Genomic DNA, 230,338 nt, shown 5'->3' with positions numbered 1-230,338 from the left:
AGGCTTCTACAGTACTTTGGAACTGCCATGTGCTAAAGCAATGTAAAATATTTGTATTATTAATAAGGCAGGTGGAGCTAGACAAAACCATCCAGGGCTCCCTAAGGCCCTTCTGCTATTGCTCCAACCCATCCCAACTCAAACTTCCCCCCCAGTAAATATAATTGAGCTCAGTATAGCTGGAGCTAAAACCCTGCTAGCATTAGGCAGGTTAACAGGTTTGGTTCAATAGGGTTGTATGCAAAAGAGGTAAAAAGTGTGGGAGCCCTTGAAGTTAAGCCACAGTGAAGTCATATTTTTTCTCAAAAGTGTGTGTATTTGCTCAGAGCCATGGTTAGCCAAACCCCACCTTGATGCTCATGCAGAATGCACACAGGCCTAGGTGACGAGTCCCTAATGTATGCTGAAGCTTAACGCCACAAGTAGTCCCATTGATTTCAATAGCAAGAGTAAGGTGCTATTCAGTATGAGTAGGAGCTTCACAGTTGGGCTCTTTTTTCTGTATGCAGGTAACAGGAACATATGCCCTCACCATGGAAAAAAAAATTCACTCGCAGGGAAGATATGCATGGGTAAGAAGTGTAAACTGGCATCAGGACCTTCAGTGGCATGTACTGCTGAAAAAAGGATTAAAGATAAAAATGCGATAAAGCACTTACCTGAGGCATATTCAGTTGTTACGTATGTCTGTCCTTGAGTTTAGCAACCTTTTAATTCATAGGAGCCAAAATAAATCCCACCCCCACCTCCCCTTAGGATTGGTAGCATGTTAGACAAGTATTTTTGTGAGTATTGTGGCCATTTTTGCTAATGTTTATATCAAAGTATATTTTTAGAGCCTGCTGATCTGATTTCAAGTTATTCTCCATGAGGCTCTTTGATAAGGGTCATAATCTTCACTTCAAGAGTGTTCATGGACTAATCATATTTGATTTAGTTCAGTCACACAGAAAATTAAATCAGAAATTTATCTACATTGAAAATGCAGCCTTCCTGCCTTTAAGTAGAATGTCTCCAATAATTGAACGGCAGTCTGTAGGGACCTAGCAGAACAAAAGGAGGAAAAATGTCACTTCCTAGTGGTAATACTTATGAGATCACTGTGCTGTCCCTGTTCAAGCCCCCAGGTACAATGTAGTTGTATGAATCCTTTGAAAGAAAAAAATAGGGATTGTTTTAAACTCAAAATTGAGTTTGGGAAAAAAATTAGAAAAGAGAAGCGGGACTTGCTCAGCTGGCTTAGCAGCAATCAGTTGCTGAACTGGAAAATCTGAACACTGATTAGTGTCCTGTTAAGGGAAGGAACACAGATTAAGGAGATGGGAAAGGATGACATTAGCCTACTTCATTTAGCTAGGCCACTTTTCCAAATTATGCACATTGTGTTAAACATGCAATACAGTGTAAATTTGAGATAGGACTAGTTTTTCATTCGCTGGGACGTGAGAGCCCCCTTTCCACAGCAGTTATTATGGTTAATGCATTCCTTTCACAGGTTTTGGTTTGGAAAAGATTTAGTGAATTACTTGATCTTTTCAATGTGCACTGCAAAGTGAAAGACTTTTTTTTTTTAGCCTAATAAGGCCAGGTTTTTCTGTTGACCGACCCTGCGAGTAGGTGTTATCCCACAGGGAATGCTGACTGATTCCAGCTGACTCAGGGAGCCAGCTGTGGTTCATTAACTTCACCCTGCCTATGAAGAGATGGGAATAGTTCTTTGACCAGATTAAGGCCTACCCTGCACCACGCTAGGAAAGATACCTGGCTCCAGCTATTCTGGTATAGCTATACCAGCAAAACTTCCTAGTGCAGAGGCACACAATGCTGGCAAAAAAGTGCTTTTGGCAGTACAGCTTACACCAATTGCTACACTAAATAAGCTGTACCAGCAAAAGCGTTTTATGCCAGCATAACTGTGTCAGCACTAATGGTTTTGCCAGTTTAAAAATGTCTCTACGTATCATCCCCATTAAGAGACAGTATTCTAGCAAGAACAGTTTCAGGTGCAGACCTGGCCTAAGAGAGAGATGAGTGTGCAGGGAAATCCTGCAGGCAGCCAAGCGGAAGGAGAGAGCTTGGACCCAGGTTTACATTTTCATTGTTGTTAGTTGAGTCAGCCCTAAAACCAGTTCCCAGGAACAGCTTAAAGTTTGGACTAAAGACAGGAGGCCAGATCCTCAGCTGCTATATATGTATATATCAGTGCAACTTCATTGACGTCAGTAGAGCTATGCTGATTTATACCAGCTGAGGATCTGGCCAGTGTGCTTACCTTTTCCTTTTCTGCTGTATTGCAATGCATAAAGACTGCCTCAGAGCAGCCCCAGAGTCTTTTGGGCCCTTATCCCACTGAAGAGTTTCAGCATCCCACACTTCCTTAACACATGTAATTTAGGCCAATGGTTCTCAAAGCCGATCTGCCGCTTGTTCAGGGAAAGCCCCTGGCGGGCTGGGCCAGTTTGTTTACCTGCCGCATCTGCAGGTTCGGCCAATCGCGGCTCTCACTGGCCGCGGTTCACTGCTCCAGGCCAATGGGGGCTGCGGGAAGGGCAGCCAGCACGTCCCTCGGCCCCTGCCGCTTCCCGCAGCCCCCATTGGCCTGGAGCGGCGAACCACGGCCAGTGGGAGCCATGATCGGCTGAACCTGTGGACACGGCAGGTAAACAAACCGGTCCGGCCCACCAGGGGCTTTCCCTGCACAAGTGGCAGACCGGCTTTGAGAACCACTGATTTAGGCTACTTTAGAAATGAAACCCCCTCAGCCCATCACCTTTTCCATGACAGTTGAACATTCTTCAAACCTTTTTACTTCCCAACCTTTCGGTGTCTCTGCCTTTGATTGGTTTCCTTCAACTCTTTGTTTGGCCCTGTATGTGACTGCATTTGACATCATTCCAAAGCTCAGGGCTTAGTCCTTCAGCCCAGACTTTTACTTAGCATCAGCATAGTTGAAGGAGCCCTGCTGACACTTCTGACTGCTGTCGCTTTGACTTCTTCCATAAGCGTTTGACTTTTGACCACACGTTTTCCTATGCAAGGATATTTTGTATGTTGAACACTATTGACTGCATGTGCTTTAAACTGCTCTATCTTCCTTATGGCAACCACCAAGGATCCTGAAACCTAAGAACATTGCTGAATGTAGGACGTAGGGAGAGGTATGTGATTTGAGAGTCAAAGGGTAAGTATTGCTGCTTTAAATTCTGGCCTTGTGCATTGGCAGATGGGTATGGTTTGTTCAGCTGTGTATATAAGCATGGATTTCAGCAAAGTCTATTTAACATGTGAGGGAACACTACAGGACCTGGTATTTCCTTGGAGACAGTATTGGTGGTATTAGTGGGACTAGAAGGATCATCCAGTTGTTATGACCGTAGCCTAGAGCTTGGAAGGGTTGGGTTCAACTCCCTGCTCTGTCACACGTCCTGTGTGACATGGATAAGTTCTGTCTGTGCCCCAGGTTACCATCAACAAAATGAGGATAATAGCACACTCCCACGCACAGGGAGGTTGTGAGGTGGCTCAGATCTGATGGTGGCAGGGGCCATATCAGATTCTTAGATCAAGTGTAAATATTTAAATTATGATAACATCCAAAGGCCTCAACTGGGTAAAAGCACTTCTATGGATCAGAAAGGGCAGCTGTTCCACAATCCACCGCTGTCTCTGTTGAGCTGCACCCTGAAAATGTGCTCACATACAAGTATTTAAGCGTGAGTATTTAAATGAAACATTAGAGGGATACATTTGTTTGAAGTCAGTGTGACAAGTGATGATGAGGGAAGGAAAATCAGGGTTGCCTGGTGTAGAAGAGGAAGGACTGTTTTGCATAAGATTGGAAACCATGACTCACTCCTGCTTGGGGGAAGTTTCCCTTTCTTGTTTACAATTTGAGTTCAACTTGCTACTTCATTTTTATTTAAAATCTAAATCTTCACAGCCAGTAGATTGGGTGAAGTTTCAGTAAGTCTCTCATTTGCTTCCCTGTACTGTATTGTTTGTTGTTTAAAGAAAAGGAGTACTTGTGGCACCTTAGAGACTAACCAATTGATTTGAGCACAAACTTCACGACACCTTTGAGTTCATTGCTTTTTCCTGATTGTTTTCGGTAGAACTAAGATGCAGTGAGCAGATCATTTCAGTTTCATTGATGTTATAGCTCATGCTGAAAACAAAATTTGGTGTAAGAAACTGAAAATAAATGAGGAACAATTGTAACAGATACTGTCATAACCATACAGCTAAGGGTAGCCTAGAATTCCTCCTTACCTGTAAAGGGTTAAGAAGCTCAAATAACCTGGTTGGCACCTGACCAAAAGGACCAATGGGGAAAGAAGATACTTTCAAATCTTGGGGGGAGGCTTTGTTTTGTGTGTTCTCTTGGGAAGCAGAGAGCATCAGGTCAGAAAACTAAAAGTCTCTCATATTACAAAAATTGTAAGTAAAAGCCAGGCCAGTTAGATTATCTTTTGTTCTGCTTGTGAATTTTTCCTTTGCTGGAGGGAGGTTTATTCCTGTTTTTTGTAACTTTGAAACTAAGCCTAGAGGAAGTTCTGCTGTGTTTTTGAATCTTTTGTTACTCTGTAATTTTCCATCCTGATTTTACAGAGGTGATTTTTACCTTTTTTTAAAATAAAATCCTTCTTTTAAGAACCTGACTGATTTCTCTATTGTCCTAAGACCCAGGGGTTTGGGTCTGTGATCACTTTGTAACCAATTGGTTAGGATATTATTCTCAAGCCTCCCCAGGAAAGGGGGTGCAAGGGCTTGGGGGGATATTCTGTGGGAATAGGAACTCCAAGTGGTCCTTTCCCTGATTCTTTGTTAAATCACTTGCAGCGTACCCTCCAAGGGCAAAGAATTTGTGCCTTGGGGAAGTTTTAACCTAAGCTGGTAGAAATAAGCTTAGGGGGTCTTTCATGCGGGTCCCCACATCTGTACCTTAGAGTTCAGAGTGGGGAGAGAACCCTGACAGATACTATAACAAATGACTTACAATTTTTATAGCAAATAACAATGTAGGGTAATTAAACATAAAATGGTCTGTACTGAGAGAGCCACTTTCAGTACCATTCCTATCCTGTTTTACCATTGCAGGAGCAATGTGAAAAAGCAATTGACTCGTTAGCTAGCAGGGGGATGCATAAGCTGAAAAATTTAGTAGAAATATAGCCCGTATCTACTTTGTTTGCAGGCTAAAGGCAGAGACACAATTAACGGATGTGGCATAGGTCACCAGCATCACTACAGGAGGGATGGTCCAGCGTTAATAACAAGATGAAGTCTCAGCCGTACAATCCATGCTGCTACTCAGTGGAACTGCATAAGAAGAAAATATTACGAAGGAGAGCTTGCAAGTTACTTGGCTGACTTTGTGTGTCTTGAAGGTATTACATATTAGGGTTATATTACATGCCTGTCTATGTGAATGACATTTACATTTGAAAACACTGCATTCAATTACAACAAACATGAAATATTAAGTTAGTGGGAAGGTTTTGTTCAAAGTTTGCAGGGATCTGTTTTAAATCTATAATTTGCTCTTTTGAAATAACTAGGCCACCCAGGAGCCCAAAGTTTATTATCAGAAATCCCTGTGCCAGGCTTGAAAGAGGTTGAAAATGAATCCTTTTGAAAGCCAGGCCTTTCATCAAAATCCATTCAGCTGGTGCGTGTACAACAGTTGTCTGACACTGAAGCCAAAAGCACGAAGCTGCGCTGCAGTGGTTTTCAAGACACTATTGTGATCAGCCGAGCTGTGCATTGCCGCTTGAAAGGTGTCATGAAGAAGAAGACAATAAAGAAGGTGTGGTGCAGCATTAAAATAGTTTAGAGCTTTTCCTTATTCTCAAGTGAGAACCTGAAGCACTTAAGAAAGCATAAAAATCTGAGTGCCTGGGAGGTAGGGAATGAAAACAGAGAGGTTTAGAAACCACTCAACTGACTTGACTTCAGTATAAACATTGTGAAGCTTAAAAATCAAACCCGTAGAAACCTTGTGTAACCTTTCTCGTAGTCACATGGCTGAGCACAGACAAGCTTGGAAGTGATCAGTTCAACCACACAATGAAAGCAGTTTTGCAACGTTTGTGAAGCAGACGTCTTGTAGCATAGATTTTCTAGGGCTCTCACAGGCCCCCTTCCAAAGCCCATTGATGGCAACGGGAATCTGCCCACTGCCTTTAGTGAATTTTGGATTGAGCTCTAAGGTTCTTTGTAAACAGTCACATGGCTGCTGCTTTTCCACATCAAACACCACATCAATAGCACAACTGCCATCAACCTGAAATTCTAACTCAGAAGCAAAGAGTATTTTTTTTGAGGCTGTGCAAATATTAGCAACCTAAAGTTAAACCATTAAAACTCCACATAACCCTTACAAGAACTGGGTTCCGTGTTCTTTGATACGCACAGAACCTTAGGAGACAAGGTCTGCTACTATCCTAGTATCCATGACCCTGTTTACACTGACCTGTGAGAAGGCTACCTAATTAAAATAAGGTATGTTAACTAACCCTGCCAGCAACCACTGATGACTATATTTGATTATGCTACCAACCTAATGCACACACTTACGACAGGTGTGTATATCATGATGGCTGCACCTTCCGATGCATATACCTGTTGCTACAAGAAATGAATGTACATACGTTCAGTTGTAACAACCACAGGTGTATGTGAATGATTGTACCTTCCGATATACACACCTCTGGCTAGTTGATCTTAATACCTGTACACTCATGAATATCTGAAATACTGCACATGCAAAATGGTTCATACACACTAGTTTAATTTCAGTTTAGTATGGCAGCTCATTTTTGTTTGTTTGTTTGTTTAAAGGTACACACCACCCACCAAGAATGTGCTGATTCTTTTCTGCGCTGTTTGACTTTGTGCTCTCCACCCCACTGCTAGTTTCCCAGCATGGGCGGAAAGGGTCGAGAGGGACAGCAAGTGTGAGCTGGCTTGTACCAAAAGGAAATTCAGAGGAAAGAAGGCTTTGTAGTGGATGAGGAAATGGGGGTTGGGATTCATTCAAGTCCTGATCTGGGCCAGACTCTTGGCATCAGACACCCTCCAACCCCCCAGCACAGAGCTCCTGGCAACTCCTCCTTAATCCTTAGGAAACAAGGAATTCCCCTAAGGATAAAAAAAATGGAGATAAGCGCAGAGAGAATGGCAGAATATTCAACTCTTTATAGACTATGAGCCAAATTCTGATTTGAGTTACAGCCCATGCAATCCCCGTGACTCCAGTAGGCTTGTACAGACGATGAAATAGGGCAGAATTTGATCCTAAGAATTCAAGTTGACATTCACACTACCCAACAAAGCTATGATTTCAGATTAAATGCAATAGCAAATATCTGTTAACAATTCTTATCACAGAACAAAGGTTATACAGAATTTATTAAAATCACAGAGTAGGGAGAAACTGAAAGTGTTTAGACTTCTGTTATATATTTTTTTTAAACTTGACAGTGATGGCCCCTCAAAGCCATGGTACACTAATGATGAAGATAATCCTAAATCATTCACCCTCCAAGCTGGAGAGATTTTAATTAATTGCCGCTGTAATTTTTGAAAGCTTTAAGTTCTATCCATTTCTCCCATATTTCTTTTTTTTTTGCAGTTACTACTGTGAGATAAGCAGAGCATTCTGGGGAAGAAAATAAATATGCCTCAGGTCAGCTGAGGTCCGTAAGGAGTTCCCCTTACCCTGTGTTTTTTCCCCACTCTCTCAAAATCAGGACTAACTTTATTCAGAATTGATAAACGAAGAGGAAGCAATTCTTGCTCTGAATGGGAGGCAAAGTGGTGCTGAGGGAAAGACAGGAAAGCAGAGGGTACCAAAAGCAAAAGTGATTACTGCAGTATGGAAAAACTGTTGGATTAATTCTTAAATGTTATGGGTTATGTTTCCAACCAATCCAGCATAACACACTGAGGTACCAAAACACTTATCAGAAGAGACAATGCCCTACAAAAGACTCAAAATTAGTAACGAGTAGCATTTTTGTGTTGAAGAAAACTTATAAGACCCCACTAAAATGTAGCAACTAGGAATTTTTAAATGCATAATTTAAGTATAGTATATAATTATACATGGCTTTTATTACTTACCCTCTCTTGAAAAATCTCTCTCATGATTCTTGGAATATATATATAAAAAAATCGCTACAGTTTTTTAAGGAAGTGCCAAATTTCCTATTTTTGCTATATACTTCCTCTAAGTCCAAAACATTTTAACTGCTGTATAGTATGTACTTGTTTCAGTACAACATGAGAACAAGTCAAGTCCTTGAAAGAGACAGGTAGGTGTTTTATGGTAAAAACACAGGAACCCTCCCCCCACACTAATTTTGTTTAACTTTATTGAGGAAAGGGTTTTTTTTATTATGTTTTAGCCCATTTATTATATCCTGCAGCATCCTGATGGGGACAGGAAGCAGGAGCTTTAGGAATACAAGTCTTTATTTCTACTCTTGGAGATCCCAGAGAGAGACATATTGCTATTTACAGCTTCCGAAAATATTTCACGGAGGTGGGAACGTTGCACACTCAGAGACTTTGTGCCTAATTCTCTTCTCACTTACACTTAAGTTAGAAATAGTTTTGCTGAGTTACATCATTATAAACTAGTATGAGATGAGACTCGGACCCTTTGTTTTCACCCAGTTTCTGACTGAATGAATGGCAATTATCTGTCAGTCAATAGAGTGGCAAGTTAAACTGATCCTGAAATACTGTGTGTAAAACAAAGCAGATAAAACTCCTGCATTTTGATTCTTCTTGAGTCCCTCATGCCCTTGTAAGGATCCTGAAGATCTGCTCATTTCTTCCCATTTCAACCAACCTTCATAGCTAGCATCATCTCCACAATTTTCTGGGCAAGTAGAACTTGGCAGGGGTCCCTTCAGAGTTTGTCAGCCCCATTCAGTAAGTAGAGCCATTGCTCACTAGAGCCCATCTCCTTAGGGGCTGAATTCATCATCTTTGCCATGCTTCCAGTTCTTGCTGGCTCAAAGAATAAGAGACTGGAAATAATTAAATCGAGGTCTCCCAAATGGCAGTGCATTCCATTAGGTCACTGAGCAAACCCACAATTAAACTCAACTATTTGAGAGGAAGAGTGGTTAGAGAAAGCAGCTAAACCAAAAAATTAACCTAATTTATTTCAATGCACCGGTTGGATTACATTTATTTTTAGCAAGGCTGACTGCGGTGTAGCCTTCCATTGTGCCAACTGTCAATTTCCCCTGTTATTTTTGTGAGTTTTGCACCCAGCAACAGTGAAAGATCAGACACACTAACACAACAAAAGAGAAAAGCTGCTTGTAAAATCATAAAAATTAGCAAGGGGATGCAAGGGCAAGTATATTGCCTGAAATCGCTTAACTCATTTTTAAAACATCATTAGATTGCAAGTTGACAGTAACCCTTTAGCCCCACCCCCAAATCATTCACACTTTTATTCCATAAGCTCAATGACGGTTTGCTTTTTCTTAAAAATAAATAAATAAATAATTATAGTATATTGTAAACAACAGAATCAAAGGCATCATTTCAAGTGCTCCCTGAGCTCCTAGCATACAATGGTAATTAAAACATCTCTGTTAGGGTTCCACTGAAGTGACAACTCTCAACGAGACATGGAACTATAGCAGAGCTTCTTCGACTTCTTTGATAAGTTTGCCAAGTGTAATGAGGAGTGTTCTTGGCAAAAAGGACCCTAGCACTGCTAATGAAAAACTGCCATCATAAGCAGACAAAGTAGTTGTACAATCTTCTCGAGTTTAAATGCAGAAATGTGTAGAGTGCAGATACCATTTTATTGTACCGTTATTCATATTTTGTCTGTGATGTCGCCTCTTCCTCCCTTATACTTTCACAGTATCATAGAAATGAGTAAAATGGCTATAAGCCAACAATGACTTCAGTTATTTATAGGCCTGAAAACTAACAGCACAAACTATTCAAAAGAACGTTGATCTAAGATGAAAGTCCTATTTGTAAGAATGGAGTCATTGCGCTATTTTCAGGCATCCATTAAGACTGATCCAAAACATTTGTGAAACATCTTGCCAGGGACACTGATCTCAATGCAGTTATGACAACAGAACTAAAGAAAGTTCCTTTTATACCATGAAGCACAGACAATCCCTTTGAGGAATTATTTTAGCGTAGAGCCGTACAAAGGCATTGCCTTTGGGCTATAACGTTCTTCTGGATACATGGTACACTGTGCTTAAAACTTTATAGAACTCTCAAATTACAAAATACTTTAAAATCATCAACTGTAATGGGACTGCAATTCATGTGTTTTTTTTCCTGACTCAAAAAAAGAAACAAATAATTTCAATTCCCCCCCAGTACATTGTGTAGACCTAAAATATTGTTAGAAAAAAGGCAAAAATAGATCTATGTGCAGCGATGGTGAATTATTCATTTGTGAATTCAATTATCTGAAGTTTTAGAAAACGTACTTCAGATTAAAACTATCTCATGCAATAATTGACGCTATGGAACATGAATGTTCCCAAACCATTGTGGCTTGTGATCCTGTTGGCACTAAGGAATCAAATATGGCTACACCTTTTGAACTTCTAGCTTTCCTGCACTACACCCTTGCAAGTAACACCAAGTATGGATTTTATGTTTCTAGTATGAAGACTTTTTATGATCTATGTGAACAGGTTATCACAAGTCGCAGCTGTTCATCTGAAGAAATGAGATATTAGCAACTTTTATAACCTACTGTATTCTTTGAATGTATTAAAATAATTCCAAATTAGTTTTTCTTAAACAATTAGGACAATACATTTTTCATTCCGACTTGAAGACCACAGGGTCTACATAGTGTGTTCTTGAGACAAACAACTTCCATTAATGTTCAATTGAACTTTATATGCGAGACTGAAGAACTATTTTTAAAAATACAACTACTGATTGATGGTCAAAGTAGAAAGACCATTAACAATCTATTAAGTAGCACAAGTACTGTGTTGTGTTCCAGCTATGTGAGCTCAATCAACATTTTGATGTAGCCTGATAATTATATATTATCATTGGGTAAAACTCTTAAGCCCCTTCCTTTTCAGCTTAAACTGATTTTTATTGAAAAATGCCTGGATTTTACAAAAAGTATTATTCAATTTTTTCCAATTTTCACCCTACTTTTGTATAATTCAAATATGAAAAATAACTTGTTTCATTAGGAAAATACAATAAATTGTATAAGCTATATGTATTATGATAATACATTAGTCTGTGTGTATATGCAAAGCTGCCTGTTGAAATAAGGCTATGTATCAGTCTAGACCAGTGGTTCCCAAACTTGTTCCGCCACTTGTGCTGGGAAAGCCCCTGGCGGGCCGGGCCGGTTTGTTTACCTGCCATGTCCGCAGGTTCGGCCGATCGCGGCTCCCAGTGGCCGCGGTTCGCTGCTCCAGGCCCATGGGAGCTGCTGGAAGCGGTGCGGGTCGAGGGACGTACTGGCCGCCCCTTCCAGTGGCTCCCATGGGCCTGGAGCAGCGAACCGCGGCCACTGGGAGCCGCGATCGGCCGAACCTGCGGACATGGCAGGTAAACAAACCGGCCCGGCCCGCCAGGGGCTTTCCCTGTACAAGCGGCGAAACAAGTTTGAGAACCACTCATCTAGAAGATACACACGATACATAAACAGGCAAGCACGCAAGCTCTGAAGTGCGTGCGCATCTGAATGTAGTGATTTATCTCACATCCACCACGTACACATTTCAAGCTGTTAGCAGATGCTATTTAAAGATTTGACAAACTAAAATACGAAGAAACCAAAAAACTGTATCTGAATACGTTTCAGAACACAAGGAAGTATTCTAAAAAGGGTTAAAAAAACAAAAACAGGAGAAAAGGATGAAGTTGAAGGTATGCGCTGCAAATGCTGTGGCCCAATTATTAAATGTAAGTATTTATAGGCTAATAGTTCTACGTCTACAGCAGTAAACTGTTTATTCAAATGAAAAGTTTTATTTCGGGATTAGAGATCTTGTTTTCTTACATTCAGAGGTGGCATTGTGTTCTGAGTTCTGTTTTAGTTCTTCAGCAAACCACGGCGAATTTCATTAATTAAAGCATTAATCTACTGAATGCTTTTTTCCTATCTTTCCAGCCACCAAAATAAACCCAGATATTTACCCAGAAAAACTATTAATAGTTTTTTGGACTGATTTTCACCTGTTTTTGTTGTTGTGGTAATAAACACTGATAAATTCCCAGGAAAAATTAAATAAAATAAAAAACAAAAATCAAGGGTCCTATATATAATGGAATATTTAAACGATAATGTAGAAATATGTGGAAAATCCCTTCTCTTTGTGTCATATTGCAACTATTCAATCAGGTGCACTGCTGTATTGCTCTACCAGCAGATGTCAGGGTGATTGAAGTCCCCCATGAGAACCAGGGCCTGTGATCTGGAAACTTCTGTTAGACGAGGCTTTCTTTGGACGACTACCTAATCCTCCTGGTCTATAGCAGACAGCCACCACATCATCACCCTTGTTGCTTTTGCCTCTAAACTTAACCCAAAGACTCTCAACAGGCTTTTCTCCAGTTTCACACTGCAGCTCCTAGCAATCATACTGCACTTTTACATACAGTGCAATTCCTTCACCTTTTCTCCTCCGCCTGTTCTTCCTGAACAGTTTATACCCATCCATGACAGTGCTCCAGTCATGTGAGTTATCCGACCAAGTCTCTGTTATTCCAATCACATCACAGTTCCTTGACTGTGCCAGAACTTCCAATTCTTCCTGTTTGTTTCCCAGGCTCCTTGTGTTCATGTACAGGCATCTGAGATATCTAGTCGATTGCCCTACTTTCTCAGTATGAATCAGGAGGTCTCCCCTGTTGCACCCTCCTCGTGTTTCTTCCTGGTATCCCACTTACCTCAGGGCTTAGGTCACCATTCCCCAGCGAACCTCGTTTAAAGCCCTCCTCACTAGGTTAGCAAGCCTGTCTGCGAAGATACTCTTCCTTCTCTTCGTTAGGTGGGTCCCATCTCTTCCTAGCAATCCTTCTTCCTGGAACAACATCCCATGGTTGAAGAATCCAAAGCCCTCTCTCCGACACCACCTGTATAACCACGCATTTACCGCCACAATTCGATGGTCCCTACCTGGGTCTTTTCCTTCCACAGGGAGGATGGACGAGAACATGACTTGCACCTCAAACTCCTTTATCCTTCTTCCCAGAGCCACGTAGTCTGCAGTGACCCGCTCAAGGTCATTCTTAGCAGTATCATTGTTGCCCACATGGAGAAGTAGTAAGGGGTAGTGGTCCCAGGGCTTGATCAGCCTCGGCAGACACTCCGTCACATCCTGAATTCTAGCTCCAGGCAAGCAGCAAACTTCTCAAATTTCCCGGTCGGGACAGCAGATGGATGACTCCGTCCCCCTTAGGAGAAAGTCCCTGACCACCACCGCTTGTCTCCTCCTCTTGGGAGTGGTGGTCATGGAAACCCCTTCCTTCGGACAATGCATCCCATGCCTTCCAGTCGATGGGGTCTCCTTCTGATCCTTTCCCTCAGATAACTCTTCCAAACCATTCTCTGCCGTAGTACACATGCAGAGAGTCTGAAAACGGTTTCTTACCTCTATCTGCATTGGGGTTATCTGGGTTCTCTTCTTTCTTCTTCTGGAGGTCACATGCTGCCAATATTCTTCCCCATTCTGCACTGCCCTCTCGGATTCTTCAGCATGCTGTGCCTGCAGTACCAAACGCTGACTTCTATCCAGAAAATCTTCCTTTCCTCTGATGCAACGCAGCGTTGATACTTGGGTCTCTAGTCCTTTAACCTTCTCTTCCAGTATGGAGACAGCTTGCACTTCGTACAGATGAAGTTGCATCTATCCTCTGGGAGAAAGACAAACATGGCATAGCCTGTGCAGATCACAACAGCTGATCGCTCCCTATGCATAATGTCTTCCTTCTAAGAGCCTCTTCAGATGTTGTATTTACCACTCACAGAAGCCTGAAAGGCAAAACAACTCTGTGGAAAGTCCTCGCAGGCAAACTCCCTCTATTTGCCTGTCTTCTGTTTGCCATTCCATGTCCATGTACCTAAACCAGTGACACGCACATCATATCATCTGGGGGAGAAGGGAATGCAGAATATGACAGTGGTACCATATGTTGACTGTGGCCCAATATGTCAAACCTGGGAACATAAGACACCTAAATAAAACTGGCCTGATTTTCAAAAGTTGCTGATCAACCTTGGCTCCCCTATAAGTCAATAACTGTATACACACCAGGCTTAAATCAAAGTGGTAACAGATTAAAGGTTTCAGAGTAACAGCCGTGTTAGTCTGTATCCGCAAAAAGAAAAGGAGTACTTGTGGCACCTTAGAGACTAACCAATTTATTTGAGCATAAGCTTTCGTGAGCTACATCTGATGAAGTGAACTGTAGCTTACGAAAGCTTATGCTCAAATAAATTGGTTAGCTTAAAGGTGTGATTTTATAACAATTAATTAAAACTAATACAACTGTGTCTTGACATTCCTGTCTTTTTAAACCTGGTTTGTAGCAGTTTAGCATGCCTTGGTGAATGTACAGATGCAAGCTAACCTGATATAAGGGCCCATGCACAAGAAGTTGCACCAGTTTAGCTAACCCCATTTAAATTAATTTGGTGCAACTTTTGTGTGAAGACTCTCCCTTAGGAGGTGCACAAGAGTGAGGGCTTCCCTTCCGGGGACCTTGATGTCTTCAAAATGACATGCACTGCCCTGCTTTCCTACGGATATCTTGACATGCATGAGGGGAAACCTACTCCTTGAGACCTTAGGTGGTGCATACTGAAACAGGGCTCCACCCAAGCAAATTCAGCAGCCATTTGACAAGTTAGTAGTCTTTTCTGGCTTTGTAATCTGTAATTTATAAACTAGAAGATGCATGCCTCCACAACCTCACAGATTTTGGGATAATTCCTGGAGGGATGCAGCCCCCAACTACTGCAAGCCTTAGGAGACCAGTTAGCCTCCAACAAGCTAAAATGGATGATCAGACACATGAGCATGTGCAATCTTATCAGTCTCCCAGTGCCCCTATTTAGGCTTCGAATGGGCCTAATAAAGCTCCCAAGCATGTTGAGTGATGAAGAGGAATTTAATTTCCTCAAGTCTGAAATAGCATGAATAACAAAGATCAGCACATGCTGCAAAGCTCATCCTTTTCCCCAGGCATTTGAAATCAATGGAAAATGATAAGGGTGGGGACTTGATAGAGGGTAAGCTTTTGTGTTGGTTTGCTGGTATTGGATTATATTTAATTGTACTGCTGCACTGTAGTTACACCTGGATAATAATTTTGTTGTATTTCTTAAAATATGTCAAGGGCACCTAGAGTGTATGGACGGGACCATTTTTAGTATGCACAAGTCTAAATAAATATTAAAACTTCTGGTGTGTGTGGGGGAAGGATAGGATCTGATGGGGTTGTAAGGATCATGAAGATAGGGGAACCTCCTAAAGTTTGCAAGAATAGTGGAGGGATAGCTCAGTGGTTTGAGCATTGGCCTGCTAAACTCACGGTTGTGAGTTCAATCCTTGAGGGGGCCATTTTGGGATCTGGGGCAAAAATTGTAGATTGGTCCTGCTTTGAGCAGGGGGTTGAACTAGATGATCACCTGAGGTCCCTTCCAACCCTGATATTCTATGACTTCTATGAATGTCCCCCATTCTGCTGCCCCCCATGTCCCTTTTTATATTCCCTTTGCTCTGCTGGAATCCTCAATGCCTCCAAGCTCTTGCCAGCTGCTCTCCTCCCCTAACACACCTCATACAGAACCACTAAGAGCCAGGGGAAATGAGCATTTTAGGAAGCTGTGCAGGAGAAGAGAACTAAGGCTAGCAGGGAACTGGAGAGAGAGAGAGAGAGAGAGAGAGAGAGAGAGAGAGAGAGAGAGAGAGAGACATCATAGAAGGGAGTCATACTTTACCTATTTCCCATTGAGTAGATTAACCTAGTTAATCTGATTTTGTGTCTCATTTTGTTCTAAAGCTAGAAAGTTATGCAATTTTGATTTTGCTAAAGAGTGCCTGCCAGTAACACAGACTCCATCACTCAAGAATTAAATGTTCTAGTTTCGTCAGTATATTATTTTGTTTTACAAAAAAAGAACAAGGAATTGAGAATCTACAATTTTTGTTACTATTGTAAAGACGTACTCTATTCTTTTTGCTGGCATATTTAAATACATACTTAACATTCCTCAATAAAAATTGGTTACTGTGGAGACTACTTTCCTTTAAAGTGGGTTAATTTACAAACAGGTTGTCTTAACTTCAGTTTTGGTGAAAAATATTCTTCTCCCATTGGTAAGCTCCCCTAAATGACTTGAGTTATCTACTGAAAGTTAAGAAGGGCTAGACTTCCTTTTACATTTTAGTTAAACAAATGAAAGAACAGCTCTCCAGCCATCATTTGACACCTACATTTGTCAGCCAATGATCCACAGCAATTTGCCTACTGAAAAAGTTATTACATTTTCAAATTTGATTGTAATCAAATAGTCTTTGGTACTGTGCACTGGATTTCAGCTAACAGAATCTTCCTTTTCTTCTACCACTTGGCAACAAGTGAACTCTCGTGAACATTCCTATTTGAAGGTGCCATAATTCAGAAGCCCCATGTCCAGTTCACTTTAAATCTGATAAAAAAAAACAAAAAAACCCCAACCACCCTGTATCTTGAACCCAGACTTACTGCTATAAACTTTGAGAGCAATATAAGTATTTGTGGGGATTTCAGAGAGGGGCCAAAATCAAGCTTATAATGGAAACTCAATTATAACTGGCCACTTTTATAATAAATGTTAAATTAAAAAGTATCTGTTTGAAAGAAAAATGTGATGTTGATACAACCGCTGTAACTGTTTCCAAAGCCTAACTTGTTTTACAATCTTAAAAATTTCACCTTCACATAGACACAGCTATTGCATTGTCTCAATCCTATTCAGAAATGATGCTAATCATTTACAACTGGATTTCCTTTAGTCTACACATGAAAATGATGATATATGAAAACAAGATACTATTAACTGCGCTCAGTTCCTTGCTTTCAGTTTTAAAAGAAAAAAGTGGAAAATAAGGAAAATGTGGAGTGAAACTGAAGCATACCAAAAAAGTTTCATTTTATCGGTGTTCAAACAAAACTACTTTGTTTAAATAATTGCTAACAAAAATCCATTCATTTAAAAACTGACAGTTTAAAATTAACCTGGGGGTTAAGATACAAACAAATAGCTAACACCACTGAATTTGCATTGATTCAAGATGGTACACATGAAAACTGATTTTCAAAATAAAGGAGAACTTTAAGGCTACCAGCACAACCATTTAATTATTTTTATTAGCTATGAATGCTGTTTGCAAAATAATTTAAGATTTCATTATTCCAGTTACAAACATTTGTAAAAACAGAATTATGAAAATTTACAATGTTTAATCTACATAGTCATACTACAGAAGAATCCTGCTATAGACAGTTAATAGAAATGTGACATTTTCATTGAAAAACTCAAGCTTAAAATGAACCTCTACTAAGAAACTGGAAATTTCAACATTTGCCACAAATGCTAACTGAGGTTTACTAATGTGCTTGTCATTTCCAAAACAAGGGTGGGTCAATTATTTATTTATTTCTAAAGAGGCAAAGTCTGTTTGGAGAGCTTCATCTTGGTCCCCACTTAATATCTTTTACACCATGAAACTGTCTTTTCAAAGCATGACTGTCTGCCCATTCTGAATTTAAATAGGAGTCGTCATCATTTTCTTCTAATTTCTGCAAATAAAATTGTTTCAAATAAAATTAACAAAGAAGCTTTTATGAAATAACTGAAAAGAGATTTAGTTATATTTGCTTCACTCTATTTGTTGTGTCATGTAACACAGTAGAATCACTTGTTACCTTGAGTTCCTCCTGCTTCCTGTGATAATACAGCATCATCTGTTTTTGCTCTTCATTACTTATCACAGGTTCACGTGATGGGGCACCCTGTCCTTTCTGAAAGTAAATTGATAAAAATTATTCATGATGGTACGTTCAGTACAAAAAAATAAGTACACAAGAATCTTAAGGTGCTAAACAAATATTTCCTCAAACAGTAAGTCGTCAAGTTTCCTGGCTTTCTATAAGACAGAAGAATCAACGTTAAGGTTTAATTTAACTGAGAAATATTCCTCCACTTTTGGGCCTAATCAGTTATATTAAAGTCAAGGGAGTTGTGAGCTTGATGATGTGGCCTCTGTCTATTTTATTTATGAACTTAAAAATATTGAAATTTCTACTATAAAAGTAATTAAAATGTTTCACAAAGCTTTAGCCTGTACTCACTGACGTCAATGGCAAAGTTGTCATTGGCTTTAATAGTGCAATTCTTAAGGTTACAAAACAAACCCAATAATAAAACATTTTTTAAAATGTCTTGTTTAAATTCTATTCTTCCACAATTCTAAGATTCTCAAAGATGTCTCACTATTGTCCTCATACGCATAACAATCTTAGTATCTAAATTTGTGAAGCACATGATGTGCTTTTCCCCCCCAATTATGTTGAATTTTAAATTCAAAGACTAGTTTTATCCATGTTCAACCAGTTTGTCTATGTACACTGTATTCATGACACAAACAGTTTAATCTATGAGAAGCAATTAAAATTTACATTTTAACAGAAGTATACTTAGATTTCATCTTTAATCTTGGATACTAAGGATGGTACAAATGCTAATATAACATGTAAGTATGAAATTAAATAGTATTGATATCTCTGCACATCCCAGAAACAGGCCTACATAACAAATGATAAAATAGGCTATTTCAATGACAGCAGATGACTGCTCAGCACTTTCAAAAGACAGGTTGCTTACTAAAGTGCCTAAATATGGCTTTGTGCACCTAAATTTAGGTACTTATTTTTGAAAATCTTGGCCCAGGATGTTAATGTGTAGAATACTTAAGGTATAATATCCACAAATATGACCAGAAATCTGGGTTTGTTCCTCATTGAAATGAAACCAAGTTGACAAAATTTCTTGGTGAATCAAAAATTTCATTTAGGAAACACCAAAACATGGCGTTTCCAAAACCAAATATACGAAACTGACATTCTACTCAGTTTCACTGTGCTGCTGTTCCTAGTGGTTTGTGGTTCTGGGCTGGCAGCTCCACTATGCAGACTGTTCCAGGGCCAGGAATGTGACTGCAATATGCACACTGAACAGATCACAGTCTTCAAAAGGGAGATCCCTTATCTTCATCTGGACTTCTTTTGGTAGTCCTGAAGACTGGAGCCATGAAGCCCTGCACATGGCAATGGAAGTGGCTACTGAGAGTTCTGCCAGATCATAAGCAGTTAATGCAACCTATACTGATGTTCAAGCTACGAACTGTCCTTCAGACAATAAATTTCAGTTCCTCCCTATGTTCTTGAGGGAGTTTCTCTATAAATCGTGTTACCTTTTCCAAATTAAGGTAACCAGATTTTGACAGAAGCTCCTGGTAATTTGAGATGCACATCTACAGACTTGATAATGAATAAATCATTTTGCCAAATAAATTTAGCTTTTTGGGATCTTTGTTTTCCATCATTATCTTTGTGGGTCTCTGCTGATGTCACTCCCAGTGATCCAGGATCTGGGTATGTGTAAAAATCATTTAGATCTCTTGGAGAGGACTTGAGCTACCCTATCTGGTGATCTTGAGTTCCCCCACTACTGCAGCTGAAGAGCTGATTCGTACTGTAGTAGTACTACTAAACAATGAAGCAAAAGATGTTTTATTGGCTGAGAAGAGCAATGGTGACTCATGTTGTGTAGTCACTGCAAGATCACTTGGTACTGAGAAGAACTTTGGTACCAAGAAAGCAGCAAACAGTATTGTGGAACCTTATAGACTAACAGAAGTATTGGAGCATAAGCTTTTGTGGGTGAATACCCACTTCGTCAGATGCATGTCGTGGAAATTTCCAGAGGCAGGTATAAATATGCGAGCAAGAATCGGGCTAGGGATAAAGAGGTTAGTTCAATCAGGGAGGGGGAGGCCCTCTTCTAGCAGCTGAGGTGTGAACACCAAGGGAGGAGAAACTGCTTTTGTAGTTGGCTAGCCATTCACAGTCTTTGTTTAACCCTGAGTGGTGGGGGAACTGTTAGTCTGAGCTCAGGATTAAACAAAGACTGTGAATGGCTAGCCAACTACAAAAGCAGTTTCTCCTCCCTTGGTGTTCACACCTCAGCTGCTGGAAGAGGGCCTCATCCTCCCTGATTGAACTAACCTCGTTATCCCTAGCCCGATTCTTGCTCGCATATTTATAGCTGCCTCTGGAAATTTCCACGACATGCATCCAACTAAGTGGGTATTCACCCACGAAAGCTTATGCTTCAATACGTCTGTTAGTCTATAAGGTTCCACAGGACTCTGACTCTTTTACAGATCCAGACTAACATGGCTACCCCTCTGATACTTAGTACTAAGAAAGCTGGTACCAGGAGCATATGCACTACAGGGGTCAGCTCCTCAGTCATGGTGCCAGGACCACATGTGCCAATACTCATGCAGTTTGGTACTGAGAAGTTGGTACCAAGTGAACTGTGGACAGCTGTATCAGAGGTTACCATGTGCACTTGGTTACCAGGTTTTGCTAAGACATCTAAGGACTCAACCTGGGCTGTAAAGTGCCTTTAGGGTGAGTGACCTCAAAAAATCTTTGCCTCACTTTACTAGGCCCTGGGAAAAGGGACCTAGGCCTGTGGTCACTGTGGGAACAATGTTCCTGCCTATGCCTTTCACATGACTGGGTGGAGGAGGAGGAGGAGTTAGCTGACAGTCTTGGTCATTGAAGGGTTTGATCTCTTTGAAGCGAGGTTGGAGTAGAGCCACAGCTCAGAGGATCGTTATCTGAGGAAGAATGTTCAAGCCCTTTTTTCTCTGTTTCTGAGAAAGCTCTCACTGAGTATTCTGGAAGAGTTTAAGACAGGCCTCTCTCACCTTGTGTGTCCTCTTGGTGAAGAAGCAACACACTGAGCATCTATTAGGGATGATGTGCCCCTCACCAAGACAAAAAAGGCAGCCTGAGTGGCTGTCATTGAGCAGAAAAGCCTCATCAAAGGAGAGGCAAATTTTGAACCCTCTGGGCTTTGTTTCAGCCATAATCCTAGCTACATCCTGGTACTAGGGAAGTCCCTAGCACAAATAAAGTTTCACTTAAAAAAAAAAGAAAAGAAAAAGAAAAAAAAGAGGTATAAAAAGAGGAAAAATTAAGCTTACCACATTACCTACCTTCACACACACACACACACCCACCCACACAGAGACTAGGAAAGTCACACAATAGACAAGGAAGCAGACACTCCAGGGGTTCTGTCTAGCAGCCACAGTCAGTAAGAAGGAATGGAGGGATGGTTGGGCACACTCCATCCTTTATGACTTCAGGTGTGAGGGGATGCGGTGAGGGCATCCAAGGTGCAGATGCAACCCCAACGGACACTTGTGGCCAAAAGAATCTGATCTTGCACATAGGATGCACATGTATCAGAAAGAGAATCCATGAGGACAATCACTTGAAGAACAAATGTTCTGTCTCAACTTCCATCAAATGGCATTTTTATTTAATTTTTAGTCTAATGCAAACCTTAATATCTGCAATTTTTGGTTGTTCTTTCAAAAGTATATTCTGGGGGTATGGGCAGGATTTCACTGCTGACTAAAGGAATTAATAAAAACAGAAGACTTATAGTATTTGAAGCCTTTAAGTCAGTCTTGGTTTTATAACCTTGAGAGACCCAAGCTGAAATTAACCAGATCCATTTTCTAAATCAATTAGAAATTCTCTGCTGTAAAAAAAGTCAGCACTGAATCATAAGTAGAGATTGACAGTAATACTCACTTTCTGTAGCTTGACAATGATTTTAGTTTTTTCATTTTTGCCCACGAAGTCTGAAAGTTTGTTTGTTCTTTTTAACTCCTTTGCTGCCCACCACAATTGTGCTTCAGACTCTTCAATAACCTCAAGTCCAGCCTGTGACAATTATAATTTGCAAGAAAAAATACAACACTAGTAATTTTTGCATAAACAGAGACTCTTGCAGCAACCTTCCATAGTCAGTTTATGGGAGTAACAACATCAAGGGAGTAACAACTCCCTCTGGGAGTAACAACAACAAGCTCAGTTAACATTTAAAATTCCCTTAATTTTACCCTCTATCCTTATTAAAAAAGGGTTACCGCTATATCTTTCTTCCTCTGATCTTAATCTGTATTGTCTTGGTCCCTCCAATACAGTATTATTCTCCTCAATTCTGACTCCCGTTTTATCACTCAAAATGTTTAATTCTCACAGGTGGTGTTATAAAGATACCAGCTATTTCAAGTGGACAACCAAATAAAACTACATGAACTCACATTAGTATGGGGCACTTTAACTGAATATATGTTTGTTCATCTTATTTTTAAATTAATTTATTGACACTTCATGTATTTTTAAAAACCATTAGAGACAAAAATATTTAGAAACCAACAAGAAATCAGAATGTGTACAAGAAATCAAATAATTACAGTCATATAAAAATGAAGAATTTCTCCTTCCTTTCCTAGGAGAGCATAAATTGAACCAAATCACTGTATGTAACCCAAATATGTTACTACATACATGAGTTCCGGACAAGTCTTCTTTATCTTCAAACTCCATGCTAATTGGATCATGTGGCGGCAATCCCATCGGATAAACAATCATTACAGCTCCTCGGAGCTGGTCCAGTGCATCTTTCACCATCTCCATATTAACACATACATTAGCTTGAACTTGTTTCTGAGATACAGACAGGAGCCATTGTTAAAATTTAAACAAAGTAATTAAGTTAGGAGGAAAGCATCTGTTTTGCAATCAGTTCACAATGTTAAACAGTGTGATATTTAAATGAAGCCAACTGGCTAAACAGATATTTATGTCAGAGCAAATCACTCTCAGTTCTCTTTTATCCTGATTCATAAAACAGCTGCATATAGCAGTAAACTTTTGTCTTGTTATTCTATTTGCTTTTATTGGCAAAGGAATGAAATCTCAAATATCCATTGAATGCCTGCTACACAACTTAATAAAATTTCTGCTGTAGGTGTTTATTGAACACAGGCACTCAAATAAGCGTACCGATGACTGCAGAAACTGGAGGGGGAAATTTCTTATTTTGACTATTTGTGATTCATGGACAAAAGTTAAAAAGTAGTAAAAATCAAATGAGGGTTAGAGAAGGGGTCGTATAGACCTGAGACTTCAGATAAAAGAGCACCTGCAAATGAAAGACAAGAATGAGCAAATCACAAATGGGATCTGCTCTTAAGGTAATGCTTAGCACTCTGAGCAGCTCATATGGAGATCTGTAGCAGCACAGACACTTAATTGCTGTATGACCTTAATAGAGAGACAAGGTAGATGAGATAATATCTTTTATTGGACCAACTTCTGTTGGTGCCCTGAAGAAGAGCTCTGTGTAAGCTCGTCTCTCTCACCAACAGAAGTCAGTTAAGTAAAAGATATTACCTCACCCACCTTGTCTTTCTAATATCCTGGGACTGTCACAGCTCCAACACTGCAAACATATGATTGGAATAATCACTGCACAGATTAGAAGAAACAAGAAGCAGCTGAAACAAACTTTTATATTTCACTAATGAATTTTGCCTCGCCAAAGTTTTCAATACAGGGAGTTATAAAAAGGAGACTAAAAGAATGATGCCTCCTTGTGGCCGTTACTAGCCTCATTAGCTGGCAAGTACAATATATTGCTCCCCACCCAATCTGTAAGATCAAACTTGGCAAGAAAAGTACTGTATGTGTTCATTTTCATCATTATGGACTGATAATTTGAAAACAAATTTACCTCCAAACCCAAGTAAATTGACCATATTTTAAGGCTCTTAGCTATAAATAATGTATATACAAATAAAAAACATGTTTTCACCTTTCATTCAAAAGCAACCCAAGGCACTTCACAAAAATACAATATATGACTAATTTCAATCCACTACTTACATGCAGCATCCTCCATGGTGAAACACAGCAATGCTATGTAATAGTTATGATCAGGAAATTAAAATACAGTCTCTAGCAGCAAATTTCATGCAGGCATTCCTCTAGAGCAGAGACCAAATCTGCAGGATTCAATTTAGCAAGGGACACAAAATTGCATCTCAGCACTATACTAATAATCTATCTCATACTTAGAAATGATATTGCCAAGAGGCCTCATATATATGAGCTGCTGAGATGTCCAGCACGACCAGAATGGCCAAACATTGTAAACTAAAATGAGGAGATCATAATTCATGGCTCTCGTAAGCAGGGTCACTACAAGGGGATTGCTGAACCCAAACTGGAACACATGTAAGATGTCAGTAGTGCTTAAACCTTGTAGAGAATGGTCACTGTTTTTCAAATCACATCATGGAAAATGGGAAGGTAGGAGACTGGACAACAATTGGCAAAAACCTACTATCAAGTGGCAAATCCTTGAGGACAAGATCTGCATGTTTGAAAATGGTCAACATCCTTACTAAGTGGAACACTGATAATCCCTGGCAGCGATATTATAGCTACATCAACTGCTTTAACCAACCAAAATGAATCAGAGTCAAGTGATGCAGACGTGGAACCCAAAACACTAGAGACATCAAAATAAGAAACTGAACTGAACATGATAGGAATTCAGGGACCCCTGACTCTCTTAGTCATAGACTCCGAGACCAATTCTGAGTTCTAGTTTAATACTACAAATAAAAGAGTTACATCAACAAGCTGAAGGAACAAACAGGGAGAGGGATGGGTGAAGAGTCAATCATGATTAATCAAACTGCTCACTAACAAATATTTCAGCTGGAAGGTACCTGGCAATGTCCATGGACAAGGATAAATTATATTTCTGCCTAAGTTAGTGCAACAGTGTGCCTTCATAATGTCTTCTGTGCAATGACTATCAGGTTACAGATGGCTCTCCAGCCATCTTCTCTCCAATCTGTGCCAAAAATCCTATAGGTTCCTGAGAAATCATTATGGCATCTGGGAACACGACGCAAAGAGTATACAGTAAGCAAGTTGCAAGCATGCTCCAGCACAGTGGACACCAACCAGTCGATCCAAGAGGCTCTTCCGGTTGATCCTAAAGGCTCTTCAGGTCGATTGCGGTCTCCGGTGGCACAGCGTGGCTGTCACTAAGGTGTGTGTGCCAGGGGTCTCCCTCCGCACGCTGCCCCTGCCTGCAAGCACCGTCCCCGCAGCTCCCATTGGCCAGGACAACTATGGGGGCGGTGCTTGCCGAGAGGGACAGCACGCAGAGCCATGTGCCCTCCAGGGGTCCGTTGGCCCCTTCTGGGAGTGGCAGCCACGCTCTGCCACCTCCGACGGCTCCCGGTTGGCAAGTGCTGCCCGGCAAGAGGCCACACCCCAACCCTGAGCTCCCTCCTGGAGCCAGCACCCTATATCCCCTCTTGCACCCCATAACCCGTCCTGCACCCCATGCCCCCTTCCCCAGCCCTGACCCCCCTTCCAGATCCAGCACCCCCCTCCTGAACTCCAACACTCTGTCTAAGCCCGGAGTTCCCTCCTGTACCCAAACTCCCTCCTAGAGCTTGCAGCACTCACGCCCTCCTGCACCCTAACCCCCTGCCCCAGGCTCAGCCCAGAGCCCCCTCCCACACTGCAAACCCCTCAGCCCCAGCCCAGAGCCTGCACCCCCTCCCAAACCCCAATCCCTTACCCCAGCCCAGTGGAAGTGAGTGAGGGTGGGAAAGAGTGAGCGACGGGGGGGGAGGGGGTCGCCACTATAATGCCACTATAGATGTAGAATAGCCCCCAACCTAAAAAAATAGCATGTTCATTTTAAATCTAATGGGACTAAAAAACAGTAATATAAATCCCCATTGTTTGCAACATTTCTCTGTCAACTTATGTACTTTAGAAGAATTTCAAAGAGCCATGATTTACAAGGAAAAGTATATGAATAAAAAGTCATTACTGCATTTGTGCTTCTATGTCATAAACAAGTAGTGTGTCAACATAAAATATATAGCTATTCTTAAAGTGGAATTGAATAATTTAGGTTTCAATCCTGCAAAGACATATGCACATGCCTAATTCCATTGAATTCAGTGTAACTACATGTGGTTAAATTAAAGCACGTGGATAAGCTTCGGAAGGATCGGGGCTTAAATCATCTAGGCTATGAAAAAGTGATAACAGGACTGGAAGGAACCCCTGGGTCATCGAGTCTAGACCACCTCATTTCAATTACTTTAAAATACCTATTGCTCATTAATATAGTGTGCTGTAGTTTTACATATAATTGAGTAAATATTAATCTACAAATTTCTGAATGTAGTTAATTTTTCCACTAGAAAACCTGACAAGCATTCACTCAAAGAATGTATCAATAACAAATAAAAAATGAAGAGCATGTGAGTGGAATGAAATGTGGTTTAATTATTTAATGCAAAATTTGTGATGCCAGCATTCACTCAGAGTTTAATATCTGATTCTGCAACTCACTGAAAAAATCTTGCCACAAGTCATTAAGAAAATGATGAATTGGAGTTTCACAGTTTTTATCAGACTATTCAAATTATTTTACATTGTTACTTGAAATTACTGTCCTTTGCACTCAAATGAAAAATTAATCTGTTATTTTTGAAAAACAGAAGAGCTATGTAGCATCCATAACACTGTTGAAAGATTCAGCGTCACTTTAAAATCTTACCTTAGATATTTGTGCTTTAGCTTCCTCTACTGTCTTTTTTAAAACTTCTTTCATTTTTTCATTTGGAGCTTAAAAACAATAGATGCATCTTTAATACAATACATTAATATTTCTTGCTATAAAAATCTGCCTACATATGCCATATATAATCTACCGTAAGCAAGTTAATTTAAACACTACTAAATCACAAACCCAGAAGGCATGCTACTTAGTTTCACTATTTATAAGTCTACAAATTCATAATCAAGTTTCTTGATTGTACTCTAAACAAGAAACAAAAACACTATTTTACAATCGAGGGTAAGATTTATGACATGCACCCAGAAGGTCACTTTGATTGGGCTTTGCCTTTTAAATGCTATTGTTATACTGAAACATATAAAGCTTGACTCTCCTGTATTAGCTCTGGCTCATATTGTATATATTATTTTCTTCATTCTATACTGTGAAAAAATTCTGAGCTACGCTTTTATGGGAACTAGAGCTTCGAATTTCTTGACCTTTAATGTAAAATGTGGTTACATGAACGTAACTTTAAAAAAATAGAAAAAGAAGAAAATAAAATTAAAAACAAAAGGGTCATTGCTCCTTCCTTTTGCTAAAGGTCATTTATGGTGTGGGGCACAGAAACTGAGAACAAGGAAACTGTCTCTTCTGTGATCTCAATGATTACACTGTTGGCACCGTGGCAGTGAGAACAAGGAGGAAGCTGCCTGATTTCAATGAAGAGAGATGAGGGAAAAGGAGAGAAAAGAAACAGAGGGGGAAACCTACGTTAAATAAGGCCTAAGACCATCTAATGAATGAAGAGAAAAAGAAATCTTAAGTATCTACCCATTCACTAAATGAGGCTGGGGTCCTGTGGAAAAAATAGTATGTGGTCATCTTATTAATAACTATATCTAGGGGCTGAATAATGGTTGCACAGGCAACCTTAATTCTGAAATTTCCTAATTTCTGAGTACTTGACTTTGCAACAAGAAAAGGATACTTGTGGCACCTTAGAGACTATATATTGGTTAGTCTCTAAGGTGCCACAAGTACTCCTTTTCTTTTTGCGAATACAGACTAACACGGCTGTTACTCTGAAACCTGACTTTGCAACCTTATTGTTCAACACATTTTTTTTTGATGTAATCTAAAATACATGTTGAGGAAAAGCAGTATAGTGTTATTCACTCTTGAATAATTAATATCAACGTTAAATCAAGTCTAAATCCAAGACCTGATGTGGTCTCATTTCTCAAGTCTCATTTCTTGTGAGACTGCAGCCAAGCAAGCAGTTTCTATGAGTTTAATTGCTGCCCAATACTACTAGAACTGCCTTTAAAAAAATCTCCTTTTATAAATAACTTTATAATTATGTACTTTACAGGAAATGGACTGGCTGACAGATATTGCAATTGGGATAATTTTAACTATACACTAACATCTACTTGATTTCTCGTTTAAGAGCTTTGAGATTAAATTAGAGGTTTGTTGTTATGAAATTCAACAGCATTTAGTCAAAATATCAAATAATTTTAAATTCCTCATACAGCTATGTCTTAGTTATGCTCATACAAAGATATGCATGTTTAAGATGCATTTACCATGTCCATTTCTTCGTCCAATTTCATCCTTTTTAAAGACACTTCCACCACTTGGTACACATTTATCTGCCCATTCATCCTTTAATTTCAAATCTTCAATCTGTTCATCTGTCAGTCCTTGCATATTAGGAGGCAAGAAGACACCATGTTCTGCCAGCTCCTCCATTTCTTAAAAAACAAGGTCAGAGTTTAGAAGCAGAAAACAATGTTAAGTCAAAGGCACTTATTTGAACAGGCTAAGTTTCAGCTTTTAAAGAGCTGCAAAGAGGAACTTTTGTAAGCAGGTGTACACTAGTGCCACCTGCTGTTTTACTGCCACCACCTTTTTCTAGCGATAATTCCTAAATCTCCTTTGTTTAATTTCATATTTTTTTGACTAAACGAACAAATTTGAAAAACAGCACAATTATACTTTATTAGGATATACAGTTTCATAATAATTTTTTTTTTCTGATGTGGGAAGAGAACCTAAAACACCAAAGTATTGAAATTTGGCTTTGCCAACTTTTAGACTTCATGCTTCTGGAAAATGTAGTTACATTAGGATATCCTGATTTTTATACTGAAATGTTGTCTCTACATTAAGGCAGGCCTGAGAGGTTTTAACAACTGTTTTAATGACTGTAAAGTAACATGAGGCATCAAAATAGTATATGTTAAAATAAAGAAATGGGTTTTAACCCTACTTTGAAATACGCAAAAAGCAACACAGAACCCATGAGTGACAACAGAATTATGCCAGCTAAGAGAAATGCATACAAATGGGTACAAGTGCTGATCCAGAAGCTAGATGTGAGGACAGCACATGGCTGCTGTTTCCTACTCATTCAGGAGCACTGGTGGCAAAGATAAATGGAGGCTGCTTGTTCCTCTGGCCTGGCTAAAGTATCATCATCATCGACTACCATGAGGGTCCCTTTCCATGGTTAATTTTTGAGATGCCTGAAAAATAGAAATCCCTTTCTATGAAAAACATTTAAAACAAAACAAAACATTGCCCTGAATCAGGATGAAACATCAAAAATGCAAAAAAATTTCCAGGATGGGTTTTTTGACAAAAATTTCATTTCAGGGGAGCCAGGGAGTTCAGCCCTCCCTACAAGCTCTGGGGTCAAAGAAGCTGCCTCTCCAGCTCCCAAAGCTATGGGGGGAAACAGAGCCCCTCATTTTGATTTTCAGCAAAACCAACATTTTCCTGCCAAAAATGTCAGTTTTACAAAAGCATATTTTTTTGTTCAAAAATTTTAATTGGAATGATTTTCAATCAGCTCTACTCTGTTCCCAGTTCTGCCACTGGCTTCCAGTATGACCCTGGCCAACTTAGTTACTCTCTCTGTGCCTCAGTTCCCCAACTGTGACATGAGCATAGCAGTACTTGCCTACTACACATGAATAGCTCTGAGGCTTTCAGATGTGGTTATGGGGCTACATAAGTACAAGAGATAGAATTCCCTGGTCGCTTGTGTGGTGTATGGATTTGGCTAGTACCTGAGCAAATACGCTGCACTTTGAGCCTGCGATTGTAGATCCTGGTGACTTGCTGTGTTAAGTCTTCCACGGAGATGCCGCATGTTGTTTCCAGCAGGAATTGGCTCTCGTCGCCACGCTTCACATGGAGCTGAACCATTTCTGCAGAGACCGAAAGGAGATGGGAGTTGTTGGCTCCAATTTCCTGTCAGATCAAAGAGAGAGAGAGAGAAATCTCAGGGCAAAAGCATTGAGAACCAGGCAATGGTGTGCTACCAACATTTTCATAAGGGACAAGTAACTTCCCTGTTAGCTGCAGACAGGAGTGGGAAGGAGGACGAGAGACAGGGAAATCTATGCGTTTATGATTAAACAAAAATGTTCCTGTCACAACTAAGAAGTGCTCTATGTGCGGGGACGGGACGTAGAGGCGAGAGGGCTCTATGGGGGCCTGTGGGGTGTAGAGGGGATGAGGGGTCTGTATGTGGGGCGCACGGGGGCTGCTGTGTGAGGGCAGTGGAGGGGGCACAGGGGTGCGTGGGGGGAGGGAGCTGTGCTGCGGCGGGAGGGGGCGGTGTGCGCACTTTGCGGTGCACGGCGGGACTGGGCTTCCCCCCGGCCTGGCTCCTCCCCAGTCTCTCACCCGCCCCGGGGCCCGGGATTCGCTCCGCAGTGGCACGAGCCGGCCGCGTGTCCGATCCGCCGCTCCCCGGAAGGGCCAGAGCCCCCTCGCGCGCCGCCTCTCAGCCACAGCAACCGCCGCGTCCCTGGAAACCAACCGCCAGGGAGGAGGCGGGGGCGAGGCGGTGCTTTGACCCCGCCGGGCCGCAGCTCAGGAGCCTCCGCGAACGGTGGGGCCGGGCCGACGCCGCACCTCAGCGCATGCGCCAGGGGAGCGCGCCCGACCCGGGACCTCCACCGACTGGAGGCGGGGCCGGGGCGCGAGGCCGAGCAGAGCCGGTTCTTAAAGGGCCAGCCCCGGCGGCATCAGTCGGCAGCAGCCCCGGGGCTGCAGCAGGAACCAGCCCCGCCCGCCGGGGCGCAGAGGCGGCTCGGCCTAGGACAGGGGCGGCCCGTGCCAGGCCCGGGGTGGCTCCGGCCCAGATAAACGCCAGGCCCCGGGCCCAGCGACCTCCCGCTGCAGCAGCCACGGGCCGGGCCGAGCAGCTCCCCCAGCCCAGGCGCCTGTGTCCTCTGCCCCGCGCCCAGCTGCCCCTCGCTCCCGCGGGCTGTCCCTTATCCCAGACCCCGGCCACCCCCCCAGACTCCGCCGCCGCGCCCCGGGGACGCTGCCCGAAAGATTCCCCCGGAGCTCTGGCGGGCCCCCAGACCTAGCGGCCCCCCGCCGCTCTTGCAGCGTTGAGCTGCCCAGCGCCTGCCCGCCGCAGCCCCTGGGGAAGGGGCTCTCAGCCTTCCCAGACGCCTGTGCCCCTTTCAGAGTCCGACCCGCCTTGAGCACCCCCAAGTTTCACCTCACTTAAAAACTACTTTTTGCTTACAAAATCAGACATAAACGTGCGAAAGTGTCAGAGCCCGCTGTTACGGGCAAGTTGCTTATAGTTTATAATTGTATGGCAAAAATGAAAAAGGATCAATTGGAATATAAATATTGTACTTCCATTTCAGTGTGATCCTTGAGCCTGTTTTTCAGGTGTGAGCCTTGTCGTTAGGGGAGGCAGTGAAGCAAGAGCAACCATTAAGTTTTTCTCCCCCTTGAGTCTATTCCTGTAGCCCCCCCCCGTTCGCAAACTGGTGGTCAGGAGGTTATTACATGGGGAAGGGGGGTCATGAGCAGTCAGCCTCAGCCCCCAAACCTAAATTCACCTCCAGCATTTATAATAGTGTTAAATATAAAAAAGCGTTTTAATTTAGAAAGGGAGTCTCACTCAGAGGCTTGCTGTGTGAAAGGGGCCACCAGTACAAACATTTGAGAACCACTGCGTGTAGCCTGTTGTAAAACTAGGCAAATACTAAATCAGTTGGTGTACCCCCAGCAGACCTCTGCGAACCTCCAGGAGTACACATACCCCTGGTTCAGCACCACTGCCCTGTAGAGATCTACCTAAGAGGTGGCCATAGTCATGATGATTGTCAGTGCAGTTAGGGGGCACTGTGATCATGGCTACTGCTCAAGCCACAGCTTGGGCAGGTGTTACAGAGGCAGTAGAGATGGAAGCACTGCCCTACTACTAAATACCAACCACAAGCAGCACAGGAAATCCATATGGAGCTGCTCTGTTCACAATTGGTATTTACTGTGTATGTAGATTATATATGTTCTTGCACACTTTGAGGGGGATGAGGCCCCAAGCACCCTAGCCACAAACTGCCCCAACAGGACAGGGGTCCCAGCGGCCCAGGCTAGGACACACACATTGTCTAGAAGTTGCCTCTGTTGCTAACCTTGGCTGTGTTACCAACTCTCAGGATTTTATCAGGGGTTTTGTGGTAGCTGGTGTTTAGCTTAAAGGCCCAGGGTGCTGGGACCACAGCAAGGGTTGAAGCAGCAGTGGAAACGACAGAGCCTTTAGCTGCACATCCTGTCCTGGGAATTGACAGCTCTTTGGCTGCTGCTAGTTTAATAGCAGCGCTACCAATAGTGGAATGAGTGGTGTAGGCCAGGCCAGACATTTTTATTTCTCTGTGCCGCATGTGATGATGTGGTGAAGAAACACTGGAGTCCCGGCTACAGTAGCACTTTTACTAGTAAAGGTGCCACTGCAGCAGGCCAGCAATAAGACAAGTGTGAATATAAAGCCTTCTGCAATATTTTTTCTTGATTTTTAATAAAAGATGTCAATACTTTTTAAAATGGCAGAAGGAAGCCCAGACAGCATGGTACTGGGAACAGTCAAGAGGGTAATTTCAGGGGTTTCTCTTTTTCCAGGCATGTATTGTACGGCGAGAGTTACCCTGCCTACAGTGGGCAGGGGTGGGGAGTTACCTCAGAACATATACAGAAAGGAATATAACCGTAAAGAAATAGCACATCTCCTAGTGCCCTCAACACACCAGTGGTGGCTGCAGCCATCCAAAGTGATTGCACAGCGGCCAGTCTCAGTCTGGCTATGAAAGGGATCAATGCCCATTAACTGTGAATAGACAAGATCCTGGTGGGAAAAATATCTACACTCCAAACTAAAATAGCTGCACCTCTAAGATAATTTACAAAAGCTGAGAGGGGGTGCCTATCTGATCCAAGATCATTGCAAATTTGGGCACTTACTTTATACTTCCAGATCTGTTAATATACATAATGTAAAGCAATTCACCACGTTACTGTGAAAATTAATTATCCATGGGTAAAAAGTCTTGTGACTAAGATTATCAGAAAATGACCATATGTTTTAAAAGGACACTACTAATTCAGAAAAGTAGATTTTAAAGTTATCAATTCAAGGTGAATTGGAAATGTAAGAGAATGGAAGAATGATTTGATGGTGAAGGGGCCGTTTAGTGAGGGCAGTGGCTGTTCCTCCTTCAGAAGTAGACGCAATAGCAGCAATGGAAGCTGCTTGTCCTCTGGCCCAGCTAAAAAGCAGCAGCAGGAGGGATCCCTGTGTGGGTCTCTATTTGCGGTCGACATTACCCTTTAATTTAGAAGAGGAAGGGCAATCCTGTGGTTAGGGTTTTAACCTCGGACTTTGGAGACTGGTCTTCATGTACAACGCTACTGCACGACAGCTGTGCCACAATAGTGCTTTAGTGAAGATGCTATTATGCCAACGGGAGAGCTTCTCCCACTGGGGTAGTTAATCCACCTTCCTAAGAGATGGTAGTTATGCTGATAGAAGCTCCTTTGTCAACATACTGCTGTCCACCCAGAGGGTTAGGTCGAGATAAGTATGCCACCGAGGGGTGTGGAATTTTCACCCCTGGCCTGAGATCCAACTGTCTGCTTTGCCTGTGACCTTGGTTGAGTCACTTATTCTCTGTGCCTCTGTTCTCCCATTGTGAAATGGAGATAACAGTACTTTCCTACCTCACAGGGGTACTGAGAGAATAAATGCATTATAGATCATGAGGCACTCACATACCATGGTAATAGGGGCCATGTAAGTACCAAAAATAAAAGAGAATAAAGATAAATTTCTTAAAGACAGGTATATTTACTTCAGTAATACATTACTGCATTTCACAGGATAGGTATGGAATGTTGTATGCCACCGAGTTTTAATACTGCAGTTTTATAAAGTATACCATCATAAATGTTGTGTGCCACAAGCAATAAAATTGTTACACATTAACAGAGCAATTTACTATGGGGAACACAATTCATGAAAATACGTTTAGCATTTCTAATTTTACTTCAGTATTTTAGTACTTTTGGTAGTAATTATTTCCAGTAATACACATTAGAGTGGTTAGCTATTTGTATTATATACTTTAGCATCTTTTTGTGCAGTATTTTGTCAAACTCCTTAATCCCATGTAAGTGTTGAGGTGCTGCATATTAAGTACATTTTAGACAGCAGTTTGTAAGCACTGTAATTAAATATTCATCAAGGAACATATTTATCACAAAGCTGCAATTTGCACAAGCAAAGTTTCCAAAACAAAATTGTTTTGCTAATGTAAGACTGTACACCAAACCCACCAATCACATAGATATTAATAGCCACAGTTTAAACTAGTTAATTCACATATTGAAGCACAAAGTTTATCACAGGTACTGTGTTTAAAATTTACAGGAACTTTTTAATGACCTGAACAGAAAAAAAGCACAATATAAAACTCACTACTGTAACTTCTATCCAACAGCATCTCCTAATTATACTGTTAAAGGAAGAGTGGATTATTTCTGAATGGAATATTTTGATAGTATTGGAGAATTTAGAAGTAGTATTGTCATATTCTTTTGCAGCTATAAATGTAATGCTAGTAACTATGATTCACTTACAAATGTTGCAAAAATAGCATAAATTGTTTGCTAAGCCAATAAGTGCAGGTGTGTATGGTGGCTCACCCCCAGTACATCTCATAACAAAATTTTGATGCATTCCATTTTTGATGAATGTACACAACTTTTTATATGAAAGTCATGTTATAAAAGATACGGTGAATGGTAAGGAACATTACCATTTCTTTAGCATACATAAAGATTTCTTTAGCAACACTTGTTATTTTAAATTCCTTCAAGATACCAAAATACCACATTTTATGCAAATATCGTGAACTTCAGAAAACTATAGAAACAGGACCAGTTGCATGTTTACAGTATCCTATGTGAAAAGATGTAGCCTCCACTGACTTCAAAGCAGCACAAATATGGTGTTTACAACCTCTGGGGGAGGGAAGAATGCTGATTTATCACAAACAGAAGGCTGATAGAACAGTACCGTTCAGCTCAGAGGGCTGCTGCTCTCCTGCTTTCTCTGCTGAAGGCAAGGTTTTGAAACTATAGCAGTTAGTAGAGAGGGATGAAACTGGGCAAAATGGTGCCCAAAACACACTCCTGAAGTCACTGCATAATTGCTTATTTCCTCACCCACATCTTTACAGCGGGAGCCTGGTTTTAAACATCAAAGCAAAAGATGAAAAATGGGATTTATTTTTTAAAGGGTGAAGAGAAAGACTTCTGTAATATTAGTAGTTTCCAATTTCTGGGGAAAAAAAGCCTTTAAGAGAATGATGAATAAATGAATAAAACTGAATATTAAATAGCTATTCTAAGTTTACATCAACAAATGGAGGAAATTAGTAGACAAAAAACTCAATAAATTTAATATTTACTATATTAGTATATGAGGTCTTATTTGTATTTTGAAAGTAACTATTTTAGTTTGTGCCTCAAATTTAAATATAATTAAGTCTTACTAATCTACATAACCTCTGTTATAAATTACTTTCTAAATAGTACCTGTCCACATTCAATATTTTGATTAAACTTTGCTGCTCTTTGGTAAATATTTATAAATATCAGTTACCAAACAGTAAAAAGGGACTGGAGGGGTCTAACAGCTGGAAGTCTCTTGAGCATTTTAAAATTCCTCTGAGAAGAACAGAAATGAAAGTGCTTCATAAACAAAAACTAAATTTCCAAGAGTGTTGTACATTCTATGAGGATTAACGACTAATCCTTTCAATATTACTACATCTAAATTTATCTAATTGTGGACAATTCATTTGTGCACTACCATATATACATATTCAAAATTTGTACACAAACAGTGGTTGCTATGAATAGAGTTAAGGTTCAGTGCATTTGACAATAAATTATTGCACATAGAATAACCTCAATGCCCAATTATTCTTTTGGATACACCTAGCAACAAACTTAAAATCTCTTTTATTTTAGAATGTCTATCTTTCTGTAAAATCTTGTGTTGGTGACACTTTAGGTGCTAACAAGGCAAAAGGATCTGTAGGGGATATAGTCTGGGTTATTCTTGATGGTACAGGAGGTGCAGGTGGTCTTCTTGCTGGCAGCATATAGAAGGAATCAGCAGAATTCCAGTCATTTTCAAAGGTAAAGTCTGAGCCAGGAAATATATCTGGTTCAGTGCCCACTAAATCTGGAAAACCAGTAGGTTTCCTGGAACGGACTCTCTTGAATTCTGTAACACATTCAGAGGACGTCTTCAGTTTTACACTGGAATCCTCCTCTTCCTCAAATGTTACCCATCCTTTCGGTTTTGTATTTTTCACGATAGAAGATTTACTTTGCAAATAAAAATTATCTTCAAAAGCACTGATAGAGAACATAGGCTTGCCTTTACTAGGATTTGGACGATTTAAAGAGGGGAAAGGGTTACAAGCAGCAGGTCCTTCTATTAAAAGCTGTGAAGTTACTTCAGGTTCTTGCATTTCAGTTCTAAACGGGTTTCCAGCATTAACTGTTCTTTCAGTGAAAGGATTTGTGCTGTTCAGTCTGGTAACCAATGAATTTGGAGAACTGCGTACATGTTCCTGGGATTTGCTATAGGCTGGATTAGGAGGCATAGCTGGCATGCAGTTTACAGTATCCAAACTGTTAACATTGCTTTGTGTTGCAGAAGGCAACCAAGTCAACTCCTTTTGGTTTAAAGTTGGAACAGGTGATATTCGAACAGATGTCTGAACCTTTGATGCAGCAAGCAGATTAAATGACAGATCTTCAAAAGGGTCATTGTTTAACTGTGTTTCAAGTTTAATGCCATAGACTCCATTTGCTTTAATCTGTAAAGAAAACAAGGTGTTCAGTAGTAGCATTTCAGTTTGCTTTTAAGATCCTTACCATCTCCCATTTCTCATTGTTCCATTGTGGCAAGAATACAAGCTTTGGGACTTAAACAGAAGCCTCAATGCAGTTTAGTTATAATGTATACAGTGTACACGTAGTAATAATGATTATTTGTTTTCTAGGCAACATTCTTTTAAAAATCCCATTTGCTAAGTGCACAAAGACAAATACCTCCTTAGTTCTTGTAAATAATATAAAAATGTTACTCTTATTTGCTGATGCAACTTGAATACATTTCATGCAACTATCTGAATCAAAGCACTACTGTACACCACATTTAATAAATTATAAAAATTACACTTTACCATTTGAAGAACTGGGGCAAATACGGTATATTCTAAACAAGTGATAACACAGCACAGAAAACGTTTTAAGTGCTATGGGGTCATTGTTTATTCACAATTTATAAAAAGGGTGATGTTATTAATATTTAAGTATCACAATGAATGGAAAATTAGTGTTATTAGTACATATTTTACTTTAAAAAAAGCCTAAATTAAGGCACTCATTTCTCTGCACATGAAGTGATGATCACCAGCCTTTAAAAAAAAAAAGAAAAAGAAAATGTATTTTAAATAGCAAGTTATCATTGTTTAGAATATGACCAAATGAGAATAATAATAATTTTCTCCATGCAACTTCCTCATCTTTTAAAAACTTATGAAAAAACATTCCTTCTTTTATAATTTCCTTGTGTGACCAAGTGTGTACAGTATAACCGTCACATTCTCTCTAACACTATCTAAAAAAGCTCAAATATGAGATTTGTTACATTAATCCTATTATTATGGATAGTTTTATGCTCCATAATTAACTAAAGTGAAGGAATTATGTTCAAGGTTCTTGATTCTCAAATTCATAAGCAACTCAAACTTTTAATATAGCTATGTCAGCCTTAATTTGGAATTAACAACATGAAAATTATTTTGTTAGTGAAAGTTTTGTTGAATGACGACACTAATTGCAATCATCAACTAAAATTTAGCTTACAAAAAAATCTACATTCGTTTATCTCACAATCTCAGTGTTATTTATTTACTATAAGTACTTTCAGGCTGTTCTGACTCCTGAGAATTGTTTTATAAAGCAACACACTCAGTAGCCAGCAATGAACAATTATTGGATCATGTGCTTTATAAGTCTAAGGCCTACTCTATTATTAAAAGTTTTGCCAGTATAGCTACACCAGCAGCTTCTGCCAGTATAGCTTATTCCATTTAGGCAAGCAAAAGAAGCTATACCAGCAAAAGCACTTTTAGACTAGAGCTTTTGCCAGCATAGAAATTTTCCAGATAAATCACACCTCAGCTGACACTGCTCTGCCTGCAAATGTTTCTAGTGTAGATCTGGCCTAATACAGATATAAATTTGTAATTAAATATAATGCATCTTGAACTACACTACATAAATTGCAGGAGTAATTTGGGGGAAAAAATCGCATTAGACTACATACATTTACTAATTTTCATGGGGAATGTAGAAAAAATGGTAAAGCTAACTATAAGATAAATGTAAGTCAACTACAGTTCAACAGAATCTGCTTGAGTCCCATGTTGATCAGGCAAATAATTTAATTTTATGATGTCCAAGATCAACTACAACACAATTATTCTTTAATTTTAACTAGAAATATTGAAGTAATGTTGGTCAGAGGTCTTCAAAACAAATTCCTGTCTTTCACTGATTCACATATAAGAACTGAATTTTTTATATGAGTATATTTTACTTCCCAGGATAGCAGCTATTCTATTGTTTAGACTTTGAAAAGGTAAAATCTGTTTCTCATTAAAAAAAACTTTCTGAAAGCTTCATCAAGATTAAATTTGAGGTAATAGTTCATGTTACTTCAAAGCTCTATTTTGCTCTACAAAATAAACAAGCTGTGTAAGGCTTTAATTGGTTCATAAAAGATGATGAAGTCAATTTTTCACTATAGTGCTAGCAAATAAAGCTAAGAGACTCCTTCTGTCAATATTCATCTATTAAGAAAGGAAAAAGCAAACTTTATGGCATGACAGTTGTTTTAGTACGTGGACAAGTGGTTTTTAATGTGGATGAGACTGCAGATGTATGAAGCAAAAAAAAGACTCATACATCTTTTCTGCTAGAAGAGATGGAGATCACATACAAGATTGGTAAGTAATCAGGTACCTGTTACCCTGATGGTTGCTCCTGCTTGTGAAAGAAAAAAAAAAGACATCAAAGGAAAAAATTAGAGGAAAAATCCAAGGTACCTCACCAACCTTAATAATTCTTATTATCCAAAATGTTTTAAATACTATATTACGTGTGAAGAAAAATGTCTGATGTTATGTATACAACAGATACGAGATGAGAATATCAGTGGACTTAATACCCTGTATATTGAATTTTAAAATTTTGTTGAAGTAGAATTTCAGCTGGAGCATAAGATTTTATAAATTTGATCATGAAGACTCAACAACATACTACCTGGTTAATTTAAGTCAGCTATTACTTTGACGTTATCACATCCTATGGAGCAGTCTATGATAATTTTAAAATACTTTTTCCAAGCACTTAGTCCATGTAGTTCATTTAGCAAGAGAGGGCCTATAACAGTTAAATCTCACATTCTATCAGAAAATGTCATTTTACATTTAAAATGATCATTTTCACCTTAGTTTTAAAGGTACTTTTTTATATTGCAACATTTTGATTACCCCTCTAGTTATAGAACCCATGCAATTAATATTTTTACAGTAGTTAATTTTATAAAGACAGACAACAAGAGTTTTAAGGTTTTCAAATGCACAAAAATTCAGTAATCTTTAATCAGAGAGTGGGATCTGGACCCATAAACTTCCAAAAGACGAACGTCAACTTAATATTTTCAATCCAAAACTCCTTTCAGAAGACTGTATGTTGACAAATAATACTAAATAAATGAAGTAGTCATGGTTTCCACTCTATAATTAAATTCTACAAAGAGAAGAAAAATGAAAGATGAGAACAATACTTTAAGATCAAAATAGACATCTGAAATTTCCGTTGTGATTAATACAGATAATTTTAGAATAACATTTGGTAAGGACATTCACTGCACATATTTCACAAAAAATTTCAAGTTTTAAACTACATCAGAAAGGTTAAAAATAAGGCTTTTGAAAATGACACTTCAGAATCAATATTTAATCAGAACATTTAATACATTCTGTAGTACTTCTTGTGGCAGCTAAGGTGCCTCTATCAGCAGACTCATATCTACTTCTGAATACAGAACTGCAGAAGCTCTGATGTTCTGAGACATTTGTTTAATCATTTAAGTATATTTGTAGAGTCCATTCATACTGTGAAATGGAGATAAACTGTCATAACTACTATGTAAAAAAAAAAACCCTCCAAAAAGTGTGATAATCAAGTTTTGGTTATTTTTAAAACTATTTTTTTGTTGTAAGTTTCCATCAGAGAAGAAAAAAATTAGCAGCCAAAGGTGCTCAATGCAGGGAGTGATTCAGAGGCAGGGAGAAGTGCAGGAGAAGGAAGAGGAAAGGTGATATTTATAGGCTTTCAACTAGAATTTAAAATCTTTAACCCATCAAAGACCCATTCAGCCCTAATCCTAAGCATGCTTAAGCACTGTGCTGAATAGGGATCAATTTAAGCACATACTTAAGTGCTTTGGTGCAACTGCTTTTAAGGTTGACACATTCTTTGATGTGAAAAAATATCTAGAATGTTGACATAAACACAAAGCATTAATTTCCTGTTCCATAGAAAATTTCTTCTAAAAGAATGTTTCAATGCCTATTTGTTGATGTTCAGTCAAAGTAAGCAGTCCAACAACTGAGAATTACTGTACATTTAAGAGACCAAATTCACTGCTGGTGTAAATGGGCACAAGTACACTGATGCTTTTTAAGGTAGTGGAGAATTTGGTTCAGTATCTGATTACTTGGAAGCGAAGTCCCTAATTGCCAACATTGATCTTTAGTATTTTATAGCTTAGGGAAGAATTTCAGCCTTCTGTGCATACACAGTGTACTGCAAATGTGCTTTTAATTTTTTTTAAAATAAATGTTTAAAAAGAGAGGGTTACTCACCTTGTGCAGTAACTGAGGTTCTTCTTGATGGTTGTCCCTGTGGGTGCTCCACTTTAGGTGTCTTGGTGCCCTGCGCTTCTTGTTGGAGACTTTTGGTAGCAGTGCCCAGGTTGGCCGTGCTCACGCTGCTCCGAGCAGCTACCCCAGGCGCGCAGCCAACAGCCACCCAGTTCCTTCTCTACCCACAGAGGATCGAGTTGAAACTCCAAACCAGAGGGGAGGAGGGTGGGTAGTAGAGCACCCACAGGGACAATCATCTCGAAGAACCTCAATTACTGCACAAGGTGAGTAACCTTTTCTTCTTCGAAGTGTGTTCCACTTTAGGTGACTGAAGATCAGTGCCCCTTGGTGGAGAGGAGGGGCTTCGGAGCCTATGTATGTACAGTGGAGAGCACCGATAGACTGAAGTGAGCATCTGTAGCTGACTGCTGTTCCAGGGCATAATGTTTGGTGAAAGTATGGGGCAATGCTCAGGTAGCTGCTTTACAAATATCAGTGATGGATACATGTTTGAGAAAGGCTATGGATGTGGACATAGCTCTAGTGGAATGTGTGCGAAGTCCAGAAGGAGCTTTCAAATTGTAATTTTGGTAACATCACTTGATACAATTAAAGATCCATTTAGAAAGTCTCTGTTTGGAAATGGTTTGGCCTCTTGATCGTTCTGTTGTGGATACGAATAGCCTGGATGATTTTCTGAATGTTTTTGTTCTCTCTACATAGAACACAAGCACTCTGTGGACGTCTAGCATGTAAAGGAATGCCTCCCTGTTGCTGGCGTGTGGCTTGGGGAAGAATACAGCTAAGTAAATGGGTTTGTTGAGATGGAAGAGAGAGGCAACCTTGGGTATGAATTTAGTGTGTGAGCATAGGATTACTTGGTCCTTGAGGAATGTGGTATAAGGTGGCTGAGCCATTAGGGCACCCAACTCTCCCACCCTTCATACTGATGTGATAGCTACTAAAAAGGCGACCTTCATGGATAAGTGTAGGAACGAGCAGGTCACTAGCGGTTCAAAGGGCTTGCCCATGGGGGCACGGAGAACCAGGCTGAGGTCCCACATAGGTGGTCGGGTCCCTTAATGTAGGATAAGTGTTCTCAATAAAAGGGCTTAGTGAGTGGATGGGTGAAAATGGGGAGTCCATCTACCTTGTTGTGAAAGGTGGTGATGGCTGATAAGTGCACTCTGAGTGAGCTAGTCGAGAGGCCTGATTTGAGTGTCAATATGTACTCAAGGATAGTGGGTAACGGGGCAGATTGTGGAATGATTTGCTTGTCTCAGCACCAAATGGAGCATCTTTTCCACTTGTGTGCATATGTTTCTCATGTGGAGTGATATCGGTTGTTAAGTAGAATGTCTTGGACCTCCTTGGAGCAGTTTGTTTTGAGTTCTGTCATCCATTGATTAGCCATGCCTTGAGACGAAGTGTTGGAATGTTAGGGTGATGCAGGCATCCTGCATCCTGTGTCAGTAGGTGAGGCAGGAGGGGAAGGATTCATGATCTGACAGACATCTGGGTCAGGTAAGAGAACTATGTTTGTCCAGGCCATGTTGGTGTAATCAAGATGACCCTGGATTTGTCTGGTCTGATCTTGTGTAGGATACGACTCAACACGGAGATCGGGGGTAAGGCGTACAGGAGTGGGGCTTCCCATTTGAGGAGGAAGGTGTCTCAGAGAGAGTTATGTCCCAGTCCTGCTTGGAGGCAGTATTGTGGGAATTTGGCATTGTGGGTCGTGGAGAAGAGGTCTATTGAGGGGAATCCCCATTGTCGGAATATAGTTTGCAGAATTTGTGGGTCCAGTTCCCACTTGTGCATCTGTGAGAAGTTCCTGCTGTGGTCATCTGCTGTGGCATTCTGGTTTCCAGGTAGGTAGGATGCTGTGATGTCTACGTTGTTGAAAATGCACCATTGCCAGAGGTGGACTGCTTCTGTGCAGAAAAGATAAGAGAGGGCCCCTCCTTGGCGATTTATATAAAACAGTCACCAAGTTGTCCATGAGAATCTGGACAGTTTTGTTGTGGATCGGGGGAGAAAGTGATGATAGGCATTTCGAACTGGTCAGAGCTCCAGTATATTTATGTGGAGATGTGACTCCTGTAGGGACCACCGGCCTGGATGGTGTTGTGGGCCAAGTGTGACCCCATCCTACCAGAGAGGCATCCGTGGTGATAGTGACTGATGGGGTTTACTTTTGGAAGGGAACGCCTGAGCGGACATTTGTTTGTTTTGTCCACCATGCGAGCAAGTCTTTCACTCTCCTGGACATTGTAAGCCATCTGTTGATCAAATGTCTGTGAGGAATGTATACAGTGCATTGCCAGGTTTGTAGACTTCTCATATGCAGGCTGGCATGTTTCACGACAAACGTCGTAGCCGACATGTGTCCTAGAAGTTGTAGGCATGTTCTGGCGGACGTTTGTGGACTGTGTCTTACTATTGTGATTAGGTTTGTTAAGGCAAGAAACCATTGTTGGGGTAGCCATGCTGATGCCGTGACACAGTTGAGGTATACCCCTATAAAGTCCAGTTGTTGGGTTGGGGTCAGGGTGGATTTCTGTAGGTTGATTTGTCACCCTAAGTTTGTAAATAGGGTTAGAGTGGCGTGAACTGCCTCGTCATAAGTCGGTGCTTTTAACAGGCAGTCGTCTACATCGGGGAATATGGTCACAACCTGCGTGTGAAGATGTGCTGCTGCCACAGCCAGTACTTTGGAAAAAACCCTTGGGAGCCGTAGATAGGCCAAAGGGAAGTACTTTGTATTGATAGTGTAGGTTGCCAAGAGTGAATCGTAAGAGTCTCCTGTGCGTGGGGTGGATATTGACGTGAAAATAAGCATCCTGCAGGCCGAGGGCTGAGAGCCAATCTCCTTTCTCTAATGCTGGAACTATGGTTGCTAGGGTTACCATCTTGAAGTGCTGTGTTCTCACAAACTTGTTTAGTTTGTGTCGGTGCAGAATGGGCCTCCATTCACCTGTTTTCTTCGGAGTGAGAAAGTAATGCAAGTAGAACCCCCGAGCCCTGTGGAACCAGTACCGGTTCAGCACAGCACCTAATTGCAGGAGATGGTGTATTTCCTGCTGTAAGAGGTGCTTGTGAGATCGGTCCCTGAAGAGGAACGGGGGTGGGTAGATGGAACGGAAAGAAAGGGGATGGAATAGCTCAGTGGTTTGAGCATTGGCCTGCTAAACCCAGGGTTGTGAGTTCAATCCTTGAGGGGGCCATTTAGGGATCTGGGGCAAAAATTGGGGATTGGTCCTGCTTTGAGCAGGGGGCTGGACTAGATGACCTCCTGAGTTCCCTTCCAACCCTAACCTTCTATGATTCTATGAATAGCCCTTCTGTATAATCTCCAGAACCCACTTGTCTGTAATGATGATTCTCCAGACTGGGTAAAAGAATGTAAGGCAGTCCCCAAATGGGCTGGGGATTAGAGGTGACTCTGGGATTGGAGAATATGGGGCTATCGTGTCCTTGACCAACACTTCAAAACAATTGCCTAGAAGTGGATGGCTGAGACGTAGACGACTGGTCCCGCGTCTGACGGTGTCTCGTTGGGCGCTGCTTGCAGAATTGATCATAATGTTGTTGAGGCTGAGTGTATGGGTCAGGACGGAATCGCTGGTTGTAGAATCTGCTGATTCTCTTTTTGTTCACAGTGATATAGATACCAAGCATCTGTAATGTTGTACGAGGGTCCTTCAGGGTGTGTAAGGAGATGTCCGTGCTCTGCAAACAATTTTTGCCCCTCAAAAGTAAGTCTTCTACTGTCGCCTGGACCACCTTGGGGAAGCCACAGAGATGGAGCCATGAAGCCCTCCACATGACAACAGATGTGGTGATGGAGCGAACCGCCATGTCAGCAGAATCTAGAGAAGGCTGCAAGGCAGTTCTGGCGATGAGGAAGCCTTTTGCTATATCGGCTTTATATAGTTATTTTTTGTCAGATGGGATGTGCTCAATAAAAGATGACATCTAAGAAAAAATGTGTGTGTACTTAACCAGTAATGCAGAGTAGTTTGCTATGCGAAACTGGAGGGTCACTGATGAATTGCCTTTCTTGCCGAAGAAGTCTAGGCATTTCCAATCTTTATCATAGGGTTGGTTTTGGTTTGATATTGCTTCCCCCCTTGATTAACTGCCTCTACCACCAATGAGTTTGAAGTAGGGTGGGTAAACAAGAACTCAGCTCCTTTAGCCGGCATGTAGTACTTCTTGTCAGATCGCTTACACGAAGGTGGGGCTGTGGCTGGAGTCTGTCCTACAGTTTTTGCTGGGTCCATGATGGCAGCATTAATGGGTAGTGCTAACTTGGCTGACTGAGAAGCTTGCAATATATCTGTCAGCTTGTGTTGAGTCTCTGGTAACTCAGCCAGTGGGATGTCTAATGAATCTGCTACTTTTTTAAATAAATCCTGAGAGTATTTAAAGTCATCTCCCAACGTGGGTGTGTGTGTGGCATTATTGTGTCGGCCGGAGACGAAGTGAGGATTTGAGTAGGTGGGAGGGGAACATCCTCTGGCCTGTCTGCAGATTCCTCAACTTCCTCCTCCAGCAGTTCTGGGGAAGCTGGAGCAGATGGCAGACACGATTGCTGTGTCCTGGATCTGGATGGACTGGATGGCTGGGTTTTTTGGGTTCTGTATAATGCCCAGGGGTTCCAGTATGCTCACTGCGGCAGGAAGGCCATGGGAGGGGGCACCCATTGTGGGGGTTGCCTATCCACGCCCTGTGGCTGAGCAGGTCCAGGTTTAGGAGAGGAGTGGTGAGATGTGTCCACTCCTGTCTCCACTTCCTCCTCTTCATCACTGGAGAGAGGAGGGGCCAAGCCAGCAGGTATAATGATGACACTTAGCGCCGATCTGGCCGGGGTGCCATCGGTGCCAAAGAGTAGAGTTCCCGGGGTGAAAGCAGTAAGGAGGTCTGCAGGGCTGACAAACTGCTGCAGTACCAGGATACTCAGTGCCGACAGCGCAGGCAAGCTCAGGCTAGGAACCAGTGTTGTCGGTGCCGCAGACCTGTCATATTGTATTGGTGCAGCAGGTGGCGCCTTAGCGCTGCTCTGTGGCTGAGGTTTCTGTTCCCTTCACACTGAGCTATAAGGCTTAGTTTTGCCGCTGCAAGAGTGAGACCGCACAGGGTCTTTCACTCCTCGGAGCGGACGATGCCATTGCCTCATGGCCTGGCGCTCTGGGTGCCATTGGTACCGTGGCAGTTTTTGCAGTCATGGATTGCCTTTTAATTTTTTTTTTTTTTTTTTAAAAGGGGAATTCTGGTGTGGTGAGGAGTGAGAGGCATTTTTGTGGCTTTGCTAGGACCAGGGTCCTTAGCAGCCATTTTTGAAAAGGACCCCATATCTGAGGCAGCTGCAGGTGACGACTGGAGAGGTGGTGTCCTGGACTCAGGGTCAGAGGCAGGTCAGAGGGATCCCTCCATCATTAAAAGTTTGAATTGGAAGTCCCTGGCCTTTCTTGTCCGTGCTGTGAGTTTCTTGCAGTGGGGACTCTTTACCTATCTGGCTTTAAGATTAAACTTAATAAGTTTATGGAGGAGATAGTATGATGGGATAGCATGATTTTGGCAATTAATTGATCTTTAACTATTCATGATAAATAGGCCCAATGGCCTGTGATGGGATGTTAGATGGGGTGGGACCTGAGTTACTACAGAGAATTCTTTCCTGGGTATCTGGCTGGTGAATCCTGCCTATATGCTCAGGGTTCAGCTGATCGCCATATTTGGGGTTGGAAGGAATTTTCCTCCAGGGCAGATTGGAAGAGGCCCTGGGGGTTTTTCACCTTCCTCTGTAGCATGGGGCATGGGTCACTTGCTGGAGGATTCTCTGCTCCTCGAAGTCTTTAAACCACAATTTGAGGACTTCAATAGCTCAGACATAGGTGAGAGGTTTTTCGCAGGAGTGGGTGGGTGAGATTCTGTGGCCTGCGTTGTGCAGGTCAGACTAGATGATCATAAAGGTGCCTTCTGACCTTAATATCTGTGAATCTATGAATCTATGAGTAAAGTCTCTCTCTCCCAGGCAACGGACACACTGCAAGTGGCCATCTGTCACTGGTATTGAGAGTCTGCATGTCAGACAGCACTTGAAACCTGGCGAGCCAGGCATGTCCGAGGCTAGCTGAATACAGAATGGGAATAGTCCCAGTCTAATTCCTCTTCAGGAACTATCAGCCTGAGGCGGGGAGAAAAACAGAGAGGTTTTCTTTTTTTTTAAATGGGAAACGAAAGAAAAATGAAGGGAGATTAACAACGAGGGAAATTAAACTGAGAAAAGGGCAGAGAATAAAAGCAATATGAAAGTAGATAAGGGTGCGGCCAACCAGGGCACTGCTACCAAAAGTCTCCAACTAGAAGTGCAGGGTGCCACAATATCTAAAGTGGAGCACCCATAGGGACAGTCCTCGAAGAATTATTGCTTTTCTTAAACAAAGGGTTTGTTTTTAAATTATACTTTAGCTAGTACACAGAACAGAGCATTCAATGTTACTGAATTAAAATGTCAAATTATTTTGGAGTATTGTATATTTTAATGAACACCATGAATTAAACAGAATAAATGTACTTTAGTTAAAATTAGGACTCAGCTTTCCCACCTTGAAATGAATTAGCTCCAGTATGAAGCTCCAAGTATTTCTGTGCAAGATTTAGAGAGATCTCTTAAGAAAAAGTATCTATTAAGTTGCCCAGTCTGTAAGGTACACATTTGTGTTATTGTGAAATGTATTCAATTTTGGAAAACATTTTTTCATATAAAGGTACAAGATTACAATTCTATTGTTACATGACAAGATGTAAGAACACGTAATTTATATTTTAGGTAACTATCAAAATGAAAAATTCTCAAGAAATTAAAAAAATAATATTCAGGGTTTACATTTTCAGTATACAAGGACAATATAGAATCACCTAAGTGTTATCTTACTGCTGTGCTGTTATCCTGCTGTGCTTAGGTATCAGAAGTTTAATCATTAATGGTACTTTTTTTTTGTTCTGGGGCTTTTCTGTGATCTGTGATGTTAAGTCAAGGTAGGCTGTGTTAAGGCACAACACTAAAATATTCAGTTGTACACTTACTTGCTGTTGTGAAGTAACCGATTCTGAAGGCAAGCTGTGGGATGACCTACTCCGAGGAGGTGGTTGCGGTGGTGCTTCCAGATTCTGTGGAGAAGTTGTCTGAGATGTATGCATCATCATAGGCATAAGAGGCTCCTGCATTTTTTGAACAGATGGTGGCTGAATGGTGGGTTGAAGAGGAACTACGGCCTGAGGTTTAAGTGGTTCAGGAAGCAAAGGTGACACTACAAATACATTTACAATGCATTTTATTAGAAATATATTCTGGATGTTTTCTCCATAAAAATGATTAATAAAATAGATATCTAGATAACTAAGGTAAAACATAAAATGTATTTTGAAAGTCACTGTTGTACAGATGTACACTCTGAACAATACATATTTAAGACAGTTTTATCAGTCAGTTTAGGATGGAGGTTGAAGGTGGTCCCATTGAAAGTCAATTGGTCGTGTGCTCCTAATCACTTAGGTGCTTTTGAATATCCCAAGATAACACTAGTGGTGCAGCTATTAGGAGCACCAGGCTACCACAACACACAATGTGTTACATATTCCTCTTGGCACATTAAAAGTTACTTGTGAAATACATCTAAGGTAGGAGGTAGTACTATTTCCAGGGCAAAATGAGGCAGCACACTTCTTAAGTATTTTCCCTCTAAAAGCACATTACACTTGAGGCACCATGATCTACACTGGCTGCTAGTTTATTTCTAAGTGCAGTTTAAGGCATTAGCTGCTGACTTAGATTATTCCATGCATTATGAGTAAGGCTAAGTTTTAGTCATGGATATTTTTAGTAAAAGTCATGGACAGTGAACAAAAATTCACAGCCCCTGTGACCTGTCCATGACATTTACTAAAAAATACCCATGATTAAAAATTGGGGTGGGGGTGGTGGACAACGGCCTTCCTGGGGGCCCCACGGGAGCTGGGGGAGGGTGGCGCGCAACCTGGGACTCCTGCACCCCAGAAGTGGTGACATTTCCCTTGCTCAGCTCCGTCCTAGACGAAGGCATGGCCAGGAAGCTCTGCACACTGCTTCCACCTGCAGGCACCACCCCCGCAGCTCCCATTGGCCCTGGTTCCCGGCCAACAGGAGCTGTGAAGCCAGTGCTCTGGGCGGAGGCAGTGCATGGAGTTGCCTGGCCATCTAGGATGGAGCTGAGTGAGGGGATGTCACTGCTTCCAGAGAGCCCCCCAGGTAAGTGCTGCCCAGAGCCCTCCTCACCTTGTCCCATGCCCCTTCCCCCCCAACTCTGCTTCTGGGGAAGGGGGACACCGGGGCCCAAGACTGCTCCAGCGGCGGCCGGTGTGACTTGCGCAGGGGCTGCCTGAGTTGCCTTTGAGCCAGGCGCACTGGCTGCTGCAGAAATCATGGAGGTCATGGAAAGTCACATAATCCGTGACCTTCGTGACAAACTCACAGCCTTAATTATGAGGAATGGCCATACATTATTACATGAAAGAATCGTCTTGTTTCACAGAAAACTAATGGCTTTTTCAGTTGGAAGCAAATCAAAGGTAAGGGTGGGACAGGTTTGGATAGGGTAAATAAGGCAGCCAACCTAGATTTGCCATTAAACAGTAGATTACATTTCCTTTTCTTCTAAAGTATAGCATTACCTCTTGGCGGTTCAGCTGGCTTGGTTTGGGTTTCAAGTGTTGGCCTCCCCACAGACGGACGGACATGGCTTTGTGGTGCACTAATAACTCCAGCTCGGGGTGGAACAGTCTGAAATAATAATTGGTAAAAATAAAATACTTTAGCTATACTTCTGGAACTAACGTGATCTCCTGCTGAATGACTGATGATTTTTTTTGTATTGCAGCCATGCCAAGGGCCCCCAGTCATAGACCAGAAGCTCTACTGTTCTCAGAACTGTACAAACACGTAACAAAAAGACAGTCTTTTACCCAGAGAAGTGGGAGTCACATAGGTGGCTTAAAACCTTTGTTCTTCTGTCTCAAGAAATATATGTTCATGTCATTCTGAAAGTAGTAATAGTTTTGTCAGAATTGGTAAATTGCTAATAAAAATTTGGTGGAGTTGAAAACCACTCAGAGGTCATTTCTAAACAGAAGCAAAGGAGTACTGCAGGATGGGAAATGAAGAATCACCATTTTCCGGAATCAGAGATACTCTGGGATAGAAAAGACCTAACAAGCAATCATTGTAAACCATTTATACAGCACTATAAAAGTTTACCAAGCCCTTTACAAACCCCAGTAATAATGCATTCCATGCCCCGAAGACCTGTGATGTGCAGTGCAGAAAATGTTATGCTTGACCTGGGATTTATTCTTTAGAACCCATTTTTGCAAATCTTACATGTAGGTACAGTGTCTCCAGGAAGGATGGGGACATTCTGCCTAACCAAAGAGTGCCAGTAAATATGTAGGCTATTGGATATCCTTTTTTGATGAACTTGTAGAGCAGAGCATTAAAGGAGAAATATGAAACTATTCCAAAGAGGAATTTAATTTGAAAGAACACACATGCCTATAAACTGCATGTGGTGTGAGTCATGCTACCAAGAATGGATACCAGAAGAAAACGAATGATCACATAAAGCAAATGTTTTCTGTCCCCAGTTTATCCATTGTTGCCAATCCTCCTGTGAGATTTAACAACAGTGAGAATGACCCAGGGACGTTTTTGGAAAAACTTATACACATAATTCCTCATACAAACTGTGTCTTTAAAAAAAGAAGAAGAAGATATCACCCTTGATCTAGCCTAATACATTTACTAGATTTAGAAGACAATGTTTAATGGCCCTGGTCCAGTATACCTGGGTTAAGTCCATCTGACTTTTAAATGCTTTAAGCCACCAAGCATCAAAAAATAAAAAACACGTATAGTTTTCTTCCTTTTGACTGCCAAGTGGCAAAAAAACAAAACAACAACAAAAACCCAAAACCCACACCCAAAAAACCCAAGGTAGTTTTTAGAAACAAGTTTTGTTAGAATAAAACTCATCCCAAGAAACATGCCCACTTCTTTTCCTTTGGATGTTTAGGAACTGGATATTTAGGATGATATTCCAAGATCTATAAAAGAAGTTGTTTTCCTTAGGAAACCTATATAGGCTCCTCTGAATCGGAACAGAATAGAAATAAAGGCTGAAGCCGTCCTTAAAACCACACAGTATTCGTGAAATAAGCAATAATAGGACATTGTGGCTGTCTCTAATTCTGTAAGTCTTATAGCAGAAATAACTGCTGCCAGAAAGGCCGTGTAAATCAAGGAAAATAAGGAAATTGAGCTCTGAGATTTGAATGATTAATGGGTTAGGGCTCTAAGAACCAACTAGTTTTGGACTGAAGTTCAGATGGTGGTCTTTAAGAAATCCATCACATACAGATAGGAAGTGATGAGATTTGGTTTGTTTTACTGAATTATGCCAGCAATTGCCAAGATGTGGACCTTCCAGGAATTGGCCTTTAGCCCCAAATTTAATTCTTTTTGAAAAAGTGGTACAAAATGTTAATTTTGATCTGATTTATTCCATTTCCTGGAATAGGAACTATTGGTGGAATCTTTGCTGGGTGCCAGCCAGTTTTAACAACTTCTTTGGAGTATCCCTTTTTGGTTAGTAATGGCAACAGTCTCATGTCAGCGCCAGAAAAGGGACAGGAAAAGATTTCTCCCATGGCTCAAATTGTTTCTGTTTCCTCAGAAATGGAAACAGCCAGTTTAACACTTCTGATGGAACAATGAAGGCCAGATTGTTGAAAAATTACCTCAAGATCCTTGCACTAGTCAGGTCTGGGGCAGCAGGAAGGTTGTTTCAGTAGTAGTTGTCCAGGAAAAACAACAACTGAAGATTTAAAATAACCTCTGCTTTCTCTTGGCAGGGTCTTTGCTTTCTCACTAGCTAATGTGGTATGAAGGGCATCCACAATGAGGTATCTACATTTCTGGTTTTGTGGAGGATAGATGACTCAGATTCAACTTTATGATTAGCAAGGACTTTGCCTCAATGGTTTCTCCCCAACACATCTTCCTTCTGGTCAGTAGCTAGGCCAGATTTTCCTAGATGCGATAGCTGATGGATGCCTTCATCAAGTAGTTGCTGAACTGACTAGAGGGGATGCCATTTTAGATTCGGTTTTGGTGAGTAGCGAGGACCTCATAGAAGAAATGCTTGTAGGGGACAATCTTGGTTCAAGTGATCATGAGCTAATTCAGTTCAAACTGAAGGGAAGGATTAACAAAAATAAATCTGCAACTAGGGTTTTTGATTTTAAAAGGGCTGACTTTCAAAAATTAAGGAAATTAGTTAGGAAAGTGGATTGGACTGAAGAACTTATGGATCTAAAGGTAGAGGAGGCCTGGGATTACTTTAAATCAAAACTGCAGAAGCTATCGGAAGCCTGCATCCCGAGAAAGGGGAAAAAATTCATAGGCAGGAGTTGTAGACCAAGCTGGATGACCAAACATCTCAGAGAGGTGATTAAGAAAAAGCAGAAAGCATACAGGGAGTGGAAGATGGGAGGGATCAGCAAAGAAAGCTACCTTATTGAGGTCAGAACATGTAGGGATAAAGTGAGACAGGCTAAAAATCAAGTAGAGTTGGACCTTGCAAAGGGAATTAAAACCAATAGTAAAAGGTTCTATAGCTATATAAATAAGAAGAAAACAAAGAAAGAAGAACTGGGACCGCTAAACACTGAGGATGGAGTGGAGGTTAAGGATAATCTAGGCATGGCCCAATATCCTAAACAAATACTTTGCCTCAGTCTTTAATAAGGCTAATGAGGATCTTCGGGATAATGGTAGCATGACAAATGGGAATGAGGATATGGAGGTAGATATTACCATATCTGAGGTAGAAGCGAAACTCAAACAGCTTAATGGGACTAAATTAGGGGGCCCAGATAATCTTCATCCAAGAATATTAAAGGAATTGGCACCCGAAATTGCAAGCCCATTAGCAAGAATTTTTAATGAATCTGTAAACTCAGGAGTTGTACCGTATGATTGGAGAATTGCTAACATAGTTCCTATTTTTAAGAAAGGGAAAAAACGTGATCCAGGTAACTACAGGCCTGTTAGTTTGACATCTGTAGTATGCAAAGTCTTGGAAAAAATTTTGAAGGAGAAAGTAGTTAAGGACATTGAAGTCAATGGTAAATGGGACAAAATACAACATGGTTTAACAAAAGGTAGATCGTGCCAAACCAACCTGATCTCTTCCTTTGAGAAAGTAACAGATTTTTTAGACAAAGGAAACGCAGTGGATCTAATTTACCTAGATTTCAGTAAGGCGTTTGATACCATACCACATGAGGAATTATTAGTTAAATTGGAAAAGATGGGGATCAATATGAAAACTGAAAGGTGGATAAGGAATTGGTTAAAGGGGAAACTACAACAGGTCCTACTGAAAGGTGAACTGTCAGGCTGGAGGGAGGTTACCAGTGGAGTTCCTCAAGGATCAGTTTTGGGACCAATCTTATTTAATCTTTTTATTACTGACCTCGGCACAAAAAGTGGGAGTGTGCTAATAAAGTTTGCGGATGATACAAAGCTGGGAGGCATTGTCAATTTAGAGAAGGACCGGGATATCATACAGGAAGATCTGGATTACCGTGTAATCTGGAGTAATAGTAATAGGATGAAATTTAATAGTGAGAAGTGTAAGGTTATGCATTTACGGATTAATAACAAGAATTTTAGTTATAAGCTGGGGACGCATCAATTAGAAGTAATGGAGGAGGAGAAGGACCTTGGAGTATTGGTTGATCACAGGATGACTATGAGCCGCCAATGTGATATGGCCGTGAAAAAAGCTAATGCGGTCTTGGGATGCATCAGGAGAGGTATTTCCAGTAGAGATAAGGAGGTGAGACCTCACCTGGAGTACTGTATGCAGTTCTGGTCTCCCACGTTTAAGAAGGATGAATTCAAACTGGAACAGTTACAGAGAAGGGCTACTAGGACGATCCGAGGAATGGAAAACCTGTCTTATGACAGGAGACTCAAGGAGCTTGGCTTGTTTAGCCTAACTAAAAGAAGGTTGAGGGGAGATATGATTGCTCTCTATAAATAGATCAGAGGGATAAATACCGGAGAGGGAGAGGAATTATTTAAGCTCAGTACCAATGTGGACACAAGAACAAATGGATATAAACTGGTCATTGGGAAGTTTAGACTTGAAATTAGACGAAGGTTTCTAACCATCAGAGGAGTGTAGTTTTAGAATGGCCTTCCAAGGGAAGCAGTGGGGGCAAAAGATCTATCTGGCTTTAAGATTAAACTTGTTAAGTTTATGGAGGAGATGGTATGATGGGATAACATGATTTTGGTAATTAATTGATCTTTAAATATTCATGGTAATTAGGCCTAATGGCCTGTGATGGGATGTTAGATGAGTTACCCAGGAAAGAATTTTCTGTAGTATCTGGCTGGTGAATCTTACCCATATGCTCAGGGTTCAGCTGATCGCCATATTTGGTGTCAGGATGGAATTTTCCTCCAGGGCAGATTGGAAGAGGTCCTGGAGGTTTTTCGCTTTCCTCTGTAGCATGGGGCACAGGTCACTTGCTGGAGGATTCTCTGCTCCTCGAAGTCTTTAAACCACGATTTGAGGACTTCAATAGCTCAGACATAGGTGAGGTTTTTCAGGAGTTGGTGGGTGAGATTCTGTGGCCTGCGTTGTGCAGGAGGTCAGACTAGAGGATCATAATGGTCCCTTCTGACCTTAGTATCTATGAATCTATGTGGATTGAAGAGATCTCAGAACTGATTATCTCCTGCCTAGGACATGGGGATCTAACCTAAGTGCTGACTTGGTGGTAGGCTATTGAGTTCTTGTGCTGTATTGATAATGGAAGAAAACTTTGGAGTTATTTGCAGCAAAGGCAAAAATTCCCTTCAGTACCTCTTAAGAGGAGATCTATGCAGGCTAAGGTCATGTCTACACAGTAGGGTAATGTGCACTAGAGGGGTGTGATTTCTAAAGTGCATTAACATATTAAACCTTAATTGTTCCATGTAAACTCTGCAGGTATGCACTAATAGTTCTCTAGCGCTCTTTAACATAGTGCTGTTTCAAAGAATACTACCTAAAAATTCCCTAGTGCGCACCAGTAGTCTATGTGGACCAATTAATGCATAACATGTGAGAGTGCTTTAGAAGTCACACTCCCACAGCGTGCATTGTCCTACCATGCAGACATGCCCTAAGCAATTTCTCAGGACTGTTAGCCTTGGCCTCTGTCTTGTCAGTCATTTTGGGGGCCTATCCAAGGAGGAGCACTGCTGAGGTACCTTAGAGAAGGGAGACAACATTCTCTAATAGACAGCGAAAGCCCAAGGAATCAATTTAGACATGTAAGTACATTTTCAATTTTGCTGCCTTTCGTTTTGTTTAGATAAAGTGCTGTAAGTATCCAAGAATCTAAGGAGACAGAGCTTAACTCCAAAGCCAAAAAGTGATTGGTCTGGATCTGCCTCCCTCCTCATCAGTTCACTAGGAAATAGAATGTATTGGCAGACACCGATACAGAAAAAAACATCTTAACCCCCGTTTATCTCCAAGCATTTTGTAAACGGCTCTTTTGGTGGAATTCCCTACAACTTCCTATAGAAGACCAAAATATAGCCTAAGTGATTTTTATTTTCAAAAATATTTCTTTATATCTAGCCTAAATTCCCTTTAACAAGTTCATTCCATAACTTCTTTCTTTCACAAACTGATGGACACTTAATGCCTCAAACGCACACAAAAATATTCTATCTAGAATATGCTACTGCAGTTTATTTTCCTCTGAAACTGCTATTGTTGTGATTGCAGTGAGGAACAAACAGAAGGAGCAGAGATCTCCTAAGCAACAGAGCTCCCATTTTTCATGCAAATGTCCTAATAAATACAAGCCTTCCGCAACCCAGTAAATACTATATAGGTTCTTCCTAGGATATTTTGCAAAGTATTGTGAGACGCATCAGCAAAGCTTTAAACAATTATTTCCAATATTTGTAGACAGCTATCACCTCTTAGCAGTCTTTTTAACAAAATGTATATGTTGTGGCAAGGCATCTCCTTTGCCTTGTTGGGCTCAGCATCTTCCCCCTTTGTCAGGGTGGGGTGGTTGTGGTGGAAGGACCTGGAGTAAATCAGTTTCACGAAGGAGAGGTTTTATTCTTCACTTGGGTATTCCCCCCCCCAATATTTACAAGGTAGGCTTCAGAGTAGGCCATGGGAGTAGTACTCTTCAGCCAAACCAAAGAAAAATTCACACTAGAACAAGGGAATACCTTTTCCTGTCCCCTCTCTGGGATGTTGCCTTGTGATGCTAGTGCCAGTTCTTCCCCAAACAGACAGTTAGCTAGCTTGCTTGCTGGGAGGAGAGACGCTTTCCACCCAGGAGAAGCCTTTTCTCCCTGCTGCAGATCGTGTCTCATCTCTTCACGTCTTTCTCACCAGAAGAAGGGATTTTAAAGGTCACAGGCAGCCCTTAACTGGACTCAGGCATCCCTAGTTGACCTGAGGTAGCCTCTTTTCAGCTCATGGAGAAAAGAGCTTTTACCATTCTAGTACGGATTCCACCACTCTTACCGCTGTGCAGTCTGACTTTGCCACAATATCTAAAGCCTTTTAATTTTTCCCCATAGGCAACTCTTGGAAAAAGTATTTGCCAGCTCACTGCTGGTGAATGGGACAGAGCAGTCAAGTCCCTCTCACAGTTAGGTGGCTTCTGGGGCAGGTGTGAAGAAATGAAGAATTTGCAAGTATTCATTTTCCCTTCTAGGAGCCAGAGATGCGGGTTGCTTCAAATTTATCTGAAACCTACCACCAGCTATGGGCTGAGCTTCACCCTTGAATGTCAGTTGTTGCTCCAACAACAATTTTTCACATCAGCCTTTGGTTAGCAAGTTTAGTCCTTTGACTACTAGCTCTCAAGCTTTCCTGCTCATAGGTCATTCCATCCAATTTTGATCATATTTATTGCGCTTTGTTGACCCTCTATTTTTTTTTTATTTCTTACTTGTAGAGAAGTAACTGAACTACTGAAAACTGTATGCAGTATTTCCATTTGGTCACACTAACACTGCACAAAGAGGAACAAAAGGCTACTGTTCATTCAACCAAGGCCTTCACAGTAATACAAAGATCCCAGGCAAAGTGTTAAGATTGATTAAAATCAAGGTACAACCACCATTATACATCAATTAATTGTAGACTTCAGAATGCACATAAGCCCTGATAAATCCTATCCTTCCAAATCATCTCATTTTAAACAAGAGTATAAAACATACAAAATAACTATAAAGTGTCTGATTCTGCTTCACACATTGTGTCGTTATTTAAAAGTGGCCATAAAATGCAATCACTCTTATTTGATAAAGTTTTACATATACTTTGCATGTGTAAATTACTATATAAAGGTCCAAAGCAATACACAGTCAGCTCAAAATCTTTATTGGTGTATTTACAGTCTGAACACAGTAGGAATATGATTTAAGATTTTGTCTCCTCACACAACTTGTAAGATATCGACTCAATTTTACACATCTCTCGTCCATACCACCATTCATAAGAAAACCTCTCAACTAATACAGTGTAAAAACTTCAAAAGGAAAATTCTTTAAAGTTTGAATGCCTACCGGTCTGGCTGCACTATATCCAACAGTTCCTGTGCTTGTGAATCCAGCTGAAGGTGGAGGCTGACTACGAACTGTAACAAAGCCATTAGAGACCATTGATTTAGGACATATTTCTAAGTTGGCATTTTCTGTAATATAATTAATGCAAAACAAACAGTTATCTGTATTACCTAAATTATCTTTTCTTTGTGTTCCAGGGCTTTTTTGAACTTTGAAGCATGAAGAAAAATCAGTCACAAAAGAGATTTTCATTGACAGATCAGGTGCAAACTGATATTATGCAATAACGGTATGTTATAACAGAAATGGGAACAATAGGATTGTATTAGTGATGAAAAAACCTGTGTGTGTGAGATCTCTTTTTGCAGATATTGCCTATGTTATTGATATTAGGGTTAAGACTGCCTCTGTTAGAGGGAAGTTGCTGTACTGTATAACATATTATGCAGCAACTCTGGCAGCTATGTCTTCAAAAAGGATGAGTTTCAGGAACAGTATCTGATTCAAAAACATGGTCTCAAAGTCTGTCTGTAGCTGTACATTGTTCAGTGAGTTAAAGAACTTATGTACAGATTCCTGGATCTAACCTCCTCCTCTTATTGGACACAACATTTTGACAATGAGGTCAACATTTGAATGATGATTCTGATTATCAGCCTTGAATGCTGCACTTAAACTATGAAGTGCAAAATATGTTAAAAAAAAATTTACTTCCAGTTGACACCCACCCACCCCTACCTCTGAATTCCGGAAGGGAGAGAGGCTCACTAGTGACAGATCTACTGCCTATTAATCATGAAGATCCCAGTTAGAATGTCAGCTGTGGTAACTTGAAGGATTCCCAATAATGGGTGTGTCTAATCTCAAAACAGACAGCTCTTAATTGGTTAAATTTGCTCTAATTGGCAGATAAATTCTGCTCTCAAAGGCTATGTCTACACTAGCACTTAAGCTGTACCAACAGATGCTGCTCAGGGGTTTGGGGAAAAATAACCCTCTGAACTTCGTAAGTTACACTGACAGAAGCGCCAGTGTGGACAGCACTACGTTGCTGGGAGACATGCTACCGCCACTGTTGGGGGTGGTTTAATTATGTGGACAGGAAGCTCTCTCCCATCAGCACAGAGCGGCTACACAGGAGATCTTACAGCAGCACAGCTGCAGCGGTACAGCTATGGCGCTGTAAGCTTTCTTGTGTTGACACGGCCTTCAGGTATGTCGACGTTAGAGCTGGAAGGTACAACTTCCAGTTTGAGTAGACATGCCCATGCTAACTCATGCAAGCTAAAGATTGAGCGTAGCCATGACGGCACAAGCAGGGGAGGGGCTAGCTGTCCCGAGTAGGGTCCCATTCGAGACAACGGGCATGTACTCAGGGTAGTTAGCCCCTCCCACTGTGGCAATACTTATTTTCAGTGTGTTAAAATATTTTAGTGGAAATTACTACCTTGAAAGTTCATATGACATTCAGTTCTTTGTTTAAAAGAAAAAAAACCAAACTTGCTAGAGCCCTGCTTTAGTCAGATAAAATATTCTTTATTCCTAAGTCTTCTGCCTAGAACAGATACATATAAGCACCTATTTAAAAGATTTCACCTTAATCCACCCCCACACACATACACACACCCTTCTGAATTATTTTAAACAATTCTGAGATTACATCTTGAAAGTTTTCAGTACCATGGTTTAATTTTTTCACTTAATCTTTCATAAGTGAATTTTGACTCACAACATAAAAGTTGCAAGCAACCAACAAATGCAAGTAATTAAATAGAAGACAGTCTGGAAAAATATACTATAGAAGGATAAAAGTTTAGGAGTTACACAACAAATTGATGGACTTAAACAGCAAGAATGTCTTTAAGCAGTGAGGACACTAATGTCATTCATATATTAATTTAAAGATTCATTTCTACCACACAAAAATCATTATGTTACCTTCCATTTCTCTCCTTGCTACCCCAGGACTGGGAGGAGCTCCAAGACCTTTTCAGAGAAAGAAGAGAAGCTGTATATTGCATAAGGATAAGCAGCAGACTGAAAAAAGGCAGAAACGTACAGGACATAACATACAAAAGAGCTTTCATATTTAAGGAACTTTTAAATGGCCTAACCATACTGCACTCTTACCACTTGCAGCAGCACAAGAAAGTCACACTAACTGGTAATAACTCAACAATTCAGTTAATATATAGAAATATTACATGGCTTCAGTTTAACATTTTTGTTAAAAGAGAATTTAAATTTCTGCTATATTCACGGCCTAAAAATTTTGTTAAGGCACTATTAAAGTTGACTGGCAGCGCCTTGCACTCTTCCAAAATATCTTAATTATATTATGCTGCTATAGTTATGTGGGAGTAATTATACCGTAATAAAGTCACTTTTACTCTGGAATAAAGTGTCCACACAGGGGGTTAGTTCTGCCAGTCAATTTCTCTATGTAGATGACTAAAGTACATGTGATATTTTACCAGGTATAGGGTGTTCTTCAAAACTGTATTATTTCATTCATTTGTATGCACACCAACTGCCCTTCGCTGTATTAGGGGCAGCTATATTTTGTAGTAGATTCCCACAGTTCACACTAAAATATGAGGAGAGGTGTGGCTGTGCCCAAAGGCATGAGGAACTCTTGTTTCTCTTCTGAGTTATTTGGATTGTGAAAATAGTAGTCTGGTGGCACACAACACTGCACTACAAGACAGACCCAAGTGCAGGTGATGTTCCAGAGGTAATCCTTAGGATATGGATCAAGGGATGGTTACATCTGGGACCTGTAGAGTGATTTGTGCAGAGTAAATATTATATTATTACCACCTAGCTCTTATATAGTCCCTTTCATTAGTAGATGTCAGTGGTCAAGTGGAGGACAGGCAGAGCCAGCTAGTCTTCACTAAGACTGCGTTAAATTCAACTTTTGCCTTAGTGAAGACACACACTGATGGTTTCTCCTCTGTACCCATATGCTGTATTCCCAGAGTGTTCCATAGCATCTGAAAGGACAGATGCTACAAAAGTCTGCGAGGAGCAGGTTGGAGACTCACTCAAAGTGGGCATTGTTAACGTTGTGGGTGGGACTGGTGTGTAACTTAATCCTGTATTTCCTGGTTTTCAGAGGTTTAAGTATAGGTGCACTCAGTATTCTGGAAGGGGAAAGGGCACTGCTACCAACCATAATTCTGTGTTAAGGAAGTGAATTTCCCTTAGTTTTTTGAGAAAGGTGTGGTAGAGAGGAGGGCATGATTGGGGAGCAAAAGAAGGCTTTCTGGGAACACCTGAGTGCCATGCAGCTACCAATTCTGTTCTTCCCCTATCCCCTCCTCGCCTTCAGCAAGGGAGCGAGGAAGGCAGTAACTGATGGGCTGTGAACACATCTACCATTTGGAGGCAGAAAGGAGAAGTGGAGGAAAGCCCCAGACTCCATACTCAACTTCAGGGGCTAGTGCAGGAGGAAGGGACTCTGCACTCTGCAGAGGCGTGAACTGACTTGTTCATTTACTTGTGTTCTCCTCCCCCTTCTCCCAATGTTTACCTCCACTCCTAGTGTGGAATACAAGTTTTCAAAACAATCTCACTGTGCATGTGAGTTTTAGAGCAATCTGAATTAAAATCAGCTCCCTGTGGGAGGTTGAATTTGAGAAATCTTTGGACTAAATAACTCCAAATGTACAGCAAGTACACCCCTGACTCTGTGGTGGCATACCAATAGACACATGGATTTTAAAACACTGAAAATTAAAAGATCATAATATGGGGAACCATATATTGGGAACCCCTGGATCAGACGACTCCAACTCCACCACTAATGCTACCCTTGATGTTAATAATTAAGGTTACACCAGGATTTCTATTTTAACAGTGGTGAAAAAGCTCTTAAAAAAATCGGTCTTTTGGGTTAAAGTATCACTTTTCACTTTTATTGTAGTTTGTGCACCTCTTTATTTTTTTTTATAGCAGTGTGGAGGAAAATACCATTTGACATTTGTTTTGACTGTCTTAAAGAGAGCCTTATGACTGAAATTCTTCTAGTCTCTCACATTTCCTTCACAGCCCTGTTTCCAAGGAACACCACCACTTTAATTATTACTGATAGAATGTTGAAATTTGTGGGTTTATTTTTCACAACAAACAAATTACCGTTTTGATTAAGGACAGTATCCTGGTGCCACATTAGTCAATGTCCACTTTCCACTAGTCCTTAAGAAGAGGGTTTTTGGGGTTTCTTTAAGCTTGTTTAAGTTTGTTTCCTAACATTTTAAAAACATATTTTGTCTAGTGTCAAAATTACTCTCCCCATCTTTCTCTCTTCCAGTTACCAGACTGGCTGCCCCCAAAATTCCTTCATTATATATTTGCCCCCAGTGTGAGCCTATTAGCATAGCAGCAGTCCCAACACTCTGGAAATAGCATTGAGAGCGCTAGTATCCTAGCACAGCAACAGCGGATACAGCCAAATTATGGAAGTGCCAGTCCCTAGTCTATAGTTAAGGCTGAGTTAAGTTCTCTCTTAAAAGTGTAGCCACTTGGTTATATATGAAGAATTCAGTATATCCTCTCCAAATTACAGCACTTACTCTTGAGTACTGAATGAATTTTCTGAGACTTAAAGTAAATCTGTTAATTAGTTTGAGTGAAAATTTAAAAAAAGTGTTCCTTTCAGAAATTCAGCACCCTATGTCAAAGTTTTTTGGTTATTTTTTAATGGTCTTTTTTGCCATTTTTCTTCATTACTGAAAATTTCTTCAGTAAAGGATGCAGAATTTTGTTTTTTGTTTTAAACAGAATTCCACAAAGAATTACCTATTTTCAAAATGATTGCCATATCCTAATGCATCCAGACAACCTTAACTCTGCTCCATAGACACATCAGAAGGGGAAAAAGTTAAAAAATGGAATGGGTCTTTGAAATCTATTTAACCTAATCTAGGAGTACAAACATTATGCACTGATCTTAACTGTCTGGTTATTTCATGACATCATCACAGGGTGGAGTAAAGGTTGTGTGGGTATATAAAACTGTGCTTCTCCATACCTTAATGTGTTTGTATTTCTTTTAAGATAAACCTTAACTCTGAATTTCCTGGTTTTATAATATTTGTTTTTGGGATAATGGCAACGTCCCTGTAATGTATTCACTGTACATTACTGGTACATACCCTCAAACTTAACTCCATCTTAACAATAGTTTTTAAACTGACAAAGACAACTTTTAGCCCTTTATACTGTTAAACAGAAATATTCTCTGTACAGAACTTGGTATTGCTAATGGAAAAAAATATTATACAATGGTGACAAGTCACAATCATTAACTTTCTTCATATTCTGTAAGATATTACTTGATGTGTTTCTAAATCATAAATATGTAAGGCACTACAAAATATGCTAACTGAACCCTGAACTCCAAAGATTTGAAAGCTAATTTTATTTATTAAATTATTATTATAAGGTACTCAATGACAATCATAGCTTGAACCTCCAGGCAAAAGCATTATTCATTTGCAAATATCTAAAAGCTGAAGACCAAAAAAAACCCTTGAGTTCTAGCCTACTCCTAATAAAGATGCGAGACATAATTACACTGTGGGAAAGCTTAGAGTCCCAATAGGAGTCTTCAAAGCATACAGGGGCACAAGGAGGAGTGCCACAGACCCTGAAGAGGTAAAGTGCCTGAGATAAAAGGTTAAAAAAACAACATTATTATGGGCAAAACTATCACATAAGGTGTCTATGTTTAAAATTATGTTAAGGATTCAACTTACATGCATACCAGTACCTCAATTTATAATTAGAGAGGACATGAAAGCGATCCTTAACTCGTGTCAGTGTATGTGTTGCATGGATCTATGAACGATATTTATTGTATACCATGTGCTGCAATATTTTTTACAGTATGTAGTACCACCTACACCATGCATTATAAATATAGATCAGATCCAAACAACTCACACTCTAAATAAGATGAAAGAAACAACATGAGACACAGGACAACAGTTCAAGGAGAGGTGTCACAGGATTGGACCATGATGGAAGAAAGGAGGAATTGCTTGAAGAACGGGCTTTATGAAGGATTGGAAGGAAGATACAGAGGATGTCTATTCCAAGTGTATGGAGCAGCAAGGCAGAAGGCATGAAGCTGTGCGTGGGAAGTAGAGAAGGGATGAGTAAGGTAGAAAGAATGGGATGAATGTATGGCCAGGATGAGAAATGAAAGACGGCATGACAATTTTATTTACTAGTTACATATGAATAAAATAATAATTTGCAATGCTCATTGAGTGACACTAGTTTTTTCACAGTTTAAGCTGGAGCTAGGATAGACAGGATTCTGTCATTGTACAGAAAAATACTTGGCAATGACATATGATACAAGCGAACCATATAATAATATGCAGAAAGTGCAACACGTATTAGCTGCTTTCTAAAATTGTAATTATTTTAAACTAAAACCAGAATGGTTCATCTTAAACTACAGATTACCAAATGAGAGCAAAACTGGATTTTGACAGCTTGATTGATGCACCAAACACTCTTTCTTATACCTATCTAAACTTGAGAAATTGAGTGAAAGGATTTATGTTCTACAATGTTCTACCTTAAAATATACATTTAGAGATAAATGTGAATAATAGATCTGTAAACACACACACACACACAAAAGTTGTGTGTGCATGTATAAATTATAGCCATGTGATGAATTGCACAGCCAATGCAATTTTAATATGCCTTTAGCCACCTCCCACCTGTTCAATAATCCATTCCCCCATTATTTATTCTAACATTCCAAATCCAGGAAAAGTTTCAAACAGCTGCCATTTAAAAAAAATAAAATCAAAAAAATCAAAATTGCCACAGAAATGTTTCCTCATCCTCCCCCCTCAAATGTATTTAAGTGCTACGTATATCTATGGCTCAATACAATAAAAATACGAGTTGTTAACTTATGTACTGTGTACAACATTTATCCTGTTTTGTAAGACTCACCAAAAGTCTGTAGTTTTACTTTTCTGGAACATGTGCTTTCTTGCAAGCAGATACATGTTAACTTTAACTCTCACTCAAGAATCTCTTGTGGAAGTAACAAGGGAAATTTGAAAATGAGTATGACACACAGTATGTTCACACATATATGAATATCCAGAATTATCTTCCAATTCAGCTATTTTATATCTGAAGTTCTGAAATCAAATTTATTTAGGAATACTTATGTATACATAGCCATCTTCATAAGAACATAAGAATGGTCATAATATGTCAGACCAATAGTCCATCTAGCCCAGTATCCTGTCTTCCAACAGTGGCCAGTATCAGATGCTTCAGAGGGAATGAACAGAACAATTATCAGGTGATCCATCCCTGTCATCCAATCCCAACTTCCGGTAGTCAGAGGGTAGCGACACGCAGAGCACAGGGTTGCGTCCCTGACCATCCTGCCTATTAGCCCTGATGGATCTATTCCCCCGTGAACGCGTCTAATTCTTTTCTGAAACCAGTTATATTTTTGGCCCTCACAACATCCCCTGGCAATGAGTTCCAAAGGGTTGAATGTGCCTTGTGTGAAGAAGTATTTTCTTTTGTTTGTTTCAAACCTGCTGCCAATTCATTTCATTGGGTGACCCCTGGTTCCTGTGTTATGTGAAGGGGTAAATAACACTTCCTTATTCGCTTCCTCCACACCATGATTTTATAGACCTCTTATCATATCCCCCCTTTGTCGTCTCTTTTCTAAGTTGAACTGTTCCAGTCTTTTTAATCTCTCCTCATATGGAAGCTCATATGGATGCGCTTCTCTGTACCTTTTCCAACTCTAATATATCTTTTTTTTCAGATGGGGTGACCAAAATTACACACAGTATTCAAAGTTGTGGGTGTACCATAGATTTATGTAGTGGAATTTTGATGTTTGCAGTCTTATCTCCTTCCTAATGATTCCCAACATTCTGTTCGCTTTTTTGACTGCTGCTGCACATTGAGCGGATGTTTTCAGAGTACTATCCAAAACGACTCCAAGATCTCTTTCTTTAGTGGTAACAGCTAATTTAGACCTCATCATTTTATATGTATAGTTGGGATTATGTTTTTCAATGTGCATTACTTTGTATTTATCTATACTGAATTCCATCTACCATTTTGTTGGCCCAGTCACCCTGGTTATAGTGAGCTTCCTTTGTAATTTTTCACAGTCTGCTTTGGACCTAACTATCTTGAGTAATTTTGTACCATCTGGAAACTTTGCTACCTCACCGTTTACCTGTTTTTCAGGATCATTTATAAATATATTGAACAGCACTTGTCCCAATACAGAGTCTTGGGGGACCCCGCTATTTACCTCTCTGCACTGTGAAAGTTGACTATTTATTCCTACCCTTTGTTTCCTATCTTTTAACCAGTTACAGATCCATGAGAGGACCTTCCTTTTTATCCCAGGATTGCTTACTTTGCTTAAGAGCCTTAGATGAGGGACCTTGTCAAAGGCTTTCCGAAAGTTCAAGTATACTAAATCCACTGGATCGTCCTTATCCACACGCTTTTTGACACCCTCAAAGAATTTTAATAGATTGGTGAGGCACGATTTCCATTTACAAAAGCCATGTTGACTTTTCCCCAACATATCGTGTTCATTTAGGTGTCTGATATTTCTGTTCTTTACCAAAGTTTCCACCAATTTACTTGGTACTGAAGTTAGGCTTACTGACATGTAACTGCCAGGATTACCTCTGGAGCCTTTTTTAAAAATTGGCATTACATAAGCTATCCTCCAGTCATCTGGTACAGGGGCTGATTTAAACAACAGGTTACATACCACAGTTAGTAGCTTTGCAATTTCATATTTTAGTTCCTTCAGAGCTCTTGGGTGAATACCATCTGGTCCTGGTGACTTATTACTGTTTAATTTATCCATTTGTACCAAAACCTCGTCTATTGACGTCTCAATCTGGGACAGTTCCCTTTTTGTTACCAAAAAAGAATGGCTCAGGTGTGGGAATCTCCCTCACATCCTCTGCAGTGAAGACCAATGCAAAGAATTAATTTAGCTTCTCTGCAACGGCTTTGCTACCTTAAGTGCTCCTTTAGCACCTTGATCATCCAGTGGCCTCACCGATCGCTTGGCAGGCCTGCATCTGATCTACTTAAAAATATTTTGCTGTTAGTTTGTGTGTCTTTTGCTAGTTGCTCTTCAAATTCTTTTTTAGCCTGCCTAATTATATTTTTACACTTGACTTTCAAGAGTTTATACTCCTTTCTATTTTCCTCAGTAAGATGTGACTTCCAAATTTTAAAAGATTTCTCTCACTCTCTCTGCCTCTTTCAGTCAGTTATTTAGCTATGGTGCCTTTTTTTGGCCCTCGTACTTTCCCCTCCCCCCCCCTTTCTCATTTGGGGTATACATTTAGTTTGAGCCTCTATAATGTTTTGGTTTTTTTTTTTAGTTTTCATGCAATTTGCATGCATTTCACTCTTGTAACTGTTTCTTTTAATTTCCATTTAACTTTGTTTTTTACAGTAAATTTTTTCAAATAATATAAAAGTAAATAATTTTCTCTACTGGTTTTTCTACCTTAAACCACAAAAAGAAGGTATTGTGGATGAACTAGTCTTAATCTGTGAAATGTTACTACCTGCCTGCATGACTATCAGTTGACCACAATCCTCCTTTTTACAACGTTCCTCATGGAGAAAAAAAAAGCTAGTCTGAAGTTAAGACAGCTTTTATTTTTTTAAAAGTGTGTTTTGCATATTGACTAAGTTTAAATTATGAAGATCAGGACCAGTTTTAACTGACAGGACTATGGCATGTCAATAACTGTTGAAAAATATTGTCATGCTCCTTATTTACTCATCAAGTAGTAGTAGCTGCTGTCCAGAACTTACTGCCCACTAAGATTAAACTGTAATTCTAGAGAGAAGATAGAGTTTATGGGCTCTCAGAAAAAAAGATATATTGCTTTTTAAAGGAATTCTTTTTTGAAGTAACTGAATATATGCCACAACACATCATCAACTTCTGCCTTTGGGAAGCATCAGATTAAATATTCTCAGGATAAATATACTGTTATATTAATAGCCATAGAAGTTGTGCTATTTATTAGTCATGTTTGAAAACCAAATTAAATTATTACCTCCAAATTCTTTTCTAGCAGGTGCAGGACTCCTACCCCCTTATAGTATAAGAAATGTACGCAGCATTAAAGAAAAAGCATCAGTATAAAAAAAGGGGAGAAAAAAGAATAAGAAAGTTACAAGCATCAAGAGTCACTTTGGTTAGTTGTTACATGGCTCATATATGGTCTCTCAACATCCAGTTTCTCTTAATGCTCTACTGCTTACACTTCCAATTTATCTAAATATACTTTTCCCTAAAGTGATTAGCTTTACCATATTAAACATACATATGCAATCTGTACTTACTCAAAAGTTAACAGGAATATCATTAACATCTGAATTAAATTAGTAAAATCAAAAGATTAAGAACTAGTTCTTAAGAAACATTAAAATGCCGTAGATAATGAAAATGTTAAATACAAACATCCATAGGAAGACGATATTCCTAACTCAAAAAAATTAGCACAATTGTGTATTAAAAAGTAATCATAAAAAGTAGCTGTGATATGTAAAATCTAGTCAAAAAATTCAATTTTTAAAATTAGTTAAATGGATCGAATACATTTTGTAAAGAAAAAGTCAGTAAGTCACCTGGCCAAAATAAATAAATAAATAAATAAAATCAAACAGACTTAAATAAAACTGTACATCAAAAGATCGTCCATTGTGTGGTATACATCACTACATTACCTGATGGTGGGGGTGGTCTCTGTGGTGGAGCAGGCCGTGTAGGTGGAGCCACTGGGCGAGGGGGAGGAAGACGTTTAGGCTCTAAGCTCTGAGTAGACTCTTTCTGTTGTGTAATTGGTTGAAAATCAACTGGAGAACCTGATCAAGAAAATCAGCATATATTTAATGACCTTGTTAAAAAAAAATATCAAGTGAAGTGCTAAAGATTTTCTATTGAAAAGTTTTTTGTAAAGGTTTCTGTCAATACCACCAACTGTGGATATACACACTGTGGTCGTGTTGCATTGTCATGTGGCATTGAAGTTTCCAGGGAGCAAGAATAAGAGGAATGGACTTTGATGAGAGTGTGAATTAATTCACATGTTGATTAGGAATGATATCTGCCAAAAAGTTTGATCATTAAGTATTTTCTGGGTACCTTAAAGATTCTTATAAACCACATTTCATCAAATACATTTCCATTCTATTTCAACCCAGGCTTTATTTATTTGCTTATTTCCTTTAAGAAAGGGAAATTTGGAGGGTGTTCTGTCAGATAAGCATGATCACTGTAAAACTACCTCCCATTACAGTGACACAAAGAAACAGTTTAAAAATGGTGTGGCAATGTTTTTTAAAGTGCCAAAATATCATTACAGTTCCCTATTCCCATTCTTATCACTAAGACAAAGCTGTTTAAACTGAAAATCATATACACAAAGCTCTTTCTCCTACAAGCTGAAGTTAGTCATGCAACAATCTTGCCTTATACTGGTATAAATCCACTTTTCACTAAATTGAGGTGTACCTAATCCAGGGGTTCTCAACATATTTTTTGGCAGCCTCAGAGTGCTGCCACCAACTCTTGCTGGTGGCTGCTCTGAGAATTTTTCCTAAAGTAACTTAATTAACTTTAGGAAAAAAAATAAATATGCACATATACATGTCCCAAATCATCGTAATTTATTTATATAGGGTTTTTTTTTTTGCAGATTCAGTAATAAAAATAATGTATAGTTGTCTCTATGCTTTACTGGACCTAAACAGAATAGAAACAAAAATAAGGTGCTCTGCATGTTTTGATTATTATTATTATTATTTTAATTTTAAGATTGCTAGTTAGTAAGTCCGCTACTGTGAAAAGTGGTATTTGTATATTTGTTAATATCACTTTTCACAGCAGACTTAGTCAGCTCTGGCATGCTGGGGGACAAATTAAGTCCCAGATGATGAGGTGGGGGGGGGCAGAGGAGACAGCGGGGGTTGAGGTGATGGCAGGGGGTGAGTCCAGGGATGGAACCTAAAACCCTGCGGCTGGGGGACCGAGCCTACAGCCCACCACCCCAGGGCAGATGCCTGAACCCTGAGCCCCACTGCACTCAGGAAGGTGGGGAACTCACACTGGTTGCCTGCTCCTACAGTGTCTGTGGCTCTGGAAGAGGGTAGGGACCAACCCCTGCAGGCAGCCCTGGGGGAGGAGCTGCTGCTTTGCTGTCCCTCAGTGACAGCTAGGAGGCTGTGGCTGCATTTGAGAAACACTTATCTTATCAGTGTGGTTAAAATAAATGAGGAATATATTGATACACCATGTCACAGGGTTATTCACTGGAGGTATAAAACAGATTACTTCACTTATTCTAGTTACCTACAATTTGACCTTGAATAATATGTAACCCTGATAAAACACCTATTAACTAGTTTAATATTTACTGTATTCTTCAAGGTCAAATTGTAGGTAACTAGAATGAGATGTAGTTGTCTGACTTATGTAATATAATACATACATTTTGAGGATATAGGTGGTCCAGGAGTTCTTGTAGGTGCTCGACTTGGTCTCACTGGAAGGGTGGGTAGTGGTCCATCTGACAATGTGGGTGACTGGCAGGGACTGGAACGAGGTGAAGAGCCTGGTGAGGTTCGAAGACTAGAACTTGTACCTGGCTGTAGATGTTGAGGAAAAATTTCTTCCACTTCAGTACTATAGTCATCAATATCACCTACAAAAACAGAAAAAAGTTTATAAAGTAAAAGGGATCTACAAATGTTTGTCCCATCCACACTGTCTCCAGGCATGGAAGTTATTTATTGTGATGTCTACTTTTCACAATGAAATCATAAAAATCCTACGTTTCAAGAGCAGCTGGAAATACTCAAACTCTGCGCATATTGAAAATGCCAAGTACAAAAGGAAAATCACACTATCTAAAATCTTGATTGTATACAAAGCCTATCCTTTCAGATGGCCACCAGAGAAGACCAGGTTCTGCTCATAAAACGCAAATAATTAAATTTCTATTGAAGAAATCTTTAAGTATGTACTTAAAGGACCTAGAAGCTAATTGTGAAACATCTATCTAACTGGGGAATAAGTAATTCTATAACCCAAAGGTTACTAAAAATAGGAGCCCTTGTCCCAAAACAAATGAATAATTCCCACTCAGAAAAATATATCAAATCAGCTGGGAATGAGAAAAGCTTGCTGAATTCTGGGAAATATTTTCACCAGATATATTAGTCATACGCCAAAGATAAGGGGAAAAAACTATGTAGCTATGATTTTTTTGTTCTGAAGGTATTGCTAGATAACATAGGTCCCTTCACTCCTTCCATCATTTATGACAGACTTTAGAGTGCCTTCATGTCCCTGTGGGATATTGCAACAGGTGTCTGAGGTCTTAAACTTTTTTTTTTTCTTTTTGAAGTGTATGAATCTTTTCAACAGTATGTTCTGCATAGAACTTTACAGTAATTAGGACACTTAAATAGTGTAAAACACAGCTGTCTACTTACACAACAGTGCTTCATGCAGAGAATTCATACCAGTACTCAGAGATCTGCACTTGTTCTTCATTAATTTCAAGGTGGAATTTAAGATGGTATTTTTAATCTATAAAGCTGTAAATAGTTTGGGCACAGTACCATGTGTGATACTGCAGCAACTGCAATCTGCCAAGGTGCTTAAATCAACAGTTAAGTAGTTTTAAACGAGGAAACACCAGACAGAGCATTCTCAGTTAGAAGTCCTTGACCCCATTACCTCCTTGGCTTGTCAAGACCTGGATTTTTTTTTAATCTTTATAACTTGCTTTAAGGATCATCTATCCTTTAAGATGTTTCATAGAAGGGTGAGTGAGGGATTCTGAGGTAGTTGTGGGGCATTATTATTTACGGTGTTTTTCCTGTTAAAGGGACCATGTGATGTTAAATGAAGTGTAATTTGGTATGACTCGGAAAGTAAAATCTTCTGTATTGAGGACTGGTAAATCTTTGACCTGAGCATTTTCTTTCTGCTATCAGAATTGTGGAAGGTGCTGCTACAGACGGACTATTCCCCTCCTATTTCCAGAGGCAGTTCTGTGCTGCCACACACCCTTCCCCGTGAAGTCACCACAGATTTCGTGGCGTGTGCCTTGATTCCATCTGGAACAAGAGCACTGGATCCATCCGGCTAGGGATAGTTTGGGTACTCTGAGTCCTTAGCACTTTGGATGAAAACAGATGAACAAGGAGCCCAATATTCTTGTCAATTCTGTGTACCTGAAAGACATCTTTAGTGCTCTTCAAACAGCCAAAGTGTGCCACAGATCTTCTGTGGGGATCTTTGGCTTTGGAAGTAATGATGGGATGATGATCTCCCATGAGGCAGGTTGTATTAATGTAGATGGAATAAATGGTCCCAAAGGTGTCAATGGTGTTTACATAATCTAATCGCGGTCCACCATTAAACAGTTTTAAACAAAATTCATCCTTTTAACATTTTATCAAAGCTATAGGAAAGGAGGAAAACCAGTTAAAACATTTAACTGAACTGGAACCAGTATGTGATTTTGCATGTGTTCCAGTGAATGGTTGCATACTTTCAAAAGACATTTACGTGCCAGATATGCTAAAGATTCATATGTCCCTTCATGCTTCAACCACCATTCGAGGACATGCATCCATGCTGATGACGGGTTCTGCTTGATAACTATCCAAAGCAGAGCGGACCGACGCATGTTCATTTTCATCATCTGAGTCAGATGCCACCAGCAGAAGGTTGTTTTTCTTGTTTGGTGGTTCAGGTTCTGTAGTTTCTGCATCTGAGTGTTGCTTTTTCAAGACTTCTGAAAGCATGCTCCACACCTCATCCCTCTCAGATTTTGGTCAGCACTTCAGATTCTTAAACCTTGGGTTGAGTGCTGTAGCTCTTTTAACTAACGCATTATTTTAAGCATCATCAGCATGGAAGAATGTCCTCTGGTACGGTGGCTGAAGCATGAAGGGATATATGAATGTTTAGCATATCTGACACATAAATACTTTGCAACTCCAACTACAAAAGTGCCATGTGAACGCCTGTTCTCACTTTCAAGTGACAATGTAAATAAGCAGGCAGCAGTATCTCCCGTAAATGTAAACAAACTTGTTTGTCTTAGCAATTGGCTGAACAAGAAGTAGGACTGAGTGGCCTCATAGACCCTAAAGTTTTACATTGTTTTGTTTTTGAGTGCAGTTATGTAACAAAAAAAAAATCTAGATTTCTAAGTTATACTTTCACGATAAAGAGATCGCACTACAGTACTTGTATGAGGTGAATTGGAAAATACTATTTCTTTTATCATTTTTACAGTGCAAATATTTGTAATAAAAATAATATAAAGTGAACACTGTACACTTTGTATTCTGTGTTGTAATAGAAATTAATATATTTGAAAATATAGAAAAAAATCCAAAAATATTTAATAAATGTCAGTTGGTATTCTACTGTTTAAGAATGCAATTTTAATAGTGATTAATTTTTAATTGCAATTAATTTGAGTTAATCACATCAGTTAACTGCGATTAATCGATAACCCTAACTAAAACCATTTGAAAACCTCAGCTTTTATTCCCAGTGCCTCCTATGCCTCTGAACAATACCCAGGAAATCTAGAAAAAAAATGGTGGCAAATTTATCAAAGCCACCAGCACAGATACAGCGCAAACTGAAACCAAAACTAATGTTGCTCTGCAAACTCTGCATATGTTGCTGGAGAGTCTCTGATTTTTAAATTTATCATCCTTGGATTGTTTGGCATAAAGTTAAAATAAATTGTTTAAGAGATATATAGATTTAATTAAGTAATATATCTAGGATGTAAAGAAGTTAATTTGATTCAACAGACCTTCCATATCATAGTCTGCAGAAACCTCAGCATCTTCACAAAGCAAAGTGGAGCTGGTTGATGAAGGCAATCCAACCATCTTCTCTAGATTCATCTCCTCTTCCAAACTTCTGATCCAGTCTGAGTTTTTCAAGTTAATGTTTATGATCCTTCCTAAAACCTGAATTTCCACATGATTAAAAAAAGACACATGCAAAGTACAAAAATTAAAAACTAAGCACTAAAAATCAGGGATCTAAATTAAAAAAAAAACCCACAGAAAGTACAATCTGCTATACAGAATATTATGAACAAGGTTCTATGTTTTTCAGGATTTTTGTGACAAAACAATGATTTTTGGGAGCTTTTTATGAAAAGGCATGATCTTTTTCATTCTAATCTTCCTTCTACACAGCAAGTGTGTTCCAAGAGTTTTGACCCATTTGTTTCTTTTTTGACATCTTCACTTGCTTTTTAACTATTAATTACAACTACATAATACTTTTCTAATGAAAAATAAATGTAAAACTATTGTGTGCATTTAAAAAAAATTAAAATGACTTTTGCATTCTTTACTCTGACAAAAGCATTATTTTCCCTTTTTTGTCATGACAGTCAGCCTTACTTATGAGCTAAGCAAATCATGACAATTCTGTAATATGTACTGACACAATGTTAGGATTCAATCCTGCAGTCCGACCCATTAATTGAACTCCTACTCCCTGTGTGGAGACTCAGTGACTTCAAAAGGTCTAAGAGTCTACCTGCAAAGATCACATTACAAGATCAAAATCTTATTAGGGATCTAGCCAATTACAAACCTGCATAGATGTTACTATGTACCACAAGTGAAATCCTCGTCCCAATGAAATCAATGGCAAAATTCCCAACAACTTCAATAGGGTCAGGATTGCCCCACGGGAGCAGGGGTGCTGGAACAATTTGCATAGTGGGAGTGCTGAGAGCCATTGAACCAAACTGTAAACCCTGTATATAATGGAAACCACTTCAAGCCAAGGGGTACTGTAGCACCCCCTGAACACCTAGTTCCAACACCTATGCACAGGAGTGCTAAATTTTGGATTAATAATATACTCTACCATAAAAATGAGAACCTAGTCCACACTGTAGTCTCACGACACTTGTTTGTTTTTTAGGCAAATAATCACAAAGAAAAGTATCATAAACCAGTTAAAAAAAAGCTCATTCTTTTTTGCATTCTTATAACTATAAAAAAGTGAGCTCATTTGCAGAGAAAAAATAATAGAAGTGAAGATACCATAGATTTTAAGGCCAGAGGGATCTAAATGATCATCTAGTCTGACCTCCTCTGTCACAAGCCAAAGAATCTCATCCATTTGGCCTGGGATCTACTTAGATATAGGCGCTTTTACAACTGGTATAGCAGCTGAAAACCACATCGTACTTAAAGAATTACATTTAAGCACACTACAGATAATTTCAGTAATTTGTACTTTACCTCAGTACCATTCAGGTTCAGAGCACTCAAAGCAGAGCTTCCTTCCAAAAATGTTACCCACATTTTGTCTTCTACAAACCTTCAAAGTACATTGACAAATGTTGAAATGACAAAATATGATTGAACAACTTTGTTATCTATCATCTATTGACTATCTTATAAACCTTTCTAAATGAAGCAATAAAAAAAATCAAGGTAAAAATAAATTAAAATTTTCCATTTTAAAAATGAGCCTACTGATTTAGTTCATAGTTTCCATAATCTGTCATTACTATAAACCAGAAGACAAAACACAGTAAAAATGAAAATCATACAGTACAATTATTATTTCCCTCTTAGGAAACATAGTGGCACATTATTAGATATCTGCTTAAAGTACTCAAAGTTAAATCATATTGTGGCATATTTAAATCGTATTATCTGTCTGTATGAGTACAATATATTAGATGCAATTTTCTTTGCTTTATTTTTATTTTAGAGAGAGAGTTTGATTTTACTATCAACTCATTATCAAAGCCTTTTCCTTACATATGTCTTGGGCTTTATGGCATGTGAGAACAAATAAGAACCTATAAGAAGGAAGGGAGGGCTTGAACCTGCAAGTTGTTGACTTCCCTCCACTCCTCCTACTGGAAGGGCTCTCAACACTTTGCAGGATCTGACTACAGCTCTGGTCCTACAAGCTACTCCCTGTGATTTCAATGGAGACTAGGGTGACCAGGTGTGCGGTTTTCAACTGGAACATGCAGTTGAAAAGGGATCCCGGCAGCTCTGGTCAGAAGTGCTGACCGGGCCGCTGACTGTCCAGTTGATGGCGCTGCACAGAGGGGCTAGCACGTTCCCTGCTAGCCTCTACGTCGTGTGGCTCCTGGGAAGCAGCCGCCACGTCCCCCCTCCAGCAGCTGTTCACACACTGCCCCTGCCCCAAGCGCTGCCCCCACATCTCCCATTGGCCAATGGGAGCTGCAGGGGTGCACCTGTGGACAGTGCAGCGTCCAGACCCACCTGGCCATGTCTCTGCGTAGGAGCCGGAGCAGGGACATGGAGGCTGGGACTTCCCAGGAGCCATGCGGCGCAGAGGCTGCTTCTGGGAGCTGCTTGAGGTAAACATCGCCCGCAGCCTGCACCCCAACCTGGGCCCAGCCCTGATTCCTCCGCCTGCCCTCTGAACCCCTCGATCCCAGCCCGGAGCACCCTCCTGTACCCCAACCCTCTCATTCCTAGCCTTACCCCAGAGCCCGCACCCCCAGCTGGAACCCTCACCCCCTTCCACCCTCCAAACCCCTTGATCCCAGCCCAGAGCACCCTCCTGCATCCCAAACCCCCCATCCCTGACCTCACCCCTCTCGCATACCAATCCACTGCCTCAGCCTGGAATCCCTCCCTCACTCTGAACTCCTCATTTCTGGCCCTACCCCGGAGCCTGCACCCCAGCCCCCTGAGCCAGCCCAGTGAAAATGGGTGAGTGAATGAGGGTGGGGAGAGTGAGCAACAGAGGGATGGAGTGAATGGGAGGCATGACAGGGCCTTGGAGAAGGGGCCGGGCAGGAGCGGGGTGAGGGTATTCGGTTTTGTGCAAGTAGAAATTTGGCAAATCTAATGGGGACACCATCCTGGCCCTAGGACTCAGCTCACTCCTTTGAATCCTTTTAGCATCCTTCTCCCCCCTCACCCTATAAGGGGGACAGAGGTTCCAAAGGGGGATGCTGGCATTTGAAAGCCACAAGGTCTCCCCCCCTATCCCATGGGCACAAGGCCCATCAGCAAAATCCCAGAAGTAAAAAAATGTTGGAATGATCCCTTTTAGCCTTTAATTACAATGGATCCAACTGAAAGTTGTGATGAACTGAGATCCCTACCACATATTATTACTAAAACTACTTAACTGTGCTTCCATGATGCTGCGAGGAAGGTGAATAAACTCACAAGGCCTCTGCCGATTTGGCCCCAAGAGAAGAAAAAATTCCCTCCTGAACCCCAAAATGGGAAGACCCACAGCACTTGCAGAACACAGTTCCAAAACTACAGTTACGGGGAGTGGGGATGGGGCTGCTAAAACAGCAAGAAGAGGCCCCACATGGCCTAGGCTAGGGTTTAAATTAATGAAAGGGGAAAGAGGGGTCACCCCTGCATTTTCCTGCAACCCCTTCCCCCCAACATGTGTTCTCTTCTCTCCCTCCCCCCTTCTATTGGGGCTTTCCCAATCACCACCATTCCCATCAAGTTTTCCCCCTATTGAGGTGGGTGGGTGGTAGGTAGGGCTGCTGATTCTGATAAGATCAAGCTTGGGGAAAAAAAAAAAACCCTTGTATTTTTGGTAATGCATTAGGTTACTATTGGTCAACCCTGATAACTAAGCCAGAAAATGTGTGTAGGGCCTGGAGGGAGTACTATATTTAATATTAATTGGGGAATCTCCTCACCACATTTCAATATACTTTCTTCAGTATTTCCATGTACCATTATTGTACGAGTAAGATTTATCCCCACCCTTTCGTAAGAACTTAGCAGAAGAAACAATCATGGCCCCATTGAGTTCAAGGACAAAACTCCCACTGACTCATTGGGGCCAAGATTTCACCCCAGACTTTCACTATATAAAGCTCTGATCCAGGTTCATCTGTGCAAGCAGAATCTTACACCTGGCTGCAGGGTGGATGGATTTAAATCAAAGCAATTTAAATCACCACTTTTAATCATGATTTCAATCAGCAAGCGGGAGACTGATTTAAATAATTGATTTTAATCATGCTTTGCATTGGTACTTTACATCTTTCTTTAGAAATTAACTATTCTCATTGGTTGGCAATTAAAACAAGTTGTTTTGCAACTAAATATTGCCTTTACACTAAGTTTGGTATACATATATCAATTTAAGCAGCTGTATAGCTTAACAATTCATTCATAGTCTTAATTTTTACTTCCTTATATTTTTAGAAAATGGTGAATGATGGATTTCTTTAACAGATTAATATTTTTTTTACTTGATTTGTTATAAGCTGTTTGGATGTAAATTAGAATTTTATTAAAAATTCATAAAAATGTCATTTTAAAACTAACTAGTTAAATAAAATTATCTTAAATGTGGAAGAAAAAAGAAGTTTTGCATTTTTGTATTCAAAACTTAACTGATTTATTAAACAAAGGAATCTGTAGGTAGTGAATTGAACAGATTGCTTCTAGTCACGTTCAAGATTTTAATACTAGTAGATCTCAATCTCTAGTAGATTGGAAAAAGAAGAAAAAAAAAGGTTACTTACCTTCTCGTAACTGTTGCTCTTCGAGATGTGGTGTTCACGTCCATTCCACATTAGGTGTGCATGCGTCGTGTACATGAGCGTCAGAAACTTTTTCCCTTAGCGGCTCCTGTCGGGGCCCCCTGAGTGGCGTCACTATGCCATGCATATATACCCCTGCCACCCGACCCCCTCCGGTTCCTTCTTGCTGGCGACTCCGACAGAGGGATAGGAGGGCGGTGGTGGAATGGACGTGAACAAAACATCTCAAAGAACAACAGTTATGAGAAGGTAAGTAACTGTTTTTTCTTCGAGTGCTTGTTCATGTCCACTCCACATTAGGTGAATCACAAGCTTACCTCTGGAGGAGGGTAGGAGTCACAGAACAACTGATTGGAGGACCGCTCTGCCAACTGCCTCATCCTCTCTGGCCTGCTGGTTGACCTTGTAGTGGGTCGTGAAGGTGTGCTCCGAGGACCAGGTGGCTGCTCTGCAGATCTCTTGGATCAGGACTTGTGTCAGGAAAGCCGTGGAAGTCGCTTGCGCCTTGGTCGAGTGGGCCATAACCGCCGGGGCCGGAACACATGCAAGCTCATAGCACGCCTGAATGCAGCTTGTAATCCAAGAAGAGATCTGCTGCGCCGACACCGGGAGGCCTTTCATCCTCTCGGCTATGGCCACGAACAGCTGCGTGGATTTACAAAAGGGCTTGGTGTGCTCCAAATCGACGCCAGCACTCAACGGACAGCCAGGGTGTGTAGGCTGCGGTGACTTGGGTCCATATGGGATTTTGGGAAAAAACACGAGCTGACAAATGTCCTGGCCCAAATGAAATTGCGAGACCACCTTAGGAAGGAACTTGGGGTGCGGTCAGAGCTGCACCTTATCCTTGTGAAATACTGTCTACGGTGGCTCAGAGGTGAGAGCCCTCAGCTCAGACACCCTTCTGGCTGAAGGTAATGGCCACCAGAAATGCCATCTTCCAGGAAAGGTGGAGGAGGGAGCACATAGCGAGGGGCTCGAATGGGGGTCCCATGAGCTTAGAGAGGACCAAGTTATGGTTCCAAGGAGGGACGGGGGGGGGAGGGGGGTGAGTACGGAAACATCCTCTCCAATCCTTTAAGGAACCGTCCCACCACTGGGTGGGAAAACACCGAGCCCCCCGAAAACCCCAAATGGAAGGCGGAGATGGCCGCCAGGTACACTCTGAGTGAGGATGGGGCTAGCCCTTGCTGCTTGAGGTGCAGGAGGTACTCCAGAATGGCCTGCACTGGGGCCTAACACGGCTGCACCTGTCGGGGCTCACACCCACACGAGAACCTCTTCTACTTGGCCACATAGGTAGCCCTGGTAGATGGCTTCCTACTGCCAAGCAGAATCTGCTGCACAGGAATGGAGCACTGGCTCTCCAAGGCATTTAGCCACAGAGCTTCCACACCATCAGGTGTATTGATTGCAGGTCGGGGTGGAGAAGCCGCCCGCTGTCCTGCGTGATGAGGTCCCGGATTAGGGGGCAGGACTACCGGGGCCTCCAATGACAGCTCTAGGAGCATTGTGTACCAGTGCTGGCGGGGCCACGCCAGGGCGATGAGGACCACCGCCCCCCTGTCCCTGTGTACCTTGAGCAGGACCTTGTGTACCAAGGGGAGCGGGGGGAAAAGCATACATCAAGCCTCCTCCTCAAGGGATCACAAATGCATCTGCGACTGAGTCCGGGCTGTGGCCCTGGAACGAGCAGAACCGTGGGCACTGGGCATTGGCCCTGGGGGAAAACAGGTCTACCCAGGGAAACCCCCGTCTGTGGAAGAGCAAAAGCATGATGTCCGGTCAGAGCGTCCACTCATGCATGCAATACGACCTGCTGAGGTAGTCTGCCAGCTCGTTTTGCACCCCCGGGAGATACGATGCCTCGAGGTGAATGGCGTGGGCTATACAAAAGTCCCAAAGGAGGAGAGCCTCGTGACAGAGCGACGAGGAAAGGGACCCACCCTGCTTGTTTATATAAAACATGGCAGAAGTGTTGTCTGTCAGAACGGTCATGCTGTGACCAGTCAGAGTGGCGTGAAAGGTCTGGCAGGCTAGACGAACCGCCCTGAGCTCCTTCACATTGATATGGAGTGACCGCTCTGCTCCGGACCACAAGCCCTGAGTCCTGAGTCCCCCAGATGAGCCCCCCCCATCCGTGGTCTGACACGTCTGTCACCAGCGTCAGGTCTGGTTGTGGGGTGGCAAAGGGGATGCCTTCGCAAACCACAGGCTGGGACTGCCACCACAGCAAGGAGTCCAGCACATCCCTTTGGGCTGTCAGTACCAAGTCCAGGGGGTCCCTGCCTGGGCGGTACACCCGAGCGAACCACGCCTGCAGAGTCCTGAGTCTCAGTCTGGCATGCCTGACCACGTGCGTGCATGCTGTCATGTGGCCCAGCAGCCGCAGGCAGCACCTGGCCATTGTTGTTGGAAACTAGCCCAGGGAGGCCACCGTTTACTGGATGGCCCGGAATCGGGATACTGGAAGGCTTGCCTTGGCCTGCACCGCGTCCAGGACCGCTCCTATGAATTCTACTCTCTGCGTGGGCACGAGAGTGGACTTGGGGACATTGTTCTGCGAGCTGGGGCTCCTGGTCAATCTCAGGGCCACCTCCACTCAGTGGCCCCGCACTTCCGCTTTGGATCGACCTGGCAGGAGCTGGTCGTCAAGGTACGGGTAAACCCGGACCCTCTGCCTCCGTAAGAAGGCCGCCATCACCGCCATGCATTTCGTGAATACCTGTGGGTCCGCGGCTAGACCGAACGGGAGAACCACAAACTGGTAATGTTCTTGGCCAATGGTAAAGTGCAGGAACCGCCGATGTGCTGGGTGGATGGCGATATGAAAGTATGTGTCCTTCATGTTGAGGGCAGCGTACCAGCCTCCCGGATCCAGGGAAGGGATAATGGTGCCCAGAAAGACCATGCGGAACCCTGCCTTGACCAGGAACTTGTTGAGCCCGCACAGGTCTAAAATGGGACGAAGGCCCCCTTTGGCCTTGGGGATGAGGAAGTACCGGGAGTAGAAACCTTTCCCCCCTAGGCCGTGCAGCACCGTCACTACCGCCCCCACCTCTAGCAGTGAGCCAACCTCCTTCTCTAGGAGATGCTTGTGAGAGGGGTCCCTGAGGAAGGACGGGGAAGGAGGGTGGGAAGAGAATTGTAGCGAGTACCCATTCCGTACCATGCGTAAGACCCAACGGTCTGACGTAATGCTGGACCACGCATGGGAGAAACGGGCCAGGAGATTCAGGAAACAAGGGGACAGATCCGGTGACTGGTCTGGTATGCTGTCCTCAAGTGCACCTTCAAAATCCTGGCTTAGTGCCCGGCTGGGATTTGTGCTGACCTGGCGCATTATTGTTATTATTGCGCCATCCTGTTATCCCTGCCTCGCCTACAGTAAGGCTCATGCCTATGACGAGGCTGGTACTGGTGCTGAGGGGGAGACTGCAGCTTAAAGGGCTTCCTCTGCACCACCAGGGTGTGCATAGCCAGTGACTTAAGTGTAGCCCTCGAGTCCTTGAGGCTATGCAGCCTCGTGTCTGTCTGGTCCGAAAAGAGCCTGGACCCTTCAAAGGGGAGGTCCTGAAGTGTATTCTGGATCTCAGGCGGCAGGCCTGACTCCTGCAGCCAAGCCGAGCACCTCATGACCACCCCCAACACAATTTTTCTGGCCGCCACGTCTGCTGAATCCAGGGAGGCCTGGAGAGAGGTCTTAGCTGCTGCCTTGCCCTTGTCCACCAGGACCGTAAACTCCCGTTGGGAACCTTGTGGGAGGTTGTCCTTAAACTTCCCCACTGCTGCCCAGGAGTTAAAATTATGCCTGTTGAGGATGGCCTGCTGGTTAACAATCCTCAACTGAAGGCCCCCTGAGGAGTACACCTTTCTGTCAAAAAAGTCCAAGTGTTTTGCCTCCTTGGCCTTAGGTGTCGGGACCTGTTGTCCATGGCGCTCCCTTTCGTTCACTGCCGAGACCACCAGGGAGCACAGACTTGGGTGGCAGAACAAGAATTCGTAGCCCTTTGATGGGGCAAAGTACTTGCGCTCCACACCTTTGGCCGTTGGAGAACTGGAGGCCAAGGTCTGCCATATAGTCTTATAATTCGATTGGATGGTCTTAATGAGCAGGAGCGCCATTCTACATGGACCTTCGGGGCTCAAAATGTCCACAATGGGGTCCTCCTGCTCAACCGTCTCCTCAGCCTGCAACCCCAAGTTCTGGGCGACCCTACACAGTAGCTCCTGGTGGGCTCTGTGGTCTATGGGTGGAGGACCAGACACGCCTCATCTGGGAATGACAAGGAGATTAGCAGCTGCTCAATCCCCTCTGGCTGGTCCTCCTGCTCCCCTTCTTCCATGGGAGGGGCCTCCGGCTTGAGCCGGGGCGGGAGACCTTGGGGCGGCACCAGACTCAGTGCTGGTCTCTCCGGTTAATCCTAAGGGGATGCTGGAGGCCTGGATACTGTAGCTTCCGATGCCATTGGGCATTGGTGCGGGGACCAGGACCACTGCACCGAGTAGCTCGCCCTGGACAGGGCCCACTGGCGCTGTTGATAGGTCCAAGGAGTCCAGAAGGGCCAATGACCTGGTGGCCCCCATTGGGCTTGCCACCCCGTCTAAGGGTCCTTGCTGTCTGGAGCACGGTGCGAGTAACTGTAATGGCCAGAGTCGACGTCGGACTGCAGCGACGCCGACAGTGAAGGCCACGGCGGTGCCGATGATCTCTGCCAGCGGGAGGTCGACGAGTGGCTCCTAACGGAACGGGAGCGAGACCGGTACCGATATACCGGGGACAGGGAACGGCACCGGTGTTTTCAGGACCAGGATCGGCATTGGCATCTGAGGGAGACCTCCAGCGAGGGCTGTCTCGACTCCTCCCAGTGCCAGTCTCTAATCGGTGCCGCAGAGCGTCGTCCCTCTTCCGTTACTTCCTCGAGCCAACCCACTCCCGGTACCGCGACTTCCTTCTGAGTCGCAGGTAACTGGGAGTCTGCAGACGTGGAGCTCAACCGGGACCAACTCCGGGAGCGATGCCTGGGCAGTGTCCTCAAACAGCACACCATTGCCGGCTTACCCGTCGATGGCACCCATGGCATGGGTGCCGGAGGATTCTCCCTGTACGGGAGGGGGCTCGTCGCCAACAGCTGAATGAGGTCCTTTGCCGCCTCAAAGGTGCCAGGCGTGGAGGGCTGATTCATTAAGTCCTCGAGCCCATTGTCTGCACTGAGCTCACTTAGGCCTGGGCTTGGTGGGACATATGGTGCTGAAGCCACCGGTGCCAGCGCCGGGACAGCGGCCTTCCCACTCTTATCTGTGCTCGGGGCCTTCGAAGGCGCCGGCCTCCTATGCGGGGAACGTTCGCACCTTCCTTTTGGCTGCGCCATGGGCCGCGTTGGGGAGGATGAGCCATGCTGGGGCCTAGTCTGGCGCTCTGGGGCTGACAGCTTTCGGTGTTTATCCGGTGCCGGGTCTCCCAACAGCTCCAGGGCACTATGCACCGAGGAAGCCAGAGCAGACGTCAGGTGCTCCGGGCCCGGTGGCTACAATGCAGCTTCCATCAACAATTGCTTCAAACGAAAGTCTTTCTTTCTTTCTTTGTTCTTGGCTTGAACGCCTTGCAAATCTTACACCGCTCAGTTTGATGTTCTTCAACCAGGCAACATAGACACGAGCCGTGGGGGTCACTAACTGGCATAGGCTTGCAGCACATGGCACAAGCCTTAAACCTATGGGCCTGTGGCATGCTCTGTGGCCCGAGGCGGGTGCTGAAAGCCTCCAAGCACCTAATCACTTAAGTGTCCACAACAAAGGTATGCTAAGTCACTGATAACAGCTATCTATGAGAAAGGCTAAGGGACTGCTCTCATACAAAAGAGAGAGGTTGTTCCAACGCCGCCACGGACGGTAAGAAGGAACTGGAGGGTGGTCGAGCAGCAGGGGTATATATGCATGGCGCAGGGGCCCCACCGGGAGCCACTAAGCGAAAAAGTTTCCGACGCTCGTGCACGTCACGCGTGCACACCTAATGTGGAATGGACATGAACAAGCACTCGAAGAAGAACAAGGTTTCCTGCTTTTTATAACTCCTAATTATCTCAACTTTCAGTGAACTAGACATTGAACTGTACTAGCTGAATAAACTGAAATGAAGACAATTATCTCTTTGTACCTGCAGAAGAGGCTACTGGTGTCAAAAATAGACTTAGCTCTTGGTTCCAGGTGCTTATCCAATGACTTCCACCAGTTCAGTAGCTTGACTTGCTTTAAAACTTGGGCAACAAACACATTCTGCTTAATAATATTTTTTAATTAATTTAAATTATTTTAATAGATTACAGTAAATTTAGGTCTTAACATAGGTTTTCATACTTTCAGATTTAAAGGTTTATTTTTAAAAAGAAAAGTGTATTTAAATAAAATATCTTTTAAAATTAAAACAATCATGTATTTTTATCCACTCTGTGGTAGGCTGAAGAGTTTATGGAGTTACAGGTCATATGCTAGGTGCTGCCCTAGAGCCACTTAAAATTTCTGGTATGTGAAAGTATGGGTGACAGGGTGGTGCGCAACCCTTCCCAGCATTGAGATTAATAAAGTTGCGGCCTGCAGCTTAAAATCCATCCATGTCTGTCCTCATTCACTGATGTATCCAGATCAATATATACATGGTAAGGCTACAAAAGGAAATGATCATAAGATTAGGTTATGTGAGCCCCATGATTTCCCTTTTCAGCTGTCTCCATTGATAAAGTATCACTACTAAGCTGGACAGCTTCTTTGGCAACTGATAAATTAGTTGCCACCAAAGATGCATCCAGGTTGCCAACAGATAACTAAGCAGGGCACATGACAAATCCACCCTCCACCAGCCAGTGGGTAGTGGATGGGAGCGAAAAGAAGGAAGCAAAACAGAAGACAAGAGAAAAGTCAGATATAGGGACTCCTCTAGATCTTTTAAGTCTCACTTCCCTGCCAACAACCATGATTTTGGTTTCCTTCTTCAGGTTTGTCAAGATGCCACTTGAAGTCAAACTGACCTGTTTGAGTACTCATTATTTAACAAGATTAAAGTACAAACTGACTTTTTTCTACTCTGTATCTTCTATTTCCCCTTATATTCAGTTTTGTAAGAATTGCTGTTTTTATCATCTGCCACCTATCCCAGAGAGACTACAGATGGACTTAGTTGCTTATCAGTTTTCACCACATTTGTCCCCAGTGTTAAATTAGTGACTTTTGCTAGATCCTATTTTAAAATAGTATCTTTTCAACCCTTTGAACATTGAAGATGAATGGAACTGTTCTTAGCATAATGAAATAATATAACAACATGTCTCTCTTCCTTCTTCCATGCTACTCAGCACAAGGTCTTTTCTCCTCTCAGGTCCTTCTATGCCCACCAACGTCCCCATCTATTTCCCCTTGGTTGCTGGGAAGTTTTCCTGCACAGAGCCTATCTAAGCGCATATTTAGATTATATTTCTCTCCCAAGCCATGATATGGCCCACCCTCCACTGGCCAACTGGATACCAAATAAGTTTCCGTGGGAAATGCATCTAGGAATTAGTTTCCAAAGGTTAATATTTTGAAATTAAGTTTAAGGGAGGGGTAGAAATAGAACCCACCACCAATTTTTGGCTTTACTTTTTTTCCCCCATCTCTTTTGGATGGAGGATGGAATAAGGCCCTTTAAAATAAACCAACCCACTAATATTGATTGCTCTCATCATTGGCCACAATTTAAACAGACTGAATTTAGACATTTTCTCAATTCTAACAATGAAGTAAATAAAAACACAAATGCATCCTAAGAACATCAGTTCAGAAAGTTTATAGGAAAGTTGATAAATAATAATAAAGAGTATTGTTTAAATGGTAAATAGAACTGTTCTAACCTTATAAGTATAACTTCACCATAGGTTGCAAACTTTTGAAGAAGTTCATCAATCAAAATATCATCAAAATAGTTTTCTTCTGGTGAAGAGCTTTTGATGGAGACCATTACAGTACCATCAGGTGGTCCCTGCACAGCAATCACCTCCTTATAAATTTTCTGTCTCTCTTCTGCCTCAACTTCAAATATATCTATGTCAATCAGTGCAACAACAGGCCTTAAAGAAATATACATACATATATATGAAAAGTTAGAAAACATCAGAGTGACTGAGGAATACAATAATAAAGCAAAAGCATTACATTTTAAATGGTTAAGAGTAATACAGAAAGTAAAGTTTAAACCTATGATCAGACGTTTTCAGCTCTGCTTTTCCATAGTGCAACAAAGTACCAGGATTCCATGTGTAAAGGATATTACTTTCATCCTGAAAACTAGCATTCAGAAGATCCAGGTCTTCAGCTATAATAAGCATAAAAGAAAAAAAAAAAAAGAAAAAGAGTGACTGTATGGACAGGCTAAAAAAAAATAAAAATCTAGATATTAAACCAAACTGAAAACAGGATGGGGGAAATTGGAGGCTCTTTTACTTTACACAAATGCCAGTAACTGATATTGAACTCTGGCTACTGCCATGCAATGTTACAACATTGCACACAAAAACAAAGGCAAAGGCAGGCATATAAAGAAGAACGAGGGCTATATATACTTTCTTGTTCAAATGATCTAACAAAATGAACAATTACTTTTTTCTGGTGTGAATTCAGTAGTAATCCTGAAACATTTTAGGAATTATGAATACTGCTGGAAAGTTACTATAAGTAATTTAAATTGATATTGAATTAAAATTAAGTAAACTCGCAAACCTGATCGGTCAAATGGCCATTTTCTTCTTCTCCAAAGAATACGATCTGTCCATGCTGGCGTGCGACATTTTTCACTGGTGTCATAGTCATCAGAAAACAAGTCATATTTGTATGTAGGTGCAAAAGTTATCTTTCCCTCTAAAAATCCCCTAAAGATCTGCATAAACAAAGACATTCTGAGTCATACTAAAAGACAAAGATGGGAAACCATTGTGGAAAACTTAAGGAAATTAATCAAAACTCTGTCTTCTTTCAATGGTAGGAAAAGACTGAGCCCAAGCACGTCTCTCAGAAGAATGTGAATCCATCTTCCTATTCTAACTTTTGAATGCATCCTGCATCAGCAATAGTCTAAGAACTTGTCTATATGGCACAGCAAAGCATACCAGACTGGTGTGATTCATAAAGCCACTAATGTGCTGTGCTTTAACTGCCCATGTAGACTCTGTTGGCACCATCTAAAAAGGTATGTAGTTTGCATTAATGTAGTCCTGTATGAAACAGAACTACCTCAGCATGAACTAGGTACATTTTAGAGTGCGCCAGCAGGGTCTATATGGGACAATTAGAACACAACATGCTAAGCATTCTACAAATCACATCCTTGTGGTGCACTTTGCTGGCTCTGTGTGAACAAATACTAGGACTAGATACTGATCTACATAGAGCGGTCTATCCCATTATAGCAACATCTATATTTCTAAGCAGAAATGTTTACACGAGAGGTGCTTGCCTGAACAGAAGATGCATCCCATCAATGTCTCCCAACAAGTTACTAAAACCAAAAATGTCTTAATGTCTTAAGGGAAGAGACATGGAAGAGCAGAAGTACAATAAGTGCAAAAAGATAATACTGTTGTATTCTTGATCAACGCACAAAAATACAAGAAAAGGAAAATTCTGAGATTTCTTTGAAATCTGTCAAGAATGCCTATAGAATTTAGGAGCATAGGTCCTATTAAGCATCACTAAATCTCTTAGGCACTTTTGAAATTCTCCCCAATAACAAATAAGACCAATTAATCTACTTCCCTAAAAGGCAGAGAAGCTCTCTCACTGGTAAAATGTATGCTACATAAGCAAGAACTGAGTCAACTGCTACTTTGAACTTGGTTTTGCGTTTGGCAGTCTCAATAACGTTAGAGGAACCCTGAGATATGAATTTAACTTTGATCCCCTAGCCAAAGGCTAACCTCATAAATACAGTATTTGTCGGTTTTTCTTGTTTTGAAGGGACACAATCAACTTGAAATCTAGTTAATTTAAAAAAAACAAAATGAAATCCAATTTAAGTAGTTTCTGCTACTTTGTCAGGGAAATTCAGAGGTGGGCAATTTTTGTTTTTATAATATTCCTTTATTAAAGAATAAAAAACACTTTATAAAATGTTTCTCTCTCCACTCTTGCTGTGCAAAAGACCTACACAAATAAGAGAAAGCTAACTCCAATAAAGTAGACACTACCTAGAAATAAAGTGTTGCCAAGCGCACAAAATAAACTAAAAAAAAAAAACAGAAAAAATATGTGTGTTTAATGTTTCAACTATAGTATGTGTTGATACTTTAACAATTGGGATAAAACACTTTCACACAGGAGTATGATTTTTACATTGCCAGTGTCCCTTTAACTATGACCTGCTAAAAAAAAGTTGATGTCAGAAGCCTTGCTACAATAAACCCCCTAAAATCTTTGTGTTCCTTAAAAAAGCCATAATTTGATTTGCAGCTGCTATCAGTTGTCTATTTGCTTTTGTCATGAAGTAGGAGACAGCAAATACATTCATTCTATTTACATAATTTGAATGCGACCAGTGGTGTTACCAAAAAAGACTTTACTATGCTCTCTTAAAAATCCTGTGCTGTGACAACTGCCTTTGATAACCATTACTGTTTTCTCTTTAATATGCTCCAAACACTATTAGCAGGATGACAATGCAGTTTCTCTTTTATAAGGGACATCAAAAATCTCATTCTTAAAGCTAGTCTTTGTAGTTGCACTACTAACAATTTCTTCAGAGCAACTGATACAAGCAACCGACTGACTGTTTTTCCACTCCACCCTATTCCAGACTGGTGACTTGACAAAAGTGACAAGTTAACAATGCAATACATAAACAATCTTGCACAAGCACCCCCATGAAGTAGCTTTAATAAGAGTTACAGTATGAAAAATAAAGGACTCTTAAATGTACCATTTTCTAAAGAGTTACCTGTCCAGCATTTTTCTGGTTGACAAGTTGATCTCCTGCAATAAGGGAATCCCAATTCTGCTGGCGAATTAACTCCTTCACTTCCTCATTAGGAAGATCTATACGATAATTAAAATCGCCGCACCAAAATATATAGTCATGGGAAAAGAGGAGCCTTCCCTGAAAAACAATATACATGTTGAAATTAAAAACAACCTTGTGACAGAAATCTATATATTGTGACAGGGTCAGGCCAGATGGCTATAGGAGAGTAATAGAAGGCAGACATATTAGCCCCAGGCTAAATAGGTCCCTTTTCCCTGGGTAAGTAACAGGGAAGGTTCCAGAACAATCAGGGACCTTCTGGAGACAATTAAGACAGGCTGATTAGAACACCTGCAGCCAATCAAGAAGCTGCAAGAATCAATTAAGGCAGGCTAATCAGGGCACCTGGGTTTTAAAAAGGAGCTCACTTCAGTTTGTGGTGTGCATGTGTGAGGAGCTGGGAGCAAGAAGCACTAGGAGCTGAGAGTGAGAATGTGGACTGTTGGAGGACTGAGGAGTACAAGCATCATCAGACACCAGGAGGAAGGTCCTATGGTGAGGATAAAGAAGGTGTTGGGAGGAGGCCATGGGGAAGTAGCCCAGGGAGTTGTAGCTGTTGCACAGCTGTTCCAGGAGGCACTCTAGACAGCTGTATTCCACAGGGCCCTGGGCTGGAACCCGGAGTAGAGGGCGGGCCCGGGTTCCCCTCAAGCCTCCCAACTCCTGGTCAGACACAGGAGGAGTTGTCCTGGACTGTGGGTTCATGAAAATGGCCAAACTGAGGGCTGCTGTGAAGCTCCAAGGCAAGCAAATCCACCAATAAGCGCAAGACCCACCAAGGTAGACGAGGAACTTTGTCACAATATAGATGCGTGAGTTATACTTTATGATCTTTTTCAATCTTAAAAATCAATGCAATTTCTATCTGCATGGGTGTTTTCTGGTGGGGTGGGTGAAATACACATATTTGTGGATACTGATCATCTGGATGGAACCATATGATAACCAGAGAGTCTCATGTGCAGAACATTAATGAGAGAAAAAAAATATTTCATGAGATGACAGTCTGACATTTATGCAAGAGTTATCTGAACTGAATTTTAATAGATTTTATCATTCTGCTCTGGTTTCAAAAGGTGCTGTAATGAGAAACCTGACCTCTGCCTCACAAAAAGGTTTTTAAGAAGAACAAAGAGCCACTTCCCTGGGACCATTTGGCATACTAAGATGATACGCTGAGAGAAAGGCAGCTTTGCTGTTCAGGTTAGATTGTAGACTTTCCAGCTATGAAAGATCTTTAGGTGTCAAACAATATTTTGTAACAAAGCCAAGGGCATAATTAACTAGGTGAGTCTTTTGTACCTCTCTTTTTGGAGTTTGATTTTTCCCACTCTCTTTATATCATTTCCCAATCTAGTCTGCTTTCAATTTAAGACAACCTGATTTACGTCTTGGAAATTGTCAGTGGAGACAATACATGTTTGAGCATCTTGTAGAGAAACTGAAATATGGCCATCTCATACGGCTGAAATATGAGAAAGCCGAAGGGGAAGGAACCCTCTCTTCAAACAATCCCACAGAAAACTACCGAAGGCTAATTTGGGCATGATACTAATACTAAGGTAGTAGGCACAGTTATAAATCTAAACTATAATTAGTGATCACAGCTTGGATTTTTTTTTTTTACAGCTTAGAATTCAAGAAAACATTTTTCAATTTGTTCAAATTTGCAAATATTTACTTTGTGTTTAAAATTTCTATAGGATGCAAGGCAGAGTACACCATATTGAAGTTTTAGGAGTAATGCTCTTGATTGTTAACAGATTATCTTTGTTAGACTCATTTTAAAAATTGAAGTATCACATACTCAGCAGCTGCCCTAATGGCTTTAAGGATTTAATTTTTCTTTTATTATGGAATCTGAACAGCATTGTTGCTTACCATTGGGAAACTGAGTTTTCGGGCTATTTCTATGTAGTCTTCGTTTCTCTCTTTGACTTGTGATTGCCCTGCAGCAAAGTGACTGCAGACAAAGCAAAGACTGGACGTGTGAAACAACATTCGAATTGCTACTGCGCCTTTATTACCAGTAGCTCCTCCCATACCAGTCTTTACAGTATCAACAGCAACATCCCTAAAAAATAATTTAAATATTTATTATTAAACCTTAAATCAATGACAAAATTTAGCAGCAATAAGTGACATTCAAACAGAGTTCTAACGGTCACCAAATGAAACTGGAGAAGTACAAAATAATGACAGGGTGTTGGATGTTTACATAGTTTCATCATCAGTAATATGAACATCACATTGCAACACAGTGTTTTAACGACATCAACTGTTTTTGAGCAGATAAGGCATGGACATATGGATGCTTTCCAAGTCTTGCAGGCAAGGTACAAGATTTCCATATCTAAGATTACAGAATTTAAGCAACTGTCTTTAACAGGAAACGTAACAGCTTTTCTTAAGTGCTGGTGTCAAGCCATATGAACACTTTGCAAACCACTTGTGTTGAGTTTTATTTTGCAGCATAAAGCAGTCTGGTGAGCATACCAATTTTAGTACAGCTGTCTGTTCACTCACCTGATAAAAGGAGCATGCTGGGGTCTGATGAACACAAAGAGACAGACGCCCACCAATTGCTCAGAAGCCAGCAGCACATATTTGTAATCTCTTGAGATGGTCTTCTGCAGTTCAGCAGCCCACAGCTTCTGATTGGTTGTGCTACCAGTGAGATAAAAAAGGCAGTTTAAAAAAAAAAAGGACACCTACATATCTACAGTGTGTTGCATTTAAATAATATTTCATACAATATCCTTGAAAAAACAAAAACACAATAATGAAGTAGACAAAAGTGAGATTGCCAATGGTCTTCAAGGGCAGGACAAGACATTTAACTTTATGTGGGAAATGAGGGGAAATAATGAAGGGGTCTGAAGACAGATTAAACATGGTTAGAGTGGTGAACAAAGTGGATGACATTTGCAGCTCCATTTTGTACAGAATGAGCGGGAGGCAAAGTGCAAGTCCAGTAGGCCAAAGGAGATTGCAGTTGTCAGCAGGAGAAACAAGCCGGGCCCGAACAAGGGCTTTCATAGTAGGAATGGAGTGGAATCAATAGATTTTACAGAGGAAAAAGATAAGCAAGATATCGTGCCTGCCTCCACAGTGGGGGCCAATCTTATTAATTTGGGGAAAGGATAACAGCAGTCCGCATCACAATATGAAAATACAACATTCACATGTTCATTCAGTTTTCTCCAGTCTAAAGTATTAGAAAATGTTCCCCCACCCTTTTCTTTTTTTATGATAAGGAAGAGAAAATTATCCAAATAAAATCCCTTTCCCCAGGCAATACTGAGGGATCTCTTTTATTACTCCGAATTTGAGGAGAGAAGCAACATCTTCATCTCTTTAAAAGGGATCCCTGAAAAAGGAAGGGAGAAAGGAGGTTAGGAGGTAGCTTGATGTGGAACTGAATCATGTAGTCTCTTCACTGGTCTCGCAGCAGGAAGAGAGTCTGAAACATGAAACTGTTTGGGAGGAGCTTTCTGACAGCCTTTTTAATGAGATGGAAACTGTATAAGTGGAAGCTGCTTTTGGCTATTTTCAGGAAGTTGATCTTTCACTAAAACAGCTAGGAGAAGCCCAAGTATTGGGCAGTTGAGTTAGTCTCACTAAAGTTCCTCTTTAGCAGGAAGACCACTGAGATGTTAGAATCACAACTTTTGAAGGGCAGGTCTGTTCTGAACTTCTTGGGAGAGGCCAGAGGCTCTAGGGTCACAGTGTAACAGTGATTGCTACTGATCAGTCTTGTATCAAATACATCTCACATTGCCTAAAAAGAATTGGACCTGCATAATGATGTCGCTGTCTTTTTATTTGTCAGCAACCAAATGGGTCAAGAAAGGATCAAACAAATCCCAGGCACAGGAATTTTACTGGGCAATCACTGCTTAACAATTTGCAACAGTGAGTACAGAGCACCATGTCCAGTTCTGAACTCAGCTACACCAGTGTAAATGTGCTGTCACTCCATTTACTTCAGTTGAACTGCTTTCCCCCTCAAGGCAATGACTGGAAAGCTTTTTCTTTATGCAACCAAAAGCCTCGGCTCTCATTCCAGCTGTAACACAAAACCAGTGCTGCAGTAGCCAGCTGAACAGAAATAGAGATTATAATACTTCTGGAAGAGATCACGTGGAACCCTCTTTTAAAGCCATATCCCTTGAGGAGAGACCAATCACTCTTGCATGGCATCTTACATCAGATATCCTAGTCACACACAACCAAGCTAGGGGTAAAGATGGGCAGGAAATGCGAATGCGCAGAGGCAGCTGTCAAAGAGCAGGAGTTACTGGTAAATAACTTTTTTTTTTTTTTTAAACTTCTAGGCTGTGCGCTCTCTGATGAACAGTGAGCAAGGAGTTCTTAGCGAATATGGACTATAGCACCACTATCCCAAAATGGGCACTGGAGCGTGATGTCTAGTCTGTGGAATAATACATGTTGAAGGTATAGACTAAACTCCAAGTTGCTGCCCTACCAACCTCCAATGTTGGAAGATGCCTAGAAAAGCCCTGGAGGCAGCAGTGGCCATATGCAGAGGACCCTTAATCCTCCAGGCACTGGCACTCCATTTATATTGTAAAAGCATTTTTGTGCTTCCTAATTCACTAAAACAGTTTCTGGATTGAGGTAAATTCTCCCGGGCATCTTTCCTCATCTGCTGAAAGTAACCTGTTTGACTTTCCAAAGGATTTTGTGTTCTCAAGATAAAAGCTGCGAATGGAGTCTAAGGAAGAACACAGGATGGGAAGAACTTTGAGAAAGGTGAAGTGTAGACACCACTTAATTTTTGTAGACTACTTCATACAGTAAACTGGCCATCAGAGCTCTTAGCTCACTAACGCTCCTTGCTGAGGTAATGGCAATAAATGAAAGCTGTCTTCAAGGAAAGTTGTTCTTGGGAGGCTCCATCGCCTTGATAGAACTAGATTCTAGTCCCAGGAAGTGGAAGATTCCTTTCTAGGAGGAAAGGCAACTAACAAGTTCCTTTAAGAATCTGACAGCTGTAAGGTGAGAAACTCAAATCTTCTTTTTAACGTGCTGGTGGTATATATATATAGTTGTTTGATGGACTTTCAAGGAACAGGCAGAGTCCTTCAGACTTTAGGTGAAGCAGATAATCTAGAATCACAGGTGGGAACAGGAAGACAATCCTCAGAGAATACCATCCCTGGACTCCCACCAGTTCAACTGCAGCAACACTTGAATCAAGACAGTCCTTTGCAGCCTGTCTCTATTTGGGGCATGGAGTTGAGTTACCCAATGCTGCGGAAGTCTCACATGCAGACAGGTGATAGAAATGGTGTGTGTCAATGCCACAAGCTCCAGGAGTCTCTGAAAGAAGCAAGTGGTCTGCTTTGGAAACCTTTTTAGAATGACATGGGCCTGCTGGATGCAGAGGAATCTGTTTCCAGAAGGAATGTTCTGGCTTGTGATAAGGCCAGCATTGCACCAAGAAACATCCTCGGAGAGTGAGTCAAAGAGGAATTTCTTCCAGTTCACCGGAAGACCTAGAGAAGAGAACAGGCGATTGTCGATGGTGGTGATGGCTGCTATCAATCAATCCCAGTTCTGACTTTACTTATCAACCTATCACGCAATAGAGTACGACTTGCCCAGGCATCCAAGGCAGTGAACATGTGCATCTGATTCTGGGATTGAAGGTGGACACAATGTGCACTTCTTAAAACTCTTTTTAGAGTCCATGCTGATGACCGTGGTCCCAGTGCTGGGGAGAACTCTGAAAGAACTTGGGAAAAAATATAACTCCCTACTAACCTACACTAGGAAAACTATATACAAGGAATAAAACAGCTAAATGCAAACTAGGAATAGCCCCGGACATGACCAACAGTTCCTTCTGCTCTCTGCAGTGGTGAAGAAGCAGCGAGGCTGGAGGAATGTGTTTCCCTATGTAAAACAGGGCATCTGACATACATCCTTGCCTAGTGTCCTCAGACCCCCTCCGACAACGCTTCGAAAGAGGGCTCCACACGCTCACATTAGAAGCTGCTGTCCCAGAAGTGGGATGTACAAAGACTCTGAAAGAAGAAGAATTTTTCTGGGATAAAACTGGCTCAACAGCATTATAGGAAGAAACAAAGTCTTAGGGCTGGTGAGGGTACAATTCTAGATATGTACTTGTATTGACTATTTGGATCTGTGAGAGCATATTGCATTTGGCCCCAGTGGTCACTGCTTTCCAGTTTTTTCTGGGGAAAGGTACATGTCTTTTGGAAGATTGTCACTGTACCAGTTGCCTCTTCCAAAAGTTATTTAAAGGAATCACAAGTGTTTTAAAATGCTATAATTTTCCTAAAACATAATGGAATATTTACTAAAACTTGAAACTTTATACTTGTACCAGATGAACAATATTTGTATATAATGATACCACTTACCTTGCATTCACAATGTTTCCTGCATTTAATTCAACCATTTCTTCAAATCCAATGGCAAATATGTCAATAGGTTTACTTCTTCGATCTGTATTTAAGTATAAAAAGATGCTATTTGTTCTTTACAATTACCTTTATAACAAACAAAGACCTTATATACCAATTTTTATTTCTAAATGATCCAAGGTTTTAATCAAATCAAGAGAATACATATCCTACCTTGGAATTCATGGATACCAGCTAACTTTGGTGCATCTAGAAGCCAGTCAGTGAGTGTCTGATTTTTAAAAGCAATGCTTCGAAATTGCTTCCCACCATTGACATTCCATGTTCCAACACATACTCGAATTTTTTTTGGCTTTGAATACTTATAAAAATTTTCACACATACCCTTTAGTGCTTTTACAGATGCTGTAAAAAAAGTTTAAAATGCATTAGCCGGCATAAGAAGACTTTAACAAATTCAACAGAACAAGATCCTAGAAGACACATTTCTCTTCATAAAGAAAACTCAACTAATCCATGCACATGCATACAGAAAATTAACAGCTTTGAAAGCAAATTGCAGTGTATTGAAAAAGAATGATGCACTTCACAATGGAAAATAAGAACGTTACTTGGGTGGGCTGGATGCTGATAAAGCAAAACTGGAGTAATTTGTAATGTTTTAGAGTTAAATTCTTAATTTTGCTAAGAAAGAAAATATAAGATATTTCTAAAACTGTTTAGAAAATTATCACTTTGCACTGTCTCTAATCTGTGAATGATTTCTCTCAGTGGAAATCACCATTTTCAATGATTCATCCCAAAATGAAGTCCTCTCTGGTTATGTTGATTAATAAATGAAATTCAGTTCCCGCTTAAATGCACACAAAAGACGACTTTCAGGTTTGTTAATTTGTAACACTTAAAACTACCTTGATTAAATGTGGAGAGTTTAAATAAATACATCTATACAAATAGTTTACCTTCCCTATCATTTTAATAGATTTATTTATTTTGGTTAGGCACTTATAAATTAATCATACTAATTTACAATAATAGAAATTTACAAATCTGATTTTGTGTGTGTGTGTATAATGGGAGATGAATTCCCAAAATCCAACTCCATATCAGACGAGGAAAGATTCACCAATGGGTAGGGCACTAGCCTAGGACTTAGAGAAACAGATCTTCACGCTGTCTGGACTCTGAGTGGTAAAGATTCCTAAACATAATCAAGAGACCCCCCATGGTGCTTAGCATGGGTCAGCCCTAAAGGACATATGGAGCTGCTTATTACAGAATCTCATATTATCTTTTAAAATCTAAGACTAACTTATTTGTGTGTGTGTTTCCTGTTTTAACCTTGTAAATAACTTCTTTTCTTAGTTAATAAACCTTTACTTAATTTATAACAGGATTGGCTATAGACATTGTCTTTGGGGAGAGATCCGAGTACAAACAACCTGGAGTAAGCAACCAGTCCTTTGGGACTGGGAGTAACTAGAACACTACTGTGACTTTTGGTGTAAAGTGACCATCTATCACATAGTCCAGCTTCCCTGGGTGGCAAGATATACTCAAATGCCCACCGGGACTGTCTGACTGCATGGTTTAGGAGTTCACACTTGTTATTGGATTGGGGAAATCTAATTATAGAACATAAGAGCCAGTTTGGGGTGTCTGCTCTACTTTTTGACAGTCTCCCTGAGGTTGGCACTCATGGTCGTTAGCCACTCCTGACAGCGAGATGCTCTGATGCCATGGTATTGGAGGACTAAGTTTCTTAGATACATCAGTAATGTGACATCTTCCTGTTAGATTAATTGTATATATATGAAGACACTCTTTTAGAGTGAACAATACCTCTCCCTAATTAGATTAAAGACCCAGATACTTTTATATTAACATAGCAGTTTTCCTTTAACCAAAGTGAGAAAAAAAACGCAACAGGTTAACAGTAAGTCTTATGTGCATTATGCTTTACCAATTAAGTTATTTTACATATTTGTAACACCACTATCCTGGTGCATGCGTGCTGTCGAAATTACAAAAAGCAAACAGCCTGATTGTATTTTTCCTTTAGCCTTGTACTCCATTGAGAAACAGTGGGCAACCGATCACAATCCATTTATTCAGAGATCGGACTGAGTCAACTCATGGCAGTTTGGTGAGCTAGTTCTTATTTTTTAAGCTTCCATCTTTGTTCCAGAATCTCAGCTTTCAAATGGGGAGAGAAAAAACCCTCAGTAAATTTCTAGCCCTTATGGTTTGGAAGAAAATCTTCAAAATGTCAACTGAGTGTAAACCAATATAGTTTATCTGAGTTTAACTATTTCACTGCTGCTCAAAACATTAAGAAAGGAGAGGGATGATTACCATTATGCAAGATATGCCCAAAGTACTTAACTGACATCTCCTCTGAGTACCACAAATGGGTGGTAGTTGGGAGAATACCTCTGATTTCCTTCCCCCACCCTGGGCTGTGGGGTCCAACAAACCAGAGGGAGGAATAGAGCCTAAGGTATCTGAGCCCACCTAGGGGGAGCCAAACAGAGACTAGTGGAAAATCCACACCCCATGAAGGGAAAGCCAAGTCAAGGAGCCCAACAGATGCCAGAGAAGTATCCAAATCCCACTGAAGGGAAGCCAAGCAAAGTATCTGAGCCTTTCTGAAGGGAAACCAAGCCCAAGAAGCCTAGTAGAGCCAATGAGAGCATCCAAACCTCGAAGAGGGTGAGACGGACCAAAGGAACCCATCAACATATGCACGGTCATATTCTGAACATCTGCACAATCTACTGCAAGTGGTAACAAGTAGCCATATTTGTGGTACTTGCTACCACTAGCCATATTTTGGAAAAGTACCACAATTCTCTCATCTATTCAACTCAAATTTGCATCCTTATTTACAGTGGCTATTTTAGATTTAAAAAGCAGTGCTCTGATACCACATAGCTTTTTAAAAGTGTCACAAAATTAAATATTTGATCACTTAGCCCTTGATTTTGCAAGGAGCCCGTTTTGGTATATCTTTTTACAGGACTGGGGTTTAATTTTTCAGGGGATTGCTAGCAGCATACTTAATACAGAAATCAAATCAACAATGTTTTAAACCAGAAAGATTTCTAAACCACATGACTATTGTTCTAAATTAAAATATATGAAAAGGAAAACAAATAAAAAATGTGAGATTGTGCCTCTCATTCCCAAAACATTTAATGAACCCATTTTCTTTCATAGCTCCCTATCAACATTTATATCTCCTCCATCTTTTCTTCTTTTAATAAAAATGTCTTTTATTCCCTCACTCCACAAACCTTTCAAATTATATCTCAGGAAAAAAAGGTAATTTAACTGCAGTGTACATTCTGGAGACATTTCAGACTATTTTTACAAAAAATATTTAAGATACTTCAAATATCTTGCTACACAGTAAAATTTCTGTGTATGTTTATTCTCAATATGCATGTTTATAACATCCCTGGGCCCATGCCACTTCCAGCAGCCCCCATTGGCCTGGAGCAACGAACCATGGCCAGTGGAAGCTGCAATCATCCAAACCTGCGGACACGGGAGGTAAACAAACCGGCCCGGCCTGCCAGGGGCTTTCCCTGCACAAGCAGCAGAACAAGTTTGGGACCACTGCTTTAGGCAAAGCGTTCAATAGGATGCCTTGCAGAATCTGTAGAGAGGTCAGTGTGAACAACAAATGGTTTTGGTTTGCCGGCAATTACGAAAAATAAAAAAAATTAGTTTGGCTCAAACTAAACTTTCACTCGGACAAAACTGAAAAACCATTTTAAAACTTTGACTTAAAATTAAAGGATTTTTTGAAACTAATAAGTAATTTTGAATCAAAAAATGGAAACCTTTCATTTACAAAAAGTAAAACATTTTTACTTGTTGGACTTTTTTTTTAGGTCCCCCTCCTCCCCTCCAACCAGACAATTTGACAAAACCAACTTGAGCCTTCAGAATGTTTTGATATCACCCAATCTACATTTTTTGCAGAAAAAGTTTGATAAAACTTTTTGCCCAGCTCTACCTATCATAGAATATCAGGGTTGGAAGGGACCTCAGGAGGTCATCTAATCCAACCCCCTGCTCAAAGCAGGACCAATCCCCAATTAAATCATCCCAGCCAGGGCTTTGTCAAGCCTGACCTTAAAAACTTCTAAGGAAGGAGATTCTACCACCTCCCTAGGTAACGCATTCCAGTGCTTCACCACCCTCATAGTGAAAAAGTTTTTCCTAATATCCAACCTAAACCTCCCCCACTGCAACTTGAGACCATTACTCCTTGTTCTGTCATCAGCTACCACTGAAAACAGTCTAGATCCATCCTCTTTGGAACCCCCTTTCAGGTAGTTGAAAGCAGCTATCAAATCCCCCCTCACTCTTCTCTTCTGCAGGCTAAACAATCCCAGTTCCCTCAGCCTCTCCTCATAACTCATGTGTTCCATACCCCCAATCATTTTTGTTGCCCTTCGCTGGACTCTCTCCAATTTATCCACATCCTTCTTGTAGTGTGGGGCCCTAAACTGGACACAGTACTCCAGATGAGGCCTCACCAATGTCGAATAGAGGGGAATGATCACATCCCACGATCTGCTCGCTATGCCCCTACTTATACATCCCAAAATGCCATTGGCCTTCTTGGCAACAAGGGCACACTGCTGACTAATATCCAGCTTCTCGTCCACTGTCACCCCTAGGTCCTTTTCCGCAGAACTGCTGCCTAGCCATTCGGTCCCTAGTCTGTAGCGGTGCATTGGATTCTTCCATCCTAAGTGCAGGACCCTGCACTTATCCTTATTGAACCTCATCAGATTTCTTTTGGCCCAATCCTCCAATTTGTCTAGGTCCCTCTGTATCCTATCCCTGCCCTCCAGCGTATCTACCACTCCTCCTAGTTTAGTACCATCCGCAAATTTGCTGAGAGTGCAATCCACACCATCCTCCAGATCATTTATGAAGATATTGAACAAAACCGGCCCCAGGACCGACCCCTGGGGCACTCCACTTGACACCGGCTGCCAATTAGACATGGAGCCATTGATCACTACCCGTTGAGCCCGACAATCTAGCCAACTTTCTACCCACCTTATAGTGCATTCATCCAGCCCATACTTCTTTAACTTGCTGACAAGAATACTGTGGGAGACCGTGTCAAAAGCTTTGCTAAAGTCAAGAAACAATACATCCACTGCTTTCCCTTCATCCACAGAACCAGTAATGTCATCATAGAAGGCGATTAGATTAGTCAGGCATGACCTTCCCTTGGTGAATCCTTCTAGTTACTCTTGACATCTCTTGCTAGCTGCAGCTCCAGGTGCGATTTGGCCCTCCTGATTTCATTCCTACATGCCCAAGCAATATTTTTATACTCTTCCCTGGTCATATGACCAACCTTCCACTTCTTGTAAGCTTCTTTTTTATGTTTAAGATCCGCTAGGATTTCACCGTTAAGCCAAGCTGGTCGCCTGCCATATTTACTATTCTTTCGACTCATCAGGATGGTTTGTCCCTGTAACCTCAACAGGGATTCCTTGAAATACAGCCAGCTTTCCTGGACTCCTTTCCCCTTCATGTTAGTCCCCCAGGGGATCCTACCCATCCGTTCCCTGAGGGAGTCGAAGTCTGCTTTCCTGAAGTCCAGGGTCCATATCCTGCTGCTTACCTTTCTTCCCTGTGTCAGGATCCTGAACTCAACCAACTCATGGTCACTGCCTCCCAGATTCCCATCCACTTTTGCTTCCCCCACTAATTCTTCCCGGTTTGTGAGCAGCAGGTCAAGAAAAGCTCCCCCCCAGTTGGCTCCTCTAGCACTTGCACCAGGAAATTGTCCCCTATGCTTTCCAAAAACTTCCTGGATTGTCTATGCACCGCTGTATTGCTCTCCCAGCAGATATCAGGAAAATTAAAGTCACCCATGAGAACCAGGGCGTGCAATCTAGCAGCTTCCGCAAGTTGCTGGAAGAAAGCCTCATCCACCTGGTCGGGTGGTCTATAGCAGACTCCCACCACTACATCACTCTTGTTGCTCACACTTCTAAACTTAATCTAGAGACACTCAGGTTTATGCCCCAAAGGTGGTCAAAAGGTCTCTGCTGAACAATACTATGGACTTTCTCACTGGTTAAGTCTACAATCTCTCCTCACCCAGGGACTAAGGGCATGTGGAGCTGGATGCTCCACTGAAGCCACTGACTTCAACCGGTGTTGGATCAAGCTCTGTAAGATTAAGGCCCAGAAATGGTTGTACAAACTTTTTAGATGTCCAACAAAAGTTTAACATCTCTACAGGTGAGTAATTTGTTTTAAAGAAGGGTTTCTGGAAGAGGGAGATGGTGCATTGCACAAGAGGCAGATAGCAAGTGCTCTAAATTGTCCCATAATATATAAAACAGATTAAGAACAGCACAACTTTATTATATTTATATTGCTTGCACAACAGTAGAAAGTGGCTTTCAGATAAAAATGAGTATACTAGCAAATCATTCAAACAATTACAATCTAAGGATTTTTTAAAAGTTAAAGATAAAATCCAACCTTTTTATTCCCTGCACCTACCCAATCAAATATACTACTGTGTAGTCCCTCTTCCTTCTCCTCAGAATGTTGCAAAAGTGTCTTACTTTCATAATCCACAAGGACATTTTAATAACATTATGATCTGTTAATTTACAGGCAAACCATCACACCCATGAGTCAAGGTATTTTGGAGATTTAAATTATAAGAGGTCAGCTTGATTATGTAGTTCTCTCTCAAGCCAAGTCAGTGGGAGTTTTGACAATAACACGGCTGCACCACCAGGTCTTTATTCTGTACTTTACATATAGTAGCATTTTACATTACTATCCATTAATTCTTGCATTTCCTAAATGCTGAGTGCCTGATTTTGCAATCTTAACATTCTTTTAATGGGGATTTTTAATATGTAATTTCTGAGTTCTTAAAAAGAGGGGAAAAAAAGGCATGTGTAACTGCAATGACCCCTGCCACACATTATCAATGCAAATGAGCTACAGGAGTAGCCAGATTAGCTTTGGAACAGCAGTAGGCTGTTGTCTGTGTATCAAGCACTGGAGAATACTGACGGCTACTAAACATTAAGGGTATGTCTACACTGCAATAAAATACCCACAGCTGGCCAGTGTCAGGTGACTTGGGCTCACGGGGTTCGGGCTGCAGGGCTATAAAATTGCAGAGTGGACAATTGGGCTTGGGCTGGAGCCCAGGGTCTGGAACCCTACCATCTTATAGTGTCCCAGAGCCCAGGGTCCAGCCCAAGCATGAATGTTTACACTGCAATTTTATAGCCCAAGCCTCAAGAGCCAGAATCAGCTGACATGGGCCAGCCATGGGTGTTTTACTGAAGTATAGACATCACCTGTTTACATATTCAGGAATAGCCCCATTTCAGAGGCTGCATATTCAAGTGAATTCACAATATTTCTTCTATGCAGAAACAGTACTGTGGTAGATATATGTAAGCACTTTACAGGATAATCCTACCAAGTCGGCAACATGTCTTGCACAACTTACTAATATGATGACTGCATTTAGGTAGTTAATGAACAAGATGACTGTATGTACACTTCCACCTCCAGGGTCAGGTTCTTGAGGCCGGGCAGAGTTACAAGACTCACTGAAGCCTTCAGTTCCCATACCATATCTTCTGCCTCTCTCTTATATTCTGCAGATGACTCAATGTGTAAAACTATGCAAGTCACTTAGGGCTTGTCCACACGGAGACTCAGTGTACAGCCAGCTAGGGTATGAAGTTACAGCACACTAGCCTGCTTCACATCACTGGCCATGTGAACCCTGGTCACGTGCACTAGGGAACTTTTAGTGCACGACAGCAAGGTCCACATGGCAACAGGATCCACAGCAGGCTAGCGCGCTCTAAGTTTATCTCCCAGCTTGCTGTATGCTAAGTCTCTGTATGGATATGTTGAAGGTCTCTTGTGCCTCAGATTTCCCATCAGTAAAGCAAGAATAATACTGTAGGGAGTTGTGAGGCTTAATGTTAATTAACGTTTGTAAAATGTTTTGTGTTTTATCCTTCAGACAGAAGAAATCATATATCTAATTACAATGTATTATTGTTAAATAGTAGGGTTCTAAGCTTTAAGTGTAATGTATAACTGAAAGTTGTGCCTGAACAATACATCACATATCTCACAGTGGAGAGAGTGGGTAACCAATTAGATCTTTACCTATGACATATTCTGAACTTAGTTAATTGTGTGCAAGAACACAAAACCAGTAAGAGATATTCTTTAAAAGCAAAAAGAAAAGGAGTACTTGTGGCACCTTAGAGACTAACCAATTTATTTGAGCATAAGCTTTCGTGAGCTACAGCTCACTTCATCGGATGCATACTGTGGAAATTGCAGAAGACATTATATACACAGAGACCATGAAACAATACCTCCTCCCACCCCACTCTCCTGCTGGTAATAGCTTATCTAAAGTGATCACTCTCCTTACAATGAGGTATGATAATCAAGTTGGGCCATTTCCAGCACAAATCCAGGTTTTCTCACCCTCCGCCCCCCCCCCGCCCCAAACTCACTCTCCTGCTGGTAATAGCCCATCCAAAGTGACCACTCTCTTTACAATGTGTATGATAATCAAGGTGGGCCATTTCCAGCACAGCTTGATTATCATACTCATTGTAAGGAGAGTGATCACTTTAGTTAAGCTATTACCAGCAGGAGAGTGGGGTGGGAGGAGGTATTGTTTCATGGTCTCTGTGTATATAATGTCTTCTGCAATTTCCACAGTATGCATCCGATGAAGTGAGCTGTAGCTCACGAAAGCTTATGCTCAAATAAATTGCTTAGTCTCTAAGGTGCCACAAGTACTCCTTTTCTTTTTGCGAATACAGACTAACACGGCTGTTACTCTGAAACCTTTAAAAGCAAGTTAGCCGACGTTAACAGTACTTAAAACTGTGACTGTTCTAAATATATTGCTACTGTATATTACTCCTTATCCTAGCTGAAATATTGGTTTTGACTAAAAACAAAAGTTTCCTTTGCAACTTGAAAGAAGCAGTCTCTGAAAAATAGCCATTAAATTTGTCATCACACTCCCACACAAACTAAATGTGTTTTATTGCCACTTTCCCCATATTACACAACCATCCCCAACTTTGTGGTAGGTACATAAGTGCAGAGTCCAGAAAATCTGAAGGCAAAGCAGATTTGGTTTCTTGCCTAAGATTACACAAACAGAGAACGAGCGAATTCTTAATCAGGAACCCAAGAAGAAGCTAGGGAAGAACAATAATTGCTCAGATGTTTCTGGCTTAAATTTACTATACTATACCTGATTGCAATGACTGCTCTGAAACTATGGATGCAGCAAGAAGAAAACAAGAAGAAATTAGTAAACAATTATGCTTTAAAAACTGTAGTGCTATGAGAATATATTCTGAAATATAACTTTTGTAACAATTTTTTAGCTTTATCAGTTCGAACATATCTATGTGTGCTAAAAAATCCCAACACTTGCATCTAGATGTTTAAAAAGCTCCACAATGGTCATTAACTAATGTTCCTATTCTGGTGAACCCTTTAATTTAAAATGATTCGCATGATGGCCAGGTAACCCTATTGTTAATAGGCCACATGATCACGTGAAAAAAAAAAATCCACATTTTCTGAACAGACTCTCTTGTTCCTTGGGCTTACAGCATCTGTGTGCACTGAACAGACAGCTTGCATTCAGCAGCAGGATTGAGAAGAAACAAGCAGAGTCAATCCAGAACAACATTCAGTCAGTTTCAGGGTGACACTGAATTGCTCTAGAAGACTCATCTAACACTCCTCAGCTGCACACAAAATTGTAATGATACGGAGTCTTGCTGTGTATCAAACAGGGCAAAAAAAGAGGGCGCTAAGGGGTGAAGATTTTCAGGGCTTCAAGCAGCAAATAAACCATCCAGAGTTTATAACTTTATTTTTCCCCTAATCAATGCACTACTTTAACTGTTCAGTGAAATGCCTTAGAAAACTGACATTGCAATAAACACTAGTATTCTGAAATAAAACTTGACTGTAAAAAGAGGTGTTTTCCAAACAATTTAACAAAATTTATTGGGAATACATTTTCATACTGGGAATTCCCTTCACTATGAATATGACATGATAGATGAAGACATCCAGCTCTCAACTGGAAAAAAAAAGGTAGGAAGTTTTAATAAACCAGGAATTCTGGTTTCTCAAATTAGATATGTAATTACTTGGGTTTTTAATTGCTATAAAACAAAGTTTGAGAAAAATAATGACATCTATAAGCTGTCTATTAAAAGTACAGTACTTGTCTGACAAACCTAGTTATTTTCTAAAAAATGTAGTTTACAAATACTTATCCCTTGTACCATCCCACCTCTACAACTAACCACACCATATCAGTAGCACAGAAACCATCACTGCAAGTCAGCCTGGCAATATTAGGAAAACGTAAGAATCTATACTTTTAAATAAACAGATTATTTGACATTTATACTTTTAAATAATGCTTAGAAACAGAATCTGCGTAATTTTATTAGCATCAAGAGTTATCAGATAGAGTAAAATCCTGAAATGCACATACCACGTAAACTGCTGGTGGTTAAGAGAGCCCGTGCTTTATCTGCTAAATCACTATTTAGGGTATTCCCCAATAACAAAACATCAATGGCCTCCTGCTTGGAGCTATCAAAAAAGTTATTTTGAATTGTTCTGGTCACAGAACGAGCACCATCCTTCAGCTTTCCAGCCTGTTAGGGAGGAAGATTATAAAATATTTTACACTGGAAATAACTCCTAAAACACTGGCAATATTCATTCACATATTTTGAAATTTCAATTTCTAATTTTTACCATTAGTGAGTTGATTTACTTTAAATGCTAAAATAACTCCAACTTCCGGCTTTACCGTAATATGTCTGCATTATGTAATTTTTTCCTTCCGCAAAAGTCACACAACAATTCTGAGATGTCAAGGCACATTTAAAAACCAAATTATTCCAGTAAAAGAGGGGAGAAGAATATTAGTTTTACCTAAGTTCTTGGTCTTCAAAATAAATTCACACAGTGCAATGTTTAGACCATGCGATGGAATTTTGGGCTTTTCCCCAAATAATGGGAGATGAACAAGCACATGAAACCAAAACATTCTTATAAATACTGTATTTTATATATATATATATATATATATATATATATATATATATATATATATATATATATATATATATATATATATATATATATATATATATATATATAGGGATGTATGCATTCACAATTAATGTTATGAAATATCTGTGTTTAACTACGGGGCTGTTTAACTGCAGCAGACACATTTGGCACAGGCTGGAGCCTGAACATCTACAACACAATTAAACAGCCCAAGCCCGAGTCAGCTGACATGAGAGGATGATATAGTCATATCAGGCATGCCTGCCATTTCATTCAGTGGTGTACGCACAGTCAGTACTGCATGTAGACTATACTCCTTTATGGATGTTGCATGGGATTATATTCTCTACAGAATTGTAAATTTGTGGCTTGAATTATTTGCAGAGGACACAGCATACTATACTTAAAAACAAAGTTTTAAGAAAGCTCAAAATCATCCCACTATTTAGGTCTGTGGAGCTTAATATAGAATAGCAAAAGAAGCTATTCTGTTGTCAAGGTTAAAAGGAAGTGAACTGGCATCATGGTTTTAAAAACTTATGGATAAAGTGTTCTTGTGGTAAACTTTTTTTTTTTTTTAATAATAAGAGGCTGTTTCCTCTCTATCAGACAACGTACAGAATGTATGACATGATCTAAAAAAACACTCACCATTCACATTTCAGGCAATTAATTCAAAGGAACCCAGAGAAAGCAAAAGAAAGAGTAGTTAAGGTGTTAGATTTAAATGAATATAATAGTCCTTAAAGTGAGATTCTTCTATCTATCTATTGTATATTTATACATTTCAATTTAAAGGTAGAATCTTTTCATATCTTAAAATGTGGTGGGGTTTTTTTGTGGTTTTTTTTTTTTTTTTTATTAAACTTTTAAGCACTCTTGGACCTTGGAGAATCAAAATTACATACAAATGACAACTATACAGATTACAAACAAGCTTTGAGAAGTCAGGATAGAAACCTACCAGCAATATTTTTATGTATATTAACAACACACCACTGAAGCAGATGATAGTTCACACGGGATCGAGAAGTGTTACCAAAAATAATGTCATATATTGCAGTGCTTTGTGAGTATTACTGTTTCTTTTAGAACAGATGGACCTTTACCAGGCAGAATGAGCTGTACCTGACCAAAGAGTACTTTTGAACTAGCAAAGAAGGTAACTTGTACAAGGAATATTTATAACTTGCAAACAGGAAAAAGATATAGCGTGCCTATACAGAAACCAGCAAAGTGAATGAAATGCTAAATAATCAGAAGCATGACAGAGAAGCATTAATTTAATTGAACAAACAAACATATAAGTCGTAAGGAGAAAAAAGTCAGGAAACAGGGAGAAACCCTTAAGTTTCCAGGGTCTGGGTCACACTGCTAGCACAGAAAATAGAATTAAAAATACTGGGCCAAATTCTACCCTCAGAGGAACATAAACAATTCCCAAATCAATGGGACTTGCATGTATCAATCTAAAAGGCAGAATCTGATCTATCAGTTAACTAATTTTTATGCAGCCTATTGCTATTGATAGCTACATGTACACAGGATTTCTGACATTATGGAGGATTAACTGAAGTATGGTGGAAAAACAAAATAGTTAAATAAGGTCTAAATATTAATGACACAATGAAGATAGAAATGCAGATCTGAGAGACTGCAAAGAAGAGTATTCTTGTACATGAAGAATTGCATGAGAGAGAAAAAGGACACATTGGAGGAATTAAGAGAGGGGTATAACTGTTATGGTTCAAAATTTGCTATATATCACCTGATAAGAAAAAGAAAGAAAAAACATTTGTGAAAAGAAAAAAAATAGCATTTGGTGATTTGAACAACTTGTGTATTAACTGGGACAAAATAGGCTGAAGAAATAAAATGAACCATACACGGGAAACAGCACAAAATTGCACATTACGAGACAAAGAAAACTAGAAAAGGAACTGTTTGGTTGTTTTTTTTCCTCCCAGTAACCGGAAAACTAGAAAAGGTACAGCTGAAGGAACACAAACCATGATCTAGTCAAATTAACATGGTGAACAGAAGAGATAAGAAAAGACCAACCAGAGTAAACACAAGAATTATTACTTTATTTCACAATATGTTCAACTGAAAGTTGATATGTTGGATGAAATTAATGCAGTTGAAGGAAAGGGCCCAGAGAGGAAACAAACTATGCAAAGAAACTAGTGTGGATTGAACATATATCTTCTGATGCTGCAATGTGAATTGACCTGGGTGTCTTCTCTAAGCCTCTCCACTCTCTAAAGAGAGTACTAACCAGGAATAGGGGGAAAATTCATACTGAGAAAGATGTTACTGAAACATTATTTGTTTGTTAAGTAGGACTTATTTTTTATTTTAATGCAATTTTATCTTTTTTTGATTACACCATTACTTTTTACAAAAGTACATTTAAAAAAGGAAAACCCTCACAATAATGGCATTTATGGTAAAAGGAAACACTCACTTGAAATACTGCTAAAATGTTTATTATTAAAAAGTGCTTTTACCTTAGCCTTTCCTTCAAGAGCTCCAGTTCCTGCATATATTTTACTGACGGAATCACCATTCACAGACCACATGGACCGGAAAACTTCCTGGAAGCGAGTAACCAACTGAGGCTTCTCAGCTAACCCTAAAACCTCCAGTTGTTTTGTTAGCATCTGCAACAGTTCAAGAGAAGGCTCATGAAGTGAATACATTAAAATATATATTGTCAAATTCTCCCTTTAAAAAAAAAAAAAGCATTTACTTTAACTCTGCATTCAGGAGAAAATGACACTATATCATGTTAGAGTCCTTCACAGCAGTATAACATACTAAAAAAAGTCAAACCAGAAAAAGCTAGTTAGATATAGGTGGTCTTTCAATGTTTTAATCTAAAAATGTCATGGTAATATCATAACCTTATCTTTTATTTCCAGGTGTTTAATTCTGCATTAGTATCGAAATGGAGTTTACTCTACATTCTTCCTATCAGAGCCACAGCTAAGTCTCAAAGTATCACTGACCTTTCCTAACAGAATGCAATGGATGTAGAGCTCTGTGATACTAAAATGAGTAAGACAGCAATGTCTTTTGTGGTTCACTTTATCTTCCCTCAAATTTCTACTAAGAGTCAAGAAGCAAACTTTAAGAATAGTGATTTGTAGTCACTGTAGGCAGAATGTTAATTTATCAAGTAAGCTTTATAAGTTATAGTTGCACTAGTTTAAAACCGTGTCAGACAGGTATGTCCCACAGGCAGATCTAGCTCCTAGGATCTTTCTGTCTAGACAGCCTTCTCAAAGGCGTCTACCTGCCAGGTATAGCTGAAAAGGTCTGGGAAGGATTTGGAGATAAAGTGGGAGGAGATCTGCCTGACTGGGCCCTAGCAGCAATTTTTATAGACGCCACAGCCACCTCCACAATGCCACACATAAAAGTTCAGAGGAACAGATATTTCTTTTGCTGTCCAACCCCTGATGTAATCACTGAACCCTACTGCAACAGACTCAGCTGGATATCTACTTCCTCTTGTACCCAGCTGCTGTTACCCAATACCAGGTTTGGGGAAGCAGCTTCTTTTATGTTCTCTCTCCTCACTCGCTGCCTATACCAAAAAGGAGAAGGGGGGACATTTTCCAAATTGTGTGGGAGAAAGAACTCATGGAGATAGGAAAAAGGGGTGGGGGAAGGAAAGGAGGTTGAGAAAAGAGAGTAGAGAAAAATTCCCAAAGAAGCAGGGAGAGCAGCAAATGGGGTAGGACAAATCCCCAGAAGAAGGGAAAGAATTATGCCAACTCTTGCAATTTTATCGTGAGTCTCATGACATCTGGTATTTTTATAAAAGTCCCAGTTTCTGGAGTCATGCAATCACATGGGAATTTCTTTCATTAAAAAAAGAAAGGAAAAGAAAGATTCTAGCCCTTATGCTTATGGATATGGATATAAGCTTGAAAACAAACATTAAATGTTCAAAGAACAGAAGGCAAATAGGATTTTTTTTTAAATGTTGTGATTTTTAAAGTAATCATGATTTTTGAACACCTGGGGTTGGCAATGCTGTGAAGGATGCAAATAGAAAAGAGATTTGGGGAAGAATCCTAAAGTGGTATGGTTAGGGTGAAGGGAGAAGAGAAATGTCCAAAGTGGGGCAGCGGTTGGAGGAAAAAAACTACAATGTGGCTATGGAAACAGAGCGGGAACTAGAGGTAAGCTAATTAGAAGAGAAAAACAGGCTTCCTGCATGCACTATCTTTTAAAATTTTCCTTAAATAAAGATTTTTTTTAAAAGTATTTCATTTAAATACAATTAAAGAGGCTCATTCAACAGTTGGAGAAGACTGAAAAAATTGCCTCTTGCTGGTGAGCTTTATATTCCCAGCTCATGAATTTTAACTGAAAAGGTAATGTGGCCCTCAACACAGAAGGAGTTGGACATTTCTGCTGTAATGAAATTAGTGACTTTACTCCAGATTTACACTGGTACAAGAGAACAAAACGTAGACCTGTAAATATAAAATTACTATATACTTTGATTCAAGTGAGTGTCAGGTGTCTGTTTTCTACAGAACAGACAACTGAAATGCATATAAAACATGAGAAATGATTATTCCATACAGGTCTTCCTAGCTCACCCAGCTGGACTACTTCAGAACCTGAGTATCCGTCTACCATGAACTGTCAAGCTCAAAACTATGATGGACACAGATTTAGGATCAAAAAGGATCTTCTTTAAGGATACAATCTCTGTATTTTTTCCATTACAAGATCAATATGGGATAGATATATGGATGAACGAATACTTAAAGTAATCAAATTCTTTTTTTACAGTACACACTGTGAATTAAGTCATACAGAAAGAGAAGAACTCCAAAACCAACCAAGATTAATATATATTAATAACAGACCCCAACTGGCATGTTTTTCCCTTTATTTCTCAGAGTTCTATAACACGAACATTGTAATAATTCCCTGCAGTACAGGCAGCTGAAACACTACAAAACCTTAGATCTTTCAAGCTTTGGTTAGATCCACCATCTACCTATGGATGGGACACGTTAACAGTGAAGAAAACAAAAAATCAGATAAAGTTTCAATTCAGTGGACTATTTGACTAGAACATCATTGTACAGGCAAACTACTATAATCAAAGCTCTATGTATTTGGCAGACAATTCGACTTAAATTTTGCTTCAAAGTCACTGGATTCTACAGCTTTCCATTCAAAATTCTGCAGAATTTTCATATAAAATGTTAAAATCGAAGGGTTTTATTAAATTAGAAGAAAAAAATATCTTAAGTACAGTAGTCTTGTTTATTTTTATATTAATTTAGTTTCAGTGTCCACACATTTCTATTTTTAAATATGTTGCAGGTTTTCATGTTTAGGTTTCAGAATTAACCATTTATTAAGATGAGTGGAGCACGGCAAATCTCTCAAAGCTATCGTTTCGGGCTGTCAAGCATCACTGCATCAGTTTACATTCAGTTCATGTTTTCAAGCTTTGCTTTATAACCTTGAACATGAGAAACTTTTTTTTTTTTCTTTTTAAATATTAAAGCTGATATCCTGGAGCACAATTTTAAGGAAAATACTGAATTCTAGAATGAATTCACAACCACAGATTTGGGGCCAGGGTGGATAAAAATCAATTATTTAAAAAAAATTAAAAAATCAGATTTTTTTATTTAAATCGGATTTTTTTGATAAAATGCTTGTTGAGAAAAAAACCTATCTAAAGATTATTTTAATTAAGATACATTATAGCTCAAAGATATCTCATCATGGAATAGGGATTATAAATTCTAATTCTATAGTATGGGACAATATATTCATGTAATGTTTAAGAAAAATTTTGTAAATGAGTTCCAATAGTTTATGGATTACGGACCCAATCTTATGGGATTCCAGGGGTTTCCGTATAGATTATTTAGGTTAATCTTTCTATCTACCCAGTGGGACTCAGTGCTAAGTCTAGAAAATACCATCAGAGATGCTTAGTTTTGCAGTTCTCAAACTGTGGATTTGTGTCTCCAGAGATAACATGCTTGTTAACAGTAAAAAAAACTTCAACCCTATTGTCCCTCTGTGTACACAGTCAGTCCTTTACCTCTCTCTAAAATTGCAAAGTTTCAAAAAGTTCAATGAATAGAAGATTGTTGTGGGTGGAATAGATCTGGACAAGGAGAAGAAGTCTGGAGATAAATGTGAGAAGGGAGGGACAGGCAGTAGAAACAAAGGTGAAACTGTTTGAGCAGCATATTCCAGAAGTCTTGAGGTCTTTCTGAGTGTAGCCTTCATTGATTTGAGATCTACCATACCATTCTCTCACTAGAAGGGAAAACCTATAATGGCAGCAGGCCGTAAAAGAGACCCAGTTTGGGTCGCATCTCTCGGAGTCGTGAGGAATATGTATTAAGGTTATAACAACCAACAAGAATGCACTTTTATGTAGAAATCCATGATTTAATAGAATCTTCCTGACTAGTGATTTAAATCAAATCCACCCTGCTGGGGGCCCAACCGTAACATTCTCTGTGTAATCCAAAACTCATGGACTAATGATGTTTCCTTGACAGCAGTACTGGTAACCATTTAGGACAGTAGCATATGCACCAAAGACCTTTATCCACAGTGCTTACTATAAGTTCAATTTGAGGAATCTTAGTTGAACTCACAGCAAGTGCTATGGGTAATAAAGTGCTTTTGTGTGGGATTGTTGCGGTACTCCTCCTTTGGAATTGCAAGCCTGAAACTGAAAGGAAAAACAGATGGACATACAAAGAAAGGGGAATACATCAGTGGTAGTGGTCCAGAATATACTTTCCTTAAAACTGATATAACCACAATTTAGTACTACGAATTGAGAGCTACCAAGATATGTTAGCCCACTGAGCTACAGGGCCATGCTACAAATCAGATTTTAACTCATAACTTGAGCATATTGTAATTAATCTTGCCTATTGACAATTATGGCAATTTTATCATTCAAGTATTACAGAAGCATCAGAATCAATCAGTGTTTACAAGTTCTACATCAAGAAATCTACATTATTTTCCTACCTCTAAGCCAAAGAAAGCCTGCACACTGTTTGTTCTATCCAGACAGTCCAAGCAGTTTGTCCTGATAGTACCATTTTGATATCTGTGCCAAGTACAACAAAATAAAGAGAAACACTGAAATGACTCAGTAAGACAAAGAACATCAAAGGACACCAAGGTCTTAAAGAGACGAGTAAATCAAGGCACTGTAATTGCAATGTTTTTGTTATAAAAATACATTTATAACGTTGGCTGCTATAGCTCCACCAACAGTAACAAAACTGACATCTCTCTTTTAGACAAAAGCAATTTATCTCCAGCAAATAAAACAAAGTCTTCCTTCAATTTTTTGGTGCGGTTCTTGTTTTCTGAAGTGTAATGCTGGAATGAACTCTCTTTCTAAACAACCCAGGAAATACAACATGCATTTTCTAAGTATTTCAGGGGTACTCACTTCTAGTTAAAACAAAACAAACATTAGAAAACAAAGCATTAGGAAAGTGCCCTGATTTGCTGAAATTAAAGTAAGACTGTAGTAAACTGTAAATGTAATAAAACTGCATCCAATACATTATTTCAACACTATCTTTGGGAAAAAAAAGAACTATAGAAATCTGGTTGACACAATAAAAGAAAAAAGAAAAATGAAGAGACTTATTTTCTATATTAGATTAACAATTTACCTACTCAGAAGAGATAAAACAAATAGGATGAACAGATTTTAAAAAGTTATAGCACAACTTAAAAAAATATTTTGTATACCTACTGCAAGTCATAACTTAACATGTCTTAGCTCTGTTGTACTCCCTTAACTATTAAGAAGCTGACAAATATAGAAGGTATTTTAAAAAAAATAAATGTGTGTTGTCAATCATTTTGTTTATCTTTAATAAAGCTTAAAACAAACAATATTTTGGTAAAACTGGAAAAATGTATCTTAGGAGACAATTGAATATCTATAATCCTCCAAGAACAAACCTCTCTAAATTGGGTTTTATTTTGTTTTCCATCTCCTAATTATGCTAGAATGGACACTTATTGTGACAATACATATTTACTTCTACTGTAGTAAACAAAAAAGACTGCACTGGTCAAAATAAAGAGGGTAGTAGTAAATCTAATTTGACAAGACAGAAACAGAGAGAAAAAAACAGGGCTGTTGGTTTTTCCAAGAGGACAATCTAATAAATCATTTTTACCCACACATCACAATTAAGACAGACTTCTAATTCCAGTTCTCTCAATGGCAAAAATTATAGTTTTTTTAAAAAGAAACTCTCAAACTGATATGGCTTTAAGGCTAATAAGATATTAAAATGTGATCGTGTGTTGGAGTAGATTTTAGGATATTTTATTATTCAGTAGAAAAAAAAAGGCAATTTTTGTGGACAGCCCTCCGCAACCACGTGGGAAACCCAGGCTCAGAAACAATTAAGGGAATTAGTTCCATTGGCAAACAGTTGTCAGTCATTAAATCTAAGTGCTATGCTCCATCACCAAAGATAATTTAGACAGTGTTAGTACCAAGAACAGGGAAAACTGGTTCTGCTCTCCCTGTCAAAAGTTACTTCCTTATCCTAAAAAGGAACAAGGACTATTGCATTAAATAAGCCAAAATGGTTGAGTTCAAAACAAAGACTTGAATCTGAAGTAAGCCTCCATTAATACCGGTATGAATTTAGTATCACCCTGGACATTTAGAAACTATTCAGAAACAAGAAAACATGGCATACATTGACATATAAGCACAAAATAACTGGTTCACATTTCAGTTTTAGGTCACCATCCTAGATAAATAAAAACAGTGTCTTCACACAAACAACCAGAAATATTTTTCTTCTATATTTGTGACTAAAAGTGAAAAATTAAATTACGATCATATTCTGATTGTAGGAAAGTTACAGAAGTCATATAGTCAAACCTTTGAACTTCCTTTCCATCGAAATAAAAAAATCCACATTCTAAGAATTTTTGGACTTGAGGTTTAAGCACGCTGTGTAGTTTTTCTGCCTTTCCGCCTTTAACCATTTGATGATAGTCAAAGTTCACCATTTTGATATCAATAGCATGTTCAGAGGCTTTCAAGTGGCTCTGATATCAGGAAAGAGAGAGGAAAAAGTATAAATATACCAAGCAACAAACAGGGTGTTGGATTAGTATAAGCCAAATATGCCACCAATGTTAAGAAAGTTATTAACTCCATTTGTTCAGTATCTTTATCATTATCACTTTTTCTAATAAAATGAGACACTTTATTATATACTAACCCAAATCATTCTAATAAAATATAAACAAGACTCTAAATGATTACAACTGAATTTTTGTGTTTTAATTTCCAAAACCAGAATCAGATTTACATTCTACCCTCTACTTTAACATCATTAAAGCAGTGTAAGTATTGCAGCTTCTTCCACAAGTTAAGGTATTAGTAAGCTCATCAACCACGGCAGGGAAAAAAAAACCATACGTTGACAAGTTGTCTGGTTTTAGAACTGAGGTTTGCAAACAGTGGCCCATGGACCAGTGACAGTCTGTGGGGAGCTGGTTGGTCACATAATGGCTACTCTCCTTGTTTTCAGCTGTTAAATTACATTTAAAAAAATCCAGCTAAAGTATAGTAACTGATTTCCTAATATTATTTTTGCATGTAAACAATTGCTGTAGTTGCCACATGTTATGTGATCACAAAAAGACGGGGAGGAAGCCTGCAGGATTGCAAATGTGAGAGTGACTCCAAGAGATGCACCCATGTGACCCATACTGAAAAAGTTTGAGATCCCAGGCCATAGACTGTTTCTTTGCAGCTTAATTCTACACATAGCTTATTTGTGATCTTAAATAGCCAATCTGCTCTGAAAAGTGACTTTGTATAAGTGGCACTGAAGGGGAGTTCCATGTTTTTGTCTCAATGCCTTCTGAGCAAATTTGCTCTCCTTACAAGTAAAACAATGGCTTTTATTTTTTCAATGTCCCAGACTGAAAATTCGTCCTAAAATCTGAAAGTCATCCTGGGTTCTTTCCTGCCCACACATCACCACTAAAGAATAAAAGAGTCTGCAAACCAAATTGTGATCTCAGTCACATTTGGACAACTCTACTGTTCTAATGGAGTTTAGAAGTTTAACCAAGAGCAAATTTTAACTTTGCCATTGGAACTTAGTTAATAATATTAGCCAAGAACATGCAGTGGCAGTCAAAAAAGAAAACAGAATGTTAGGAACCATTAGGAAAGGGATAGATAAGAAGACAGAAAATATCATAATGCCACTATATAAATCCAGGGCACACCCACTCCTTGCATACTGTATGTAGTTCTGGTCCTGCATCTCAAAAATGATATATTAGAATTGGAAAAAGTACAGAGAAGGGCAACAAAAATCATTAGGAGTATGGAACAGCTTCTATATGAGGAGAGAGTAAAGACTGTGATTGTTCAGCTTGGAAAAGAGACGACTAAGTTGTCTGTGTGAAGTTGTTCAGAAGTCTGGAATGTTAAAAGTCGCGCTCATTAAGTAGTCAAAGATAAATGCAATTTTTTCAGAAGTGAAAATACACTTGCAACACTTTTAACTAAAAATGCCCATTTTGAGATCACAGCTGGTGACAGTATACCAATTAAATGGGACATCATTTCCAGCACTATTAATATGCAAGTCCAGCGGTAGAAGTAGTGAACGAATACTATAGTTGTCATCGTACGTAAATAATGGCTTTTATAAGAAGAAAATTTGTGTTTCCTTTTTAAACTTATTCAAAATTCAATGCCTATTATTCTTAAATCAATATAAATGTATCCTGGTAATACTGGGGAACAAACAAAAAAGAAGCAATGGACATTTAAATGAAGAGCATCTGTAGTTAGGAGAAACCTAGGTAGAATAAAAATAAAGACTAGCAAAATTCTTCTTATGTAGGGTATCTACAGAACAACAATTGAGTCCAAGAAAACATTTTCCCACAGCACACTACTGAGGTGGACTTCAAAGTTTTATGCTGCTCCCTGAAACATGGTATTGATACTGTTAAATAGACTAAACTAACCATTTTTCTGTTCCACTAAGGCAGCTCCTACATTCCTTACAATTCTCTCTAAGAGTACTATGTAAAAAAGGATGATCAAAATAAACTTTATACTGTATTAACAGCATCCTATATTAAAATTAGATTAAAAAAATAACTCAACTGACATTTACAATGAAATAAAATTTCTGTACCCCAGACACACAATACTGTCATCTTCAGCTTAGTTTTCTTTCTATTGGAATTTCTTTCTTGGTATTATTTTAAGGTTAAATATATTTTATAGATATAACTGAGCATCTTTCAGGTGATTTCATAGTCTAAATTGGTAATATAAAATAATTTATTTACAAATTAATTGTAAGTAATTATAGAGATAATTACTGAAATGAAAATTATCTCTGCTGTGAAAAAAAGATAATATGAGAGAAAGTGGACTGATATTACAGGCTATTCTCTAATTAATTGGAATCCAGGAGAATCTTTATTCAACTATATAAATCGGCAGCAAGAAATCTTGAGACTGCCTAGTTACAACCAAAACGCTGGTCTTCTGAATAAGTGCTAAAAGTTTAAATTTCAATTAAACTATGAAATTATTTTTAAGCCTCAAGTGATGTAGTCATTTGAAGTTCAAGAAGTCCTTTTCTTGATAGTCTAAAAATACATCCAGGAATTACTAGAGCAGTATTTTGGAGAAAAAATAGTTTACTTGAAGCACACTCAGTATTAAATACCAAAATGTCTGTTGCCTATATACTAACATTAGAATGCAGAAGTTATTTCCTTTAGACATAAAGAAGTATTAAGGGAAGATAATTTACAATTTCTTATCAACAGGCTGCCGTATTGCTGTTATAACTTTTTAAAAGAATGCTTATTTTGGCTAACATGCTCAGACATATTGATTGTCATTAAAACTATTTTAAAATCCATTTAATTGTATATATCCTAAGAAATGCCTCTGTGAGCTTTTAGGATCCTGAACTGAGCAAAATGGGAACAGATTTACTTTAAAAATAAGCAGTTACTCTACTGTATAATACATCTGTTTTATTCTCTAATAACTATTTAACACCCGCCTAAGGCATAAGCCAATTCTGAGAACATACAGGGCATGCGATAATCATAATACTGACCTGGAAGGCTTTGCTAAGCATGTGCTCCCCTTCTTTTGCCCCAAGTAAATTTACAATAATTTGCTTGCCATATACATTTTTAAGTGTTCGGAAATGCCTGTTAACAGAAGAAAAAAAAATCCTTACTCACCTTTTGGCTAGTAACAAGGTAATATAAATCATCATCTTCTCTTAATCAACCCCTTCTGAATAAAGGTCTAGAGTACAGTGTACATTTATCATGGCAGCCATTTTATTAGAATTTCTCTCACGGAAGTGATCCAGCCCCCTGATACCAAGTGACAATGGACTGCTATTTATGTAGTTCAATGGTAGCAAATATTCTACTTAAGAGGAAACATTTGGCCAATTGTTATATACAAGTATGAAATGAAATTCTAAACTCCAATTTTAATATAGAAGTTGCCAAATAAAGATTACAAGATGAACTGTTAAGCACAGGAGTAGCCCACTGAACTTCAAAAGGACTACTCACATGCTTTGCTGAATTACAGCTTTAAATCGGTCAAACTACCTGATCAGAACAGCATATTAAGAAAAATGCATGCCACTATTTCACCTGTCAAAAGCCGGTGCATTTGCTTCAAATCCCCTTGACATTCTGACACGATGGGATCCCACCTTTGACAAGAAGAGTACGTTTAATTACATACTTGAATTTTTGTGTGTGTGTGTGTGTGTGTTCGGCTATCTGCTCTCCAAAATCCCTTTTAATCCTATTTCTGTCATACATTATTCCTTCCATAATATGTGCTTCTTTCTATTGGTTCATTAATGTTTGCTTTCTGAAGAACACCTTTTTGATGCAACCTCTTGAACCTCGTCATGTAACTACACTTCTAGCTTTTTTGTTTAGGGATACACGAACCTTCTGTGACTGTTATGGTATGCTTATGTAGCTGTCATGCTGCATCTAAGGATTTTTAAATGTCCTCATTTTTTTATTTTAGTGTCACAGTACTAGATTTTCGTACAGTTCCTCTCCCAAAGATGTTGGACTTAATTATATTGTAGTCACTATTACTTAGTGTCTCACCCATAGTTACTCCTTGAACAGACTCCTTTGTATTATTTAGGACTAAAACCAAGAGTAGCCTCTCCGCTTATGTGCTCCAGAACAACCTGTTCCAAGAAGCAATCATGTTAAAAATCAAAGAACTCAAAACTTCTAGGCCAAAAGAAACTAAGCATTAGAGATGGTGCACTCAGGTCCCGTAAGAAGTAGTATCTTCAATAGCAATGCCTCCAGTCAGTCAAGAAGCAAAAGTCTCTCCCCCAAAGAAGAGTTTCATCTAGAGCTCAGCCAAAAAGATAACAGTGTAACAGGGCCTAAAACCCCTATCTTAACTACTTACCTGCAGACCAGGCTGCTCCCAAAATAATGGGACAGATCCACGAATTTGTATGAAGGAAGACACACTGTCATCTAGGAATATCACCTGTTGAGAAAAAGCAGTAATTTTACTGGGGAATTGCAGAAACAAAGCAGTCTTTTTTGCATTATCTAAACACAGTGAATAAAATACATCTAAACACGTTGCATATATCATAGTATAAGCAGGAGTAACAATACTTGTTATTTTAAAAAATTCATATTAAATGACCTATGTGTCTGATGCCTCAGAATGCACAACTTGAATAAGTAAGTATTCAATAGTAAGAAGATAGACTATTCCACAGGGACAAGTTTAATGTGGTTTTAGAAAGAGGCTATTTTTCTTTTTAAATTAAATCCTGCTCCAAGTTCTCATAAAAAGTGTTTCTCTGTAAAGATTTCTTTAAGACAGCAAGGCAGAGTATATTTACAACTTTTTAATTTCACACCCACTTTTTAATATATATTTTTGGTAACATTTAGACAAAAAGCATACATAAGACTTAAGTTTTCCATTTTATTTCTCTTACACACAATCCTATGTAAGAATCTTGGAAAAACAGACAAAAATATTTAACCTGATTATCGTAATTTAGTTTCTAGGAGCCATTTCACATTCATCTTTAAAACGTCCCATAAGGCTCTTTTAAAGTTTGCGAAGAAGCTTTGATTTCTCTTTCAGTATTCAAAATTCACTCCTATTACATACCTGAACGTTTCCTTGTTTCTGTAAGTTCTTAGAACACAAAAGTTAAATTTGGGACTTACGATGGTTTAGTTACTTTATTTCCATTATGAGATGCATGTTTTTAAAATGACATTGTCAAGTAATGAGTTACTTTAACTCCAAGATTTCCTCGAAGTGTTAATATTTAGCCTTAGGTTAAAAGCAATAAATTTCAAATGTTATAAAAATAAACTGCGATTTATCATCTAATAAGTAGCTTACTGGAAAAATATGGTTCAAGAAACTTGACTGCATACTGACCCCAATCCTGCACCTGGGTGTCAAAGCCAATGGGACTCTGCACAAGTAAGCACAGAGATTCACCCAGCTATGACCTACCCACATGTATACAACTGCAGGATCAGATTCTTCATAACAATGCAATCAAAAGTTTCTACCACAGAATAATCTATAATTTCATGAATTACAGTATAGTAATAGTTCCAAATTTAGGGCAAAATCCTCAGTGTAAATTGACTTAGCTTCATTGACTTCAAAGGAAGAACACCAACATATATTAGCTATGAATCTGGCCCACGATCTACTGCCCTGGAGCAAAAAGCCATAAGTTGTTTACTATCACATTGAGTACAGACAGATGGGCAATATAGTTAAAATAATATAGCATACCTGTTCTGTTTCAACAAAATTAGCAACATGACCATCATCATTTGTTCCCCGTACATTAAACCTTGTCCCAGCTCGTTCACAGCTTAGTCGTGAAATGAGGCAAGCCTTTGCCTGTTTGTGAGCTGCATAAATTGTTCTAATCTCTACTCCTCCACACATGAGACGCAATAGCCAGTCATCACAGTTCACACCATAATGCTTAAGATGCAAATGCAGTGATTGGTTCCTATCAGAAATAGAAGGGACTCAAATTAATGACAATGAGAGAGAAATAAAAAATGGCTCATTTTGTTTAGGCAACTGCTGAAATTCCACACTCAGTATAAGGAATGTAAAGAGGAAAGCTTTCCATAAGATGCACAGTTTCATCCACTACTCCTATTTAAACATACTTGACGTAGCAAAACCTTCTAGAAAGTAGCTTAGATGTTTGTAGGACAAAATTGTGCATAGTGAATTTTAATGGACATAAAAACTGACAACCCAGAATCTTCGGTTAATACTGCAGATTCTCCTATCCTTTCCTAGTAATGTGAAAACCATGGATTAGCAAGTAGAGTTTTCATGGTCATTCAGTCAGTCTCAGAGAAATAAAACCAGAATGCCAACTGTGGGGCTATTTTGTGTGTCATGTGTGACCCACCAACTCATTTCATATAGGCCACCCAATAACCAATTGGTACACTGCTAACCACGACAGAATTTGGACTGGCTACAAACTGAAAAATCTGCGTGTACTCCTTTAACAATTTCTTGGGACAGTTTCCCACCCCCAAAAAGCTTATTTTAAAACCGTGGAACATGTTACCATGTCAGAGATCCTGAAATGAAAGAATAATTCAACAGGCTTCTTGGAGTGTCATCAGTATTTGGGGCACCTCAGTTTTGTTCAAATGATGTTCGCTTAAGCTAACAGTGCTTGTTTTCTTTGAAGCACCCTATGATGTTGTCAGTTTACTGCCAGTTAGTCAACACTACAACCTAATGATGAAATTCATTGATCCAAACAACGGGATAGGTGATTATGAAGTGTAATCCAGGTTGTTAAACTACTGGTTATGGGATTTTGTAATAGGTATATAAGTCAAAAATTATAACTTTGGTGTTATTACTGTATTAATGTATGAAGTATAAAACTAAAGGAGTAACAAAAAATGAATTCACTTAGTCATACTCCAGGTAATGTTCAGTGTTAACTACAGGTAACAAAAACATAATGTAATTACAGTAGTAAGTGTTTTATAAGCAATAGTATAGAACTATAAGAATTCTCGTAAAACAAAATATCTAAAGTAGTATTTTAAATTACTAATATGACAGTCACAATGATAATAGCAGCATTTCATTAGTTAATTCAAACAACTTTTCTAAACACTGAAGCAGGGTTTGTATAAGTGGGGACAGGGGACGAGAGGAGAGAAAAGGTAAAGAGAGGTAATAATGCAGAGTGCTGACATGTTGTAACATCACATTCACAATGTTCTAAAATTAAGTACAACTCAAATGAAAAAAGCATAAACTAGACAGGTCTGTGAGCCAACAGGAAGCACTTTAAAAAAAATAAATTGTCAGTATCTGGTAAATAAGATTATAGTTTGCAGCTAGTGTTGGGCTTTTGTACTCCCTTGGAGTGAGAGATTCACTTATGAAAAAAGAGAGAAAGTTTACTGAATAGCAAAAAAAGATACGGTCAGTAAGAGAGATGGTTCTCAGAATATTTTATTGTAACCACAAATAATTTCTTAAGAACTTTTCTCTTAACACTCTCAATGCATTAGTGGTTTATTTTTAGTTTAGTTGTTTATTTTAATAGTGTCACCACTGTTTTTCAAAATACATACCTGACTTTTAGCAAGCATTCCAGAGAAATTTATAAGTATTTATTAATGAAACCTCAAAAATTCTGTGGGTTGGGTATGTATTATTTTGCAATACAGTACAAAGATATGCTCTGTTGAAACAGGAGATTGGGAACCTAAACAACATTTTTCTTCGGGGAATCTGACAAATGGATTTTATATACAAAACTCTTGGCAAGATTAAAATGTGTATACAGAATAGTACTTTTTAAAACTGATTTTTAGTGTTTAGTTTTCTGGATATGCAAATCTGGGTCATTTAATCTATTTCACATTGTAACTAGTGATTTACTGGCTAGCTACTGAAGGCACAAAAAGCAGGTGATCTGAATAAAAAAGAAAGTTAAGGATGCACAGAAAATTTAAAACCAAGATGATTTGAATAATATCAACTACCTTGATGGTCCTCTAGCATGGTGATCTTAAGCCTTAAATTACTAGCCTATTCATATAGCCAAAGCCAATTTCCTGGGGTATTGGCACGCAAAGAGAAGAATTCTACTGGAATATGTGTGTGGAGACATTCCTGGTCTGACCCATCTCCCCAAAGCCCCGATTTCCCCCCGCCCCATGTTTTGTATGCTTGACCTCACACTACAGCTCTACCTTGTCATCCCTCTATCCCCAGTTCCCAAGAAGGAGTGGCAAAGGGTAGGACAGAACTGACACAGAAACAGAGCTGCTCTCAGCTGAAGGTGCCACATCAGTGGAAAAGTTACAGCAGGCGGGAAACAAGTAGCTTTTCACCTCTTCTAATGTGCACATACGTCAATGGAGCAGTGTTGAGTCTTTCAGTAGCTGTAGGAGGGTTACCTATATTCATGCAGCATCAGAAATGGAAGAAAGGCAGGCTAAAGGCAGGGGAGAATAGAAACTGAAGCAGAACCTCACCTAAGAATCATAAGAACAAGTATACTAACCTTCAAAAATTCTAAGGTTTACTCTTAAGAGTTGTAATACTGTCCATAATTTCTCATCATTGGCACTAACTGACCCATTTGTTTGCAGTCTCAGCAGAAACGAAAGCAATAGTACTTGTTTTATCAAGAATTTGATATATAAAAAGCCACATACCTTTTATTTAAAACTTCCTTCTACAAGGAAGAACACAATGTAGTAAACCATGTAATAAAGAGCTGCAAACGAAGAGTGAAAGCAACATGTAGCTTCCAAACGACAGAGGGAGTATCACAGTTTTAGAAACAGTGCTCAGAAGTAAGAAATGCCCTTTGGAATCTCCCATCCAATACCAGTTTTCGATAGAAAAGCAATGATACATTTTACAGAGGTTCAATCAGTTTCTTCAGGCAACACAAAAAGCAAAATGTTACATCGTAACAAGCGTTTTGATCAAAGTAAAATATTGTGAGTTTTCACAACTTGATCTTTTAGTGAAGACAACACCCCAAACTGTGTCGGATTTTTACTGTAGAAAATGTTCAAGCTCACTTTTATAGGAGTCTGAAATAAAATAACATGGAATTATATATGAGCCCATTTTAACAATCAAGATTTTCAGGACAGAGTCAATGATCAAAACTTGCCGTAGATCAACATGTACACACACACTTTACATGCATTACATTATGTCAGGCCTGGCAAAATGCATTATCAACTCACCAGAAAAATCTATTGTCAGTGGTGTGTTCTTGCATGCTACGGTGAGCATTAAGACTAAGATCTAAACTGACCCCAGTAGCAGACCATGCAAAATAAAAATTCCCCGAGTTCAAAACTTTGCGCACTTCTGAAATACGATCTTCATCTGAAGGGTCACTTCGTAATGATATGAATTCAGTGGAAATAACTCGAAAAACTTCAGATTCTTGAATCTTTCCCACAGACATACATCCTGTGACTAGAACCAGATAATGTAACAAAGTGTCTCCTGCAAAACCAAAAATATAGTTGAGCGATGAATTCTAATTACACATATTTTAAAGACAACTAGTGATTTTCAGCCTTTTTCCCCGTCCTAAACCCTATTTACCATTTCAATATAGCCAATGGTTACATCCACCAAGCTTCGTTCCATAGCTCTGGAAAATTTACTTACTCTTAATTTTTAACCAAGGCAATTCCTTTTGGTATTCTATTTTGCATGAATATTTTGCAATAGCAATACGATAATTTTACAAGTCATAAAACAACTATACACAGTACTATATCTAGTTTTGGGTTAAGATTAACTTTGTTCATTAAACAGTGAAAATTGAATTCAGAGGCAGTACAGTGAACCTTGCCATGTGGGTGATGTTGGAAGATATTGGTGTTCTCTTCTTGAACAAGTATACACATGCACCCCTAATTTGTGAGCTCTCAACTTCCCCTATGGTAGTCAAGAGATTGCAAACAGGGGGAGGGTATTATTGAAAGCAAGAAGGGTTGTGAAAGTGGAAGTTATTTTTGTTTACTCTTTGTTTCTAGTAATACTCACAACATGCTAGGCACAGTACAAACACTAAAGGAGGCATAATGCTTGTCCTGAAGATGTTACACTGAGGTTTCTTACAGGGACAAAGAGGCTCTCTCCAAGTAATAAATAATCACTTTTTTCATTGTTTTTTTAAACTCACCCAGATTTAACCTTAATACACCTAAAAGTCCATATGCATCCATTACTTTGGAGTATGTGCTCTTGATTGCCTCTTTCTCTGCAGATGCTATAAAAAAAAGAAGATAAAGTCACTATTCTAAAAAAAAACAAAACCCTTTTGACTTAACAATGTAGCTCTGAAAACAGGTCCACTCTGAACTGGAAATTAAAGAAAATACAGCAATAATGCTTAAGGTATCTGAAGCTCTTAGAAAGTTACAACATTCAATTATATCACTATTCTTAAGGACTCCTAACAGCATTTAGTGACATTTTAAAACAACAGCCACTCTGTCTTCTGGGGATTAAAATATATTTTACTTGTGTTGCTATGTGAAGATGAACAACATGCCTGCTATCTTTGCTAAGCTTTAGCAAGTCAGTGCTTAAAATAGCGAACACTGCCAAATTTTAAGACTTACTTATAGAAAAGTCAACCTTGAACCAAGACACAAAAGGCGGGGGGGGGGGGGGGGGGGAAATAGAACTAGTGAAGTACTATAGTTTTTCAGTTACTAGTGTTACTCAAGCACCAGACCAAAGCACCCTTTCCCATGCTATCACCTAAACAAACTGCTGCTGTTTTCTGATGACCTACAACAGAAAAAGCGGGAAGAAACAGAACAAGCACAGTGGCAGAAAAAACAGGCCACTAGACTCAAGACAATGAATTTCTTCAACAATAATGACCACCGTCACTTCGCTGCCATCGAAGCAGCAGTTGCACCCTGAAGAACTTTCAAACCCACTCAACCCCATAATCACAGACTCACAGAAACGAAGGGATGGAAGGGACCTTGAGAGGTCATCTAGTCCAGACCCCTCCCCAAGACAGGACAAAGTATACCTACACCATCTCTGACAGATGTCTAACCTGTTCTTTAAAAATCTCTAATCACCGGGATTCCAGAACCTCCCTTGATAAGCTATTCCAGTACTTAACTGTAGTTAGAAAATTTTTCCTAATAGGTAACCTAAATCTCCCATGCTGCAGATTATGCTGATTACTTCTTGTCCTGCCTTCAGTGGATATGGAGAACAATTCATCACTGTCCTCTTTAAAACATCCCTTACCATATTTGAAGACTTACCTCGTTCTTCTCTCAAGACTAAACATACCTAGTTTTTTTTAACCTTTTCTCATAGGTCAGGTTTTCTAAACCTTTTATCATTTCTGTTGCTTTCCTCTGGACTCTCTCCAATTTGGCAACATCTTTCTTAAAGTGTGGTGCCCAAAATTGGACACACTACTCCAGCTGAGACCTCACCAGTGCCAAGTAGAGTGGAACAATTACCTCCCGTGTCTTACATATGACACTCCGGCTAATACACCTCAGAATATTACCTTTTTTGCAACTGCTTCAAATTGCTGACTCAATCTGTGGTTCACTACCATCCTCAGATTCTTTTCAGCTAGACTGATGCCTAACTAGTTAGTCCTGATTTTGTATTTGTGCATTTGATTTTTCCTTCAAGTGTACTACTTTGCATTTGTCTTTACTGAATTTCATCTTGTTGATTTCAGATTTGTCGTGGTTGTTTTGAATTTTAATCTTGTGCTCCAAAGTGTTTGTAACCCTCCCCCCCAGCTGTGTGTCATTCGCAGGTTACTTAAGCATTCTTTCTACACCATTATCCAGATCATTGTCCTTATTTTGCTGCTCTCACACTTTCCTTTCCTTAGAATCATGAAATCCATCATTTAATTATAGTTTTCATCCAAATTGCATCCTACGTTCAGTTTTGCAACCAATTCCTCCCTGTTAGCCAGAATCAAGTGTAAAATGACTGTCCCCCTGGTTATTCCTCTACCTTCTGATACAACAAGCATTCAAAGAATGTATTGGAGACTTTATGTTTTGCAGTATTAGCTAACCAACAGATGTCTGGGTAGTTAGAGTCCCCCATCGCTACCAGGTCTCTTATTTGGGATATTTCTATTTGTTTTAGAAATGCCTCATCCACCTCCTTCTCCTGATTTGGTGGGCTATGGTAGACCCTTACCATCATGCCACCTATGTTTTCCACCCTCATCCCCCTTTCATCTTCACCCAGAGACTTTCAACTGGTTTGCCTCTTACCTCCTTCTGGACCTCAAAACAAGTTTATATAATTCTACAGACTGTATGGACTACCCCAAATTGAAGGGAGGGGGGAGAGATAGCTCAGTGGTTTGAGCATTGGCCTGCTAAACCCAGGGTTGTGAGTTCAATCCTTGAGGGGGCCATTTAGGCATCTGGGGCAAAAATTGGGGATTGGTACTGCTTTGAGCAGGGGGTTGAACTAGATGACCTCCTGAGGTCCCTTCCAATCCTGATAGTCTATGAAGGGATGTAAGTAGGAAATATCGCAGAGCAGTAAACTTCAACTGTGCTGGAAGGACCCTGTGGTAGTTGCTTCATACAGGATCTTGGGCTGGGACCCAGTTGAAAGGGAGGGCCGGGGTCCCCTTACCATATTCCCTTCAGGGCTGAAGCCCAGATGCAAGTGGACGCCAGAAGATTCCTGGCCAAAGATCAGGAACCAGGAACCACAATTGCCTGGTCAGGGAACCAAGGGGCTGGATATCATGTGTGCTAAGCAGTAGGCCACTAGGCCCACAGAGCAGCCTATTGCAGTTTACAAATATACAACTTATTTCCATGCAATTTGTTGGGCGTGGAGAGGATGAAAGAGGTCTATAGTAAATTAGGTAAGCAGCATTATATTTATGTAGCAAGGGGCTGACAGTTTCTGAAGATAGATACTTTGGGGGCCATAAAAAGTATAACTCTTACCCTTGCATCTAGTTCATTTAGGACCAAGTACTGTTCCTGTTTACGTCAATGGCAAAACTCACAGTATTACTACCTCAAAAGGTTTATAAAATTATGTGTGGAACTACAAAAAATCATGAGAGCTTTAATAATTTTAGGAAAAAGAAAAGGAGTACTTGTGGCACCTTAGAGACTAACCAATTTATTTGAGCATAAGCTTTCGTGAGCTACAGCTCACTTCATCGGAAGTACTCCTTTTCTTTTTGCGTATGCAGACTAACACAGCTGTTACTCTGAAACCTGTCATTATGCAAGGCAATAATTTTAGAGTTCATTTTGTGCATCTTCAGGTTTTTGAGCCTTTAGGATTTATGTTTTCAAGCTTGTCTTTGTAATTATGAGGACTAGAAACACTTGTTTTTGAATTACAGCAGAGGTTCTAACATAATTAAGTGACTCAAGGAGCTGAGGCTTTAGAAAAAATGTCACTAGAGTTGGCAACATTGCTCCTCTTCAGTGGGAGCAGGATGGGTTTCATTAAGGAATATATCTGCAGGTTATCTTTAATGCTTTGCTTAAAAGAGTGAAATAACAGATTGAGCAATTTGGAGCGTAGCTTGTATCTTCACTCTTGAACTAATTAGGCATGATTTTTAGTTTCACTTTCATAGTTCAGTACACTGTGGTGGTATTATTCATTGCGGAGACATTTAAATGATAGAACAGCCCACACACATTTTGAGATTGTGGGGAGGAGGAGTGAGTCAAATAGGAAAAAGATCTCAATGCAGTAATAAAAAAATAAAATAAAAAAACCCCCAAATATTTTCAGGTCCTAGCCATTACATTTTAATGCTGAAAACCAGTAAAAACACTGAGTTCTGAATAAAGATACATCGGAGACAAGTGCATAAAAAGACACCTGTTTGAATAATACCACTTCAAGTTTACAGTTCATTAATCTGGAAAATTTAAATTATTTCAACTACTGTGCACTACAGTGGAAACAAAACCACAATCAGACAAGTGAATATGCAAATCAACCACATGGTTTTTACTTTATATTATCACAATCAACAAAAACCATCTCTTCAGGAATTTTGATTTCTTGGTCTAGTTGTCAGATTACATGATGAAACATACAGGCCACCAAAATTACTTTTATTGTTAAATGCCTTATCCTCTGCATTGTACCTAAGCAAATTTGAATGGCTGGTTGAAAAGTGTATATCACATGGATTCTTATAAAGTTAGAACACATACCTTAAATAAAAAGGAATTTATATAAAATATTTAAGATAATACAAATACGCTGAAACATTATGACAAATATAATCTAAGTAGAAAACCATAAGAAAATATTAAGAGATGCTGCACGTTTTGCATCTAAGGAATTATAAACAAACTTTTATATTGTGTTATTTCAAACCTAACACAGGATCATGTAATACTGCACCATAATCAGGCTTGGAAGGGATTAGATTTTTATTGGTAAATGTCAGTTTCATGGTACACATACAAACCAACGGAAAAAAAATTGCCACCAATGACCATCAAAATTTACAGATAGGTAAAGTAAGAAAAATGCTGTTTGAGAATTCAGAGTTTGATTTAATGTTATTTTGTATATTCTGACATGACAATTCAACAGCTATAAAGTTTTAACTTTAACATCTACAATCATTAAATATTCTGACCCCCCCCATAGTTTTGCACACCTGTGAAAATTTAAAATTGAAAAAAATGCTTAAAAACAAATATTGATATCCACCAAAATTATTAAAAAAAAATAAAAATTGAATTCTGCCAAACCTAACCATAATGAATCCACACAAGGGGAAAGATTGAAGTTCTGTATACAACCTTAACTGTCATTTTCTGACTGGGGAGTTTAGCCATGAAACCTTAACTCTTAATATAATTTTCATCCCTCTGGATTTTAGTATCTTTCATACAGCCTGTATTTAAAATGCTTTGTACAAGTAAAAAAGCAAACTCTGTATATGGTATAAAGTTAGAGAAAACAATGGTGCAGAGACATCGTACAGTGAAAAAGAGAAAAGCATTCACAAAAAAGTTTTAAAGGCAATACAACGATAGATTGTGCATAAGATACAATCAGATATTTACAATTTTTTTCTTAGAATTACCATAATGTATGTAAGGAATAGCTTAAGACAAATAACTGGAAAGGGACGGGAAGAGTAATTACTATCACATATTAGCATTTTATTCAATTAAAAAAACCACAGTTGAGAAAGCTACATACAGTTCCACACTTACTACTGATTTGTTTTTGTTTTCAGCTCTTTTCATTAGACAAAAACACCAGGAAAAACAAGAGCAAAGACGAAATGGACCAAAGGATCTTACTCAAGCAAATATTCCCAAATTTTGAATTAAATTTATATAAAATGAGCAAGAGATTCTAACTTTAAGCACTAATCTCAAGCAGACCAACATCAAAATCCATTAACTAACTCAGGGGTGGCCAACCTGAGCCTGAGAAGGAGCCAGAATTTACCAATGTACATTGCCAAAGAGCCACAGTAATAGGTCAGTAGCCCCCCATCTGCTCCCCAGCCCCCAGTGCCTCCTGCCTGCCGGCAGCTCCCACCAATCAGGGCCTGCTCCCCTCCCCCAAATTAATCAGCTGTTTCACATGCGCTATGGGAGGGAAAGAGGGAAGAAGCGAGGGCATGCAAAGCTCAGGGGAAGGGGCAGGGGCCTGAGCAGCGAGCATCCCCCAGCACACTGGAAAGTTAGCATCTATAGCTCCAGCCCCAGAATCAGTGCCTAGGTAAGGAGCCACATGTTGGCCACCCCTGAACTAACTGATTTAGGAGCTCTTTAAAATGAGCTATCAAAATCACATAAAAAAATACATTTATGTCATCCATAACTTCACAGTGCATAGACTCATCACCTGTATTATTTATTTAATTCATCCCTCAAAGAAACATTTTTCTTCGTTCTGAATAGTTACATTTAAGTCCGAGGGGGAAAATCCATTAATGCAAAGTATTTCTCTTCCTCTTGGCTGCATCTATAATTTAATCCCTCTAAACTGTAGATACAAAATGAATCTGGATTCATGAAGCTGCCAGATATAGATTTTGAATCTGAAGTTATTTTCTTTAAGTTATCACTGTTTCATTATTTAATCAGAACAAGTGACCTAATGTTAAATAGTCTTGTTTGATTCCTAAGAATTTGAAACTATGTCTCAATTTAAGAACTAACCATCTTTCTTCCTCTTGTTTTCTATAGTGTACAACACAGATCTGAGCCCTTCCCTCCAAAAATAAAACTGCATTATTAGTTACTTAGCAGACCTACTGGAGTTTTCTACTCTTCTTCCCTTCCTGATTAACAGAACACCTATTGGGAAAATAAAATTTCTAGAAGTCATCTATAATTATTATCCTGGTTATGGTGCAAATGCTTTGTCAAAAAGAAGCATCTTGCAGCATATTGTGAAGAGTATCAAGTAGACAGATATCTTTCAGAAAATTATTCTACAGGTGAACCCTCTTAACTAAGAATGTTTTATCTTTCAAGCTCTTTGTCGTGGGCTTTGCAAGCAGCTCTGTCCAAGGAAAGTGTAGCTGTCATGACTAGTCATGAATAGAGATGGTCACTGAAGTTGCTGGATCAAAATCTTTTGAAGCTTTGGAGGTGAGCCTTGAACTGAAAACAGAAGAGAACTAGAATCCAATTCCAGACCTCAACTTTCATTTTTTATTCTCTCTTTTGAAGGCTTCTTCTTATCCACAAGTCAGCAGTTCCTCAAAATGTATATTTTTTTAATTTTTCAGAAATAGCAGCAATTGTGCACCCTTTATGTTGGGGGGAAGTTACGGAATGCACTACTGCTCCAAATCTCCAGTCACAAGGAAGGAAATAAGCAAAAGCTCTCCATTCCAATCCAGAAGCTTCTAGATGTTCCACACACCATGCAAGCCAGGGAAACAGAAGAAAGGACAGTCTTTTTCATTGCAAGAGTGTCTACAGAAAAGCTGCCTAAACAACTGGAAAGTGTAGCTGAAACAACTAGCAGGTGTAGCCAAATCAAAAGCACATTCCCATTTAAATCCAGTACAGCATCAGCTCAAACTACAGAAAGCACACACTATACTTTTGCTGGGTGCTACTGACAAAGTAACTTTTTGTAGAATTCATAGCAGGCAGCACTGCAGAATAAACTGTAGAAAAGGATTTTTCCCTCATAGTCCCAAATTATGATACATTAAACATGAATACATGGTTGTGGCTTGGATTTAAAATGCACAGCAATAGGAAATGTAGTTTTATGTTCTCCACAACTCCATTAATAACCATAACTCTTGGGCACGTGTAGTGTCAAGGATTGCCTACCCCTGGTGTAGCATACCGTGGCACACATGCCAAAGGCGGCACGTGAGCTGATTTTCAGTGGCACTCACACTGCCCAGGTCCTGGCCACCAGACCGGGGGGGGGGGCTCTGCATTTTAATTTAATTTTAAATGAAGCTTCTTAAACATTTTAAAACCCTTAATTACTTTACATACAACAATAGTTTAGTTATAGATTAAAGACTGATAGAAAGAGACCTAAAAACGTTAAAATGTATTACTGGCATGCGAAACCTTAAATTAGAGTGAATAAATGAAGACTTGGCATCCCACTTCTGAAAGTTTGCCGACCCCTACACTACACATTCAAATGAAATGTACTGAGCATTAGAAGAAATTTACAAGCTCCAGTACTGCCAGCCTCACAGTACACTGCATCTTCCAGAACACACAGGTTTTGAAATAGGATTTGAACTTGGAACAGAAGAAAGGTATGCAAACCTACTGGACCCCTTTAAATGCCATCTTAGCAGAAGCCCATCACCCTCCCAGTTAGAAAGGAAGGGATAAAAGTATTAACCTTCTCCATCCAATTTACCTTTAAAATGCCACCTGAAAGGGTTTAAAAGACTCAGAGGCTTTTCAGTTGGACCCCTTTCACATCACAAGCCTCTGAGTGTAACCCCCCTTATAGATTAAAAACACTTTTTTGTATATTTAACACCATTATAAATGCTGGAGGCAAAGTGGGGTTTGGGGTGGAAGCTGACAGCTCGTGACTCCCCATGTAATAACCTTGCGACCCCCTGAGGGGTCCCAGCCCCCAGTTTGAGAACCCCTGTTCTAATCATTCATTACCATGAAGTGATCACACTCTCTTGTATTGCTCTGCAGGGAGCCCACAAACATGCTCTCTCTAAGGTTCCCAAAACCAGAGGTTCTCAACATTTTTATTTCGGAGGCCTCACCTCCAGCATACTATAAAAACTCCAGGGCCCAGTGGGGGGAGAGCCAGGACTCCAGCTGTGGACCCCTGGTTGAGAACTGCTGCTCTATGACAGTGTTTTCAACCTTTTTTTATTTGGGAACCCTTAAAAAATTTCAAATGGAGGCATGGACCTTTTGGAAATCTGAGGCATAGTCTGCAGACCCCCAGAGGTCTGTGAACCACAGGTTGAAAACCACTGCTCTCAGAGCTTTAGCAGTAAACATCAGCATATCTACAGCTCCTGTGTTCAGAGTTTAGTTGGAGGCTGCCATATAATTATATCCCATTTAGTAAATAAAAGCACTTATACATTTCAATTTTTTAAAATAAGAGTTCTCATGAAATATTTTTGCATTGTAGTGAGAGCAGCAATCTGATCAGGAAGATGACTTCCCTCCCTGCACCTCTCTAGTGAATCAACAAGGGAAGTGAGTGGGAGGCTGTCTCCACTCTTCAGTTGCCTGCAATGAGCAAAGGAGGACTTTCTACCACAGCGGGGCTCTATAAAATCCTCATTAACGTGAACACGGATGGAATCACAGAATCAAAACAACAACACGGAATCCAGGTTCTCTCCAGCACTAGGACTGCGGTGGCAGGTGAGCAGGGCAGGCTGCATGATTGAGCTACATGCACCACTGGAGGTAAGAGACCAAAAGGTGCGGGGAGAGGGTTTCAGGGGACTAGGGCCATGAGGCAGTGCAAGCATTTGGGGAGAAGGGCCAGCATCTGGGATTTAAGGGCAGCTTCTGAGAACTCAGTTCCTTGCGGTGTCAGTTTCACGCCCAGAGTTGCAGCTCCCGGGCAGACTCCAGCCATGCAACCAAACATTGATTTCGGGGAAGGGGTTGGAAGAGGTGGGGCCTCATGGAAGGGGTGGAGTGGGGGCGGGGCCAGGCAGCAGGGGTGGGGAGGTCAGTGATGCGGCCCTCGGGCCAACGTACTAGTCCTCAAGTGGTCCTCATGGTCATTTGAGTTTGAGATCCCTGGGGTAGACGATATTGCCCTGACCTGTCATTCATCTCTAAAGATGATACAGGCACACCGATACCTGCATCACAGATGATCTTCAGTGAATTCCAGAACAGCCAGCCCTGACCAATACTGAACGATATTGGCATGTTCTCTACTCAAAACGCCTGAACGTCAAAGAAACAGACTGGGCCGCTCTTACTATGACCGTGGACAACACAATCTCCCACAGTTTCCAACGCTGAAGACTTTTGACCATTTTACTGCACTCTTAATCTCCACCGCAGAGACTCCTGGTGTTATCTGGACTGGTGATCTGCTAGGTCACTCCAATCCTCGACTCTGGGAGCCAGCCTTACCTTGCTCTGCTGTGAGAAACCCCACTCCCGGGCTGTTCACACACAGCCTCTAGCATGTAAACTGCTCCCAGCTACGCGAATGTGTGCTTTTGGCCAGCTGCTGCTTGGATTGTGCAACCGAATGACACTAGCCAATAGTTCCGGTCCCTGACACAATCCTAGGAACCTCCATCTTGTACTGTCCAGTTATGCCCGCTGGACGCTGCAAGCTTATATGAGTTCGTCAATTTAACAAAGAAATTGATATGCACCAGGCTTGTTATCCCAAGGCGAATCTCTGACATGCTTGAAACCAAATGCACTGCTTCAGGTAGAATAAAAAAACAAATTTATTAACTACAAAGACAGATTTTAAGTGATTATAAGTCAAAGTACAACAAGTCAGATTTGGTCAAATGAAATAAAAGCAAATGCATTCTAAGCTGATCTTAACCCATACAAACTTAGATGCTTCTCACCACAGGCTGGCTCGTTGCTCTTCAGCCAGGCTCTCCCCTTTGATCAGTGCTTCAGTCGCTTGGTGGTGGTGTTTGTAGATGGAGGTGGGAGAGAAAGAGAGAGAGAGAGAGAGCATGGCAAACCTCTCTCCCTTTTATCATGTTCTTTCTTCCCTCTTGGCTTTGTGCCCCCCCCCTTCAGACTCAGGTGAGCATTACCTCATCGTAGTCCCAAATTGACCAAAGGAAGCGGGGGGCGACTCACTCGAGAGTCCAACAGATCCTTTGTTGCTGCCTAGGCCAGTGTCCTTTGTCCCTGTGAGGCTGGGCTGGGTTTGTCCCATACATGCCCTGATGAGACGTGAAATGCCCCTGGAGAGTTTTTGCCTGGGCCTCTGCTCCTGGAGAGTTTTTGCCTGGGCTTGTTTTAAGCTATGAGGACACATTTTCAGTCTCAGAACAATGTACATAAAATTACAACCTATAACATTACTGTAACAACAATGCTCAGTGCATCATGAGCCTTCCGAAGACACCCGACATGACAAAATGCATTGGATACCACACAACCATATTATAGGGATGAACATGGGGGGGTACAGGGTGTTCCCCTGAGGTACATAGCATCACAAGCTCCGCCACAAATATGATGATTGTAGAGACCTAGAAATTGGAAAAGTCCTCCTGGCATCACTGGATCCAGCAAGGCAGAAACAATGGCTTGAATGCATAGGTCTAAACTTCACACACTCGAGCAGAAATGCCTAGAACTTGCTGAGACACCTGGGGGCTGCAAATCCCCACATGCCACTAGGCTGCAGATGAAAAACCAATGCCCTCACTGCTCAACTTTTGTGGACATTAAAACACCCAGTGAACAAACAGTATTGCAGACAAGTCCACCATTGACTTTGGCAGGTGACATCCACATGCCCTCCAGCATTTCAATGGTCTGGACCGTTCACAAGTAAGGAGATCAATACAGCCAAGAAATTGGGAAAAGCAACAGGAAAAGACGGTATCCATCCTGAGTCCACTAGCATGGAAATAGATGATGCAACTGTTCACCAACATCCTGAAGACTAGTGAATTCCCCCGTGTGTGGAGAAAAGCCAAGGTTATTGCACTCCTAAAGCCTGGAAGACCTGCAGATCACCTTTCTAGTTACAGGCTAATCTCCCTCAAGGACCACCTACGTGGTGATGGAGCATATGATTCTAAACCAAATTGGGCCCACTGTGGACACAAACCAACCCAAGCAGCAAGCTGGACTGCACAGAAGTTGCTGTGACCAGGTCCTGGCCCTCACTACAAAATCAAAGCTATATTCCATTAAAAATTCAAGACCAATACTGCTTTCATCAATCTGTCAGCAGCATATGACAGTCTGGAAGGGTTGTCTGCTACTGAAGCAGACCAAAGAGATCCTCTGTGCGTGGATTTTCAGGCTGCTGAATACCATGAGCATATACCTCAGACGTCAAGCCAGCAAGCTGCTCACTTTGAATAATGGGTTACCACAAGGCTCTGTACTTGCTCCAACACTCTTCAATATATACATGAGTGATACGCCTGAAATGATAGCGCAGACGTTTGTGTATTCTGATGATTTGGTATTCACAATTCAGGCCCATAGCTTTAGAGAATTTGAAGTGACCTTTACATCTGACCTTAAGATCATGGAGGCAAATGGCAGCTGAGACCAAATCGGAGCAAATAGGTAGTCTCTACTTTCCATCTTGACAACAGAATCGCACAAAACACTAACAGTTGAGTTTTGTTGTGAAACTGTGTATTATGACCCAAAGCAAACATATCTCAGTGTCATTCTTGACCATACACTCACCTTTCATGACTGTCTTTAAAAAGTAGCCTCTAAACTAAAGCAAAGACTCACATCAACATTATTCAGAAGTTAGTGAGAACAAGCTGGGGATCAGCTGCCCCAGTGCAACAAACATTGGCCTGAGCCCTGGCATACTCAGTTGCAGAGTACCGTGCACCGGTGTAGACGAGAAGTTTCCATACCCAACTTGTGGACAGGCAGCTGAATCAGACCATGTGAATCATCACGGGAACTCCAAAATCAACACCTCTACCATGGCTTTGTATTTGGCAAACATCCATTGAGTTATCCATTGAGATATAGCCACAGCACAAGAACTTAAATGCACCAAAAACTACCCAGATGTTCCCATCTGGCAGATTATGGATAACATGCCCCAACAATGCCTGAAATCATGAAAACTCATGATCACCTCATGTTTATGGATCCGGCCTGGGAACGACATCTGGACCCCATCTACCATTCCAACCAAGCTTATTATTAATGACCCAACAAGCCGCCCTCCCGGTTTCAACCTGCCATGCAGACTTTGGACCACATCGAGCTGCATCTGAACAAACCATGGAAGACACAACTACTTGATGCACAAGTGTAAAATCAAAGACTTACTTTCACGCAACATTCAACATGAGAACATCCAAACCATCACACACATCATAATTCAGTGCCCCAAACATGGATTCAAAAGTGAAATGGATGATACTCACCATACCACAAAAGAGGCCTTGAAATGGCTTATAGACCTACAACTGCATCTACTAAAAGTCATTCTGCAGATGCCAAACACTCATAAGAGATTGTTTTTGAATCATTTAATCAGTGAATATTTTCATGTGAAAATTACACTGATCATTTTACATGATCTTCACTGAATATTTATAAAAGCAACTGCTTTGTAAAAATAGTTTTCTTCAAAAAAATTTTACTTACTAGTAATCTAAGATGTACTGCACATATGCAAGTTTGTGATTTCTTAACAGGGCTCAGAAACAGAAATGGACAATATATTATTATAGAATGTAACAAGACAAAGCAATAATACAAACAAAACTGAAGATGAAGAAATGAAAACCATCAGAGATCAGAGAGAACAAATAAATTTAGAAAATAAATAGAAATGAGAAATATGGAATTTTTGTGAGGAAATACAGCTGATTAGTTTGAAAAATAACAGCATGTCGTACTCTCAGAGGAAGAGGAATTTGTATTATGATGAACAAAATATAACTAGGAGTAATGGGATTAAATTAATACAGGAAAAATGTAGGATAAATGTCAGGCAACACAAACTGACAATAAAGTCATTTAAACTGTAGAATTCTCTCTTAAGCAGGTAGAAAAACCTTGCCATTTTACTCATTTTAAAGTAGACTGAACACTAGTTACTGTATAAAAGAGAATCATCTAACACTAGGAAAAGAACAGACTATGTGATGTAACAAGTCATCTTCTGTGAGTTAAGTAAAAATAAAAATAAACTTGATAGAATGCATTTTCATGTCAGTCAACTTTTCACATTGTACTTAATAAAACATATGGACTTACAGAGGACAGCCACAGCTCCAGACTCAAACATGAGGCACTCTTCCTTATTTCTGGTTTCCACTATCACACTGAATGGAGGTGGATCCAGTTTGTGATAGACACGATATCCTTTGCTGAAAGCCATTTTTCCTTTATCAGAGGCAGCCCTGTCCAATACAAGACCATGTTAGTGAAAGCTTCCTGTACCTTCAGGGTTCTCACTGCAAAGCAGTCCCAATTCTTAGCCTCACTCAGGTATTTTAAGAGAGTATCTAATTGGGGGTGGTGTGGAGAAGAAGGGTGAAGACATGTCATGTCATGAGAAAGACAGACAGAACCCACACAAGGACTTAATGATTTCGGCTAAAGCTCAGTTTGCTCAGAAAAATGTATTCAAGGGATAATTTATAGACAAGCATTACAATGAGTTGGCTTTTAGAACACAAGCACCTAAATAAGCAACTTTTAAAAGAGCTCATTTGCAGATTTCACCAGGTTAGCAAAAAACATTTCACATACATTTATTTAACAGACTATGATTTCTTGGATAAGAGGGAGTCATTGACAAACATACCACACTGAACAAAAAGAGTGACAACTACCTAATGATGAAAGTGGGTGACTAGGAGCCCAGACAGGTTCAATTTTTAGCTCTAGTAGTGACTCTGACCAAAGGGACTCTGCCAGTGGTTTAAGGCCAAAAGCGGTTTATTTTTACAAAACTTACTGATGACAGACATGTTTTTTGGCACTACTGTCATTTTAATGGATGCAGGTTTTTGTTGTTGCTTGTTTGGATTTAAACCTTCCCCTATAGTATTTACTATGACTCAATCATTATGACACTGGGCTAGTGAAATTGACTAGAAACCAGAAGATGAGACTATAAATAAAAGTGAACTCAGAGTCATTAGGCTAATTTTAATCACACAAAACAAAAAGGAAAGGGGGAAAAGTACAAAAGGGGAAAAGCAAATAAAATAAAGAACACTCTATTTTAGCAATCTAAGGCCTTGTTAGTAACAAGGATCAGGCCTTTTAAAAGCATCTGGGTTACCTTTTATCCTAGCAGTACCGCCTGGACCTCTCCATTTCTCAATTCCCTTCTCTCGAAAGGGCCCGATATTTACCGATCTCCTCACAGGGGGCCAGCGGGCACAGAGCACGCTGCCATGCTCGGATGGGACGCCGGGCAGCAGCGGCAGCCCAAGCTCGGATTATTCCCCTCCCAGGGCCGCGGAGGGAGAGCGGCAGGGCCGGAGCGGCGGGGCGGGGAGGGGAAGGGAAGGGACGAGACGCGGGCGAGCTCACCCCGGGCCGGCCCCCTCGGGGCTCCCTGGGATAATGCCCGGGGACCGTGCGCGGTGAACAGCTCACGCGGGGGAGGGACGCAGAGCCCCCAAGGCAGGGACAGGCAAACCCGAGAGCTGGGAGATAAGCGGCCCTGCCCCTCCCCCGGGGACGGACGGACGGACGGACCCAGACAGACCCAAATACCTCCCCCACCAGACAGACAGACAGGCCGAGCGGGTGTCGCTGATGCTCAAGGATCCTCCATCTTGTGCAGCTGCTGCGGCGCCACTTCCCTCAGCCCCGCGCCGGTCGCACCCGGGGCTGAGCCGCGCAACCTCGCCCCTGCCGACAGCGGCCCCATCCCCCGCAGGCCCCAGCCCCTCACCGGCTTCGCCGCCACCTCCAGGGGCGCCTCCTGCTGCGGCTGCCGGCGACAGCGGCTACCTCACTTCCGCTCTGGACCGACCATCTCTTCCGCATTGCGCCGCCCGGGGCCGGAAGTGGGGGAGGGGGGCGTGGGGGAGGAGGGAGAGCTGAGCTGAGCGAGCTGAGCTGCGCGTGGCGGTGGGTGCTCGAGGCGGGGAGCTGGGGCCGTTGCCTCGCTGTCACGTATGTAGGCGCTCACGAGCCTCCAAGCGGAGGGGCGCGCGAGACACCCCCCTCCACATCCCTGCGGGGTGTGGTGCCCCCCCCCCCCCGCACCGCGCCTCAGTCTGCAGGTAGGGGTGGCAGATTTGTAGAAATTTTGGTGGTGCCCAGAACCCACCGGCCCTCCCTCCAAACTCTGCCTCCCCACCTGCCTAAGGCTCTGGGAGGGAGTTTGGGTGGGGGAGGCCCTTGCAGGCCCTTGGCTGGGGATTAGGGTGCAGGAGGGGTCCACGGTGCAGGCTCTGGGATGGAGTTTGGGTGCAGGCTCCTGGCTGGGGCAGAGGGGGGGTGAGGGGTGCAGGCTCTGGGCTGGGGCAAGGGGTGGGGGTGAAGGGTGCAGGCTCTGGGATGGAGTTTAGGGATAGGAGGGGGTGCAGGGGTGAGGGCTGAGGATGAGGGGTTTGGGGTGTGGGAGGGGCTCAGGGCTGGGGCAGAGGGTTTGGGTGTGGGGGGATGTGAGGGCTCAGTCTGGGGCTGGGGATGAGGTGTTTGGGGCATTGGAGAGGCTCAGGGCTAGGACGGAACGGCAGCCTGCTCTGGCCCCAGTGGACAGGGGCACTAGATCCCTGCAGCAGCAGTTGATGCTGGAAGCCAGCAGAGCAGAGTCAGCGTGAGCTGCAGGCTCTGGAGCGGTGAGCGGGGGCAGCAAGTGGGGGCCGGGGAACACTCGGGGGAGGTGTGTGACAGCGGCAGGCAGGGCCGGGGGAGAGACCTGGCCCCAAACACTGGTGGAGCCGGGACCTGAATATTGGTGGAGCCCGGGCACCATGAGCCCATATAACTTGCCGCCCCTGCCTGCAGAATCATAGAATCATAGAATATCAGGGTTCGAAGGTACCCCAGAAGGTCATCTAGTATAACCCTCTGCTCGAAGCAGGACCAATTCCCAGTTAAATCATCCCAGCCAGGGCTTTGTCAAGCCTGACCTTAAAAACCTCTAAGGAAGGAGATTCTACCACCTCCCTAGGTAACGCATTCCAGTGTTTCACCACCCTCTTAGTGAAAAAGTTTTTCCTAATATCCAACCTAAATCTACCCCACTGCAACTTGAGACCATTACTCCTCGTTCTGTCATCTGCTACCATTGAGAACAGTCTAGAGCCATCCTCTTTGGAACCCCCTTTCAGGTAGTTGAAAGCAGCTATCAAATCCTCCCTCATTCTTCTCTTCTGCAGGCTAAACAATCCCAGCTCCCTCAGCCTCTCCTCATAACTCATGTGTTCCAGTCCCCTAATCATTTTTGTTGCTCTTCGCTGGACTCTCTCCAATTTATCCACATCCTTCTTGTAGTGTGGGGCCCAAAACTGGACACAGTACTCCAGATGAGGCCTCACCAATGTCGAATAGAGGGGAACGATCACGTCCCTTGATCTGCTCGCTATGCCCCTACTTATACATCCCAAAATGCCATTGGCCTTCTTGGCAACAAGGGCACACTGCTGACTCATATCCAGCTTCTCATCCACTGTCACCCCTAGGTCCTTTTCTGCAGAACTGCTGCCTAGCCATTCGGCCCCTAGTCTGTAGCGGTGCATTGGATTCTTCCGTCCTAAGTGCAGGACCCTGCACTTATCCTTATTGAACCTCATCAGATTTCTTTTGGCCCAATCCTCCAATTTGTCTAGGTCCTTCTGTATCCTATCCCTCCCCTCCAGCGTATCTACCACTCCTCCTAGTTTAGTATCATCTGCAAATTTGCTGAGAGTGCAATCTACACCATCCTCCAGATCATTTATGAAGATATTGAACAAAACCGGCCCCAGGACCGACCCCTGGGGCACTCCACTTGACACCGGCTGCCAACTAGACATGGAGCCATTGATCACTACCCGTAGAGCCCGACAATCTAGCCAGCTTGCTACCCACCTTATAGTGCATTCATCCAGCCCATACTTCCTTAACTTGCTGACAAGAATACTGTGGGAGACCGTGTCAAAAGCTTTGCTAAAGTCAAGAAACAATACATCCACTGCTTTCCCTTCATCCACAGAACCAGTAATCTCATCATAAAAGGCGATTAGATTAGTCAGGCATGACCTTCCCTTGGTGAATCCATGCTGGCTGTTCCTGATCACTTTCCTCTCATGCAAGTGCTTCAGGATTGATTCTTTGAGGACCTGCTCCATGATTTTTCCAGGGACTGAGGTGAGGCTGACTGGCCTGTAGTTCCCAGGATCCTCCTTCTTCCCTTTTTTAAAGATTGGCACTACATTAGCCTTTTTCCAGTCATCCGGGACTTCCCCCGTTCGCCACGAGTTTTCAAAGGTAATGGCCGATGGCTCTGCAATCACAGCCGCCAATTCCTTCAGCACTCTCGGATGCAACTCGTCCGGCCCCATGGACTTGTGCACGTCCAGCTTTTCTAAATAGTCCCTAACCACCTCTATCTCCACAGAGGGCTGGCCATCTCTTCCCCATTTTGTGATGCCCAGGGCAGCAGTCTGGGAGCTGACCTTGTTAGTGAAAACAGAGGCAAAAAAAGCATTGAGTACATTAGCTTTTTCCACATCCTCTGTCACTAGGTTGCCTCCCTCATTCAGTAAGGAGCCCACACTTTCCTTGGCTTTCTTCTTGTTGCCAACATACCTGAAGAAACCCTTCTTGTTACTCTCGACATCTCTTGCTAGCTGCAGCTCCAGGTGCGATTTGGCCCTCCTGATATCATTCCTACATGCCTGAGCAATATTTTTATACTCTTCCCTGGTCATATGTCCAACCTTACGCTTCTTGTAAGCTTCTTTTTTATGTTTAAGATCCGCTAGGATTTCACCATTAAGCCAAGCTGGTCGCCTGCCATATTTACTATTCTTTCGACTCATCGGAATGGTTTATCCCTGTAACCTCAACAGGGATTCCTTGAAATACAGCCAGCTCTCCTGGACTCCTTTCCCCTTCATGTTAGTCCCCCAGGGGATCCTGGTCATCCGTTCCCTGAGGGAGTCGAAGTCTGCTTTCCTGAAGTCCAGGGTCCGTATCCAGCTGCTTACCTTTCTTCCCTGCGTCAGGATCCTGAACTCAACCAACTCATGGTCACTGCCTCCCAGATTCCCATCCACTTTTGCTTCCCCCACTAATTCTTCCTGGTTTGTGAGCAGCAGGTCAAGAAAAGCGCCCTCCCTAGTTGGCTCCTCTAGCACTTGCGCCAGGAAATTGTCCCCTACGCTTTCCAAAAGCTTCCTGGATTTTCTATGCACCGCTGTATTGCTCTCCCAGCAGATATCAGGAAAATTAAAGTCACCCATGAGAATCAGGGCATGCGATCTAGTAGCTTCCGTGAGCTGCCGGAAGAAAGCCTCATCTACCTCATCCCCCTGGTCCGGTGGTCTATAGCAAACTCCCACCACTACATCACTCTTGTTGCACACACTTCTAAACTTAATCCAGAGACACTCAGGTTTTTCTACAGTTTCGTACCAGAGCTCTGAGCAGTCATACTGCTCCCTTACATACAGTGCTACTCCCCCACCTTTTCTGCCCTGCCTGTCCTTCCTGAACAGTTTATAACCATCCATGACAGTACTCCAGTCATGTGAGTTATCCCACCAAGTCTCTGTTATTCCAATCACGTCATAGTTCCTTGACATCACCAGGACCTCCAGTTATCCCTGTTTGTTTCCAAGGCTTTGTGCATTCGTATATAAGCACTTGAGATAACCTGTTGATCGCCCCTCATTCCCAGTATGAGGCAGGAGCCCTCCCCTCACAGACATTCCTGCCTGTGCTTCCTCCTGGTATCCCGCTTTCCCACTTACCTCAGAGCTTTGGTTTCCTTCCCCTGGTGAACCTAGTTTAAAGCCCTCCTCACTAGGTTAGCCAGCCTGCTGGCAAAGATGCTCTTCCCTCTCTTCGTAAGATGGAGCCCGTCTCTGCCCAGCACTCCTCCTTCATGGAACACCATCCCATGGTCAAAGAATCCAAAGCCTTCTTTCCGACACCACCTGCGTAGCCATTCGTTGACTTTGACGATTCGACGGTCCCTACCCAGGCCTTTTCCTTCCACGGGGAGGATGGACGAGAACACCACTTGCGCCTCCAACTCCTTTATCCTTCTTCCCAGAGCCACGTAGTCCGCAGTGATCCGCTCAAGGTCATTCTTGGCAGTATCATTGGTGCCCACGTGGAGAAGCAGGAAGGGGTAGCAATCCGAGGGCTTGATGAGTCTCGGCAGTCTCTCCGTCACATCGCGAATCCTAGCCCCTGGCAAGCAGCAGACTTCTCGGTTTTCCCGGTCAGGGCGGCAGATAGATGACTCAGTCCCCCGGAGAAGAGAGTCCCCGACCACCACCACCCGCCTTCTCCTCTTGGGAGTGGTGGTCGTGGAACCCCCAACCTCAGGACATCGCATCTCATGCCTTCCAACCAGCGGAGTCTCCTTCTGCTTTCTCGCCCCAGACATATCATCTGGTCCACTCTCCGCAACGGTACCTGTAGAGAGAACCTGGGGGGTACAGTGTCAGCGCTGCCCCACAGTTCTCACAGTTCTCGCGGGGACACTCGGGGGGCTGGGGTGGTCGCCGCAGGGGGAGGGGAATATGAGGTAAATTTGTGTCTAAAATGAGCGACTGTGCCAGGAACCCGCCCCCTCAGGCCAGCTGAGCCCTGAGGTGAGTGGGAGTCAGGGCTGGGCGGTATTTGCCCAGCCTTGGATTGGGGGTTGAGGCCTGCGGGGCCTGGGAAACCAGCCTGAACAAGGGGAGCCTACAGCAATGTTGACAGCTCTTCCCATTTTAAAACCTTGTCTCCTGGAGTCCTGGGATCAGGGGAGAATCTGCTTTTCTTAAAAACCCACCACAGCTGTCTGGCCCGGTGGTTGCTGAGAAAACTTGGGCAGTAACTTTTTACTAAAAGTCAAGGATAGGACAGGTCATGGGCAATAAAAAAAGAATTCAGGGACACCCATGACCTGTCCCTGACTTTTACTAAAAATAACTGACAAAATGGGGACGGGGGTCCAGCACTCACCACCGCCCGCAGCAGCTGGGAGCTCCAGCCATGCCACCCTGGGACTGAAGCAGAAAATGTCACAGGTCTCTGGAAGTCATGGATTCTGTGACCTCCATGGTATAATCTTATCCTTACTCATGGGTGATGGAAAGTTTGTCCTCTGCCCCCTAATGGGGTGATGCCCTCACGTCCAGAGTGGCTTCCCAGAGTCTGCTTCAAAGCATGCTGAAGTCAAGGGAAAGACTCCCAGTTATTTCAGTGGGCTTTGGGTCAGGCCACGTCCAACCACATTTACAATGTCCTTTAAGACCTGTCTTCCTCAAGGTCTATTGGTGGTGTGATATGTGGCTAGGGAAGGTTGGCATGCACTTTATTAAAAAAAATTATTACCACTATAAATTAGAAGTCTGTTGGGTGCCCTTCCATCATTTATCACTTGTTCTCAAGCCCTTCTCCTGCAAACATTTACACATGAGTAATCCTGGTAAACTCAAAGGACTCAGGGTATGTCTACACTGGAAACTTCAAAGCGCTGCCACGGGAATGCTCTCACGGCAGCGCTTTGAAGTGCAAGTGTGATCGCGTGTGAGCATTCGGAGAGAGCTCTCCCAGCAATCCTGGTAATCCGCCTCCACAAGGGGATTAGCTCCGAGCGCTGGGAGCCTGTCTACACTAGCACTTTAAAGCGCTCAGACTTGCTGTGCTCAGGGAGGGTGATTTTTCACACCCCCTGCTCTGCGCTTTGCTGCCGGAGCTCTGTGCTTTTGTGCCAGCGCTCCTCATTCTGCTGGCGGATCCTCCTTTCGCTTTCCCTCCATTCCTGCAATTTTTTATTCTCGTTAAGGGACTGCTGCATGACTTCATGTAGCATGTCTTCTTTGCTTTTACGTGGCTTCTTCCTAATTCGTTGGAGTCTTTCAGCCGGTGATAACACGGACGGTTGAGATCTCAAGGTTGCATCTGGGCAAAATGCAACACTTAACAGAGGGAGCATTGTTCACACCAGACAGAGCTATGATTTCCCAGTACCTAAGGGCAAGCACAGTCTACACAATAACAATTTGCCCGTCCCCAAGCGAGCGAACATAACCCATGGGAGCCCCAAAATGGTGAGTAAGCACTGGGTCAAGGGGGACTGATTGTTTCATGGTCGTACTGTCCTCTAAGGTTTCTGTGCCTTTGGGAGGGCCAACAGCTGCAGGGGCCCCTATACTGAACACTCTCCCCACATTTACCACAGGAGTTCGTCCTGAAAGATATCTCGCTGCAGAGGGTGACCTAGGAAGCAAGGGACAGTCTTCTAATACAATGTGGCTTCTGCCCTGGCCCATATGAAGCTTGCCTTTGTGCAGCAATGGTCCCCCCGCCCCTCCCAGCACAGTGGCGCGGACATGTTAGCCTGACTGGGACAAGGACCACAGTGGCTCTGCGAAGAAACCTGCGCAAGCGCATTGCCCAACTTCTGGTTGAGTCCTTTGAAGAGATCACTGAGAGCAACTACCGCGATATGTGAGAGCACATCAACACCCTATTCTGCATCTAAGCATGCATGCCCTAACCTCTCTCGCCCCAAGAACCCGCACCGAATAATTTCATTCCCAAAATAAAAGCCGCTTACCAGGAACCTCCTCTGGTGTTTGTCCTTCCACAAGCACCGGCTGCTCCGACTGGCTACCTTCCTCTTGGCTTGAGAACAGCTCCTGGCTGCATGCATCTAGGGATGCCTGGGTGTCTCCCTCCTCCTCAGCACCCTGGCTCCTGCTTTGCTCCTCCTGCCTTGTTGCACTGGACTTTGAGGTGTCCGTGGTGGTGCTCGGAGTGGAGGTGGGGTAGCCCCCAAGTATCGCTTCCAGCTCTTTGTAAAAATGGTAGGTCGTGGAGGCAGCACCGGAGCAGCTGTTTGCCTCGTGGGATTTGCAGTAGGCATTCTGCAGCTCCTTCACTTTAATCCTGCACTGCAGTGCATCCCGCTCATGGCCCCTTTCCATCATGTCCCTTGATATCTGCCTGAAGGTATAGTAATTCCTACGGCTGGAGTGCAGCTGGGGACTGGACAGCTTCCTCCCCCAAACACTGATGAGGTCCAGCACCTTGCCATTGCTCCATACTGGGGATCGCCCGGAGCATGGAGGCATGGTCACCTGGAAAGATTCACTGAGAGCACTCCAAACCTGGCTGAACAAACAGGAAGGGGATTTTCAAAATTTCCAGAGAATTTAAAGGGCAGGTCTGATGGTTGGTAACCTGAGGGCAGGGCAGAAGAGTTCAAAGTGATGACCAGAGTGGCTAGAACAGGCATTGTGGGACACTTTGGGAGGCCAATCAGAGTGCATTAACAGGCTAGGGTGTCCACAATGGCGCTGCGGCGCTCCAGCCAGGGCGCATCAAATGTTATTCCACTTGCCGAGGTGGATTACCAGGAGCGCTCTAGCCACGGAGTCAGTGCGCTCTACGTGCCTTGCCAGTGTGGACGCCCAGGGCTGCTTTAATGCGCTCTAACTCACAAGTGTAGCTAAGCCTTCAGTGTTTGAACTGCCATTAAGCTAAATGGTGTGCAATCCTAGCTGGGGCATCTCTGTGCAGCTATAGTAATACATCAAACATTAGTCAAAATGGAGAGTGCCCTACCAGATTTCACAGGCATGAATCCAGCAAAGCATCTAAGCACACATTTGTAAGCAGATGAGTAGTCCTACTGAAGTCAGAGTATATTCTTATGTGATTTGTTGGATCAGGTTTTTAATTTGTCAACCTTTTTATTATTATTCATTTTGCCCCTTTGCTATTATTCTACTTTGATTAATGTATTTTGTACATCTTTACTCTAAATGACAGGTTTAAAATTATAAATACAGAAATGTTTAAATGCCATTAAACAATCTAATGGAAACACACTAATGCAACTAACACAGCTAATGCCACTGCAGAATTTATTTTTGAGGTTTGCTAGATGCAGAAAGATGCTCAACTCTCGTAACAAAACATCCATTTTACTAGACTAGCATGAGGCTCAGTTTCAGGTAAAACATGACTATCCCTCTATCTGCAGCTACAAATTTATGGAGCCTCCTAGTCATAGTTCTCATTTCTCTCAGGCTCCTATGGCTCAACTATTAACTCTAAAATAGAATGATGACTAATTTGTGCACTTAAATTTAAAACCAGATTGCCATCTTAGACACTGGGTTTATTCCCCATTTTTTAGAAACGTGATCATGGGATATTTAGTTTCCACTTGAGTGACTATGAAATGGACAGGTATGGTTGCCACATTTAATTGTTTACCTTTCAAGAAAAAAAATATAACTTCAAAATTTATATCATGCAGTAGTAGCACACTGCAACATTATGTAGCTAAATGAGGTTAAAGTCTTCATACAAAAGCATTGTTACATCATAGCAGCATGTTTCCATGCAGGTTCCCTAAAATAATTTTGAGGCTCTAACATTCTGAAAGATTCAGTGGAATGAGTTTTGGGGTAAATGAGAGAGAAATCTCAGATTAAGAACTCATGCAAAGAATGGTACCTGAAGGAGAGAAAAGATCGCATGCTAAATTTCCCCCCCCCCCCACTTTTCAATGTCAAATTTCACTTCCCTTTATGTTATTTGGGTGCTAGGTCCTTTTCTTATTGCTAATGTCTTTGCTCTAATCTTACAAAAGGCTCCTTTTCAGAATAATCCAATAATCACTCAAGTGCTTGAATTAGTAATTCAACAGGACATCATCTCCCCCTAGCCCCAAGTCATGACTGATTTAATAGTCCAGCAGCCCTGACAGTCCTCCAGTTAATTTAAAATTGAGGGTCTAATGACCTGTGGTCACTAGAGACCCCATAACATTTACTGGAAAATTTAGGGAGTGCAGGTTTTTCTGGCCAAATGCCAATTTGGTATTTATTTACTTGGGACTTTCTTAAATCCAGCTAGCGATTTTAATTGAATACTGTCCTATTTCATGTCCTAAACTATGGTGCTGTGCAATTATATCCCACCCTAGAAATAGCTGTATAGAATTGCTGAGTAAATGATTCTTGCATAAAGATACGTAGTTTATGAAGTGCATTGAGATAAATGCTACATGAATGAAATGTTAATTTATCACTAAAGATGCAACACTTTTAAACAAATAAGGTTCTCTCTAGCTGAATTGTGTGCTCAAGTATTTATAAAGCTCAAATTATTTTTAGTTCTGTAAAGGTGACTGCAGTACAAATTTAAATTCCCTATTTGTCAACAGAAAATCAGCACTATCAGCTTCTGCACTTATCCTCCAGATACAGCGATCTTAATCTCAAAAGGTCCTCCTGAAGATATGAAAAAGTTCCATCTCAATCTGCATTCAGTCCTTGCTCTCTCTGCTACAACAATGAAGGTGGCAAGTGTAATATGGAAACAGGAAACTGGATTGAGACCCTAAAATTCATTTAATAGAGGCCATCAGCTGGCAGTGAAAACCATCGGAATGTAGCAACTTGATCACTACCAACATGGGGCAGATGGATAATCCTGTTATCAAGCAGCCCCTTAAATGATAAATAGCTGGATTTCAGTGTTTTGCATTTGTCAAATTCTATGATTTTCTTAAAATTGCCACATACATTATGGGGAAAAAAAAAAAGTATAAAAGTATACAGTTGTTTCACTGCATCCTCCAGCAACAGAAATTGAACATAGTACTTGTTTCTGCATCCTTCACTAACTAAAAAGTTTGGCAAAGTTTCAAATATTTCATTCCTACGTGCATCTTAAGAAAGGAGGTTAGAATGACCTTTACTCCTTTTGTTTTGCCTTTTTAGCATGCCAGCACAAACTGATGTTCTTTAAAGATGTAAGTTAGCTATAGTTAACTTCATATGGATAAACTGCCATTTTATAATTGTCAATCTATTAAGAAAAATCACTCTACTGTAATGAAAAAGCAGGTGTGTGTCATACCCAAAAAAGTTATTTTTAATATATTTACAGGGCTATTAACAACCCAAATTGATGTAAGATACTGTAACTTGTAGCTTTGTAAGTAGCAGCAGCTTTCTAATAAAGTTGTCTTGAAAATGTTCAGCCTGATTATTTCACTGGTTAAATCTGTGTACTATATTAATGTGGTCAGCAGCAAGCCTGCATTTTTATTTTTTAAGGGGCATAACACCTCCTACTGCTACTTGGTACAGTCAGGAGTAAGTGGGTGGAGAGAAGAGGAAAAGTGGCCACTCCCTCAATAGAAACTTAGCTCCAGGGAGGGTAAAGACAACCAGAAGGTTAGAGTTTGGGAGCGTAGTTGCTCTGTGAAGCATGTGCCCTGTCAGGGAAAGTTAAGTGTAAAGAGCATAGTGAGATATTGCTTCCCTTAGGAGTCAAAATTCCCCTCTGCAACATTTATACTGTGGAGGTGGACACAGTTGGACAGCAGAGCAAGGCCAAAACAGAGTACAGCCTCATAGGGCATAATAAAATCAGCTGTTCCTACAGATCTTGTCTTCCATTAGAAGTACCAGTCAGACGCACTGGTGGGGTTCTACTCTGCTTCTCGCTGCCTCCTTCACAAGATAATATAGTAGTGCGTCAGCCATAGCTCATACAGCTATTTGGGTTTGGTTTGTGGGTTTTATTATATTCATGGAGGCCATATCAAATAATTGTCTACATTTCCCCACGTTGCCCCCGCCACAGTACATTCTAGCCCACAGTGGAGGTGTTTGAATTTGCAAGAATTCCTTTTCCAGATAAGGTATTAAATTGCAGCCATTGTTCTGGCCACAGAAAATTGGATAACATTCATATAATGCCTGTTAAACCCCACAATTCAATTATCCAGGAAGTCTTGCTCCTGGGGATAAGTGCTCTACCTCAACTGGAGCTGACTGAATATTAATAGTTTTATCCTAATGTATTATAAAATAATATACTTACACTGGTAAGGTCTTTAAACCCCTTTGATTAAAATGGAATTCGAAGCACTCAGTTTTACAAGATTTTAAAAGGAGTCAAGTATGTTTTCTGCAGTTGCAGTAATGAAAAATGTTAGGTATTTACACTCAATAGCAAATAAAGTATCCCTGAATATTCATGGCTGTTGCTTTTAATTAGCAATAACAGTAGTCATAAAACTCTGAATTTAGGAACTGCAGGACCAGGGTTCTTGCTGCAGCTCTGCAGGTGTGTGTAATTAAGAGGTATAGCCTCTCCATAACGAAGACTGCAACCAGAATTCCACTATGAAAGGTGGATTTGGATCCTAATAATATAAAGAGATCCCATCTCAAAACAATATGGCCTTGGTATATTTCAAAATCCTCCTTCGAATTCAAGTTTTTCCTCCATTTTTAAAGAATTAGTCAACAAGCATGCAGATTTCTTCCTTTACCTCACTCCCAAAGAACAAACAAAATAAGCTTCACAGGTTTCACTGAGACAGCTCCATGACAGACAAGTTTATTGGAAGGATTCTTAAAAGCAGATACTCAGAATGTGCTCCATCAGCCCAAGTTCAAACAAATTGTTTGGTTTCCAAATGATGTGTGCATGTTACAAATTGTACATTTTTAATATCCTCATTTATACCACATGACATGAGCATAAAATATGATTATAATGTTACTCAGTATGCCAATTTATTGCTACAATTCCCAACTAACATAGGGCACACCTGGAAATAGCTTGTCCAAGCCAGTGACTGCAAGTTAGTGCTCCTGGGACTCCAAGATGTCACTAGTGTTCTGACAAAAAACACCTCTTATACCTAACAGGCCATTTTGTGTTGTAAGCTAGTCCATTTTTTAAAGTGGTCTTACTTGACAGGAAGTGTTAAATTTAAAGTTGTTTGAATATTCACTGTGTGATATTTATATTGACTCATAAGAAATCTTTGTTTCCTTTGTTTGGCTTTTACACCTCTAGAAATATCCATGTGTGATCAACTATATTTGACATCTACATCAAAGATATTATAAATTGTGCAATAGAACACAAATAGTAGATTTAGCAGAGTTGTTCAAGGGATGAGAGTCCAGGATCCATGACTGAAATGCTGCCCCCTTCAAGATGAGGGGGGGTGGGGAGGGAGAGAAGAGAGAAGGAGGCACACACCATCACACAGTGTTGCCATTTACCTTAAAAAACATAAGTTACCACATGTTTAAGTCATCAGACTACTGTTTGCATCAAAAACTATGCTAATGATGATTTTTAAAACAGTCTGAAGAAAGATCCATATTAACTCTGAATACAAGATGTAAAGTTAAGCTATTTCAGTCTGAGTGAAGCACAGCTACTTTGTAATGTTAGGTGCTATGTGAAAGCTTCTTTACTATTTAGGTCAAATGATTCTCGTATATTTTGCCAGCCCTTTTGACCAATAATGCAGTCAGTTTATTGAAGTGAATTTCAGCAACTGAAACACTTATTTCAACAGCAGAAAACCACTATATCCAGTGTGAAAGTAACAGGGTGGTATAAATATAAGCATACTGTATATTACACATTATATATTTACACATACTCCAGTTAACCATGGGACGATTAACTGAGTAGATGACTAGCTATCATGGGGTACAAAATATTTTTGTAAACAATGTGTTGAGAGATTTTAAGGGAAGTCTGACTGCTGGAAAGATGGTCTTCCTGGATTCCTTTTCTTTTTTTAAAGAAATCAATACTTATTAAGGATGATGTATGTAACAATGCACTTTGTATTAAAACAAGGATCAATATTTTACAGTTTAAGAAAACTTTACATATGTACATAAATTACACATCAGGAATGGTTTTAAAGCTCAAAAGGAGTCATCTAAGAGTTATTTCCCTTCAATTAAAACCTTTAACTCTTTCACATTATGGTCATTTGCAACTGTCACAGCATGATCCAGCGCTCGAATACTTGCTAGAAGCTTTACTGTCTGTTTTATATGCTCCCTAAATGAAGGAAAAAAATAAGTTAATAAAACTAGAAATCAAAACCTTGCACAAGTCAAATAATATTTTAGAAATGTTTCACTACTTATTCTTTTTTCTCACAGCAAGTGAGCCAGCTTGTGGATAACTTTTTTTTTTTTTTAAAAATATGGCTCATTGAAATTAGTGTGTTTCTGGATATGAAAACAAAAAAGTCTCTTTTGGTGATAGCAATACTAGAAACAGGAAGGGAAGACAAGCTGCCTATGTTTGGCTTATTTGGACAGTCTCAGAAAAAACTACTGGGTCACATGTGGTGTTAGGAAGTCAGTCACAGCTTCCTTTAAAACACACACACACACACACACACACACACACACAGAGCTTGAACCAAAACATCTAAAAAATGAGCAGTTTTTGTGCATGCCTCAAGTGATAAAAATACTGTTACACATTCGTAATAGATTGATCTGGATTGGGTAGGAACAACAGATTCACAGTAAACAAAATCCTAGCAATCCAGGAGGTACAAGCCTGGTAGGAAAATTTTAAAAGTCCCACAAAAGAAACAAGATGCAGACATGAAATTTAAACTATCCAAAGAAATGTTCATGACTACAGAAATCCAAAATCTACCCTAAATGGGACTATCAAATTGAACTATGAAGTGGTGTCCGACAAACAGATGCAAACATGGGTTATGAGGTTTTGTTTCCCTCTTGGCACAAGTAATTAATTATTCTATTTCAAAGCAAAAACAATGTACTAGAGTAATATTTCCCCAGTGACTATGGGACAGAGGAGCCTAGATGAACAGCTGTGTTGCAAAGGGAAGTAAGGTCATTTATGTAATTTTGTAAAATGAAGTTAATATAGATCAGTGGCCAATTGCACAATTGTTACCAGGAAAGTTTGGGATTTATTGTATACTTCCATATACTTAATAAAAATTATCGGCACAGAGCAAAGACGACTAAATTAATTGGAACTAGAATATCAGGAAGAAATCCTTTTAGCTCAATATCCATCTACCCTTTCAGTATTAATCCACAGTTCCAGTTTGAGTTTGCCAGACAAACAGCTAGTTTAGAAAGAAGATACCAATTTATAAACTAGGATGGCTATTGAAAGACTTTCATTTTCTACTGGAATCTCTCTCCTCACCTCCTCCAATTCACCTCTAGTAGCCACATGTGGGCATTTAAGTGTCTAATCCCATTTATGCTTTTAGGTGTGGTGATTCTCATGAGCAGGGATTAAACAATGTTATCTGAGAATGTAAGGAATTTCTCCAGTGGGTTGTCCATGTGTGTTTAAGACAAGAGCACAACCTGGATTACAGAAATCTTTATTGCGGACAGTGGCGGGAATTTGCATGGCAAGTAATTAGCTGCATCAGCAAATTTGTAAAGAAACCAGCAAAACCAAACAAAATCCCTAAATGCCACTTTTCAATTAATTGTTTAGAGCAGAACTACACAATGGGAGCAGATTAAATGTAACCTTTATACAATACACTAGCCATCCCCAAAAGCCATTGATACCATATTAAAAATCCTATTTAAACTTTAAAAAAGGGGGAACGCCTCAAAAATTTTATATATACACACATACACACGTACGTATGTCTGTTGGCACATGTGCTTTTGTGTTGTATATATCAGCAGCATGAGATACTATTGCATTACATGATTCAAAATAAATTACCTTGCATTTCTTTTCTCCACATCAGAGCATCCAATGCTATTTCTGTAAATTGTATCAGCCAGATGAACAAGGTATCTACACAAGTTTTCTAGCTGGGAAATAGTCTTGTCCCCTTTTAGATTAGTGAACCACTGTTTAGGAAAGCAAGCAATTACCTAGAGATGAGGGAAGAAGAAAATGTGTTAACAGCAAAAAGGCAAGAAAAATGACTAATACCTACGGTCTAATATGTTTTAGAAAGCCATCAAGATGCCAGTATTGGCAATGGTAAGGCCTACACTTTGAGGGTACTATAACAACATATTAAAGACCAATGTGAGAATTAAGATGCTAGCAACACATACTAATCAATATCTTTAAAAAAAATCACCAGCAATATCAAGGATAGCAATAAGCAGAATTTCTAATTTCATATAATGTATCTTTTATTAAAAAAGTTGTCTGCTATGAAAACATAGTAACTGTTTTATTTATAAAGAGATATGGGCAACACTCGAAATCTTAGGCTAAACACAGGAAACTGAAGAGTCTCCCACTAGGGCTCCAAATATACGTTTTACTTGACTGGAAATTCAAGAGAGTTAGAAGATGTTTTTAATGTATATTTTCTAAGTATATTTTGTTCCATTTTACTTACACTTTGAGCTTTTTTAATGCTGTCATCTCCACACTCAGAATTCTGAAAAGCCATAAGGATATATCTATTTAGCAGGCCATCTATCGATAACTCCTGTAGAGTTTTGTTTGAAAGGATTCCATACCACTGGAGAAAGTTTCCTAGTAACTAAAGACACCAGAGACAATGGAAGTGTTGAATATTTGAAGGCAAAACATAAGCAACTATTGATAAACAAGAAAAAAAAATAATTTTTAAGAAGATAAAAAGACATGTTTAAATGTACTGATCAGAGTGAGGTAAAAGAAGATAACTTCTAGTTCAGTTTCATGACTAAAGAGAATCAGTGAGATGTCATTCTTCCCAGTGTTATAACATGGGATTTGTACAAAGATGATGATTACAGAGCATTCTATGGAAAATATATACAAAGAAACAAGAACAAATCAAGGTTTTTACAGCCCAAGTTTGTTGTATAAAGTCCATTAAGTGTTGTCTAGTGCAGTGATGTCTGAACTTTTCAGTCTGAGGGCTGAACAACAAAAAACAAAACAAAACCAAACCACAATCAGTACTTTGGGGCAGACGCTGCCCTGTTCTTGCTTCCTTTGTACCACCTGCAAACAACCCTGGCATAGGAAAAATCCCGTTATCGTACAGACAGCATGGGTAGTGCCTACACTTGACTCCCATCAGCCATTGGTACAGAAGGCATGTTGTGCAGGGGAGAGTGGCTAAGTGTTTTATCTCCAACTGGAATATGGACCACAGGGAACCAATGCCAGCTGGTACAAATTAAAGCATCTTGCAGACCAGTGCTGACACAGAGAATAAGGGAGCTGTTGGTTCTCAGCTTCTCCTTGATTTCTAGTCTCCTGTGCTACAGTCAGTGGCTGTGTGGGGTTTAAGAGATGTTTTTTGATAGGTACTCCCCTAAGCACAGGCAGAGCTAGTGAATCTCCAGATCCTGTTCTCTGGAGCTCCATAGCCTGGCAAGAAAGCAGGGCTACTCTCCCCACCCTACCCTGCAGCATGAGAGCAGCAATTCAGAGCACTCCCAATTCATGCAAAAGCTCCAGCTGGGGCTTCAAAGAAAGTAGTGGAAGACAGTTTGGGAGGATGTGCCTGCTCCTACTTCCTCCCTGTAGCAGCAGGATGATGCAAAACATTTCATTGAAAAGGTTACAGGGAGCAACATTTTATATCAATTTTCTTGGTATAAAAATACCAGTTTTCTTAACAGCATAGCTGTCAAATTGTGCTGCTCAGTATGAGACATTTTATGTAGATTTAATAAGCTATTTTGTATGTTTGCAAATTTTAACATAACCAGACACTTCAACTTACAGTCAACACAATCTGTCCCAAACAGTGAAAGGAGAGGACATGCAGCTCCACTAAACTTGACAGCTGTTGCTGTGGGGAGATAAATGGGTGCTGGAGTGTATTTGGGAGTATGGGACGGTTTCAGTGGTAGGTGACTTGGGGCTGTCTGGGTGTAAAGTTCTGCAGGAGTACCTGGGGGAAAGCTGGTGCAGATAGCTGTTAGAGCTTGGGATCAGTGGTAGGCCCCTCACCTTCTCTCTGTTGCCTCGATGTGCTGCCATTGCTGCCACTACTATGCTCCTTCCCTACTTTGGTCCAGCAGGGGAAGCACTGAGGCCTGGCTGCCTGCTCAGCAGGTGCCACAGTAACTCCTGGCAACCAGTGGCACCAATATTACAAGTCACTTCCGCAGTTTGCTAAGATTTCTCACAGGTTGTACAGAATAAGTAACAGGGCTGTCAAATGGAAGTATCATGCAAGGTGTGTGACCCTTTGTCAAGGCTGTCAGTCAGAACTCGGGGATCAGCCTCAGAGCCCCTAGATCAGTGTTTTTCCAAGTTCGGGTGGCAATCCAGTATTGGGTCGTGGCATGTAAGGCACTGGGTTGCCTTGCTCAGCACCCAGGGACCCTAATGGCTTTGGTCAGCACCACCGACCAGGACGTTAGAAGTCCCATCAGCAGTGCTGCCCAGCTAAGGCAGGCTAGTGCCTCCTTGTTCTGATACCGCGCTGTGCCCCGGAAGCAGCCAGCTGCGGGGCCGGCTTCTAGGCAGGGGGCCCACAAGGTTCTGCATACTGCCCCCGCCCCGAGCACCAGCTCCACACTCCCACTGGCCGGGTACCAGCCAATGGGAGCTGGGAAGAATGCCTGCACACCAGAGCCACGCCTGGTGCTGGCTGTTTCTGGGGCACAGCACGGTCTCTGATGCCAGGACAGGCGGGAAGCCTGCCTCTGCACCCCAGCTGCGTCCCTGACTGGGAGCTGCCGGAGGTAAGTCCGTGCCCCAATCCCCTGCCCCAGCCCTGAGCCCCCCCACAAACCCAGAACCCCTTCCTGAACCCCAAACCCCTCATCCCTGGCCCCACCCCAGAGCCCTGACCCCCTCCTGCACCCCAACCCCCTGCCTCAGCCCAGGGCCCCCTCCCACACCCCAAACCCCTCATTCCCAGCTTCGTTGGGTTAGGAGCATCAACAATTTTCTTCAACTGGGTCCCCAGAAAGAGTTTGAAAACCACCACCCTAGACCACAGGTTGGACACCATTGGTCTCCTGGTTTAACACAGAACTGGAAAGGCCAGGAACTCAATACTAATCCTGACTCTTGCAGACTTCTATGGCTTTGTCAAGTCAAAATTACTCTGTGCCATTTTCCCCATCTGTAAAATGACACTTTCCTACCACAGCATAATGAAGTGAGGGGGTTATTTATGAAAATTGCTTTCAAGATGCGGCTGAATTTACTTTATTTTAAAATAAAAGCAAGGTCATGAACATATGACCAATTTTGGTCTTCTACAAATCACTTTCATTTTAATGTTTGAGAACTGAGAGCCATGCCCAGTTTTTCCTCTAGAACACACACCCACTCACACCCAAGATAAAAATTAAAAAAGAAAGAAAGGTTTAAGGGTGGCCAATTGTACGCTTTTAAATTGAAATGTTTGTTGCCAAAATGTTACAAGTATTGTTATGTATATGAACAGATTTTCAAACGTATCCAGAAGTTGGAGAAACAATCCCATTTCTCCCCAATTCAGTCCCTACACCCACCACTGGAAAATCCTAGATCTACTACTGTTTGCAGAAGTCTGTAAAGTTTGGATATTTGTTGAGTTCATATACTTTATTTCAAATGAAAGGGCAAGCGACCATTGTGTCTAATTTCAACAGTCGCTAAAGATTAAAAAAAAGAGGGCCACCTTCTGACTATGCATATGTGAAGACAAGGAGTTTCCTCCATCTTCTCTCTACCCCCTTGCCTCAAGTAGACCAAGATTACAATTGTTCTAGAACTCTGGAGCAAGCAGTGACTGAAAGCCAAAGGGATAAATAAATGTGTCACTTGTGCACAATGAGTTTGATGTTTCCTACTTTTTTTAAAAGTTAAAAATAAACAACCAAAGTAGCTGTTCTGTCCTTTGTCCCCAACCAAGACCTTTCATTTCAGCTACCCTGTTTATATTTTGCCTGCACGCTTTTAGATTTTGTCAGATTTTATTTTTTGGTCATTTGGACTATCAAGACTGATCTGCTTTGTATGTCAAATAAATATGTAATGCATAATTTTAAAATAGTTATCATTTACAAAGTGATCTGTCCAAGCTCTCTGTTCTTTGTATAAGAGATGGTTTTAAAAGGGGATGAAATTTTGTCAGAAGAGAATTTCCTTTAAACCTTACAGTGCTACTTTAACTTAAAATTGAAATTTATCTTAAAATTACAAATGTTCACTATATCTGTACTTATATACCCCACTCAAAGTACCGAATATAGTAATTTCATTAGTCTACAAAGCTAAATTTTTTTCAAAAGTTTCCCACAACCTCCCTTCCACCATATGCATTTTTAAGTAATTCTCTAAAATATTTAAGTGTATTTTATTGTAGCAGTACCTGGCTTGAGGCCTCATCAGATATTTTTGTTGGCTTACCTTCACTGAGGACCAAAACTGGCGTTGGAAAAACAAATAAGGACCAGAGTTCTTGTTTTCTAAGATGCTGGAAAATAAAAGGATTTCTCTAAACTTGTTTAATAGGTAACCATAAAAACTTCAGTCTGAAGGTTGTGGATTATTCTTATTTTCATGAATGGAGGACAGACTACAGTAAAATTCCAAAGTTTCAAATAACTTTTTTCATCATTTTCGCCTCATTACATTCTTACAGTATGTTATTAAACCTGAAAAAAAAAATCGCTAAAACCCAAACCCAAGAACGAGCCCAGAGCTATAAAAAGCCTCAGCTACCATATGCAAGACAAAAAGGCAACTGGTATTGCCAATCAAGATGTTTATGGCTGTTTTGCACATTTAAACAAGCAACTTACTTTTTGGGGTACAATGGCATGAACACATCGTCATCTAGCGTTCTTCTCATTCTTAGTAACAGGGCCTTCAAGAGTGTCTGAAAAAGTTAAGAGATGAAAATGCTAAAAATTTTTGCAGTCCTGCGTTGGTTGTTAGCTAAATTAAAGGCCTCTTTAGAAGTTAAAAATGCAAAGTGCTTTAAGCCCCAATTCAGCAAACTACATAAACATGCTTAACTTCAAGTATGCGGGTAGTCCTACTGAAGTCAAATATTGGGAATAGCTACAATTAACAAGTCAGTAAAAATACTGGACTTCAGTTTAAAGGGAACTGAAGTCAATTTAGCTATTCCTGTGCTTAACTTTAAACAAATTTTTAACAATTTGCAGGATCAGGGTCTTATACAGTCTTAATCTAACAACTCTGCTGGGAGTTATCGCCTATTTTAAGGTTTGCATTCATACTCCGTTAACTTCTATACTGTAAGTATACAGCTATGACACTGCAAAATATCAGTAAGCTGTCAAAGACATTCTTTTGTCATAAAAGACAAGCAAATGAATTACGTGGCACTCAATCTAGAGGTTCTAGCAATACAATATGCTATGAAAACAGAAGCAATGGCGTTTCCAACTGAACCTTAAAGTGAAATTATAGCCCCATAACTAAGTTTGGTACATTTTGAATCACTCTGTTCAAATCCTATTGTACATTTTGTACAGACTCAAATGGCTTAGCATCCTTCCTAGTTTACTTCCCCCAGCTGCTCCAGTGGGTCTTTAGCACTACGGAACTGGGCACTGGCACATCCATTAGTTGTAAGATTCTCTTTCTTGTTCCAATGTGTCTAATGTTTCTCATTATGCTGCAGAAATTCTATAAAATAGATTTCCAAACTAGTATGACTGAGGAAAAAAATGTTACCTGTGTGTTTTTGTTTTCTGCGTTTACCACTGAAGGGTATCCATTTACTAGTTTCTGTGTAACTGCTACCATCCTAGATGTCTGTGTTGTAGAAAAAGGGTCCCACATACTTTCAGCAAGTACTAGTAAAAATAATTAAGAATTACTACACAGTTTTCTTTGCAGGTGCTCAAAAAGTAGGTATTAAGACAGTTAAATCACATGAAAGTTGTTCTTCTGTATTTACTATGGTTTAATATTTGTAAAAGTTACAAAATAGCATTTAAGTCATACCTGTTAGTTTAGGGAGAACAACTCTTTCTACAATGGTAGGTAATAGTGAAATATCAGCATCATCCTTCTCTTGCTCCTGTTCTTCACAGCCATAAAATAGCAACGATTCAAACCACAACATGCTCTCAAAATCTTGACACTTGCCCTATTAAAATTAATAGGACAGACGTTAGTCCCATACATTTAAACATTGTTTGAGGCCAACAGGAGTTTTAAAGAGCCTGAACAACTTATTTAGCCATCCTAAAACATCAGCATAATACACTTGAAGGCCAAAGTTTTTTTCCCTCCTTTTAAAAAGAAAACAATAGCTTTGGAATTATGAGCCAAGTATCCTAGACATCCTAAAGGCACATTAGGCACATTAGCCATTAGAAAAAGAGCCAGATTTTTAAGAGGTGTTTAGGCACCTAATGGGATTTTCAAAGGTGCTTTACTCACACGGAATTCAATGCAGACTTCTCTGCATTTTTATCTGGCCCAAAATACCTTAGTTAAGCACAAATCACTTTGGGCCTATTCATTTCTGCAACTGATTCTGCATGACTGAGGGTAAGCCACTCTGCCTTAATTTCCCCATTAACAAAATGGGGATAGTATTCACTTACTTCAGAGCGATGTAAAGTATTTTCTTTTCTTACACTGGTGGCATACAAATCATTGACTACCACTCTGTACAAAACCCCAGCATGGAATACACTAGTGATACCACACTAACTACAGAATCCTGATGAAAAAGGCCTATTTTATATAAATGTGGTTTTCTTATATGCCCATTTTGTAGCCTATGGAACATAAATGGTTAAACCTGCGAGCACCAAAATGTCTCATGTGTCCACACACTATTATATTTGTAATTCTACTCCACATAGACAGATACTGGGGGACATCTATTAACATTATTTATAACCTATCCCCTTCCTGGCATCAGCCCTGTTTCTATATTCTAACGTAAGTGAAATGAATAGCCAAATCATTAAAAATTGTAAGTGGAAAGCTATTTGGCATATTTTCAACATACCTATATGCTTAACTGGGAAATAAAATAGCTCATTTTATTCTGAAGGTACACTCAACAATAAACAAGTTTAAATTGTTTTAAGATCTGTTTTCCCTTAAGTACTTTTGTTCTAAATAAATACTTTGCTTTAAGAAGTTTACGTCTTTAAGAAGTGGTTACTGGATACCACTGTCATTGCTCCCAAAGGAAAGAGAACTGCAGATGTTGAACTTAAGTCAGACCTGCTGTGCTAACCACAGGGGACAGCAGCCCAAAGCCCAGTCTGAGCATGGAAGAATCATATGATTCCATTTAAAAAAAAAAAGGTTATTAATTATATTTCCATACCTCCTGGGAGCCCTAACCATGGACTAGGACCACATTGTGCTAGATGTGGTACATACAGAACAAAAACAAGGCCCCTGCCCTAAAGAGCTTACACCCTTATAATCTTGAGAGCTTGAGGCCCAAGACCTGAGAGTGGCATACTCGAAAAGAACCGAAGGGTAGTTCACCTTGTTTTGAAAAAATGATGCTCTAAATGCACAACAGTTCACTTAATTTGAGTAACAGTATCTTACCTCCAAAGGAGCCCAGGTAAGGAGCTGAAGTCTTATTAAAGGATTAAACAGCTTTGGTAAACAGAGGCCAATATAAGCATCTTTATAAGAGGAGAAATACTTGGAACGCCAGGCTTCAAACTGTGATTTAATGCAGTCAATTGAGTAGAAACTTTCTAGTACATCTTCAAAAACTTTGGTGGATTCCTTCAAAATGCGATCTAGGGGGGAAAAGTTTAGAGAACTAGGTAACAAGCTGATGTTCTATTGTCTACAAGAGCTCCCATAAGGTGGTTTACCCAAGCAAATTAAATGAGATTCAGCTTAGAAACTGACAAAAGCAACAAAAAAATTCAGTTTTCTAGTTTCTTGTCCTCTGTTCTTCCCTCACTGCAACACAAACAGTGCCTGGGTGCTGTAAGTGTCTATTTGGTAAACTGTTTTATCATGCAGATATGTTTTATATTAAGATCTAGTAAGCTTTGGTAGCACCACCAGTTTTGTTTCAGTAGTAGCCAGAAGTGGGACGGTATCAATAATGATAAATAAGGGTGAAAATGAAGAACTAAGTGCCACGTTCTAAGTGTGACGGGGCATCCTTAACACTAGCCAGTCAAATGAGGGTTCCAGAAAGCGTGGATTTGGACATGTGGATCTTAGAGCGAATTGAGCTGTTGATAATGTGAATATATATATCACATAATAATAATAAAAAATCACATTTAGTGAACATTACAATTACCAGGAACTTTTTTTGTATTTTTACTGTACTAATAGTTTACAAGCCTAGCAGCTGTTTAAGTTCCTGCTTTATCCTTTTACTCCCTCTCACCCCTTTTCTTACACAATTACGTTCTCTTCATTTTAGTCATTCCTTCTTCCTGCAGCTCTAGTTCTCTTTGTTGTAAGCAATGTTTAGAGTTAGAGCATCAAGAATATAAAGAGACAAACTTCAAAGGGCCCTTCCTATAGCTCTTCAGTTCCAAAAGAGAAACAAATGGGAGGCGTTACAAAGTGGAGCATCATATAACTGTATCTTTTATACTGGTCTCCCACAACAGTGATACCTAAACTAAGAACATATTAAATTGTCCCAGCAATCTTTAACTGCCATTATATCCCAGTTATATGTATGCCATTTGTGCATCTTGCAATCCAAAATGAATCTATGGTGTGTATGATATGAATATACTAAAAGTCTTTAATAGATACTGAGCAGGCATAGTATCTGTTTCTAAATCTCATATATGCACAAGAAGCCAAGTTAAAACAGCAGTTCAGGTTCTAAGTTTTTAACTAGATAGTTGAGGTTAATATTGTTTTTAACAAAAGTTTTATTGTACCTGCAAAAAAACCTAAACAGACACTTCACAAAACTCAAACAGATTATTCTTATGCACGGGTAGCAGTTTTCGTGAAACCACAGCCAATTAAAACAATGGAATTTTTAGGGTTATAGGCTTACAGGCCTAAGTCACTACACAGCTCATTTAGTTACATGTATACAAAAAAAATATATATATTAAATTTCAAACTGTTAGCTCATAGCAACATAGCTCCATAAAAATTGTCAATAAGCTTATAGACACTTATGCAGAACTTCAGAAAAGACATGGTCTTTCACCTACCAAAGTCTGCAACTTCAGAATTCTTGGGGATAATAGAATATCTTGCCAAAAATCACCCCAATATATATATATATATATATATATATATATATATATATGTATGTATTTTTTTTTTTAGAAGATAGAGTTCAAGTGTGTCCCACTGAACAATGAATTGCCAAAATCCACACAAACTTAAATGTTTAACTCTTGTCATTAGAGGGAGCATGTGTTTCATAATGCAATAGAAACCACTCAGACTTGCAAAGAAAATAAAGCACTGAATCTGTGCAAAACTGTATGGTGGCGTGGGGAAGGAGGCATGTTGTTACACTTTACTATGCAAGTTTGTTCTGCAAGAAGGGAGGAAGAGCAATTCCTCTATTTTAGCTAGACTATCTCCATAGAATAAATTGAATTTGTACATGATTTTAGAACAGGTCTGTTAAACTTCGTTTTAAGAGTTGATATTGTCCCCATCAAGTTCCATATTCTTATTAAATGCTTTTTTAAAAAACAACTTCAAATCACTGTTGTGATTCTGTTATCTTGTCATTCTAAGTCTAGAAAAAAATCCATATTGTGTAATATGCATTTTTTTTTTTAGGATTTCCATGTTCAGTTAATAAGTGAGTGACTTTTCTAACCTCGTTCCATGTTGAAATTAGTAATATCTGTTGAAGTTTCTTCATCATCACTAGAAAGGCCTTCAAAGTGATCTGCCATCTTCCCAGTTTGTTCTCTTGCTTGCCTACGACGGGCTCTATAAGGCAGCAATACAATTACAGTATAAACCAATCATTAAGATCTTTGTACAAATGAACAATAGTTTAGCCATGCTGGTCCTACTCCTGACCCCAGGAGAGCCAAAGTAAAGATAGCCTCTCCATCCCTCACCATGGGAGCTAGGGGAAAGCAGTAAGGACTGCAGCAAGACTGGAGTGTCTTATAGGCATTTTCAGTAACTTTAGCAAGCACCATCTGATTGGCTGCTTCCACATACTAAGCCTGAATATTTCTTTGAGGATATCCTTGGCAAGTACGTGGGCTGAGGCATGAGGCGCCTGGACAGAGAGATTAGGACGAAAGGAGCAAGTTTTGTTGGAAGGAGAACTGTAACTAACCAGATATGTACTTTTGTCATTTAACTAAAATGTTCTCTTCATTACTGCACAAAGCAAATAGTCTCTAAGTTGTCCAGAGTGGGGACAGCGCTTTCCTACATGTTATGGAAATCCCTGCTTGATGTAATGATACTGCATGGAGCCTTTGGGTGCTACCCCAATACAATCAGGAAATCTTAGTACTGTACCTTCTAGCTTCCCTTTCCGCAGTCCGCCGTTTTACATGCTCTTGATAGAGTGCTCTGTCTCGTCCAAAAGAATCAAGATTCGGTGCCATCAGTGCTTTACCTGCAAGATTACATTGGTTGAAATTAAAACACTTCCATCTACAGTAACAGGGAATAATGTGTTGTCCAGTATTTTGAAGCAGCTAAAAACAGACAAACCCAAATGTTTGAATCTGTAGCTACTACAGGTTGAGAGAAGTAGTGATGGAAGTTGGAATCTCAAATTGAAGATACTCCAAATTTATTCAAATACGAATTTGGCTTCATCACACTTCAGTCTTCCCCTCTAATACTGGTACTCACAAGTTATCAACACTCCGTGGCCTAAAGCAGTAAATGTTTAAACTGCTTGGTACCAACAAAAATGAAAAAAAACTGTACTGCTGCTATAAATATAGCATTCAGCATGCAACATTTTAAAAACACAGTGAGTGAGCAGAGAAGAGGGGGAGGGAAGAGAAAGGCAGCCCTGTAACAAAGATTCAGTATCTGACTCCTATTCATCTAGTCTTGCTCCCTGGAACAAAATCAAGTTCACTAAGTTACGTGTAGGTTTTGATATATATCTGAAACTCCTAGGAAATAAAGCCTACGTTTTTTTCCATTTTTTTTTTTTTTTAAAAAAAACAGCAATTCCATGATAGATCATTCTGATTAGCTACATTAAATTCTGCTCTTAATCAGTGAAGCCGGTGATAAGCCATTGACTGAAATTAACAAAAGTCTCCAGCTTGTCTAACCTTTGCCATAAATTCTCACAAGTATTACTTGATACCAGATCCACCCACTAGAATAAACATCACAAGATTTCAACAATAGCCTCAAACTACACAAAAATAAAGTTATGCATTCTTACCAAACCAGGTTATCAAATCATTCATCATTTAAGAATGTTAATGATTATTTGTCTTAGTGTTCCTATTTAAGAAATGGTAAATCCTTTCAGAAAAGGAAAGCTTTAGAGCAGGGGTTCTCAAACTTCATTGCACCGCAACCCCCTTCTGACAATAAAAATTACTTCATGACCCCAGGACGAGGGACCGAAGCCTGAGCCCTGCTGCCTCCCCAGGGGAACAGCCAATAACCAAAACGCAAGCTCCACTGCCTCAGGTGGGAGGGCCAAAGCTGAAGCCCAAGGGCTTCAGCCCCAGGCAGGGGGCCTGTAACTTAAGCCCTGCCACCCAGGGCTGGAGTCCTTAGGCTTCAGCCCCAGTGTTGAGGCTTGGACTTTGGCCCTGGGCCCCAGAAAGTCCAAGCCAGCCCTGGCGACCCCTGTAAAACAGGGCTGCAACCCTCTCTGGGGTCCCGACCCACAGTTTGAGAACAGCTGCTTTAGAGCATGGGAGAAGTTGTAATTTGTTCAATATGTTACATCTGTCAAGGTTATGTTACAGACTGTAACAAGACAGAGTAAAGTAAACATTTGGGGAATGTGTTTAAGTCCCTTCCAAAGGTAATAATTTTTTGGTTTAAGTAGTAAAGTGAGCTGACTGTCAAGTTGATGTGTTTGTGCACCTCTGACCGAGAAACTGACTGACCACATTACCAGTCCCAGTGGAGAGGACGACAGGACTGAAACATTTCAGGAATATATCTATTTACCAGAATATATCCTCAGGGCTCCCATGCTTCAGATAAAGCGTCCCCTTTATGACAGTATCTGGACTCTTCCCATCCCCCAAATAACATTCTAATCCAACATGCCCCACTATAGGCTCCCTAAGTAATTTGCTCAGAGCATACTTGGCATATCCTAAGCCTCAAAGCAATGCACCCAGGGTAAATGGGAGAGCCAGCACAAGGCCTATGCTCAACTAAGCTCTCAAAAGAGGGCGAGCGATTTTAACTTTAGAATTAATTAGGCTGTGTGCACATGCTGAATATTATTTCAAAAGGGACTTGCAGTGGGCAGGAGAATGTAGTTTTGTAACTAGGTACAAAATCCATTTTCGATAGTTCTTAAATAGACAAATGGATAATAGGTATAGATGTGGATACCAGAAAGCGGGGACGAAGGTGAATTTTGATTGCCCACAGGACATGTTTTCTACATATTCAAAAAAAAAAAAACTGAGGGCAATAAAAACTTTTTAAATGGAAATCTCCTTAAAAGCAGGAAACCAGATCTACCAATTTCAGGAAAGTTTTCAAAAGCACCTGAGTGAAATTTTACATGATATCATTAGTATGTGGAATAAAATATAGATAATATGAGTATCTGGTTTTTTTGCACAACTTATTTTACACATTTAACAGTGATCACCAGAACGGAGATACTGACCAATTTTTTTTAAATTGATTTCCACTTCTGGAGCAGTGGTCTCAAAAGGAGGCTTTCTATTGTGTATAAAGTATTTATAATATTACAGAGTTAGTATCTGAATATTACAACTTAAATCTGGCTAAGAGAAGAAAGCCTCCCTAGCTTTGAAATGCTTTTTCTTTTCTAAGAGTCTTAAACTTACACTGTTGAAATGTAACACTTATTGCTAACAGAATGAACTGTACTTTTTTAAAAAGTCTTCAGGTTATCAACATTTTAAAAGTCCTGTTTGGAAATCAATGGTAGATGTATCATGAATTTTGTATCTACATTAACGTAAGTAGGTCAAAAGAGAGCCTGACATAGGGAAACAGTTACATGCCAAACATCACTACTCTCAAATATCCTGAATGCTAGGAAAGAGAGAAAACACACATATATATAGTTAAGACTAGCAGATAGGAGAGATGAAGTCTCAAGAGTAAGAATGACTCAGTATTTAAACAAAACAGATCAGAATACTTTAAACCTGAATTTGCTTCTAGTCATCACAAAAGATAAGTTTTAAGTCAATCATGCTCTGCAGTATTTATTTTTAAATTAAACCATACTAAGTAAACAAGGTTGTTTAATGAATAATAAAAACCTTCAAGATGGACTGACTTGAATGGCTTGAAAACTCCGAAGATTCATCTTTAATATCATCTTGTCGTCTTTGGACAAGGCGGGAAGCTCGCTGTTTGTACAGCTGATGCATTGCTGACTCGAGTTCATTAATCAGGGGCACCTGTAAAAATATAACACACTACGTAATATCAAACTCTTCAGGTGCCTAATTGTCTGGGGTACCATACTATTCCAAGATGCAATGTAGGCTGTTGCGGTTTTTAGATACATCAGTTGTTTTCTTTTACCAGCTGATATCTTTGGAGCCAATACATGCATTTGACAGAGTTTATGATAATGGCCTTCAGTTATAGTACAAAAGTTGTACAAGTAGTTTTCACTGATAAGCAGCAGTGTGAAAAGCCTGAACAGTAAGTTAATGGCTGATTTAAAGAGATGCAGAACTAGAGTATAAATGCCACAAATGTATTCCATGGGACTGTCTTCACTGTATGTACTTGTAAGCAATGTTTTGTGCTACTGTTTACAATTAACAGAACTCACTTTTACAACAGTAGATACTAGATGCTGATTCAAAATTAATTTACTGAGAAAGTATGCTACTGACAATAAGCAGTACAGAAACAAAACATATACTGAACTTACTAAATCAATGCCAATGATTGATAGCGCACTATTACGGAATTTTATCATTGAAACATCATCCACATGCTATTGTGTATGCCAACTGATGCTCCAAACCCGAAAAAATTTACTCAAGAGCATAATTTTCACTTCAGTGGTACGAGTCATGTGAGGAAAACTATGCACTTGGGTAAATCTTTGCAGGACTGGAGTTTAAGTCAGTGATGATCTGCTACTCACTTTTTAATATGACTAATGTATTTCAGTTGTACAATTACTTTAGAAGTAAAGGTATGTTACAGCAACTAGAATTTACTGTGTTGGACAGCAGCATCATAGCTTATGTTGGGCGATCCCAGTTCCTGGCACCAAGGAATTAAAACTGGCCATATTTCTATTCAAATACAATAGACAGTAATTCTCAGTTTATTTGGCAAGACACCTCCTGTAATTTATTCATATCTGGCATTAAAACACTTAAGATATGGCCTCCTTACCTCTGAGATATGTCTAGTCCAAAATCTTTCAGCTCTAACATTTTACTGCTACCTAAAATCCAAGGTTTTGTTGTTTTTTTAAATAAAGAATGGCTTCAGAAAAATGTTTTCTGAACTAACCTAGGACTGGAGTCAGTATTTGGAAAACTCCTCCAACAAAGCTTAACACTAAAGGTACTGTAGCTGAAATGGCCACTGCAGGTACCCAAAGGAACTACAAGTCAGGTTTTCTTTGATAGCAAGGGAAAAAAGTGTCAGCTCTTCACATTAGCATTCTTGGCCTGAGAACATCAGCACCAACAGGTCAGAACAGCTTCTTGAACTAATTGCAAATGGATACAAAAAAGTTTAAAGATTTTCTAGAGTTAAATAAATTCTGAACTCAGATTTACAAGACTCCTTTTCAAAAATGGATGCAACCAAACAGTAGTGTTAACTGAAGGGTAAAGTACATATCCTAGCATTATTGTTGTTTCTGTTCATAAAGAGAATAGCTTCTTCCTGTGAGCAGTTTATTCTACAAATTTTCACTAAAGAGTTGAAAGAATGTTTTAAAATGTCCCCATAGGTTTCCTCCAATCAGTGTCTGAACATCAAAAGAAAAGCTAAACTTGTGCATGAGTGTTTGAATACATTCAAAATAGATTCCTTCTGGAGACCAACTAAATTTAGGAGTTAGTACTCTTTACATCCACAATATTGCAGCTGGTGATCAACTTTGATGGCTCTCACTACCTATTACATTGTTATAGTTTTAAAAATCATATGTATTTAATCCTTTAATCCATTAACATTTGGTTAATTGTTACACGCTTTTCTCAAAAAAATAAAACAGGAAAAACATCAATGTGCAGAGATTTCTGCACAGTATCTCACTCCATTTGCATCAGTTTTTAACCTACATTTCCAAAGTGTCGTTTGGTGATATATCAATACTGGGATTATTAAGATTACAATACAATTTAACTAACTATACAGTTGGACATCCACGAATAGTCTCACCCTCCCACATCTTTTCCATATCTATACAATAAAAGCAAGGTATAATGGCCAATATCTTTACCTTCTAAGAGAGCCAAAAACAGTGTTGTGTTAATTGTGGTAGTAGGATGGCTGAAAGCCATTCCTTGTTTTGTGACCCTCTAAAGTCTCACAAACTAAGCAGCATGAAGGCAACAGTCTTAGAATAAAAGACCACCTAGCTCCTGCAAGAAGTGATTGCACCAAATCAGCAGGTGGCACTCTTCAACCCAACTTAGTTAAATCCCAATGACAGCATGGCATTGTGGGGCACTCTGCTGTGGGAATTGCCGTCACTTGGATGACATGCACAGTCAGGATTCTGATCATCTGTGATCATTCCAGATTTTATAGCACTGCATGTAACACAAGAGGTGTTAACTTGAATTGATGGTTAGCTAGGACAAGGAATTCTTACATTCTGCCTAAAATTCTTCCTGTGCTTTAAACCAAAATAGTATTAAGGCATGATTCTGCAAACTTTTAGTTGTGTGAGCATTAGTTATGCAAGTAGATTCAGCGAACTCAATGTAATTATCCATGGAAGACAATGCAGGATTTGGCCCTTAACATTGAAGATCTCCTGGTTAAGTCAATGATCTGAAATTCCCCCACACAAAAAAAAGTCCTACAAAAAGTAGAAACTAGATCAAATTACAAAGGATTAATATAAAGAAACAACACAAGTATGTAGGGACCAAATTAGAAAGGCCAAGGCACAAAAATGAGATTAAACTAGCTAGAGACATAAAAGGTAACAAGAAAACAGTCTAAATACATTAGAAGCAAGAGAATGACCAAGGACAGGGTAGGCCTGTTACTCAACTGGGAGTGGGAGGGGAGAGAGAACAACAGAAAATGTGGAAATGGCAGAAGTGCCAAATGACTTTGTTTCAGTTTTCATCGAAAAGGTTAGTAGCAATTGGACGTCTAACAGTGAATGTTAGGGAAAATGCAGGAGAGGCTAAAATAGGGAAAGAACAAGTTAAAAATTACTTAGACAAGTTAGATGTCCTCAGGACAACAGGGACAACAATGATATACATCCTAGAATGCTCAAAGAGCTGACTGAGGAGATATCTGAACCATTAACAATTATCTTTGAAAAATTATGGAAGACAGAAGACATTCCAGAGGACTGGAAAAGGGCAAATATAGTGCCAATCTATAAAAAGGAAACGAGGACAACCTGGGAATTACAGACCAGGCCATTTAACTTCAGTACCCAGAAAGATAATGGAGCAAATAATTAAGCAATCAATTTGCCAACACCTAGAAGGTAATAAGGTGATAAGTAACAGTCAGCATGGATTTGTCAAGAACAAATCATGTCAAACCAACCTAATAGCTATCTTTGACAGGGTAACAAGCCTGATGGATAGGGAGGAAGCAGTAGATGTGGTATATCTTGAATTTAGTAATGCTTTTGATACAGTCTTGCATGATCTTATCATAAACAAACTAGGGAAATACAACCAAGATGGAGCTACTATAAGGTGGGTTCATAATTGGTTGGAAAACTGTTCCCAGAGAGTAGTTTTCAGTGGTTCACAGTCAAGCTGGAAGGGCATAACAAGTGGGTCCTGCAGGGATCAGTTCTGGGTCCAGTTCTGTTCAATATCATTATCAATGATTTAGATAATGGCATAGAGAGTACACTTACAAAGTCTGAGAACAATACCAAGCTGGGAGGGGTTGCAAGTGCTTTGGAGGATAGGATTAAAATTCAAAATGATCTGGACAAACTGGAGAAATGGTCTCAAGTAAACAGGATGAAACTCAATGAGGACAAATGCAAAGTACTCCACTTAGGAAGGAACAATCAGTTGCACACATACAAAATGGGAAAGGACTGCCTAGGAAGGAGTACAGCAGAAAGGGATCTAGGGGTCATAGTGGATCACAATCCAAATATGAGTCAACAGTGCAATGCTGTTACAAAAATAAAATAAAATCTATCATTCCAGGGTGTATTAGCAGGAGTGCTGTAAGCAAGACATGAGAAATACTTCTTCAGCTCTATTCTGCACTGATAAGGCCCCAACTGGAGTATTGTGTGCAGTTCTGGATACCACATTTCAGGAAAGATGTGGACAAACTGGAGAGAGGCCAGAAAAGAGCAACTAAAATTATCTAAGATCTATTAGGGAAGATTGAAAAAAATTGGGTTTGTTTAGTCTGGAGAGGAGAAGACAGAGGGGTCATGATAACAGTTTTCAAGTATATAAAAGGTTGTTACTAGGAGAAGGGAGAAAAATTGTTCTCCTTAATCTCTGAGAATAGGACAAGAAACAATGGGCTCAAATTGCAGCAATGGCAATTTAGGTTGGACATTAGAGGAAAAAAACTTTGTCAGGGTGGTTAAGCACTGGAATAAACTGCCTAGCGAGGCTGTTGAATCTCCATTATTGGAAATTTTTAAGAGCAGGTTAGATAGACACCTGACATGGACAGTCTAGGTAATATTTAGTCCTGCTATGAGTGCAGGGGACTGGACTAGATGACCTCTCAAGGTCCCTTCCAGTCCTACAATTCTACTTTATTCTAAAACCTATGTAACAGTTACTACAGTATAGGTTGCAACTCAGTGTTATGAAAGAATTGTATTGTATTGTATGTAACAGTTACTACAGTATAGGTTGCAACTCAGTGTTATGCAAGAATTGTATTTCACACATCTAAACCTGTTTGATACTTAAAAATATGCTAAGTAAAAAAAAGTAAATTCAGAAAGGGGAGAGGTACAGGGATAGAAGGGAGACAAGATTTTATAGAACTAAAACGTTCTCATTATTCCAGGAGTAAGTCTATACACCACTAGAACTTCCACATCCTTCTGCTCAATCTCTTTCTGAAGAAAAATGTATTGTCATGAACCCATTTGTGCTCATTCATGCAAAGTTTCCCCCTAGTGCCAGCATTGTGAAAATGACTAACCACAATCCTCACCAGTTTCAGTGTTATAGAACAAAATGCATCAGTAGTAAACCTACCCTAATATCTCAATTAGGGAGGGACAATGTTCACTCATTGATATAACTTTGCTTTCCACAACCATCTCTCTCTACAACTTTTCATGAGTGATGTACTCAAGTATTCGGATTCTAGTATCTAAACTGTATTGTTAAATTTATTCACCTAAATTTGGGTTATTGCTGATTATGCATTATATGTATCTTATGACTTTTAAGACAAACTTTGTATTTGTGGATAATCTAAGCACTATAACCAGATGTACAGATGCTATTTTCTTAACTTGTGCACTATATAATTTTTTTAACATTTGCTTTAATAAAATTTTTAGTCTGAAGTTTTCTACAGGGGAGTGGTAAATGAACTTCATTATTGTAAATTTAAAACAAACTAAAGCCAACATGAGATACGCAAGGCCCAGAGCAACCTGAATCTAAATTCTGCATCTCTAAATTCAGACAGGAAATTCTACTGCTGCAATTTCATGAAAATAAAATTAAAGAGGTTTTAATGACCTAATATGAAAATTCTGCAGTCTGGCTGCCTCTAGTCTGTTATTTTATGCTGCCCCACAGTTTTACCTTTTGAGGGGTTACAGATCTTTGTAGTAACACATTACAGATTTCTAAAAAACAGGCAGTGGATTTCAGTGCAAATTCTGTGGCCACAGAATTAGGGAATACATAGAACCTTGAGAATACTTAAGATTTCATGCTGTATTTAAATATTACAGTCAAATTGTCTGTATTAGGCCCCAATTTTACAGTTTACTTTGTGTATGTGTATCTCTGTGGACTTCAACTGAAGCCAAAGTCGCTCTGTATGGATACAGGAGTATGCTTGGGTGCAGTCAATTGTAGAATCAAGGGCTTAGTTTACAAGTAATTTTTTGGCAACTTATTGAAAGTATTTCTTTATATAGGCACAAGGCCTTTTTTCCCCCCCTAATAAGTCATCTACAGAACATCCAGAGAGAGATTAGAGCAGACAATGACATACTAAAGGAAGGCAGATTTAACAAATTCAAATCTCAAGTACCTCCATCTACAGTAGGAAACTGACCAGTTTTTGCCAGTGATTGTCAGCAACAGATCCCCTAAACCAATGTTGAAAATAACTGAACTGTTAGTATCAGAACTGGTTTTGGTCCATTACTGGTCAGTCAGTTTTTTAGTGTAGACCAGTGTCTTTTACATATTCAGAACTGCACCAATGTAAAGGTGTGGTTTTTAAGACTGATTTAAACTGCAAACCAGTGTGGACACTATTTTTTTAATAAACCTGGTTTAAAACAAATTAAATGTCCACACTGTTTTGCAGTTGTTTAAAAAAAAAGTCACACCTTTAAACTGGTGCAATTTTGAATACAGACAAGGTCTGAGAAGAGAAGCCAAGCTCATAATTTATCTGGATTGTACTTTAGACACACAACAAAATGAGGCAGTAATAAATTGTCAACTTCATTACCTATATAGTCAGCTAACAATGCTACAGTTTCAAAAATTTTGCTTCTTCAGTTAAGCAGCATTTAGTATGGCTAGTGGATCAAATGAAAAACACAGTCCACCTTCCACACAGCTCAGTTTTGAAAACCATGTAGTTACTTATTCCCAATTTTTTTCCTAAATGGTTGATCACTGGTTTGATTGTTAACATTAAAAAGATCAGATGAAGTCTCAACTGGCATTGTTCTGTTCAGAGAAAAAGTTAGCGAGAGTAACGTGTTTCAAGTGAAAAGAAAAGGAGTACTTGTGGCACCTTAGAGACTAACCAATTTATTTGCTTACACAGAGGTTGTTCAGAGGCATTCTGCTTGATACATAGTGGTGAAGATTCAGAGTACAGATGGGGGATTTTCTGAAAGCTCCACCAGCAACAGACAGCAGCTAATCTCACTATAGTAAGAATCAATTGCTTTATCAACCTGAACGTGTGGTAGGTGTGAAGGGAAGCCTACAGATAGAAAAGTAAAAACAGCCACTTTCCCCATCCTAAATACTCCATTCTAGTGGCTTATGTAATTTATGTAATAAATAGCTTCCTATCGCGTATAAAATAGAAATCACTTTCAGGAAAAGAGGAGTGAAAGCCTCCAACAACACTCTCTCCTCTGTATTGCAATTTACTTGTGTAATGTACGCATCACCCATAAGATTGTTAGCATCTTATCTTTTCACCAAATTTAACTACAGTAAATTGGATTAGATTACCATACAAATTAACTAATACTAATGTTTACAGAATTGGAAGTATAAAGGATATTTCAATTATCTTAAATGGGAAATAAAATTAATTCTTCCAAGTTAGAAGTATACAACAGAGTAGCCTAAAAAGAAAAAAGCTAAAAAATTCTGAAATCTTCAGCCAACTATGCTGATTTTAAAACTTTTCCAGCCAAATAGATATCAGAACACTGCCAAATCTTTTAAGCTACTAGCAGAAAATTTACAGCAAAAAGTAGAAGTGTGTTATATGGCACTCATTAAATGCTTCCAGAAAAAGTCAGTGTTGCACCTCAACCCTTTTTACCCCAATGCAATCTAACAATTCACCAATAATGGATACTAACTTTATCCGTTAACATGGCATCCAATCTGCGTATATGGAAGTGTTTGAGTAAATATTTAAAAAAAAATTCAATTTCTTAAACCATTCTAAAAACACACACACACACACACACTTCAGTCAAGTCAGCACTTACATTCCAACTGGAAGTACACCAGAGATCTGTTATACTGTAAAAGTGAGACTTCTCTTTACAAGCTTAGTATGATGAAAAAGTGACTTTTCATCACCTCTAAAACCAAACCTTCTGTTGAGTATGCTCTCAGATTTTTTGATATTTTGGGGGGTGGGGGCCGCAGGAGTAAGTACAAGGAGGCATGGGTTTGGCCTGTACTAAGCTTCCCTACTTCTGTTTTATTGAAAAGAGATTAATGTTTTTGCATCCTTACCTTTTCACTGAAACACTCAAGCAAGTCTTGGACATACCCTCGCATTTCTTGCAAAAATTTATACCGTTCACCAATACCCCCAGAAGACCCTTCTAATCGTTCAATTGCCTTGGTAGAGTCCTCTCGGCTTTGCTGATGTTTCTCATGTTGCTGCTGATTGGCTTTGTTCAATTCTTTCATTGAGTCCAACCTGAGGGACAATGCATAGATAACAAATTTACATCGTAAACTCTACATAACGCAAACTGTTGAAGATATTAATCTGTTTCAGAGTGAGAGAGCACAAGTACCAAATCTCTATAAGGAAAATATTTTCAAGGTACATTCACTACCTGTGATTTGTCAATGCTTTCTCCCTTCTCCAGTTCTTATCAGCAAGGAGAGTAGTGTAAGTTACATAAGCTAGACTCTGCGAGGTCCTGAGTACAGTCAACTCCTGTTAATCCCAACAGGAGTCAAAGGCTCTTAGAACCTTGCAAGACTGAGTCTTAAGAAATTAAAATAGAAGCAAAGGCATTATGCTATATCTAGCAAGAAATATAATCTATAACACAGCCTCTATTATACTGCACTGACTAGACGCACTTCAGCTAATGGAAAGATTTTACAACAAGGGGCATACAAACCAATTTTGAAGACATTACAAAAAGTGTGGGCTGTTCATTCTAAAATATGTCTCATTGCAATTGGATTGTTCATACAGTAGGATCTTTTTGATACCTAACAAGGAGATTACAATGTTTAAGCCCTAAAAAACCCTCAGATTTTAGCCTAAAATGTAAGATGGTTATGTATTCAGGAAAAAAAAAAAATCTGATTTACACACTTTATGTTACTTCGTAAGCTAAACATCTCACTGTTTTCAATTCTTGACTACAAGATTTTTTTCAGTGTCCAGAAGATGCAACTCAGATCTGTCTTCAACAAGATCAATTTGCCACATTTTAAAAGCTTCACTTCCACAGAAGAAATCCAAGCAGACTTTTGAACAAAGTTTCAATGTCATCTTCATTTTGTTTTGTTTTTTTTAAATGATGTGCCAAGTCAGTGGTTTTCCAGCGATGAAATTCTGCATTTGCTCGAGATTAAAGGGTGCCTGAGGGAATAGAAAGCTAGAGGACAAGTCTTTTAAGTCTAAAAAAGATGGTCTGCCCTACCTGTCTTTAAGCTGTTTCTTTACCAAATCAATAGTAACAGGAGTCATCTCATTACTGGGAGTTTTGAAAGGAAGTGTATTATCTGTTTTTTGAGACTTGGTCTCTGATGATCCATAAGCAGCGTAAGTGTAAGGAATGCCATACGATGAACCATAAGACATTGTCTGGTAAGAGTTGTGGTAGTACAGATTATTCACTTCAGTAGGCTGACTTGCTTGAACCTATAGAAAGAAGACATGTAATACTCAAAATGCTAATGTCACTCCTTTTAAAAACATTACTTTGTAACTTAGTTTTGACATTTTATATGCACAGACAGAAGTTATTCAAATCAAAATGGTTATTAAAATGAATCACTTTTCATAACCTCCTAATGAAAGATAGATGGGAACAAACAGAGCGAAGATGTGTTCACAGAATTATGGTCTACAGTAATTAACAGAAGCAATCTCTTCCATGGAGAATGTCTTAGCATGGTTATCATTATTTGTAGTAATAGCTCATGGCATACTACTGAATGCAGCAAGCCTGCAACATCCAATTACTAAATATCCTAAACTGTACTAATCTTTGCTGTTAATACAGATTAACAACGTGCCATGAAAACCCTTACAAATATTTTTTAATTTTAGAAAATAGCTTTCAAGGCCAACTAGTGTCCCCTTCCAACTCTGGGCCAGCTACTTCACCATTGCTCAAAGCCACGAATCGCAGCTACCACAAGGCATAATCCTACACAGGTACGGAGTCTTCCCAAGAGGTCACAGGCAGAGCTGTACAAATGAGTTTTCAGTTTGCTGACTGTACTAATAAAAAAAATAATTCTGAGTCAGACGAAGTTTTCGTTGAATCCAAAATGAATTGTCATTTAAAAAAAATAAAGCTAGTAAGTTTTGAAATGAAAAGTTGATTTGAATATTAAAAAATCAAAATGTTTTTAAAAGTGTCAAAATTAAATGTTCTGAGGTTTTGGGGAGTTCCCCCCCTTTACATTTTTTCATGTTTCCCCCTCCCCCTCCCCGCCCCCCCCAATGAGTTTGGTAAATCAGACATGAATTTGAAAATTTTTTCATTCAACCCAAACCTCCATTTTTTGGCCAAAACATTTCCCCTAGCTCTAGTCAAAAGTAGGCTCAGGCATTGGTACATCTGGGATGAACATGTACATTCATTAAGGCTTTAGATTTTATTAGCATGTCTTTCCAGTATGGATTTGATATCGCTCCCACTGAAATCAGTGGCAAAAACCTCCAATTGACTTTAGTCGCAGTAGTATCAGGCCATACATGCCTAACAACTTCTGGACAGGAAGAATAGAAACAAAGTTCACTTCAAAGCTTCATTACTTACTGGCCCTAGTTAGCTAATAAGTGCTAGTCAATGCTACTACAATGCTCATTACTCTTCCATAATGGATAGAAAGCAGGAGCAAGACACCACCTATTTCCATATGAGAGGACTTTAATTTATAAAGTTACACCATTAATCTCATCAGATCAAATTATACCAACCAGCATAATACTGCTTTGAGTTTGGGGAAGTTTTAGTCAATATATGCACTGAAAGGTTAAAAATCCTATACCTTTCCCAAAAAATATACCATCTTTTTTGAACTATTTGAATACATGCCTGAGGTATGTTAATTCCTTTTCGTATCTGTTCCTGTTCCCATCGACTGAGTTCTTCATCCTGTTCCCCAGTCACGAGAGCTTCGTCATCGCTTCCCTCAATACCTGGGCACCCAAAGGAAATGAACAGACAAGATAAAAATGGAGATAATGGATTTATACCAAGGATATTTCATTCCGAATTCCAATAGTTAAATTTACGTAATCATTAGAGTAAGAAAAAACACCTAATGCTTATTACAAGCCAGAATCTTGCTAATCTTCCATGACCAAGATCCGCCGTAAATTCATTTTACACATTAGCTAGTAAATAATCAAAAGAATAATGTGGCACGATACATTTTGTTCAGTTGACATGCATAGCTTTAATTAGTTTATACTTAAGAGTTCACCACAAATATTTTGTATAATTAAGTTTTCATGAAACTTCAGAAAAGCACTGTGCTATTAAAGCTTTGCTCAAAAGCAGAAAGGGGCCATTTTTGTGTGCAAACTGAATGTGTTTATTAGCTAGATTCTACATTACCATAATTCCTTAAAATGGATCATTAAAGTTTTATGACATTGAGTTCAAATAAAATATTCTATACCAAACTACAATGTGGATTATGGTACACCAAAACTGCTATTAGTTATGCAGAACATTTTGTTTAAGGGCTTGTAAAGGTCAGGGTGAGTAACCTACAATGAAAATAGTTTCTATATTTATTAGGTATGCTATCATCCTTCCAAAAACATTTTACCTATTTCCTCTGCAATCTTTTGCCTTTGGGATTTTTCCTTCACTGAGAATACTATTCTTCTCTTCTCATCATCATCTTCATCATCACTGGCATCATTTTCATCTTCTCGAACAAGGCGGCCTTTGCCCGGCTCATTGTCAATAGGCGTAAAGTCCCCAAGTTCCCGAGCCATTTGACGCTTTTTTCTAGCGGCATGAATAAAAGCAGCATCTGGGATTTCTCCTGGAAACATATGTTTACAAAGTTAAACAGCCAATGATTGCATCCGAACTCAGTGAGACTCTTTGCTACTTGTCTACTGCCATATCAGCTGAGAAAAATGGTACTGCAGACACACCAACCCGTCAGTATTTCTTATCAGTAAGGAAAACAGAGGAATCCAAGCAGAAAAGATTTTTAATGGTTAAAGCACTCTCAGCCCTTTCCACTGAGCCCTTTTCTGCTCGTAAGAACTTAAGAGTCCTCCGGCAAAGACAGGGAAGACAAGATATTCCACACAAAAAAAACCAGAAGAAAGTTTAAAAATATATATGTTTCAGGCCTTATTTAATACATTCCAGGGGCAAGAAGGGCAAACATTTTCTCCCTGTTAAGGAAACCAGAGAAAAAAATCCAAAAGAAACTATTCTGATAGGCAAGCCCTGAAAGATATTTCACAGGCTTTCAGAAAATGCAGCAGTATATACAAGCTGCATACATACAGCATAATGTCACCTCTTGCATATAATAGATATAGCCAAATGGATAGTTTTCTAGATTTAATTCTTTCTTGAACTTTCTTGTCTAAGTTTAGACAAACTATTGTTGGTGGCAGCTCTTTTCCCTTGCTCATGTGTTCCTGATGACTAGGGGAGCCCAAATGGTACTAATCTTCCAATAAAACAGCAATCCAAGGTTCCTCAATCTAGAATTCCTATTATTTGTATTACAGTAGTGCTAAACAAGATTGGGACTCTGGAGGCTGTGTAGGCACAATACAATTACTAACGTATTTTTTGTTTCTTCGTAAGCAGTGCAGTATTTAAATGGATCATCATCATCTCACATGATTTTTGTTATGTTTCAGATACTCTCAAAGTTCATGAAGCTAAAAATCTCTGGTAGCATGTAAGAAATACAGTTTTGAACCAGCAATATATAGTCAATGCACACATTTAATGATTTAGAGTCATTAAATGTAATGCTTCTACCTTTACATCATGTTCAGAAATTAGTGAACAGTATATGCTGTAGAAAGCCCTTCCTGCATGATTCTTTTTTAATTTACATTTTCTGAAAAGGCATCTCATAGTGCAGTTATCAATGCAGATAATAAATGTTAAAAAATAAATTGGATGCAGGCCAAATCCATCAAGTTCCCCTCCAAAAGATAACTTCCCATAGTCCATCCTTGATGACAGTGCCTTGAATATCTTTAACATAAGAGGTTCTGTTCTGCTTCCCTCAGCCTCTGTGGTAAGCACTTGGGGGCTCCCTCCTGGAGTCACTGGTATGTAGCCAGAAGTCCCGGTTGGACATCTCTCCCCCAGTAACAGCCAGCAACAGCAGAACAAAGTACCTACTCTGCTACCCTCAGCCCATTTAGCTGGGAGAGAGGGTGATTCCCCTTGGGAGGTGCTCCCAGAGAAAGGGTAGCTTCTTAATAGAGTCTGGAGCTGTGTGAGGAGGTAAGAATTGAGAGCAGCTCTTCTCTCATTTTGCTCAAAGTTTAGTCCCTTCAGAAAGAGAGATTACCATAGAACTTGACAGAGTAGGACAAAGATAGTAAAGAGTAGGACAAAGATAGTAAGGAAAGATGGGTGAATAAGGGAAACAAGGTGGCAGACATGTCTGAAAAATCTGTACAAGCAGTCTGTCTGCTGTGTGTACCCAAGTTACATTATTTTAAGAGGGAATTAAGATGGATCCATGGTTGTCTGTGGATTGTGAGCATGAAGGCAACCACCTTATTCCCCAGACAGAAAGCTTCCTTATGTGCAAATTTGCTAGTTATTATTATTCATGAAGAATAATACTTCAAACTAATTTCTTTGGCCCTTAATATTTCCTAGTCTATTTAACCAAGTTAACAGCATTCAAGACACTCAAATAGGGGGTCAAAAGTGTAAGAACATTTTCTAGTGCCTAAATTAAGGATAAATGCCAAACTACACCACAAGACAGGTTACTTGGAAAATTACCAGAATATCAAAAATAGAGGTGAGTTTTGAGGACATTCAATATTTCAAAGTTTTAGAAAAACAAATGCTGTAACTAGAAGGGGTGTGTATTTAGTTTTTTAAAGACCAGAGACTCCAGTTTGACTTATGCTTCATTTTGAAATATCACCCCACGAACTTGGCACCTGAAGGAATTCATATAAATACCTAACTTAAAAAAACCAAAACATTTTGTTACAGCCTTTGTTTTCAGCATATTAAACTCTGCTATTTGATACTGTGGTAATTAAATGGTCCTATTTTAGTTCTTAAATGAATCAGTTCAGTTTTCCTAGTTCTTCAAAAACAGTGTGCAATTATATTCTTCCACAGGCCAGCAGAATATGGATGAACCTTGGAAAGTGGACATTTCCATTTACTTTTAAATTTTCATTTCTAGTCACTGTTCGAGGGTGTGTAGGAGTTAAGCTTGGGAAGAGTGCATACAGCTGACTGGATATCAGTACTTACATTACAAATGTTAGAGACAGCATTTCCAAACCCACTAAACTAGATTTACTATAAAGTACAAACCTGGACGGAGAACATTCAGAGATGATAAAGCACTTGAAAAAGTTCCCCCGGTTTTAGGTTTTTCTTCTTCCTTCTCACTTTCGACTTCCATCTCTTCTTCACCTTGTTCACTGTTCGCAGTCCCATCTTCTTGGTTTGCTTCCTTAACCTGTCCTGTTTTCTCTATGGCCTGTTCAGCTGTAAGAGAAAAGTCTATATCGGTTTCTTTCTGTGAACATTTTTTAAAAGCACTTTTAAAAGAATACCACCAGATATGCTTAGGTTTAAGACAGCAATTAATTTTTAACTACTGAACTTACAAGGAGAAGAACATATGTTGTGGCTTCAATAAAAAACATTGAAATCTTCTCAAGTTCACACTATACAGTCTGACCAGTCTCAGATAGGAAGACTAATGCACCCAAGAAAACATTAAATATTAAGTTCACACAGTCAAGCATTGAGAGCCAGGAAATGCCAGAATTAAGGCTGCCTATGCAACCTACCTTATTGTAGCCCTGCATACATATGCATTATGACAGTCTTCAATGACTGAACACACACCTTTTTTTTCCCCCCTCCCCCCACAGGAACCCTGCCTCACTCATTGCACAAGATGGACAGTACTCACTGAATGAGCAGCTATCCAATATTTTATTTTCTCATTAATCAGCGTGTGACCCCAGACCTGATTTACTGCACACCACTCAAACACTGCTTTGAAGACAATTATTAATTTCAACAGAGGCTTTTCTATGACAATCACCATTGTAACATCTGAGTGCTTCACAAACTTACATTCATCTTCAAAATACTCCTGTAAGGCAACATTATTTCCATTCTACAAAAGGGGAACAGGCACAGAGGCATCATCAGAAATGCACACTAATTTTGGGTGTCCAATGTGAGATGCCCACGTCCTGAATTTTCCAAGAATTTAACATTTCATAGCTCTTTATTTGTTCAGAGCACAGATCTCATTGACTTCAGTTGCAGTTAAGCGCACTCAGCATTTCTGCAAATCCAACGCCAACTGCCACAAGATGGACACCAAAAAAAAAGGAGGAACATACAGTAGCCACCTGTGAAAAGTTTGATTTAGATTACTTGCCCAGCATCACATAGGTACTCTATGGCAGAGGCAGGGATAGAATCCAGTTCTTCACAGTTCCATTCAACTACAAAACCATCCTTTTACTTCCTGCAGTCCTCTGCCTCATTCTCTACATCCCATCCCTGGGCAGGCCCAGATTTTCTGCCACAAGTGAGGCAGGGGTCCTACAGACAACAGGGGTCCTACACAACCATGATTGACTCCCTGAGCAACATACATTTTGTGCACTGAGATCTCCGGGAGCAAAGTTAGTCTTTAATTACATGATCATAAACGACATAACAAGATACATACAGTGGCCAAATGAAGATTACACATGCAACCTTCATTCTGGCATTTTCTCACTTTTGAGTGCTTGATTTTATAACTAACATTCCTTTAATGGAATTTTTTATATAATTTCTTTTTTTTTAAAATAGCAAACAGAAAAAACAGAAATTCCATCATTTGAAACCATACTGAGTCTCACATTATTCATCAGCTGCCATGAACCTTCACAGCACAGATGCTCCACCTAAGCTAACAGTAACTGATAGCAGTAGTAGGTTGCCATCCTGTATGTGGTCCAGCTGTTAGAGGGAGATGAAGCACACACTTTTGCCAGTAGGCTTCAGTTATTAGCTGACAGCAGGAATGGTGAAACTCAGGAACCCTAGGCTCTATTCCAGGTTCTACAGATGTGTACTCAAATGGTTAGAGAGCTTTTTGCCCACCACTCTTCCAGCCTGTTCTCATCTCAGTCTCTGCCTCACCTTCCCATGCTCATTGATCCAGTCCTTAGTTTGGAACACACAGATGTAGGTCACTTCTTCTAACACAGGATCTCAACATAAGGAATTCAACTCTGCCAACCCCCTCAATAATTTTCTCCCTCACTTTAATGCTCTCCTTTTAACACCTGTGTTGAGAGGGCATCTTGGCAGAGAAGTGTGCTAGATGCAGATCCAAACTCTAGCTGTTAGAAAGCAGAAGTACAGCATGATTTAAAGAAATGAGTCTAGGCTTGAGAGTCAAGAACTAGTCAGCTTTAATCCCAACTCTAATGAGGATTCACTGTGTAGCCTTCTAGTAACTGTCCTCACCTCTCCATATCTATTTCCATAACCATAAAATGGGGATAAATTCCATCTACGCCAAAAGGGTGCTTATGAGGATTAACTTAATGCTTATATAGACTGCTCTGAATACGTAGAGCAATCTAAGTATTAAAATGCTCAGTCTCCCTGCAGAATTGACACTGCATCTCTAACACAACTTATTTTTATGAACAGTATTTAATCTTTCAGTTAATACAAGTTACTAGTAGTAGTAGTTTTGCAATTACCATCTGCTGGAGAATTGACTTCTGGTTTAACCTTTGATTTTTCGAGATCTTCTTTGTATTCTTTCTTCAGTAGTTTTACTATCTTTTTGCTGTAACTTGATTTTTTCACTTTAAAAACTTCTTCAGCTTCTTTAACAAAGAAAATCAGAAAACATTAAGTGACCTGGGAACAGATTGGTCAGCTACAACTCACAAAAATAGTTTCCATCTGTCAAGTCTTTTCACGTGGTGCACAGCACAACTTCATAGTAGAGTTACTAACAAAAGTATCCCACAAATCTAAATTCAAAATTTAACATAAAAGTTTTGAAAAGTAGGCACTACAATTGCATGTTTTCAGTGCAAAAACGCTCATAATTTTATCATAAGCCTTGTGATAACAGGTGTTCTTCTTGAAGCCCAAACTCCTGGAATCACATCAAGATATGACAGGTTTCAGAGTAGCAGCCGTGTTAGTCTGTATGAAATGAGCTGTAGCTCACGAAAGCTTATGCTCAAATAAATTTGTTAGTCTCTAAGGTGCCACAAGTACTCCTTTTCTTTTTATCAATATATGAGAATCTCATCTTTCATTTTAAAAAACATACCTAACTATCCCAGTTGAAGAATATAAAAATAAGCCCCTCGTTGCATCTTAAAGGCTCAAAAACAGAAGGCAAACAAAAAAAAAAAAGAAGGGATGTGCACTTTTTATATAATTTTTAAATCAAAAATTGAAGACCCCTTATCATTCATTTTATTACCCAAACAATATACTGTGAATCGCTGTGATGGCCCCTCTTTAAGTGCTAGTTTTCCTCTCCACTTAGTCCTTATTGGGGGAAACCACACGTTCAACATTTTGCCTTAATACAAATCGCAGCAGGTAAGTTGCGAGTCACACGTGGCCCCGGGAAGGAAGAACCAGGGCCTATATCGGGAGGAAGGAGGAGAGGGAAAAGAGATTTGACCCGATAGGCCTCTTCCCCTCCCCCCTAACACCGACTCTCCTGACTTGCAGCGACGCTGGGGGGCCGGGGCCCGCGCGAGCAGAAACCGTCATGCAGCTGCGAGCTCCCGACGGGGACCCGGCCACCCAGGGGCTGGCTAGGTGCAGCTAGGGGGGCCCGCCCGCCTGCCCGGCCCCACTCACTCACTCACCCTCCTCCTCGTCCTGGAAGCTGAGCAGACTGGCCCGCGGCGCCGGCGCCTCTTTGTTCTCCCGCAGCCGCTTCCGCTCCCGCTCCCGCGCCCGCCCGGCCCCCGGCAGCCCGTTCCCCTGCTGTGGCGGCGGCAGCGGCGGCGGCGGCGGCGGCAGAAGTGCGGCCAGGCCGGGAGCGAAGCCCGGGCCTAGGCCGCTGCCCGCCCCGCAGCCCGTCAGGGCGGGGACGGCGAGGGGGACGCAGCCGGTGGGGAGCGGCAGAAGCGGGGCCGCCTGGGCCATGGCGGCCTCGCCGGGCCCGTCCGCCTCCGGCGGCTCCTCGTCCCGGTCCCGCTCCTCGTCCTCCTCCTCGGAGTCGTTCCGCTTCCGCACGTTCACCCGCCGCGCCTTGCGGAACATCCCGCCGGGCCCGGCAGCGCGCAGCCCAGACACTCGCCCCGCAGCAGCGCGTCGCGGCCCAGCCCCAGCTCCCCCTCCCCGGAGCATGATAACCGGGCAGTCACAGCGCCACCTGCTGGCCCGCCCAGCCGCCCCCAGCGGCTGCCAGGCGAAGCGACGACGCGCCACACCATAGAGTGCCGCGCCGGGCTAGCGTGCCTCGCGCAACCATAGAGGGCGGGGGACTAGAGCGCCCACCCGCGACTGCACAGCCGCCGCCATCTTGTGTGAGCGGGGAAACAAGGGGGTGAGGGGGGAGCGATCACGTGACGGCAGTGGCGGCCCAGGTGCCGTTGCTGCGGGGGGGCGGCGCGACGGAAGCGCTATTGAGGACGGTGGAAACTTGACTCCCGCGGCGCTCGGCGCTGCCCATGACTTGGCTAGGGCGTTAGGGACTGACCTCTGCGGGTTTGTGTCACTGAGGGGCTGGTGGAGGCGCCAGCATGGCAGTGGGGAGCACTGGGGCCCCTGGCTGCATAGTGGTAGGTGGTCACAGTGCAGGCCACCCCCCCCCCCAGACACAGACTCAGCGGTGTGGCTGCATCTAACCCTGACACCGCGCAAGGACTGGGCCTGCCCCTCTGTGCCAGGTGCACCAAGTGTAGGCGGGCAGGCTCAGCAAGGCAGGATTCAAGTATAGGGGGAGCCAGGTGTGGTTTGAGAGGGCTCTGTGTGGGGCAATCTGGGTGCAGGTGGCTCGGGATGCAAAGAGGCTTGTTGGGGGGGGTTCTGGGTGCAACGGTCATCAGGCTGTGCAGGAGGGTCCAGATGAAACTGGTTAGGGCTCAGCAGGGAGGGTCTGGGTGTGGGGGGGATAGAGCTCAGGATGGGGATGTGGGAGGATCCAGATGCAGTTGGTTGGGGTTCAGTGGGGTGGGGATCCAGGTGACTCATCAGGGTGGTGCGGGGGGAATGGGGCTCATGGGGGACAGAGTTCTGAGTGCTGGGAGTGAGGGTCTGGATATGGGGGTGGTCTGGATGCATTGGGGTTTAGCAGAGGGGGGAGCAGCTCCCTGTACAGGGATCCCTCCCCCTGAAGCTGAGGAGCAATGGGTGCAGGAAACAGGGGATAGTGGGGGGTGGGAGTTTGCAGAGCTTCCTTCAGCCAGGGGAGAAATCATGGGGTGGGTCTGACTCGGTCCCAGATGCCATGCAAGGGAAGAAGTTGTTCCGTCCTCCCCAGCCCAGCCGGGACTAGCAGCTGAATCCAGTGCAGGGTAGGAGCCACCAGTGGGGTCTTCCCCATTCCCACCTCCTGCCCCATAGTAATTTATCTCTCTGCTGGGCTCCTGAAACACATTGCTGGGGAGGGTTGTATGACCGCTCTTGTGACTTCCCTTTGCTTCCCTGTCAGAAAGTCATTTTTCTGCAGCGAAGTAAAGAAATCTGCAGGGGATATAAATTCTGCGCATATGCAGTGGTGCAGAATTTCCCCAGGAGTATGTTCTGTTTACACTTTCTGGGTCTCAGCCTCTCCTGCCAAAGAGGGAGGTTAATTCCCCCTGTTATAGTTTAAATTTCAAAATAAAAGTCTCCCACTAATAAAGATATTAGGACAAGGTCATATATTTATCATACACAAGTCCTACCAGAGTTCAAATTCAGTAGGCCTTAAAACATCCCAGGGGTCAACTATAAATGCACAAGATGTGTCCCTGCTGTATCCCTTCTTGTGCTCATTTCCCTGCATCTCCCTCAGTTTCCTTTCCTGCCTCAACCCTGTAACCCTTCAAGACTCCTATCCCCTAGTGCTCCCTCCTCAATCTCCCTGCAGCCTCCCTTCCCATGTTTACTCACCATTCATCAGCTGTAAGCACTAAGAATAGCCATCCTCCCTGAAGACAGCCTGGCTTCTGTCTTCTTAGAAAAAAATGGAAATTGGGGGTCATCTTTATTAGGGGTAGTAGTCAGGAAATGGTTTCATCAGAACTGAGGGCACCCTGGTCAGTCCTTCCCACTGGCAGTAATAAGAGATGGCAGCCATTTTAACTAAGCAAAATTCATGAGTTTGCTGGTAGAAATCAGAAAATAATACAATTTGAAACAAAGCATCTAAAATCAGAAGAGTTAGCAACTCACATGACACTGTTTAGCAGCTCCCAAGGCATCCCTGCAACCCTCCTAGGATATCAGGCATCTAGCAAGATTGCAGGAACTTCCCAGCAGATCCTCTTTCCAACCACAGTTGGCTTCTATAGTAGAGAAATTGCAGGCAGCCTACCTCCATCTCCCTTTGCTCGCACAACTCCCTCTTTTGGATCCAAGTAAGCCTAGGGTAGCTGGGAGGAGGAGGCAGAGGTACCTGGCTGCCCTGGTGTGTTCTGCTGGCAAGGAAGGTGAGAATACTAGAAAAAGGGGGCAGAGACTTTGGGAAATTGAGGTAGTGGAGAGAGAATGGGTACAGGGAGTGGCAGAAGTAGGGGACAGAATCAGTGGGAGAGACTGAAAGATGATGGACAGCATGGAGAGCTAAAGAGACTGAAATTAGAGGCGGACGAGGTCCCTCAGAAGAGCAGGTTCCCCCAGAATCCCCTTGCTTACACAGTCACTGTATTGCCAGCATCTAACTCATACTTTGTAAACCCTGTTGAATAGGAAAGGTGCTATATAACTAATTTCTGTGCTGTTCTAAATTTATAGTGTTGTTCATAGGTTATGTCTGAACTACTGAGTGACAGGAAAACCATTCCATAGCCCTTGCACCAGTGTCCATTTTTTGATATATTTAATTTTTTGATGTTCCCATGAATGAGAAGCACACATTAATTTGAAAGACTTTATGGCAGCCACTTTCCTTACATGCAGCAAACTGAGCCAGATAGAGAATCTCATGTAAACGTTAACCTTTTCATGAAAATACATTGTTAAACACTACAGGTCTTCATCAAATTGTTCAATCAGTATTAAAGCCTGGAAAGTGGTTTACAATTTCTTAGGCACCTTACCTGGACCCCGATACTTGTTTCACAAAGATACATTATTTGCTTCAAGACGGAGCCAGAAATAGTGGTGCTTGTGTGTGGCCCAAATCCTCCCTTTCACCTGCAGATGAGACGGGTCCTGAACTGTGGCATTAATAGAGTTTGCAGCTTACATGGTGTCTACATGTGTTGCATTGGAGGCCAGCTATGTGGCATCTCCTAAGGCAGCAGCTTTTTTAGGGCACAACAGAAACAGGGTAGGGTAAGGAGCAGGTTGATTGACTTGACTTTCAAGTCTTTGGTGTCTCCAGAACAGGGGCATGAGGACTGCAGAGGCTACTCCAGCTAACTCCACTTTGCGGCTCCTTTCTCTCTCATGGGCTGGAGGAAGGTTTCCTCCCTACTTCCCCATCAGAGTTCTCTTGTGCTCAGCTGGGTATAGGGTTGAGGATTTTATTATGCGACCTTTATTCAGAACATTACTCTGAGCAAAACTAAGTGCAGTTTTCTTTTAAGTTACAGTATCTGGAAGACTTATGTGCTTTCCTATTTCCATATTAACCTTCCCACCAAAGCCAGAGCTCATATTTAATAGTACTGCATGCTTCCATTTTAAAAGATGTTGTTATGGTAATACTTAATTACTTTGTTATTCAATGCCTTTTTACTAGAGGGCAGCAGACCCTCACATATAGTCACTAATAATCTATTAGACTTTCTTGATTATATCAGTTTTTATATATGGTGTACTAACATCCGTAAATGAGTTACTTTGTATAAACCAGTTCTGAGAATTTTTAAGACAGAAGTGTCCTGCCTCAGGATTATTAATCAGCCAAAAACAATTTGTGCTTTCAACCTTAATACGCTTGATTAGAGAGGAGGTGGCTGGAGTTCCTAGAAAACCAATCTGAATTAGTCTCTCTTGCTTGCTCATGAAGAGCTATGTCTCTCTCAACTCAGCTACAGTTCAGAACTGAGCCCTTAGCATTTATGAAGCAACCCCAAAGGCTCCATATCATGAGTGAGACCTAAACATCATGAAATTGGGTGAAAATTAGTGAGATGAAGATTAATAGTGCATTTTAGGTTCTTTTTATTTGCCTTCTGGCTTGTGAGCCTTTAGGATACACTGGGGATATATTTCCACGCTTTTCTCAGTAATCAGGAAGGCTAGAAATTTGATTTTGTTTATGAAAGCTGGAATTCTCATGTATACATGTGACTCTAGGATCTGCAGCTTTAAGAAAACACCAATTATTTCAAGACTCATGATAAAATCATGGGAGTTGGCAAGATCAACTAAAAAGCCCTTTATTTATTTATTTGAAATAATTTTTTGAGGAAGGTTGAGGGTATATTCCCAGAGATGGCAGGTGGAAAGGAGGCCGTTTGTAGCTGATTCACTGTCTTGCTGAATTGAGTTAGGTTCCAATCCTTTAAAAACGCACATTCTTAATTTTACTACCATGAGTAGTCCAATTGAAATCAATGGGATTTCATGGTAGTAAAGTTAAGCATGATTGTAAGTGTTTGCAGGATTGGGGGCTTCCTTTGTTCCTCCTGAATGTTTGTTTTTTGAATGCTGCTGGATATTATAGAAACTGTGAAATAGGCATGCACCAGACCTGCCAGCATAACACCCAAACTTATCAGGTGTGCCATAGAGGCCATAAGCGTAGCATTATTATACCAACTTTTTGTCCAGGCTTGGACTACTGTGAAGGTACCAGTAGAGTAAAAGGAAGGGATCATCAACCCACTTTATAAGGAGTAAGTCCCACACACTGAGTGCAGCAGCTGTAGGCCAATAACTCTGCTTAATGTTCCTGGAAAAGTTTTTACACATGTCCTACTTGCCCAGCTCCAGCCTTTCCTTGTGAAACAGCATCACTAGAGCAATCAGGCTTCACTGCTGTGTGATCTACAATGGACTCTATACTTCCTCTTCATCTTTTATCTGAGATCAATCATGAATTCAATTGTCCTTTGACAGCAGCATATGTAGACCTAAAGGTAGCCTTCAGTTCTGTCGATAGAGCTGACCTGTGGAAGGCCCTGTGAGGCAATGGTGTTCCCGACATCTTCCTGAGATTAATTCAAGATCCACATAATGACTCACGGGCACGGATGCAATGAGGGACCCATAGGTCTGACAGGTTTTACATTAGATCTGGGGTGAAGCAGGGATATGTCCAGTGGTACAAGTAGAAATCATTTCTTGCCAGTACACTGCACTCATGGGAGGGAGACAAAGGGGGGCCACATGACTAAACCTCACCCCCAGCCCAGGGCCCCCGTGCTCTCCCTGTCCCCTCCCCATGAGCCACATCTATCCCCTGTTACCTGTGGGGGGGGGGGGGGATTCTGTCCTCCAACTGCGCCAGAGACTTCTGCTGTACAGACCCCAGTCAGGAGGACTCAAGAGATGCAGCTGTGTGGAAGGGCTGTGGGCAGTATAGCCACGCCAGAAGAGCTGCTGGCGTGGAGCCACCCGGTGGCCCCACGTTCTGCTTCTTTCGCCACTGTGGTTCCTGGGAGATCAGGGCTCTCCGGAACTGCAGCGGTGAAAGGAGCAGAAGAACATGGGGCCGCCAGGCTGCCCCACACCAGCAGCTCCTCCGGCGCAGCTGCTGTACTGCCCCCAGTGCACATACCCCCAGCCCTGTAGACCCCAGGGAAGAGGATTCAGGAGATGCCGCTGCGAGGAAGGGCTGGGGGCGGGCTCCTCCTGTGTCTTTCCGGTACGCCATACTAACTATAAATATCTTACTGGTATGGCATACTGGACCATACAACTGTACTTGCACCACTGAATATGTCCTGCCCCCAGCCCTGTTCTGCCATCCAATGGATTGGCTCCATAAACATGTCTCCACAAATACCGGTATAACTTGGATCAACTTCTTTTACCAAACTGGATTATATGGGTGATATCATCCTCTTCAGCCAGGGCGCAAATGACCTTACAGACACGCTAGAGAGTTTCCTGCATGTGGCAGCTGCCCTGGGACTAAGGATTTCTTGGGCAAAAACAAAAATCCAGAGTGTCAGTGCAAAAGTTGTGATACAAGATAGCTGTGCTGCTAGACAAACTGTGGAAATAGTGGACAATGTCATCTGTCCAGACAGTACATTGTCATCAAATGGTTGTAGCCAGCCAGATATCCTAAGGAGAATCAGTTTAGTACTCTGAACCGTGAAGGATCTGCACAGGCCCTGGAGCCAAAAGAAGGTGAAACTACATACAAAAGTATGGATTTATCAAACCTGTGTACTTCTGAGCCTTTTATATGGATCTGATTCTGAAACATAGAGTAACAGCCATGTTAGTCTGTATTCGCAAAAAGAAAAGGAGTACTTGTGGCACCTTAGAGACTAACCAATTTATTTGAGCATAAGCTTTTGTGAGCTACAGCTCACTTCATCGGATGCAACCGATGAAGTGAGCTGTAGCTCACGAAAGCTTATGCTCAAATAAATTGGTTAGTCTCTAAGGTGCCACAAGTACTCCTTTTCTTTTTGTGAAACATATATGTTGCTTAAACATGACATTAGGGAGGCTGGAGGCATTTCATATGCATTGCCAGCGGTGACTACTGGGTATAAGATGGTTTGATCTCATCAATAATAGGGATGTATTATTGAGAACTGGCCACGAGAGGATTGAAGTCACAGTCATCGCTGGCTGGCACTTTTTGGTCATATAGCCTGCAGTAGAGATAAAGGCCCTGCACATAGTGCCTTGAAGATTGGACTTGAGATCAGGAGGGGACATTGCCCAGCCAAGGATTGTCAGAAGCCACACAATCGTCTGCAATTAACCTGGTTTCACCAGATCAGTAATAATTAGGGCTGTCAAATGATTAAAAAATTAATTGCAGTTTTAATCAAACTGTTAATAATAGAATACTGATTTACATTATAAATAATTTTGAATGCTTTTCTTAATTTTCAAATATATTGATTTCAATTATAACTCAGAATACAAAGTGTGGAGTGCTCATTTTATATTATGTTTTATCACAAATATTTGCACTCTTAAAAATCTACAAGTTGAAACATGATGGGGCATATGAATGTTTAGCATGTCTGGCATGTAAATACCTTGCTATGCTGGCTACAACAGTGCCATGCAAATGCCTGTTCTCACTTTCAGGTGACATTGTAAATAAGTAGCATTGTCTTCTGTAAATGTAAAGAAACTTGTTTGTCTTAGCAATTTGTTGCACAAGAAGTAGGACTGAGTGGACTTATAAGCTCTAAAGTTTTACACTGTTTTGTTTTTGAGTGCAGTTATGTAAAAATAATTCTACATTTGTAAGTTGCACTTTCACGATAAAGAGATTGGATTGCATTACAGTACTTGTATGAGGTGAATTGAAAAATACTACTTTTATCTTTTTTACAGTACAAATATTGGTAATAAAAATAATATAAAGTGAGCACTGTATACTTTGTATTCTGTGTTGTAATTGAAATCAATATATTTCAAAATGTAGAAAAATATTCATAATACATTTAGATTGGTATTCTGTTATTGTTTAACAATGTAATTAAAACTGTGATTCATTTTTTTAAATCAAGTTAATTTATTTTGAGTTAATCACTTGAGTTAACTGCGATTAATTGACAGGCCTAGTAATAGCCCTGTAGAATGTTTAGATAATTGGAATAAAGCTGTATAGTGTGGCTATGGACACTCAGCACTACGGCATATTGTCGTTGGATGTTATAAGGACAAGTTAGAATGCCTCATTTTTGGATAGGCATCTTTTTCATTATTCCCTAAAAGTAAATAAATGAAAGGTCCTACATGCAAATAAAATTGAAGAATGCATACAAAGAGCTGTTTCTTCTCTGTGGGCCAAACTCTGAGGTTCTTACTCAGTTTTCACTCAAGTTTTATACTCTATCCTTACTCGATTTGCAATGGGAGTTTGCCTGAGTAATGACTAAGTTAAAAAATGAGTAAGTACTTGTGGTCCCTTGATTGAGAGAAGCGAGAAAGGAGCTTCAGATCCAAGTGGTTAGTGCTTTGATGGAATCTGTTTTCACAAAAGAGAAAATGTGTCTTTACTTTTCAGACGTAAAAATAAAATAATGCTGAATCTCACCATCAGAAACAAAGCCCTAAAGAAAATAAAAGAGTAAAGAGAAAAAAGTGGGTAAAATGATGCTGGTATTTACTTATGGCATCAGGGTATTTACGACTATTCATGGATATAAATAAATATTGCATCTGGAGGGCCTAACTCATATCTTCATAATTTAAAATAGGAGCTCCTTGTTAAAGATACCATGATGGTGAGGATGGTCTGACAACGTATATAGATCAGAAAGATAGAAATTAGAGGTCAGAGTGACCTTTGCACGCCTGCCAGAGATATCAGCTACTGGTATTAAAAGTTAGCAAATACTTCTAGAGAGCATTTTTTCATTTTCCCCCCACCTTTGGAACGTACCAGACTGTGCCAAGTTTTGAGTATTTTTGAAATCTCTCTCAGGGAAGGATTTCCTTATCTTCTGACCACTTACAACACCATCACCCCCCTTCCCTTTTCAAATTACACAAGCTGAACACTGTTCTTTGTCCAGGAGCCCTGCCATCTTTTTTGGTTATAGTTATGAGAATGTTTTCCCATTTAAAAGAAATCCTAATTAATAGATTCCCCAGTCCCTTAACACCATCACTCCCCCAGGTGTTATCACAGGCTAAGGAGGAAAGATTTGTTAGATATCCCTTAACGGCAGTACAAGACTGTAAAGATCTGCTGTTCTAGATACTTTTTTATTATACTGTATATATATGATATAATTAACCTTGCCTTATTGTGAAAACGGTATGTCACTGGCAATTCATCTTTGGTAACCTATATAAAAGGGTCTGCTGGAGCCAGCCTCAAAGGCTCTGTCAGATTTCTGCATCTGTGCAGCCAACAGTACTACTTTAATTCATATGAAGCCTGTCTATCTCCAGGTTTCAGAGTATCAGCCGTGTTAGTCTGTATCCGCAAAAAGAACAGGAGTACTTGTGGCACCTTAGAGACTAACCAATTTATTAGAGCATAAGCTTTCGTGGGCTACAGCCCACTTCATCGGATGCATAGAATGGAACATATAGTAAGAAGATATACATATATACATACAGAGAAGGTGGAAGTTGCCATGCAAACTGTAAGAGGCTAATTAATTAAGATGAGCTATTATCAGCAGGAGAAAAAAACTTTTGTAGTGATAATCAAGATGGCCCATTTAGACAGCTGACTAGAAGGTGTGAAGATACTTAAGGAAATAGATTCAATATGTGTAATGACCCAGCCACTCCCAGTCTCTATTCAAACCCAAGTTAATGGTATCTACTTTGCATATTAATTCAAGCTCAGCAGTTTCTCCTTGGAGTCTGTTTTTGAAGCTTTTCTGTTGCAAAATTGCCACCCTTAAATCTTTTACTGAGTGGTCAGAGAGGTTGAAGTGTTCTCCTACCGGTTTTTGAATGTTATGATTCCTGATGTCAGATTTGTGTCCATTTATTCTTTTGCGTAGTGACTGTCTGGTTTGGCCAATGTACATGGCAGAGGGGCATTGCTGGCAGATGATGGCATATATCACATTGGTAGATGTGCAGGTGAACGAGCCCCTGATGGCGTGGCTAACGTGATTAGGTCCTATGATGGTGTCACTTGAATAAATATGTGGACAGAGTTGGCATTGGGCAAGGATAGGTTCCTGGGTTAGTGTTTCTGTTGTGTGGTGTGGGGTTGCTGGAGAGTATTAGCTTCAGGTTGGGGGGCTGTCTGTAAGCGAGGACTGGTCTGTCTCCAAGAACTGTGAGTGTGAGGGATTATTTTTCTGGATAGGTTGTAAATTTTTGATGATGCACTGGAGAGTTTTTAGTTGGGGGCTGAAGGTGACAGCTAGTGGCGTTCTGTTATTTTCTTTGTTGGGTCTGTCCTGTAGCAGGTGACTTCTGGGTATCTCCAAGTTCTGTGTTAATGTAGAACCAAATTAAGACAACACTGGAGTAATTAAACAGCCTTCATAAGGAGACATAATTGCTCATCATACACTAGCCTAATGGTATTCCAAGGCAAATAATGGTGTGAGCTTTCAAACTACAACTGAAAAAGGTCCATGTACTTTTATGTAAAAAGATAAGAGATTCAGTACATATAACTAGACAAACTCACTACAATTCATACTATTTATACATTTTCCACATATTTACTACATCTAGCAGAATGTGTAAAAACACATTACAGATGGGTTATTATTATTAGGTAGTTCTATACCTAAAGGTACATTGTCATGTTTTCATATGCCCAAGTAATGCACATTTCATAACAAAATTAATCAACATATTTCAATCTTTACCATACAATAATTAAGTCATTTTGAAAACTTAGTTACATCACTTTTAAAATTGATTGTTTCACACTTTCTTTGTTCCCTAAGAAACAGGTTACAGAATTAATTATCTGTGTTCAAACTATTTTGAACCCCACATTTTGTGAGTAGTGTCATTTGAGTGCAGTAAGAACTGACCCACACTTACTTTCCTTTCTGGCTCAAACAAAACAGACTTGCAAATGCTCCATATCTTGTTCTAATGACAGGTTAACATGCCCCCTTACTGTACTGCTGAAGTTGTTGAACATGTTTCAGTAAATGAATGTTACAACGTAGCTTTTGTTATTAGTAGTTGAAAATATATCAGAATATGGCAGACTTGGAAAGTGGTCTGTAATGCTGGAGACATTTTCCACACTATAGGACTTCAGTAAAGAATACCTGTTGAAAAGAGATGTATCCAAGACAGAAATATACAAAAACATTTGCCTGTCTTTGTGTAGCACCTTCAGTTTGTCTGTCATCTCATTGTCGCCGCTTTTGTAGATTGTTAAATTTTGCTCTAGAAATTGGCCCTTAACCTCACTGTTTATTTGCAGCTTTCGCAATCCCAAAATGGCCAGGTATTCTGTTGGTAGAGGAGTGGAGCCACAGAGTGAAAGCTTCAGGTAGTGCACCACTGTAAAGTTCAACAGCATTCCAAGCACGGTCGTATCTGTGAACCAAATTGTTAGATCACTGTGGTAGCTGGCTCTATCTATTGTATAAGGCAAGATGGTTTTGCAACTGCACATGAGGTTTGCCAAGCTGTAATCACAATCATGGATATCAGCAGAACAGCTGCAGTTGCGAATTGTGTTTTCCTTGGTGAAAATCAGAGTGTTGTTCTTTTGACCTCTCACAAAACTGTTAAGACAGAAACCAAGAAAGCCAACCAAAAGGAAATGGTGCTTATGGCAGGATACTGACATCATGCTTCCAGGCATCTTGTCTTCTTTTACTGAGTGATTCTTATCACTTGCCATTACCTAATGAGAATAAGAGTAACTTTATTATATTAGGGTTCACTTAATCGTTAAGACTTTCTCCCACTCATTGTCTGACTTGTCTATTCAGGGCTACACTGCCACTTTACAATCTATCCTAAGTTAGGGGACAAGATGGGTGAGGTAATATCTTTTATTGGACCAACTTCTGTTGGTCAGAGAGACAAGCTTTCAAGCTACAGAGACAGGGCCAGCTCTAGGTTTTTTGCTGCCCCAAGTGCAAAAAAAAAAGGGGGGGCCCGAGCACCACCCCTTGAAAAGTGCCGCCCCAAGCACGTGCTTGGTTTGCTGGTGCCTAGAGCTGGCCCTGCACACAGAGCACTTCCTCAGGTTAGGGGAGACACATAGCTTCACTGATCCCAGTGCAGGTCAGAGAACAAACTGTGACTCCATTGGATTTCTTGCCACTTCTTCTACTCGGGGAGGAATAAATTGTTTTATCCACTTTTATAGAACAGCTTACTTTCCCCTGTGCACTTCGCCAGATACTCTGGCTGACAAGGGTGAGGGCAAAGACAGGGCTCCTCCTACTCCTTGCTCCTATCAGTTTCCTCCCAGTGCACTTGCTTGCTGGCAGAAATATTGAGTGAGTGCTGATAACCCCTGCAACACTAGCTGCAGTGGAGGGCAATCTGAGCAGGGAAGTAAAAGGTGGGGTCTTACTGCCTCTTACTCCCCTGCATGCCTGAGTAAGGGCTGTGACAATCTAGCCCTTAGAATGTGAACTCTTTGTGGGTAGGGACTGTCTATTACTATGTGTTTGTACAGTGCCAAGCACAATAGTGTCCCTACATTCATTGGCGCCTCTAGGCATGCCTGTAATAGAAATAATAAAGGCATGGAGATTTATAAAGAACAAATTGTATCTCAGTCATTTAATCTTTACTGTTTTATAGCTCTCATCACCGCTACGGTTGAGTACCAAACCAATATGAACATTCTTCTCTCAGGCTATAGTCTACACGTATGGCGGTGTGTAGACTATACACACTGCATGCCCCCCAGCATGGGTATAAATAGCAGTGAGGCACTGCTTAAATGAGTAAAGACATGACAGAACCTTAGGATACATATCCTACACAGCTCTCTACTCACCCAAATAGTGTGTCTCCCATCTACACTGCTATTTTTAGAAGTGTAGTGTCCCGACCCTCCAGCAACAGGAAAAGGGTCTGTCAGGGGGGAGGCAGCAGGGAAATGCCGCAGCAACTCCCGCTCTTGGAGCTGTTCCTTGCTGCAGTGAAAGACTCGGGCAGCGGGGCAAGGCTCCAGCAGGGGGAGGCAGGGGAACAATACACTGCTAATAATAGCAAGTGTAGATCAGGGGGGCACTGATTGGGCAAGTTAGAGAGCCGTGGTGAGTGCATCCCTATGGTTCTGGTGTGTCTTTACTCTACTCACCTAAGCAGTGCCTCACTGTCTACACTGCTATTTATACCCAGGCTGGGAGGGGTATGGAATGTCTGTACTGTGTAGACACCAGATTCAGACAGCATCTTACAATCAGGCTGTGGTGATTTGCCCTCATCCTGAAAAAAAAACCACTTTTTCTTCTGAGTAAAACTAGAACAGGCCATGAAGATTTTATGAAGTAAAACACAAAACATATACATTCACTTCATATGCATAATTATTCCTCAAACATAAAAAGGCATTCTGTCCAAAATGAAGAGCTTGTTGGATCATATTAAAGAAGTTCTGTATTAAAATCTCAAATGAGTTTGATTCCCCAGAGTTTAAATTCCAGGGTATTACTAATTAAGAGGTCTCTTGGTTTTTGGTACTGTTTCTCTCCCTCTATGTGTGAAACTTGCAAGCTGCTAATTGTGTTAGTACATTCTAAGACAGAGTCTGTTCTCAAAGCAATTCACAGAGAGAGAGACTCAAAGCAATACTCTAACAACAGAAACAGCACCCAGAGACTCCCCACCCTTTTGTTGTATTAACAATTGTGATTAAAATAGAGATAGAGGATGTATGTGGATGGATGTTTGGTGTGGATAATAACTGAATGATCAGGGAGGTGCCAGCCTAAGAATCCAGTGTCCATCGGCTGAAGAAGGCATCAAGTGGAAATAACCAGAGGACACCCCCCCTCCCCCCGGAGGGCAGACTGGAATCCACCCAACAGCCTCAAGAATGGGAGAACCAAAGAACAAGATAACATCTAGCAGCACGGAGCCGTCAGGAATGTGCTATCTGCTGATTGATTCAGCAACAGCATGATGAAGCAATTCCCACAGACTGGCATAGGAAGAAATTCCTATAAAAATAGACTCTAAAAAGTGAGAACTTTGGGGTCTGATTCTGCAAACCAACTTCCAGGAGCATCAGATGAGCATCTGACAAGGCCCTGCTCCCTCCTCATGTCCAGGCCACCTGGCCAGTGGCTTGGCATGAGCAACTCTAAGGCTGGTAACTATGATAACAACCTTGCAGAACCTGTGTGTGTGTTTGTATGAATGAATGTGTGAATAAATATGAGATTGAATGGAATGTTATAGCTATAACTAACTGCTTACTATGATTCTTTCTGTATTCACAGTAAATATGGTCATTTGCCTTTTTCCCTTTAATAAGATCCTGCTGGTTTTTATTTTATTGGTATAACAAGCTTGCAATCTTGTAAGTAAAATACAAGAACACAATAATTTACTCCTCTGGTCTGCTAACTGGCTAGGCCCACCAGACTTTTGTATTTGTTCGGAGATACTTTTACCAGCTTATTTGCTTTTTTAGAATCTAACCTGTTGCCCAATTTAGATTTAACCAGTCCAAATATGCTAAAAACACACTTGATTGATACTGGGCTGCTTAAACAAGGGTGTGGGTCTTTTAAAATTTGACACAATTTTGAATTCAATTAATTTTACTTCCATAATTTTTCACCATTATGATGCAACCAAGTGTGCAACAACTCCTTTCCTGAACATAAATTTTAAGCAGAAGATGAATGGAGATTGCTCATGAATGAACCTGATGCTGAAGAGTTGCTAAAGAGCCTGACACCGGGACTTAAATTATCATCACATCTATGTTTTCATGATGACAACGGCATGGAAAATGTCTCACTTTCAGGATCATTAAGTTAATGTTCTACTCTTCCATTTCAATAGACAGAGTTTCAGTGACTCCTTTAATCTTGAAGAATCTGAAAAACTGACTTTCTGCACCTTTTGAGATGGATATGACTCCTGTCTTACTACTTATCAAGGTTTACATTTTATTTCAAAAGAATTATTTTTTTTCATTACTTCAAAACTTATTTCCTACACTCCCTTCAACTTTAGACATGTAGAATCAGATAAGTTTATACAAAGTTTGATCATCACTAAACACTAACCATATGTTCGCAGCACTGATCTGCAGCTTTCACATTTATTACTGGTAAAACCACATAGTGAATTCAACACTGAAGACTCAAGACAGAAAACTAAGATGAGCTAGTCAATTATGTGGTCTGCTGGCCTTCCGAAAGCATTGTTGTAAACGGACAATTCACAGCTCCATCTTCTCCCCTCTCGTCTGTGTCCAAACACAGGTGATTCCACTCCTTATTTATGACCCTCTATGCAGTCGCCATTGACTTCACCCATTCTCTTTCTCCTCCTAGCTTCTAGACAGTTCTATAATTTTATTACTGTCTTGTAATAGGCATAACAAAAAAATCTTTATTTTCTTACCACTTTCCTTTTTACTTTTTGGGGCCAGATTCAATGATATGTTCTGCCTCCTTTACGCTACTTCATCAAAGAAAAGTAGCAAAGCAAAGCAGTTTAACAACCTTCATGTGTGCTACAGACAACAGAGTAGATTCTTCATTCTGCCCAAGCTCCCCTTGGGTGCACTGGATGGGGGAGCCACAAGAGCTAATAGGGACACCTTGATCTTCAGCCATCCAGCCCCATGTTTTTACAGTATGTAGTACAATGGTACCAGATCCTGACTGTGGCCTTTGGTCCCTACCACAGTGGGTATAAATAATAAATACCGGGCAGTGTGTGACTCCTGCATTTGGGGAGCCTGGGTGTGAGCACCAGAAACTTCCTAGAAGTGGGGGAGGCCACTGGTGCCTGGACTGTGGCCCCTCCCCCTGCTCCACCCTGAGGCCCGCCCCGTTCTGCCTCCTCCCCCAAGGCCCTGTCCACACTCCACTCCAGGCCCCGCTCCTGGTTGGTCCCCTACCCTTTCTACCCCCTCCCCCAAAGCTCTCCCCCTCCTATCCGCCACTCCCTCCTCTCCGCCCCCGAGGCCCCCCGCCCACTTCTTGTGCCTCTTTGTCCCCTTCCCTGAGGCCGCCGCCACTCGTGCCTCTTTTACCCCTTCCCCGAAGCTGCCCTACCCACTGCTCGCACTTCTCCGCCCCCTCCCCTGAGACCTCCCCTGCCCACCGTTCCTCAGAGGGGGTGGAGAGGTGTGAGCGGGATTAGGATCCTCGGGGGAAAGAGGCAGAGCAAGGGTGGGACCTTGGGGGGAAGAGGGAGTTGGGGCGGGAAGAGGAGAAGTGTGGGCAGGGTGATGGGGGAAGAGGACAAGTGGGAGCAGGGCCCTGGAGTGGAGCATGGGTGGGGCTATGGCCCAGATGCCCTTTTGGCAGCAGCGCTCTGAAGGCGGCAGGCCAGCGGCAGCACCTCTAGAGAGAGGTGCGCCACATCCTGTTTGGAGAGGCTTAGCCTCCCTGGTCTCTTATACCTGCCAGGCATGGGAGAGGGCCCACCCCAGGGGGAATCTTCCCTCCCTCATGCTGCCCCACCGTGACCTCCCTGAATCCCTGAGCCATCACCCCACCCCCCGACCCAACCCCTGTTAGCCAGCCCCCGGATGATGCCATGGAGGGCTGGGCCCTAGTACAGGGGAAGCGGGGCAAGTGAAAGGCTCAAGCTCTGCTCCTTCCCACCGATGCAGAAGCCCCCCTAAAGACCAGGAAGGGGGCACCGATGCCAGGCCTTCCGCCTTGCCCCCGGGTGGAATTTGTCCACCAGTACCAGCTGGGGAAGACATGGCAGCACCGGAGGGCAGTACCACCCCTCCACTGGAGTCCCTTCCCTCAGAGGCCCCCAATGGAGCCCTTCCTGCCCCCTTAACAGTTGAAGCCCCTGCGAGCCCCGAAGTGAGCATCGCTTCGGGTGCCAGCAGGGAGAACCCCGGGGTGGTGGAAGGTGATCTCCCCTCCATTTATGAGGAGATCGAGGCCCTGGGTCTGACCTTGGTCACCCAGGGGGAGGATGACCCTCTGCCAGCAGTCCTCGATCTAAGTGACCTCACCTCAGCCCCCCTTTCCCCATGCTCCCTCCCCCTAACTGCTGCTTCTGCTCCTGCCTCTGAGGGTCCCCTGGGCTCTTTCATCTGCCCGGTGCAGGTAGCACCCCGCTGATGGCCACCGAGCCTACTGAGGCGATGGCCAGTGCCACGTGGCCAGGACCCGAGTCCCATGGGGTATCTCTCATAGGTGTGGGGCAACCGACCTCCTTCCCGGGCGGGGACCCTACTGAAGACTCTCCACCTCCCGATGCCGTGGCTGCCACACCAGCCATAGAGCCTGAGCCCAGCATCATTGAGGGTCCCCTTCCCACCCCCCAGATCCCTGAGCTGAACAGAGAGGGGCCACCTCCCAGCTGCCCAGCTGCTGGGGCTCAGGATCCTGCCTCTGTCCCTCTCCCCGACTCTGCTCTTGCCCCCTGCCCTGCCCCACTCTTAAAAAAGGAAAAAAAGATAAATACTACAGTATTCCGATGCTAAATACTACTACTAATAATAATAATAAATAATATCCTGCCTCAAGATAAGAGATAAGATACTTGGGTGGAAATATTTTTTTACTGATTAATTTGAAATCTTATATAGTAGGACCAATTAGGACCAAATTGTGCCCATGGGTGTGGTTCCCACTGAAGCCAGCCAGAATCTTCTTTGAATCCGAGAGAAGAATTTAGCCCTTAGAATATTTAAATGTTCTCCCATCTCTAGAACACATGTCCAGTGCATCAGAAAGCCAGTACAATAAAAGCTGATTGTTTAAAAAAATGTCCTCAAGAAACTAATAGTAATAATATATAATAATGTATAATTAATGAATATTCACAGGGTACCAATCCAAACCTGATTTAATTAAACAATGGAGCCTTTTAATATACAAACGTTTGTGTAGCACCCTATTAACAGAATATTTTAAAATGCATTTAGTAGCTTGTTAGATTAGCCTTGTATTAGTAATCTGTGGTTGATCCTCAGAGGACAGCTCCCTGCTAATCGATTTGCTTTGGAGCAAGATATTCTGGATTCAGTTCCTCCTGACAACCCTACAAAGAGCATTGTTATTCTAGGATACATTGAACATTAAAATTATAAACATCATTGCATCTTGATAGAATGACTTCTTTGTCCTTTTAATTACACTCCAAATTTACAGTTTACAAAAGAGGTACATTTCAGTCCACTTATTTCTTTGATGTTTGGTCACACACTAGTATATTTACAGAAATTATGGTGGCCAGTAAATGCCCCAGGATTTACACATCCACGAAAAGAGGAAGATGAGTGTTCTAGAGAACAAACTTTAATGAGCTCACTCCAAGGAAATTTAATTTCATGCTCACCTCCCATGTCTAGCAACTATTTTAAAAGTTAGAAAAACATGTTTCTCTTGAATTCAGGATACAGACAGCTTCTTGTTGAAATTAAATATTTAATCCAAATTCCACAGCATTATCTCTCACAACATACCAGAAATGCCACCTGAACATTTAGTTAATGTTAAACTTCAAAGGTCAAGTACAACCATTCTGTAACTCCCCTGATATTATGCAGTTACACAAGCAATGAAGTTGGCCCCAAACATCTAAGGATCCAATCATGCATTATAATGAGAATTCTACTACCATACTTTTACATTTGGTTTATTTTTCCTTGGCTTGAGGCTATGATAAAATAAATCAGAATATTTACAGTATCACTATTGTGTCATAAATGCAGTAATATTCCCCTCACACATTGCCAAGAATGATCTGGATTTATCTGTTTTGAAGATAGTATTTTACAAGCAAAATTCATAGATAAATTTAGCAGCAGTATGAATTTAATCTCTATAAAAGAGATTTTAATTAAAGTGCTATATGAGCCTGCCACTCAGAATTTCTCCTGAATCGCAAACACCAACCAAAATCAATAGAAGCTTAATGATTTTTCAAAGTTCTGAAAGCGTATAGCCATGACAAAAAACAAAAGCAAAACACATTTTTTTGATAAATTCTCATCAGAGCTAACTAGTTATTCCTCTGCTAATTCTTTGCACTCACCTGAGCTTTGCTTTGCTTTGTTACTCTCATGCAGCCACCATAGGAAAATTCTGTTTCACAGTTAGTTTAGTCACAAGCTGTGTTCTGTATCTTGGTATTGAATGAAGCTTTATCTCCAAAAATACTTGCTATCCTCTTTTGTTCCTTGCAACTCAGAAGAAATCATAGCAATAAGTACTGCATGCTAAGTTTTGGTGTGTTTTTGGCAAGCAATATGCAGGCAGTGAAATATCTGTTGTAGGTTATACAGTGTCCACAAAATATTAAAATCACCTGCACTGCACTGCTATTTGAGCCTCCAACTATCTACAAAGAAATATGCATTACATAACTCCTACTCATGCTACTCTGCTGTCTGCACACTTTGGGGGTTTTGAAAAAGGTTTTTGTTGATTTTTTAACAAGCTTTTCTGCAAAAAAATAAAAATATAATAAAAGTAAGAAATTAGTTAGAAAACAGTGATAAAACCTGAACACAGCAGCTTAATGGCTCCTACCCTTAGATGCATCTTTTGGATAACTATTAGTGCTGTGGAGGGGCTGTTAGAAGGGCAAGGGTCACAACTGAACAGGCAGGAGAGAACCCCTGGGGAAGTCTGGAGGAGCTGGAAACCTGGAATATGATCATGAGGCATCAGAGAGGCTCAGAAGGCACTGGGAGTCTGTAGGAAAGAAAAAGTGGAGGGGGGTTCTAAAGGAGAAGGCAGTAGAGTTCGAGACTGGAGAGGGAGAAGTGAAGTGAGGAACAAGAGCCTAACAGAGAAAGGGACATAGGACACAAAGGGTCTGAAGAGTATGCAAGGATGGGAATTTTTGGTTTGAACTAGGTAGACAAACCTTTTCCTGCTTAGCCAAACCACATCTCTGAACTATTTGGTTTAGTCATCACAAGTGTGGCTATGTAGAGCTGGACAACAATTTCAGGATTGTTTTTTGTTGTTTTTGTTTTTATAAGATTCTTCATTGAAATTTCAAATTTAAATTAAAAAAAGGGGGAAAACATTTTAACAAGATTTTTGTGATCTCTCACGACTCATGGTGGGTTACACCTTCCTGAAACATAAGTTTTACTGCTTTGCAGGGAGACTCTCTTAGTTTGGATTAATTTTTAGAGAGTTTTTAAAAGCCACTAGGTGCTGGAACGGGCTCGCAGGGACACTCAGAAGCTCCTTGTTAAAATTCTACCACTAAACTAAAGGGAAGATTAGGGTGATTTCCTGCTCTCTAATGGGACTGGATTTTCCATTGTGTCCAAGGTTGCATCATGGCACAAAGTGGCTTTAGGACTAGAGAATCTGGGCTATGTAATCCACCCCTCCTCCTCACATACTCTCATTCTCTGGATGTTGCTTAATTACCTTAATAGAGACAGTTTATCCCTGGGGCTCTTTAAAATACTTCTAGAGAGTAGTCTATGGAATTCAGAAGATTGCATTAAATGTTAGGTACTTTAATAAAATTTCACAGAGAAGGAACTTGAGCCCCCGCCCTGAAAGGCCTGTTGTACACAACACCCCATTTCAAATCACACTTCGTTGAACACTCCGCTGTACTATCAATATACCCCCTACATTTTCAGAAACCAAGAGTCAACATTTCCAGTGAAATGTGTTTCCTATACATTTGTTGCCCTCCTTCCTTGGCTATGGCTAAGAGACAGTGTTTTGGACATAAAAAAATGAATAGATGGTCCAGTCAGTCCCCCGTTCCTCTTTGCAATCCAGGCACATTTGGAGGAAAGGATTTATCACAGGCTAACAGGGACATTTTCTTGTGGGAAATCCTCATTAAAATATTAATGATACATGGCTATTTAAAAAGTCTCTGCCACTGTACAATTTGTTTCCCTTAGACATGATATTTCCTTGACAGAATCAGCAAGTACCATAAAAGTAAGAAATTGTGACCATTCCACATGCAGGTTTTTTCAGCTTTTCAATTTGTACTTTGAAAGACTGTAGAGCTCAGAGAACCATTACTTCTTGAATTTCAAATTTGTGCTTGGCAAGTGGACTGAACCCTATCCTTCCACGAGAGGTCAGTAAACAGAAATTGTCCATCCTCACATACTCATTCTGGCACCAAGTATGGCCACATTATCTGAGGAAGGTGGGTGTATTCCTGATCTTAGAAAGACTCTGGTATGGATTTTGTTTTTAAATAACTGTTCAATCCAGTAGTTTCAGACAGTGAAACTTGTCCAAACTCATGCACAATATTTAATCTTTAAAATTGTTTGGAGTGGTGAAAAACAGTACATTTTGATATCAGATATGTAGAATTAGTTCAATCATTTATTTTAATTAACTGTTTGCCTGATAAATACTTTCTGAATGGAACGTGTAGAGGTTCCATACTCCAAGTGCAGAGACAGTTTAAACCAGTGTTTATGGGATTCTTTTGCTTCCAGTGAGAATCTGTTTTAGTCTTAGGACTGGAAAATTCTAAGCTGTGTCTGCCTATGTCAGCAAAATTTATGTCCCTGAGGGGTGTGAATATTCTACCCCCTGAGTAACATAAGTTACACTGATATAAGCGCTAATGTGCACAATGCTATGTCGGTGGGAGCTTCTCCTGCAGACATAGCTTATGCTGCTCGCAGGGGTGGTTTTTTTATGCCTATGGGAAACCAGCATAGAGCATCTTCACCACAGTGCTGTACATGTAGACATGGCCTAAGACTATTATGTCCGCTTTTCAGTTACAAGTCAGACTACTGCCAACTCCACCCCCAATGTATAAATAGTATAAACTGAGGTCTGCTTTCTCTCATCCTCCCCCATGGAATCTTTATTTAAATGGTGCCTTGTGGAAATAAATTCAGTGGACAGAACAACAGGAGAGGAACAGAAGACAGCTATAAACAGCTTCTGAGTTATGCCACTCGGAACTACCATTGCAATGGGAAATTAATCAAGTTTACAAGTTTCTGAAATGAGCCAAGGCCTTGAAATAATAATTAGGTTCCACCACCAGGAAGTGCTCTTCTTATCACTGCTCTTTCATGATATTATTACCCCTTTCCTTTTAGCATTAATCCAACCATCCTATACAGTGTTAGAATCCCTGTCCCTACAGAATAAAATCATTTTCCTCTCAGAGTTTCCTGTGACTAGTCTGGCTGCCCTTACTGTTCTCCAGGGCTCTGGAGCCCATTTACTTACTGTTACGTGCCTGCTTACCAGTGACAGGACTGATAAACCACAGAAGCAGTGGTGGGCAACCTGCGGTCCGCAGGCCGCAAGTGGCCTGTCAGGGTAATCCGCTGGCGGGCCACCAGACAGTTTGTTTACATATGCATGGACACCTGCAGCTCCCAGTGGCTGCAGTTTGCCATTCCCGGCCAATGGGAGCTGCAGGAAGCGGCACAGGCCACAGGTTCTCCTTCTCCCCTCTCCCACTGCCTGTAGGGATACCCAAGGCTCTTCTCAATTCTCACCCTGTCTCTGGGCAATTTCATCTGCACTATCATCTCTAGGATATTGACTTGCAAATCTCTCTTTCTGCCCCAGCCTATCTCCTTCCATTCAATCCCACATTTCAGCGTCTCTCCCGGAAGCAATGTCTTGTCATCAGCTGAAACTTAACATGACCATAATCAAACTCCTTATGTTTCCTCCCAAACCTTCCCTGCTGACAGCACCACCATCTTTCTCATTACTCAAACCTGCAATTTGTGGTACTTTTGACTCCTCCCTTTCCCAGTCATCCAGGCCAGATCCAAATCCTGCCATTTTTTGCTCCTCAGATCCATCCTTTTCTTTTCATCACCAAATCTTCTTTTCACAGCCAAATCTTTCATTCACCCCCTCATTATAGTCCACTTTGATTACTGCAATAGCCTCTTATTTAGCCTCCTAAATATCCTCATTGTCCTTTTACCAGAGCACAATAAGTCCCTGCTGTTCTGGGCTCCTGCACTAAGAAAGTGTGGCAGGCAGAGCAGTCTCTAGAGCTGGTCTAATTTATGCCTCCAGTATTCAGTGGGAACAGAATTGGGATTAATGTCTTCGACTCTACCTCTGAACTTGAGCTCATCCATAGATAAATACAATCTTATTTGGGTCATGCCCAACTCTTGGTATACTTTAACCCTCCCCCATACATTATGAAGTATAAATTCCTAAAGAATTCAGCTGTTTTCTTCTGGACACAAGTAAATTCTCTTTTTATAGGGCCCTGTCTAGAGGCTGAACTATGCATTATAGCTACAGCCTACTGCTAGATCCTTGGGGTCACATTCTGGCAGGCCTTGCCCATGGACTCCTGAAAGAAAGTCTATGGTCAAAAGTGGGATGGGGACATAGAAGTTGTCCACCCCTATTTTGCCTCTCTCCAAACCTATAGAGAGAGTGCTCTGCAAGCACTTTGTAACTAGAGTTAGTGTGATGTGTACTGGGCATGTTCATCTGCATAGAGCTCCTGCCCTGGCAATGATCCCTACCTACCGGCTTTACAGAGATTATTCCTAACAGCAATTCCTGCTTGAACTAATCTTTGGGTGGGGGTACGGAGAGGCCTGCTTAAAGGTTACATCATTAACTCTGATTTTACAGCGTATGCATTAACACTGTGCACAGCACTGAAAGAACTCGGGTGTACACAGTAGCAAGGTTTTCACAGTGTCTGGACCTAATGCTGCAGCTATTGAATTTAATGGGAGTATCTGCATATATCTGACTGAGGTGAGGCTATCCTGCTTTGCAGTGACCAAAGGCCATATAGGTTATCCCAACCATTATTTATGTACTCTGATTATTTAACTGCAGTATAATAGTGTCCAGAGGCCCCAAACAAAGAGAGGGCTCTAGTGGATCACTTGCTGTGCAAACATAAAATAAGAAACTGTCCCTCCCCCAGACAAGCTCCCCCAGTCAAGTCTAAATAGACAAGACTGACAAAGGGTGAGAGAGGGGTCCAGCTACATCACTTGTGATAGGTGCTGGAGACAGGATTTTGGTTTTTGTGAATGTAGAACAGCCATTTCCTACCTTCCAAATATGCAACTCCAAATTCTTTCCACATACCCAACAATTTGGATCCTAGTTCTATTTATCTTCTTCACTTAATATTTTTATCCATGATGGTAGTGAGTTGAGTGAAGAGGACTATCCTACTCAGAAATCTGCGGTTCTCCCCCATTCCTGGGGGAGCCCATATTATGATATGCGATTAGGGTGACCAGATGTCCCGATTTTATAGTTGTCGGGACATCTATAGTTCAGCTTGACAGTGTAGGGTGTTTGCTGAACTCTGTGCTTGCCAAGGGACAGTGAGAAAAAGGTGTATTTTACTATTATCATTTGAAGCTGTGAGTGCACTAACAATCATGCCTCTGTTTATTGTTTTTTGTGCTTCTGCAGATGTGGTGTTCACAGGAACCCCCTACACACCAGCAGAGCACCTCCGCCAGATAAGGAAGTGACCGAGGAGGAGCAAGGAGGACATGTTTTGGGAGATGCTCTAATCCTCTCATGCCACAGATCAAGAACACAAGGCGTGGAGAGAACTCAATTAATGAAAATTTAAAAATAGTTAGGAGAGGAAGCAGGGGCATAAGCAAATTGTAGTGGGCCAGGAGCAGATGATAAAAGTGAAGTAGGAGCAAACAGAGATGCTCAAGTCCCTAATAGTGCTGCAGGCAGAACACGTGTGCTTGCCTCCCACTCTCCCTTGCAGCCCATACAGAACTGCTTGCCATGCCCTCCCAAAATTCTTCCCACACATTCCTTGAGTCTTCCCAGCCCGTTGCAGTACCCTATTCACTCCACCCCTTCAGACAGCTTCCAAAATGATAGCTGTAGTGAGATGCAGCTATGAGAGCCTCCGCCAGGGAAGTGCCCTTGTCAATGTTATGTCCCTTTCCAGAAAGTGTTTTCTGAGTGTTGTTTATTGATACTTAATAAAAAATACTCTCTGAAAGATAATCAATCTTTATTTGTCTCCTACACACGGTGGTTGCTACTGGAATTAATACACAGTGGCAATTAGCACATTTGCAGTCTGCAAATCATGGTCAGGAAGCAATCATCAACATTTTCATGCAAGGTGGCAAGTTAACAAAGCATGGCAGAATGCTTTATAGAAAGACACATTACTGGTGCTCATTGTCAAAATGGTACCTCAAAGCCTCCTTGATTCAAATAGCGCCCCCTAGTGCCCCTCTAATAGCCCTGGTATCTGGCTGCTTAAAATCAGCCGCCAGGCGATCCAACTCCACACTCCACCCCTGGGGAAACTTTTCACCCTTAGCCTCTATCACAGGGTCACCTCAGGCTTTCTCCCTCTTGAGCCTGCACCCTGTGTTTAGGCTGGTATAATAAAGAATCTTCCATGCCTTCTTTTGCTGGATCACCCAAGTGTCTTTATTTACAGTGTTTGTGCAGTCCACAATAGCTCGTGCCCCACAGACCCTCCCCAGAGACTCCTGGCTTTTGAGACCTCCTTCTTTGGTAAGGAGACAGTGATACTGCCCTCCTGTCTCCTCCCAGGCTAGCCTCCCCACTGAGATTTGCCCAGGGCTTTTATAGCCCTCTTGTGCCTCAGCCCAACTGTCACTACTTAGCTCAGCATGTTCCTCTGAGCCAGCCCTCGTTAGGGCTTGCAGCTGAACCCCCTGCTGAGTACCTGCATCTCTACCCCGGCCTCCTGGCCAGAGAACAGGCTGCAGCCAGCATTTTGGCAAGGCCTTAAAGGGGTTTACCCCTGCCCTGCCACAGCCTCACAAATATTATGCAGCACACAGCAGGTTGCTATGACCATGGGAGTATTTTCCTCCTTTAGGTCTAACCTGCAATAAAGACAGCCCCAACGTGCTTTTAATCTGCCAAATGTACATTCAATGGTCATTCTGCACCTGTTCAGTCTATTGTTGAAGCGTTCCTTGCTGCTGTCCAGGTTTTCTATGTAAGGCTTCATGAACCAGGGGAGTAAGGGGGACTGACATGGGGGAGTATCCTGTGGAAGGCTGGGTCTTCAAGGATCACTGTGGGCATTTCAACATCCTCCAGTGGAATCTTCTGGTGTGGCAAGAAAGTTCCTGTTTGCAGCTTTCTGTAAAGGCTGGTGTTCCTGAAGATGCATACATCATGCACCTTCCCTGACCACCCAGCTTTGACGTCAGTGAAGCAACCTTGGTGATCCACAAGCACCTGCAATACCATAGAGAAGTACCCCTTTTTGTCAATGTACTCCATCACAAGATGATCCAGGACCAAAATTGGGATATCCGTGCCATCTATTGCCCCACCACAATTAGGGAATCCCATTGCCGCAAAGCCAGCCACTATTTCATAAACATTTCCAAGGGCCATAGTCTTTCGTAGCAGGATGTGATTAGTGGCTCTCCATACTTGCAAAAAAGCAACACCCATAGTGGACTTCCCGACTGCAAACTAATTCATGACTGACCAGTAGCAGTCTGGAGTTGCTAGCTTCCACAAAGCAATCAACACATGCTTCTCACTGAGAGGGCAGCTCTCATTTTGGTGCCCTTGTGCCACAGTGCTGGTGCAAGCTTCTCACACAGTACCAGGAAGGTGGCTTTGCACATCCAAAAGTTCTCCAGCCACTGCTTGTCATCCCAGACCTGCATATCGATGCAATCCCACAACTCAGTGCTTGTTTCCTGAGCCCAAGAGCAATGGTCCACTGTGTGAAGCTGCTCCATGAATGCCAAAAGTAATCTGGCATTGTTTCTTTCCATGGCACACAGCAGGGCAGGCACCACAAATTCCTATTCAGATTTGACGTTTATGATATACTACATGATCAGCATAACATTGACCACAAGAATAGAGAGCAGCGCAAGATCCATTCTTGCAGAAAGAGATGGAGGGTGCAGAGTAAACAGGGGTGGTTTAAAAATGGTGCAAAATGTAGTTGGAAGCCCATGGAATGATGGGACGGAAAAAACTGCATCATGGACGTTGAGCCCACATCATAACACACTCTGATCCACTCTGCGTTCCCACAACTCCTAGCAGCAGAAGGTGGTGAGTTGCACTGAGATAGCTACCCAGCACTCACTCCTCTCACTGTCTATGCTAGAGCACCAACTGTGGACACGCTCCGCCAACAGAAGGAGCATTGTGTGAACATGCACAAGAGATGTAATTATAGCGGTTTATGACCATTGGTGTTACTTGCATCAACTTAACTCTGTAGTGTACACTATACCTCAGACATAGTCTGTCCACTAGGTGTCAAGCCTTTGCTACAAAATGGATGCTCTAATCCACAATGAAGGTTACAATCACCAATGGCGTGCATAAAACAATATGGAATTCATAATTTGACACAGGCATATCCCCAAACTGTCAGAGTGACCCCTCCTTTCTGTCCTTCCCCAGAAGCTCCAACTTTTCCTTCTCCCTTTCATCAGAGACCACGTACTGGTCAGGTTGGAGATGGGGATTTCCATTGCTAGTTCTGAGAGACCAAGCCATTATGCTGCTATGGCAGAGTTCAGTCTCACAGGAAAATTGAAATCTAGGCCTGCAGACTCCCATCTCACCATGCAGCTATGCACATAAAATACTCTTGTGGCCAAGTGCATTTGGAGCTGCCATAGAAAGAATGGAAGATGAGTGGTTTTCAAGGCTCTGCCCATTGCTTTACCTGCAGCAGGAGAACAATTACAGTGAGGAAGGATGGCTCTGGGGTCATGCAACTTTCTCAGCTCCAATTTTCCTTTTCTCTACCCTGTCCTACCCTAGGAGGCACAAAGCTCAGATTCTTCTTGCTGTACACATAAGGACATAAGAATGGCCATGCTGGGTCAGAACAATGTTCCATCTATCACAGTATCCTGTCTTCTGACAGTGGCCAATGCCAGGGGCTTCAGAGGGAATGAACAGAACAGGCAATCATTGAGTGATCCATCCCCTGTCGCCCACTTCCAACTTCTGGTAATCAGAGGCTAGGGACACTCAGAATGAGAGGTTGCATCCCTGACCATCCTGGTTAATAGCCATTGATGGGCCTATCCTCCATGTACTTATCTAGTTCTTTTTTGAATCCTACTGTAGTTTTGGCCTTCACAACATCCCTGACAATGAGTTCCACAGGTTGACTGTGCACTGTGTGAAGAAGTACTTCTTATGTTGGTTTTAAACCTGCTGCCTACTGATTTCATTACGTGAGTCCTGATTCTTCTGTTATGTGAAGAGGCAAATAACACTTTCTTATTCACTTTCTCCACACAGTCATAATTTTGTACATCTCCATCATATCCCCTCTTAGCTGTCTCTTTTCCAAGCTGAAAAGTCCCAGTCTTTTTCATTTCCTCTCATATAGAAGTTGTTCCATATCCTTAATCACTTTTGTTGCCTTCTCTGTACTTTTTCCAATTCTAATATATATATTTTTGAGATGGGGTGACCAGAACTTCATTCAGTATTCAAGGCATGGACAAAGAATGGATTTATATAGTGGTATGATGATATTTTTCTGTCTTATTAGCGATCCCTTTCCTAATGGTTCCTAACATTCTGTTAGCTTTTTTGACGGCCACTGCACACTGAGCAGATGTTTTCAGAGATTGTAAAGTTTCATAAGGAACACCTGACACAGTCATGCCCTTAGATATCCAAATGACATCAACTGACATCAAAAACTGAGGGTGCAAAGCAGAGGCCAACTTTTGAACATTTAGACCACTATATGTGAAGTATCTGAGCTACATCTGTTGTGAGAATTATGGGCCAGTTCTTGAGCTAAAATCAGCATAGGTTCAATGGAGCTGTGCTAATTTGCACCAGCATAGGATCAGCACAACTACAACATAAATGTATCCATCTTTTGTGTATATGCAATATCGTCCATAATATTGCAACAATGTAATTTTTAAAATTTCATTTCCTTGGTGTTGCATTATATTTGTATCTTAAGAGAACACTGTTAAAGTGCTAGCGGAGGAGCTGGTAGCAAGCCCTAAATTTAGGTTGCATAACATTTTCCATTATAAAAGATTCTTGTGATCTTCTCTTTGATAAATTCTCACAACTCCATGGTATTCAGAAGGCCTTTGATATTCGGCAGGGGGAATGGCTTTTTTTTTTTTTTTTTTGGGCTTCATGAAATTCAGTTATGATTTGGCTGAGCTATGACATGTTAAAAAAACACATTCCATTCTCTTGCTTGTGTTCCTCAGGAAAATTTGGACAGCCTGCCAAAATCACTGAATGTTGTGAGGCCAAGCTCATGCTGCTGCTGGAGTGGGAGTGAGGAGAGAGAGCCAGGCTGAGCGCTGCACACAAACCTCCAAACCCAGCCTCTGCTCTCAGTGGCCCCTTCACATGCATACACATACTCCAAGGCACAACATGGGGTAGAAACTTCGCCAACATCCAGCTGTGGAGGGGGAAAGAGAGAAAGAGATGGGGACAGGGCTCCTCTCAGCCACTCCTTGGTGCCAATAGCCAGTCTCTCCCACTGAGAGCAACACCTGGGGCAGGAGCTGCCCCAGTTCCTGAGGGTGGAGAAGAGAGAAAGTCAGGCCAGGCTGGGTTTTCCCCTGAGTATCCCCTGGACTCAGCACCCGGACCAAGCAACCCATCCTCCCATCTGTAAAGAGAGCCTTTTTCCTTGCTAACTAATGTTGTTAGCCATGTAGCTCAGGTAGTGGCAGTCTGTGCTACAGTATTGAAAGTCTGTGGGTCCAACCCTTCTGATGACTCATGAGCGGGCAGGGGGACTGTTACAGATGCACACAGTAGCATCTGTTTGTTCTTTTTTCTTAAACAAAAAAATCACACACCCCCCTCTACGATTCCCCCCTTCCCCAAAACCTAGGAAACTATGTTACAACAAACTACATTAAAATATGTTATTAATGTTGCAAAGCTCATGCAAACTTCATTCTGGCCTCTTGTGTGTGCATTATGATACAATCATTCAGCACACAGATGGGCTACAAGAAGGCAGGCCTGACGTCAGGGCACTCTATTTACAAGGGGGTTTTTTGTATTTAAAAACCAACTACTTCTTCCTCCACCACAATTTAGAAGTGCAATTTTTTATATATTTTATATCATTTCTCATTGTTACTTGTGAGATGCTAGTAATATTCATATTCCTTTCTGTTTTTGCCTCTATTCTATTGCAAGTTATAAGAAATGACTTGTGGGTATGGTTTTGAAACCTAACCACCTCTCCACTACTCAAAAAATTAGTACATATGAATGAACTTTGCAAACTATTAAACAAGACGAACAGTGCAGGCTACATATTTGGCTGACTAACTGAGAATGTGAAGATGGGCAGGATTTGTTCCCTTATCTTTACATTTGTGTCATTTCCTTCAATTATACATTAAAACTGAAAAACGTCTAGCACAAGAGGCAGCTGACCCAGTAGAGAAGTTTGTAAATTCAGAAACTTTCAAGGTTATTATTAAGGTCAGTGCACGAATTAGATTACTGAGTGGTATGCAGGTGACCCAGTAGTTATCAGTCCAAGAAGACTGAAAAACTAGATTTTGAGAGAATAAATAAATGACATTTCTGATATAAGAAAGCTGAACAAGAAACAGAGTGTATGTTCATCTGTCTAAGATCAGAATCATGGTCAACCATCCTGCTGAAGGATGTCTCATGCTAATAGAACTTGTGATGTACTGGGTATCACATAAAATAAACAAATACAATTCTCTTTCAGATTTTATAAACCAATGTTATAATAGAGCCTAGTGAAAAGTATACTCAGAACACAGAATTGGGTCTCTGGGCCAGTATTTCCCCTGTTCCTAGAAATGTCTGCTGACAGGGCATAAAAGAAGATAAGAAAGAAACAGAGAACCAGTTACTGTGTTGGATTTAGCTTGTTTCTATTTTGAAGAGTCTTGCCCCAGATGACAGGTTTCAGAGTAGCAGCCGTGTTAGTCTGATGAAGTGAGCTGTAGCTCATGAAAGCTTATGCTCGAATAAATTTGTTAGTCTCTAAGGTGCCACAAGTACTCCTTTTCTTTTTGCCCCAGATGCTGACTCACTGTTATTTCAGTTCAGATCGAATTCAATACATACTCACTGCTCAGGAGTGTATTGCTCGTTCCACACAACAACGTGAGGAAAGATATGACTCAGCACTTTCCCCCCCACAAAAACAAAAAACCTTTTGTAGTGATAATCAAGGTGGGCCATTTCCAGCAGCTGACAAGAACATCTGTCAACAGTGAGGAGTGGAGGGGGAAATAAACATGGGGAAATAGTTTTACCTGTGTAATGACCCATCCACTCCCAGTCTCTATTCAAGCCTAAGTTAATTGTATCCAGTTTGCAAATTAATTCCAATTCAGCAGTCTCTTGTTGGAGTCTGTTTTTGAAGTTCTTTTGTTGAAGAATTGCAACTTTGAGGTCTGTAATCGAGTGACCAAAGAGATTGAAGTGTTCTCCAACTGGTTTTTGTATGTTATAATTCTTGACATCTGATTTGTGTCCATTTATTCTTTTACGTAGAGACTGTCCAGTTTGACCAATGTACATGGCAGAGGGGCATTGCTGGCACATATCACATTGGTAGATGTGCAGGTGAACGAGCCTCTGATGGTGTGGCTGATGTGATTAGGCCCTATGATGGTGTCCCCTGAATAGATATGTGGACACAGTTGGTAACGGGCTTTGTTGCAAGGATAGGTTCCTGGCTCATTCACCTGCACATCTACCAATGTGATATATGCCATCATGTGCCAGCAATGCCCCTCTGCCATGTACATTGGTCAAACTGGACAGTTTCTATGTAAAAGAATAAATGGACACAAATCAAACGTCAAGAATTATAACATTCAAAAACCAGTTGGAGAACACTTCAATCTCTCTGGTCACTCGATTACAAACCTAAAAGTGGCAATACTTCAAGAAAAAAACTTCAAAGACAGACTCCAACAAGAGACTGCTGAATTGGAATTAATTTGCAAACTGGATACAATTAACTTAGGCTTGAATAGAGACTGGGAGTGGATGGATCATTACACCAAGTAAAACCATTTCCCCATGTTTATTACCCCCCACCCCCCACTGTTCCTCAGATGTTCTTGTCAACTGCTGGAAATGGATGACCTTGATTATCACTACAAAAGGTTCCCTGCCCCCCCCTCCCCCTCCCGCTCTCCTGCTGGTAATAGCTCACCTTAAGTGATCACTCTGGTTACAGTCTGTATGGTAACACCGATTGTTTCATGTTCTCTATGCATATAAATCTCCCCACTGTGTTTTCCACTGAATGCATCCGATGAAGTGAGCTGTAGCTCACAAAAGCTTATGCTCAAATAAATTTGTTAGTCTCTAAGGTGCCACAAGTACACCTTTTCTTTTCATCACTACATAATTTTCCTTTGGTTTTGTTGGCTTAAATCAAGCCATGCTATTTAAAAGGTTTTTTTTTTTAATTTCAAAAAAGAACTATCCCTCCCTCCCACACTAAAGATTGTCATTCACACAGGTATTGGGACTGACTCCACAGCAGCTTTATGCCAGATAGAGCAATATACATACATCAGGTAGACAGGGAGAATTATTAATTAGAACTCCATGCTTCTTCCAGAGTTCAGACAGAGCATGCAGAGAACCCTTCAGACACATGGACAGCAGAAGAGCCACATTTAGAGCTCTGAAAAGGCTCAAAAGGCACAGGCTGAGGATCACTGCTTTGTATTATATAAATATATCTTGCCAAGAAAAGTTATGAAGTTACTTACCTTCTCATATAGAAATCGCAAGACAGAAGCAGAAGAAGGGGGGAAAAGCAAACTTTTTAGCACTTGAATTAGCTAGCCTTAATGAGCAAAGAGCACTCCAGACTTGTGTTCATCTTTGTGTTTTTTTATTTTTATATTTAATACGGACTGTCTCTAGAAAAGAACACCTGGGATTTCCTTTAGACGGTTGTGTTTATGTTCAAATTGTGACTACCTCATAGTTTTTGATGTGCATCTTTCTGGCCTTTGAAGAAACAAGAATGACATCCTCCTCTTCCCACTATACACAGCATAAAGATTACCTTAATATGTACATGAAAACCTATCAGATTTTCTGGACATAACTTTAGTCCTACTGTAACTCCGTGAAACTACATCTCCATGGACATCCTGAAAAGACTTATTCATGTGCCTAACATTAAGGACATGAGTAGCTTCATTGAATTCAAAGGGATTACAAATTATGTTCTTAATTATAAGAACACTAAAGCCAACCTGGCAGTGTAAGGAAACCTCAGAACATGTGTAATTTATATTTATACTGCATAATGGTGTAAGGGGCCTTACTGTAAACGAGAGTCAGGCCCTTTATAAGTCTTCAGATCAGATGAGATACCTGGCCTTACCATGCAGCCATGGTGGAATCCATGCTGTGGAGGCAGTAGAGTCCTGGGGTTGGCCCAGAATGTCCAGTTTACTGTAAGGGAATTTGTAGTGGGTTCACTGAGGAGGACGATGGCAGAATAGGACAAACATGAGGTTTATGAGGTTTTTTGTTTAGTCAGTTTATGTATGTATTTAGTTAGACTACAGATAAATATAGAAAACCCCCATCCCTAAGAGCCTCTGGTTCAATAACCTAATGATTAAAGCTGATGCTCTAAAGACTTTGATGCTACAGGTTCAAGACCACAGTATGATCTGCTATTATTGTTATTAAACTACAAATTATATTTACAATATCTTGCACTGGGGAAGTTAAGGCTGCTATCTCTAAGCAGAGCAGCCAAACAGTTGTAGCAGGAGTGCTGCTGGGTATAAGGACACAGACTTGTTCATAGGTTTTATAATCTTTCTTTTACACACAAACTATGTAAAACTGTAACCTTAAACTCAGATCCTGCAAACACTCATGCAAGTGCATAACTTTACTCATGTGAGTAGCCCCATGGACTCCAGTAGGACTATTCAAGCAAGTAAAAGTATGTGTGATTAAGTGTTTCCAGGATTGGGGCCTTAGATACCATAGAATGAGTATTCTTGTTCAGGCCTGGGTATGTGAAGGATGCAAATTAGCATTCTTTTGAAATAGCACGCTAGTGAATGCCACTGGTTCAGTCACTGATACTGTTAGTGTTTGGTTTAGTCAAGTATGTGGTATCATAGCAGCCTGTCACTCCCACTACATGTTTTTGTAGATATTGGAAGAAAACGTTTCAGAGACTTGGGGCTGTGATGTTTAAAATTAAGTGAGGCAAATTATCATAAAAAACAGACCCAACGGGAACAAGAAAGCATTATCCCCCAATAAGTGGGGATGATAATATTTACCTACCTCACAAGGGTGTTGTAAACTTCAGTTGGTTAGAGCAGGGATCAGCAACCTTTGGCACACGGCCTGCCAGGGTAAGCCCTCTGGCAGGCCAGGCCAGTTTGTTTACCTGCCGTATCCACAGGTTCGGCTGATTCCAGCTCCCACTGGCCGCGGTTCGCCACTCCAGGCCAATGGGGGCTGTGGGAAGTGGCGACCAGCACCTCCCTTGGCCCGTGCCACTTCCCGCAGCCCACATTGGCCTGGAGCGGCGAACCGTAGCCAATGGGAGCTGTGATCTGCCGAACCTGTGGATGTGGCAGGTAAACAAACCGGCCCGCCCGGCCTGCCAGGGGGCTTACCCTGGCGGGCCACATGCCAAAGTTTGCCGATCCCTGGGTTAGAGCAAGACTGTTCCCAGCTCTGCATAAGTCCACATGGGTAGAAGAAAGCACAAGAGACCTTCTCTCTCATGTCTGCACAGAGGCCAGGCACAGTTGCCTTCCGTAGTCTCCCTTAAGACTGTATAAGCCTAACAACCTAGGCAGAGTTAGTTCCCCCAAATAGTTCTGGAGCTAGTCCCACTTGGGTGTGTGTGGATGGAAGTGCACACTGCATCCTGTCAAAGGGTGACACTGGCTGTACCAGCCCAGTCATTCACCTTCGGCCTGCATCATGTGTAGGCATTTATACCAGTGCAAAGTGAGAACCAAGCGGTGTAAGATGCTACCAAATCAGATGACCGCATTTAACACACAATATGAATTGGTCTAATGGTTACACAAAGTGCCAGGCAATGGTGAATTGGACCCATTGTGTCTACAGAAGCACAATGGGCCTGATTTTCCATTCCACCAGAGTAACCTCACTGCAATCAATAGTGTAAATTTGGTGTAACAGTGGAAAATTAGGTCCATCATTCCAGCGCCTCCAGTAGGGTGTTGTGCCTCCAATCTGCCCTGTCAAATGTGTCCTTAATGTTTAAAAAAACACACACTTGGAGACCCTCAGATGGAAGGTACAAAAACAAAAGAAAACACAGAGCGCACACTCACACAAAAACTAAACCAAACCAGAACAACCACTACCATAGCAAAACAGCAGAATAAAAGAGGTGGTCAGAAATAAAGACATCCTTTAAAAACTGGAAGTCAAACCCTAAGGAGAAAAATAGAAAGGAGTATAAACTCCGGCAAGTCAAGTGTAAAAGTTTAATTAGGCAGGCCAAAAATGAATGCAAATGCGGCAGTGGCAGCAGGCCCCTGGGGCCCTTTTAAATTGCCGGGGCCCCTGGGCAATTGCACCCTTTGCTCACCCCCTATCGGAGGGCCTGCAGGTGTCAATAGAGGAGGTTTGGGAACAAATTGATAGATTAAACAGTAATAAGTCACCAGGATCAGATGGTATCCACCCAAGAGTTGTGAAGGTATCCAAAAATAAAATTACAGAACTACTAATTGGGGTATGTAACCTATCGCTTAACTCAGCTTCTGTACCAGATGACTGGAGGATAGCTAACACGATGCCAATTTTTTAAAAAGACTCCAGAGGCATTTGTGGCAGTTACATGCCAGTAAGCCTAACTTCAGTACCAGGCAAATTGGTGGAAACTATGGTAAAGAACAGAATTATCAGACACATAGATGAACACCATTTATTGGGGAAGAGTCAACACGACTTTTGTAAAGGGAAAGCATGTCTCATCGATCTATTAGAATTCTTTGAAGGTGTCAACAAACGTGAACAAGCGTGATCCAGTGGATATAATGCACCTGGACTTTCAGAAAGCCTTTGACAAGGTCCCTCACCAAAGGCTCTTAAACAAAGTAAGCAGTCCTAGGATAAGACGGAAGGTTCTCTCATGGATTGCTAACTGGTTAAAAGATAGGAAACAAAGGATAGGACCAAAAGGTCAGTTTTCACAGTAGAGAGAGGTAAATAGCAAGATCCTCCAAGGATCTGCAGTGGGACCAGTGCTGTTCAACATATTCTTAAATGATCTGTAAAACGGGGTAAACAGTGAGATGGCAAAGTTAGCAGATGATAAAAAAACTACTCAAGATAGTTAGGTCCAAAGCAGACTGCGAAGAGTTACAAAGCGATCTCACTAAACTGGGTGATGAGGCAAGAAAATGGCAGACAGATTCAGTGTTGATAAATGCAAAGTAATGCACACTGGAAAAAATAATCCCAGTGTAAGAGGGATCTTGGAGGGCCAGGTGGCCTAGTTGTTGGAACACTTGAGTTCTGGCCTTTTGCTTCCCTGCTCGAGGTGTCTCAGTTTTTAAGGCCGTGGAGTAGGGGTACCTGGGCCCTCCTACTCCACCATGTCCCAGCCGAGGGCCCTGCATGAGTCCACCCTTGAATAGGGGACCTCCCAATAGGGAGTCTATGTCCACTGCCCTGGGCTACTTCCTACTGTTGTCCCTTCGGTTTGGGGTGTGGCCCCTATAGTCCAAGTCACTGTGGTGGCTTGTCTCTAGAAGTGCCCCCTTGTGGAATTTGGGTGGCATCCTGCTGCGGTCCCATGTTCCTCCAGGTGGGGCAGCCATAAGTTTGGCAGTGCTGGAACCCCACAAGGTCTCGATGCCTCAGTCACCCCGTTATTTCTTAGGCTGGGTACTTCTAAGTTCTTCGGCCAGGGAGATGATACTTATTTCCTTGTGACTGCCTTGGCTGGCAGGCTAGTAACCCTTCCCCTCAGGGAGGGAGGCAGCAAGCTCCTGCCTTTTCACCAGTCAGCCCCAAACTGAGCCAGACTCCCTCCTTTCCTCCTCCGCCCCTCCAGGCCTGGCATTGGCTGCAGGTATAACAGGGCAGAGCTAACTGGGCCCAAAGTCTCTCTTTCATCCCTTCCCTGCTGGTGGTGATCTCTCTGCTTCATCACATGCAACTATACATACAAAATGATGGGGTCTAAATTAGTTGGTATCTCTCAAGAAAGAGATCTTGGAGTCATCGTGCATAGTTTCTGAAAACATGGCTCAATGTGCAGTGACAGTCAAAAAAGATAACAATGTTAGGAATCATTAGGAAAAGGGTAGATAATAAGACAGTAAATATCATAGTACCACTATATAAATTTTTGGTACACCCACACCTTGAATACTGTGTGCAGATCCAGTCGCCCCATCTCAAAAAAAGTTAGATTAGAATTGGAAAAAGTACTGAGAAGGGCAAGAAAAATTATTAGTGGTATGGAACAGTTTACAGCTTCCATATGAGGAGAGATTAACAACACTGAGTCTGTTCATCTTAGAAAAGGGATGACTGAGGGGGGATATGATTGAGGTCCGTAAAATCATGAATGGTGTGGAGAAAATGAATAAGGAAGTGTTATTTACTTCTTCAAATAACACACGAACCAAACGTCACCCAATCAAATTAATAGGCCGAAGGTTTAAAACATACAGAAGGAAGTCCTTTTTCAAACAATGCGCAGTCAACCTGTTGAACTCCTCAGGGGACATTGTGAAGACCAAAAGTAAAACTGGTTCAAAAAAGAATTAGATAAGTTCATGGAGTATAAGTCCCTCAATGGCCATTAGCCAAGATGGTCAGGGACGCAACCCCATGCTCTGGATGTCCCTAAACCTCTGAATGCTAGAAGTTGGGAGTGGATGACAGGGGATGGATCATTCAATAAATTGCCCTACTGTGTTCACTCCCTCTGAAGCATCTGGGTCCAGCCACTGTTGGAAGACTGGACTAGATAGACCATTGGTCTGATCCAGTATGGCCATTCTTATGAATATTACTCACTCACATGAGTAGGCTCATTGACTAAGACTATGTTTACACTACTGTGGTAAGTTGACCTACACTCTGTGTGATGTTGCATTCCATATGTTTATGGAAATATGCTTATGAGTGTGAATATAATGTAACTGGACTATGTTTTATGCAAAAGGTCTCTTGTAAGGTATCATTACAAAGCTTATAATCTACTGAGTGTGTTCATCCTATTTGTATGAATGTATCATCCTTGTATCTGAAGCTAGAAATATGAAGTATTACTCTGAAGTCCTATTGTAATTATACAAAGTGTGGGCCATTAATGGTGGCTTGGAATCTTGATGGCTCCCATCGACTAGGACAATTGGTTGTAAATGGCTCTGTTTACTTGCAAACCTTCCTGGGTATGTGCAGGCCAGGCCTGGAAGAATGAAGGCTGGGGTCTCACAGGACATGTGACCATGTCACATGATACTAGAATCCATCTTAAACCTGGTGCTTTTCCATTTAGAAGGAGGGGTGGGGACCCAGAGAGAGACAAAAGATTCCCGCCTTTGCCAAAGCTATAAAAGGGGGTGGAACAGAACAAAGGGGGTCCCAGTCATGTGAAATCCCCTGCAATTCACCGAAGATGCCTGCTGGAACTAACAAGGTCTGTACTAGGGGAAAGGATTGGGCCCAGACTAGGAAGGAGTCTAGTCTGTGAAAGAAGCTTATTGGAACATCTCTGAGGGTGAGATATTACCTGTATTCAGTTTCTTAATGTATTAGGCTTAGACCTGCGTGTTTTGTTTTATTTTGCTTGGTAACTTACTTTGTTCTGTCTGTTATTACTTGAAAGAATCCTACTTTTTATACTTCATAAAAATCACTTTTGTTTATTAGTAAACCCAAAGTAGTGATTAATACCTGGGGGAGCAAACAGCTGTTCATATCTCTCTATAAGTATTATAGAGGATGAACAATTTATGAGTTTACCCTGTATAAGCTTTATACAGAGTAAAATGGATTTATTTGGGGTTTGGATCCCATTGGGAACTGGGTGTCTGGGTGCTGGAGATAGGTAACCTGCAGAGCTGTTTTCACTTAAAGTCTGCAGCTTTGAGGGCGTGGACCAGACCTGGGTCTGTCTTGCAGCAGACTACCATTTCTGGCTCAACCAAACAGGGTTCTGGAGTCCCAGGCTGGCAGGGAAAATGGGCTCAGAGGTAATTTCAGCATGTCAGGTGACAGTCCCAAGGGAGTCTCTGTGACCGAACCCATCACATTATGTAATTCCAGCTACATGAATAACATAGCTGGAGTCGATGTACATTAGGTTGAGTTACTGCAGGGTCTACACCGTGGGGGGTCGAAGGGAGAAACTCTCCTGTCGTCTTACTTTACTCTTCTCATTGGGCGTAGAGTACAGGGATTGACCGGAGAGCGATCTGATGCCAATTTGGCGGGTCTTCACTAGACCCGCTAGATCGACCGCTGGTGGATTGATCTCAAAGCGTTGAGCCCAGCTACGGTGTAGACCTGCCCTAAGGATGTGTTAGGGCTGTATAATAAAATCCTCAGTTTGTCATAAAGAGAAATCTTAAAATACATGTATATAATTTATATCATGGAAAGATATTTGTCTTACTTTTAAATGATATATCAGCTATCAATTTCAGAACTTTCCAGACTTGCCTCTTATACAAAAATACTTTGTTCAGTCTTTCGGAAGAGAATACCTTACAAGTATGATGTACTTTACACTTATTCTGAATAGATATAAAATCAGTAGTTTTAGGATTCTGTGTTCCCAGTGGTTTAAAAGAATAAAGTATTACAAAAAAATGCATAGATGCATGAATGTGTGTCTATTTGTGTGAGTGCATGCATGTGCCAGTCTCCCACTGAATGATTCATTTAGTAAACACAATATATTGATAATCAAATGCTTGGTTATTCAATTGTACTATAGCCTAAATTTTCAAAAGTGACTAGTGATTTTGGGTGCTTCACGTTTTGGGTGCCCAATCTAAGACATTTTATATCATCTTGCATATGAGACATTTACAGCATCCTGTATACATGTGCATGAGTAACTTTACATATGACGGTAATGTGGTTGGTGGAAAAAATAAGGGAGGGTTGATATTCTGAGGGTAGGTGCTTCAGCACTTTTTGATATCAGGGCCCTTTAAGGTGTCTCAGGTTGGGTACCTAAAAGTTGAAACATCAAAATTACTAGTTTCTATTGGTTTCAGAGTAGCAGTCGTGTTAGTCTGTATCCGCAAAAAGAAAGGAGTATTTGTGGCACCTTAGAGACTAACAAATTTATTTGAGCATAAGCTTCGTGAGCTACAGCTCACTTCATTGGATGCATTCGATGAAGTGGGCTGTAGCTCACGAAAGCTTATGCTCAAATAAATTTGTTAGTCTCTAAGGTGCCACAAGTGCTGTTAGTTTCTATTGGTAATTTCTTTCATTTTTACTGGGTTTCATGAAGATGTTGACTACAGAACATATTGGGCTAATTCTAGCTTTTAAACAGCACAGTCATTTTATTACAGCAACAAAAAATTCCATCAATTCCTCCCCCCGCCCCCCTCCCCCCCCACACCACTTATATGTGTATGCAAGATCAGGTCCTAGGACAAGAAGCTTGCATGCAGTTAATTTTTATTTTTTTATGCCTTTTCTAACATGTCCTGGGCAGAGGTTAAGTTAATCAGGAAACATTTTCCAAGGCTGGAAAAAGTAATGGAGAATCTATTGACTAAAGAGATATAGTAATTGTAAAAAGTGTATTTTATTATTTTCTTTTCTTTGGGTCAAAGCCTATATTTAGAAAAGGGAAAGAAAGAAAGAAAAAGAAGATGAAAAACAGTAATGACCACTGATTAAGTTGACAGTGAAGTTATAAAGGAGAACCATATATAGTTCACACCATGTCTTCAACTGTTGTATTAACATTCCTATTTATACATTTTTGTCACTGATGCTAGGATTTCAGAGCCAAATAGCCGCAGAATGTTTATCTCATTTATTGTGTAATATATAACTAGCATAATTCTGAATTTACAACTTAAATCAAGGAACACAGTTCATCGGTGCTGCTTTCCTGATCCTCCTCTTTCACTCCTTTTCAAAAGGCAGCTTTATTCATAGAAAATTACACATGGTGGACCCAATCCTTACTCTTCTATTCTGGCATTACTCACACAAATATTCCCATTGACTTTAATGGAACTACTCTGAAGTGAGCTGTAGCCCACAGAAGCTTATGCTCTAATAAATTTGTTAGTCTCTAAGGTGCCACAAGTACTTCTGTTCTTTTTGTGTAAAGAAAGTGTTTGCAGGATTGGGCCAACTATTTCCATAGTAAAATCATTCCTCAGCATTATTACTTATAGAATTATTATTTGTTTACTTTACTATCTGTAGTGAGCCCAAAATGGACAGTTAACTTTACATGCACATAGAAGACAATCTTCCTGTCTTAAGGTGTTTGCTATCAATTCACTGTGAAAACAAAACCACAGTACAGTATTTGAAATACCAACTTTCAGTCTGAAGAGAGAGTTAATGGCAGGGTAATAATTGTGCTATAAGAGAAATTGCCTGTTGCAAAATGCACAAGATACTACATGCCGCTCCTTTAATCACAGCAGTGCATGTTTTTATAAAAGACGAAACAAAGACAAGTACTTACGTTTCTAGGTTTAGTCTGTGAGGCTGTTTACTGTATGGCTGTCTACTTTATAGACCTTATCTACCCACTGATGCTTTGCTCTTGTTTGACAGGCTGGTTAATCTACAAGGAAGGGTGGAACGTGTGCTCTTGCACTTGCTGTTCTTTTATGTTTTCTAGACGCCAACAGCTCAGGCTGTTTCTATGACAACCAGGAGAGCAGCCCAGGCCTACCAATTTCATGAATAACACAGCAGGATAAGTACCTGTCTTTATTAGCTCTGTCCCTACTTTTGATTGGTAGCATTATACTGATCTTGAAAGTGTGTCCCACACACAAGAAACGTGTCATACTATGGTTGTAATATATGAAAGCAAACACGGAGCCCTGAACTTTAATTGTGGCAGGTTAACAAAACAGACATTGTGCATCAGACATGCTCTCAGTGCACAAATAGTTTACATTTAAATATTTAGGACCAAGTTAAAAGTGCCCCAGAGCAGCTGCCCTGAAAGAATGGTGAGAAAGGGCTCCCTGAATCCTTCCCTGCCCCACGCAATCTGCTCATGCTGGGAGAGCAGCTCTGAGGGGAGTGCACACAATAGCTTTAGTATAGGTAGGGCACAGCTTCCAAGGGTGCTTCTCTAGCGCCACTGTGCTCAACCTGGGTGGAAATTCCATAAACTCCATCAGAATCCTTCTGCTGCTCTCTGCTGGCTTGGACTAGGCTTGGTTGGTTTAAAGTGGAAAGCCAGTAGCTCCAGGAAGGCTAGTACCCAAAACCCGTTGCTCCTTTCCAAAACCTATTTGGTCAACTGGAACTGGTCGGAACAAACTGCAGATTTTCAGATGGAATTTCCCCTAAGCTACTCAAGCATAATGCCTTCGTCAACCACTTCTCAGGTGCTGCAGCTGTTCCCACCCGACCTGGTGTTCCAAGTAGCAATACAGACCCATGTCACTTGGTCAGTGTCATTGTTATCCACATCAGACCCAAACCTGCG

At 40.9% G+C, this 230,338-nt stretch overlaps 4 protein-coding genes and 1 long non-coding RNA gene across 18 annotated transcripts; 1 reads left to right on the top strand and 4 right to left on the bottom strand.

Moving 5' to 3' along the window:
- Window positions 1-17,403: 17,403 nt before the first annotated feature.
- CFAP298 (cilia and flagella associated protein 298) lies at window positions 17,404-30,760 on the bottom strand. Of its 3 annotated transcripts, none has more exons than XM_073362246.2 (8): window positions 30,624-30,760; window positions 29,866-30,049; window positions 28,378-28,545; window positions 26,786-26,853; window positions 22,690-22,848; window positions 21,928-22,059; window positions 17,956-18,051; window positions 17,404-17,829 (listed from the first exon to the last, which is right to left on the bottom strand). In XM_073362246.2, exons 2-8 carry the CDS (start codon window positions 30,002-30,004, stop codon window positions 17,719-17,721), a joined length of 873 nt encoding a protein of 290 aa, XP_073218347.1. In that variant the 5' UTR covers window positions 30,005-30,049; window positions 30,624-30,760; the 3' UTR covers window positions 17,404-17,718. The 3 variants fall into 3 exon arrangements, with proteins under 3 accessions (XP_073218347.1, XP_073218368.1, XP_073218357.1); XM_073362267.2 differs by having other exon boundaries at window positions 17,405-17,829; window positions 30,488-30,666; XM_073362256.2 differs by lacking the exon at window positions 30,624-30,760 and adding an exon at window positions 29,137-29,319 and having other exon boundaries at window positions 17,405-17,829; window positions 29,866-29,930.
- Window positions 30,761-33,933: 3,173 nt separating this feature from the next.
- Window positions 33,934-141,499, bottom strand: SYNJ1 (synaptojanin 1). 10 transcript variants are annotated; one of them, XM_073362156.2, is made up of 33 exons: window positions 141,395-141,499; window positions 139,738-139,883; window positions 126,480-126,566; window positions 125,524-125,791; window positions 122,045-122,270; window positions 120,668-120,751; window positions 119,872-119,933; window positions 119,313-119,409; window positions 116,075-116,244; window positions 114,175-114,256; window positions 109,638-109,790; window positions 106,538-106,703; window positions 105,269-105,292; window positions 96,160-96,351; window positions 95,944-96,028; window positions 92,057-92,197; window positions 91,412-91,604; window positions 89,447-89,605; window positions 87,238-87,394; window positions 86,716-86,833; window positions 86,373-86,588; window positions 75,212-75,290; window positions 73,753-73,912; window positions 70,393-70,605; window positions 68,630-68,767; window positions 67,957-67,995; window positions 59,774-59,821; window positions 58,006-58,044; window positions 57,836-57,906; window positions 49,846-49,954; window positions 48,223-48,446; window positions 39,218-39,241; window positions 36,916-37,002 (listed from the first exon to the last, which is right to left on the bottom strand). In XM_073362156.2, the coding sequence occupies exons 1-32, from the start codon at window positions 141,487-141,489 to the stop codon at window positions 39,221-39,223; spliced, it is 4,062 nt and encodes a 1,353-aa protein (XP_073218257.1). In that variant the 5' UTR covers window positions 141,490-141,499; the 3' UTR covers window positions 36,916-37,002; window positions 39,218-39,220. The 10 variants fall into 10 exon arrangements, with proteins under 10 accessions (XP_073218191.1, XP_073218199.1, XP_073218208.1 ...); XM_073362164.2 differs by having other exon boundaries at window positions 39,218-39,238; XM_073362173.2 differs by having other exon boundaries at window positions 106,538-106,694.
- Window positions 141,500-141,511: 12 nt separating this feature from the next.
- LOC140918261 (uncharacterized) lies at window positions 141,512-151,660 on the top strand. The gene is made up of 2 exons (XR_012161132.2): window positions 141,512-141,618; window positions 150,842-151,660. It is a non-coding gene; the product is annotated as an uncharacterized LOC140918261 (long non-coding RNA).
- A 1,342-nt stretch (window positions 151,661-153,002) lies between these two features.
- On the bottom strand, window positions 153,003-188,167 carry PAXBP1 (PAX3 and PAX7 binding protein 1). Of its 2 annotated transcripts, none has more exons than XM_073362186.2 (18): window positions 187,657-188,167; window positions 186,517-186,645; window positions 184,100-184,291; window positions 181,368-181,589; window positions 180,626-180,729; window positions 178,997-179,217; window positions 177,840-178,029; window positions 169,808-169,931; window positions 166,843-166,942; window positions 166,178-166,293; window positions 163,945-164,144; window positions 162,364-162,508; window positions 162,091-162,212; window positions 161,187-161,263; window positions 160,792-160,858; window positions 156,836-156,982; window positions 156,199-156,353; window positions 153,003-154,512 (listed from the first exon to the last, which is right to left on the bottom strand). In XM_073362186.2, the coding sequence occupies exons 1-18, from the start codon at window positions 188,141-188,143 to the stop codon at window positions 154,395-154,397; spliced, it is 2,916 nt and encodes a 971-aa protein (XP_073218287.2). In that variant the 5' UTR covers window positions 188,144-188,167; the 3' UTR covers window positions 153,003-154,394. The 2 variants fall into 2 exon arrangements, with proteins under 2 accessions (XP_073218287.2, XP_073218296.2); XM_073362195.2 differs by having other exon boundaries at window positions 184,100-184,276; window positions 187,657-188,161.
- Window positions 188,168-197,060: 8,893 nt separating this feature from the next.
- On the bottom strand, window positions 197,061-229,536 carry EPCIP (exosomal polycystin 1 interacting protein). Of its 2 annotated transcripts, none has more exons than XM_073362219.1 (2): window positions 229,355-229,536; window positions 197,061-199,394 (listed from the first exon to the last, which is right to left on the bottom strand). In XM_073362219.1, the coding sequence occupies exon 2, from the start codon at window positions 199,389-199,391 to the stop codon at window positions 198,678-198,680; it is 714 nt and encodes a 237-aa protein (XP_073218320.1). In that variant the 5' UTR covers window positions 199,392-199,394; window positions 229,355-229,536; the 3' UTR covers window positions 197,061-198,677. The 2 variants fall into 2 exon arrangements, with proteins under 2 accessions (XP_073218320.1, XP_073218309.1); XM_073362208.1 differs by lacking the exon at window positions 229,355-229,536 and adding an exon at window positions 206,708-207,003.
- Between the last annotated feature and the right edge of the window lie 802 nt (window positions 229,537-230,338).

Source organism: Lepidochelys kempii, chromosome 1 (genome assembly GCF_965140285.1).
Source record: "Lepidochelys kempii isolate rLepKem1 chromosome 1, rLepKem1.hap1, whole genome shotgun sequence".
Lineage (NCBI taxonomy): Eukaryota > Metazoa > Chordata > Testudines > Cheloniidae > Lepidochelys > Lepidochelys kempii.
This window is presented reverse-complemented; position numbering and strand designations above follow the sequence as displayed.

Bases quoted from the DNA above. Each gene is read 5' to 3' on its own strand.
- SYNJ1 (XM_073362090.2), bottom strand. From the start codon at position 141,489: ATGCGGAAGAGATGGTCGGTCCAGAGCGGAAGTGAGGTAGCCGCTGTC. The intron at 125,792-126,479 runs GTGAGTTTAAAA...TTGGTTTTGCAG, and splicing joins TGTATTAAGGTTAAATCTGG to GAGACACTTTGTTACATTAT. The intron at 92,198-95,943 runs GTAAGTGGTATC...TCTCACTGGTAG, and splicing joins GGAAACATTGTGAATGCAAG to CACAACCAATCAGAAGCTGT.
- EPCIP (XM_073362208.1), bottom strand. From the start codon at position 206,737: ATGAGAGTAACAAAGCAAAGCAAAGCTCAG. The intron at 199,395-206,707 runs GTGAGTGCAAAG...TATTCTCATTAG, and splicing joins CAAAGCAAAGCAAAGCTCAG to GTAATGGCAAGTGATAAGAA.
- PAXBP1 (XM_073362186.2), bottom strand. From the start codon at position 188,143: ATGCTCCGGGGAGGGGGAGCTGGGGCTGGGCCGCGACGCGCTGCTGCG. The intron at 164,145-166,177 runs GTTAGAAAAGTC...TTTCCCCCCTAG, and splicing joins TAATTTCAACATGGAACGAG to ATCGCATTTTGAAGGAATCC. The intron at 156,354-156,835 runs GTAAGTAAAATG...CCTCATCTCTAG, and splicing joins GCATTAAAAAAGCTCAAAGT to GTAATTGCTTGCTTTCCTAA.
- CFAP298 (XM_073362246.2), bottom strand. From the start codon at position 30,004: ATGGTTCAGCTCCATGTGAAGCGTGGCGACGAGAGCCAATTCCTGCTG. The intron at 28,546-29,865 runs GTACTAGCCAAA...TTGTTTTTTAAG, and splicing joins AGTGCAGCGTATTTGCTCAG to AAATGGAGGAGCTGGCAGAA. The intron at 17,830-17,955 runs GTAACAAGTGAT...TTTTATTTGCAG, and splicing joins GGAAGCAGGAGGAACTCAAG to AAATTAGAAGAAAATGATGA.